Genomic DNA, 288,358 nt, shown 5'->3' with positions numbered 1-288,358 from the left:
CAGGTGCTTTATGTATATTTGTGTCAACAATTTCACCTTTGGCCCCTGAGTTCCCACTCAGCCATTCTGATCCCTCATCCCCCTTCAGCCTTCCTTGTCTGCCTGCTGCTTAAATACCGAGGTTGCTCATGTCCCCTCTTGGTCTCTTTTCTCTCTTCACCCTAACTGAGCAGTTCTATCCACTGCAATTCTGTTCTTCAGCTCACACCTTCTGTGCTCCAAACCCAGAGACACAACTGGCTGCTGCAACTCCTGAATGCCCCTCAGGTGCCACAGTCTCAACAGAGCCAAAACCAAACTCCCATCTTCCTTAAACTACCCCTTCTGCATTGCTTCCATATCTCAACTGGTAGTGGGACTTAAACCAGAAACCAAGGGAACATTCTAGACTCTTCCCTCTTCCTGGCCCTCATATCCTACTGGTCACTAAATCCAGTCAACTCTGTGTCCATAACATCTCTTATACTCATCCCCTCCTCTTTATCCTGCTGCCCTTGCCTTAGTTGGAGCCTCACCATTTCTTGGTGAAGCTGTAGTAAAAGCCTCCAGTCTTGCCTATTGGCAATTAATCTGTCACATGCTACCTGTAACCTTTTTAATCCATAAATCTGACAAGTCACTCTCCTGCTGAAGGTAACTCCATTGTTCCTTCTTAGCCTGGCAATAAAGCTCTAACTCCTTAGCGTGGCATGAAGCCCTCAGCTATCCAATGCATTACTGCTGCAGCCCCATCTCCACCTCACCCCATACCTGCACACCGAAAACCTCATGTTCCTAGGGCAATTGTACTTTACAATAGTAAAAATAGCTATAACTTATTAACTTATGCTCCAGGTCACTTTTTTAAGTGCTTTACATATAATATCTCATGTAATAAAAGGCATAGAACACTGTGATAAAACAAACAGTCTCAAGCCAAACTGCCTGGGTTCAAATCCTAACACAGCCACTTGTTAACCTATGCAATCTCGGGGAATTTCCATAAGCTCTCAGTTCTAGGTATCTTCCTCTGCAGAGGGAACATAATAAGACAACTTGCAACCTAGGCATGTTCTATAAAGAGTTTTTAGAGATGAAACAGCATTCATTACCTGCTAGCCGGCACTATTAGTCATGCTTATAATCAGTATATGCAGTGAAGATTACTATGCTCCTTTTACAGAGAAGGAAACTGAGGCTCCAAGAAGTAATGTCACTTACCTACGAATCCACGGCTTTAAAGTAGCTGCACTGGGATTCATCTGGGATTCTAAATCCCATACTGCCAAATACTTTGCATAAGCTACTGCCTCGCTCTGGGAGCCTTCCCTATTTCCCCATGTTTACCACAGCCTGCCAGACAAACTCTTCTTCCTCCTTTAAATCCTGGTCAAAAATATCTTCCCCTCTCTGAGGTCTCCCCAGTCCCTCCTTTGTGCCTGGGCTGTGCTTGATATATTCTTTTTTTTTATAAAAGCAAAACGTTTATATATTTCAAAAGCTTAGATAAAATCAGCAGAACCAAAGGTTGTACTTGGTATATTCTTCACACCACACCTCACCACAATGGTTCATTTACGTCTGTCTTTTTTGAGACCTCCTTGTAAAAGACATTATCTTCTTTATTTTCATCTTCCTAGAACCCCATAGATATTTGTTAGATGAATGAATAAAATATACATTAGATTCTCAAAAGAGTTTTACCCTAACAGCTGTCATTTCAATATAGATCACTTTTAATCTCTGTTTTTGTCATTTTGAAGTCATTTTTGGTGAGAGGACAGCATCTAATGATCCAATGTTCATATACAGCAAGACACAGCAAGACTGAAATTTCTCATATTGCTATTTGGTCGTGTCTTGTCCCTCTCAGATGTCTCTCCTTTTTTTAGTGACACTGTGTAATAACCCATGATGAGAAGCTGTGTTGCATCCTAATGAGACTTCCTGACTAAAACATCTGAGGTTTGAATTTATTTCCCATAAGTACCATTTCAGCTAAAAGTTTGCTTTCCCTATGGCATGAATGTGTTATTATTTGTCATCTGCTAAGTGCCCATACCTTCCCTTTATCTGTATTAATCTCCTTTGCATTCAAATACTTTGGAGAGCTGACTTATTAGTAAGCTTTTCTATACAATTTCCTTCTTAGAATGCCTAACTCTTCCTGACTTCATATCTATTGTTCCCAAAATAGAATAGTTTACTGCTTCAAATTTCAGCTTTACTGTCTTCAGTGATTTAGGACAAGTTTCTGCTCTTCCTCAGAATGATCAAATTCCATACAATTAAAACAAACAAACAAGCAAACAAAACCCCAAACCTGCCCTGTCATTTTGTATGGAGTAGTGATTTAAAATTAGATGTTAGAAGCACTTCTTTTGTCTACCAGAATACAAGTAAATTGGCAATTTTAATGCCTTTGTATCAAATTAGCCGAAAGCGGTGCAGGTGGAAAAAAGAATGCTGGTCTGGGAAACAGAAAAAAAAGGGAGGGGGTTCCAGAGCTGTTCTCCAAATCCCCTCACTCTTCAGGCTGCAAAAGAAAGGAAAGGAGTGGGACAGGATGACCTTCAAGGTCTCTTTCAGATATAAAATGGCATGGTTCCTTAATGAGCCTCCAAGTGGTCATTCATTCAACATTGTTGAGTGCCCTCCTATGACCTTATGCCTTTTGAAGTATAGTGATTTAAACGTCAATCCAGACTGGATAGAGAATGGAATGTTTTGGTTAAGGCAGTATTATTATACTACATAAACTGACGACATGTTTTTAATAGTCAAGCTCTAGTTAATAGTGAACTATCATGAAGACGGTTTCATTGAGAGTTTGGTGAGCCAAGATTCATGGACTGTTGGAGTATTGCAACGAGACCACTAGGAACATCCATGCCAGCATTCGTGGTCAGCTGCTTGTAGCAAAGCAGTGCCCTAGAGTTCTAGAACCTAGTTCTGTCCTTAACCTTGCCACGTGGCTATGGGAAAGTCACATGACATCTCTGGGCTGCAGTTTACTCTTTTGTAAAAGGAGAGAATGATACCTTGTAACTACCTTAAGGAAGTTAAATATTAAGTCAGAAAGAGAGGTTCTGCTGTTGTCTGAAAAAGAGACTGGGTGCTTATCATGAGGATTATATTACCTCTTGAGGACAAGTAAATTAACAACAAGTATATTACCTCTTGTTGCCCTACAGGGAGAAACGATGGCATAAAAACAACATGTTCTTACTCCCAAGATTCTAGGACACAGAGGCAGACATTCACTGCCCACGTCTTCAAGATGAATTGTCCAGTTCACTGTAAAATACTAAGACTAGGGAGTTAGGCTAGGAATTCCATTGTCTGTGGGTTAGTGAAGAGAGATCAGTCTCCCAGTACTTTCCAAATCTTACATGATCACCTGTCACAGTCATTCTCTCAAAGATGACCTATTTTTCCTTTTGGGGGAGGGGTGAAGGGTGGAGGAGTGGAAGACACATCTTCCTTCTGGATTGCTTCCTTAGCTCTCATATAAGCCTTGCCTGCTTAATTTCTTTTCCTGTTCCTAATTACATTCTCTGCTCCTTGATAAAACTGGTATTCTAATCTATTGCTAATGCAATAGACTTAATGACTTGGTTGGAAACAGAGGGAAAGGATGGGATATTTGCATAGGGTTGGGAATGGCTATCACAATTAAAAAATATATATTCGAGATCTTTATGTCTCCTGTCAGATGTTTTTATCTCATGCCCTACATGATAAATCTTCCAGTGTTCTGAGGGAGAGCTTGGAACCTATATGAGTGGCTTTAGGATCTTTTACTCTTTCCTTTTTATCTCTTTTTAAAATTCTCTCTTCTTCCTCTAGTTCAGCCTTTGGAAGATCAGCTCCTAAGAAGAAAGCATGCCCTTGAGGTTGTGGCCAGTGTCTGGCATGGCCCTACTCTGGTCTTGCCAACTATGTCTGCTCCAGTTCCCACAGGCGTGATCCTGCTCTGAATCTTCTGGATGACTGCGACTTCACACCACTGCTCTGCTCCCCACGGCCCAGGGAACGGATGCCACCATCTCTCCATCACCACTTTATTCATCTCCTTTACCTTCGCATTGCACTTTACCGTTTGGAGAGCACTAGACAGAGCAATCATCTCATTTTATTCTCTCAATAGCTCCTTGAGTTATGGAAGACAAACATTATGACCCTCGTTTTACAGACAAAGAAACTAAGATAAGCTCAGAGAAGTCAAATGATTTGCATGAGGTCATAGAGCTGGTGGTAAATGGGATCCAAGTTCAGGTTTATCTGGGGAATACAGCTCTATCCTGTGGGGAAAAAAGATGACTGCAACAGAATTGTAATATGGAAAAATTTCCTAAATGATCTTAGGATGACTGTCCAAGGGGATTCTCTAAAGATGGGGGCTTGCACCTATAGCTGACACGGTTTCTCTCACTCAGCTCTCTGTAGAAGTGACTCAAACTGTGAGACATACAGTGACTAGAGAGGGTAGGATGCTAAGGCCTACAGCTGGCGCCTAAAGGAAACCTCACACATCCTGGGGGAGACTGAGCCAGTGCAGGACTGGTGAAGGATGGTGTCTCTGCCACACTGTTTAAAATTGCAGGGAGGACCAAGGCCCAGGAACCTGGGAAGTACCTGCTTCACTAGTGAGCCCGCAGCAAAGGCTTTCAATTCTGAAGCTACCTGAGGGGCCCAGCTGGCCCCAACTGAATGGGACCTCTTAGCAGGTAAGGAGGAACTGTCCCTGCCCACTTCCTGCACATAACCCTGAGTGAAGGCCCTGATTCCACTGGGGCTCACCTCCCTAGAAGGGAATGCCACAGGTGGGACAAACTACCCCTTCCAGGGCCACTACTAGCTTGTACAGCATCTTAATGTGGATTAGAAAAAGGCATCCCCTTCAGCTGCTCTTGTGCAAATGAGGAAGTAATGTTTCCTTCTTTCAGGCAGATGTAGCTCCACACCAGGGTAAACAGCTCAGCAAGTAGATTTTAGCTCTTAATATTCTCTCAACCAGGTACCGTTGTGTGGCAAACAACTTACACATTGGCACACAGCAGCCCAACCCTTTCCCATTCATACCGGGAGTGTCTGAAGATCCTAGAAGCCTCTCCCACGTCACCTCAGCCTGAGGGACCCAGCTGACCAGCTTTGTTCACCATTAGGTCACTGGAGAAAAGGCATCTTTCTTTCCTTTCACAATTGCTCAGCTGTTGCTATCCAAGAGGCCACAAGAGCCTGACTTGCCCAGGTGCTGCTATGAGTAGCCAAAGCAGATCAGAGATCAGTTAAGGGGCTCAGTCGCTTAAAGGAGAAAGACCAAGCTAGATAACTAAAAGAGAGGACTCATGTTCAGACAGATTTAAAATAAGAAAAAGTAAGCTTTGAAAATAAGAGTTTTAAGGAGATTCAAGTAGAGATTGGGGGAAAAGTGATAAGAATGAGGGAAAATGGTTTTGGGAAGTAAAAAAAAATTTCTAAATTTAAACATTTCAATTGTGGAAGCAAAGAATAGAATGAACACCACCAAAAATTGATTTAATGGTCTGAAAGATGAAAAAGGAGAACAATCCCACAGTACCAATCCAAAAATACAAAGAAATGGAAATTATGAGAGAAAAATTAAAAAAAAAATGGATGAAGTATCTAGGAGATATGCAAATAACAGGAGTACCAAATGGAGCAAAAATAAGAAGAGAGCAATGCAACAACCAAAGAAATAATAGAATTTTATAGACTTTCAGAAAATTGAATATTCAGATAGAAAAGACTCATTAAATGCTACAGAGTAGTAATTTAAAAATACATACCTAGGAATTCCAGTTCTGGACAAGATGCAGGAGATACATTTCTCCCTATTCCTCCTGAATCCCTAGACATAACTTATAAAACAAAGGTAAGGAAACTCTGAATGATGGAGAAAGCAGACCAGTTAGGGACCTCAGGACTCAATGAACAACATGACCATGAATTCCCTAGATTTTCTTTTTGCCTCCTATACATCCCAGACTGGGCACTAGAGGAGCCCACAGCTAAGAAATGCCAATAGGTACAGACAAAAACAGCCTGAAGAAAAGTCTGATCTCCATTGTCAAAGGAATGGGAAAGAGCAGCCTAATAAGACAGAAGCCTTTGTGATAAAACCAACCTTATTCCAGACAAACACCCCAGAAAAAAATGACACACAACACTCCTACTCTCCTACCCCTGGTCAGTAGAGGCTAAATGGGGAACTTAGACTTTAACTGCTGCCCATGAGGTAATGAGGCAGTATTCCCTTTCCCCACCAGTACAGTGTCAATTGAGGCTTGCTAAAATAGAAGATGCAAATAAGATCCAGAATCCATAACATGATACCTAAAATGTCCAGGATACAGCTTTTAAAAATCACTCATCATACCAAGAACCAGAAAAATTGCACCTTGAATGAGAAAAAGACAATCAACAGATGCCAAAATGGAGGAACTACAAATTTTGGAATTATCTGACAATGCTTTTAAAGCAGTCATAATAAAAATGCTTAAACAAGCACTTATTGATTCTCCTGAAACAAATGAAACTATAGAAACTATCTGCAAAGAAATAGAAGTTATAAAAAATAACCAAAATAGATATTTCATAACTGGAAAATACAATAAAAGGAGTGAAAAACTCATTGGAAAGGCTCAATAGTAGAGTGGAGATAACAGAGGAGAAAAGTCAGTGAACTTAGGACAAATTAATAGAATTTAACCAGTCTGAACAACAGAATGAAAACAGACTGGGGGAAAAAATTTAAGAACAAAGTTAAGCTAAAATTCATATAATCAGAGTCCCAGAAGGAGAGGACAGAGAGAGAGAAGGGGAGAGAGGGACTGAAAAAGTAGTTGAAGAAACAATCTCTGAGAATCCCCCAAATTTGGCAAAAGGCATAAGCCTAGATTGAAGAAGCTGCACAAACTCCAGAAGGGAGAAGCTCAGAGAAAATTAAAGAAATCCACAGACTTAAGTCCTAACATTTCAATAATTATAGCCATCATAATTATACTTCTAAAAGCTTAAGACAAAAAAGAGTCTTGATAGCAGAGAGAAATGACACATGACTTAGAGGGGAACACCAATTCAAATGACAACAGAATTCTCATGTGAAATCATGGAGGTCAGAAGGAAGTGGTGTGATGTTTTTCAAGTGCTGAATGAAAACTGATGTCAACTCAGAATTCTATATTCAGTAAAAATATCCTTCAGGAATGAAGGTGAAAAACTAAGATGAAGAAAAACTAATATAATTTGTGACCAGTAGACCTACCCTAAAAGGATGACTACAGGAAATTCTTCACACAGAAAGGAAATGATAAAAGAAGGAAACTTGGAATATCAACAGTGAAGAAAGAATAACAGAAAAGGTAAAAATATTGGGTAATATAATAGATTATTATTTTCCTCTTAAGTTTTTAGATTTATGTTTGGTGGGAGCAAAAATTATAATATTGTCATATATTCTTGGTGTATATAGAAGTCATATTTAAGACAATTATATTTAAAAGGAGAGAGAGTAAATAAAGGGACCTAAATGCACATTTTACTTGAAGTGGTAAAATGTCAGTACCAGTAGACTGTGACAAATTGTGTATGTATAGTTTAATACTTGACCAACAACTAAAAAACTATACAAAGAGATATACTCAAAAACACCACTGATAAATCAAACTGGAATTCTTAAAAATACCCAAGTAATCCACAGGGAGGCAGAAAAAAGAAAAGAGAAGTGGAAAGTGGGGAACAAACAGAAAATAAGTAATAAAAATGTCAGACTTAAGTCTTAACATTTTAATAATTACATTAGAAGTAAGTAGTCTAAATACACCATTTTTTTTTTTTTTTTTTTTTTTTTGCGTTCGGACCCGCAGGCCCAGCAGCCATGGTTCACGGGCCCAGCCGCTCCGCGGCAAGTGGGATTTTCCCAGACCAGGGCACGAACCCATGTCCCCTGCATCGGCAGGCGGACTCTCAACCACTGCGCCACCGGGGAAGCCCCAAAATACACCATTTAAAAGACAGAGATTGACAGAATGGATTTTGCCATGTCCTGGTAAATTTTCTGAACTCCAAGAATAAAGTATAAATGTCATAAGCTTCTAGACAATGTAAATAGCTTACTTGTGACAGGAAGAGAGCTCTCCAAAATTATTTTGTGGACCCTGCTGTCCTTGTTAAGATTTATTGAGACCTAATATTTGTTAGTCATAAGCAGTTTATGTTATCTCATTTTAACATAATTCTATGAAGTATATATTATTAGTACCTTTATTTTATAGATGAGAAAACTAAGGCTAACTTTCCCAAGGTCACTTAATTAGTATGTGTGGCAGAGCTTAGATTCTAACCCAAGGAGTCTAATGAAAGAAACTAAAGAGTAAGTACAAGTTAGCTACCTGGGGAGAAGAGAGAAGATAGACCTCATAGGCAGAGAGAACAGCCTATAGGAAAGTTCTGAGGATGGGAAGGAAAACCTATTATATGCAAGGTGTTTTAAATATAATATTAATAATCACAAAACTCCAATAAGCAGATATTAGGGTGTCTGTTATGCAGATGAAGAGACTCAGCAAGGTTAAGTAACTTGCTCAAAATCCAGCTAGTAGGCAATGAAGCCAAAATTTAAATCTGGGTCAGCCACCATCCCCTATTTGGTCAACAAACTGGAAAGGCTCTTGGAACATACTTCCCATGGTGATTGGCTTTGTCACCCCAATAGTTACCCTGTAGTAACCCAGCAATTAAAACCTTAAAGAGAAAAGAGTCTGTCCTACCTTTCTGGGTGATTTTGTTCAAAGCTGCTCTGGGTCTGAGTGTCTTCATCTATAAGAGAGAGAATCGGGCTACATCAGTGTTTGTCTAACTTTGGCGGAGGGGAGACAGTGGAATCCTTCATTCAGTGCAAATCCTATTAAACGGAGCCCAAAGTGGAAGACAGGTAAAGGCAGAGCAAACCTGATTGAAGGGGCAGTGCTAGCCTGGACCCTCTTCAGTTAAAACACTCTTACAAACCTAACTTCTGGAAATGGTGCATGGAGAGGCTCCAGGCACAGGGGAAAGTCTTGGAGTCATTCTCTTCCATCTTTAGCGTAGGCTAGGGAGAGAGACGGATGACCTAGATTTTCCTAAAAACAAGGCTTTATTCATGTTTTGTTACTATGTACTGTGTACTGCAACATTGTGTTTCAGTCTGTTTTGAATCACAGGGATGTTCTGGGAAGGATGTGTGGTAGAGCCTTGAATTCCCAATTCTGTCCCTTGCTAGCTTTGTGACCTTGGACAACTAATGTAACCTTTCAGTTTTCTCATCATATGGAGGAGATAATACTGACCTTGAAGAGTGTTGTGAAGACTAAATTAAATAATAAGGACAAAGTATGTAGCATATGATTAGGGGTGTTGTAGATATTTGATAAAATGCAGCTATCATTATGCACGTTGAAACTCCCAGATCCTGATACTTTAAGTCTGCTGTGGAGTGTGGGTCTGTCTTGTTTCTTTTTTCCTTTTTTATGAAAAACTTTTGACATGAAAAGAGATACTTTTTGCAAAGGAATACTGGAGGTAACAAATTTAAGGTGGTGAATTATGAAAAACTGTGTACTTGTTAATGACACTGAAGCTATGTGTATTTTCATAAGCTGCACCCTGAGTAATGACTGTTACACATGCTAATTAGCTTGAAACCAAACAGCAAGAACATTCACAAAATAATCCATTATTAAAACATACTCTTTTTTTTAAAGTAAAAGATGACTTTATGAGCCTAGAATTGACAGACAAGGATAACGACTTTACAGACTTTGTCTTATGCATCATCATGTAGTTGGGGGCATGGCCTGACCTCCCAGAGCCTAGGAGATCTAGGAGTGTGTTTTACTAGAGTCTAAAATCATGGCAGGTTTCCTATAATGGACCATGAATTCCTGCTATTTCCCATGGAGCTTAATGGGAGAACATTTCAGAGCATATGGTACTTTGTCAACTGATACTAATGTGTCCATTAGTGTGGCTCCAGGGGGAATTTCAGTTTATGCCCAGAGAATGAACACTTGGGGAACAGAAATATCTACTTATAGCCCCTGCCTTCCCCACAACTCTGTCCTCTGTTCAGCCTCCCCTCTTCTTTCAGTCCTACCAGAAAAAGATGTATAATAGGGGTGTGCTACTAGTGGTATCTGCACTATCCACAGTTGAACCGTAATCCCTTAAGGCACACCATCTTGATGTCCTTCAGAGCCCTTATGCAGACAATTTCTCATTTGACCCTCACAGTACTCTGAGCTATGTATTGTTATCCCATTTCACAAACAAGGAAAACAGAAGCTCGCAACAGTTAAACTATTTGCCTGGAGGTCAGAGGTAAGTGGCAGAGTTAAACCTTAGTCCACTGTAATAGCCCAACCCCATGCTGGATGTGCAGAGGTATCAGCTTGGCCTGACTGGATCCTACGAATCGCTCACCTGAATCATATATGGTCCAAATTAAGTATATGAAAATTTATTCATTTATTCAAGTAACGTTGACTGGGAGCTTTTGGGTAAGGCACTGTGCTAGATGAGGGGGAGTATTGTCCTGGCAAGTGCAAGGGCTTTGGAATCATTCAGCACAAGGACATCCTGGCCCTAGTAGGTGCTCATTAAGTGCTAGTTATTATTAGTGAGAGACATTTTGGAGCATAGAGAGATGCATCAGATGTGGTCCTGACCTTCAAAAGGCTCTAAAGTTTAAATAAATTATATGACTATCTGAAAAAATTAAAAAACTGAACCCTTTACTTCCTATATCTTACCTTTTATTCCTAAATAAAAGCCAAATGAATCAAATATTTAATTGGTGAAACCATAAAAGTACTAGATGAAAATATGGGAAAGGTTGCAAGCATTAAACAGAAGATGAATAGATATTATTACATAAAAATAAAAAATCCCACATGGAGAGGAAAACACTATAAACATATTCAAAAAATAAATGAAAAACTAGGGGGACTTCCCTGGTGCTCCTGTGGTTAAGAATCCATCTTGCAATGCAGAGGACACCGGTTGTATCCCTGGTCAGGGAACTAAGATCCCACGTGCCATGGGGCAACTAAGCCCACACACCTCAACTAGAGAGAAGCCTGCGCACTGCAACAAAGAGCCCTTGTGCCACTATGAAAGATCCTGCATGCTGCAACTAAGACACAACACAGCCAAAAATAAAAGAAAAAAAATTAAAAAAGAAAAATTAGGAAAAATATTTGCAATACATGTGCCAAAACAAGAGGATAATATCCTTATTATATATCAAGTTACTAAAAATCAATAATAAAAATACCAACAACCCAGTAGAAAAATAGGCAAAAGATAGGAATAGATAATTTATGGTAAAGCAATTATAAATGGCTCTAACATCGATAGAAATTCTCAATCTCACTTGTGAGAGAAATTCAAATAAAGATAACATTGAGATGTCGTGTGTTACCTATCATAATATCAAAGATCAAAAATGTTCATAATACACTGTGTTGTTGAAATGTGAAGGAACAAACTCTTATACTTTATTGGTGGAAGTATAAATTGTTACAATCTCTGTGAAGAGCAATCTGGCAATATCTATGAAAATTTTTTAAATGTGCATTTTAAACCTAAATATCCATTGTTAAAGGACAGGTGAGTTATGGTATATCCATTTAATGGAATGCTGTGTAACCATAAAAAAAAGAGAAGAAAGCCCTTTCATACTACTGATTGAGAACGGTTTTCATGATATATTGTTAATTTTTCAAAATGCAAAGCACTGAATCATGAATATAACGTGGTACCATATGTATATGAAAAAGGAAGGAAATGGTTCTTTAAGAATAGATATGAAACTGATAACACTGGTTGACTCAGGGAATAGAACTTGAAGGCTGAGGACAGAAATGAAAGTTAAACTTTTCACATATACCCTTTGAATCTTATGAATTTTGAACTGTGTAAAGGTGTTAAATATTTTAAAGTTTTGTTTGTTTTCCTTTTTTTTGCTTTGTTTTTGTTTTTGGTTGCACCGGTTCTTAGGTGCAGCAGGCGAGCTCCTTAGTTATGGCTCACCTGCTCCTTAGTTGTGGCATGCATGTGGGATCTAGTTCCCTGACTAGGGATCAAACCCAGGCCCCCTGCACTGGGAGCTTGGAGTCTTAACCACTGCACCACCAGGGAAGTCCTAATATTTTTAAGTTTTAACGCTAAAAAAAAATCTTTTAACTCAGGAATCCAATTCTAGGAACTAATTCTATACATGTATTTACACGTGTTCCATATGTACAAAGATATTCACTGCAGTATATTATAATGGCCAAAGATTGGAGACATCCTAAATGTTCGCTAATAGAGGAGGGCTTAATAAATTATAGTACAGTCACACAAAGAGTTGCATGCGTTCATTAAAAAGAATTAAAAAAATAACTTGGTAGCACTATGTGGGCTGATAGAGAATAATCTTAAACAGTTTTGAATGAAAAAAGACTATGTAGAATAGTCTGTATTATCGCTTATGGTATGCTTGCATATGCATAGACTATTTATGGAAGAATATACAAGAAATTGCTAATCTTGGTTGACAGGGAGGGGGACTGAGTGGCTGAAGGACAGATATGGGAAGACAACTTTCTTTTCACTGTATATCCCTTTGTAGCTTATGAATATTTTACCATATGGCAAATACGACCAAATCAACAAAAAATGTTTAAGTGCATTATGTTCAAAAATAGGGGAGTGTCTGGGGGACTTCCCTGGTGGCACAGTGGTTAAGACTCTGCCTGCCAATGCAGGGGACACGGGTTCGAGCCCTGGTTTGGGAAGATCCCACATGCCACAGAGCAACTAAGCCCATGCTCCACAACTACTGAGCCTGCGCTCTACAGCCTGCGTGCTGCAACTACTGAAGCCCATGCTCCACAACTACTGAGCCTGCGCTCTACAGCCTGCGTGCTGCAACTACTGAAGCCCATGCACCACAACGAAGAGTAGCCCCCACTCGCCACAACTAGAGAAAGCCCACGTGCAGCAATGAAGACCCAACACAGCCAAAAATAAATAAATAAATAAATAAAATAAATTTTTTTTTTAAAAATAGGGGAGTGTCTGTATTGAGTTGAATCTTGCCTCCTTGTGGGTTCTGCTTGTTGATTCAGATTCTATCATTAGAGACATATGTAAACCAACCCTAACCCCTCTCCTACTAGACTCTCTTAAGATATCTGGACACTCTTGAGTCTTCACTTCCCTGGCCAAGCACCCTCAGAGTCCCAAACTGTTTGTTCTACAAGAGGTCCTTCCTCATCCTACTCTCCATCTTTGGACTCTCTCAAGTCCTAGGGTTTCTTGGAAAGAGCATTACCCAAAACCAAGCACGGCTCTTCATGCAATGTAGTGGGCCGCTAATTTTGTAGGTAACAAAATGGAAATTTCATTTTTTTAAAAATGCATTTGCATTTATTTGATTTTAAGTGAAGATTAAATGTGTTTTCATTCATTTATCAATATTTAATCAATAGTTATTAGTTTAAGTTTGTGGTCTTGGGTCCTATTTGAATATTGCTCAGATTTCAGGAGAGTTGGATCAAGTACCTGCTCAATATTATTGCTGTTAGAACTTAAGTTAATCAGGCAACATTTTGATTATTGTGTTTTTATATATAAGCACTTCACCCAGCACTTGCTTCTCCATGGAGCAGCAGCATGAAACAAACAAAAGGTGTCTAAACAACTGCTCATATATTTAAAAATACAGACTTCCATTGCCCTCCATTATCTTATGAGACTAATTGAGCCTAAAAGGATCCTGGTATGGAATATCAGCATTACAGAAAATGAATCCCCATGTTCAGAATAATTGTTTTATAATACATGGTTCTGCAAAGGCAAGGAAGGATTCTTTCTATTTCATTGTGTGCGTGTGAGACCAAGCTAGGAGGCAAGAGGCACATGCCTGGCCCTGGGCTGGGAGTTGGAATGCCTGGATCCTATTCCTCCATCAATCTCTGACTCTAGTCTCACTTGCCCTGGATCTTGAAACAGGTCCTGGGTATCTTGAGAACATCTCCCTCAGCCAAGGTGATGAGTTTCTTTTCCATGGGAAACAACTGTTCTGAGAAGGGAAAAGAATGGGTTATTTGGTCTATATGACTGGTTAGAGCAGCTGGTGTACTAGAACAACTATGGATGTAACTATGCATCATTTTCTCATCCAGAGAGCACCCAGATGATCCCTGGGGTTTCTTCTAAGCTCTGATACTCTGTGAGTCAGTTATGGGAAGGTTATCTTTGTGTCCCGTGCATGGGCTGAGCCCCAATCTGGGATAAGAGATTTCACAGACTATAAGTCTCTGGAGGAACTAGTCTGTGGATGTTTGGATATAGCTTCTCACCATTACCAGAAAAACAGATGAAAGTTTCTGTTCGTCTCATGGTGTGCCACCCTCACAGTGTACGGTGAGCACTTTTAGATTGCTCACAAACTGCCCTGCAGCTTTAAAATCTGGACCCAAATCAGCAAAGGAAGCCTGCTCAGCAAACCCAGAAAAGTATGGGGGCTCTCCATCCGTGGGCCTTCAGCCTCTGCAGAGGCTGCTGCAACATTAGCACCCTCCATCCATGAGGATGTGCTCCTAGGAGGTATGTAAAGTGACAGCATTGTATCAAACCCTGCAGAGGCTGTTTCAATCTTCAGTGAACATCTGCAGATGTCCTCTGTTATGGAAACGCATTATTTCAGTCAGAGGGGAAAAGTCAGAAATATGAGGGAAGATGATGGCTGTTTTCAACTCTTTGGAGTCCCATATGGTACAAAACAAAATTATGTTTGTTCTGTGAGCCTCACAGGGCAGAGACACAACGAATGGGAGGAGGCTGGGAAGTGGGGCTGGAATCAACGGATGGAAGACTTCAGGAGTTAAGTCAGCCTTCTGTGTTCCCCAGAGCCTGTTCCTTGATGGGGCACATAGAGAAGGCCACATCTTGCTTCCTGGGCCTCAAGCTCAGGCACTAATAGCAATGCTCTGAGAATGGGGGTTGTGCTAGGGTTCCTCCTCTCATAGACTGGAAAATTTTCAACCAACGAGAGCAAAATGGGGCCCCATCAACTGTAGTGTTGGTAGACACAATAGAGTATATCCCTAGAGGGGAGCAATTTGATTGGCATCCACCTCTACTCAAACCTGAGTCCCCAGGAATCCCTGACTCTATTTCCTTCTCCTACAAGGAAAACTGATGATGTGCAAGGTCCCCCTGAGCCCTACAGTTCTCAGTCTACAATTCTGTGTACTTGTAGCTACACCATCCATCCCCATCCACAGACAAATTACTGTATTACTCTAATACTGCTGCATTCCTGAAACACTTGAACAATACTACTCTAATAATCTGTGTCCAAATTATTAAAAGAACCCCTTGCCTCAAACTTTTTGATGACAAAAACCAAATCATTATGGGAGATGGGGCGAGAAGGTGTAGAACATTGTTCTTTCCTAAAGCCAGATGGAGAGCTTTGCTCAATTGTTTACTTTTCTATTAGATTTCAACACTGAATTTTCTTCACAACATAAAAATGTGTTTTAGAAAGGGTCAGAAAGAAACAGAAAATATTCATTAAGGAAAAAAGTTTGCTAGTTTGTCTTTAACTTATTAAAAAGGCAGAGAAATAAAAGTTTTTTTGACTATACTTGGAACTCTTAAACTTCCTTAGATGTTGTCTAGTCCAACTGCCTGCTTTTTCAGATGAGGTCTAAAGAGGGAAAGTAAGGTAAAAACTGCTCATTGCCTACCCAGTATCCATTCTGTACTTCCTCCTTAGTAGCAGAGTCCTGGGTATTGTGCCTAACCAAAACCTTACATTTCCTAGCCTGTACCTCAGATAAAGGTGCGCATTAGGATTGAAGAAGTCGTGGGAAGAGAGTCCTGGGAAAGATCTTTAATGGCATGCTCCCTTATGCCCTTCCCCCTTTCTCCTTCCCATTGCTTGGGATGTGGATATGATAGCTGGCACTCTAACAGCCATTGGGACCATGAGGTGACCTTGAAGATGGAAACCTATGCTAAAGACTGTGGAATAACAAGATAAAAGAAGTCTGGATCTATAAGAAGTCGAGGTTATATATTATAATCTCTAGGGTAGTCACTAAAATTAAAGAATGTGTAATTAAGAAATTCAAAGAGGGAAAAAATGGAACAATAAAAAATAGTTGATTAATCCAAAATAAGGCAAAGAAGAATAGGAAAAAGAATATAACAGGTGGGGCCAATGGCATAAGAATAGTAAAAAGGTGGCAATAAACTCAAATAAATCACAAGCCTAAATGGCTGGAACTATCGTAACTACACACGGACGTAAGATGGGATAATCTGAGCCTCAATAAGGATAATAACAGCACTGGGTTGAAACTCACTCAGTGTGTTTAAATCCATGAATTCATAATGATATATTTTAAAAACCTATTTGGTCACCTTTGGATGATGTTGGAGTAAACAAAGAGGAAGAATCAAGTACTAATCCTGCCTTTCCTATATGAACTGTACCAGTTATATGCTGGTGAAGGTTTAACAACTAGCTCTCTAGGGGTGAAAAGCCCTGATTTGCATCATTTGCCAATTTCCATGGTGTAAAGGCTACCATGGCCAATTTCGAGCTAGCAATGTGACATAGGTGAGCACGGGGTTGGGAAGAGATATGTACAATCGGGTCTCACGAGCTGGCTGACTCTATCTCTGAGTAACAAAATACTAGTCAGTGAAGGAAAACATCCTTTATCAAAAATATTCCAACCTATAAGTGAAAAAGAAATGATGAAGTTAGAACATCACCATTTTGCAACTTCCAGTGAATTAGTGGATCTTGGCATTTGGCTCCCACAGCTGCTAACATCACACTGGGAGACACAACTGAACATTACGTGCCGCCTCATGAAAGAATCCTACACTGCTTAGGGTCTTGCCAGTGGGAACAAACCCAAGTCTGTAGAGCCTCTGGATCCAGCTGCCAGCTGTGCAGGAAATGCAAAGAACATTGCATACGGGAATACATTGAACTGCACCATGAGTGTGCAATAGGCAAATCTAAGCTGTGGGAAACTCGATGGGTCAAATGGTCTAGGTTCTTTAACAGATAAATTGTTAGAAAAAGAAAGGAATGGAAGGGAGGCTGGTAGATTAAAAGAGATTTAAATGACATAACCAACTTCTTTTAATGGGCAAGATTAAAATATAGTGTCTAGGGATGCAGAGTTGGGTGATAAAACTATAGGAAGTGCAAGGACATGGTCATTCTAAAATCAGGAGAGTGATTATTTATGGAGGAATGGCGTTCAAACTGCAGCAGGGCACAGGGAAGGCCTCTGGGTTGGCTTGCAGAGTTCTATTTCTTGGCCTAGGTCATAAGAACTTATTGAACTACATATTTGTATGTAGTTTTCTGTAGCTATGTATGATTTTACAATAAAGAGGTTAAAACAGAAGCCAGACAAAAATAGCACAAACTAATAATTTCATTTAACAAAGTTCAAAACCAGACAAAACTAATTCATGTATGTTAGAGGTCAAGACAGTTGCTACCCTTGGATAGGGCTAGTGTCTGGAAAGAGGCATAAGAGGGGTAATGTTCTGCTTTTATATCTGGTTGCTGGACACATAGGTGAGATCATTTTGTGAAAATACAAGAGAAAATTAATCCATTGTGTGTTAACGCCACTGTTATTTTGGAAGGTCTGTTATACACAGCTGAACCTAATCCAAAATCCCAGGATGAGTTAATTGCAGGGTATCCTCTCTCCACCACTATCATTATGATGCATCTGCTCTGCAGGTCCTAAATGACTAAACACAGCCCCAGTTGCTAGGGTTTGCATCAGTCTCCTCTCCAGAAAGCAGAGGGTCCTGAGCACCATGTCTCCCACTGCCTCTGAGAATCACTCAGTAATTCCACGAGTATTACCGAGCCCGGACTTCTAGAATTACAGAGGTGAGTGACAGAGTCGCCGTCCTCATGGACTCAGGAGTTAGTATAAAGAAATGCAAAATCTGTGACATTATTATTTTAAACTGTGTTGTTCAAAGACCCTGATATTAAGATATACGTTAGAAATTCCTTAGAGTTTAGTACTAGGAAAACAATTTGTCTCTTTTGAAAAACTGACATATTTCCCTTTATCAGTTAATGAAAGCTATCTAACTCACCATGCATTTCTTTCTGCCCCGGCTGCCAAGAAAGTAGAGTTACATTTAGTGCTAAATGACAGCAGCTTTTCCTGCCCAATAGCAACAACTCCCACAGCTTCACAGACCATCCTGCCTACTTCCAATCTCTGTTTTCTACTCAAAGCTCTCTCCTAAATTTCTGTCCACTTAAATTTCTTAGTAAATTTAAATCTCTTAGTAAAACAGATAAAACATTACAATCTCATTAACAACCAAACGTTTTGCCTCATCTCTTACCGCTCACGCAAGCACCCTCTTTGCTTGTCATTTCATGATTTTCTCGTCATTTCTCAAATGTACCCTGCACTTGAGGCTCTAAGCACTTTCCTTTAAAAAATTGTTAAAACAGCTTTATTGTGCTATAATTTACATACCATAAAATTCACATTGTCAATGTACCCAAGTGCTTCTGAACATGTTATTCTTTCCTTCCTTTTCCATTTAGTCATCTCCCATTCTTCTTGAAGACCTGGGCAGTGTCACCTCCTCTGTGAAGTCACACCCAGCAAACCCAGACAGACTAAATTTCTCCCTTCTGTAGAAGTTTATATTTGCCTCTATTATGTCATTTAGCCTATGACATTATTATTGTTTGTGGACATTGATGTTGTGTCCACTAGTATGTGAGCTCCTTGAGGGCAGGCTGTGTGTCAAGGCCTTTTCCACCCACTACACTGTCTTCCAGGACAATAATCATTCCCCAGAAGTGGTCAAGTTGCCCAGAGGAAGCTGCTCACCCAGCACTGAATATCCTAGGGGCCACCACAGCTATGGGAGCTTTACCAAGAACCAATTGGATACCTTCTGCTTGAGTGCGCAGAATGCCTGAACTATGGTGCACACTGCACATGAATTCTAATTCCAGACACAGCAGTTATAAGAGAGTTTTAGACTTCAGAAAAGGTTAGGGGTGAAAGCCTGACATAGAATGACCTCTAAAGAACATCAACAGTGCCAACAATATACTATATTTCATCGGCTCTAAGGCACCATCAATCGTAAGACACATCCCAATCTCAGAGGTAAAAAGATGTGCTTTTTAGAGTCTGAGAAGTATGGTAAGTTACTTACTGCAAACCTCAAGGAAAAGCAAGGAGAAAGGCAGGGCAGGATGGAGAACTTTAAATACCCTAAACTTTGAAAAGGTTATACAGAACCCACCATGTCCCCATCCCTACCTTGAGAATTTCAAAATTAAAAAAAAAAAAAAAAAAGCCCTAAGCACCAAACTAAATATAAAGAGGCCTTAACAGTGTTCTGATTTTTTCCTATGAGGACTATGTACTTAATGTTTTTTGGAAAACATGAGATATCAAATTTTTCTAAACAAAAATAACATTGGTGGGTGCTTTGCTAGTGCACTGGGCATGCACTTAGTGTGCCTACGATGGGCCATCTGGCACTGGAGGGAGGGAATGACGGGGCTGTGACTCATATACAGCAGCCTCGCGACACTCCACAACCAAGCAGCTGTGCATTGGCCTAGAGCACCGACACCTGCCTCAATTGCCTGCATCTGCTTTGCGTGTGCTTCAATTACTTCATTTACAGAAACACAGAATAGCTAGTCCAGTGGGTCTCAAACTTGAGCATGCATCAGAATCACCTGGTGGTCTTTTTAAAAGACATAGCTGGGCCCCACCCCAGAGTTTCTGACGAAGCAGGATTTCACATTTCTAGCAAGTTCTCAGATGATGCCAAGGTTGCTGGTTCAGGGACCACACATTTAGAACTACTGACATGGTCTAAACTACTCATCTTACGTAGAATAAACTGGAGCATTAAGAAGGGAAGAGGCTTGCCGAAGATCACACATTAAACCATGGTAAAGCCAGGCCTGGACTTCACCCCCTTCTCCTTATTATGCAAACGCAATGTGACTGCCCCTCACGTAGCTACATTAATTGCCAACCCAGAGAATTAACGGGTCTGATAAGCACTTTGTATCTACAAAATTTGTTTTATATTTAAAGTTTTAATATAATTGCTAATAATCAAATGAGACTCCTGTGTCATTAGGTTTATTAGTGAAACAAACACATCCAGTCTAAGCTATTATTTCTGTTTGCTTTTAAAACTTCATTTCTCCTTCCTTGCCCTTTCTTTTTCTCTGTCCTTTTTCTCTCTGTATACATTCTTCAGAGCACTTTGCAGTAAGATTTCCCCCAAGACTAATATGTTTACAAGTTCTCTTTTGTCTAGATTCCAAGAGTCTCCTTCACATTTTCCAGTAAAACCCCATCCTGCTGCTGCCCCATCCATTATCGCGGAAGCGGAAGGAAGACAACCAGGTCTGGAAGTAATCGTGCACACAGCCTTGCAACATAAAGCACTACAAAAACCATTCTGTGAAACCCAAATTCACAGCAACAGATAAAAAGACATGTAATTGAAGCCATGTTAGTCTGAAAGTTATTTTCTTCGTTTAACAAAGATTTTTCTTAAGTGTCTACTACGAGCAGAGGAGCAAGCCTCATTAGTAATTAGGATCTACCAGTATTGGGTTGTCCTTTTTGTCTGAGCTTATGCTGCTTTTAACTGTGCCATATGTCATGGTCCTATGCCTGAGCACCTAATCATATACATCCTGTTCGTTGTTTAGGCTCTCAATAAATGTTTGTTTAATTGAGTTGAGCTTAAGCCTGGCTGGACTCTGCTGATAACTCTTAGGAGCCTCCTATTCCCATTATTTTGAAGCCAGAATAGGCTATATATTTTCCCAACCAAAATCTGGCAATCTTGTGATAATGCCTGAGTACCTATCCTCCTCCACCCAGCATTCCAAAACTTGAGAGATTAGAAGTCACCCACTTTGGGGGAAGGCATGATGAAATAAAATGAGTTGTTTAAAATGGAAATGATATAGCTGATTCCTAACACAACATTGTAAAGCAATTATACTCCAATAAAGGTGAAAAATAAATAAATAAATAAATATTTAAAAATGGAAATGATGACTGGAGATCAAAGGAGAGGACTCTGAATCCTAAAACTCTCGTGGACAGTGATGTGGGAAGATGCCACTGATATAAAAGTAAGAAATAAAATGTTGTCAGGAGAATTATTATTTCAGAAATTGAAGAAGGCAGAAAACAGAAAAGAAAAACTTAAAAGTTTCTCACGGGTTTAATGCAGTTCTTTAGCCAGGAAGGAGAAAGACCAGGGAAATCCTGAAACTCAGGGAATTGAGATGAAGGGATTGGGCTGGAATTCAGAGGACTTTGAGACTGCAGCTTCAAACTGGGGTTGAAAGCGTGGAGAGTAAAAGAACTATGCTTTTTTGGGACCATCGGAGCTGAAATAAACAACTCTGGGCAAAGGTAAGAAAAACTGGATTAGCAAAGATGGCCTGGAAGATGGAAGAACTGACAATGACAAGCCCAGTTCTGTCTGAATCTCTGCTATGCTAAAGGGAATGAAGACAGACTTACAGTCACCTCTCTGCATATGATTTTACCCTCAAGATCTTCACACCCTTGGGTAAAGCAATCCCTACACCCTCAACCCATGCTTCTCAAACTTTAAAGTGCACACAAAACCCCTAAGGGCCTTGCTAAAACACAAATTTCAGGGCCTCATCTCGCAGGGATTCTGATTCAGTAGGTCTGTGGCAGGCCCGAAATCTGCATTTTTAACAGGCTCCAAGGTGATGCTGATGGTGCTGATGGATGGACCGCATTTTGAGCAGCACTGCTCAGACAGCCAACTTAGTGGGGTGGAGCATTCTGGGCTTGAAGGGCCAAAGCTGTGGGCACAAGAAGGTGTCCTCTTTGAGGGAGACAGCCCCCTCACACCCCTCATGCCCAGAGATGGCTGCAGGGTGAAAACCACATCATCCTAGTTATGTCCCACACACACCCCGTCTTCATTCTCCACATCTGCAGTTCCTTTAGCTACTTACACGCTTTCTCTAGGTCCTTTGGCTCTGGAAGCAATGATATCAATAGGCCCTGGGGCAGGTCTGTGGCCAGGAGACCCCGTAAGCATCTAGGAGCTGCCCAGGATTCAGGAGAGGTTTATTCGTGCTGATGTCGGAGACCAGCAATGGGGAGCACTCCCAAGAGTGCAGGAGTCTCCCGATGCTTGCCGGGCCAGCAGTCACAGGCCTTCCCTTAAATGACTTCTTGGCAGGCAGTTGCCTGCCTGCATTTCATCTAACAGACTTCAGCAAAATCAGAGCTCTGAATGCAAAATCATAAGTACTGGAGATGGAACCAGCCTAATATCTCATCTAGGGTCTATCCCTGAGGGCCAGACTAAGAAAAGCAATTACAGTACAAGAACTGAGTCTTTTCACACATGGGATTTAGAGATTTCATACTGCTTTGAAGGGCTTTTCATCTTTCAGACTGTACCTCCTCCAAATCACAGTGTGCGCAGCGGTTTTAGGCTGTGAAAGGAAACTAGTAAATTCAGGGAAGGATTCCTATGTCCAGACCTGGGATCCTTGGTCAAAGCTACTAACAATACTCACTCTGAGAACATATGAATTTTCCCTTGGTGGAGTGAAGTTAAATATTTTTTAATCATTTATTTCTGAATGGCTTTTTTTTTTTTTTTTTTTTTTCTGAGCTGCGTGGCATGTGGGATCTTAGTTCTCTGACCAGGGATCGAATCTGTACCCACTGCGTCCTAACCACTGGACCACCAGAGAATTCCCCTTAGTTATTTCTTGACAGGTTATTAGAGGAATAGAATATGTTGAAGAAGGTAAAAAGTCCCACAGTAACAAGGTTGATTGAAAGAGATTGTGCACGAATCATGGGAGAAAAGGGATGTGTGTTCAGAATTCAAGTTAATTCAATGCTGTAAATGTCAATGGAGCAGCCCCCTGGGCCAGACACTGTGCTGTGGAGTGGAGGGCACCAAAACTGAAAAGGAACGATCCCAGATGATAAGAACAATCCTTCACATCTTTCAAGTGATTTATGTCAAAAATTAATTTAAAAAACACTTTTACAACCTTTATCTCACTTTATTTTCATAGTTACCTTACAGAGTAGGCACAGCAGGAATTATCATCGTTCTACAGATAAACTGAGATTCAACAGTTAAATTATATGCCCAGGCCCTCATCTTTCATTATTTAGATTTTATTACCAGCTTTTATTATCAAGTGTGTAGTAACGATCATATTGAAATCAGGTTTCATGGTGAAACCCCTCTGTTTGAAATCCCTAGGATTTAAGAAGCTCCAGGACACTAAATATCACCTAACATATAATACAGTTTATCACTGTATGTTATTCTCCACTTGTCCCCTCTACTATCTCCTGTCATTATTTCTGCCCATGTTTCCCCCTGCTCTGTGCCCTGAGAGGTCCACACCTGTAACTGCATTACCTAGGCACCTTTTCAGTTGAGTTTGGCCAATGAAAGGAGCCAGCAGACTAAAGCGCAGCAATGGGGAGAGGTAAGGGTATTTCTTTCCTGCTCCCTTGTTTCTCCTTCCTCCATGGCTGCAGCTCTCATTGGAATCTGGGAATACTATTTCCTCCCCTTGCCCTTACGGGTGTTAAATCTTCCTACTGTTGCTAATCTCTGGGTGCCTCACCACCTCGTTGGTTCCCTTAATCCCACCCACCCCTCTGCAAGTGGTGCCTTCATTAAAATCTCACCTCAGTTAGATACTGTTTCCCCCTGGGACCCTGAATCATACATACCTCTCTCCCACCTAGCCCTAACCTGTACAGATAAATCTAATGCCCAGAGGAACACAGCGAGCCTAAAACATCCACAGTCACAAACTCATGGATTTTTCCCTTTTAATAATTAATGTTTGTTTCTCCAGTGCTTATTTGCCACAATCCTACCTTGGGTCCTTCTTTATTCCTGGCCTGAACTTTTGCGATGGTCTCTAAAGCCTCCCACCTCCAATCAATTCTAACCAGAGCCTGCTACTGGATTAAATTTCCTGATGCACAATTCTGATCATATCATCCCTACCGTGCTTCCCAAGTGCCTTTGGCATAAAGCTCAAACCCTTTAGCCCAGCATGTGGTACTCTCCCGTGTGTGTCTGTGCCCTCCATCCCGCAACCCCTCACCAAAATGTACGATCTTCATTTTGTTTACACCGTTCCCTTAGCGTAGAAAGGCCTCAACTTTAAAACTGTTCATTGACCTCAAGGTCCAGCCCAAATGCTGCCTCCTGCCTGAAGATTTTGTTTCTTAATAAGCAACCACTTTCTCTTCTAAACTCCCATGAGTCTTTTGGCATTTCTTTCTTATGGCACTTAGCATGTTGAACCTCTCAGTATTGTAATGGGTGTCCATCCGAGCCCACACCCTATTCTAACCAGCTTTCCCAGCAGAGGCTGTCTGGTTCATGGTGGTCCCCTAATGAAAAGCATGAGACACAGCACAGAGTAGGTCCAGCAAGTATGTGTTGGATGAATGAATGCATGAATGGATTCAATTTAACATCCGCTCAGCACCTGTGTGGTTGACCTTTAAAATATTTGAATAATCAGCTGAACAAGCTGGCTAATTTATGCTAAATGTCCTATACAAGATGTTGTATACAAACACATCTGCACATGTGCCGATTTTATATGACTATCTCTTAATATGGATATATACATTTTATCATATGCCATTTTAAAAAGGATCTCTTTGGAGAAAGTGGTACCACACACATAAGCATCTTTAAAAAAAAATCCTAAAGGTTCTAAAGCTGAACAAGGTCCTAGAAGAGGTTTCTGAAGGGCAACTGAATGCGTGCAGCTTTGAAATATTCTACTTCTTTCTCATTTCCTATCAGTCAGCCCCATCCTCTCCTTGCATCCAATTTTGTTTAATGAGGCTACTGCAATGTATTTATTTTGGGGTGATTGAATTTAGAAAGACATTCATCTAACACTCAATTGCTGCCACAAGCTGAATGGCTGAATCATAACAGGGGTGATGGCATTAATCCGAGGACAGCTGTTTCTTATCATTTCTAACACACAAAAAAGCTCAGGCCAGGCAGGAGGTTTTGCCTCAGTTGCAAGGTGAGACTGATAGGATCTGAAGCAGAAATGCTTCTGGACAGGTGGAAGTAGACAAGGAAAAAGAAAAAATGCCTCGTGAGGGACTAAATCTTTGGTTTTCAGAACTGTGTCTGTCATGATGTATGAGAGTTGCTTCTGTCCCTTTGGGATGCTCAAGAAATTCCAGTCCAAAGGAGATAATTTGGTAAGGACAGCAAAAGCATCTCTGTGGGTAACTAATCTTTTAAGAAGAGTTTACAAGTCTGTTGTGAGTAGCTGCAGCTATTAAAGAATAATGATAATGCTGACTCACTTTTGCATGGTATGTTATAGTTCACACCACGCTTTCACATTCATCATCTCAGGCAAGTTAAGCTGGAGTATGGTATGCACTTGGGCAGCCGCCCATGTGTCCTGAGACCAGGTTCCCAGGATGCTGAGAAGCCCCTTCCCAAAGAAATCTCCATCAACATTTGCCTTCTGCAAATGCCCCAAATCATGCCACCATGAAGGCATCACTTCTTTGAACTCAGGCATTTCTACTATTAAAGCAAAAATGTCCCTGGAAATAAGCATGTAGCCAACTCTTGACTCTTCTACACCTGAGTGTGAATGAATTCTCTGCACCTTCTCAGCAGAACAGCTGGCTAAGGTTTTGAGCAGGAAATGAATGTAGTAAGAGAGTAAAAGGAGGTGAGGGACAGACATTGGTGACACACGTCACTTGCTACAGCTTTTGAGGTAACAGGAAACAGGTAGGGTGGTGTTAATTTCAATACAGGACCTTATTATAGCTAAGAGCTACAGTAATCTCCACCTACAACCATACACCTTCCAAAGGTGATAAAATGTTACAAGAATTCAATTTTTAAAAACCCCTAAGTTTGAATCATAGTGCATCCTAATATAAACTTATCCATTCATTTTTTTCATCTGTTCATTTATTCATTCTGTAGCTGGTACGTTGAATAACCAGAATTCATGGAATATAACAAAAACACTATTTTAAATCTTCCACTGCCCTTTAAACTTATCAGGGGTGGAATGGGGACAGAGCTTCCTCTGTCACTAGATATAAACTTAAGCATGCCCCTAGGCTTTGGTGGCCACTGCTAAGTAGACACAAGTCCTAGCTTCACTTTAATTCACAGTTATAAACAGCTTCAATTCAGTATATTAAAATATCCACATCCATGTAATAGTAATAGAAACTTCTAACTTCATTCAGGGGGCTTTCAGGTGGGAAACCAGGATCTAAATCTTCTCTTCCCTTCCTGTTACACTCCCATCTTGCCAAATGAGATTTCTGACTCCTCCTGGAGAAAGAGAGGCAGAGAGGGAAGGTGGGCATAAAGGGCTTCCTTGACTGGGACCCTGGTGAGATGGTGGTGTCATACTCTCTAGGCCTAGCAGTTGTCTAAAACTGACTTTCTCTTTTATTTTGCGGTACGCGGGCCTCTCACCGTTGTGGCCTCTTCCATTGCGGAGCACAGGCTCTGGACACACAGGCTCAGCGGCCATGGCTCACGGGACCAGCCACTCCGCGGCATGTGGGATCCTGCCGGACCGGGACACGAACCCGTGTCCCCTGCATCGGCAGGCAGACTCTCAACCACTGCGCCACCAGGGAAGCCCAAAACTGACTTTCTCTTATGTGATATTATTGTGAGTTCCTCAGAGACCTTCTCTCCTCCCCCAGCCCTGGTGGTCTCTCACTTGAGAGGGTCCCTTAACCTGAGCAAAAACATTCTTCTCAGGCAGAAGCTTCTTCCCCCAGCCCTAGAAAATGCTGCAGCCTTCATCCAGCTTCTCTGCTGGGGCCTCTTCAAACTCCCTACTAAACGGATCTAAGGGGCATCCCACACTGGCTCTCCGCTGCGGGGCCCATATCTGCTCCTTGGAGCATTCTTTACCTGAACCAATTCTGGGAGTGTTGGCCAATCCGGAAGCAGCAGCAATCTCCTTTGCTCTGCTGCCAAAGCATCAGCCAACCCTGCTCTTTTCCTGTAAATTTATAGGGAGGGAGTCAGACCCGGTCCCCGGGGCCCATAACTGCAGGAAACACAGCTCAAGCTCTGAGTGGTCTTGTGGCAGCGAGGTGAGGGGGGCACCCACATCCCTTAACCCCTGGGGCCACAAGTGGCACTTATACTCACTGCTCCCTCCAAAGAAATCCTCTTCAAAAGCTTCCAGGAGTGGCATCTTTGGACCCTCGATGGCAGTGACAGTGCAAGAGTCATGTAATCACTTTTCTGCTAAATTTTTTTGTTGGTTCTTCTGGATGGTCTGCCCCACAACTTTGGATATCTGATAGCTATCATGTCTTGCTTCTCTGTGGGAATTTTCAGTCTAATGCTCTGTTACAATTCATTCACGTATCCAGCCAGCAATTGTTGAAGGTCTACCCCAGTGTAGACTCTGCTGTTCCCTACTTCTTTCCCTCTTCATTTATTCTCTTCTTCACCTTCCTGCTATCAAGTGTTATGATGTTATATCGATTATTCTCTTATGATGTTATATCGATTATTCTCTTTCTCCCTTCCTGCCTCCCCACAAATTTCCAGCTATCACTGTACATACACGTGAGAAAATGTTTTCACTTTCTGTACCAAAATGGTTAACAAGCAAACTGAGAAAAATTAAAATGAAAAACTGCAATAATGAAAATACTGGATGTCAGATTATCTTACAAGCATAATAATTTTTTTAATGCAAAGCCTAGAATGTTGTTTATTTGGATTGGAGTTCTTCAAAGTTCAAGTTGCAAAGTTCTTGCAAAGCTCTTGTAAACACCCACTCTTTAAAATGTTATAGAAAGAAGGTGCTTTATCATGTGTTCCTAGTAGGGCCTGGAGTAGTAGGAAACAAGATGAGGATAAACTGAGGTCAGGAAGGAATTTCATTATTGCTAAAGACACAAGGTAACTGTGCCATACTTTCTGTAGCATATAAACACAGGCACAGGAATGAGATAAAATAAAAACAGGGGGTGAAAGGAATACCAAGGGTTCTAAAACGACCCCACCAGACAACTAGAACATCTAACAGGATTTCTGAAATATAGAACAGCTGTCTACTTCGTTAAGCCCTTGAATCCTTACCCCGAATAGCTTTTTAAAATAATCATGATGATCAATAGCTAACATTTACGTTGGGCTTTCTCTATTGTGGGTGCTGGACTAAGGTATTTATGGTACGTATTATTTAATTCTCACAACAGTCCCAAAAGAAGATAGTATTTATTCCCATTTTATAGATGAGGAAAATAAATAAGCTTCAGTGATTAAGGTACTTTTTTTTTTAATAACAGTGAACATTCTTTTCTTTTTTCTTTTTTAAATTTATTTTTATTTTTTTTTGGCCACGTGGCATGTGGGATCTTAGTTCCCCAACTCGAACCCACGCCCCCTGCATTGAAGTGCGGAGTCTTAACCACTGGACTGCCAGGGAAGTCCAAAGCACTTGTCTTAAGCTGTGTGCCTTGTAAGTGGTGAAACTGCTAGTCATGCCCAGCTCCCAGCAATGCCAGAGCCACTGCTCCTTCCACTATGCTGTGGCCTTCTGACTGGAGGCAGATAAAAGTGAATGTTCCACTCCTAATTTTGCCTATTTGTGTAAAAGCTAAGGGAAAGGAATTTCAGCATCAACTGGAAGCGGTTGATTTTTTTTTTAAGAGCTACCTTAACTTTAGTGGCCATTTGACTGGTCTTTGTGTTAGTGAAAGCTCCAGCAATCACAACGACCCTCTGTTACAGAGCAGGCATGGACTGCAGCTGCCAACAGCCTCCTAATTATCTTCTATTGAGGAAAGTACCACAGTGCCAATTCCAGGATGTGGGGAGAAGAGGGGGACAAAAGGATCTTGGAATACAGGTTTTTTTTTTTTTTCTTATTTACTCAGTGCCAATTAGCACCTACAAAAAGCAGTATGTGAGAAGTGAGCACCTTCATTATAGTATCAAGCTAATCCACCAAGACAATTTGGCAGCGTCCCCATATATGACTGTATCCCTTTGGATTCAATTTCTTTGTAGCCTTCATCTTCCCCCATCTCTACATGAATAAACCCTCCCTTCCCTCTCCCCCACCCTCTTTTTCCTCCCCCTACAAATATTTATTGAGCACCTACGATGTGCCAAGCTCTGGGCTTGGTACAAAAATATAACAGGGATTAAGCCTTGGTTCCTGCCCTCAAGGATCTTCTAGTCTAGGAAGTATATCAGACATATAAGCAAACAATTACAATACTGGGTTGTGAATACCACCATGGGGGCTGGGGGTGGGAGGTCAGGAAGGACACAAGTCACAGAGGAGGAGAGATCAGGGAAGGTTTACATGAAAAAATGAAAACTTTCCCAGTCTTTCCTGCTTGGAATATATTCATCCCCACTCCAACGTGAATTTTATTCCACTTTGGAGCTCTGTCATAGAACCTTGTGGCATTTTGGCTTACGTTAGTCACTTTGGGCTGGGTTTATCTCCCCCATTCCATTCAGTATAATTCACTCTGCATGAGGATCATGCTAGCTATGCTGTGGGAGAGGAAAATGACAAAGTCAATCCCAGGACCACTTCTTCGGGAGACTGGCTGGAGGAAAACTCAGATGTGAGAGAAGGATAAACCAAGTGCAATGCAGGATAACATGGGATTGATGACATTGCAGTAGAGGAAGCCAACATCATGGGATGCTTTAGGGAGGAAGTGGCACTGGAGACAAGTTTTGAAAGGTGGGCAAGATCTCTCTAGTCAGAGATGGGAAGGGAAGCCATGCTGTGCCTTGTAACAGATTCAGGGAAACAGGAAGATGAGGAGAAAACGAAGACAGTGTGTTTCAGGAAACTGTAGTAGACCAATAAGGCTGGCATGGAGGAGAGCAGTAAGTTAGAGGAAAACCTAGAAGGGTTAATCTGGGCCAATCTGTAGGGTCTTTAATATCGGTAAGATATTTGTACTTAATGTGTAGGCAGTGGGAAGCCAATTTGAGTGAAGTGTTATAGGACCAAAGTTTGTTTGTATGGATTGTGGCTGAGAAAACACAGGAAATGGGGAGACCAGTTAAGAGATGATTACAATAGTGCGTGTGAGAGGAACTGTAGGTGTCAATAAGAAGTGGGAGTAGAGATGGAGAACTGATACCCTTGAGTCAGGGACTGAGTGTCACACATTTGTGTCCCCATAATGTCCAGCACTGTTTCCTGCCCTAATTGTTTCACAAATATTTCTGAAATTGAACTGTATTAAAGATTCCATTTGAAAGTATGGAGTTATGTCTTGCAGGTTGTTGCCCTTTTTGTTTTAATCCTGTCACCTAAGTTATCCAGTTTCAAGTCATAGAAGGTTCCGGCCCAAGGCTGTCATTATCTGGCATGTACGTGGCACCTCAGGGAAGTGGCACCTCATTCACAGTCCTTAATTAGCTTATGCACCATTTTAATTGGTCTGTAGCTGTCTGTGTGGACAGACCTAGTTTCCTTTCAGGACTCAACTGGGGCTGCCCCACCCTTTCCTGCCAGCTCAGGCATCTGGAATGTCACTGGCTGAGAAGACTCAGAAGTCTGCTGAGCTACAAAGCATGCAAGGAATGGGCTCTCTGGGGAGCACTAATGACCTGTGGGCTGCTGGCACCACATCAGGGCAAATCTCCAGTAAACTCACCAGTCCCTTTAGACAGGCATTTCTAGGAAAGGAGGGAGGAGGGTACAGCAGAGGCAAACTGTAGGGACTGTCCATGGTATGACCCTAGAATTCTAGATGCAGTCTGATATTTACATCAGTAGAGATCTGTTAAAATGGTTAAGATGATCCCTTAAAATAGTTCAGATGACCCATCTAGAAAGTAACCCACCCCAATAGATGGCTTAGAATTATGGAATTAATGAGGCTACAGTGTCTTCCACATCCAAAGAAGGGGTCAGACTGGATTGAGGTCAAGATCTCAACTTAATCAAAAGATATTAATGGCTAATTTTATTGAGCATCTACTATGTGCCAGATACTTTTCTAAGCACTATAGTTATATTAACGTATTTGATTCTCACAACAATCCTATAAAGTGAGTACTATCATTTTTTTTTAGGTAAGTACTATTATTTTCCTCATTTTACAAGTGAGGAAAAAAGGCACAGAGAGGGTATGACTTGTCCCAGGTGACACAGCTGGCAGGTGGTAGAACCTGAATTTGAGTGCAGACTGTCTGGCTCTAGCACGTAATGAAGGCAACACTTTTCCTGCCTTTCTCTTGTCTCTTGTTCTCACACTCTGACCAGCAGGATTGGAGGACAAAAAAGGCCTGAATTATAACAGCTCATTCTGAGACATAAATGTATTGAGGGTCAGCATGGCACAATGGGAAAAGCTTGAGTTTTACATCAAACCAAACTGTCTTAGAATCCATTTCCATCATATATTAGTGAGTGACCTTGGTCAAGTTACTTAACCTCTAAGGGTTATAGTTTCCTGGGTGGATGTTGGAGGCAATACAATCTTCAAGCTTGTTAGGAGCAAAATAATATCCCTAGCCCTGACCTGGCACAGGGTGGTACTCATTAATGGTCATTATCACAAAGGGAGATGTTCTCTGTAAAGTCTGGGGCAAGGAAGCAAAGAGTGAGAATGTATCCTCCTAAATCCAGCAGGGCTTAGAGGAAAGCGTGTTTTGATTCCAGAAAGACTAAGAGAGGCCATTCTCCCCATCTTCCCTGTGGCTTGGTGGCAACATCCTCGGGGATACCAGCCCCCTCTTTCCCAACTCTGGGCTCACCCATGGGCCTTCCAGTCTGTGATCTGGTTTTTGTTCCTATTCTCCTGCCAGCTCTGCCCACAGGGGTCTGTCTAATCCCATTGTTCTACCTCCTTGAAGTAGGGACAGGATTGGGCATTTCTACTGCTAATCAAGCCCTGGTTCTGACACTAGAATTCTCCACCATGGCTTTCATGCTAAACCTCAACACTTGACTTCTCTGCACGACCTTCAAGTGGATAAATTAAACATTAGTGTAATATGATTTTTCTTTTCAATGTATGTGGAATTTAAAAGAAAACTCTTCTATTACATGGTGAAGGAGTGGAATATACTAGAAAGTGGCCTGGGATCTGAGCTCTGTTTCTGCCTCTTGTTAACTGTGTGACAATGAGCAACTCCAATCCCTGCCCTCTTTACCTCTTGAGGTAAAGAATTTCATCTTAGAATGATAACAGACATGAATGTGTGTTTTGATTGCAAAAAAGCACATGAAGGGAATGGAAAGATTATTATCACTGAGGCTTTATCTAGTTTATGACAATCTGACAATGTTAAATATAAGAGTGTTCTTAGCCATTGGAGGCTTGGTGTGCCCTAGAATCTTGAGACTGGAAAGTGTTGTCAGTACTAGGGCAACAGTGAGTGATCCTGAAAGAATCAGAAATGAGATTGTCCTCTTAAGAGTTAAACTGGGACATCAATACAACATTGATTACAGCAGAGATTTGCTAAGTCATCCTAAAGAAACAGAATGGTTCTCAGACCAGGAGAACTTGATGAAATCCGATTGGAAGTGTTAATATAGTTAAAGAAGGCAAGTATCAGTCAGAAGGGAGGTTGACCAGCCATGAAAATGCAAGGAAAGGAGGTCAGACAAGCAAACCTTATCACTGTCCATCTAATACCATCCAGGGAAGAGGGGTTCTGGTTTAAAAGGTGACCCTAGGTAATTATGGTGACAAGTACCTGCCTATTATAGAGGACTAGGTTAGGTGTCTCTAAACATTCTTTTAATGAGTTCCCCTTGTCCTAAACTCCAAGTTTATCTAGGAACTGATTGTAGTGTGGCTTCTCATGTAGATCCACCTATAGGAAATGACTAGCTAGCCATTGGACTTGGGCATCCTTGGGCAATATATTTCTTGTGAATTAACAAACTGACACCTAATTATAATATGACTTCTTATGTGGTCTGCTTACAGGGCTCTAGTCATAGGACTTGAGCATTTGATACCTTTAGCAATGCTAGTTTTCCTTGTGAATTACTAAATAAGCATCCTGGTTATATACAGTAGCCTTGTGAGATTAGGTTAACCTTTGAGTGTGGATAAACAGATTTTTGAGCCTGACAAACAAAGGGCCAGAACCTGGACCCTATGAGATCCCTGGTAATTACACCCTACTGTGAGGACCTTTAGGGAGACACCCAGCTGGCCTTCTCCTGGAGTCATCCAGTCCTTATCATTGTCCACGCTATATCTTTTGGAACACTGTGAAAGGAACTAACCCCCATGCAATGCAGGGATCCCCTCTATGGCAAAGCTTACCAACAGATGAATAAGTCCAAACACTTTATCCTGCCTGTCTCAGTGGGATCCCAGCCTGCTTTCCCCATGTTATGTCCCATCACTCCTCTACATTCACTCTGAATTCCAAACTTGGTATCTTTGTTCATGCTGTTCATCTCTGGCTAGAATAACCTTTTCACCCTCCACCCCTTAGTTCCACAGGCCAAATCCCATCTTTGATTCGGTACTCAGGTCAGGTGCCCTCTCTTACATAACCACTTCCATGATTGCTATTCCATCTCTGAAGTCCCATAGCTCATTTCCTGTTCACTTGCATTTCTACCTTATGTTAGAATCCTGCTGTAAGTGGGATCTCCAAGAATTCCAGAAATAAAAGTCATCTCTCTGCTCAGGGAATTTTTTCCTTATAGGAAAAATCTTCCTGGGAAATCAGATTCATTCTGTCTTTCATTTATTTATCCAGTCATTTAACAAATATTTACTGAGTACCTCTATGTGCCAGGCAATGGGTTACAGGGATGAATAAGACTGACACATCTTCTATCCTCATTCAGCTTCTGGTCTAGTGGGGAAGAGAGATGCTAAGAAACAATAAATTACAGCTGGGATAAGTGCCGTGTAGGAGAAGTACATAGTACTGTGAGAGTACAGATGAGGCTTTTCCAGGAAAGTTACATTTAAGTTAAAACCTGAAGATAAGTAGGAGTCAGGCAGGAGAAGAGGAAGAGGTTCTTGAAAAGAGTATGAGTTGAATGATCTCAATGGCCAGCGTCACTGAGCTATGAAAGCCTGATGTCCTCAGTCCCTGGTCCATTACCTTGTATTCAGATCATGCTAGGAACAAATTCACAAATATTATTCCTTTGACTCCCTGTCTTCTAGCTCCAGGCAGACCACCCCCTTTACACTAACAGTCATCACAGTTGCCAAAGCATGTTATGATTTGTTATACTTAAGCTTTCCTAGTTATACTTATATCCCCATTAGCCAATTGATCTTGTTTCATGTTAACTTTTCCTAATTTCAGTCTCAAAGGCTAACGTTAACTTCATGCTTTAGGAGTTCTTATTGGCAATCTCATATACCACCTGTAAGACACATAAGTCTTTGCTTTGTTCAGTACCATAGAGCACTCAGTGCTATGATACCTCAATATACAGTCAGTCCTCTGTATCTAAGGGTTCTGCAGCCACAGATATGGAGGGCAGACTATACTATTTTATACAGACTGTACTGTCCTATCTTATACCAGGAACTCAAACATTCTCAGATTAGGTATCTGTTGGGGTGGGGCGTGGGACAGAGGTCCTGGAACTAATCTCCCATGAATACTGAGGGACGACTATATATTCATTGGATGGATGGATGGATGGATGGATTTTACCTTCCCTCTTACATCTGTGCTAAAAGCACAGTACTTGTCTAGTTCACATTTGGGTTCCTCCAGCACTTAGCATAATGCCCCACATAGGGTAGGTAATCAATCAATAAATTATTTGAAAATAAAAAGTCATCTGGCCTTTCCTTGAACTTTTTTCCATGGCCAGGAAGAACTCCCTGCTTTTTCAGGCATTGGTTCCATAGTTGAACTGCTCCAGCTGTTGAAGTTCTTCCCACTCTTGGGCTAACGTCTGCCTCCCCATTTGTCCTAGTTATGCCCTCTGGGCCCATGAAGAACAAATCAGCAACTTCTGCCCCACGGCAGCCCTTCTAGTGCTGGAGACAGAGACCAGGTTCCCTGCAATCACAAACAGGATGCCTCTCCCATGTGAAATCAAGTGCTTTACGACTCTTTGGAGTACTCCTAACATACATCAAAGGAGGACAAATCCCTCACAGGTTTGTGGGGTGCTCTGAACCCACACAGAGGCCACTGTGCGAGCAGGTTCTCTCTCCAGGTCAGGAACCCAGACCAGAACTGACCGTAAAAACAATAATTAATGTTTACTTCACAATTAATTACAGTTTACTGGTTAATCCACACAACACCCCTGGGATATAGGTCAGGGTTTCTAGTCTATAAATGGTCAAGGGGATGATGCAGAAGACAATTGAGTGCTGGGGTTTCAGGGACCCAAGAGCCCATATCCAAGCTGACCCACCTGCAATCATTGCTGCTCTCTCTCCTTGGCAAGAGAGTCACTTTGGGTCCAATCTCATTTCACAGCTTGCTGATCTGTGAAATGCTACAAATTCTAGGATGAGGGGTAAGGGGAGAAGAGCATACAGAGACAGACATCATTACTCTGTGCCCAGCTCTATGTACTGAAACATGTAAAAAATGTTTCCAAATATAATACCTTACACATAACAGGTCCCAAACTGTGCATATAGGTTTGCTATTATTTAAAATAAGAGAACTGTTAGCTAGAGGCTCAAACATCTATTTGTTACACATAGATTTTATTGTAGCCTGATTTACTCTGAATCCTCTTAGAACTGATACACTTGGGTCACAAAGAGTCTGCTAAAATAATTAAATATATTTAATTTCATTGTATTGTAAATGCACAAGACATTTTCAATGATTCCTTTTGTTAAATAAAGAATCCTTTCTGGGACTTCCCTGGTGGCACAGCGGTTAAGACTCCACTCTCCCAATGCAGGGGGCCCGGGTTCAATCCCTGGTCAGGGAACTAGATCCCACATGCATGCCACAACTAAGAGTTCACATGCCACAACTAAGGAGTCGGAAAGGCTTAACTAAGGAGCCCCTGAGCCGCAACTAAGGAACACACGTGCCACAACTAAGGAGCCCATGAGCCGCAACTAAGGAGCCTGCCTGCCACAACTAAGACCCAGCATAACCAAATAAATAAATAAATAAATAAAATATCAGAAAAAATAAATTAAAGGGTACAACTCAATGGTTTTTTTTTTAAAAAAGAATCCTTTCCATATCATTTTATAATTTGAATAAATGCCTTCTTTAAATTGGATTTTCAAGTATGACATTTCGTCCAAGCAGTGATTCTTAAGCTTTTGGGAGATTTTGATTCCTTTGAGAATCTGGTGACCACTACATAGACTCTCCCAGAAGAACACACAGATTCACATATGCACAAAACACTGCATAAAATTCAGGGTGTGCAAACTCAAAGTAAAGATCAGAAAAGAAGCTGGCCCCTCATGAGGCTTTGTAGCCATTGTAAGGGCTTTGATTTCCACTCTGAGTCAGATGAGAAGCTGCTAGAGGGTTCTGAACTTTCATTTTAACAGGGGCAGTCTGGCTACCTGGAAGAGAATAGACTTGAAGGGGGCGAGGGCAGACGGAGGTCACAGCAGCCATCCAGCTGAGAGAGGACGGTAGTCTGAACCAGGTAGTAGCAGTGGAGGAGTGAGAAGTGGTCAGATTCTGATATAGTTTGAAGGTGCAGCATCAGGATTTGCTAACCAGATGGGATGTGGTGTGTGAGCGAAAAGAGAGGAGTCAAAGACGACTCCCAGGCTTTCGGTCTGAGCATCGTGAAGGCTGGAGTTGCCATCACCTTTGATGAGGAAGACTGAAAGGGTGGAAGTTTGTTGGAAGAGGGGGAAGGAGAAGACGAATGTTAGCAGCCAAGTTTTGGACACTTTAAACTTGAGATGCCTATTAAATATCCAAACAGAGAGGTTGAATAGACAGTCGGTGTCTGGTCAGAAATTCTAGAGAGAAGTTGGGCTGTAATAATATTCATCTGTAAAATTAGAATAATAATATAATAATGCCTCCGTAAGAATACTTATTATTGGGAGTATTAAACAAGACAATGCATGTGAAACTCAGGGCAGGACATGGCACACAATATGCCTTTGATACATTTTAACTATTGTTTTTATTCAAACTTAAATACTCTCAGTATTTCTATCATTACTATAAAGTTATGAGTGTCATTGCTTCTCAGATTGACAAGTTGTTTCTGATGACATTTCCTGGGCATGATTTGCAAACGAAAACAAGGTTTTGCGCAATGGCAGTGCCTTGGAATTGGTTTCTAGCCCCCAGAGTTTAAAATTTGGAAGGCTTCTGCACACATTCAATAATCTTCACAGGTAGGTTATGCCACGTTTCTTAAATGATCAGTGTGTTATTTCATCAACCCAGAATTTACTTAGTTTTGAAGAGGATTTGATGTGAAGAATGAGGCAATTTATCAGAGGAAATTGAGTATCAGCAAGGACCCTGCAGGGAAACATTCCCAGCCCATTCGTGTGGTCCCTGTGACATGAATGTGACATGAACGAAGCATGAGAATTGACTGACTACCCTGTCTCGACTTCAGTAGCTACAGATATTATCACTGGTCATAAGCTCATCTGGCTCCTTTTAAAGCTGATTCACAAAACCCACAACCCATATCTTCCTGAAATGGCAAGCTTCTTAGGGGAATTTTCCTTGAGGAAGCACACCCTTGCTATCTCTTATTAATTTATTCAGTGATCTTTAGCTGTTTTATGTTGGGAAGGTGGAAACAAGAGCTGGCACGGTTTTCTAGAAAAATGGTACAGATGAACCGGTTTGCAGGGCAGAAATAGAGACACAGATGTAGAGAACAAACGTATGGATACCAAGGGGGGAAAGTGGGGGTGGGGTGGTTGTGGTGGGATGAATTGGGAGATTGGAATTGACATATATACACTAATATGTATAAAATGGATAACTAATAAGAACCTGTTGTATAAAAAAATAATAAAATTTAAAAAATTTAAAAAAAGAAACAAGAAATAAACACATGTAAAAAAATTTTTTTAAAAAGAAAAAAAAAAGAGCTGGCATGGTTTTTTCACACACTTCCAGATCTTTGAAACAATGAGCTTCTAACATCAAAACCTAAACAATGTCTCATCCTTTTTACATCTCTTTGCATTTTGACTATAATTTCTTGACCCTGTAATTCCCTTCAACATCTATGACAGGCCTAATGCTCAATAATTGTCTATTTAAATTCCTCCTAATCTGCATGTGTATCCAAAGGAAAGAGGTGATGAAGCCATTCAAACAGTCCAAAAATGCTTCTGTAACAAACAGATGACTAAGGTTGAGTACAGTCACAGGTCTCATTTGATGGCTTTAGCAATAGCAGCACAACAACACAGACACAGGTAGATGGATCAGTGAGGGGAGAGAGAGCAAAGGACACACAAGAAAGGCTCCTTCCCCAAATCCTTGTTTTCCTCCATCTGTAAATGTGGTCACATAAACTGAGCTGATTGCTGCTAAAGAGCAGGGCAATGCTCAATTAAATGTCGTGAAACACCAATTTCATTCCTTCTCCTTGATTATTTCACAAGTTTCTACTAATCACTACAGTCACAGTGACTATGTTTCAAGCAGATCTCCAGGGGTGAGAAAACGACTCTCCTCCCTCCCTTCCCCTGGGAGTCAGGAGATGATACCTCAAGGACTAGGGTCCTATAGAACAGCAGGACATGTGAGAGGCTGACAGGCTCCCCCCTACATCTGTGGTTCCCTACCAGCACCCCACTCAAGCCTCTGTCTGGCTGTGTGCCCCGGAACTCTAGGTGGAGGAAAGCTAAAAAATCCAAGAACTGATAACTCTAAATGGAGCCAGTCAAGTAGATCTATGGCAAAAACTTAATGAATTTGTACCCTGTGTCTGTTTTTCTATTTTAAAGGAGATTGGTGGTGGTGGTGGTGGGTGTTCTATTAATTTTTAGAGTAAATTTTAGTTTTATATTTTCCAGCTAAGCTAAGGGGGAAAGGATTGACTTTTGTCCATATTCAGGCATGGTGGTAACAGAGGAAAAGGCTATCTAGCAAGAGATGTTTATACTCCAATATCTCTTTGGCTTTAAAACTCAGAACTCAAGCCCACCAGAAAAATGCAGGTGTTTTTTTGTCCTTGGGCAGCATGACTATAAAATTTATCATCCAAACCAGGATACTTTTTAGAGTGAAACAAGGCAATTTAAATAATGCCACCAGTATAACAAGCATAAACTGGGACTATCCAGGCAAACCAGGCATCACCTTCATTGCTCATCACCAAACGAATCCTAGCCTACCAAAATTGCTTCATCACTCAAGAAACTTGACCCCAAAGCCAGTTCCATGGCTGACACAGAATAAATGTTCTCTCCTCCCTACTGGAATAGGTCCTAGTGTTATATGAACATAAGAACAGATGTCTTTCTTTTTCTCCTTTCTCTTATCCAACAATCTCTCTAGCCATTTCAATTGCAGAGTCCTTTCACAAGTTCTGTCTACCCAGCCTTGCCACCACTTTAGCCCTACATTCTTTTTTTTTTTAACATCTTTATTGGAGTATAATTGTTTTACAATGTTGTGTCAGTTTCTGCTGTATAACAAAGTGAATCAGCTATACATATACATATATCCCCATATCTCCTCGCTCTTGTGTCTCCCTCCCACCCTCCCTATCCCACCCCTCTAAGTGGTCACAAGGCACTGAGCTGATCTCCCCGTGCTATGCGGCTGCTTCCCACTAGCTATCGATTTTACATTTGGTAGTGTATATATGTCCATGCCAATCTCTCACTTCGTCCCAGCTAACCCTTCCCCCTCCCCGTGTCCTCAAGTCCATTCTCTACGTCTGTGTCTTTATTCCTGTCCTGCCGTTAGGTTCTTCAGAACCATTTCTTCTTTTTTTAGATTCCATGTATATGTGTTAGCATATGGTATTTGTTTTTCTCTTTCTGACTTACTTTACTCTGAATGACAGTCTCTAGGTCCATCCACCTCACTACAAATAACTCAATTTCGTTGCTTTTTATGGCTGAGTAATATTCCATTGTATATATGTGCCACATCTTCTTTATCCATTCATCTGTCAATGGGCACTTAGGTTGCTTCCATGTCCTGGCTATTGTAAATAGAGCTGCAATAAACATTGTGGTACATGACTCTTTTTGAATTATGGTTTTCTCAGAGTATGTGCCCAGTAGTGGGATTGCTGGGTCATATGGTAGTTCTATTTTTAGTTTTTTAAGGAACCTCCATACTGTTCTCCATAGTGGCTGTATCAATTTACACTCCCACCAATGGTGCAAGAGGGTTCCCTTTTCTCCACACCCTCTCCAGCATTTATTGTTTGTACATTTTTTGATGATGGCTGTTCTGACTGGTGTGAGGTGATACCTCACTGTAGTTTTGATTTTCATTTCTCTAATGATTAGTGATGTTGAGCATCCTTTCATGTGTTTGTTGGCAATCTGTATGTCTTCTTTGGAGAAATGTCTATTTAGGTTTTCTGCCCATTTTTGGATTGGGTTGTTTGATTTTTTTATATTGAGCTGCATAAGCTGCTGGTATATTTTGGAGATTAATCCTTTGTCAGTTGCTTCGTTTGCAAATATTTTCTCCCATTCTGAGGGTTGTCTTTTCATCTTGTTTATGGTTTCCTTTGCTGTGCAAAAGCTTTTAAGATTCATTAGGTCCCATGTGTTTATTTTTGTTTTTATTTTCATTTCTCTAGGAGGTGGGTCAAAAAGGATCTTGCTGTGATTTATGTCATGGAGTGTTCTGCCTATGTTTTCCTCTAAGAGTTTTATAGTGTCTGGCCTTACATTTAGGTCTTTAACCCATTTGGAGTTTATTTTTTGTATGGTGTTAGGAAGTGTTCTAATTTCATTCCTTTACATGTAGCTGTCCAGTTTTCCCAGCACCACTTATTGAAGAGGCTGTCTTTTCTCCATTGTATATTCTTGCCTCCTTTATCAAAAATAAGATGACCATATGTGTGTGGGTTTATCTCTGGGTTTTCTATCCTGTTCCATTGATCTATATTTCTGTTTTTGTGCCAGTACCATACTGTCTTGATTACTGTAGCTTTGTAGTATAGTCTGAAGTCAGGGAGCCTGATTCCTCCTGCTCAGTTTTTCTGTCTCAAGATTGCTTTGGCTATTCATAGCCCTACATTCTTGATCTAGAAAGTTCGAGAGATCTGAAAGTTATATAACCCATCTCCTGAATCCAGTTAGTGGCAGTGAGCTGAATTTTAAAACTCCACAAGAGAGACAATAGGATTGAGAATTAATCTCATCTGGCCCTACAAAGTAGGACAGGGGTCCTAAGGCGATTTCCTGGCTCCTATCAGATAGGTAGCCTTTCCCAGTACTAGCATGGAGCTCCTCCAGGGCATGGAATGTGGACAATCCAACTCTGTATCCACAGTGGCCAGTGCCCAGTACAGGGGTTGGTGCAGTAAGTTCCCGTAAATGCTATGGAACCAGCAGGCTGCTTCTTCATACCCCCAGCTCTGGGCTCCTGTGTACCCATGGTTTTCCTTCCTGTTTCTGTTCAGTGAGAAGGAATCCTGCCCACGATCCCACATCAGCTGGCTGGACTGGGCTTCTGCTGCCAGCCCACAGGGACTGGCTAGGATTCTGCTCCTCTTAAGTACTGTGCTGAGTCAAACAGAGCCTCCCAGACTCCAGGTGGGCACAGGCTGAGTCTGCTTGGTTCCATTCAGTTCAGGAACACTCAACAAAGCCCGTTACCTTCCCAGCCCCAGACCGGATGCTGGAGATACAGAATGAGAGTTGTATATGACCTTGAAAGGTTAGAGATGCACCACGGCACAGGTAGTTAACAGCAACGACTCTGCAGCCCAACTACCTGAGTTTGTATCCCAGCTGTACAGTTACCACCTAATTTTCCTTGGGTGAATATTTAACCTCTGTACCTGAGTTTTCCATTTAGAAAATGGAAATAAGAGAGCCTGCCTCAGAGGGCTGGTGTGAGAACTATTAATAGTATAATTCTGATTATGATCATTATGATTTGGAATCCTGCTTGACACAGAGTAAATACTCAGCAAATTTAATTATTACTATTTTTGTTTTGGCTCCTCTTCCTGGAGGCCCATTTCTGCATCTGGCTGGTCCCCTCATTTCTCAGGAGGTGCTTTTCTTTGCTCCTGGCCCACCTCAGTTCTGAGAGCTAAAAATGGCACTTCTCCACACCAACATTTGGCTTGTGTTTTGTCCACCAGGATTCAAATCCAAACACCTTCAAGAAGTTAAGCAATTATGCAACTATCTTTTCAGAACCAAAGTGAATCATTACACAAGCATTTTTCTAAGAAGCTGAGGAAACTCTTGGTCAACACAAAGGAAGGACCAGACTTGAAAGGAGTCACCTTGAGCCAGAAGCTCGAGTTTCCGAGCACACCTTGTACTCATGTATTTCCAGTTCTTTCAGGGACAAAGATGGGAGTTTCCATACACCTCTCAGAAATTCTGACACCAGTGAATCATGACCAAAAAGAATATTCCCAGGATTTTTAAAAATCATAATGTTATTTTTTTCTTTGTCACCCTAAGTTCTCTGCCAAGTACTAGAGCTAATCAACTAGAAACAGTTGGTTATGAGTAATTATTCAATTAAACACACACACACACACACACACACACATATATATATATATATATATATATATATATATATATATATATATATACTTTTCTTTATGCTTCCCAAGGAGTCTTTAATACAATTATCAAAGCCACTACCACCCATTTAAGAATTCAGAATAAATTGGATTTTTTTACTTGGCTAAGGCAAATCTGAATTTCTATGACTTGATGGTTCATAGCCTCAAAAAATCTCAATTCACCCACTTAACAGCTCTGTTCAAAAACACTGCACTGCTGTCATGCCTGCCTCAGCTAAGTTCCAGGTGGTACTCTCTGAATCATTTCCAACACTTAAATTTTGGATAATTTCAATGCAAAGAAAATGATCAAAATTATTGGTCAATAAACATAAAAACTTTCCCCAAATGTGGTAATTTTACTGTTAAGTGAAAATTAACACTTCTCTGCCACCCATCTACCCCCACTCCAATCCTTAGAAACGCTTCCTTCTGACAGACCTGACTTAGAGCCTTAAGACACAATGGTGAGCTACTGTGCCCCAGAGGTCTCTACTTCCAGGGTGACTTAAAGCAAATCTCTGTCCTAGCTTGGCTCCCTTTTGCTGAAGACTGCTGAAGGCCTGGAACTGATGGGTCAGTTGCCACATGCTCCTAATACACACTTACCTGCTTCCTTCCACTGATGTCTGCAGTCTTCACACTGATCACAGAATCCCAGAGCATCAATCCTGGAAGGGACTTTGGAGCCCAGCCAATCCAAGCCCTCATTGACAAATACGGACACTGGAGCCAAAAAGAGGAAGACACTTGTTCAAGGTCACACAGCTCATAATGAAAGAGCTGGGACTAGAATTGCTGAATGGGAGATTCATCTCCCTGTGGTGTCATTCTTTTTCCAACCGGTTCCAATGCTCTCTGCCCTAGTTGGCTTTCGTGCACTTGACACACAGTCCACACTCTCCTGAGGTGTGCCAGCAGCCTGTAAGTCTCACGCAGAGTGAACTAACCTAGCTCACCTGGCCCAGGACTCTTTACCTGCAGAGGAATGAGTGTCATGTGACTCTCTTGGAAACACACACTGTGTTGGGACGCATGCGATGTTCATGTGTATCCATCATTGCATGTCTGCCAAATCCATTAGGTTGAGAAGCAAGCAGAGCCTACAAGTCATTTATAATGTCTGAGGCTTTTAAGTTCCTTTTCCAAGCCTATAATTTCAGGTTACCCTACAGCAAAAGCTTTGGTACTGTTCCCCCAAATCAACTTATTTAACAATAAACATAACTTAGGAGATATTTACTGAACAGTTCCCATTTGCTAGGCACTATGCTAGCATCAAAGATTTAAAAATGAGCAAGACATGACTGCTATCCTTTTTAAGTGGCAGAGAAGTACACAATGGCAAGATATTGTGCTAAGTGCTTTGACACCTTGATGGGAGTAGGAACAGGTCATGTAGACACACAGAAGCAGCAGCTAAGCCAGCACAGGAGAGTTAGTGGAGGCTTTTTTTAATTTTTAATTTTATTTATTTTTAATTTATTTATTCCAATTTTACTAAGATATAATTGACATACAGCACTGTATACGTTTAAGGTGAATAGCATAATGATTCGACTTACATACATCATAAAATGATGACCACAATAAGTTTAGTGAACACCCATCATCTGATGTAGACACAAAATTAAAGAAATAGAAAAAATATTTTTTCATTGTGATGAGAACTCAGTATTTACTCTCTTCACAACTTTCATATATAACGTACAGCAGTATTAATTATATTTATCATGTTGTACATTACATCCCTAGTACTTATTTATCTTATAACTGGAAGTTTGTACCTTTTGACTGCCTTCATCCAATTATCCTGCCTCCACACTCCACCTCTGGTAACCACAAATCTGATCTTCTTTTCTATGAGTTTTTTTTGTTTGTCTTTGAAGTATAATTGACCTATAAGACTAAATTAGTTCCTGTTACACAACATAGTGATTCAATATTTCAAAATGATCACCACAATAAGTGATCTGTTCACATACAAAGACATTACATAATTATTGACTATATTCCCCACTTTATACATTTTATACCTGTGACACATTTATTTTACAAAGGAATTTTGTACCTCTTACTATCCCTCACCTATTTCTCTCCTCTCCCAAACCCCCTCCTCTCTGGCAGCCACCAATTTGTTCTCAGTGTCTGTTTTGTTCTGTTTGTTTGTTTTGTTTTTTGGATTCCACATATAAATGAAATCATATAGTATTTGTCTTTTTCTCTCTGACTTACTTCACTTTGCTTAATACCCTCTAGGTCCATTCACATTGTCAGAAATGGCAAGATTTCATTCTTTTTATGGTTGAGTAATATTTCATTGTGTATATATACCACTTCTTTATCCATTCATCTATCAATGGGCACTTAGGTTGCTTCCATATCTTGGCTATCATAAATAATGCTGCAATGAACATAGGAGTGCATATATCTTTTCTAGTGTTTTCATTTTCTTCAGATAAATACCCAGAAGTGGAATTGCTGGGCTGTATGGTAGTTCCACGTTTAATTTTCTGAGGAATCTCCATACTATTTTCCACAGTGGCTGCACCAATTTATATCCCCACCAACAGTGCACAGGGTTTCCTTTTCTCCATATCCTCACCAACACTTGTTATTTGTTGTCTTTTTGATAATAGCCATTCTTTCAGGTGTGAGGTGATATCTCATTGTAGTCTTGATTTGCATTTCCCTGATGATTAGTGATGTTGAGCATCTTTTCATATGCCTGTTGGTCATCTGTATGTCTTCTTTGTAAAAATGTCTATTCAGATCCTCTGCCCATTTTTTAATTGGGTTGGTTTTGCTGGGGCAGGGCGGATGTTGAATTGTATGAGTTCTTTGTACATTTTGTATATTAACACCTTATCAGCTATATCATTTGCAAATATCTTCTCCCATTCAGTAGATGGCCTTTTCATTTTGTTGATAATTTCCTTCAGTGTGCAAAAGCTTTTTAGTTTGATGTAGTTCCCTTTTCTTTTTTTGCTTTTGTTTCCCTTGGCTGAGAAGACATATCCAAAAAAATATTACCAAGACCAATGTCAAAGAGTATACCACCTGTGTTTTCTTCTAGAAGTTTTATGGTTTCAGGTCTTATATTTAAGTCTTTAATCCATTTTGAATTTATTTTTGTGCATTATATGAGAAAGTAATCCAGTTTTATTCTTTTGCATGTAGCTGTCCAGTTTTCCCAACACCATTTATTGAAGATATAGTTGATTTCTAGTCTCATACTGTTGTGATTGGAAAAGATACTTGATATGATTTCGGTCTTCTTAAATTTATTGAGACTTGTTTTGTGGCATAGCATGTGATCTATCCTGTAGAATGTTCCATGTGCACCTAAAAAGAATGTGTAGTCTTCTGCTTTTGTATGGAATGTTCTATATATATCTATTGTCTATTTGGTCTAATGTGTTGTTTAAGGCCAGTGTTTCCTTACTGATTTTCTGTCTGGATGATCTGTCCATTGATATAAGTGGGGTGTTAAAATCCCCTACTATTGTTGTGTCACTATTAACTTCTGCCTTTATGTCTGTTAATATTTGCTTTATGTATTTAGGTGGTCCTATGTTGGGTACATATATATTTACAATTGTATATCTTCTTCTTGGATTGATCCCTTAATCATAATATAATGTCCTTCTTTGTCTCTTATAACGGTCTTTGTTTTAAATTGTATTTTGTCTGATATAAATATTGCTATCCTGGCTTTCTTTTCACTTCCACTTGCAGTGAATAGCATTTTCCATCCTCTTACTTTTAGTCGGTGTGTGTCTTTAGATCTAAAATGAGTCTCTTGCAGGCAGCAGTAGCATACTCCCCAGAACTCTATGCTCCGGGGGTGCTCCCTCTGTGGGCTGCATGGGCCCTTCTGTTGTGACAGGCTGACTGCTATTGTGGGGGGCATCTGTTAGGCATGGCTGGCCCCCAGTCCAGTTTGTTGCCAGGCCCTGCCTGTGCAGTCTGCCAGCTACTGGTGGGTGGGGCCCAGTCATGAGGTGGCTGACTACAGAGCCCCCGGGGGTCCCAGGGCTAGTGCTGGCCCAGTGGTGGGTGGGTCCCATGGGTGGGTGGTTGTAAGGTTGGGGGGTTCCAGATCTAGTGTTAGCCTGCTGGTGGGCAGGGCCAGTTCCTGACATGGCTGGTTGTGAGGTCTGGGGTGTCCCAAAGCTGGTGTTGGCTCATTGGTAAGTGGGGCTGATTCCCAGGTGGCTGGCTGAGGAGCCCAAGGTGTCTTGGAGCTGGTGTAGGCCTACTGGTGGGTAGAACCAGATCCTGGGGTCTCTGGTTGCATGGCCCTGGGGGTCCCAGAGTTGGGGTTAGCCTGCTGGTGGGTGGGACCAGGGCCCTGGGGGTCCCGAGGCTGGTGCTGGCCTGCTGGTGGGTAGGCTGGGTCCTGACATGGCAGGCTATCAGGCTTCAGGGCTGCAGTGTTCCTGGGGCTGGTGTCCACCCACTGTTGGGGACAGCCAGGTCCTAGGGTCTTTGGCTGAAGGGCCCGGGGGGTCCTGGAGTTGATGTTGGCTGGCTGATGGGCAGGGCTGGGTCCCAATGGCTGAGTGTGTGGCCCTGGAAGTCCTGGGGCTAGTGCTGGTGTACTGGTGAGTGGGGCCAGGTCCTGGGCATTGTGGTGTACAGATCTTGGTCCTGAGGCAACTCAGGGCTCAAGGAGTCCTAAGGCAGTGGACCTGCTGATGTGTGGGGCTTCAACCCCTCCCTCCTAGCTGCTTGGCCTGAGGTGTCCCAGTACTTGCTCCTATAGGCTGAAGGGCAGGTCTGGGTCCTGTGCTAATAAGCTAGAGGGAGGATTCCAAAATGGCACTTGCCAGCACCAGTGTCCTTGTGATAGAAAGAGGTAGGGAAAAGAATTTTAATCAGAAAGAACAGCATGTGCAAAAGACCCAGAACTAAGAGTTTGGTGAGTTCAGGTAACAGCCAGTAGCAGTATGTGGGGATGGAGGTGGGAGATTTGGAGGGAAAAGAGAAGGATAGGGAAAGTGTAAAGAGACACCAGGTCGGGGAAGAAGAAGGGAAAGAGATGAGGTTAGTGAGGAAAATGGGACAAGATCAAGAAAAGGCCTTCTAAACAGGGCCAAAAGCATTTGTACTTTTTCCGAGGGCAACAAAAAATAAAGTATTTTATACAGGAGACTGACATCATAAACATTATATTTGGAAAGATCACACAGACTGTAGGGTGGCAAATGTGCTATCAGGGATAAGACAGAAGAAAGAAGACCAGCTGCTGGATGGCCTGAGAAGAAGCAGTGGTGGAAGGTATAGAAAGAATATAATTAATTTCAGAGATATTAAGGAGATAAAATTGATAGAACTTGGTCGTTAAGTAGATATAGAGCCTAAGGGAGAGGGAAGAATCAAGGTCGACTCCCGGATTTTTGGCTTTGGCAACTGGAGGGACTGTATGGTGGTGTCAATCATGAAGCAACAGAGCATATGAGATAAGCTTGATTAGAGGGGAAGATAATTGGTTCCACTTTCAACAGTAGACTGTGAAGTACCCATGGGACAACCAAGAAGACAGTGAAGTCAAGAGGTTGGTTGGATATACAGGTCTTTGTTTCTAGGGAGAAGTATTCACCACACATATGTGGTGAATTATTAGCTTAAGGATGGCAATTGAAGCCAGATTAAATTGCCCATGAGCATAGAAGAGAAGAGGGTCCAGGAAAAAACTTTAGATTAGGCTACCATTGAGAAGATGACCCTAGCAAGGTGTGGAAGGAGGATGTGGAGCATCCAGAGAGGAAAACCAGAAGAATGTGAAATCTCTTAGGAGGGGAGAGCTTTCCTGAAAGGGTTGTGTGACCAATAGTGTCAAGTGCTGCAGAGTGATGGAGGCCTATTTGGGTCCCTTGGATTTGGCAATAGGGACTTCCCTTAAAGGAGGCAGTTTCAGATAATAGGTGGGGCCAGAAGGCTGATATGTTCTTGGGCTGCAGAATGAATAGGAGGTGACAGAGTACTGTGGGTATAGACCATTCGATAAAAAAATTTACCATGAATCACAGGCCAGAGATAATTCAAACGGGATAGACAACTGATAATAGATACTGTTGTAGTAAAAAATTACTTGTTCCACTTAGAGTATGACTAAGCCATAATTTTCCTAGTGAAAAATTATTTCTTCTTATTAGTAGCAGCTATCATTTATAAAATGCCCACCATAAGCCAGGCACTTGAAGTACATTATTTTATTTAGCCCTTAAAATGACACTCTGCAGTAGATATTAGATGCCTCTGTTACAGATGAAGAAACAAAAGCCCAGAAAAGTTAAATATCTGGCACAAGGTCTCAAAACAACTTCATAGAGGAGCTGGAATTTAAACGTAACCTTCACTCTAAAGCCTATGCTTTTTCTACTGCAGCCACACTGCCTCTCCTAAATACTTCCTACAGCTGCCCTTCACTTCATAGAGCAAAAGCCAGGAAAGAAAATGGATGGTCAGGGAATTCCATCCACCACTGTGAGAGACCTGAGGGAACAGACAGATAACCCAGGCACACACTTCTTGTTCACTGACAATCTCTGAGTAAGGAGTAGAGAGTCTCTGGCTTTGAATCCTATAGGTCCTTGCCAGGGACCCAATATGTGCCCTTTGGTTGTGGGGAGGGGGAAGCGGTGGGGGGGATGTAGGGCCAGAGGGCTCAGAGCAAATCAGTCCATCATTGTTAACCAGAAAAGTGAAGGCTGTGGGTAAGGGAAAACTGCAAAGTTTTAAGAGAATTGTTCAAAAATTATTTTTATCCTGGAGAAAACAAGTATCAGAGAAGACCCAAGCTGCCTTTACATATTCATGAGGAAGAATGATCAGCTTTGCTTTTGACACTCTGGAGGACATTACTGGGACCAGTGAGAATATGGTATGGAGAGGCAGATTTTGGCTCTAACAGGAAGAGCTGCCTATCCAAAGACGAATGGAACTGCCCATTAAAGTAGTGAGCTCTTTATCACTAGAGATGCTCAAGCAGAAGCAGGATGTTGGAGGTAGGGGCCCAGCATCAGCGAAGGCATGGATGGCCTTTCAGGCCATTCCAGACCTGAGATTTTGAGACTCTCTGGAGAAAATGGTTAGGATAAGTTTTCACAGATTAAGGCCTGGCCTTTATTCTCCTCAAATGAATTCTAAATATTACACAATGGGTAGATTGGCATGTTCCTTCATTCACAATTTGTACAAACAACGTAAAGCGATTCAACTTTGATATGCAAGAACAAAATGTATTCCTACCTTCAAGAAGCTCTGTGTTTTCTAAGATGAGAAAATATGCTTGTAGGTATCTACTTGTTGGCTTTGATCAGTCAGGTGTGTCATCTTGAAAATGCCGGGGACAGGGTGTGGAGAATGGATATTGGTAGCCTCATCTTTCTTTCCTGCAGGGGTTAAAAATAAGGAGCTCATTTCCAGCTTTTGCAAAGGTCTTCTGACATGGGAAGAGGGCAAATCTAACAAAGGTTGATCTGTGATCACTGAATCAATAAAAGATTCTTTCTTCCCTTCTACCTCTTTCTTTCACTTAATAAATATTAATTGAGCACCTATTATACAACAGGCACTGTATATTTATTGATAGGCAAGAAACTATGTCCAGCTGTGTATAAGCACATTTCTACGACATACTATGTGTGTTTTTGTGTAATGGGGAAGAGGTGGGAGTGGTGGCAAAATCAACCCTCAAACCTCTGCAAGGAGATGGCTGGTAATTATTATGCACGCTAAATACTGTCAATGCAAACTAAACCCTGGAATACCTTTTACTTTTCCTGCTGCAAAATAATAAGAACTTATAGCACAAGGAAGAAAACCTCTTCTGAAGACAAACAAAATTTCCATCCCATGTTTGTAGTTCCCAGAGGTCTAGAGATCTGACACATACACTCTTGTCTAGAGAGTCCTTTTTTCCTTAGGAAAAAAAAAAGGGTCACTGGGAAAAATTGAGAACTCTGAATTTAAGGTAATAATTATAATGATCAAAAAAAATTTGAAGGGTGCACAAAGATTGTGTTACAAGGATGTTCCTCAGAGTATTATTTATAGGGAAAATATGGACACAATCTAAACACTCAAAGGTAGAGGTTAATTTAATAAATTATGGTACTTCCATATAAAGAATACCATAGAGCCATCATTAATGATATTTAGAAGAATATATAAAGATATATAAAGATAGTCAATACAGCTTAAATAGAAAATTTAAGTTAAAATAGTATGTATCCTCTTCCTTCATCTTTGGGATGTGCATTTTGCCCAGTTTCCACAGTGGGAGCTACTTCAAGGAGGCAGCCCCGAGAGAACACTGTGCTGTTGAGATCATCTGGACACAGTACACGTGACTCAAGGCAGCCATGTGGCTGACAGGGTCTTGGTGCTCCGGTCTGGTGTCAGGCCTGAGCCTCTGAGGTGGGAGAGCCGAGTTCAGGACATTGGACCACTAGAGACCTCCCGGTCCCATGTAATATCAATCAGTGAGAGATCTCCCAGAGATCTCCATCTCAACGCTAAGACCCAGCTCTACCCAACGGCCAGCAAGCTCCAGTGCTGGATGCCCCATGGTAAACAACTAGCAAAACAGGAACACAACCCCACCCATTAGCAGAGAGGCTGCCTGAAATCAGAATAAGGTCACAGACACCCCAAAACACACCACTGGATGCAGCCCTGCCCACCAGAAAGACAAGATCCAGCCCCACCCACCAGAACACAGGCACCAATCCCCTCCACCAGGAAGCCTACACAAGCCACTGAAGCAACATTACCCACTGGGGGCAGACACCAAAAACAACGGGAACTACGAACCTGCAGCCTGTGAAAAGGAGACCCCAAATGCAGTAAGTTAAGCAAAATGGGAAGACAGAGAAATATGCAGCAGATGAAGAAGCAAGGTAAAAACTCACCAGACCAAACAAAAAAAGAGGAAATAGGCAGTCTACCTGAAAAAGAATTCAGAGTAATGACAGTAAAGATGATCCAAAATCTTGGAATTAGAATGGAGAAAATACAAGAAACGTTTAACAAGGACCTAGAAGAACTAAAGAGCAAACAATGATGAACAACACAATAAATGAAATTTAAAATTCTCTAGAAGGAATCAACAGCAGAATAACGGATGCAGAAGAATGGATAAGTGACCTGGAAGATAAAATAGTGGAAATAACTACCACAGAGCAGAATGGAGAAAAAAGAATGAAAAGAATTGAGGACAGTCTCAGAGACACTCTGGGACAACAATAAACACACCAACATTCAAATTATAGGGGTCCCAGAAGAAGAAGAGAAAAAGAAAGGGACTGAGAAAATATTTGAAGAGATTATAGTTGAAAACTTCCCTAATATGGGAGAGAGGAAATAGTTAATCAAGTCCAGGAGGCACAGAGAGTCCCATACAGAATAAATCCAAGGAGAAATACGCCAAGACACATATTAATCAAACTGTCAAAAATTAAACACAAAGAAAACATTAAAAGCAGCAAGGGAAAAACAACAAATAACACACAAGGGAATCCCCATCAGGTTAACAGCTGATCTCTCAGCAGAAACTCTCCAAGCCAGAAGGGAGTGGCAGGACATATTTAAAGTGATGAAGGAGAAAAACCTGCAACCAAGATTACTCTACCCAGCAAGGATCTCATTCAGATTTGATGGAGAAATTAAAACCTTTACAGACAAGCAAAAGCTGAGAGAGTTCAGCACCACCAAACCAGCTTTACAACAAATGCTAAAGGAACTTCTCTAGGCAAGAAACACAACAGAAGGAAAAGACCTACAATAACGAACCCAAAACAATTAAGGAAATGGGAATAGGAACATACATATCAATAACTACCTTAAATGTAAATGGACTAAATGCTCCCACCAAAAGACACAGATTGGCTGAATGGATACAAAAACAAGACCCATATATATGTTGTCTACAAGAGACCCACTTCAGACCTAGAGACACATACAGATTGAAAGTAACGGGATGGAAAAAGATATTCCATGCAAATGGAAATCAAAAGAAAGCTGGAGTAGCAATTCTTATATCAGACAAAATAGACTTTAAAATAAAGACTATTAGAAGAGACAAAGAAGGACACCACATAATGATCAAGGGATTGATCCAAGAAGAAGATATAACAATTGTAAATATTTATGCACCCAACATAGGAGCACCTCAATACATAAGGCAAATACTAACAGCCATAAAAGGGGAAATCGACAGTAACAAACTCATAGTAGGGGACTTAAACTCCCCACTTTCACCAATGAACAGATCATCCAAAATGAAAATAAATAAGGAAACACAAGCTTTAAATGATACATTAAACAAGATGGACTTAATTGATATTTATAGGACATTCCATCCAAAAACAACAGAATACACATTCTTCTCAAGTGCTCATGGAACAGTCTCCAGGATAGATCATATCTTGGGTCACAAATCAAGCCTTGGTAAATTTAAGGAAACTGAAATTGTATCAAGTATCTTTTCCGACCACAGTGCTATGAGACTAGACATCAATGACAGGAAAAGATCTGTAAAAAATACAAACACATGGAGGCTAAACAATACACTACTTAATAACGAAGTGATCACTGAAGAAATCAAAGAGGAAATTAAAAAATACCTAGAAACAAATGACAATGAAGACACGACGACCGAAAACCTATGGGACGCAGCAAAGGCAGTTCTAAGGGGGAAGTTTATAGCAATACAATCCCACCATAAGAAACAGGAAACATCTCGAGTAAACAACCTGAACCTGCACCTAAAGCAATTAGAGAAAGAAGAACAAAAAACCCCCAAAGTGAGCAGAAGGAAAGAAATCATAAAGATCAGATCAGAAATAAATGAAAAAGAAATGAAGGAAACGATAGCAAAGATCAATAAAACTAAAAGCTGGGTCTTTGAGAAGATAAACAAAATTGATAAACCATTAGCCAGACTCATCAAGAAAAAAAGGGAGAAGACTCAAATCAATAGAATTAGAAATGAAAAAGGAGAAGTAACAACTGACACTGCAGAAATACAAAAGATCATGAGAGATTACTACAAGCAACTCTATGCCAATAGAATGGACAACCTGGAAGAAATGGACAAATTCTTAGAAATGCACAACCTGCCAAGACTGACTCAGGAAGAAATAGAAAATATGAATAGACCAATCACAAGCACTGAAATTGAAACTGTGATTAAAAATCTTCCAACAAACAAAAGCCCAGGACCAGATGGCTTCACAGGTGAATTCTATCAAACATTTAGAGAAGAGCTAACACCTATCCTTCTCAAACTCTTCCAAAATATAGCAGAGGGAGGAACACTCCCAAACTCATTCTACGAGGCCACCATCACCTTGATACCAAAACAAGGCAAAGATGTCACAAAGAAAAAAACTACAGGCCAATATCACTGATGAACATAGATGCAAAAATCCTGAACAAAATGCTAGCAAACAGAATCCAACAGCACATTAAAAGGATCATACACCATGATCAAGTGGGGTTTATTCCAGGAATGCAAGGATTCTTCAATATATGCAACTCAATCAATGTGATACACCATATTAACAAACTGAAGGAGAAAAACCATATGATCATCTCAATAGATGCAGAGAAAGCTTTCGACAAAATTCAACACCCATTTATGATAAAAACCCTGCAGAAAGTAGGCATAGAGGGAACTTTCCTCAACATAATAAAGGCCATATATGACAAACCCACAGCCAGCATCATCCTCAATGGTGAAAAACTGAAACCATTTCCACTAAGATCAGGAAAAAGACAAGGATTCCCACTCTCACCACTCTTATTCAACATAGTTTTGGAAGTTTTAGCCACAGCAATCAGAGAAGAAAAGGAAATAAAAGGAATCCAAATTGGAAAAGAAGAAGTAAAGCTGTCACTGTTTGCAGATGACATGATACTATACATAGAGAATCCTAAAGATGCTACCAGAAAACTACTAGAGCTAATCAATGAATTTGGTAAAGTAGCAGGATACAAAATTAATGCACAGAAATCTCTGGCATTCCTGTACACTAATGATGAAAAATCTGAAAGTGAAATCAAGAAAACACTCCCATTTACCATCGCAACAAAAAGAATAAAATATCTAGGAATAAACCTACCTAAGGAGACAAAAGACCTGTATGCAGAAAATTATAAGACACTGATGAAAGAAATTAAAGATGCTACAAATAGATGGAGAGATATACCATGTTCCTGGATTGGAAGAATCAATACTGTGAAAATGACTCTACTACCCAGAGCAATCTACAGATTCAATGCAATCCCTATCAAACTACCACTGGCATTTTTCACAGAACTAGAACAAAAAATTTCAAAATTTGTTTGGAAAAACAAAAGACCCCGAATAGCCAAAGCAATCTTGAGAACGAAAAACGGAGCTGGAGGAATCAGGCTCCCTGACTTCAGACTATACTACAAAGCTACAGTAATCAAGACAGTGTGGTACTGGCAGAAAAACAGAAAGATAGATCAATGGAACAGGATAGAAAGCCCAGAGATAAACCCACGCACATATGGTCAACTTATCTTTGATAAAGGAGGCAGGAATGTACAGTGGAGAAAGGACAGCCTCTTCAATAAGTGGTGCCGGGAAAACTGGACAGGGACATGTAAAAGTATGAGATTAGATCATTCCCTAACACCATACACAAAAATAAGCTCAAAATGGATTAAAGACCTAAATGTAAGGCCAGACACTATCAAACTCTTAGAGGAAAACATAGGCAGAACACTCTATGACATAAATCACAGCAAGATCCTTTTGGACCCACCTCCTAGAGAAATGGAAATAAAAACAAAGATAAACAAATGGGACCTAATGAAACTTCAAAGCTTTTGCACAGCAAAGGAAACCATAAATAAGATGAAAAGACAACCCTCAGAATGGGAGAAAATATTTGCAAATGAAGCAACTGACAAAGGATTAATCTCCAAAATTTATAAGCAGCTCATGCAGCTCAATAGCAAAAAAACAAACAACCCAATCCAAAAATGGGCAGAAGACTTAAATAGGCATTTCTCCAAAGAAGATATACAAACTGCCAACAAACACATGAAAGGATGCTCAACATCATTAATCATTAGGGAAATGCCAATCAAAACTACAATGAGATATCATCTCACACCAGTCAGAATGGCCATCATCAAAAAATCTAGAAACAATAAATGCTGGAGAGGGTGTGGAGAAAAGGGAACACTCTTGCACTGCTGGTGGGAATGTGAATTGGTACAGCCACTATGGAGAACAGTATGGAGGTTCCTTAAAAAACTAAAAATAGAACTACCATATGACCCAGCAATCCCACTACTAGGCATATACCCTGAGAAAACTATAATTCAAAAAGAGACATGTACCAAAATGTTCATTGCAGCTCTATTCACAATAGCCCGGAGATGGAAACAACCTGTGTCCATCATCGGATGAATGGATAAAGAAGATGTGGCACATATATACAATGGAATATTACTCAGCCATAAAAAGAAACGAAACTGAGCTATTTGTAATGAGGTGGATAGACCTAGAGTCTGTCATACAGAGTGAAGTAAGTCAGAAAGAGAAAGACAAATACTGTATGCTAACACATATATATGGAATTTAAGAAAAAAAATGTCATGAAGAACCTAGGGGTAAAACAGGAATAAAGACACAGACCTACTTGAGAATGGACTTGAGGATATGGGGAGGGGGAAGGGTAAGCTGTGACAAAGCGAGAGAGAGGCATGGACATATATACAGTACCAAACGTAAGGTAGATAGCTAGTGGGAAGCAGCTGCATAGCACAGGGAGATCACCTCGGTGCTTTGTGACCGCCTGGAGGGGTGGGATAGGGAGGGTGGGAGAGAGGGAGATGCAAGAGGGAAGGGATGTGGGAACAGATGTATATGTATAACTGATTCACTTTGTTATAAAGCAGAAACTAAAAAAAAAAAAGTCTTCCAACAAACAAAAGCCCAGGACCAGATGGCTTCACAGGTGAATTCTATCAAACATTTAGAGAAGAGCTAACACCTATACTTCACAAACTCTTCCAAAATATAGCAGAGGGAGGAACACTCCCAAACTCATTCTACGAGGCCACCATCACCCTGATACCAAAACCAGACAAAGATGTCACAAAAAAAGAAAACTACAGACCAATATCACTGATGAACATAGATGCAAAAATCCTCAACAAAACACTAGCAAACAGAATCCAACAGCACATTAAAAGGATCATACACCATGATCAAGTGGGGTTTATCCCAGGAATGCAAGGATTCTTCAGTATATGCAAATCAATCAATGTGATACACCATATTAACAAACTGAAGGATAAAAACCATATGATCATCTCAATCGATGCAGAAAAAGCTTTCAACAAAATGCAACACCCATTTATGATAAAAACCCTGCAGAAAGTAGGCATAGAGGGAATTTACCTCAACATAATAAAGGCCATATATGACAAACCCACAGCCAGCATCATTCTCAGTGGTGAAAAACTGAAACCATTTCCTCTAAAATCAGGAAAAAGACAAGGATGCCCACTCTCACCACTAATATTCAACATAGTTTTGGAAGTTTTAGCCACAGCAATCAGAGAAAAAAATGGAATCCAAATCAGAAAAGAAGTAAAGCTGTCACTGTTTGCAGATGACATGATACTATACATAGGGAATCCTAAAGATGCTACCAGAAAACTACTAGAGCTAATCAATGAATTTGGTAAAGTAGCAGGATACAAAATTAATGCACAGAAATCTCTTGCATTCCTATACACTAATGATGAAAAATCTGAAAGATATTAAGGAAACACTCCTATTTACCATTGCAACAAAAAGAATAAAATACCTAGGAATAAACCTACCTAAGGAGACAAAAGACCTGTATGCATAAAAGTATAAGACACTGATGAAAGAAATTAAAGATGATACCAACAGATGGAGAGATATACCATGTTATTGGATTGGAAGAATCAACATTGTGAAAATGACTATACTACCCAAAGCAATCTACAGATTCAGTGTAATCCCTATCAAACTACCAATGGCATTTTTCACAGAACTAGAACAAATAATTACACAATTTGTATGGAAATACAAAAGGCCCAGAATAGCCAAAGTAATCCTGAGAAAGAAAAACGGAGCTGGAGGAATCAGGCTCCCTGACTTCAGACTACACTACAAAGCTACAGTAATCAAGACAGTATGGTTTTGGCACAAAAACAGAAATATAGATCAATGGAACAGGTTAGAAAGCCCAGAGATAAACCCACGCACATGTGGTCACCTTATCTTTGATAAAGGAGGCAAGAATATACAATGGAGAAAAGACAGCCTCTTCAATAAGTGGTGCTGGGAAAACTGGACAGCAACATGTAAAGGAATGAAATTAGAACACTTCCTAACACCATACAAAAAATAAACTCCAAATGGGTTAAAGACCTAAATGTAAGGCCAGACACTATAAAACTCTTAGAGGAAAACATAGGCAGAACACTCCATGACATAAATCACAGCAAGATCCTTTTTGACCCACCTCCTAGAGAAATGAAAATAAAAACAAAAATAAACACATGGGACCTAATGAATCTTAAAAGCTTTTGCACAGCAAAGGAAACCACAAACAAGATGAAAAGACAACCCTCAGAATGGGAGAAAGTATTTGTAAATGAAGCAACTGACAAAGGATTAATCTCCAAAATATACCAGCAGCTTATGCAGCTCAATATCAAAAAATCAAACAACCCAATCCAAAAATGGGCAGAAAACCTAAATAGACATTTCTCCAAAGAAGATATACAGATTGCCAACAAACACATGAAAGGATGCTCAACATCACTAATCATTAGAGAAATGAAAATCAAAACTACAGTGAGGTTATCACCTGACACCAGTCGGAACGGCCATCATCAAAAAATGTACAAACAATAAATGCTGGAGAGGGTGTGGAGAAAAGGGAACCCTCTTGCACCATTGGTGGGAGTGTAAATTGATACAGCCACTATGGAGAACAGTATGGAGGTTCCTTAAAAAACTAAAAATAGAACTACCATATGACCCAGCAATCCCACTACTGGGCACATACTCTGAGAAAACCATAATTCAAAAAGAGTCATGTACCACAATGTTTATTGCAGCTCTATTTACAATAGCCAGGACATGGAAGCAACCTAAGTGCCCATTGACAGATGAATGGATAAAGAAGATGTGGCACATATATACAATGGAATATTACTCAGCCATAAAAAGCAACGAAATTGAGTTATTTGTAGTGAGGTGGATGGACCTAGAGACTGTCATTCAGAGTAAAGTAAGTCAGAAAGAGAAAAACCATACCATATGCTAATACATATACATGGAATCTAAAAAAAGAAAAAATGGTTCTGAAGAACCTAGCAGCAGGACAGGAATAAAGACACAGACATAGAGAATGGACTTGAGGACACGGGGAGGGGGAAGGGTAAGCTGGGACGAAGTGAGAGAGTGGCATGGACATATATACACTACCAAATGTAAAATAGACGGCTAGTGGGAAGCAGCTGCATTGCATGGGGAGATCAGCTTGATGCTTTTTGACCACCTAGAGGGGTGGGATAAGGAGGGTGGGAGGGAGACACAAGAGGTAGCGTATATGGGGATATATGTATACATATAGCTGATTAACTTTGTTATACAGCAGAAACTAACACAACATTGTAAAGCAATTATACTCCAATAAAGATGTTAAAAAAATAATAAAATAAAATAGTATGTACCATATGATCCATTTTGGTAAAAAATAGATATGTAAATAAGTATATTTACACACACACATACACACATATGTATAAAGAGAGACAGAGAGATAGCTATATATGTATATAATAGAAGAAGAAAGGCTGAAAGGATTACTACCAATGTCAAAGGTGGTTGTGGGATCATGGGGGATTATTACTTTCTTTTTTCTCTAATTCTGTATTTTCTAAATTTTATGATAATAAACATGTAGTTTTGTGTGAAAAGTTATTAAACATATAACATGGATTTAATATAATTCTATTGCTAAAAATAAATTAAAGCAAGTAAATCTTAAAGTTCATTCTTCAACTTTGCCTATGATATGTTAAAATTATTTAAATGATTTTTATGTAGCCAAACAAAAGCAAGTTGTACTGATATAATGAGAAATAAGTAACTATATAAAAATATGTAGAATTTTGGGTAAATTTCTTTTGCAGACAGTTTCCTTTCAATCTAATATACAAAGCTACCAATTTTTTAATTCTAAAGGTTAGCATATATGAAATTTACTCATTCTTTCATTCACTCAGGGGGTACTTGCTGAGTTTTCACCATGTATAAATACCTGTCCTGAATTGTTTGCAGGCTTGAAGTGCATGTTGCTTGTACTTGAGGTGCTTATATTCTACTGGGAAAGAGATCAACAAAGTCCAGACAACAAAATCATAACAGACAGAAAACAGGGTATGATAGAAAGCAAATACCAGTGAGGTGAAAGTTATCAAAATTCTACTTATTTTTGAGGCTCAAAAGGCCTCTTTTCCTGAAGATGCCTCTTGCTGGGCAGTAATTCCTAGAAGTGTTATCTCATCTGATGGGTGAGGACTCTGGTTAGCATCTGTCACAGAGCAGAGGGCCCAAGTGTCCTTTCCTTGTCCTGACCTTTGTTTCATTCACTGTGGGTCCTGAGTGGACTTCAAAGTCAAGTTTATTTTGGGAACACCAGACCACGTTCATCTTCTGAAGGAATGAGGAAGGTGAGGTGTGGAGCTAGATAGTAACACAGCCCAGATTAATTACTGGTGATGGGTGTGGAAACATGGAAAGAAGGGCTCCCTTCAGCCTGTTGATGAATAACAGCCACCCCTTATCCTGTCCCTTCCAAACTGGTGTTCAACAACATCCCATTCTTCCAATACTTAACTCCTGAGGGGAGGATTATCAGTGAGAATATCCTCAAAGTATCGAAAGCTGCAAGGCATGTTAGGGAAAAGTGCTGAACTGGGAGCCCAGACTCCTACCCTAGCTCCAGCTGGCTCTGCCTCTAACCAGCTTCTCTCTGGACCTCAGTTTTCTCATCTGAAGGGGTTGAACTGTTCAATATGTGAAATTTACACATTCCCTATAAATTAGAAACCACGAGGTTCCTGGGATTATATGTTGGAATTATTCCCCAACCATGAGTCATCTGTCAATCTCTGACCTTGCAAATATAAATTCGTCTCCAGTGATAGAAATTAAAACACTTAATTCTCTTATAGGTAGGTTGTACACACTGAACGCTTGTGTGTAGTACTGTCTGGGAAGTCGAGGCAAAGGAAATGGCTCCTAAACTCCTCCTGGGATTGAAATGGAAATGAAGACAGGCTATGACATCAGCTACCATCTCCTCTGTGATCAGACTAAATAATACAAATATCAATATTAAATTATGCATGCATACTTTTTATTTTTGCCTTTCATGGCAAATCACAAGGAATCTTTTGCTTTTAGACTTTAGTGCAAGGTTATGAAGGAAGAACAGGAAAGAATCTCAGCATTTTAGAGCTGCAAGTGATTTTAAAGATTAGACCCAAGTCCTTCATCATTCCAACGAGGAACAAAATGAGGGGTCCAAGATGTGAAACAACTCACTCCAGTGTTAACTTCCTGAAGTATGTTCTCTCAGTTTGCTTCACCTAAGCCAACCATAACTGGACAATACCACTACCTACATGCTAAACAAACAAACAAGCAAAAACCACTAAAAGAAAAGACAAAGAAAGTAGTCAAACCTCTTATAAAGTTCCCTCCATTACAGCCAGAGGAACCATGCAAGGGGAAGAGAGCTCATCAGGATGAACATTTCTGAGACAGGAACAGTTCACCTCCTAGACTGCATCCAGAACCAATTCCTCACCCCAAGACACAGCTGCACCATATTTCCACCCACTACTTTCCTGTCTCTCTAATAGGGAGGCAAGCACCAGACCTTTTGAAGAGAACTGTTACAAGAATCATGTTGTCTTTAACAAATCAGCCATTTACAACCATATCATCAAGTAAACATTGGATGAATAAAATTCAAATGCTAAAAATCTGTTCTATTTCACCAAGAAACATGATTTTTTATTAATTTCTCCCCTCTTAGGTTCCCTGTGAATCCAGGGAAGTTACTTAAGAGCATCTTAGTAGAGGAAAAAAAAATTGGTAGTTCCATATGAGAACTGTTTACCTAAACTCCGTCAGCACTGGGGATCTAAGTTACTGGAATCACATAAGAACTCATTCCTTCCCGGTTTGTTTTGCCTCACTATTCAGATGGATGCAATATGTTACATCCTTCTTACCATGGAAAACACACACACTGGTCTTTTGATGTTTCACCACATTTGATAATATTTTGACATCCATACACTCCAGACCAGAATGTCCTAGATGACACAATTAGAATTCAAATGCATAGACTGTTAGAACTGAAAGGGACTGCAAGAGAACTGAATCATATCTCCTCCCTTTACAACTAAAGAAACATAGCTGCAGCTAAACAGAGACTTGGGCCTCATCACATGGCTAGATAATGTCAGGACCAGATCTGAAGGCTACATCTCCAGTCTTCTTGTTCAAGTTCTTTCCACAGCCTCCACTGCTTTCCAGCATCAGTGCAGCCTTTCTAAACACTCTTGAAGGGTTAGATGGAGCTATTCCTTGGGAGTCAGCCCCTCCCACTCCAGAGCTGCCTCTGCTATTCCACTGCATGAATTATAGATGCAAGAGGTTACTAAAGCCTGAATAGGCAGATGAGCTCCCTTTCTTGACCTAATGTGTTACATTCTGTCAATCAGGAAGGTGGACAGCAATACTTAGAGTTATCAGTTGCTCCCATAGTAAATTACTGTTCTAATTTATCTAAAATCCATTGTTGCTATGCAATGCAGGAGCATTCTGGTTTTGAATTATGTGAGCAATTCAGTCATCTGGTTCATGTCTAAGAATTATACATGGCTAGTTGGCATGCATAATTTGGGGCAGCAGCCTCTAACAACTGTTTTGATGACTCTGTGACAGGAAATCTGGTTGCATTAAATTCCTACCTTCTGGCTCCAGGGATGCCCATCCAAGCAGGCACTAATGTCTAATAAAGACTAACAGGTGAACAACAGGGTTCAGGGGAAAGAGAATTTGACTTGACATTATAATTATTTGCATTAGAACCCTACCTCTGCCCATCACTAGCAGAAGGACTTTAAGCATTACACTTGGTTTCTAAGCCTCTCTGTCCTTATCTGTAAAATTTGAACAGAGCTAAATTTCATTTACATATACTGTATTACTGGGCCAATACTATAATTTGTGATGATCAGTTAACCCCAGAAATGAGAAGACAACAATAATACGGAAAATGTTAAAAATTCTGTGTCTGGGATGCTACCGGTCTAACTAGGTATAAACCCCTGCTCAGCCACTTACTAGTTGTGTAGTCTTGAGCAAATCGCATCATCTGCGTCCTTTTGTTTTCGTTGATCATTCATTAAAAAGTTCAAAAATACTGAAAATAGAAGACTAGAATTAACTAAAATGATACACTAATCACCAGCTTAAGCAATTTTCAATATTTTGCTAATATCCTTTCATCTCTCTTTCCCAACACTTTTTTTTCCTCGAGGTATTTTTTTTTTTTTTTTTTGCGGTACGCGGGCCTCTCACCGTTGTGGCCTCTCCCGTTGCGCAGCACAGGCTCCGGACGCGCAGGCTCAACGGCCATGGCTCACGGGCCCAGCCGCTCCGCGGCATATGGGATCTTCCCGGACCGGGGCACGAACCCGTGTCCCCTGCATCGGCAGGCGGACTCTCAACCATGCGCCACCAGGGAAGCCCTCTCGAGATATTTTAAAGCACATTTGGGCAAGTTGTTGTTTTAAACATGTCTGTGCTTCAATTTTCTCATCTAGGAAATGAAGATTATATCGAATTCATGCGGTAGAACTGTACTTCGTATAAATACTTCAATAAATGTTAACTATTATTATTTATGGTGATACCTATGTGCACCGCCCCCTCTGAGGCGTAAAAGCACTTTGCAGCTCCGCGCGCTCCTCTCAGGACACAGGTTGTTAAATAAACAGCCTGGAAGAACCCGAGTCCTGCGTGGCTAATATTACGTGCACCCCCTTCAGGCCGCCCTCGTTCAGAACAGCTCAGTTTAAGGATGAAGTTTGTCCTTCGCAGGCTCCCGTCGCCACGCGTGAAAATGAGGGGCGGGAACAGGAAATGGGGTTAGGCCGAGTGCCGGCGCTGGGAGGCAGCTGAGAAGAGCAGAGGGCTGCCGCTGGAAAACGTGAGGAAGAGCCACGATGTTCCGGATCGAGGGCCTTGCGCCGAAGCTGGACCCGGAGGAGATGAAACGGAAGATGCGCGAGGATGTGATCTCGTCCATACGGAATTTCCTCATCTATGTGGCCCTGCTGCGAGTCAGTGAGTGTCCTTCCAGGCTGTGGCCGTGAGACTAGCAGGGAGCTCGCCGACACTGCCCGCCCAACTCTGGTCTCACCGGCCTTTTGGGGTCCCTGGAGCGGAGCTGAGCGGTCGCGGGGTGCAAGGGACGTGCACGTCGAGGGCAGCGGGCGCATGCGCGCGTTGCTTAGGCTCTGCGGGTCTGGGTGGGGGTACCGGAGTACAAGCGGCGGCTGGGACCGCGAGGTTAATCACCCAGTCCCGCCCTGTCTTAAGGGCATTTGAATTGAAAGAGCCTGTAAGGTCATCCCCCAGAGCAAGTCCCTCGTTTTGCAGACAGAAAAACTGGCATCTAGAGTGGAGAAATGGCTGGCTCAAGGTCACTCATCAATTCGGTGAATGATCTTGACCTAGAATCCAGAGTTCTTAACCGACTGCCAAGTTTCCTTACATCAGTGCTTACCTCTGAAATCCAAAAGCTTTTGTTCCTTTTATTTGTAGGGGGTGAAGTAAATAATTACCTTTTTTTCTTTCTTCTTTTTTTTTTTAAGAAGAATAAAGGATATGAGTCTAGGATTAATGATAATACCTGAGGATTTAGTTGACTTTTATGTTTGGTAGAAACTTTGCATTGCCTGATCTTGACAATAGCCCTTTGAGAGAGGCAGGGCCTAAGTCTCTGTATATCCCCTTTGCAAATGTGAACTCGACTTTCAGAGGGGACTTATGCAAAGTATTAGAATTGCAGGCACACAATATTAGAGCTGGATGCAGTTTTATAGATTAGTTCTCTATTTTTACTGATAGGAAACTCAGAAGTGAATTGCCCCTTCATTTGCCGCTTCATTTTCAGTTCAGCATTCTTTTCATTGTTCCTTGCTGTACATTGTTGACAGGTCTGGATGGAGAGGCAGAGATGATTCATATAGATGAAGACCGTACCAAGTCTTCATGAGCCTCGTGGAAGGCTCATGTTGGGCCTAAGGCCAGAGCTCTTGAGGTCTCGTCTCCCTTACTCTGCCCCTTTCACTGCCTGTGGTGTTAACTATGGTTCCCCAGAGGAGGGAGCCCTGGTGAACAGAAACTCCCAAATCATCTTGCTCCTTCAACAGCTTTTTACAACTCCCAACTTTACTTATTTCCTCCTCTTACCTTTTTTTGGTTGACTTAGCTACCAGTAAAATATTTGCTTCTTCTCAATGACCTTTGTATTTAAGATGAATCTAAAAAAAATTTTTAAACAGAATACTGTTCCTTATCCCTTTTTTTTTTTTTTTTTTTTCTTTTTGCGGTATGCGGGCCTCTCACTGTTGTGGCCTCTCCCGTTGCGGAGCACAGGCTCCGGACGCGCAGGCCCAGAGGCCATGGCTCACGGGCCCAGCTGCTCCGCGGCATATGGGATCCTCCCAGACTGGGGCACGAACCCGTATCCCCTGCATTGGCAGACGGACTCTCAACCACTGCGCCACCAGGGAGGCCCCCCCTTTTTAAATTGAGATATAATTTGCATGTTATTCAATTCACCCATTTAAAGTGTACAATTCATTGATTCTTAGTATAGTCAGAGGTGTGCAGCCATCACCACAGTCTGTTTTAGAATATTTTCTCCCCCTCTGAAAGAAACACCATGCCCATTAGCTGTCATTCCCCCATTTTCCACCGTCCCCAGCCCCTGGCAACCACTAATTGACTTTTTGTCTTTATAGATTTCCCTATTCTGGACATTTTATATAAATGGCATTATACAATATGTGACCGTTTGTGTTTAGGATAATTTTTCTAGGTTTGTCCATACTGTAGCATGTATCGGTATTTCCTTCCTTTTTATTGCTGAATAATATTCCATTGTATGGATATCCTACACTTTGTTTATCCATTGTTTTGATGACTGTTACTTTTTTTTCTGATAAGAATTAGTTTAAAAAAAAAAAAGCCTGGGCATACTGCTGACTTGGTCAGCTTCTGACATATTTCAATATCTTCAGTTTAATATTAACAAAATGTTTTATTAATGTAGTATGGGTATTGAGAAATAATCTGGCAGCTTTTTTGGTCACAACCTTTTTTTCCCAATATTTTTAAATTTGATAAAATACATATAAAATTTACCATCTTAACTATTTTTAAGTGTTTGGGTTAGTGGTATTAAATTCATAATATTGTATAATCATCACCACCATCTCCAGAACTCTTTTCATCTTATAAAACTGAAACTCTGTAGCTATTAAACAGTAATTTCCCATTCCCTGCTTCTCCCAGCTGCTGGCAGCCACCATTTTTTTTTTTTTTTTTTTTTTTTTTTGAGGAACCACTATACTGTGCTCCATAGCAGCTATACCGTTTTACATTTCCAGCAACAGTGCACAAGCGTTCCAGTTTCTCCACATACTTGTCTACAGTTCTTTTGTTGGTAGCCATTCTAGTGGGTGTGAAGTGGTATCTAGCTGTAGTTTTATTTTGCATTTCCCTAACGATTAATGATGCTGAGCATCTTTTCATGTGCTTATTTTGGCCATGGCACTGTTACACAAGGCAGTAATATCACTTCTTTTGATCCCTGTGATAACACTTCTTTGTTTTCTAGACATATCTTCACCACCCTACTCATAATACCTGACGTAGGACTGTATCAGATGTGAACAGGAGCATGTAAATGTCGTATAACTAATCAGTGGGGGAACCAAAATATGTGTCCAGCTCTTCTGGATCCCTACTTCAATGTTTTCCCCCCCTCTCTGTCTTTCAAATTGTTTTTAAAAGTGAAAAATGCCATTTTGTTTCTTCTAGAGTTTTGTTCCTTTGACGGTTAAATCACAAAGTAAAGGCTTCTCATTTGAAGGAGGATTGGATTTCCTCTTTATCATCCTAAGAGCGAGAACTACCTGGAGAAAAGATTTTATAGAGTGAAAAATGAACTTTGTAATAATTCTAGCTGCATGACAGTGGGATGGGCTACCTTGAAAGACAGTGATTCCCTTAGGCTGGGTGTGCAGGCAGAGGCTTGGCCACATTTGGAGTTGTTTTGAAAAATATGTTGAACTGTAAGGTTTATCTCCCAATCTTGTAATTCCGTATGTAACTTGTGATTATCTGGATCTGAAAACAAATTCTGGATTTATTTTTCTTTCAGCTCCTTTTATCTTAAAGAAATTGGACAGCATATGAAGAGTGGCTTCACGTGTGAATGCATGATATGAAGAACCTGGTTACAGTTTCTACTGCTATCTGCAGATGAATAGACCCAGAAAGATGTAAGAGACTCTTTGATTAAATGGACGTAAAAATTCTACTTGTTAAGAACAAGTTTGGCTCTGGTAACTGACCTTTATAGCTAAAAGATAAAACTATTTGGGAAGTATGAAGAGACATACCTGTGATATTCAGCCTCGGTGAATGTTGGTGTTATTGTACATGATGTCAGACTCCGTTTTCTACCAAGTATTAATTATAAGGGAATTATGTCTGCAATTGCACTGTCGTGTGAGTCATTTCTGTGTACTTTTTTTACTTCTGTTTGGAGTATATTTGTTGAAGAGTTCCTTTCCATTAGTTATGTTTTATTGAAGCCAGCGCACACCATATCATTTAAGCACAGGACCATTAGTCTCTCTCTCTCTATATATATATATATTTTTTTTTTGCGGTACGCAGGCCTCTCACTGTTGTGGCCTCTCCCGTTGCGGAGCACAGGCTCTGGATGCGCAGGCTCAGTGGCCATGGCTCACGGGCCCAGCCGCTCCGTGGCATGTGAGATCTTCCCGGACCAGGGCACGAACCCGTGTCCCCTGTATCGGCAGGCAGACTCTCAACCACTGTGTCACTAGGGAAGCCCTATATTTTTAATAAATGTACCAACTAAGAAAAATAGGGCTTTTATTTTTCTTAACCCACTTTTTGCTGCAAACCAGCAGTCACTGGTGAGACTACTATGTTGTGACTATTATAAACTGCATTAAATTGAGTTCCTCTTGTTTTGTACTGGAGAATTTGCTAATCCTGATAAAACAACATGGTTTTATTCTTAAGCAATCTTTATGAAAGGCAACATTACTGCTTGATGCTGAGAATATGTAATACCACCAAAGGGGGAAAACGCTATATTTTTAAGTCAGGTAGTTCTCCAAGTTTGTTGGGAGAAGGGGAAAGTCCTTAACCTTCTTCCCAGGTACAACTACATTCACTTCTTTTTAGCTAATTATATTGAGTTTAACTTCTTGTCCCTAAATAACACGATTATGTTGTTACTTTATGATTTTTCTGTTTTGACATTGCCTACTGACTTCTCCATGCATGTAAGGATTTGTGTCTCTTCCCTCTCCTTACCTCCATCTCTCATGCATGTCATTTCTACTTCCTTCCAGTGTACTTATTAGTGTTGATTTTGATTAGATTGCTTTCATTAGGGCTCCAAATGCTGTTTGTTGTTTTCTTTTCCTGTACATCTTTTTGATTTTCCTAGGCTTAGTTTTCTGTGAACTTATCACACTAAATCAGCTAAACTTTTTGCCATTTATCTAAATCGCTGGTAGTCTTCTATGCCTGATGTGTGGCTGTATTCTCAGGTCTCCCTTCAGCATCATCCTGGGGATTCCTTTTCCCTCTTCTCCCGTATTGGGTCTCTTGTTTTCCGTATCTCGTGTCCAGTATGTGTCTGTTCAGTGAGTCTCTATATTGAGTACAGTACCCTTACCCATAACTGCCTGGTATCTCAGAATCCAGAGAACTCTCTATTTTACCCTTTTCAGAAAATAAAATTCTAATCTGGGGAGGGAGTTGGGGAAGAGAGGCTACTTAACTGTAGAGTTGCAGAGAGCATACAACTACCTTCAACCAATTTTTTTTTTTAGTGTGTATGCCTTCGTGCCCTACTTCCAAAGGTACATGAAACCACCAGTTCCCGAACCTTTCAGGAATTCTATGGTGTAAATTGGGTGTTGTTTGTTTTGCTTTTCCTATTGTTGACTCAGAATTCGGTTTTCTACCAGGTTATTTACTATTGGTCCACCTGCTTTCCAGCTTCTTACTTTGTTGCTGTTGTCTCCTCTCCTCCTTTTCCATCCTTTCAGGTTTATACCTAAACAGTCTTTAAACAAACATCTTAAAAATCTTTGATGTTGTTTAATGGAATTTCCGGAGGGAGTGGAAGTAGTAGCGGGTGCTCAATCCACCATCTTTGCCCAGACAGCATGTATTTTAACCCTGTGATGCTGTGTTTCATGTTGGTAATTTATATCCATCCCTGACTTAAAGGGGTGCAGTATATAGTACTGTGATCATAAACACCTTATTTTGAGTCCTGGCTGCAACGCTTATGAGATGGATGACTTGTAGCAACTGAATGTCTGTATCTCATTTTCTCCATCTGTAAAATTTGCATAATAGAAACATCTGTCTACTTCAGTGTGTTGTAAGGATGAAATGAGAGAATGCAAGTAGAGCACAGTGCTGACGTTTGGTAAACACTAGTTGTTATTAATGGTTCGTCTTTGGTATAAGGTGTTTATAAGTGATTTGCGCTGGCATTCACTCCACTAACAGATTTCATTCATATTTCCAGATGCTATGAGATAGCATGCTTATCCTCTGATTATACACAAACTTCAAAATTACTGAACACTTAAAATTCATTACCTAAAAACAGCCTTAATCCATCAGTGTTAATGCCATTTTACAGATGGGGAGTTTGAGACTGGAAGTTTCAGTGGCTAATAAATAGCAGCTGGCCAAGGTTTAGGGCCTTTTAATGTTTATTTATTGTACCCTGTCCTTTAGTGCTTTTCCTTGTGGGGGGTGGTGATTGTTACCCTGGTTCCAGCACATGTTCAAGTTACAATAAGAGAAAATGTGATGGTGTAGTTTTTTCAGCTGACTTTTAAAAATTCAGGCCATAGCTTCCCTGGTGGCGCAGTGGTTGAGAATCCGCCTGCCGATGCAGGGGACATGGGTTCGTGCCCCGGTCTGGGAAGATCCCACATGCCGCGGAGCGGCTGGGCCCGTGAGCCATGGCCGCTGAGCCTGCGCGTCCGGAGTCTGTGCTCCGCAACAGGAGAGGCCCCAACAGTGAGAGGCCCGCGTACCGCAAAAAAAAAAAAAAAAAAAAAAAAAAAAAAAAAATTCAGGCCATAAACTCCACCGGGGGTGTCTAATACTTGTAATTAACGGTTCAGAAATAGTAATTAGAAAACAGAAGTAGGAATTTTGCTCCTAAATTAGGCTAGTGTTCTGCTACCAGTGCATTTCATTTTCAAACTGCTTTATCATTGCTCTTTGTAGTTCTTCTGTGAAGTGAGTTAGCATTTCAATTACAGTGTGTTCCATAGCTTGCAGGTGGGTAAACTTGGGCCTAGATTTGGAATGAAGAACAAGTGAGGAATCAACTTCTCTTTCTCTTCCCCCTACTTTGCTTGGGCTGAGTGTCTCTCTTTACCTATAAGATCCAAGCACCGGAGAGTGTTGTAGATAGTATCAAAAGGAAATTGGCCATACATTTTACTCTGTTTTGCTATGACTTGATCACTGGATAAATTCTGCTTGTAGCTTAGGTCATCAAAGAAGCCACTAAAGCAGGAATTGGCGAGCTTTCTGTTCACAGTCAGATGGTAAATACTTTAGGCTTTGTGGGCTCTGTGGTCCCTGTCAACTCTTCAGTTGCAGTGTGAAAACAGCCTTAGACAATATGTAAGCCGATGAGCATGGCTGTGTTCAAATAAAACTGTGCAGAATTGTGGCAAGCTGGATCTGGCTTATAGGACACCTGCTCTGAAGTGAAGGGCAGAATTTGGCAGAGTGTGAAATGGCCGCCAACATTACAGAACTGTTTTATTATTTTAAAGGTGAGACGTTTGTTCTGTTGCAAATTATATAGGGAAAATGATTTCACATAGGGTCTGGCTTTTTAAAGTCCCAGAGATTACTAATTCATTGATCGGTTACTGAGTTTCTATTATATGCCATGCTCTTGTGCCAGAAACTGGGAATGGACAGTCATGGGACAGCCGTTTTGGTCTATAATTCATCGTAGGATTCCATACAAGTGGACGTCTGGAGGACCTCACCTTGCTGGAGGTTTAGACTTGAAGGATTAACTGTGGTTGTCTATGGGAAAAGGTTAGAGAAGGGAGCGCCAGGCAGGAATCATATTGATTAAGGTGTTCAAATCATATTGATCAAGGGAGTTCAAAATTGCTTACTTAAACCTAGATGCAGTGTAGGGACTAGGTTTGAAGGGGAGATCAAGGAGGATGAATGAGCAGACCAGTATTGATTCAGATAAATGTAGCGTAGGGGAAAGAAGGAATTCGGGGAAGGCTCTGGAGGTGTAGAGATTATTTCTGGATGGACCCAGTGTAATCACAAGTGTCTTATGAGAGGGAGAAAGAAGGTGCAGAGTCAGAGAAGATATTACAACAGAAGCAGAGGTGGGAATGATGTGGCCACAAGCCAAGGAATGTGGGCAGCCTCTGTGTTCCAGAAGCCGGGAAGGGTGAGGCACAGATTCTTCCCTAGAGCCTCCGGAAGGACCACAGGTCTGCTGACACCTTAACTTTAACCCCTTAAGACCTGTTTCAAACTTCTGACCTCCACAACTGTAAGATAATTTGTGTTGTTTTAAGCCACTAAGTTTGAATAGTTTATTAGAGCAGCAATAGCAAACTAGTACATTTATAGCACTCCTTCCTCCATCTCCTGTTATCATGGCCTCATCCTCTTCATATCTAGGGTAAATCCCTTACCTGTTCTACCATCTTTTGCAAACTTTATTATTCACTGACTATGTGATCATTCTTGAAATACTTTCTGGTCCTGGATTATCTTCTCTTTATAAACTTCCAGCCCATTAAAGACCATGGCTTTAATTACCATCTATTTAGAAGAAACTCCCAATGTTTATTTCCAGTTGAAATGTTGGCCATGTTTGGATATCCATATGCTCACTCAGCATCTCCATCTCACCGATATTTTCATCTTAGCAGATCCAAAACTGAACCCATTATTTTTCACTTGAAACTTGTTGCCTAATTCAGTAAATGGTACCATCAACACAGCTGCTTAAACCAGAAATCAGGGAGTCTTCCTTGAATCCTTAATTACATCTCCAAAGTCCCTCTTGCTATCTAAGCTATGTATTAAGAGGTTTGGAGATTAGGACATAAACATTTTGGGTGGGGGCATTCTGCCTACCATGTGTAATAAAGGTTTAGATGTGGTGGGGAAAAGTTGAAAGAGTTTCCTTCTGCCCAGGTCTGCTTTCTCTGGAAAGACATTTGCTGACCTCAGTCCTCCTTAGTCTTCTTAGTCACTCAATCCCACAGCTATAGCCTAGATTTAATTTCCTTCCTCCAATACAAATAACTTAGCCCCACCAGACTCTATCATGGATCTATTCACCCTACCACCTAGTTTCTGTGCTTCACTGCCCTAGTGCCTCAACTTATACTCCATTAGCCATCATTGTAATCATTCCTGCATACGCCTTCAACTCTCTTCCCTCCCTCTAGCTTCATTGTACTTTTCTGGCAAAACCCCACCTTGGTTAAATCCAGCTCTTTGCCTACTCTGTGCACCGGAAAGTGTTTGGAAAGAAACATCCTGACAGGTTCTACCTGGAAAATAATGACTGCTGAACCTCAGTTGGGTCCTGCAGGACCACTATGTTTCCTTAGTTCATTCTTCTCCACTAGATAAACATTTCATACCTTCTCAAACCCCCAGGATCTTCCCTCATCTTCAAGCTCAGCTGATGATGTTGCTTCTTCTTTCCCTGAGAAAATAGAGGTATCCAGAGGAAAGCTTCCATAAACTTACCCCTTGATAACCCACCCACCAGCATTTGTACCCTCCCTCCTGTTAGGAAAGTCTGCTCCTATTTAAGGCCAGACCCATCCCACATGCATACAATCAGTCCCACCCGCCTCAGCTACCCAAGGATCATGATCCAGCAGTTCTCCCTCACTTTTCTTTCTTTATTGGATCATTCCCAATAGTATTCAAAAGGGCTGTGATTTCTTCTATTTTAAAAAGAATTTTTTTTAAAAGCCCTGTTGCCAGTCTGTTCCCTGGAGCAGATGCTGAGATTTTGTGCAGGAGGTTTTGGGGGGAATATTTTTGGGGAAAACACTTTAGAGTGCACGTGAAACAAGTTTGGGCAGGAGAAGTTGAACTGTGGTGCAGCTGCAAATACAGACATCTAGGACTATCCCAGTTTTAGCACTGAAACCTCTCAGTCCTGGGCAAGCCAGAATGTTTGGTTGCCCTAGTTGCAAAAGAAGCTTTAGTCAGTCCCACAGGTAACTGATGCTGGGATGGCCCTTCAGAGAAGTCCTAACAAGGCAAGAGGGCAGGGCCTTTGGACCCTTGCATCAACTAGCCGTTGCATGGGGTCTGGTGGGTGGGTGTATTTCAGTGGAGGCAGCTTCCTTCATCTGACCTGAGGGGGATGCAGCTGTGAGGTGTCAGCAGCTAACACTCCTAGCCGCTGGGGGAATGAGTTTCTTCATCCCAAAGTTGAGATCTGGGTGGTTCAGCACAGCATCTACCATAGTCCTCTTGAATCCTCAGCCCTCTCCATCTACCATCCCATTTCTGTGCTCTCAGTTAAATGCCTCAATAAGGTGGCTTTTATTTTCATTCCTTCCTCTCATTGTCTCCTGAACCCACTCCAGTTAGGTTTGCATCCCCACGAATCTTCTGAAACTGCTCTTGTCAAGGTTAACACTGTCTTACCCTGTAAGCAGCATTTAACACACTACCTCTTACTATTTTAACCACCTTGTGGGCCTTCTTAATTTTCCTCTTATCCACCCTTTCTATTCCACTTATCCACCCTTCCTCAGATTCTTCTGCTGGTTCTTCATCTCTAACCTCTGAAACTTGCAGTGCCCCAGGCTTTACTCCTTAGACCTCTTTATTTACAGTATAGATGCTGCACTGACTCTTGGTGATCTCACCTGATCTCTTGGCTTTAAATGCCATTTATGGGCTGAGAACTCTCAAATTTATATCTCCAGCCTACACGTCTCCCCTTAATTCCAAACTTGTCCAATAACAAACTCCCAGTCGTCCCCTTTCATGAAACCCACTCCTCTCAGTCACAGGAGATGATAATTCTGTCTTTCCAGTTGCTTAAACTAAAACCCCAAGTGTCAGCCTTGACTCCTCTCTTTCACGTCCCACACCATTCCTTCAGAAAACCCTGCTGGCCCTTGAGTCAGAATCAGAATCTGACCTCTTCTCACCAACTTCATTGCCACCACCCTGGTCCAATCCACCATCATCACTTTTCTGAATTATTGCAACAGCCTCCTAACTAGACTCCCCGCTTCCACCCTTGCCCCTCTGCAGTCTGTCCTCAACATAGCCATCAATGGTTCTCTGAAAATTTAAGCCAGAAAATGTCACTACAGCTGAAAAACCTTCAGTGGCTTCCTGTCTTATTCAGAGTAGAAGCCAAAGTGCTTCTGGTTGCCCACAAAGTTCTGTACAGCCTGGTCCTCATTACTTCTCTGATCTTACCTTTTATGATTCTCCTCTCCCTCACTGCACTCTGGCCATACTGGCCTCCTTGCTTCCTCGAACAAACGAGACATGCTACTGCCTCAGGGTCTTTGCACTGGCTGTTTCCTTTGCCTAGGATGCTCTGTTCCTTTAGATTTCCAAGTGCCTCAGTCCCTCTCCTTGGGTCTCTGCTTAAATGGCATTTTTCCATTGAGGCCTTTACCAACTCCTTTAAAGGTTATAAGATGTTTCAATTTGTGAAAACCCAGCAAGTTGTAGACTTAGGATATTTGCATTTTTCTATAGTTACATTGTATTTCAACATGTTTTTTTTTTTTTATTACAAGCTCTTTGGCACTCTATACTCCCCTTCTTTATTTTTCTTCCTGGCACTTATTTAATATATTTTTTCCTAATTTATTTTGTTAATTGTCTCTTTTCACTAAATATATGCTTGATGAGGACAGGGGTTTTGTCTCACTATGTTCACTGTAGTATCCCAGTACCTAGAAGAGTGGCTGGCACCTAGTAGGCATTCAGTATTCACTGAATAATAGAATGGAAGTAGAGTGGAGAAGTTTTTTTAACTAGCTGTGGGAAGTGTGAGAGGAGCTAACTAGAAAAAGGTCAGATGGTATTAGAACCCCAGTTAAGATAGGTGATCATGAATTTGCAGTGCTTGGATGTGGGCTTTTTCTCTAGCACTGCTCTGCTGCCTAAGCTCAGAGAAGGTGGAAGGTTGGATTCTTCTGGGGGTGAGGCTTGCCACGTGGATAAGGTGATCTGACAGGGTCAGGGAGTGACTGAAATAATGCACAAGGCATCTAAGCTTGGATAAGGAGGAAAAAGCAGGAGGGAGCTGATGGCCAGAAAGAAAACAGAAGGGTCAGTCCTGCTGAGGGCAGCTGTAGGAGTGGGAAGTAGCCCTGAAGACCTGTTATGCCCAAAATACCTTTCCTTCACTTTCATTGGAGAGAAAAGTTCCTATCCTGAAAAACAGAATCCATTCATTTTGTTTTCCGAAGAGAGATGTAATCTCCAACTTGTGGCCTTTCAGGCTGTTAGCACAAGATCAGAGTTTGTTTCACAGCTAAGCATATATGGAGTAATCTGACAAGGACCACATCTAACCTACTACCACAATTTACCCTCCCCCAAGTTATATGTTTATTTAGGAGGAAAGAAAGTAGCTAAGTGCAGATATGTTCATGACACCAAGAGACTGAAGACTAATTTTTATGGGACAATGCAAAACATAATGAAGACTACTGCTGGGTGTGATACGTACGGCAATGGGAGGTTATATGATGCTTTTCTTCCCCAAATTCAAATTGCATTGTCTCTGATTATTTGAGCTGATAGAAGGGAAGCAATATAGAGATTACTTAAAATAATAAAGATATTGCAAAAAAAGGTTTTAGAAATGTGGTAGATAAGAATTAAAGCCAGGAGATGATCAAATAAATTGCTCATCTTAACATCATTAGTAAAATTCAGCATTTATATGTTTTCAGTGTACTTTTGAGTAAAATTTAATAAGCTTACTATTGAATCTTTACATCAATTGTAGAATTTCATACTCAATTTCTGTAATATCCATTGTTTTCATTGGTCACAAGCATATGAAACAAATGACAAGGATTCTTTACTGAACATAATAGTGTAAGTAAAATCTCAAACCTATTAAATCAAAAATCATTCTTAGTAAAATACTGTTGTTAGCTTAGTGAAACAATGATGCTGTTAAAGAAGTTGAAGAGAAAGGCATTTAGTTTAACATCTACTTTTCCCTCTTTAACCTAACCCTCCCTGTTAGCAAGCTTGCTACTACTGTTTAGAAATTCATCACCATAGGGCTTCCCTGGTGGCACAGTGGTTAAGAATCCGCCTGCCAATGCAGGGATCACAGGTTCAAGCTCTGGTCCGGGAAGATCCCACATGCCGTGGAGCAACTAAGCCCGTGTGCCACAACTACTGAGCCTGCACTCTAGAGCCCGCGAGCCACAACTACTGAGCCCGTGAGCCACAATTACCGAAGCCCGCGTGCCTAGAGCCCATGCTTCCAACAAGAGAAGCCACTGCAATGAGAAGCCTGTGCACAGTAATGAAGAGTAGCCCCCACTCACCGCAACTAGAGAAAAGCCTGCCTGCAGCAACAAAGACCCAATGCAGCCAAAAATAAAATAATATAAATTAATTTTTAAAAAAGTTCATCACCATAAAAAGAATTTGTATTTTTTAATTGTTGTTCCCTAAGTTGCAAGGTGCTTATTTATTCCTGATCTGACAGAAAGCACTTAATTTTTTTCAGCCTGTTAAGTGTATTGAACTTAGATCACTCTTATATCACCTTCCTTGAGTTTACACAGAATAGCAGAGGAAGAACTGGGGGGAGCCTAGAAACTGCTAGATACTATAGACTCAGACTATCACTTATTTCCTTCTTCCCAATTCCATGTGTAAATAAGATGGTAAAATAGCATATTTTTAATACTTGTTTCTTGGTAGGAAAAGGGCTTAAGATAAATATGTCTCCATGTTTATGGGTAACTGATGTTCTTTTCACACAAAATTTTAAGAGTAAATGGGTGCTAGGTGTCATGTACTAGGGAATCAAAGAATGCATACTAGGGACAGTTGGGAGCATTTTCATGCACAGATACCTGCCAAAGGAGAAGTTCAAGTATAATAGGGAAAAGAACACTGGCAGTGTCAGGCATTATGTGCAGAGGGCTTTTCCAAAACAAGCTGCAAACCACACAAGCAGCTTTTAAACAAAGACCTACTGAATCAGAATTGCTATGGATGGAGCACAGGACTCTATTTTGTAAAGCATCCAGGTGACTTAACTGGCCCAGGATCTGCTTTGGGTAACCAGACCTTAAATTAAGGTCTTTTCAAATCTGAAATTCTGGACTGGTTTAGGAACAAGCAAAATTAAAGATGAAAGCAATTTTTTAGCTTGCATCAGTAAAATTACAACACTAAGGTCTCCAGGTCTAACAGATGCCTCAGGAGTAGCCCCCTTGGCAGAGTACAGTTTGGCAGAGTACTGAAGGTGTCTGGAAACCATACTGCTAGAGAGATGATTGAAAGAATTAGAGGTGGTTAGCCTTGAAAAGACCTATAGTAGGAGTTTGAGAGCTGTTTTTTAAAAACTAAAAGGGTTGTTATGTCAAAGAAAGTAATGGTCCCAGAAGGCACAGTAGGATAAAGGTTTGGAAGCCAGGAGGGAAGATTCCTTCTCGAACTCGCTAACAACTACTGTGACCAAGATGAGCTGGGTCACAGAAGGGGCACTTCTTCACTGGAAATGTGTAAGAAGCTGAACATGGATACCCTACAGCAGGGAAGGGATTGCCACTGTGAGGGAAACGTTTCTGTCATTGTCTTTTCCTCTTGAATACAAGTATTATCCCACATTCTTCTGCCCCACATAATATCTTTACAAAGGAGGGGCTGAATTGAAGGCACAAAGATTGGCTTTCGGACACTACCTGTTGTCCAGGCCTCCGAAAAAATATTCCCAGTCTACCTGGTGGAGGTGTTCACAATCACAGACATTTATTTATTTAGTGACTACAGAGGACCAGGCACTGTGGTAGGTGAGGGATACAGAAGAGAAGAATGCGGTCATTGTACCAATCCTTAAGAGGCTTACACAATAGCAGGGGAGTCGCACATTACTTAAGTTCATCAATAATTATGTCATGATATAAACTGCTAGGAGAGTGAAGTAAAGGTAGCTGTGAGAACATGGGATAAAGGAGCCTGGCCGGTTGGGTTGGGGAAGAAGCAGGGAGGGCTCCCTGAGGAAGTGACGAAGTAAGATTTGGATGAATAGGAACTGTCCACATGAAAGGGGGGGGGAGTGGGCTTTGAAAAAGTGTTAAAGCATATATGTTTAAGGAAGAAGAAGGCAAGTGTGACTTAACTGTGTTGTGCACGTTAGAACAAGAAGAACTTCAGTTCTTTCAGGAACTCCTGTTATTGTTTTCATACTTCAGTTTTAAGAAAGAGATCCCATGCTGACATCTGCTGGCTAGTATATATACTACAACTCCAAAATATACTACACAACAAAGCCTTAGTAACCTTATTTTTTAAAGACTACAATAATAAATTAGAAATAAAGTACCAGGTCTTTTCCCTACTCTATTATAGATGTCACCCAGCAGACCATGAACAGTTGCTACTTCTGTGCGCTCAGTTTTACAGCTATGCTTATGTGGTGTCATTTGCCTGCTTTTGTGCAAGTTCACGAAAACATAGAAATCACATGTATAAAAGTTGAACACACTTGTTACTGAGAGGTAAAAACATTACACAATCACTTACACACTTTGTCTTTTAAACATGGTATCTTATGAAATATTTTCAGAGTTATAAAAGGTTCTTAAATTGTTTTCTTCAGAAACACACAGCTGGCTTTAGTCCAATAAGCATTCTGCTAAGGCTAAAGATCTGCTTTAAGCATGTCTGATTATTTTCAGCTTTTTCTCAGTCACATTAGTAGTAGTATTTTCATTTTCCATTTTATGCCTATAATGGACAAAAATACAAAAAAATGTTCAATATTACATAAACTGTACAGTGATACTGCTACATCTGAAACTGAATGTTCCACTGGCAGCTGCCTCACCATACAATTGCTTGAAATATTCATTAATCAGCTGACATTAAAAGACAAATTTGGTGAGCAGAAGTAGCAGTTTCTTCTACGTCTTACCTTTCAAAGGAATTGGAAGAGCGGAGCGCTTCGCGGTAGCATGGGTAAGTCTTGTTCCATGGAACTGCTTTTTTCAGTTATTGGAGACGGTGTGTGTATTGAGTTCACTACTTGGGATGGATTTTTAACCGTGGATCCCAATCAAAAAGATTTTGAAAAGCACAAATGGGAAGCGTTTTATCATCCTAGAACCAGGTGGGGAGTGGACCTTGGCCAGTAGACTTCTAGTGTTTAACGGCATTTACCTACAGCTATTTGGGCCACTGACCTCAAACTTTCAAAACGTAAAGGAGGAAAGTAAATACACTTTCAGGAAAGCAGATGACTGGTTGAATTTTCTTTGAAGTTGCATTTTTAAATTTTGTTTTAAAAAATTGTATAAAATTGTATTGTAAAAATTTGTATAAATATTGTATCTCATTGCAAGAAATGGCTAGGTCTATTTTATGCAAAAATGTTTAAATTACTTATTATAAAGAGTAAACTTATTTTCCTTTCTTTCCTCTTCAATTATCTCTGCAAATGGCACTACCATCCACCCAATTACTTGAGCAAAAAATTGGACTACTCACTCATTCTTGCTTCCTATTTCTCTTACTTCCTTTATCCAACCCGACAGCAAGTTTGGAAGGCTCTATCTCCATTTTCCCTCTCTCCCTCCATTTCAGCTCCGCTGCTACCACATGCTCCAAACCACCAACATTCTTTTCCTAGATTACTAAATAGCCTGCGGGATTTTTTTCTGCTTTCACTCTTGCCTCCCTTAATTCATTCTTCACAAATCAGCCTGAGTAGACTTTTAACCTAAATCACAGTGTGCTAATTTCCTTGTTTGAAAGAAACCCCTTAATGGTTCCCTTCGGTCTGGGAATGACATGCAAATGCACCGGTGCACCTCCTGCACCGTCCTCAACCTTATCTCAAACCTCTATGGTCTTTGCCCGCCATTTTGTGTAATAAGCATGGCTTTCATTGCCGTCCAGCAAGCTAATCCCTTTGTGCTTCCCGTTGCAGCTTGGAAAGAACACTCTTCTTCCACCTCTTTCAACTGGCTAATACTTTTCTTTTTCAGGTCTGGGTCTAATGCTTCCTTGGAGGCCTTTACAGACATTCTTTTTAAAGATAGCCTCCCCTACTTTTCCTCTTATTGGTTTCATTTCACAGCATTTTTCTCAACCTGAAATTATTTTATTTACTATTTTATAAAAGCTTTATTTACATTTCTGTCTCACACAGATAAAAATGCTATGAAAACCAGGGACTTTATCTTCGTTGCTCTAAGGGTCAGCACCGTGGGAATTCCCTGGTGTTCCACTGGTTAGGACTCCTGGCTTTCATTGCCGTGGACCCGGGTTCCATCCCTGATGGGGGAACCAAGATCCCGCAAGCTGGGCGGCATGGCCAAAAATTTAAAAGAAAAAAAACTTTTTTTTAATTTAAAAAGAATTTTTGAAAAGGGTTAGCATCTAGAACGAAGTTTGGTACTAAATATTTGTATGATTGAATAAGTAAATGATGCACCCTTGGAACTACTTCTATCACAATTTGAGAAATACAAAATATAGTATATAGTCTCATGCCATTAAGTAATTCATGTAACATCCTATACTACATTTAACCATTACGTTTTCCATGTGGTTATTTCTACCAAAGGAGAATACAGTTTATCAACAGGAGTATTCTCATAATAAATTAATAAGTTACCATTTCAATTTACACATTGTTCTCACAAGCTTGCATATTGTGTGAGAAATGGCATAATGCTCAGACATCTGACAAATAAGAATCTAGTTTAGAAAGGTAAGGGCTGTACTTGGACCCTGGTAAATTCATAAAGAAAATACCTTTCTCTCAACCCTGATCTCATAGGAGATGTTGTTCTAGATAACACCTTGGCATCATTGATAGACAACTTTATGAAACTTCTACCTTAAGCATGTCTAACATCCCAAATGAATTTCTAGTAAATTAATTTTATAAAAAAAAAGAAAAAAAAAAGACAAATTTGGTGAACAAAGGGTGATTTAGAGACATCGATATGTAATGTAGAAAATGTGGGTTGTTGGAGAATACAGATTTATGTTAGGAAGGAACACTAGAATTAGTTCAAAGTCCTCAGCTCTGCTATTAGTTATGTGACTATATGAGTCAGATTTTTAACTTGTAAACACCAAAATCCAGTTTTAGTAGATTTAAGGAGCAAAGTAATTCATTAAAAGGATTATAGGTAGTTTAGCATCACCAGGAGGCCTGGAGACTAGGCAACTGGAATATCACCCTTTGTCACCTGCTCACTCCATACAACTGGTACAGTGAGGACACCATCTCTGCTGAAGATTAGATGCCACTGCTTATTACCAAGGCCACAGCTCCCTGGACTATGATAGCAGCCAGTATTGCTCAAAGAACTTCATCTTGCTGCATTTGCCATGGTCACCAAAGAGAATTACTCCAAGATACAAATTTGCTGTGTCTCTGGCTCCCAATTCAAAGTCCGAGGAATATTTAATTTGTAGTGTCAGGGTCATGTGGAGAAGTAGAGAAAAAAAAATCAATTTCAGCTTCTATAGTGAAAGGCATGCTCTGATTCCCAACAAGCTCTCATAAGATGGGGAATTCCCAAATGTGGGAAGGGAGTTCAGGTATGGGACAACCAAAAAGGAATGACAGATGTCTACTGTGTTGACCCTGGGCAAATCACTCTGAGCCTCCCTTTTCCATAAAACAAGGTAAGTAAAGTTCACATGACTGAGGAGATGCTGTATGTGTACTTACTCTTTTTATAATAAATACCAACTATGTATCAGAATGCAAAGATGAGCAGGTCCTCTCCAGTCTAATGGAGGAGAGAAATCAGTAGATATCAAATGGTAGGATAGAGGAAAGCACAGGTGAGATGAAGGCAGAAAGAAGAGGGGATTCAACTGTGGTTTACAGATGATGTTCTTATAGTTAAGCACTTATATTTAAAAACACATTTTCTATGTGACAAGTGATGTTTGCACCACTAATGAGAAAGACAGACAGCATGCTCTTACAGAAAGTGGCTGTTGTACTCTTGTACTCCCTTGAAAGGCTTAGCTGTTTTATACAAATGCCAAAACAATAATGTTGGCTGACACAAATCTGGAAACTCAGGCTTTTGATTGCTTTTTGACAGACATCTAGACTACCAGTTTCATACAATGGGACACTCTTCAAAGGATTAAACATGTTATAGCTTTGCCAGTCATACATAATGAGATAACTCATCATGCTCATTGTAGCGTGAAGCTCCCCTGTTCTCATCTGATCTGATGTAAGTCAGAGTGGTCTATTTGTATCTAGCTACTGTGTGTACAGCTTTGTCTTTGCTTAAAATAAATTGTTGGCCTTAGGGTGTGTGTTTGTGTTTTTTTCCATTTATAAAAGAGAAGCTGCATAGTAACTTGGGCCTCACCTGAGTTTAGTAATAATACTAAATTCATCATATGGTAATAATAGATGTAATATATTTTTATAGAATACATTCTGTAGAACTAAGACTGAGATAGGTTAATGGGATCACAGAGATCAGCTATTACAAACCTCAATCTGGTGCAATGATTTCTTTTTCACAGCATTCTTAAGTTAGATTTCTGAGGCTTAACATTCGCTTCTAAAATCCAAAGGTCTGTATCCAAATGCGTTTTGATCTCTTCATTTGGATGGCACACAGGCATTTAAAATTTAACAAGTCAAACACTGAGTTCTTGATCTTCCACCCTCCTCCCCAATATGTTCCCCTTACAATAGTTCACTAAATAGCACTTTCATGGGCCCAGTCAGGAGGTTAAGCTAGAACACTGGGGAATCCCCCTAATTTCCCACATCAAGCCAGGTTGACTACCTCAAAAAAATATCTCAAATCTATTTCTCTCCATCTTCACTACCTACCATCACTACCATTACTCCAGTCCAAGTCTTAACCAATCTACTTGCTCCCACTCTTTCTTCTGTCTGTTCTCCACATAGTAGCTGGCATACTTTTTTTTCCGATTTTTGTTTTCGAAATATCATACTTTAAAAAGAAAAAAAAGGTGTCAAATCACTTACACCCTCCACCCTTTCAATGGCTTCCTTTTATATAAAATTTAAAATCCTTATTGTGACCTAAATGTTGCATGATCTGGTCCCTACCTGCCTTTAATTTCACTTACACTGTTCTCTGTCAACACAATAAGCTTCAGACAAACTGGACATCTTCCATTTACCCAAAGAGCAACGTTCTCTCCTCTGCCCCACCCCACCCAAGAGCTTTCACACAGGCTTTCCCTGCCTCTCTTCCAGCTGGCTAACTCCTTACCTTTCTCTGAGAAGTCTTCCCTGACCACCCTCCCTTGCCCCCTAGTTTTAAATCTGGGTTCCTTCAATGCACTTACCACAAATTAAAATACATATTTTTTTAAGTGCTATCTGATTAATGTCTACCTTCTCCAATCAAAAACTGAGGACAGAAACCATATCATCGTTCACCTCTGTGCCCATAATAATAACAGCAGCAACAACAACACTTAGATAACATTTACTATGTGACAGGTACTGTGCTATACATAAAATTATTTAATATATACTCCCAGCATATTGTTTGGACCATAGCCAGCGGTCAGTTTGTTGAATGCATGAACCCAGCCCCAATGTGCACACCTACAAAGCTGCTCACTACCTCCTGGAACATCCCATTACACTGATAAGATAACTGGTGATTGGAAGAATCTTCTTTATATCGACCCCAGCTGCCTCCCTGCAATTTCCACCCAGTGATTCTATTTCTGCCCCAGTGGGGCCACGCAGTACAAGCCTTAATTGTCCTTCCGCAAACTCGACCTCGCAGCACCTGAAGACTAATCCGACGCCCCTGCGCAGACTCCGCAGGGTTCGTTTCCGCGGCGGTGGTCCGGAAGCCCAGCCCTGCCGCGCGACCGCCGCTCCCGGCATGCCCCGCCCTGCGCGTCACGTGACAGCGCCGCCTCGCAGTGGCCCAGCAAATACCGCCCCCGGGCGGGGCTCAAGGCGTGACCGGCAGCCCGTGACCGGCAGCCCGTGGCCGCGCGCCGCCGTCTTCGCTGCGGCTTCGACGCCCGCGGCCGGCACTTCTGTGGGCGAGTGTCCCGGAGAGCTCCCGGCGAGGTAAGGGGGGATAGCCCGCGGAGGCTGCGGGCAAAGTGGTTCTGCCCGCGTCCCCGGGATGCCCCGGCCCCGGAGCGGGGAGCGGCCCGCGGGAGGGGGCGCGGGCGGCCGGGGGCTGCCTCGCGGCGACCTGGGGCGCTTTGTGAGGCACCCGGCCGAAGACGCCCGGTTCGGCCCTGCCGGAGCCTGAGCACCTGGCCCCGGCGGGACCGGGAAGGGTGCCCTCAGGCCGCCCTGGGCCCCGCGCTCCCGCTCTCTGCTGGCACCTGGAGGCTCAGCTGCGCCGGAGAACAGCTGTGCCTTGGTTTCCCCTCCTGTGAAACGACCGGGCCGGGAAGGTGTATCTCTGCGGTTGCCTTCAGCCTTGAGGTTTCGCGAGTGTGTTAGTGAAAGTGGAAGAGGAAGGAGCAGACTCGAGATGGGAAGAACCCTCACCTAGGAACGCAGGAGCGAGTGTCTGAGGCCGGGCACCTTTTTAAGTGTCTTCTGTATTTTGTGCAAATCGCAAGCCTCTCCCGAGACTCAGTTTCTCCATTTTTAAAGTAAAGGTGATAACCCCTGACCTCCCTTGCTCACAGGACTGCAGTGAAGAACAGATGGAAAAGCCATTTGAAGAGCCAGAACTCAGGAGTCAGTTACACCTGGGTTCAGATCCTAGTTTTGCCACTTACTGTGCGTTCTCGAGCCAGATAGAACCCTCATCTGTTAAAAGAAGATAATAACCTTAACAGCTCATGAGATTGTTGTGAGGGTTGAGTGTAATAGGACTTAGCACAGTGTCTGGCAGAGAAATGCTCAGTAATCAGTGCTGTTAGTACAAGTATTAAATTAATAAGCTAGAGAGACATTCACGTGAGGGATGTTTAGAATAATCACACATCCGTTTCTGTATATTTAGTCCTAAAAAGAATGCTGTTTTGATTTCTTAAGAAAGGGGCCAAGTGGAACCCTTTCCCCTTTTTTCTGTCTGGGCCCCCTTTGCCTTCTCATTTACAATTGGCATGTGAACCCATTGTTTCTACCAAATGAGTCAGGCAGGATGGGAACATTACTGGAGCAGACGGGTATCAGATTCCCTCTGAGGGGAAAGAAAAGTGCCAGGCATGTGCTGCCACCAAAAAAAGCACAATACAGTGATTGACTGTCAGAGCTGGAAGATGCCTGAGAAACCATCTAATCCAGCTGTCTCCTTAGGCAAATGGGGAAACTGGACCCAGAATTGAGGACAGGACTTTGATTTTCTCAGGACCCAACAGAATGTTGGCACTGGGTGGTGGAAAGAACACACACTGTTTACCAGATGCTTTGCTTTCGGTGAGTTCTAGCCTGATTCTTCATTTATTCAACAGGTATTTATGGAGCACTTTGTGCTTGTATACCTGCTAGGAGCTGGAGAGGAAATACACACACACACATTCCTCTGCTGGTTTTTGGTACAATTTAAAGTAATAAGTTCCAGCTCCCAGTGAGCCTTCTTCATAGCAGCTGGCCCCAAGGGACAGAGAAGCACACAGAGAGGCCTGAATTGTTTCATGATCAGTCACAGCAGTCCCAGAGCCCTTGTTGAAGCCTGGTGAGATTTTAGAGACTGGAGAAAATGCTGCTTTGTCAGGGCTTTTAGTAAAGGATTTCCTCTGGCCTGCAGCGCTTGGATTTCTTTTTCTGATTTCAGGCCTCTTACTGTTTTTAGATTTCTGAAAAGAGCCACCCTCACCACAGTGCCTTCATTTTGGTTTCCATGGTTATCAGATGAATTGTATTTTTATGATAGCACAAGTAGCTGTTAAGTAATACATGGTCAAGAAGTCCGCAGTTCCCTATGGGTTTGTTTTCTGGTGGTGGTGCTCTGTTTTTTTTTTCAGTTACAGTGCAGTCATACTATTCTTTCCTCCCTCCCCACCTGTTTCCTTTAACAATCGTGCATCAGTGGCAGGGCCAAGAGGAGTGGGAATAAGTAGAAACAGAGATAAAAACATGTATAGACCCTGGTTTAGGTATCTCAGAACATTTGGAGGGATAATCCAAAGGCATTACCACATGCAAGGGGCAAATCAGTGGGGGTCTGATAAAGATGTAGATTGCAAGCCAGCAAGAGCTTTCACAGGTGGGAAGGATCCTGTCTTGGGCAACCAAGAAGACATCACATTAAGAAGCTTTTCAGGGAAGATGTAAAAGAAACAAGTTCCTTTTACATATGTCATTCACATAGTAATAATAGACAGTACAAGAAGCATATTGTTCTTTCAGTTTGCCTTAATGAATGAACCTTCTCTTAAGTCACCTATCATGGGCTTTGTCTGAGATGTTTCCTTATTTCTCTCTTCACTCTTTCTGTTAGCTTAGTGATGTATTAGTTTCCTACTCATACACATGATATTGTGTACATGAAGGTAGATAAGCAGAGACATTTGGTTAAGATTTTGTCTGTTTCATTTTGGATGTTTAACCTGTGCGTTTCATTTCACCAGTTGGGTTCTAAGCAGTCACATATTTCTTTATTTTTCCAAATAACCTCCCAAGTCTGTTAATGCCCTTTTTAGTGAGAATTCTGATGTCTCCCACTTCCAAGCCCCACGGGGGCTCAAACGCTCCAAAGAAGTCAGTCAGTCTTCCACTCTCCAGAGGGGAGGGAACTGCAGAGTTTGAGCCGTCCACCCACAGTGTTATTTCTGACACAGCTGTATCATATCACAGTTGAAGAGCTGCCCTGCACGGTCTAAGGATGTGTGGTCACTGCTGCTCAGTGCCTTAATTGACCATGTTCCTGCCAGCTTGATCCCATGCTTGGCTTCCAAGTTTAGAGCTTTTTCAGTTTATGCTGATGTGATTAGCCATTCTCCCAAAGCACTGCACTCTGGGCCACGTGTGGAGCTTGTCACCAGGCTGGGTTCCTCCAGTCTCCCCTGTTTGGGCGGCACATAGGGCCCTTTCTTCCTAGCAGCCTTGGTCAGGGTCACCCCAGATCACCCAATAGATTTCCCTATTTTCAAACCTTTTATCAGGGTTTGGAGGCTGAATCCCTTCTCTGCCTAACCCTAACCCAATGCTTTTTGGCACATTGCTTCTACTCTCCGGGATTCTGCCTACCGAGGATACTCAGGAATGCTAACCTTTAACCAAGATATCTACTCCAGGACTTTGGGTGCCTACTCATCTCACTTTTCGTAGGTAAGAGGAATCCTCTGGTGACTCTTGGGAAAGCATATATCTGTTCCCGAGAGACTCTGTCCACCTATAGTCCTAAGAGAAGTAGGCATTACTGAAAATTTACTTGACATATATCCTGTTAGGGATTTGGGAGTGCAAGTTTTTAATTTAAAAATGAAGGATTTTCAGTTCCCTCAACTTGCCTAAGAACCAAAAAATAATCAGTATGTCTATTTCATTGTGTTTTAAACTTTAAAAAATATGAGATACAACAAGAATGCAAGTGAGTAAAGCCCATAAATATATAGTTTAACAATTCTAAGGAAAATACACATGTAACTACCGCCTATGTCAAGAAATAGAACATTGCCAGTACTCAGTACCCTTTCCAAATCATAAACGCCTCCCAAGAAGAAACCACCATTTTGACTTTTGTGAAAATCATTTCTTTGCTTTTCTTTGTAGTTTTGTCACCTATGTTTGCATTCCCAAACAATACAGTTCATTTTTACTAGTTTTTTAACTTCATACGTATAGAATCATACTGTGTGCGTTTTGTGTTTGCTTCTTTTGCTCAACTTATTTGTGAGCTGAATCCATGTGTTGACTGCACTTATTTTTATCGCTAACAGTGTTTTATGTTATGAATGTCACAATGTAGTTATTCATCCTATAGGTGACAGATACTTGGTATTCAGAAACTATAAGCAACACAAGAACAGTGCAGCCAGGAACATCCTTAGACATTTTCTATTGTGTATGTGCATGAGTTTATATATGTTGAAGTGGAATTGCTTTGCTAGATAATGCCAAACTAGTTTTCTAAGTGATTGTACCAGTTTACTTTCCTACCAGCAATATATGAGAGTTCTAGTTGTTTCTTATCCTTGCAGATGACTCGGTATTGTTGGTTTAAATTTTTTAAACCATTCTCATGGGTGTATAATGATATCCCTGTGGTTTTAATTTTCTTTCCTTGGTTACTACTGATGAGCACTTTTTTTTTTTTTTAATGTTGAGCCTTCTTTCAATTTATTTATTTATTTTTGGCTGGGTTGGGTCTTCGTTTCTGTGTGAGGGCTTTCTCTAGTTGTGGCAAGCAGGGGCCGCTCTTCATCGCGGTGCGCGGGCCTCTCACTGTCGTGGCCTCTCTTGTTGCGGAGCACAGGCTCCAAACGCACAGGCTCAGTAGTTGTGGCTCACGGGCCTAGTTGCTCCGCGGCATGTGGGATCTTCCCAGACCAGGGCTCGAACCCGTGTTCCCTGCAGTAGCAGGCAGATTCTCAACCACTGCGCCACCAGGGAAGCCCGAGCACTTTTTTGTTGGTTATTCAGATGGCCTGTTTTGTAAACTGCCTATTAAGTCTTTTCCCTGTTTTTCAGTTTTCTTATTGATTTATCGGAGTTCTTTATAAATTTTGGTTAGTGTTTCCTTGTCAGTTATATGTTTTAAAAGTATCTGTTACTCCGTGACTCTCTCTCTCTCTCTCTTTTTTTTTTTTTTTTCCGGTACGCGGGCCTCTCACCGTTGTGGCCTCTCCCATTGCGGAGCACAGGCTCCGGATGCGCAGGCTCAGCGGCCATGGCTCACGGGCCCAGCCGCTCCGCGGCATGTGGGATCTTCCCGAACCGGGGCACGAACCCGTGTGCCCTGCATTGGCAGGCAGATTCTCAACCACTGCGCCACCAGGGAAGCCCTCTGATTTCATTTTTATGCTTTCTCTCTTTTTTTTCTTCTTGAGCTTCAGTAGAGGTTCCTTTCAAAGAACCAACTTTTGTCTTCATAGGTTTTTTCCGTAGTAAGTTTGTTTTCTATTTCTTTAAGTTCTGTTCTTTTAAAAAATTTTTTTACTTTCCTTTTATATATTTTGGTTTTTCTTCTAACTTTTTGAAATGGATGCTTAGTTCATTAATTTTTATACTTTTTATTTTTATTCTTTCCATTTAAGGTTAAACATTTTTCTCCAAATACCGTTTAGCAAGAGCTCAAGCGTTTTGATATGTAATATTTTAATCATTTATTTCTAAATATTTTCTAGTTCCCATTGTGATTTCCCCTTTGACTCATAGGTATCTTAGAAATGTGTTTCTTAATTTCCAAACATATGAGTATTTTCTAGTTATCTTTTATTAATTGACTGTAGTCAGTGAGCTTGTTCTGAATAATCTTAATCTTTTAAATTTGTTGATATTTCTGTTAGGGTTCTGTTTATGGTGAGTTTTTATAAGTGTTACATGTGTGCTTGAAAATAATATGAATTCTAAAATTACTGGATTTTATGTAATGGTTCTGTGTACTGCCAGTAGATCAGGTTTATTAATTATATTCAAATCTTCATCCTTACTGATTTTTTGCCCATTCTAGCTATTATAGAGAGAAATGTGTTAAAATACACAACTGTGATTATGAATTTGTCTATTTCCCCTGTTTAATTTTTTGCTTTATATCTTTGAGCCCAATTATCAAGTGCATACAAATACAGAGTTGTTATACTTCCTAGTGTGCTAACCTTTTATCATTATGAAGTTGCCCTTTTTATTTCTAGTAAAAGAATTTTTTTAGCCTTAAACTCTATTTTATCTGATATCAGTATAGCTACACCATCTTTTTTGGTTAATCTATGCAGGGTATATCTTTTTCCATCCTTTTAGTTTCATCCTTTCTGTGTATATGTGTTTTGGATATGTCTCTTATAAATAGCATATAATTGGGTTTTGGTTTTTTATAGCCTTTGTCTCTTAACTGGAACATTTAGTCCATATTCATTTAATATAACCACAGATGTATTTAGGTTTACGTTTGTCTTCATATTTTATGCTTTCAGTGTGTTTGTCCTGCTAGAACTCCATTTCATTTTAGCTCTTTTTTCCCTTTTTATTGAGGTGGGGGGGCACTATTTTTAATCATTTGCTTTTTTTCTTTCTAGTTTGGACATTATGCACTAGCTCTTCTTTAATGGTTACCCTTGAAATTTTAACTTAACCGAAGTTGATAAATTATGGAAGTGATAAATAGCTCTACTCTTCTTTTGGGCCGTACCGGGACGTTAGACCACCTGAACTGTCTTTTCCCCTTGATGCTTAGTGGTAGACTTGTTGTAATACAATGTGTCAGCTTTGATTAGAGTCATTTAAGCACCCACAAATGGAACAAATGAGATGAGGGAGGAAAAAAGTGAGAGAGCAAAGAATTTCCTTGAGAAAACTGTGTGTATATTTGTCAGGACTCTTGGTTGCAAGTGACCAGCTTAGGCACTCTTAACTTTAAAAAGAAAATCTATTGGCTTATAAAACTGCATAGCTGGATCCAGGGGCTCAAAATATTTTTAGGGTTCTCTCTCTGTCTCTCTCAATCACTCAACCTTGCTTGTCTTAGTTTGGCTTCATTCCTCAGATGGACTCTTCAGCGTTGTCCCCATCTCTGGCAAGGGGGAGGGGATATTCTGATCACCTACTTTGGGTCAAGTATCCATCCTTAGTGGATGGAGGACTGAGGCACTCTGAATGACAGCCCCACCAGGACTAAATGAAGTGGGAGTGGGGTTCTAAGAAACCAAAAGAGGGAAGGTGCGCCAGGCAGACAAAAGTTAGAGCTACCAACCATCCCTACACTGAGTAATGGCTGAAGGAGAGATACAAAGAAAGAAGAGGGTTAGAAAGGTTGCAGTTGGAATTAACTCAGTTAATCTGTACAAGAAGAAAAAGGGGAGGACATTACGTGTTCATGAGCCCACTGACAGGGAAGGAGGAGGTCGGTCAAACAACCACCTCCTTCACCCACCAGCCACTGGGCACTTCAGCATTGTTGGCTGAGGACATCTTGGTGGCCCACAGCAGCAGAGGTGTGGGGCTCTCTAGTATGTGGAGATGTTTTCAACATGTCAGCCGTGGTGCTTGCTATTCCCCCAGCCTTTTCTAAGAGAAATTTCTACATCCACAACTCCTGTTCATGGAGGGGCAGCCCCAGACATCCATGTTTTTACCATAAAGTCTTGCTCTATCCCTGCCCCCTGGTCAGAACTTACTGAACCAGAGATGGACATCAGACCCAAGAACAGCCAATTCATAGTCTCACCAGGGACCTCTGATGTGACCTAGTGGAAAGAAAGATGCATGTTCTCTTAGAAATTTGAACTGGGGACTACAGTTGGACACTGAGCTATAGAAATCGAAGCTGAAATGGTATATAGAAAGAAGCCATGAGGTAGAGTCAAGCCTTTGAGGAGTCCTGGCTAGCTGATCTTAGGAGGAAGCAGAAGCAACGAGGTAGAGAAAATTTTGTGTATCCTCCAGGCAAAAAGAGAATGGAGCAGACCCTTGGAGAGTGACTGAATCATGAGATGAGTGAAGACTCAGACTCCAGCTGCTGAGGGCCTTGGGGCTGCCATTGATCCAGACCTTTCTAGACTCTGGGAAGCCCAGACCTACTATGGTTCTATTCTTGTATTTCCATAAAATCCTATACCCTTAATACCACATATACTCTTATGATAAGCTCTCCCTTATTTGCACTTGCAGTCAGAAGACTCAGTAGAACAGACATTCAGAACTTGGGAGCAGTGCCTACATGGGTGGATTTCTATCGCTGCCAGTGTTCTTCTAGTACTACAGTTCTGAAAAGAAAACTCACGCTCTTTGCCATCAGATGGTCGGCAGCTACAAACGTTGTTAGCTCAGTTACAATAAAGAATCCTGTATAGGGCTTCCCTGGTGGCGCAGTGGTTGAGAGTCCGCCTGCCGATGCAGGGGACACGGGTTCGTGCCTCGTTCCGGGAAGATCCCACATGCCGCGGAGTGGCTGGGCCCGTGAGTCATGGCCGCTGAGCCTGCACGTCTGGAACCTGTGCTTCGCAACGGGAGAGGCCACAACAGTGAGAGACCCGCGTAACGCAAAAAAAAAAAAAGATCCTGTACACCCAGCGCTTGGCCTGGTGGGAGGGAGTCTGGGGTAGTTGGTTCGGGTTGGTTGGGGCCGGCTTAAGGTCTGTATTCATTCCTCATTGCTGCTGCACAGCTCCCTGCTGGGCACAGGTCTGCTGTTGGGCACAGGTGCCTTGATTTTCCCAAAATCTGGCTTGAGGTCCTAAATCTTTGGGCCAGGCTTCCTAACAAGAGTACTGCTGTGTCACATCCAAGTCAAACACTGTGTGATACTCTACTGCGTAACAATTGCAGGAGTAAACATTCTTATTTCATGATCTGTGAGCTTATGTGTAATGGTGAGGATAAAAGGTCCTTGACTATCATGTCACAAGTTAGGAACCCCAGAACCTCAGAAAGGAAACTAGGAAGCAGGAAACTAGGAGGCAGACTGTTGTAGTAGAAAGAGCAGGGGTTTTGGACTCAGTCCAGGCTGGGAACAGCAGCTGTGCTGCTTACTGACTAAAAAAAAAATGGGTTAACCATTTATTTCTGGAATTGGGCATAAGAAGACTACCACCTCTCTGGTTGTTAGAAGTGCTTGTTGAGATGACATACAAAAAACGCCTGGTATTTAATAAGCTCTCAACACACCTTTCCCTGCCCCCTCAAGGTCACCCAGTGAATCAGAATCAGGACTAAAACCCGGGTTTTGGGTTTCCTGACCCAGGGCACTCTCCTAGGTGAGAATGAATGGGCAGTGCATTGAAGGAGGGAGAAAGGGTCCTTACAGCTCCCAGCCACAATCTGAAAGCACTATACTTGCATCAGAACACAGCATTCTGGTCTGTGTCATCAAATTTCAGAGCTGAAAATAAGAAACAGTGTTTATTTCTCAGGCTGAAGAGAACTGAGATTTGAAGAAATGATAAAAAGCCCAATGAGATTTTTGTCGTCTTCAAAGTTTTAAGTTTTGTTTCACTTTCCAATAGTGTGTGTAGGTGTAGGTATATGTATGGGGCTCTTTCATGGTTCACCGTATTTTAATTTCTGTGTACTTTCAAACTAAAATCCACAAAACTTTAGGAAATGTACTTTGATTTGAAGAAAAATCTAAAATCCTTAACCCATTACAGTTCCTCAACGAATGCAGTTTGTATAATAGTTATTTGCACTGGTGTTTAGTATGTCTCATAATGTGGGAGGAAAATATCTTTTTTTTTCCCTTGAAAATATTAAATAGAGTTCTGAACTGTCCTGGCTTTTCCCCCCGCCCCTTTTTTATTAAAAGCAAAATTCCCACCACTTTGATACTGATGTGGCCTCCCCTAGGTCGGAAGTAAGTGCATTCTTTTTTATTGTACAAAGGTGGGCCACGAACGCAGAGTTGTTAAGTCCCTGCCTTCAAGATTACCCAGTGAGAGAGAGAGGCAGAGCCCCAACTAGAAGCCGTTTGTGTCCCTTTTGTCTGACTCATCTCAGTATGGGGTAGGGCCATCTGTGCTGCCCCCAGGGTTAACAAGAACTGCGTGAACTGATCCAGCTGATCTCTCTCCCTGACCCCTTCAGGCTCTCAGAGCTTCGGCCAGACGGAGCTTCTCCTTACTGTGTCCTCAGCCCAGCTGGAAGTTTCCTGCTTGGAGGCTTGGCTGACACTGTTTCCTCTGCCCACAGTCCCCCTTCCTGCATTCTCTGGATGCACCAATTTTACCCATATCTCAGAGTCCAGCTCAGATGCCAGCTCTTCCATGAAGCTTGGCTTAATGGTTAAAAACCCAGACTTTGGGGTCAGGTCTGGCTTCAAAAGGGGGCTCTGCTGCAGTCTAACAGAGTGACTTGGGGTAAGCCGTTTGTCACCTAAGTTCTCTCACTTAGTTTTTTTATCTGTAAAATGAAGACACATACTTTAAATAAGTGCTTCTTAAACATATGGTACATATGGATTCTCTGGTGAAATTGTTAAAGTGCCAATTCTGATCCATTAGGTATGGAATGATGCCCAGGAGTTGGTGTTTCTAACCAGTTCTTCGGTCCTGGAAACAACAGTCTGAGTTGTAAGGCGTTGAAGAGATGTTGAGAGAATAAAAGGAAATAACGCATGAAAAGTGCTTAATGCTGTTCCCTTCAGACAGTCATGCTAAGTAAACAGTAGCTCCTGATGTTTTTGTTGCCTTCTATTATAACTGGCTGATTTCACTAGCTAAGGGTCACATTTTTATTCACACACATTTTTATTTACACACGGGCTTTCCCTCTTTTATGGCACTGAGCACTTTTCCCCTGTATTGTGGGGGTTTCTGCGGGGGTGGGGGGTGGTGCGTTGGGAGTGATATCTTTGTCTCCTACCAGACTTGAGGGCGGGGTCTTTATCTGATTCCTGACTCCTCGCAGTGCCCGCCACGCAGTCCTATACATAGCAAGTGTTGACTACATACTTGGGTTTTATTTATTTATTTATTTTATTCCACAAGGATCTATCTCGCAGTATGGATTCTATAGCTGAGACTTCAATAGTCTCAGCTGTTCTAATATACCAGATAATGATGATGGTGATCATTCATTCATTGTTTATTGAGCACCTACTGTGGGTCAGGCATAGTTCTAGGCATAATACAAAGCAGTGATACAGAGTTTCTGCCCTCAAGGAGCTTACATTTTACTCAGGGGAGACAGACAATAAATAGAAGTATTATATAAAATGTAAGCTCCTTGAGGGCAGAGAATGTCTAGTTTGTCACAGTGCATTTCTTCACAGCAGGTGTTCAGGCCACGTGTCACCTGGCCGCCCTACGTCTGCATGTGCTGTCTCACTTCTCACAGGGGTAGTCCCTGTGCTGTAACTCGGTACTTCCTCACGTCCCCTTCCCCCACCCCACACATCCACTCACACAAAAGCGTTAGTGAGCTGCAGAGATGTCACTAGAGGTTTTATTCCTGACCCTAACTTGCCGACCCATCATGATGCTCAGTGACCTAAATGGGCACAGCAGCCACCCTCTCAGAAGCAGTGGCAGCCTAGACAGCAGAACAAAGCACAGCAATGCTTTGGTTCCGGTACCTCATGTTGACCAGAGTTCTGTACAGTTTTCTCAGGGTTCAATCCCAATCTCTCCTTTATCAAGTCCTTTTCTATTTCATGCCCTTTAGATGTTAGGCCGGCAAGGCCTTGGTCATCTTCACTCTCTCTAGTGATCTTATGCCATGGCTTTAAATGTCATTCAGGTCTCTGTTCAAATGTCACTTCCTCAAAGACCTTCCTTGACAACCCTATCTAAATAGCACATGTGGGGGGCTTCCCTGGTGGTCCAGTGGCTAAGACTCCATGCTCCCAATGCGGGGGGCCTGGGTTCCATCCCTGGCTGGGTTGATAGATCCCACATGCATGCCGCAAGTAAGAAGTCTGCATGCTGCAACTAAGAGTCCAGGTGCCACAAGGAAGATCCTATGTGCTGCAACTAAGACCCGGTGCAGCCAAAATAAATAAATAAAATAAATATTAAAAAAATAAAATAGCACATGTATGCATGCACACATATACGCCTTAGCCTGATTTATTTCTCTTCTTAGCATTTATGTTATTATTTTTTAAATGTCTTGCCTGTCCCTGAGGGTCTTGTCTTATTTACTGCTTGTCAGTACTTGGGAACAGTGCCTAGCATAGTAGTAGACAATCGACGAATATTTGTTGAATAAATGATTTTTTTCCTTTGGAAATTCTCAAAATTCTCATGAGGGGTAGCAAGATAGCCATCATTAGCCTCTTTACAGATGAGGAAATAGGCTCACTTTAACCTCACTTGAGGTTAAAGGATTTGCCTCAAGTCACGGGGATGGGAAACAGTAGAGTCTGCTTGTTGAGAGCCAAGTTTCATGGGACTCACCTCCCAAGAGGGTGGCCTCTTCCTTCCCCACTGAGGCTGGGGACACCAGGTGGCCCAGAGGCATGTGGATCCCTCCACTGTGCGGTTAGGTAGAGGCCACACAGAAACCCTGAGTTCTCACACTCTTGGGAACACATTAAAAAAGGAACAGCTTGAGGTCTACCTCAGGACCTGCTCCCTCCCATCCAAACAAGTTCCCACTGTTGTTTCTTTACAGGCACAGGCCTTGGGGGATATTTGTTACTTTTAATTCCATAGCTCAGAGGCCCCAGTGGCGAAAGGAAGGGCAAAACTTGAATACATTTTTTTAAATTGAAGTATAGTTGATTTACAATATTGTGTTAGTTTCAGGTATACAGAGTGATTTAGTTATATGTATTTATTTTTTAGATTTTCCATTATGTTATTGCAAGATACTGAATATAATTCTCTGTTATACAGTAAATTCTTGTTTCTTATCTACTTTATGTATAGTGTAATAGTTTGTGTCTGTTAACCCCATACGCCTAATTTACTCCCTCCTGCCCTTTGGTGACCATGAATTTGTTTTCTGTGTGAGTCTATTTCTATTTTGTGTGTAGATTCATTTGTACTCTTTTTTTAGATTCCACATATAAGTGGTATCATATATTTGTCTGACTTAACTTCACTAAGTATTGTATAATATTCTCTAGGTCCATCCATGCTGCTGCAGTTGGCTGAGTAATATTCCATTGTGTATATATACCGCATCTTCTTAAACCATTCGTCCGTTGATGGGCACTTGGGTAGCTTCCTTATCTTGGCAATTGTAAATAGTGCTGCTGTGAACATTGGGGTGCATGTATCTTTTCGAATTAGAGTTTTCTCTGGATATATACCAAGGAGTGGGATTGCTGGATCATATGGTAGCTCTAGTTTTAGTTTTTTAAGGAACCTCCATACTGCTCTCCATAGTGATTGTACCAATTTATATTCCCACCGACAGCATTTTTCTCCACACCCTCTCCAGCATTTATTGTTTGTAGACTTTTTGATGCTGGCCATTCTGACTGTGTGAGGTGATACATCATTGTGGTTTTGATTACATTTCTCTAATAATTAGTGATGTGTGGCATCTTTTCATGTGCCTGTTAACACATGTCTTCTTTGGAGAAATGTCTATTTAGGTCTTTTGCCCTTTTTTTGCCACTGTTTATTATTATTACATATTCCATCGTATATATATACATAGCACATCTTTTTTTTTTTTTTTGCGGTATGCGGGCCTCTCACTGTTGTGGCCTCTCCCGTTGCGGAGCACAGGCTCCGGACGCGCAGGCTCAGCGGCCATGGCTCACGGGCCTAGCCGCTCTGCGGCATGTGGGATCTTCCCGGACCGGGGCATGAACCCGTGTCCCCTGCATCGGCAGGCGGACTCTCAACCACTGCGCCACCATGGAAGCCCTTGCCCATTTTTTGATTGGGTTATTTTTTGGATATTTAGTTGTACGAGCTGTTTATGTATTTTGGATATTAACCCCTTGTTGGTCGCATTGTTTGCAAATATTTTCTCCCATTCTGTAGATTGTCATTTCATTTTGTTGATGGTTTTTTTTTGCTGTGCAAAAGCTAAAGTTTGCTTTTGTTTCTTTTGCCTTGCAAGACCTAAGAAAACATTGCTATGATTTATGTCAGACAGTGTTTTGCCTATGTTCTCTTCTGGGAGTTTTGTGGTGTCATGTCTTACCTATAGGCCTTTAAACCATTTTGAGTTTATTTTTGTATATGGTGTGAGAGAGCGTTCTAATTTCATTGAGTTTACATATAGCTATCCAGCTTTCCCAACACCACTTGTTGAAGAGACTGTCTTTTCTCCATTGTATATTCTTGCCTTCTTTGTTGTAAATTAATTGACTATAGGTGTGTGGGTTTATTTCTGGGTGCTGTAATTTCTGGGCTCTCTAGTCTGTTCCGTTGGTCTATATGTCTGTTTTTGTGCCAGTACCACACTGTTTTGACTACTGTAGCTTTGTAGTATAGTCTGAAGTCTGGAAGGGTTATACTTCCAGCTCTGTTCTTTTTTCTCAGGATTGCTTTGACAATTCTGGGTCTTTTGTGGTTCCGTGTAAATTTTAGGATTATTTGTTCTAGTTCTGTGAAAAATGTCATGGGTATTTTCATAGGGATTGCATTAAATCTGTAGATTGCTTTGGGTAGTATGGCCATTTTAACAATATTCATTCTTTCAATCCAAGAGCATTGGATATCTTTCCATTTCTTTGAATCATCTTCAGTTTCCTTTATCAGTGTTTTATAGGTTTCAGCATATAGGTCTTTAACCTCCTTGGTTAAATTTATTCCTAAGTTCTGTTTTTGGTTTTTTGGTTTTGTTTGTTTGTTTGTTTGACATGATTTTAGACGGGGTCGCTTTTTTACTTTCTCTTTCTGATATTTCATTTTTAGTGTAAAGAAATACAACAGATTTCTGTATATTAATCTTATATCCTGCTACCTTGCTGAATTCATTTATTCTAATAGTTTTTGTGTGGAGACTTTGTGTAGAGAGAGTATCATGTCATCTGCAAATAGTGACAGTTACACCTCTTCTTTACTAATTTGGATACCTTTTATTTCTTTTTCTTGTCTGATTTCTGTGGCTAGGACTTCCAGTACTATGTTGAATAGAAGTGGTGAGAGTGGGTATTCTTGTCTTGTTCCTGAATTTAGCAGGAAGGCTTTCAGCTTTTCACTGTTGAGTATTACATTGGCTGTGGGTTTATCATAAATAGCTTTTATTATGTTGAGATATATTCCCTCTATAGTCACTTTGGTGAGAGTTTTTATCATGAATGGATGTTAAATTTTGTCAGATCCTTTTTTTTGTGTCTATTGAGATGATCATGTGGGAATACATTTTTTTAAAGTGTTAGCTGGTTGCTCTGTGGATCCCCATGGATTAGTGTTGTAAAGATATAGTAAATAATGCCAAATGGAACAACAGAGAACAGAACGTTTTCATGAAAGGAAATCCTCTCTAAGTTCAGAGGGCTCTTGAGGGGACAACTGTCAGCCCCAGTCTCGATTTAGCCTTGGGGTGTTGCCTAGAGCTGGGAACATGGGAAATTTTGGAGGAAGACAACTGCTGAAGGATGGAAAAATCCCCTGCTGGGAAATCCTCCTTCCCACAAGAGGCCAGATCCAATACCCTTTGCTTCCCACTGTGGGGTGAGCTTCTCGAAATTCCAAGAAGACTGAAGCCGTAGTAGTTTCTGTGTCAGGCACATTTGCCCCAAATCCTCGAGAGACCCTCACATCATCCTGAGGGAAAGAAACTGTCATTTAATATTTGCAGAGTTGTGAGTTTCTTCCCTCAGTGTTCCACCCAACATTACTCTCCTGGATGGATCTCCTTAAAATGCAGCTCTAATCAGGCCACTCCCTCCTGAGGAACCTACAGTAGAGTACAAGCTTCTGAGTTTGTCATCTAATGCTTATACCAAATATGCAGCATATATAAGAGAGCAGAACTCCAGTGGCCCCAGGGGGATAGAACCAGGGACCAACTGAGGAAGTAACTAGGATCTAGATTTCAGCTCAGTATTGGGAAATATGATATTGAATCACTGCAGACAAGCCATGGAATGGGTGGTCTCCAGGAGCTTCATAATAGCACTCTTTAGAGTTTCACATGCTCTTATCAGTCAGGAAGGGCTAGGTTATGCTGTAGTAATAAACAGTCCCCAAATTCTCAGTTCCTTAACCCAACACACAGGATTATGTTTCATGCATGGTATCCATTTTGGGTTGGCAGGGGGACTCTGCTTTTCCTAATCACTCAAGGACCCAGGCTACCAGAGTAGCAGTAGCCATAATCTCAAATGTTGCCAGTTGCTGTGCTGGAAAGAAGAGAGCTCTGGATGATCTTGCACAGGCAGTGAAGTGCTCCAGTTAAGAAGTGACACGCATCCCTTCTCAAAACTCATTGATTAGTACTGGTCATGTGACCCTACCCAACCAACCACAGGAGGGACTGAGAGTGCAGTCCTGTCATGTGGCAAAAGGAGGGGAAACTGGAAATAGTTGGTAAAGAGAACTAATTATCAACACAATATGCATTAGATACCACACAGCAACTAATTATTATTAGATACCACACAGCAACTAATTATCAACACAACATGCATTAGATACCACACAGCAATCCTTTGGTGTGGTATCAAGCTCCCCAATTTACATATGAGGAAACCAGGCCCAGGGAGGTTAAGTGACTTGCTCAAGCTTGCATACCACTTAATCCTAGGTCTTCTGACTTTGCAGGATACTGGGAGAGCCACTCACTGAAAGGGTTGAAGCTGAGGAGAGCCCTTTATTGGGAGTGCTGCATCAAAGTGTGGAAAGGGGGCCCTTTTCATTACAGTCACCAGGGATCTTGGTAAAGTTGCAGGTAATTGGTTCCATTCCAGAGATTCTTTTTTTTCCTTATATTTTATTTAATTAATTTTTTAAATTGAAGTATAGTTAAGTTACAATGTTGTATTATTATTATTAGTTTTGGGTGTATAGCAAAGTGATTCAGGTATATATATATACACACTTCTTCAGATATATGTACTTCTTCAGATTCTTTTCCATTATAGGTTATTACAAGATATTGAGGATAGTTCCCAGTGCTATACAGTAGGTCCTTGTTGTTTACCTATTTTATATATAGTAATGTGTATATGTTAATCCCAAACTCCTAATTTATCTCCACATCCCCCCACTGTCCCCTTTGGTAACCAAAAGTTTGTTTTCTTTGAGTCTATTTCTGTTTTGTAACTAAGTTCATTTGTATCATTTGTTTTAGATTCCACATATAAGTGATATCATATGATATTTGTCTTTCTCTGTCTGACTTCACTTAATATGATAATCTCTAGGTCCATCCATGATGCTGCAAATGGCATTATTTCATTCTGTTTTATGGCTGAGAAATATTCCATTGTATATATATATATAGCACATCTTTTTTTTTTTTTTTGCGGTATGCAGGCCTCTCACTGTTGTGGCCTCTCCCGTTATGGAGCACAGGCTCCGGACGTGCAGGCTCAGTGGCCATGGCTCACGGGCCTAGCTGCTCCGCGGCATGTGGGATCTTGCCAGATCGGGGCACGAACCCGTGTCCCCTGCATCGGCAGGTGGACTCTCAACCACTGCGCCACCAGGGAAGCCCTACCACATCTTCTTTATCCATTCATCTGTCAGTGGACATTTAGGTTACTTCCATGTCTTGGCTGTTGTAAATAGTGCTGCTATCAACATAGGGGTGCATGTATCTTTTCACATTAGGGTTTTCTCCAGATATATGCCCAGGAATGGGATTGCAGGATCATATGGTGGTACTGTTTTTAGTTTTTGAAGGAACCCCCATGCTCTTCTCCATAGTGGCTGTACCAATTTACCTTCCCACCCCAGAGATTCTGATTCTGGAGATCTGAAGTGGGGCTAGGAACAGGCCCTGGGTGATTCTGAGGGGGAGTGGCCAAGAGCCATATTTTAAGAACCTCTGGGAAGTCCCACCAAGTCTGGTTTAAAGATTTTCTTTCCTCTTGAGCTCTGTAAGCTGCAATTATGATTAATACCTTCTCTCTCAGGTTGTTATTAGCTGTGTCCATTTCCTGTCACTTCTTTCTCATCCTAGAGTCCCTCACACTCTGTAAGGGCTGTGTTTGCAAAACAAAGGAACAAGAAATGAAAGGGATTTTTAATTCTCTAATTTTTTTAATTCACAGTGAAACTTTAAGAATTTCTCTGTAAGAATTTCTGTGTAGATGCAGGAATTTTGTGAGGGGAGGGAGGGCCCTTGAAGCTGTGTTTATATAGTAAATTTATATAAGTTTGCAAGAACTAATTATTCACCAAAAAATTGGGGTAGAGGCATGATGGCAGTTCACTTCTGTTTATTCATTTACTTAAAGTCATGCTTTGTGCTAGGTATTAGATGGTGTGTTTGGTTCTTGCTGTATTCTCTATAGCTCAGTTTTGGTGGCCCAGTGTATTCCTTATTGATGGGCTGCTGTGGTGACTCATCTAGGACAGGAGTTGGCAGTGCTGGGTACTGTGGGATGTCACATGGAGCATTGAGCAGGTTGACTGGGTTGAACGCTAATAGATAGTGAAATAGGTTCAAGTCAGCAGTGAGGTTGGATGCAGTAATCGGGCTTGGTGGTCGTAGTTTGAGTAACTGTGATTTGGGTCTCTACATCCTCCTGAGAATTGGAGTAGTGACCGTTAGCATTGGGTCCCAGAGAGGGCCCTCCTGGGCAGACTTGCATGACGCCATAGGGAAACCTGTCACCTGGAAGGCTGTTGAGATTGGGTTTCTTTAGGATTCTCTGATTCACTCTTGAACACCTGTCAGAGTTGTCCCTTGTAGAAGGAAAGAACATTGTGGATAAGGCACGTTGGAAAGTACACATTAGATGGTGCCCCTGGAGGAAGAGCATACAGTTATAATCAAAGATGCTAATAAATTGGAAATTGAGAGGTGGGGCTGAGGAGAGCACGGAGTCTGAGAAGTAGGTCAGAGTTCTTAATAATGACTGAAAGATACTCCTTCCACTTGCAGCAAGTGGTCCTTCCTGGGATGGGATCACCCTCTGGGAAGAAATGTTTTGGGTGGTTGACAGTTTGTATTCTTTTATATAGGAACGTGTTAAAATGGTGATAACAGTGTTCTTCTGGTGGTTTTAAATTGAAGTAGCAATATAACAAGGAAAAAAAGAAGTGAAGCAAGGACAGAGAATACTATTGTAAATGAGCTCCTCTTAATAGGGATATAAATTTACAAAGATAAATGTGAACTGTGTGAGACACAGGATACTCAGAGGAGGCATCTGTTATGTAGAGAAGGAGGCTAAATCTGAGGTTTCAGGAAGGGACTGTGTGAAGGGTCAGGGTTGGAAAAAATGTGACGTATGAAGTCACTGAACTCAGACAATCATGTACAGGTCACCAAGACCTGATGGACAGGCAAAATAACATTTTAAATTAAATTACCTCATAAGTGAGCCAAGAACCTAGTTGGAGGAGAGGCCCACCTGAAACTGAACTGCATTCAGCCCACTCAGAGTCCTGGCATCAGAGCTCCTCCCTCCTGCAAATGACACTGTAATGAGAAGAGCAGCAGTCAAATTAGGAAAGGGACAATTAGAGGCAGAGCTGCGGAAGGTCTGGGAGATGTTTGGGAGGAATGTGGAGTGCAAAGATAAGAAGTTGTGAGGGAAAGAATGAGTTATGTGAGAGTTGAATACGAAAGGGTTAACTTAATCTTACCAGAGGTACTGCTGACCTGTTTTTTCTCCCAGTGACTCTGGTCAAGTCACCTGTAGGTAATAATAAATCATGTACTTGTCTCCTTTGGTTTACTTACTGGCAGCATTTCCTGAAAGAACTTAGAGCCTCAGAAAAGGCAGAATCCCACTCTCATAGTACCTGAGACATGTGGACCCGGTGTTGGAGTAATCTAGGAACTCTGTTGCTTAGAGTGATTTTCTTTTCTGTTGCTCTGAATAATTGGAGTAGAGAAGGGGGTCAACACCAGGTATTGGGTCTTCAGAGAGCAAGGTATCCAGTCCTTGCCAAAGAAACCTACATTCTGGTGGAGGAGACAGAAGTCTGCTGAAAAGGCTTAGAAACTGTGACCAAACCTAGTAGAAATAAGCATCTCTAATACCCAGATTGTAGTCTTGAAATATTGCTTCCACTAAAAGAAACCAGAACAATAAGCTCAACTGATTTTTGACAAAAGTAGAGAAGCAATTCAGTGGAGAAAGGATAGCCCTTTCAACAAATGGTGCTGGAACAGTTGGACGACCACAGGTCCCAAAAAAATGAACTTCAAACTAAATCTTATACCTAAATCAAAAATTAACTCAAAATGGATCATAGACTTAAACGTGAAGGGTAAAACTATAAAACTTTTAGGAAAAAAAAAACCAAAACAGGGCTTCCCTGGTGGTGCAGTGGTTGAGAGTACGCCTGCCGATGCAGGGGACGCGGGTTCGTGCTCCGGTCCGGGAGGATCCCACATGCCACGGAGTGGCTGGGCCCGTGAGCCATGGCTGCTGAGCCTGCGTGTTCGGAGCCAGTGCTCCGCAGTGAGAGGCCCGCGTACCGCAAAAAAAAAAAAAAAAAAAAAAAAAAAGGAGAAAATATTTAGGATCTAGAGCTAGAGCTAGGTAAAGGGTTCTTGGACTTGACACTAAAAGCCCAATTTATCAAAGGAAAAGTGTAAAATTGTAGTGTGGTGCTGGCATAAGGATTGACAAATAGTTCAGCGAAACAGAATAAATCACCCAGAAATAGATCCACTCTCCTGTCATTTGATTTTTGACAAGGCACCAAAGCAAGCCAATAGGGAAAGGAGATTCTTTTTAACAGATGGCGCTGGAATAACTGGATATTCACATAAAAAAATTAACTTCAACCTCCACCTCATACCATAACAAAAATTAATTCATGATTGTATCATAGGTCAAAATGCAAAAGTTAAAACCACAAAGCTTTTAGAAGAAAATATAGGAGAATATCTTCATTGTGTGGGGATTTAACAAAGGCTTCTCAGGTAAAAGAAACCAATAATCATTTTTTTAAAAAAAGTATGTTCAGCTTCATCAAAATTAAAAACTTCTCATCAAAAGATACTATTAAGAAAGTGAAAAGACAAGCTACAGAGTAGAAGAAAATATTCACAGAACATTTATCTGGCAAAGGATATATAAAGAAGTCCTATAATTCAATAATAAAAAAGACAATCCCATTTTTTAAAAATTAGACAAAAGATTTGAACACTTCAAAAGAGATATATGAAAGGCCAATAAGCACATGAAAGTGTTCAACATCATTAGTCATGAGGGAAATGCAAATTAAAACCAAAATGAGATACCGATTTTGAAAAAGATACATGCACCCCTATGTTCATTGCAGCATTATTCACAATAGCCAAGACATGGAAGCAACCTAAGTGTCCATCAGCAGGTGAATGGATAAAGAAGTTGTGGTATATATATACAATGGAATATTTCTCAGCCAGAAAAGAGAATGAAATATTGCCATTTGCAACAACATGGAGGGACCTAGAGATTATCATACTGAGTGAAATAAGTCAGAGAAAGACAAATATTACGTATCACTTATATGTGAAATCTAAAAATAATACAAATCAACTTATTTATAAAACAGAATCAGACTCACAGACATAGAAAACAAACTTACAGTTACCAAAGGGGAAAGGGGAAGGGGAGGGATAAATTTAGGAGCATGGGATTAACAGATACATGCCATTATATATAATATAGATTAAACAACAAGGACCTACTGTATAGCACAGGGAACTATATTCAGTACTGTATCTTGTAATCTATAATGGAAAAGAATCTGAATCTGTAACACTATATTGTAAATCAACTATAGTTCAATAAAAAAATTTTTTTAATGAGGTACCATTATATATCCACCAGAATGATACAAGACCAACAACAGTAAATGTTAGTGAAGTTGTGGAGCAATGGTGTTTCTTATACATTCGTAGTGAGAGCGTAAAATGTTCTTTGGAAAAAGAACCCAGCAATTTCCCTTCTAAGCATTTACTCAAAAAAATTAAAACATATGTCCACATAGCACTTGTATAAGAATAGTCACAGCAACATTATTCATAATAGCACCAAACTGGAAACAGTTTTGCTTTCTACCAATAGGAGGATCGATTTTTTAAAAAACTGTGATATATTAATATATAATGAACTACTACTCCACAATAAAAAGGGATGAGCTACTGATACATGCAGCAAAATGGATGAGTCTCCAGAATGTTCTTCTGAGTGAAAGAAGCCTTACACAAAAGAATACTTACTTCATGATTCCATTTATATGAAATTCTAGAACAGACAAAACTAATCTGTGGTAGAAAAATCACAACAGTGGTTGCCTCTTGAGATTGGGGTTAGGGATTGACTAAGAAAAGTCATGAGTGAACTTTCTGGGGTGACAGTAATATTCTATATTGGTGGGGTTTGGATTAGATGTGTGAATGCATTTGTCAATATTCTGCAAATGTACACTGGTGCATCAATGCTGTGGAATGCTACTCAGCATTCTAAAGGAGCAAACTAGTGATACACAGACTTGAATGCATCTCCAAGGAATAGTGCTGAGAGAAAAAAGCCAGTCCCATCCTTGCATACTGTAAGATTCCATTTACATGACATTTTTAAGTGACACAATTTTAGAATAGAGGACAGATTAATGGTTGTCAGGGATTATGGATGGGAAGAGGAGTCAGGAGGGTGGTAGGTGTGATTATAAAAGGGTAGTATGAGGGGTCCTTGTGGTGTTGGAACTGTTAGTGTCTTGACTATGGATAGTGGATACAGGAACCTACACAGGTGATAAAAATTGTACAGAATGTAATATAGACACACAAAAACGAGTATAAGTAAAACAGGAACTCTGAATGTCACTGTGCTGGTTGTGTTATTATGATGTAGTTTTGCAAAATGTTACCACTGCGGGTAACTGGGCAAAGCATACAAGGGATCTCTATTATTTCTTACAATTTCATACAGACCTACAACTATCTCAGTAAAAATTTCAATTTAAAATAAACACAAATTCTTTCTTAGAGAATTGTCTGATACCATGTCTGGGCAAGAAATGTAAAAAGTGAGCCAGGAACATCTTGAAGTGCCACATAGCAAGGAAACGATCAAAGATTACTGAGGTTGTGCCAGAAGCACTGAGGAACTAAATCGAGGCCAAAGCTGGCTCAATTTGAGCTTCAGGAAGAATATCAAATTCAAAGACTTGAAAGCCATAAAATATGTTTAAATCCATGTGTTTATAATAATAGTTTAAACACACACACACATGCACACACAAACCCAAATTGGTTACCTTCAAAGTGTAACGGGACAAATTCATCATCTTGAAACCTGGGAAATGAAAGAGTCAAGCTGGCCTTTCCTAAGTGGACTGTACCTCTGGGTAACCAAATGATGGATGAAGAGAAGACTCTCCTATTTGCTGAAAGTTATTTCAGCAAATAAATCAAAACCAGATGATCCAGTTGGAGTTTCACCGTCTTTTTACCTCCAGGGAAATGAATGGGTCTAGGCACTGGGCGTTAGTGGGCACTGACATCAAAAAAGTGGCAGCCAGACTTGTGGACATCTCCTGATAAAAAGATACACACCACTTGTAGACTTGCTAAAGGGATGGAACCTGAGTCTAGTCTAGCCCCTGATCCAGCTGCCAATACGCAGGAGATCAGCTGACAGGGCAAAAAAGTGAACTCTCCCATGAGAACATATGCGGTTGGCAAAGTCCAGACTGAGAAACTTCGGTCAAATGGTTCAAGTTCTTCAACAGATAATGTAGTAAAGAAGAGAAAAGGATGGAAGGGGAACCTGTAGATGGAATGAGAATCAAACACTTATCAAGCTAAAAACCTAAGGACAAAACTAAAACTATACTATCTAAGGATGCATGCTTAGGTGATAAAATCACAAAGAAACCTAAGGAAGGGATTACTACAGAGTCAGGAGGAAAATGTTTACTCTGGGGGGGCAGGATTGGGATGGGGCACATGGAGAGGCTTCTGGAGGCTTCTGGCTGGCAAAATTGTTTTTTGACCCAGGAGGTGGTTGACAGGATGTTTGCCTTATAAATCAATTCGCTAGCCTACACATTTGCTTTGTGTCCTCTGTCTTGTTTTACATTTTTAAAGAGGCTGTGTGATAGAGCTGTTCTCAGGTTGCCATTGGAAGCCAGAGAGGCACTTCATATCTAAGGAGAGGATGAGGAAAGGCCCTCTGTAGAGATATTACTGGGAGAGTGAGGGTAGGGTGGGAAGAATGTCAGGGATGAGGCCAGAGAAATAAACAAGCTCATGACCTGTCTTCTGTACTAGACTTTATCCTAGAAGCCATGGGGGGCCACTGAGGAATTTCACACTAAGCGACCAGACCAGATTCATATTTTAGAAAGATTCCTCTGGCAGCTGAATGTCAGATGGATTGGATGGAGGCAGGAGTGGTTCCGGGGAGACCGGTTAAGACTCTACTGTAGTAATCCAGTCTAAAGATGGTGAAGCCAGAAATAACACAGTGACAGAGAGGGTAGAGAGCAAAGACTAATTTGAGAGTACTTAAGGAGGCAGAAACATAGGGCTTGAGAGGCTATCTGGGAGAGAGAGGGAGGGAAGGAGACCGAAGAGAAATTAAGGAGGTTTCCCTAAACTCAAGGCAAAGTTTACACACAATAAAATGCACAGAACGGAAGCATACAGTCCAGTGAGGTTTTTTACATGTATGCACCTATATAACTCACATACCAGTGAAGCTATAAAGCTTTTCCTTTACTCCCAAAGTTTCCTCTTGACCCCCGCAAGTCAATCCCTACCCCATTGGCAAGCACTGTTCTGATTTTTATCACCATAGATGATTTTATCTGTTTTTGAACTTCACCTAAATGGAATCATACAATATGTAGTCTTTTGTGACTAATTTCTTTTGCCTAGCACATTCTTTTTGCAATTCATCCGTGTTGTGTGTCATCAGCAGTTCATCCCTTTTTATTACTGAATAGTACTCCATTGTACGAATACACCATTATTTGTTTATCCACTCTTCTGTTGATGGACATTTGGGTTGTTTCTAGTTTTCTGTTTGTTTTACTATTAGGAATAAAGCTGCTGTAAACATTCTTATATCAGTCCTTTCGTAGATACACATTTTCACTGATCTTGGGTAAATATCTAGGAGTGGAATTTCTAGGTCACAGAATAGGTACGTGGTTTTTTGGTTTGTTTGTTTTTTTAATATTTATTTATTTATTTTTTGGCTGTGTTGGGTCTTAGTTGTGGCACACAGGATCTTTTGTTGTGGTGCCCGGGCTCTTTGTTGCGGTGCGTGGGCTTCTCTCTAGTTGTGGCTTGCAGGCTCCAGAGCGCATGGGCCCTGTAGTTGTGGTGCGCAGGCTTAGTTGCCCCACGGCATGTGGGATCTTAGTTCCCCGACCAGGGGTCGAACCTGTGTCCCCTGCATTGCAAGAAGGATTCTTAACCACTGGACCACCAGGGAAGTCCTGGGATAGGTATATGTTTTAACTGCAGAAGAAATTGCCTATTTCCTAAAGTGCTTCTAGTATTTAATACTCCTACCAACAATGTATGAGAATTCTGGTTACTTCACATCTTTGATGCTTTCAGTGTTCTTAATTTTAGCCATTTTAGTGTGTGTGAAACACATTTATCTCATCATGGTTTTAATACAAATTGAGTAATAATGAATACTAAAGATGTTGAGCATCTCTTCATGAGTTTATCGGCTGTTCATTTTTCTTTTTGAAGTTTCTGTTCAAATCTTTGCCTATTTTTTATTGGGTTTTGTTATTACTGAGTTGTAGGATTTCTTAATATATCCTGGATTCAAGCCCTTTGTCCTGTATATGTTGTATTGCAAATATTTTTCCCTGTTCTATCATTCTCTTTTCCTAATGATGTCTTTTGATAAACAGAAAATTTTAATTTTGATAGACCAATTTACTAGGTTTTTTTAAATGATTAATGCCTTTTGTGTTCTCAGAAATCTTTGCCTACCCCAAGGTTGCAAATGTATTTTCCTATATTTTCTTCTAGGAGCATTATAGATTTAGTTTTTATGTGTATGTCTATAATCAATCTTGAGTTACTTTTTCATGTGTGGTGTGAGGTATGAGGCAAAAGTTCTTTTTTTTTTCCATACGGATATCATTTTTCCAGCACCATTTGATGAAAAGACTTTTCTCCATCCACTGAATTGCATTTATGTTTTGTCAGAAATCAGTTGACCAGTATATGTACACATCTATTTCTGGACTCTCTAGTTTTCTTTTTTTTTTTTTTAGTTTCATTTTTATTTTGTACTGGAGTATAGTTGATTTACAGTGTTGTATTAGTTTCAGGTGTACAGCAAAGTGATTCAGTTATACATATGCATATGTCCATCCTTTGTCAGATTCTTTTCCCATATAGGTTATTACAGGATATTGAGTCGAGTTCCCAGTGCTATTCAGCAGGTCCTTGCTGATTATCTATTTTGTATATAGTAATGTGTATATACAGAATATATATATACATTTATCCCTCCCCCCCGCCACCTTTCCCCTTTGGTCACCATAAGTTTGCTTCTGAAGTCTGTGAGTCTTTCTGTTTTGTAAATAAGTTTATTTGTATCATTTTTTTTAGATTCCACATATAAGTGATATAGAAATGATATATTCCACATATAAGTGATATATAAGTGATATCATATGATATTTGTCTTTCTCTGTCTGACTTACTTCACTTAGTGTGATAATCTCTAGGTCCATCCATGTTGCTGCAAATGGCATTATTTCATTCTTTTTTATGGCCAAGTAATATTCCATTGTATATATGTACCACATCTTCATTATCTGTTCCTCTGTCGATGGACATTTAGGTTGCTTCCATGTCTTGGCTATTGTAAATAGTGCTGCAGTGAACATTGGGGTGCATGTATCTTTTTGAATTATGATTTTCTTGAGATATATGCCCAAGAGTGGGCTTGCTGGATTATATGGCAGTTCTATTTTCAGTTTTTTAAGGAACCCCCATACTCTTCTTCATAGCGGTTGCACCAGTTTACATTCCCACCAACAGTGTAAGAGGGTTCGCTTTTCTCCACACACTTTCCAGCACTTATTGTTTGTAGACTTTTCAGTGATGGTCAGTGATGACCATTCTGACCAGTGTGAGGTGCTACCTCATTGTAGTTTTGATTTGTATTTCTCTAATAATTAACAATGTTGAATATCTTTTCATGTGCTTTTTGGCCATCTGTATGTCCTCTTTGGAGAAATGTCCATTGAGGTCTTCTGCCTATTTTTTGATTTGCTTTTTTTTTATATTGAGCTTCCTGAGCTGTTTGTATATTTTGGAGATTAATCCCTTGTTGGTTGCATCATTTACAAATATTTTCTCCCATTCTGTGGGTTGTCTTTTCATTTTGTTTATGGCTTCCTTTGCTGTGCAAAGCTTTAAAGTTTAATTAGGTCCCATTTGTTTATTTTTGTTTTTATATTCATTACTCTAGAAGGTGGATCCAAAAAGATATTGCTGCAATTTACATCAAGAGTGTTCTGCTTATGTTTTCCTCTAAGAGTTTCATAGTATCTACTCTTACATTTAGGTCTTTAATCCATTTTGAGTTTGTTTTTCTGAATGGTGTTAGAGAATGTTGTAATTTCATTCTTTTACATGTAGCTGTCCAGTTTTCCCAGCACCATTTATTGAAGAGATTGTCTTTTCTCCATTGTCGTAGATTAATTGACCATAGGTGCATGAGTTTATTTCTGGGCTTTTTATACTGTTCCATTGATCTATATTTCTGTTTTTGTGCCAGTACTATACTGTCTTGATTACTGTAGCCTTGTAGTATAGTCTGAAGTCAGGGAACCTGATTCCTCCAGCTTCATTTTTCTTTCTTAGGATTGCTTTGGCTATTTGGGGTCTTTTGTGTTTCCATACAAATTAAAAAATTTTTTGTTCTGTGAAAAATTTTTTAGTTCTGTGAAAAATGCCATTGGTAATTTGATAGGGGTTGCATTGAATCTGTAGATTGCCTTGGGTAGTAGAGTCATTTTGACAATATTGATTCTTCCAATCCAAGAACATGGTATATCTTTCCATCTGTTTGTGTCATCTTCGAATTCTTTCATCAGCATCTTACAGTATTCAGAGTACAGGTCTTTTGCCTCCTTAGGTAGGTTTATTCCTAGGTATTTTATTCTTTTTGATGCAATGGTAAATAAGATTGTTTCCTTAATTTCTCTTTCTGATCTTTTGTTGTCAGTGTATAGAAATGCAAGATTTCTGTGCATTAGTTTTGTATCCTGCAACTTTACAGAATTTATTGATGAGCTCTAGTAGTTTTCTGGTAACATATTTAGGATTTTCTATGTATAGTATCTGCAAACAGTGACCGTTTTACTTCTTCTTTTCCAATTTGGATTCCTTTTATTTCTTTTTCTTCTCTGATTGCCATGGCTAGGATTTCCAGAACTATCTTGAATAAAATTGGCAAGAGTGTACATCCTTACCTTGTTCCTGATCTTAGAGGAAATACTTTCAGCTTTTCACTGTTGAGTACCATGTTAGCTGTGGGTTTGTTGTAGATGGCCTTTGTCATGTTGAGGTACGTTCCCTCTATACCCACTCTCTGGAGAGATTTTATCATAAATCAGTGTTGAATTTTATCGAAAGCTTTTTCTGCATCTATTGAGATGATCATATGGTTTTTATTCTTCAATTTGTTAATGTGGTGTATCACACTGATTGATTTGCAGATATTGAAAAATCCTTGCACCCCTGGGATAAATCCCACTTGATCATGGTGTATGATCCTTTTAATGTATTGTTGAATTTGGTTTGCTAGTATTTTGTTAAAGATTTTTGCATCTATGTTCATCAGTGATATTGGCCTGTAATTTTCTTTTTTTGTGCTGTCTTTGTCTGGTTTTGGTATCTGAGTGATAGTGGCCTCATAGAATGAGTTTGGGAGTGTTCCTTCCTCTACAGTTTTTTGGAATAGTTCCAGAAGGATAGCTGTTAACTCTTCTCTAAATGTTTGATAGACTTCACCTGTGAAGACATCTGGTCCTGGACTTCTGTTGGAAGTTTTTTAATCACAGTTTCAATATCAGTACTTGTGATTGGTCTGTTCATATTTTCTATTTCTTCCTGGTTCATTCTTGGAAGATTGTACCTTTCTAAGAATTTGTCCATTTCTTCCAGGTTGTCCATTTTATTGGCATATAGTTGCTTGTAGTAGTCTCTTATGATCCTTTGTATTTCTGTGGTGTTGGTTGTCATTCTAATGTTATTGATTTGAGCTCTCTACCTTTTTTTCTTGATGAGTCTAGCTAAAGGTTTATTAATATTGCTTATCTTTTCAAAGAACCAGCTTGATCTTTTCTATTGTTTTCTTCACCTCTATTTCATTTATTTCTGCTCTGATCTTTATGGTTTCTTTCCTTCTACTAACTTTGGGTTTTGTTTGTTATTCTTTCTCTAGTTACTTTAGGTGTAAGGTTAGGTTGTTTGAGATTTTTCTTGTTTCCTGAGGAAGATTGTGTTGCTGTAACCTTCCCTATTTGAACTGCTTTTGCTGTGTCCCATAGGTTTTGCATTGTTGTGTTTTCATTTTCATATGTCTCTAGGTATTTTTTATTTCCTCCTTGATTTCTTCAGTGATCCATTGGTTGTTTAGTAACATATTGTTTAGCCTCCACGTGTTTGCTTTTTTTTTTTTTTTTTTTTTACTGTTTTTTTCTTGTAGTTGATTTCTAATCTCATAGCATTGTGATCGGAAAAGATGTTTGATATTATTTCAGTTTTCTTAAATTTACTAAGGCTTGCTTTATGGCCCAGCATGTGATCTATCCTGGAGAATGTTCTGTGTGCACTTAAGTAGAATGTGTATCCTGCTGCTTTCGGATGGAATGTTCTGTAAATATCATTTAAGTCCATGTGATCTAATGTGTCATTTAAGGCCTGTCTTTCCTTATTGATTTTCTTTCTGGATGCTCTGTCCATTGATGTAAGTGGTGTGTTAAAGTCCCCTACTATTATTGTGTTACTGTCAGTTTCTCCTTTTATGGCTGTTAGCATTTGCCTTATATGTTGAGGTCCCCTTATGTTGGGTGCATATATATTTACAGTTATATCTTCTTGGATTGATCCCTTGATCATTATGTAACCTCCTTCTTTGTCTGTTGTAACAGCCTTTATTTTAAAGTCTGTTTTGTCTGACATGAGTATTGCTACTCCAGCTTTCTTTTAATTTCCATTTGCATGGAATACCATTTTCCATCCCCTCACTTTGTCTGTTTGTGTCCCAGTATCTGAAGTGGGTCTCTTGTAGACAGCATATATACGGGTCTTATTTTTGTATCCATTCAGCCAGTCTGTGTCTCTTGGTAAGAGCATTTAATCCATTTACATTTAAGGTAATCATCAATATGTATGTTCTTATTGCCATTTTGATAATTGTTTGGGATTTGTTTTTGTGGGTCTTTTTTCTTCCCTTCCTCTTTTGTTCTCTTGTGATTTGATGACTATCTTTAGTGTTGTGTTTGGATTGCTTTCTTTTGTGTGTGTATCTATTGTAGATTTTTGGTTTGCGGTTACCATGGTTTTGGTATAGCAGTCTATATATATCCATGATTGTTTTAGGTTGCTGATCTCTTAATTTCAATTGTGTTTCAAATATCCTGCATTTGTATTCTCCTCCTCTCACAATTACTGGTTTAAGTATCATATTTGTGTGTAGATGATTTCCTACCTTAACTGTATGTTTTCCTTTACTGGTGAGCTTTTCCATTCGTAATTTTCTTGTTTCTAGTTGTGGCCTTTTCTTTTCCATCTAGAGAAGTTCCTTTAGCATTTGTTGTAAAGCTGGTCTGGTGGTGCTGAATTCTCTTAGCTTTTGCTTGTCTGTAAAGCTTTTGATTTCTCCCTAGAATCTGAATGGGAGCCTTGCTGGGTAGAGTATTCTTGGTTGTAGGTTTTCCCCTTTCATCACTTTCAATATATCATGCCACTCCCTCTGGCCTGCAGAGTTTCTGCTGAAAAATCAGCTGATAACCTTATGGGGATTCCCTTGTATGTTATTCGTTGCTTTTTCTCTTGTTGCTTTTAATATTTTCTCTTTGTCTTTAATTTTTGTCAGTTGGAATAGTATGTATCTTGGCATGTTCCTCCTTGGGTTTATCCCCTATGGGATTCTCTGTGCATCCTGGACTTGAGTGTTTCCTTTCCCATGTTAAAGAAGTTTTCAACTATTATGTTTTCAAATATTTTCTCAGGCCCTTTCTCTCTCTCTTCTCCTTCTGGGATCCCTATAATGTGAATGTTGGTGCATTTAATGTTGTCCCAGAGGTCTCTCAGACTGTCCTCATTTCTTTTCATTCTTTTTTCTTTATTCTGTTCTGCAGCAGTGATTTCCACCAGTCTGTCTTCCAGGTCACTTATCTGTTCTTCTGCCTCATTTATTCTGCTATTGATTCCCTCTACTGTATTTTTCATTTCAGTTATTATATTGTTCATCTCTGTTCTTTAAATCTTCTAACTCTTTGTTAAACATTTCATGTATCTTCTCAATCTGTGCCTCCATTCTTTTTCCGAGATCTTGGATCACCTCTACTATCATTACTCTGAATTCTTTTTCTGGCAGATTGCCTATCTCCACTTCACTTAGTTGTCCTTCTGGGGTTTTATCTTGTTCCTTCGTCTGGGACATATTCCTCTGCCATCTCGTTTTGTCTAACTTTCTGTGTTTGTGGCCTCCATTCCTCAGGCTGCAGAATTGTAGCTCCTCTTGCTTCTGGTGTCTGCCCCTGGTGGATGAGGGTCCAAGGGCTTGTGCTGGCTTCCTGGTGGGAGGGACTGGTGCCTGCCCACTGGTGGGTGGAACTGGGTCTTAGGACTCTCTAGTTTTCTTATGCCAACATCACAGTATCTTGTAGCTGACATGTTGAGGGAGTCTAGATTATGTTGTCTTTTTTTTTTTTTTTTAGGACTGTTAGATTTCATTCTAGCAGGCATAAGTTACTGGCAGAACCCTTTGATCCTATGAAGCTTCACTTTATTCTTCCGATTTGAATTTATTCCCATGGCACATCCTTTCTGAGTCTCAGTATGAATGCTCCATATTCTGGGTGGAATTCCATGATCTCCCAGCTCTGCCTGATCTCTAGTATCACCACTTACCCCAGAGAAAGCAATTTCTACTAGGTCTGTGGAAGTCCCACCCTGTACACGAGTGGTCCAGCTTTCAGCCAAGAAACTGCCCGCCAAACCCACCCCCACTCTGTGTCGCTCACTCCCTCTGGATACCCTGCCTCGCAGATTTCAGCCACTTCAGCCCAGAACTCAAATCTGCCAGCTCAGTAGACTATCATTCTGCCTGGGCTCCATCTCCCTACCCCACAATGAGAAGGTGCCCCAAGATGACAGCTGGAGCAGTCATGCACTTTCCTCCTGTTTCCTTGCTCTCTAAGATCACAGTCCTGTATGGCTTGCTATTCAGTGCCTGAGAGCATGTATTCTGTTGCCTCATTTGTGGCAGGCAGGAGAATCCAGTTCTAGGAATTCTGTCATGGCCTGAATTGGAAGGTGAGGTTCCATTTTGGATACGATGCTGAGTTTTTAGTGTCTGTGGAACATTCAGGTAGAAACGTCTGGCCAGCAATTGGGTGTTCATGTATGGAGCTTGAAAGAGACAGCTGGGGCTGGAAATTCAGATTTTGAGGTCCTGAATTTACACTGGTAGTTGAAATCAAGGGAATGAATGTGATCACTTAGCTAGAGAATGGTTAGAGAAGGGATAGAAGAACATTCTTCTCCTTAAAAGGCTGGGAAGGTGTGGCTAAAGAAGGGATGAGGCACAGGAGACACAGGTGTCACAGAAACCACCATGAGTAAAATTGCGTTTGCCTGGGGAAGTTGCAGTATCAGGAGCCCAGCCTTTCTTTCCTCTCTACATCATGCTTACCGGTCCAGAGCCAGCTCCTCTCCAGTGCTACTGAGAGCTTCGTAAAGTCCCACTGGGTGATCATGATGGAAGAACCTGCATACCTGGGCTCTGATACTAATCTGTAGAGTTAAAGCCATACCTGTCTGGAGGAGGCTCAGAATTTCTATCAGATGTAATCACACATCTGTGTTTTTAGCCTTCTTGGGGCTAATGGCTGACAAGTTTGATCATCATTTTTATAAAATTGAGGGGGAAACTAAGGGCCTGGAGAGGTGGACAACTTGATTATTAAAGTCAGTGATGGAGTTGGCCCTGTTTCCAGTTTTAGTTTCTAGTTGTCTAGAGACCTTACAGGGTTCAGACTTGGAAGTTGCTCTAGGTCATCTAATTCAGCCGCCTTGTTTTTTAGGTGGGGAAACTGACACTGATAAATGAGAGAGCTTAAACTAGGTGTAAACAACAGAAATGCAGTGAAGCCAGCTTAGGCAAAAAGGAGAATTTGCTAGAAGAGTACAGAGGTAGCTGAAGGGATTCAAAAGGCAAGGATGGAGCTGAGCTTTGAGAGTAGACTGGAGCTGTGACCTGCAGTGCTGGAGAAACACTGGGATGCCCCTTGTCTCTGCCTTCTTCTCTGCTTTTTTCTGTGTCTCTCATTCATCCTCCTCTCAATGCAGACCAGCTTCTTCTGCTTCCACCCTCCCCTGCCCCCAGAGAAAATGATCACCAACAACTATTCCTGAGTTTATAGCTTAGGAAACAAGCCATTCATTCCCCTCCATTCAGGAAAGAAGTCCATCTGATTCTAGAATTGCAACTCACATTCCCCTAAAGATCTCAGTGGCCCAGTGGAGCCATCCAGAGTCCAGTCATTTTCAGCCAGGGTTCTGGGTAGTGTTATTCCACACACATGGCTGCGGAAAGCCCTACCTCTATAAGCAAGTGGTGTAAACTGTTGGTCGGGGGAGAGATATTTTCCAAAAAAAAATCATGGGAGCAGATGGTTGGGCAGCTAGCCCAGTAGATGCTTGGGACACTAGAGTTACATCAGTAACCAGTGGCAGAGCCAGGACCAGAAACCTCAGCAGCAGTTTTCCTGAGGTTGCCTCCCATGAGGATTTGATCCGTGATGAGTAGAGACAGCTCTAGGACAGCAACAGCCAAAGGTGGGTTCCCTCTGTATTAGTCCAAACTCTTAGCTACAAGTTACAGAAATTGAAATCAAACCAGCTTAAGCAGAAAGAATTTATTAGAAGGCCATTGAGGTACCTCACAGACTTGAAGGAAAACTGAAGATTCCAGGGCATCTTCAGGAATCTGGAATCATACCACCAGGACACATACATACATACTCACTATGTTTCTTTCACTTTTTCAATTTTCATCTTTCATCTCCTCATTTCTCCTTGGCTTTGGTAACACAAGGTTTTATCCATAAGGTAGGAAACGTGGCTGCCAGCAGTTCCAAGGTCATATCTTTATAGTGTCTTTAAGAGAAAAGAAAGTTTTCCCTGCTGATTGCAGGTAGAAAAATCCCAGGGAAGGATTCTGACTCAGTGGGTGGAGTCCTGTGATTGGCTGGGCCTAGGTGCCTTGTTCACCCCTGGGGTCAGAAGGCAGGGGATATTTTAAGAAGGGGGACTGTAAGCAGCGTAGACAAAAACCTCTTTTGTTCTGTGTCTGTCTCCCAGGTGACGATGGAGGCTGGCAGCCTCCCCCTGGAGCTGTGGCGCATGATCTTAGCCTACCTGCCCCTTCCCGACTTGGGCCGTTGCAGCCTAGTGTGCAGGACCTGGTATGAACTGATCCTCAGTCTTGATAGGACTCGCTGGCGGCAGCTGTATCTGGGCTACACCGAGTGCCGCCACCCCAACTGGCCCAACCAGCCTGATGTGGACCCTGAGTCTTGGAGGGAGGCCTTCAAGCAGCATTACCTTGCCTCCAAGATGTGGACCAAGAATGCCGCAATCTTGGAGACCTCTGTCTGCTTTACTCTGTTTCGCCGGAGGAGGACACGTCGTACCCTGAGTGTCGGGCCAGGCCATGAGTTTCACAGCCTAGGCAGTGCCCTGGCCATGTCCAGCCTATTTGACCGAATCCTGCTGTTCCCAGGTCTGCACGAAGAGCAAGGTGAAATTATCCTGAAGGTGCCCGTGGAGATCGTAGGCCACGGGAAGTTGGGCGAAGTGGCCCTGCTAGCCAGCATTGACCAGCAGTGCTCAACCACACGCCTGTGCAACCTCGTCTTCATGCCAGCCTGGTTCTCACCCTTCATGTTTAAGGTGGGTGTCTGCCTCAGATGGATAGCCTCTCCCGGCCTGACCCTGGGCCTTGGCCTCTTCTCAGTGGGTTTGTAACCCTTTTTTTGTTAGAATTAAAAACGAGAGAGAGTTCAGTCATTAGTCCTATAACACACTCCTCTGAGTTCTGCACCAGTTGGGAAAGAGGCACAGGGATCAGTAGAGATCAACATTCTGCTTTATTCCTGAAAAAGCTGTACTTAAAAAAATGAGCCTTGGGCCTCCCTGGTGGCGCAGTGGTTGAGAGTCCGCCTGCCGATGCAGGGGATACGGGTTCGTGCCCCGGTCTGGGAGGATCCCATATGCCGCGGAGCGGCTGGGCCCGTGAGCCATGGCCGCTGGGCCTGCGCATCCGGAGCCTGTGCTCCGCAACGGGAGAGGCCACAACAGTGAGAGGCCCGCATACCGCAAAAAAGAAAAAAAAAAAAAAAAAAAAAAAAAAAAAAAAGAAAAAAAAAAAAAATGAGCCTTGCACTGGAGGCCAGAATTGCTTTGTACTTCTTCCTTTCCAACCTGGACCAACTGGGGCCACAGGTAGAGAGCAGCCAGGTTCCGGGAGCATGCCACATGCCACACGGTGACAGAAAGCAGAGAACAGGCAGTGTTCCCAGAGAGGTGGCCAAAGAGGGGGGCTCTGCAGGCCAGTGACCTTCAGCACATTAGCCCCACTCTCCGGAGGGTCAAGGAAGGTCAGGCTTTTGCCAAGGCTGACTGGAGAGAGGGTCAGGAAATATCAGGAGAGCACATTCCTTCTGGGAACAGAGCAGTTGTTTTCAAAGATAAGCATGTATTGGGACGTTGGTAGCTTCTGGCAGAACAGTCTAGAGCTAAAAGTTGTAGACTGCCAGGAGCTGCATTGCCTAGAAACTGATTGTGATACATGGATTTTGTACCTAGTCAACAAAAATTATATTGCCACTATTCTACCAGTAACAACCAAATTGTCTCTCATGTTCGTAATGATCATTATGCCACCAGTCACTTGTGATGCACTTACTGTGTGCCAGCCACGTGCTTTACAGCCATGATTAAGATGGGTAGTGTCAGCTGGCTTTATTGATGAGCAAATGGAGCCTCAACAAGGGTCTCAGACTTTGTAAGGGACAGAGGTAGGGTCCAAAGCCTGTAATCATAAGATAGATGACTTTCCATCTGTGGCCTCATTTGATCCCCACAACAGTTGTGGTAGACAGAGTAGGTGTGTCCCCATTTTGCAGATGAGGGACACTGAGGCTCAGAGATGCTGAGTAACTTTCTCAAGTGGATAATTAGTGAGGTTAGAACTCAAGTCCAGGCCTTTGAGTCTAACCACTTTTGAAATTACATTGTTCTGCATTCCCTGGAAGCTTAAAAGGCTGTTTGCTACTTAGAACATTTCAGAAGAACCGATGGAGTCCTTCTGTGCTCATCTGCAGATCTGGAAGAATGGTTCATTTCCATACCTTCCACATTTCATAGTCATTTATTCTTCAGCCTCCACTTCCCCCTCACAAGTGCAGCTGCAGATCCTCAAGGGGTGGGTCCTGGCCGTAGACTTCTTTGTAGCCCAGCCCACCATCTGGCTTAGTGCTTGGCATATATTAGTGCTCAGTCCACGCTTGTCTTTTAACTAAAAGCAGGACAGGGAGCTAGGATGACCTTGCCTGCAAAATGCCAAGGCCAGGGTGACTTCACAGCTTTTTTTATGACTTCTGAGGAGAACCCTAGCAATGGCTCTGCGTCTCTAGAGAGCCGGGGTTTTTCTACAGAGAGGACCAAGTAAGAGAAAATAGACTTAAATTGCAGCAAGAAAAAGTGAGGTTAGCCATAGGGAAGAAGTAGAGAGGTTAAGGGGAGTTAAGTTCTGGGACGAGCTCTCAAGGGAGGTCACTGCTAGAGAATGTAAAATTGTCCAGGGATTACTAAGTGGGATCATGAGACACTACTACCTCATTTTATGGTTCAAGTACATCTCATGGAGCTTGGCGTGGAATCCAGAAGCAGTTCTTCTTCAGGAATGCAGAGTGGCTGGGCTTCTCCGTCAGGCCTGGAGGGCTGAGAGTCTCAGGTGGGCTGTTCTGTAGGGCCGAGCAGTACCCCCACCCCAGAGAACTCTCTGCTCTCCACGTCCCTTGACCCCAGATGATAACAGCTGGCTTTTCTCACGTGCCAACTTTGTGCATGGCTCCGTGCCCACTTTGTGCATGGCTCCGTGCCCGGTGCTTTGTTAGTTCGTGAGCCCTGTGTTGCAGACAGAGAAACTGAGGCTTAGAGAAGTGATGTGTTTATCCAAGATAACACACCTGGAAGAGGCAGAGCTGGGAGCTGGGCCCTGCAGCTGGACCCCAGAGCCCATACTCTTAGCCACTGCTCAGGGCACTCACCCGGTCACGGCAGTACACCTTGTCCCCCTCTTTAGGGACATGGCCTGCTGTCTCCTGCCGTAGTTCTGCACCAGCGCCAGTTCCCACACTGACTTTCCCAGCACCTGTGTCTGGGCCTCCCACTGCTGGCCCAGCCCCAGCAGAGCTCAGCCCCTCCTGGCCCACCCTGGCCTCTGTCAGCCCTCCGGCTTTGCCCAGCTCTGTCCTGAGTCCACACTCCAGACTGGCCTATGTGGTGACCCTCAGGGCTGCAGGCTCAGGTGGAGGCAGGCTCGCAGGGCCAAGGGAGGATTCGAATGAAGGGATAGTGCTTTGGAAGGAGAGACCTGGTGGGACACAGTCTCCATGTAACCGAGACACCACATGGGACCCTCACCCATCAGAGGGCTTGGTAAAGTTGGGCTCACATCCCAGCCAGTTCCTGTGTTTGTGAGAATCCAAAGCTCACCCCCATCATTTCTCCCTTGAGCGACCGTCTCCTGGTTCATCTCCAGTATTAACGAGGTGATTCCATTTCACGCAGCATCCCTCTGAGCATTCAGCATCATCCCCCTTCTCCATGTTACCCCTCGCCCCCCCCCACCACCAAACTCTTTATTCTCACTGAGTGCTTCATGAGCACTGGTGGAATTTACTTGAGATCTGAGGGTTTGGGGAAAGGCCCTGCTCCAGAAAGTTAACTTTTCTGCCATTATCCGTTTCCACTGTTGTCCCCTGCCCTTTGGGATTGGAAGGAGGGAAGGGCAGGCAGCTCCAAATGATCTTCCTTCTGATGCACAGCAGCTCCTGGTCCCTCCTGGGGCTGGCAAGACCCTTGCCCTGTGGGGAGGGGAACATGACCAGCAGGACAGATGGCCTTTCCAGGTGCCATCCCTTTACAGAACAGTTAGAGCTCTGACTAGCAAAACAGATCTGATCCCTGTTACACCCACTTTCTCTCTTTCGTTCCCCAGACAACTGCAGGTCACGTCCAGTTTGACAACTGCAACTTTGAGAATGGACACATCCTTGTCCATGGCCCGGGCACCTGCCAAGTGAAGTTTTGCACCTTCAAAAACACCCATGTCTTTCTGCACAATGTGCCCCTGTGTGTCCTAGAAAACTGTGAATTCGTGGGCAGTGAAAACAACTCTGTGACTGTTGAGGGCCACCCATCCGCAGAAAACAACTGGGCCTACACGCATCTTTTAGGGCTTATCAGGTCCTCTCCCGACGTGCTCCCAACAGAGGACTCTGACTCTTTAATGTCCTTGGACCTGGAAAGCAGGGACCAGGCCTGGAGCCCAAGAACCTGTGGCATTGTCATTGAGGGTAGCCAGAACCCTACCAGCCCAGCAACTGGCTCTCCCAAGGCTGGCTCACAGGAGGCAGAGGTGGGCAGCGATGGGGAAAGGGTGGCCTGGACCCCAGACAGCAGCGATGGAGGCCTGAGTCCCAGCGGTGAGGATGAGGATGAGGATGAGGACCAGCTCACGTACAGACTGTCCTACCAAGTGCAGGGACCGCAGCCGGTCCTGGGGGGCTCCTTATTGGGCCCACCACTGCCGGGAGCATCCATCCAGCTGCCCAGCTGCTTGGTGCTGAACTCACTACACCAGGAGCTGCAGAAGGACAGGGAGGCCATGGCGCTGGCCAGCTCTGTGCAGGGCTGCCTCATTCGCAAGTGCCTGTTCCGGGACGGGAAGGGAGGCGTCTTCGTTTGCTCTTATGGCCGAGCCAAGATGGAAGGAAACATCTTCCGGAACCTGACTTATGCGGTGCAATGTATACATAATAGCAAGGTGCGATGTATACATAATAACAAGGTGCTGTCATAAGGCTTACTGTACAGACCTCGCTGGGTCACAAGGAACATGATTTTTGAGTGGTGAGAGGGCTTCAGTGGCTGTACGCAGGAGGGCTTGGATAGTGCTAGTATGCATTTTTTAAAAAAATCATCTTTTAAGCTTATAACACACACTTGCCTCATGTCCATCATCTGATTTGGATGAGGCAGAAACTATTCTTCCCATTTTACGGAAGAGGAAATAGGCCTAGGGATGAAGGTGACTCACTCAGGATCACACAGCAGGTTAGGGGCCAAACAGAATGGGGACTAGAACCTAGGTCTTCCGCCTCCTTTCTCTGTGTTATGCTGCTTCTCAAATATGTCACCCAACTCCTAGTAGAAGGAGCAAGGGCTCTTTAGCTTGGATGCAAGATCATTTTGGGAGACGTGATCGCTGCCTGTGATCCAAACTCTGTGGGTAGTTGAGAAGGCTTCCCAGACGAGGAGATGTCTAAGCTGAGTAGGATGAGGAGAGGAGAACCAAGGAAAATGGGCTGCGTGTGGTGAAAAGGAGGTGCACAGTGAGGGTTCGGGCAGCAGACATCCTTTGCTGGGGCCTGGATGTGAGGCCAAGTTCAGCAGTGTGTGGTGTGGGGACCATTGGAAAATGAGCAGGGGAGGTAAGCAGAATCCACCTTGCCCAGGGCCTAGAAAGCCCTGTTGAGATGTATGGACTTCATACTAAGAATGGGTCATCCTGCTTTGCATGCCATCAGCGCCTTGTACCTGCAACCCCCTCAGGCACCACAGGACAGTAACAGCTCAGGATGGGAAAGGCTTCTAAAAGGAAAGACATGGCCTTTTAGAAGGAAACATGGCATAGCTCCTAGGTTTGAGTCTCACCTCTCCTCTAATTCACTGTGAACGTTACCTTCCTCTCGTGTGAAATGGAAACACTACCCCACTTCTTCGACTGGGGGTTTGTGAGGATCCAGTGCCATAATATTGGCAAAAGCACTTAGAAAACTGAAGGGCATTGTACAGATGTCACATGTGAGTCTTGCAGGCCTCTGAAGGCTTCTAGAATGGTTAATAGCAATTGCATCTTAATTGTATTTTACCCATTTCCAAAGAGGATTTCAGGTGGTGTTACCCTGAAAACTATAAAACTGTGCTATGAACAGAGAATAAAAGATAAAGGTCAAATAAAAGGGGTGGGTGACAGCTTTGCTCTCAGGGGGACCACGATGAAAGGATCTGGAGTGAGCCCTCAAGGAGGGCTTTCCTCCTTTCATAGTTATTAAGAGTGTGGCTTCTGAGTCCAATTCTGGCTCTGCCCCTTATTAGCTATATGCTCTTTGGACTAATGATACTACCTCCTCCAAGGTGTGGTGAGGATTGATTGAGGTCATATATATGCATATATATAAGGTGTTTAGCAGTGTGTCTGGTGCATAGCAAGTACTCCATAAATGTGTTTGGTGTTTTTTTTTAAGACTTAAAAAAAAACTTTCCCGGAGGAATGGTGCCTGGCCAAGCTGTCTAGGAAGACTAGGAGTTGGCAGGGTGAAGCTGTGAGGCAAAGGAGGCATGCGGGAAGGCCCAGCCATAGGACACAGGACACTCAGGGAGTCACAAGTAACCTCAACAGCCAGAGCGTGAGGTGAGGGCTAGTCAGCAAGAGTCAGTCAGCTCAGGGGCAGGTGTCTCGTCAGGGAGACGGGAGTTGTCTTGAGGGCAGTGGGAACACACTGAAAGATTTTAAGCAGAGAATTGTGGTCAGATCCGCATTTGGAAAGCTCCTTCTGTCAGCTTTGTGTGGAATGGAGTGGAGGGGAACAAGACTGGAGACACAATCAGTGTGGGGCAGTGGATAATTAGGGTCCATACGTGGAGAGGAGGAACAGGGCAGTCCGGAGAGGTGACGAGGAGAACCTCGGGAGGGGAGTGGTCAGGGTTACGTGGCCTAGATTTCTGGTGCGAGTGGCTGAGGCAAAGGCAGGAACTGAGAAGCCGAGAAGGTTAGAATGTGGAGAGAGAGATTCTGAGTGCGGTTCTGGGCACGTTGAGTTTGGAGCATCAGTGACATCAGGCAGAGGTGCCATCTGGTTACGTGGGGCTGGAGGTTTGAAGAGAGATGTGCCCTGACGTGCAGACTTGGGAGCAGGTGGTGATTGGAGTCATGGACAAGGAGAGACAAAAAGTTAAATAGCTTTCATTGTAGCCCTCTGGGACTGTTGCCCCCAGGGAACTTGTGGCAGGAATTGTGCAGCCAACTGTTCCTAGTGAGTCTCCAAAAAGGAACCTGAAAAGCTGATTTTGGCTGGCTTTTGACTAAAACAACCCATGGTGTCTCATGAGTATGCAGCTTCGGGAACACATATATCAAATGGCATTAATACAAGTGGGGAGCTGTGGGCGGGAGTGCCAGCTTACTGAGCTGGTCCCTGTGGCCAGGAGCAAGGCCTTGATCCAGTGGCCAGAGGGCAGCCGCCCTACCTCTGCCCTCCAGAACATTCCCGAGAGGGTAGAGGCTGGCAGAGGGAATGAAGAAAAGTATCACTGACCATGATTTTTTTTCTTGCTTCTTTGGGTATCTGGTAATTTTTAGTTGGAAGTGAGGTATCTTGTGTAGACGGTGGAGACAGAGGTAAATGGTGTTTACGTGTGGGAATGGACATGCCTCTTCTGTGACGCTTGGATTTTGTTACGATTACCTTCAGTGAACCACAGGCTCCTGATTCCTCCTGCATTACTTTGGCTAGTTTGCCAGTGGACTTTTCTGTTTTAGCTCTTCCCTTTGCATCTGCTCCTCCGTGCTCTTGCCCCTCCCAGCAGCAGGCCACTGCCATGGCTCTGGCTGGCCAGCCTGGTGGCACAGTGGATGGTAGGGAGCCTCTCATGTCCGCATTTATCCTTAGTCTTAGGAAGGTGCTGTCGGTGGATTTAGGACCTTGGCACTAGGCCCTTTTCAGTGGTCCTGTCTCACCCCCCAGCACTAGGGGGCTCTAATGATCGAGGCCCAAGATATTTTCCTCCCACCTCCCTGAGGGGTAAAGGGTTTATTGTTTTTCTGTTCCCTCCCTTGAGAGCCACAGAGTTTGCTGCCCTTCCCCCAGCTGCTTAAGGCTTGTTCTTCTGGACAGTTAGGGGAGAAAAATCCAGGAGGGGCTTAGTGCTTTTCCCACAGTGGCTGTACTTCCCCCAAGCGCCCACCAGGAGGGAGGCTGTCTCCCGTCTCTCGTCCTGCCCTCAGTCTTTCTCCATGAGCACCTGACGAGGTCCATGGAGAAGTGAATAGATGCAGCTGCTCCCAGGACTTCTGTGCTCTCACTAGTTCACAGCTGGCCTTTAACAATTCATGGAAACGGTTAGCTGAACTCTTCTTACTGGCCAGTATGGCATCTGTGTCTTTTCAGACAAACAAATACTCACGTCTCGTGTCCTTGAAGGTGCCTGTTTCCCTTAGATTCCAGGCTAGTTGGTTGTCCTGCAGCCTCAGCTCGCTGATGGATTCAAGAAAGGTTATGTTTTTGTATCTTCTTGCTGTAAGTGTGGGAGCAATGCTCTTTCCAACTTTCCCCATTCTAAGCAGAAAGCTTCTCCTTGAAATTGTACTTCCATTATACTTTACCCCTCCCAGAGTTTTATTCTAATGTAATATAGTGTTTATTGTTAGTACACAATTTACCTTAACGTAGTACATTTCATTGTTAATACAGCATTTATTGTTGGTACACAATTTACCTTAACGTAGTACATTTCATCGTCAATACATAGTTGTTTAAAACAATATGTATCCTAGATTTTTAGAATTGCTAAAAAGAGAATGTAAGTGGCAGTGCATCCCCTTAATAAGCTGTTTACTGAGTTATGGTACCTTGTTTTAAAGAGGCTTCTTTATCTTACACCAACACTTGCAATTGTCTCTTAGCTTGGAGTTCCATTGGTTTTTCCACCCCAGGATAATAATACAGCAAGAGAGATGCAAAGCGGGCAAGAATGGGTATTTGTCTTAAAAGTGGAAAGCAAAAGGGAAGGTGGGAGAGGACAGCCTACGAGGTACTTTACCTTCAGGTGCTTCCTCAGGCAGGTGAAGTTCAGCAAAGGCGCATGTGGAAGTGGTGGATCTGGCACTGGATTCCATTCAAAGTAGCTGTGCCCTTGGACCCCCAGAAATCTTCATGTAACTGCACTGCATGTAGAGTTTGCAGACCACTAAATCCCACCTTCTCCAAGCGTCCTTTCCATGCCGTCATCCAGTTATTTATCCTGCTCAGAGGCTGTGAATGTGGAGCTCAGGCCCAAGCTTCCATCCAGGTTTTAGTAAAGAACTGGCGTGAGGTTGGTCCAGTGCCTGTAGGGCAAAGCCAGGAAGGACACGGAAATGGCTCAGTCCTCACGAGCACACGGAGGAGAGTGGCTGGTCTGGCATTAGGAAGAACTGCACGGACCAGATGGGAAGGAAGACTCAGGTATTCCCCAAGCAGTTTTTTAAAATACCTTTGTGACAGGAAAATGAATGGCTCTCTCTTCTCTGCCTAGATCATCATGCTCAGGAACCACATTCACCACTGCAGAGCGTCAGGCATCTTTCTTCGCTTGGAGGGCGGAGGCCTGATCGCCGGCAACAACATTTATGGCAACGCGGAGGCCGGCATAGACATCCGGAAAAAGTCCAACCCTCTCATTTTGGTACTTCCTCCACCTTCTTGCCCTTTCAGGGTGGCTCTTGGTGCTCAGAAACCTTTTCTGAGGATGTTAAAGCAAATGTTGCCATCTTGAATTTCTGTTGCTTCCTGTTTGCAGGTAGTTCCTGCCCTTTTCTCTGTGTGTCCTTGTGACTCTGGGTCTCTTTCTCCATGTATTGAGAGTGACTTTGCATAAGTCACGTACGTCCCTGCAGTCTCCCCTAGCAAGGAGGAGGACTGGATAGATAGGGAAATTCACAGGGCCTTCCCTCCCTCAGCCCTGATATGCTCTTGTGGGCTTTGAGTTCGATAAGAATAAAGATATGTCTGCCGTGAAAGACGCTTGGATCAAAAATAAAACACCAGATTAGTTCATTCTTTACTATTAAAAGGACACGTAGGATATTTATTCTGAAGATTACTGGTTTCGTGGATATCGTGAGGCCGTAGTGAGTTTGATCTTAGCCAGTGTGAAAACCACTTAAAATCCTAGAATATGAGACCAGTGACATGAAAGACCTGCCCCATAGTTTTGCTCCAGCCTTCTCTGAGAGGCAGGTTTCCCAGAAATTGAGAAACATAATGGACTTTTATGGGCTTGGAAAAATAATATCCATCCTATACATAGTGCTTATTATATGCCAGATACTGTTCTAAGCACTTGGTATATATTTATTTAATCATGGTTTAACTCTTACACAACCCTGTGAGATAGAATTATTATTATTCCCATTTCATAGGTGAAGACACGGAGGCACAAAGACGCTAGGGACCTTGCCCTAAATCACACATCTAGTGCTAGAGCTGGCCTTTGAATCCAAGGCAGTCTGACTCAGGGTGGATGTTCTTAACCCAGTATATCTAGACTGCCCTTGCAAATGCAGAGAAAGGCAAGTTCTTAACTATATTTCAAGAGACATGCCTGGCCAGTGTCCTCTGCCAGCCCCTTCCTCTCACTCTTTCTGCCATGCAACTGATGTTTGATGCATGGCCTTGGCTTAGGAAATTATTGCCACTGTTGCCAGAGAGATGAGAGGAGTTTGCCTTCCCAGGGATGGGGGGACAGGACAGTTTAGCAGGTGGAGGGGGAAGGGAGTGTTACCTGCCTTTGTGAAACAGTGCAGGATAGAAATACCATTGCTTACACCTCTCTCCCTGTGCTTTTCAACCCTGTGAGGGACTTCTGTAGGCAGCAGTTACCCTGGTGAGTCTGCCAAATCCTTCAGGGGAAAATCTGAAAAGTGAGTAAGAATAGGAGAGCTTGCAGCATGAAACACTTTAAAGCAAACTAGAACTTTGTTTCCGTGAAATCATTTTGGAAGAGAAACAGCTAGCTTTCTGGTTTAAATATAGGATTGTATTTAGGCTGTAAATTAGCAATTAGAGTGAAACAATTTTATTATAATTTATTATAACCTAAAATTTTCATCACTGTCCAAAATCAACTAATTGACTGGGAAACAGAAAAACTAGGTTTCAGATCCAGCCCTGCCACAAAAATACTATATGACCCTGGGCCAGTTTCCCCGTTTGCATGGTATGAAAATCTCCAAGGGTCCTTGTAGCTCGTACACCTGGTGACCTCATGCCTCATGGGACACCTAAACTCCCTGGGGCTGTACCTTCCACAGGTCCCCCCGAATGAGAAGGGAAGACTAGAAGCCAGTGACCCACTCCTTCCATGGGTGGCCTCTTGGGATTGCGCTTAGCCAAAGTTCCCACGTACTGGGGCACTGCCCCCTTACTGAGAGGTGGGCGCCCTGGGCCCTGAGGTGACATGGCCTAGCCAATGATCGTGTGTTTTGGGGACTCTTTGGAGGCTCAGAAATTTTCAGTAGTGTGCATTGCAGATGAAGGGCAGGAGCCCTCAGCAGTAAGTGCCAGCATAACTACATCCCAAGAGTCTGGGTGGGGAAGACTCCTCTCTTGGGACTCTCCCTCATAGGTGTCAACGTGTGCACCTGTGCAGAGAGGGCAGGGCTGCGTCCATTCACTTTGTTTTTTTGTTGTTGTTTCTTTTTTTAATTTTTATTTATTTGTTTTTATTTTTTTACTTTTTGGCTACGTTGGGTCTTTGTTGCTGCGCACGGGCTTTCTCTAGTTGCGGCAAGTGGGGGCTACTCTACATTGCGGTGCACAGGCTTCTCACTGTGGTGGCCTCTCTTGTGGAGCACAGGCTCTGGGTGCACAGGCTTCAGTAGTTGTGGCACACAGGCTCAGTAGTTGTGGCTCGTGGGCTCTAGAGCACAGGCTCAGTAGCTGTGGTGCATGGGCTTAGTTGCTCCGCGGCATGTGGGATATTCCCTGACCAGGGCTCGAACCCATGTCCCCTGCACTGGCAGGTAGATTCTTAACCACCGCGCCACCAGGGAAGCCCATTCACTTTGTTTTGTGCTAGGGATCTTCCAGCAGCGTAGTTTTCTCTGCTGGTTCACCCTGGCCCTGCTGTGGGGCAGCAGTGAGCACGCTGCTTCTCAGTGGCGTGTCTGAGCTGCCTTCTGTGGTGTCTCATGTTCACTTGCAGTGTAACCAGATCCACCACGGCCTTCGCTCTGGCATTGTTGTCCTTGGCAGTGGGAAAGGCATCATCCGGAATAATCAAATCTTTTCAAACAAGGAGGCTGGCATTTACATCCTGTACCACGGAAATCCAGTCGTGAGGTATGTGCCACTGTACCCAGACCATCCTGCTCACCCATGGTCCCTCTTTCCTCTCTGATCTCTGTGTTTCCCTACTCTCTGTCTTTGCTTCATTTGAAACCATTTTTGTTTATGAAAACAACTGTACAGATGCAAGCAGGGAAGAGACAGACTTCACCCTTAATCCCACCTCAGTCACACAACCTTTTGTGGTATTGCATCTGTGTTCTGTGCTTTTGCGTCTGTGTTTCCTTCCAGTTAACTGGGTGGGGCCATTCTATTCAGCAAACATTACTGAGCACTTCTAATAATGATAACAAAGGTAAACAAGGGCAGACTCCACTCCCTAGGAGCTTACTTTAGTCTGGAGGACATGTGTGCTCAGAAATAATGCTAAGATAGGAATGACAGAGATTTCAACTCACCTGACAACTCCGGTCAGTTGATTGTGGCTACCTGGGATGCTGTATTAAGATCTGGAGGCTACATCTGACCTCAGCATGAAAGCATGCCGTGATCAGTCAGTGGTGTAAGCTGTAGGTGGGAGGGGCCGTGGATTTGCCTTCCCATCGATCATATGGTGCAGACTGTGATAAATACTATCAAAGTGGTACCAAGAGAGGGTGAATCATTCTGACTAGGGGGCTGTGGAAGGCCTCATTTGGGAAGTGGCATTGGAGTTAGACTGAAATACAGGTAGAGCTTGGACTCTCATGGAGATGGGGAGTGGACATTCCTAGTAAAGGAAGCAGCTTGAGTAGAGCAGCAGAGCGCAGCAGATTCAGGGGTAGCACATGGCCTGCTGGCGCTTGAGAAGAAGTCTGACACAAGTTGTGACATTAGTATAAAACATCTTAAATTGGGACTGTCCCTGATAATCATGGATCCTTTGGTCACTGCAGCTTGAACGTTAAGGTTTTGAGTAGAAGACCCACACAGTTATGTCTGCAGTTTACAGAAATCACTGGCATTAATGTTCAGCAAATGTATTCTGAGTTTTCCCCTGCATTATTCCATGTGTACTTTTCCATGCTGTTGCAGCACCTTTGTATTTATCACTTTGGACAGTTTCAGAACTGTTCCATTGTTTTGATATTCCCTCATTTTTGAACCAGTCCTATTACTGTTCCTCTGGTTTTTTTTTTTTTTTTTTTTGGCCACGCTGCTGCTGCGTGGCTTGCGGGACCTATTACTGCTAGGCCTCTATTTTTTCACTGTTATATGCAGCTTACTAAAAACAATTAGTGATCACAGAGCTCTTTTTCCATCTTTTGCATTATTGCCTTAAGATAAGAGTATGGGTTTGCATGTATGCATGTCATTCATTTAACACACGTTTGAGGGTTTATTCCATGTAAAGGGACAGCAGTATAAAAAGTGTGTACAAATAGTCTCTGCTCCATGGAGCATGCAGTCTAATTCTGGAGACAGGAGCCATGAGGGAAGACTCACCAAAGCATATGCTTTATAGGTCTTCATGCAGGTGCAGAAGGAGCCCAACCACAATTTCAGCTGAGCAAGTCAGGGCAGGGCACGGCACATGGGGCGCTGACATTTGAGTTGTGCTTGAAGGATGAGGTGGATTTTATGGCCATAGAAAAGGCATTCTGGGCCTGGGGCAGTGAAATTTGGGGTATGTCTGGGGAAAATGGTGTAAAAAATGTGGTGGTATGTCTGGGCATGTGATGCCCGGTGGGGGTTGAGTAGATGATCAGCCTGCAAAGTGGGGTTGATGCTGGAGCACGGAGGACCTCGAATACCAAGTGTGGTGGGTAGAATAATGACCCTCCAGATGTATCCATTTCCTAATGCTTGGAACCTGTGCATATGCTGTCTTACAAGGCAGAAGAGACTTTGCAGATGTGACTAAGTACGTTGAGATGGGGAGAGTATCCTGGGTTATGCAGGTGGGCCCAGTGTCATCGCAAGGGTCCTTAGAAGAGGGAAGCAGGAGAGTCAGAGTCAGAGAGAAGGAAATGTATCAACAGAAGCAGAGGTCAGAGTGATGAGGCCACAGGCCAGGAAAGATGGGCAGCCTCTAGAAGCTGGAAAAGACAATAAATGGATTCTTCCCTAGAGCCTCCAGAAGGAATACAGGTCTTCTGGCACCTTGATTTAGCCCCATCAGATCCATTTTGGACTTCTGGCCTCCTAAACTGAAAGATAATGAATTTGTGTTGTTCTAAGCCACTCAGTTTGTGGTAATTTGTTACATCAGCCATACACCCAGAACTGGCGGGTGCTGGTGAACTGTTGAAGTGTTTTGAGCAAGGAATATTACAACCAGATCAGTGTCTTGGGTTTTTAAAACAGTCGCTTTGAGAGAATGGGTTGTGCTTTTTTCCTGTATGTTTCTTTGTGATGGCGGATAGGGATCTGTGGGAGGGTACAGAATGAATTTCGAGATCCCTGAAGTGGCCTAGATAAGGCAAACCACAGCATATTTTTTTGCCGGTGAGTTATATAACCTGTGGTGTTTCTCTTTTTTTGCCTTGGCTGCAAGGAAGCACAGGACTCAGACTGGCTCCTCTGTCGTTAATATCCCATCCTTGGTTCTTGGAACAATGATCTGTCCCCTCTTCCTACTGTTTTCTGATACCTCTTTTATCTTTGTTCTGCCCACCCTATGTACACACACATACATGTTCCTCCAAGTGGCCATGGATCCTTTCTGAAGGTAAGTGAGATTTGTATTAAAAGTATACTTACTCATGCATTTGCTGCTATGGCACAGCTCTCAGAAATATGGATGAGGCCCAGGGACTACATCTGACCCTGAATTCTAGAAGCCCAGAGTAACCATCAGCTGATTAAATTGTAATCACATCAAAGCAGATACTTCAGATCTGTCTGAATAAAAACATAAGGATGTTTTTAACCTTGTTCTACTCCAAACACATAATGTAGATGCAGTTGGTATTTGACTTCCCCCGAAGGAAGTAAACCATTTGGACCCTGCCATAGGAGATGGGAAGGCTCATCAGCCAACTGCTAATCACTGGGGTTCTGTGAGGAGCCAGGCCCTGTGTTAGGCTCTGAAGAGCCAGGTGAATATTTGGATCTAAATCCTGCTGCTGCATGCATGGTAGGAAGTAGGAGGGCACCTCCTAAGAGAGGGGGCCGGTGCCCCTCCAGTAGGGAAGGAGGACACAGCGTTCCTGGTAGTAAAAGTAACAAACAGCAAATGTGTATGCTCCAGGAATAACCCAGTTCTGCTAGGGTGTGGGTGTGACTGGCTCTGTATTTCCAGGCAAGAAACCAAGGTAGAGAGACCGGAGAGAAATGCATGTCCTTTAACATGCTCAGGTGTCTGGTTCTAAGGAACACATTCACGAGGCCTTGCCATGGTAGTAGGGCTGTGTGTAGCCCAGCCCATGGGGTTTCACATATGTGTTGTCTGATGTTCTTAAAACCCTCTTTTTAAAATCTGGTTTTCTTCTTATAAGGCATGTCATTATTTTATGTTTTCATTCAGTGGATAGGCGACTGAGTTAACAGAAAATAAGCTAAAGAGTAGCTGCTGGATACAAACAGAAGACGGTAGGCTTGTTACAGGCAGAATCTGATTCAGGGACATAAATCACTCCCAGACAAGCTTAACACAGCCTCCTAGGAATTCTTGACACTACCGAGACTTTACCTGTGATCATGCACCATGATGACATTTGTTTAAAATGGTATTTATACGAATAACAAGTATTGGCAAGAATGTGGAAAAAAGGGAACACTTGTACACTGTTGGTGGAATGTAGATTGGGGCAGCCACTGTGGAAAACAGTACGGAGGTTTCTCCAAAAACTAAAAACAGAACTACCATATGACCCAGCAATTCCATTCCTAGGTATATATCCGAAAACAAAAACACTAATTCAAAAAGATACATGCACTCCAGTGTTCATAGTAGTATCATTCACGGTAGCCAAGATATGGAAGCAGCCTAAGTGTCCATCAGCAGAGGAGTGGATAAAGAAGATGTGGTATATAAACACAATGGAGTACTACTCAGCCATAAAAAAGAAAGAAATTTTGCATTTGCAGCAACATGGATGGACTTGGAGGGCATTATGCTAAGTGAAATAGAGAAAGACAAATACTGTATGATATCACTTATATGTGGAATCTAAAAAAATGCAACAAACTAGTGAATATATCAGAAAAGAGGCAGACTCACAGATGTAGAGAACAAGCTACTGGTTACCAGTGTTGGGTGGGGAGAGGGGCAGTATAGATGTGGGGGAGTAAGGGGTACAAACTATTAGGTATAAAATAAGCTACAAGGGTATATTGTGTAACACAGGGAATATAGCCAATATTTTATAATATCTATAAATGGAGTCTAACCTTTAAAAATCATGAATCACTATATTGTACACCTGCAACTTAGATAATATGGTACAGCAACTGTACGTCAATAAAAAATAAAATAAAATAATAAAATGGTGTTTATATGTGGATAACAGTCCAGAGAGGCTGCAGAGACATGGATATAATGATATGTGCTTCTGTGGAATAGTTGTAGGTCGTTTGGGGTCAGTGGTAACTGAAGATTGCTAACTGCCTGGCTTCTGGGGCCTGAGGAGGTGCTTCATGCCCCTGTGGACCTGAGCCATCTGGGAAGCCCACAAAAGAAGGCAGGCACCTTGGATGGGCTTTGTCTTTGATACATGACATTGGTTTGGTCTCATCTTTTGTCTTCTCCTTCCATTCTAGCCGGAACCACATTTTCAAGGGCAGTGCAGCTGGCATAGCTGTGAATGAGAATGGCAGAGGCCTCATCACAGGTAGGGGTGGGACTGCCTGGATCCGCAGCCCCCAGTGACCACAGCCAAGCCAACGTCCCAGGCTTCCCACCCACCCAGTCCTTCACCTCGACAGACTGGCCTCCTTGATAGTGGCTAGCACTTGGGGATGCCGGCTCCATGCACTGGCCATGCTTATCAGGCAGGGAGAGAGCATCTGCTCTTTGCCAGGCCTGGTGCTTACAGGATCTGAATGGATGGCTATTTCTGACATAACACTGTCAGAAACATTCATGCCACACAAACGGTCTGAATCCCTCCTCTTGGCTTTTACGGGCTTGTGCCTGCTCTGGCAGTCCATCCCTATTTCCCCTCTGCCTGGCCAACTCCTGCTCATTCTTTGAGTCTCAGCCTAAGTGTCACTTCCTGGGGGAAGTCTGCCCTGACCTCCCATATACATCTACACTCACTCTACCCAGTAGGCCTGCTCTGCAGGACATTTTACTTAATTTCTTGTGATCTGTTAAATGTCCGTCTCCTTTGCTGTATCCTATAAGGCAAGGATCAAGTCTGTCTGGTACATCAGTGTAGCCTCAGCACAGAGCGTAGCCATACCTAGGACGTTAAGGAGATTCAGTAAATATTGGGCCAGTGAATCCCCCTGACTGGATCCAGCCTTCCTTCATTTATCGGATGTCTTTTGAGCACATGCTGTATGCGGGAGCTGGGGATACAGCAGTGAACAAAACAGATGATTTCTGCTGTCAAGAACTGACATTTTAAGAGGGGGAAAAAAAGCATTTTTTTCCCCAAGGAAAGTCATATCTGAGGGTGATAAGTGCTTTACAGATAATTAAGGTGATAGAGGAACTGTGTGGGTATTTAGTATTGTATGGTCAGGGCAGGCCTTTCTGAGAAGGTGACATGTAAGCCAGAAGCTGGATGATGGGAAGGAGCCCAGGAAAAGAACGAGGATTCCACACGGGGCTACCTGTGGGAACAGACTTTGCATGCCTGAGGAGCACAGAGGTTGCTCATTTGACTGCAGTGTGGTGAGCAAGGGGCAAGGAGTATGAGATGGGGTCCCAGAGGCAGGCAGGGAGGGGCCAGCCACACAAGGTCTCATGAGCCATTGCAGTCCTGTTGCAGGAGGCTGAGAGTCTGCCCTGCCACCATGCTGGGGCAGCAGTGTCCCAGGACACCCCTTCTAACTTGTGGCTCTTCAGCCCACTCACTCCCAGAGACATGGTGGAGGGGAGAGGAGAGGAAGGCTGTGGTCAGTCCAGAGCTGAGGCTGAGAAGGACAGGCTAGTGCCTTCCCAGGCGTGTGGGGGAATGGCTGGGTTCTGCTTCAGCCCTCCCAAGGACAGCCCCCCAGGACAGACAGTCCTGCCTGGCCTTGGTCCAGGGACTCTAAAGCCAGTCTGTTCTTAGTCATCAATCGTCCAGGCCGCTGGGTACAGTGGATGCTGGTGGTATAGGGGACCACAAGACAGACAAGAACGTTGCCCTTGAGGAAAGCAGACAGTAGACAAGTCCCTAGAAAGTCACCAGACAAGATTCAGGGTGCTGACTGCTGACGGGAAGGCCTAGGCGTCCTTGTCCAGACTTGCCTTTCTATCAGCTGTCCAAGTCCTCGTTGCCAGCACTGTAGGAGACTCTTGACCCTCTTTTCTGCCTCTTCCCATAGAAAATGTCATCCGAGAGAATCAGTGGGGAGGTGTGGACATCCGCCGAGGAGGGGTCCCCATCCTCAGGAGCAACCTCATCTGCTTTGGCTATTCTGATGGTGTTGTTGTCGGGGGTGAAGGCAAAGGCCTGATAGAAGGAAACACCATCTACGGTGAGGGCGCATTCCTGGGGGAGGGGTTTGGGACCCAGCCCAGCCTGGAGGCAGGCAGCCCAGGTTCCATCTCCAGCCTGTGGGTCCTGAGAAAGTTGCCGCCTTTCCCTGGGCCTCAGAGATCTCGTCTTAAAGAATAGCATCCATCTCAGGTCACAGCCACATAGACCCTCACAGAAGGCACGAGGCTCTCATAAATCACCTTCTAATCCAGATTGACCCCATGGGGTCAGCAAAGCAGAGAGCTTTATCCCCCACTTAAAACAGCAAAAGGCAGTAGTGGATCTTGCATAAGGCCAGGGCCATTTAATTTCTCACACATGGACATCACATGGACATCTAACTTCTCTTATCCTTTCTTTTGATCCAGAGAACTAAAAATATAATGGGAGAAATAGGGTAATCGTAGAAGGAAAAGTGTTCTCACTCATTCTGTGATTTTGGGCAAAGCTTCCATCTTTCTGGACTGCATTTCTAGTAATAATAATAATTATACTAACCTACATTCAGGCTCTGGACTCTTGCTAAGCCCTTTATATGCATTAGCACATCTAATCCTCATGACTACCTTCTGAGGTAGGTACAGTTATTAAACCCATTTTATTTTATTTTATTTTTTAATTAATTTTTTGGCCACACTGCATGGCTTACGGGATCTTAGTTCCCCAACCAGGGATTGAACCCATGCCCCCCTGCAGTGGAAGTGTGGAGTCCTAACCACTGGACCTCCAGGGGATTCCTGTAACCCCATTTTAAAGGTGAGGAAGCTGAAGCACAGAGAGGTTCAATAACCTGCTCAGTGTCACACAGCTAGGAAGTGGTAGGGCTGGAACTCAGACTGAGGCCACCTCCATCTCTGTGCAGGGAGGAGTTGGGCTGGATGAGCTCTGAGGGCCCCTTTGGCACTGTCACCGTGGGCTTGTGTGCTTCTCATCTGGAAGTGGGGCCTTGACAGTTCCCAGAGCACTTTTACACCCCATGGAATGATTGCAGTTGTGAGACTGACCTGTTATTACCCCTCTTGTATGAAGGAGAAGCCTGCAGCCAGGCCCTAAAGTTACTTGTCCGAGGCCATTTGCAAATCAGGGACTCTGTCTCCAGGCCAGCGCCTTTCCTGCTTCCCCTCTCGGGGAGGCACTGGGTTCTGCCTCGCCTGTCACTCGGCCTCAGTGACCACCTCCTTTCACTGTCCCAGCTAATAAGGGCTGTGGTGTGTGGATGATGTCGTCCAGCCTACCCCACGTCACCAGCAACCACGTCAGCTACAATGGCCTGTATGGAGTGGCAGTGTTCAGCCAGAAGGATGGCTCCGGGGAGTCCCCTGGAGGCCACGTGGCCCAGGAGAACTTCGGCGAGGACTGGGACGCCACCCTCTGGGAGACGGAGCTGGAGAAGGATGACGACCTGCTGCGCCGGCCCATCACCGCAGCTCTGGTAGAGTCTAACAATGTTAATCACAACGGAGGTGAGTGCCCCTCCCCACAGCCCCTGCTCCAGCGCCTCCCGTGCTCTGCCTGCCCTAAGGCCCTTCTAGCCTCATCAGCCACTTACTTCAACCACTTAGCGGGTACCCCAGCCCCCTGGACTTCACGTGCCCTTGACTTGAATCCATTCTTTTCTGTTGCCACCCACCCCACCCTGCCTTTCTCTTGCTGTTTCTCTTGCCTGAAATTCCCTTTCTCCCATCCACACATCCCAAATAACTCGGACCTCAGAGCCCACTGCAAATTTGCCCTCACCCTCTGTCCTCCTCTCCTTTGACCTGTGCTCTCCCCAGTGGCACTTGTTAGGGGGCCTGGGATTGTATTTGTTTCTGTGGCTGTTTCATCAACTCTGACAGGCTGTGAACTTGAGGCAAGGAACTGAATCCCACTCCTGTTGGTGCCCCCTCCCCTCAGTACCAGTCCCACACCTGGCAGACACGTTTCCAATCAATTCTGAGACACATTTTTACATCTCTGATGAGATGCACCTTACAGTTGATGGCATATCATGGTTTAATTGGCAGTGGTTTTTCTTTCTTAGAGAACACAGAAAATAAGAGTATTTAAAATCCATGTTATCTTAAACTTGATTAAAAAAATGATAGTAGGTGTTTGATGTTTATTGAATTGGAAAAAAAAATTATTGTGAAGTTCATCCAACTCCACAGCTCCCAAACCTGGCTGATTATCAGAATTACTCTGGGGGGCTGATGGAGGAAGGCTTGTTAAAAAGAGGTCCCTGGGCCCTAGTGAGTTCATCCCCCTGGCAGTGGCAGAGGCAGGGAGATGGGTAGCCAGTGGCCCCGGCCCACTTAACCTGGAAAATGAGTTCTGTCCCCTCCCAATTCAGGGTCTCCTCTACATGGCCATGCTGTCCAGTAGGACAAGCAAAGCCACATAAATCCACAAATACTTGATTTATTTTTGCTGTTCTCAACCAAGCCAGGAGAAGCAACAGGCAGTTGGCACCAAAAGGTTCGGGCTTGCAAGCTCACAGCGCAGACTGCTCCCCTGTGACCCCGCAGTCGGCATCCTCCCACGGCCTCCTCCCGGTGCTGCCCATGCCTCTTACCACGGGGGAGAACTCCTGCTCACCCTGGGTCCACCTGCCATGCTGCCTCTCCCCACGCGGCTCTAAGCCTGCTGATTTTGTGCTTTTTTCTACAAACACATAGTGTCGCTAAGAAATTTCTTATTTCTTAAGAATAAGAAAATTTCCCAGAATAGTAGGGAGGCAGATTCTAGCTCAGAATGGGAAGCAAAACAAACAACTTTCTAGCAGGTGGATCTGTCTGTCTAGAGGTGGAATGGGCAGCCTTGAGCAGGTAGTGAGCCTCCTGTCACAGGTGGTGCAGATGGGGGTAGGATGAGGCTGCTGTAGGAGGCACGCCAGCACAGGATGAGAGCCTGGGCCAGATGACCAGCTGAGCCTAAGGGATCTCGTCACATCATGTTTCCCTGGCCACTTCAATGAGGACTTGATGCAGAAGGAACAGAGTTTCCTTGCTGGTCCTGGGTTTCCTCCTGCTCTGTCATCCAGCTTGGAAGATGCAGCCCCCAAGGGCTGGTTCTGCATGTTGCTACTTCTCCTCCCCCTCCCCCTCTCCTGGGTGCACAGTTCTGGGAAGGCTTTTCCTAGTGGTATTGTCAGCAGTGACCCTGGGACCACCCTGTGCTTTCTCTGCTCCCAACCCCTCTACCCACAGCTTCAGGACTCTATGTCCAGAGTAGTGAGGTGCTGCATGTCATCACCAACGTGATCCATGCTAACGGGGACAGAGGCATCACTGTGGCCCAGAGCAGCCAGCTCACCCGTGTGGCCAACAACAGCATCTCCTGCAATCACCAGAGTGGGGTCAAGGTCAAGGCCCAGTGCAAAGTGGAGTTCCGAGGCAATGGTATCTATGACAACAGAGGCCATGGCATCATCACCAAGGGTGACAGCACTGTCATTGAAAACGACATCATTGGCAACCGGGGTAGCGGGCTGCAGCTGCTGCCCACATCCGACACGAAGGTGTGTATGTGTGTGTGTGTGTGTGATGTGTGTGTCTATGCAGGGCATGGCCCTAGGAGAGCCCTCGTGCCCTCTTTGCTGAGAAGCAGAACCTTAAACCCTCAGCACTCTGCAAGGGTGCTGCCAAAACCCAGCCTGGGAGATGCAGGGGGACTTCACGCAAGAGGGGACGCAGGAACTGGGCCCTGAAGGATGAACAGGGGGTACTGGCAGGAAGCCGGGGCAGGGGTGCCACCCGAGGTATCTTCGTGGTCTTCAGTTCAAGATCAGGGCTGTTTTAGCTCTCTTCTCCTAACAGAATAATCTCGCACAGGACCCGGTATGCAGTAGGTGCTTAATGGAGAGGAGTCTTGCCTCGGGGCCTTGGCACCCACTGTTCCCTGTATACCCGGAGTAGCCTTCTCTCCCCTTTTCCTACCTACCAAGTCCTACAGCTTGGCTCTCCCTTTCTTCCGGAAGCCCTTCCTGACCCCCCCAGGCTGTTTGAGGTGCCCTGTTTTTTGTACTTCTAAGGTGCTTACGCCCACCCTTCACAGGGCACTTCCCACGGTGCTCTGCGTCTGTTCCTTCGCCTGTTTTTCTTCCCCACAGGACCTTGAGCCCCGAGCTCCGTTTTTACACAAAGCACTGAGCTGGGTGCTAGGGTTTCAGTGTTGAGCCAGACAAACCCATTCCCTGCCCTTGTGAAGTTACAGTCGTAAAGCCTCTTTTCGGCTTTGTGACTTCATGAGTCAGTGACTTCAGCAAGGAGTAAGGAATCCCTTGGCTTTGCATCCGAGCACTGTGCGAGCAGAGGAGGGGAGGAGGGCTCGCTGTTGCCTCAGTTGGGTCGCCAGTGGCGCACACCCCATCTGCTGGGTCTTTGCACATTGTTCCTTCTTCCTGGAACAACTCTCCTCTGCTCTGTACCTGATAAACTCCTACCGCTTACCCATCACGTCCTCCAGAAAGCCTTTCCTGGTTCTCTCTGGGCTGGTCTCGATAGCCTTTCCCTGAGCTCGCATGGCTCAATGCTGACCTACCTAGCATGCTCTTACCCCTCAGTTTTATAGCTGGTGTTTCACTTACCTGGCTCCCCTACCAGTCTAGGAGTCCCTGAGGTGTGACTAGCTCTGGCTGCCTCTCCCAGGTAATAAAGAACCGGATCCATTCATTCCGGGCCTACGGCATTGCCGTGCAGGGCCATGCCAAGGCTCTGCTGCAGGAGAACACCGTCTTCCAGGGCAAGACCAACAAGACCATCTTTCAGCAGATCTCAAACAACCAAGAATGCATCATGCAGAACAACAAGTTCTTGGTCTTCAAGAAAAAGTAAGTGCATGGGGTTGCCTAAACCAATCTTCTAGAACCACAGTGAGGTCACTGGGGAAGCCAGGCTCAGAGACTGCAGCTACCCTTGCTCCCTAGTCCTGCTAGCTTTCGGCTCTGGTCAGGTAAAGGCCTGTGCTTGGGTTTTGTGTCAGGCCTGGGCTGAGGACCTGAGCCTGACTCCCTAGGGGGGAATAAGCTTTAAAATAGTCAGGGGTATGTGGTTTCAAATCTCACCTCTGCCAGTTACTGGCTGTGTGACCTTGGGCAAGTTACTCAACATCTCTGAGCCTTAGTAAAATCCAGTGAATAATGTCTGCTTTGTAGCACCAGTTTAAATAAGATCACGTGACCTAGCAGCATATCTGAGGTATCACTCAAGTGTTCATTGCTGTGGTCGCTGTTGCCCCTTGTTTCTGGTATTTCTGCCTCAGTGTATAGTTGCTTCACACTCACCTTCCCCAAACCCTTGTCCTTCCCTGTTCCTCATTTTGATGACATCACCATCCATTCTGTTCCAGCAGCAAAACCTCTGCCTCTCCTTCTCCCTGACACTGTAGTTCAGTCAGCTACCAGGTCCTCTTGATTCTGCTTCTAAACTGTTCTTGTACCTGGCACCTCCTCTTCCCAGCTGCTGCCACCCTTGTTCGGGTCAGCACCCCTCACCCTGACCCATGGACCCCTGTTCCCATTACCGCTGTTTCAGTTGTTCATGGATGGACTCCGTTCCGGTTGGTTGACACTTTGCCATACTGGTTGCAAAAATAATAATAATTAGTAATTATTATTGATACCATAGTTGTTGGTATCACTCCTGCACTGTTAATCCTTCTGTCCTGTTGCAGCAGCTTCCTGCCTGGTCCCCCTGCGCTTGGGCTACCCCCAACCTGCAGGCTGTCCTCTGCATCCTGCCAGAGTAATCTTTCTAAATCAGCTCTGGCCACGTCACATGCATGGTCAGAAACCCTGGATGGAGCCTCTTTTTCTATAGTAATGATCTCTACTCTGTCTGTTTATTACACACTTTCTCAGTAACAAATATTTTTTGAGGAAACCCCCTCAGTATGTATATTTATATAGTCATAACTTATAAAGTATGATATAAGTAGAAATTCTAATATTATCTTCCCAAATCCCAGCAGATCATATTGTCGACTCCCTGGGGTCCACTTCCTCCTCCAGCTTCGGAGACCGCAGGGTACAGGGTGCAGCCCAGACCTGTTGGCCTGGCACTGTCCCCTGTGCACTGTCCGCTCCTCGTTTCCTCTCTTTCCGTCACTTCTTCTCAGGAGCTCACTCGGCTGCCAAACGCAAATGCTTGCAGATCTTTGAACGTAGTCCCAGGCTTTTACTCACCCCACAGTAGCCGGCCTCTGACTCTACCCATACCTTTACAGTCCCACTCGTAATATTATTACCATAAAAATACGTAAAAGCCAATGTTGCTGGCTGAAGCAGTTTAGGACTTGATATGTGTAAGAGGCGATCCCTTGTAATTCAGGACAGGTTCCTTGTAACTTAGGACGGAAAGCCCTAATCAAAACATCACTACCATTTGGTTTTCCCCAACCCTTCGTAATCTCCACAAGAGCTCGAGGGACTGGAAATCCACCAACTTCTGTCCCCTATACATCTGCACTTTCCAGAACGTCATATAAAAGAAATAACACAGGGTGCAGTCTTTTGAGTCTGGCTTCTTAACACTTAGCCCAGTGTATTCCAGATTCATCTGTGGCATCTGTCATTCATTCATTTTTGTCGCTGAGTGGTGTTCTGTTGTATGGACGTACCACACGGTTTATCTGTTCATCAGCTGAAGCATATTTAGGTGGTTTCTAATTTTTTGGTGACTGTGAATAAAGCTTGCATGACATTTACAGTCATACAGGTGGGGAAAAAAATGGGGCTGGGGGAAGCAAGCCACTGGTCTTATCTGGATCCTTGTTTAAAGATGGGGAAATAGAGGACAAGAGGGAACCTCTCCAAGGTTACATGTAGATCTGAAGGTAGAGCTAGAACTAGAATTAGTTGTGCACATGTTCCACCTCCTTTTGCTATCACTTAACTAGGGAGATGCAACCTATACCCAGATTTAAACAAAGCCAAAGGTAAGTTTGTGCAGGGCATTCAGCAAACGCTCTAGACTCCCAAAGGGTTCACTCTCGTTTTGCACCTCCAGGTCTGATACGTGGCGCCTGGCGAACCCACCAGCACGGCCTCACCTTGAAAACTCTCTCCGAGGCCCCTCTGCTGCCCACAGTGGGCAGAAGGTGACAGCCATGGCAACCAGGATCACAGCCCATGTGGAAGGTGGTTACCACAGCAAACGCAGCATCTTCTGCACCATCCTGTAAGAATGGAGAGCCACGGAGTGGGGCAGCTGGGGGCTGCCCTCAGACTCCGAGAAGGAAGCACATACCCTGCTCTCAGGCTTGGGCCCTGCCCAGCCAAGCTGAGAGGTTGTGGCCTTTGGGATGGAAGAATTAGTGCTTATGAAGACTCCTGGCTTCCTTATCACCGCCCTGAAAAACAAGCTCCCAAGTCTTCTGGGGACTAAGAACAAGGTACCTTCAAAACCCTTTGGCTCCACAACCCTTAGCAGGAAAGAACTTGGATTTTTTGTTTGTTGATTGGTTGGTGTTTTTGGCCGCGCCATGTGGCTTATGGGATCTTAGTTCCCCGACCAGGGATTGAACCCAGGCCCTCAGCAGTGAAAGTGCGGTGTCCTAACCCCTGGACCGCCAGGGAATTCCCTGGGATTATTTTTCAAGGAGAAAAGGGGAACCGAAGTTGGTGGGTTTCTAGTCCCTCGAGGTCTTACAGAGATTATGAAAAGTTGGGGAAATCGATAATGAAAACCTTGGTCAGGGTTTTCTGTTTGAGTTACAGGTAACTGCGTTTTATATACACCAAACCCAGAATCTTCTCAGGGAAAAACGGATTTACTTCTAAGGGAGAGAAGTGATTCTAGTGAGATGGAAAGAGCCCCAGATTTTCCCCTTTCCTAGACCTCACTTTTGACCCTCCGGGGACACTGCCACACCCACCCTGCTGCCTGGGGAGGCTGGAGGAGTTGGGTTTGGTTTCCTTAAGGACACAGTTCTCTTCGACATGGACCTGTGAGGGAGGAAGGGGCTTGGGATAAGGAGCCCCTCTTGAAAGGCTGCCCCAGGGATGACAGGGACATGCTGAAAACAGGAAGGGGCGTGTGGAGAAGGCTTTCCTTCAAGTGGCTTAGGTGTGCGGGCGCGTGCTGGGCTGGGTGGTGCAGGGATGCACCTGACTGCTGTACCTTCAAGTTGCTCCCAGATTCAGGAGGACATTGGCTCAGCGCTTGCTGCACAGGGAGGATTCAAATCCCACAAGCACACCAAACCAGCCGCCCCTCCTGGGCGCAAGACTGGCGGAGACCGAGGTGCCTAGGGCCCTCGTCTGTGTCCACATTCTGGTGGATGACCACCTGCCTTTACTGACCCTACCAAGGTTCCCCACTCTGTGCCTTGGCTCATGCTCTCCCCTCTTCTGAGTGCACCCGCCTCGCCAGCTACACGCCTAGGTCCCACCCACTCTTCCAGGCTCGACGCTGCCACCCGGATGGCAGTGCTCTCCCCTCTCTGGGCCTCCTCTGCCCTTCCTCTGCCCCCACAGGGTATACTCTGCCTTGCTTAGGAGTTACCCAGGCCCATCCCTGTCCCACTGACCTGCCTGTAAGCTAGCTCCATTAGAGTCACCACCTGTGTCCCCAGTCCCCAGCCCAGGGGGTAGGGTTAGCAGCCTGAGTAAGGAGAGGAAGGCTGGCTCCCAGAGGGCTGTGCTGAACCCAACTGTGAATGTGTTAAGGTTCCAGAGCCAGGCAGGCTCAGACCCACTGCTCTGGAAGGGGGCCCGATGCAGGCCTGGTTCAGCCTCAACAGTCCCCCGCCCACCCGGCCCTTCATGTGGGGCCTCACCAGCCTGGTAGGGTCACTGTCGTGCACCTCACAGATGGCTTCCCAGGCTGGTTCTGCCAGGCCCCCGGTGCTGCTCTCCCGGGTGGAGGAGGTTGGGCTAGAGGGAGCCAGGAGCACTGGCTACCCCGAGGACTTGGGGCACAAGAGCATGGGCCCCTCCCATCCCCAGCGCTGTCCTTTGCGCTTACCTATGGCCCCAATGTGAGTTGCTGTACAAAATGCTGCCTTTTATTATTTTGTAACGAATGACTTTTCTGTGAACCAAGTGCTTATGAAAATCTCAGCAACCAAAATAAAGTTCTCTATTTTAAAGGAGGCACTTTTCGGGGTACTTTCCTTGGTCTGGGTATGTGCTAGGGTTCCTGAGCGCTGGATGTAGGCCTCTCACCACTCCGTCCCCCACGAGGCACCACTGCTTCCACTGAAGGAGACATGAGACCAGGGCCATCTTGTCCATCCAGCTTGTTCCCACCTGATTCCAAGTTCCAAGGTCTGTGTCCTCATGTGTCAGTCAGGGACTGTAGTTGCAGTCCTGCCTGCCCCTTGGGCTTTGTGAAGAATAACAGTGAGGTCCCTGGTGTGGATGACCTGAGATCCACGACCACATTTTTACCAGCTTTAGTCACTTAGCATCTTACAGTGTTTGCCATATCCACATGTCACTTGAGGAGAAAGCTAGTACTTAATACTTTTCTTTAAATCCTCTTTTAATTAAAAAGACTTTATTTTTTAGAATTTTTTCTCTTAAGTCTTTTTATTAACAGGTATAGTTGATGTATAATGTGTGTTTTAGGTGTACAACACAGTGATACACAATTTTTAAAGGTTATACTCCCATTTATAAAATATTGGCTATATTCCCTGTGCTGTACAATATATCCTTGTAGCTTATTTATTTTATACATAGTAGTTTATACCTCTTAATCCTCTAGCCTAGCCTTGCCCCTCCCCCCTTCCCCCTCCCACTGGTAACCACTAATTTGTTCTCTACATATGAGAGTATGTTGTTCTTTGTTATATTCACTAATTTTTTAGATTCCACATATGTGATATCATACAGCATTTGCCTTTCTCTGACTTACTTCACTAAGCACGATACCCTCCAAGTGCATCTTTTTTTTTTTTTTTAACATCTATCGGAGTATAATTGCTTTACAATGGTGTGTTAGTTTCTGCTTTATAACAAAGTGAATCAGCATCTAAGTGCATCCTTGTTGCAAATGGCAAAATTTCATTATCTTTTATGGCTGAGTAGTATTCCATTGTGTATATATATACCACATCTTCTTTATCCATTCATCTGTTGATGGATACTTAGGTTGTTTCCATATCTTGGCTATTATGAATAATGCAGCTGCGAACATTGGGGTGCATGTATCTTTTCAAATTAGCGTTTTCATTTTCTTCAGATACATATACCCAGGAGTAGAACTGCTGGATCATATGGTAGTTCTATTTTTAGTTTTTTGAGTAAACACCATACTTTCTTCCATAGTGGCTGCCCCAGTATACATTCCCACCAACAGTGTACAAGGGTTCCCTTTTCTCCATGTTCTCACCAACATTTGTATTTGTGGTGATGATAGCCATTCTGACAGGTGTGAGGTGATATTTCATTGTGGTTTTGATTTGCATTTCTGTGATGACTAGCGATGTTGAGCATCTCTTCATGTGCCTGTTAACTATCTGTATCTTCTTTGGAAAAATGTCTATTTAGGTTTTCTGACCATTTTTTAATCAGGTTGTTTTTTTTTTTTTGATGTTGAGTTGTATGAGCTTTTTATACATTTTGGATATTAACCCCTTATTGGTCATATCACTTGCAAATACTTTCTCCCATTCAGTAGGTTGTCTTTTTGTTTTGTCTATGGTTTCCTTTGCTGTGCAAAAGCTTTTAAGTTTAATTGGGTCCCATTTGTTTATTTTTGTTTTTGTTTCCTTTGCCTTAGGAGACAGCTCCAAAAAATATTGCACGATTTATGTCAAAGTGTGTTCTGCCTGTGTTTTCTTCTAGGAGTTTCATGGTTTCAGGTCGTAACGTTTAGGTCTTTAATCCATTAGAGTTTTTCTAAAACTATACACACAAAAATGTTCTAGGGCTTCCCTGGTGGCGCAGTGGTTGAGAGTTCGCCTGCTGATGCAGGGGACACGGGTTCATGCCCCGGTCCGGGAAGATCCCACATGCCGTGGAGCGGCTGGGCCCGTGAGCCATGGCCGCTGAGCCTGCGCGTCTGGAGCCTGTGCTCTGCAAAGGGAGAGGCCACAAAGTGAGAGGCCCGCATACCGCCAAAAAAAAAAAAAAAGTTCTAATTTCATTCTTTTACATGTAGCTGTCCAGTTTTCCCAGCACCCCTTATTGAAGACTGTCTAGAAGTTTTAGATTTACAGAAAAAGTGAGGAGATAGGTGGTAGAGAGTTCCCGTACTACCCTTCCCGCCGAGCTTCCCTGTTATTAACACCTTGCATTAGTATGGTACATTTGTCAAAATTAATGAGCCAGTAGACACATTATTATTAACTGAAGTCCATAGTTTATTCATATTTCCTTAGTCATTACCTAGTGTCCTTTTTCCATTCCAAGACCCTATCCAGGAACTTAACTAGAAAGAAATGTTTATATTACTTCACTACTATAAATGAAAAGCTAGTGGTTTTAATACACACTAAACTGTTAAAATGAAAATATTCACAGTATCACAAGCAACTAAACCTTTGTTGAAACCAAACATTTGGGGGAAATTTTTTACTGCAGTTTAGCCAAGTCAGCATAACCTCATATATCCTGATACACCCCCATGCCACTAAAATCATCTTATATCCCATCAATAGTATATTAAGCACTGACTTGGTGAGGCTATTGCCCCTTTTTTACAGAAGGAATTGAGTTCTTTTTTTGACTGAAATATAGTTGAATTACAGTGTTGTGTTAATTTCTGCTGTACAGCAAAGTGATTCAGTTATACATACATACATATATGTATATATTCTTTTTTATATTCTTTTCCATTATGGTTTATCACAGGATACTGCATATAGTTCTCTGTGCTGTACAGGACGACGTTGTTTATCCATTCCACATATAATAGCTTACACCTGCTAACCCCAACCTCCTGCTCTGTCCCTCCCCCAACCCCCTCCCCCTTGGCAACCGCAAGTCTGTTCTCTATGTCCGTGAGTCTGTTTCTGTTTTGTAAATAGGTTCATTTTGTCATATTTTAGATTCTACATTATAAGTGGTATCATATGGTATTTGTCTTTCTCTGACTTCGCTTAGTATGATAATCTCTAGGTCCATCCACGTTGCCGCAAATGGCCATTATTTCATTCTCTTTTATGACCGAGTAGTATTCCATTGTATATATGTACCGCATCTTCTTTATCCATTCATCTGTCACTGGACATTTAGATTGTTTCAATATCTTGGCTGTTGTGAATAGTGCTGCTATGAACATAGGACTGCATGTATCTTTTTGGATTAGAGTTTTGTCTGGATATATGCCCAGGAGTGGGACTGTTGGATCATATGGTAATTCTATTTTTAGTTTTCTGAGGAATGGAATACTGTTGTTTTCCATAGTGGCTGTACCAACTTACATTTCCACTAATAGTGTAGTAGGATTCCCTTTTCTCCAGCATCCTCTCTAGCATTTGTTTCTAGAGTTTTTAATCATGGCCATTGTGACCAGTGTGGGTGGTACCTTGCTGCAGTTTTGATTTGCATTTCTCTGGTAATTAGCAATGTTGAGCATCTTTTCACATGCCTGTTGGCCATTTGTATTTCTTCTTTGGAGAAATGTCTCTCTAGGTCTTCTGCACGTTTTTCGATTGGGTTGTTTTTCTGTTGAGTTGTATGAGCTGTTTGTATTTTGGAAATTAAGCCCTTGCCAGTTGCATCATTTGCAAATATTTTCTCCCATTCTGTAGGTTGTCTTTTCATTTTGTTTATGGCTTCCTGTGCTGTGCAAAAGCCTGTTAGTTTGATTAGGTCCCATTTGTCTATTTTTATTTCTGTTGCCTTGGGAGACTGACCTAAGAAAACATTGGTACGATTTATGTCAGAGAATGTTTTGCCTATATTCTTTTCTAGGAATTTTATGGTGTCAAGTCTTATGTCTAAGTCTTTAAGCCATTTGGAGTTTATTTTTGTGTATGGTGAGTGGGTTCTAACTTCACTGATTTACATGCGGCTGTCCAACTTTCCCAACACCACTTGCTGAAAAGACTTTTTCCCATTGTATATTCTTTCCTTTTTTCTCTAAGATTAATTGACCATAGCGGTGTGAGTTTATCTCTGGGGTCTTTACTCTGTTCCATTGATCCATATGGCTGTTTTTGTGCCAATACCACGCTGTTTGGATTACTGTAGCTTTGTAGTATTGTCTGAACTCTGGGAGGGTTATGCCTCCTGCTTTGTTCTTTTTCATCATCATTGCTTTGGCAATTCTGGGTCTTTTATGATTCCATATAAATTTTAGGATTATTTGTTCTAGTTCTGTGAAAAATGTCATGGGTAATTTGATAGGGATTACATTAAATCTGTAGATTGCTTTGGGTAACAATATTCATTCCTCCAAGAGCATTGGATATCTTTCCATTTCTTTGAATCATCTTCAGTTTATTGTTTTATAGTCCTCAGCATATAAGTCTTTCACCTCCTTAGTCAGGTTTATTCCTATGTATTTTATTTTGGGGGGTGAGATTTTGAAAGGTATAGTTTTTTACATTCCCTTTCTGATATTTCATAGTTAGCATAAAGAAATGCAACTGATTTCTGTACGTTAATCTTGTATCCTGCTACGTTGCTGAATTCATTTATTCTAATAGTTTGTGTGTGGAGACTTTAGGGTTCTTTGTATAGAGAGAGTATCGTGTCATCTGCAAAGAGTGATAGTTTTACCTCTTCTCTTCCAGTTTGGATACCTTTTATTTCTTTTTCTTGTCTGATTGCTGTGGCTAGGACTTCCAGTACTATGTTGAAGAGAAGTGGTGAGAGTAGGCATCCTTGTTTTGTTCCAGATTTTAGTGGGAAGGCTTTCAGCTTTTCACTGTTGAGTATTATATTGGCTGTGGGTCTGTCATAAATAGGTTTTATTATGTTGAGATATGTTCCCTCTATACCCACTTTGGTGAGAGTTTTTATCATGAATGGATATTGAATTTTGTCAAATGCTTTTTCTGCATCTATTGAGATGATTGTGGGGTTTTGTCTTTTGTTTATGTGGTGTATCACATTGACTGATTTGCATATGTTTGAACTTGGGATGACTCCCATGTGGTTAATGGTGTATGATCTTTTTTTTTTTTTTTTTTTTTGGCAGTACGTGGGCCTCTCACTGTTGTGGCCTCTCCCGCTGTGGAGCACAGGCTCTGGACATGCAGGCTCAGCGGCCATGGCTCACGGGCCCAGCCGCTCTGCGGCATATGGGATCTTCCTGGACCGGGGCACGAACCTGTGTCCCCTGCATCGGCAGGCGGACTCTCAACCACTGCGCCACCAGGGAAGCCCGGTGTATGATCTTTTTAAATGTGTTGTTGGATTCTGTTAGCTAATATTTTGTTGAGAATTTTTGCGTCTATATTCATCAAAGATATTGGCCTGTAATTTTCTTTTTTTGGCGGTGTCTTTGTCAGGTTTTGGTATCAGGCTGATGGTGGCTTCATAAAATGTCTTCAGGAGTGTTCCTTCCTCTTCAGTTTTTTTTGGAAGAGTTTGAGAAGGATCAGTATAAGTTGTTCTTTGCATGTTTGGCAGAATTCACCTGTGAAGCCATCTGGTTCTGGACTTTTGTTTGTAGGGAGTTTTTAAATTACACATTCTATTTCACCTCTAGTGATCAGTCTGTTCAAATTATCTATTTCTTCTTGGTTCATTTTTGGTGGGCTGTATGTTTCTAGAAACTTGTCCATTTCTTCTAGGTTGTAGAATTTGTTGGCATATAATTGTTCGTAGTATTCCCTTATGGCTTTCTGTATTTCTGCAGTATTGGTTATTATCTCTCCTTTTTCATTTATTTTTATTTGGGCTCTCTCTTTTCTTCTTGATAAGCCTGGATGGACGGGAGTTTGTCAATCTTGTTTACCCTTTCAAAAAACCAGCTCTTAGCTTTATTGATTTTTTTAATATAATTTTTGAGATTCTCTATTTCCTCTGTGATCTTTATTATTTCCTTCCTTCTGCTGACTTTGTTTTGTTTGTTCTTCTTTTTCTAATTTCTTTTTAAGTGGTAGGTTAGGTTGTTTGAGACTTGTTTTTTTCTTGAGGAAGGCCCGTATCGCTATGAACTTCCCTCTAAGAACTGCTTTTGCTGCATCCCACAGATTTTGTATGGTTGTGTTCTCATTGTCATTTTTCTTAAGATATTTTTAAATTTCCTCTTGGATTTCATCATTGACCCACTGGTTTTTTTAGTAGTATGTTGTTTAGTCTCCATGTAATTGTTTCTGATTTCTTTTTCTGTGGTTGATTTCTAGTTTCATGCTCTTATGGTCACAAAGATGCTTGAGATAATTTCTATACTCTTAAATTTGTTGAGGCTAGTTTTGTGCCCTAATATGTGGTCAATCCTAGAGTATGTTCCATGTGCATTTGAAAAGAATGTGTATTCTATTTTGGGGGTGTGTGTAATGTATTGAAAATATCAATTAGGTCTAACTGTTCTATCATTTAGGATCTCTGTTGCCTTACTGATTTTCTGTCTAGAAAACCTGTCCATTGGTGTGTGTGGTGCTAAAGTCTCCTACTATTATTGTATGATTGTCAATTTCTGCCTGTATGTCTGTTAGTATTTTATGTATTTGGGTGCTTCTATATTAGGTGCATATATGTTGATGCCTGTAAAATCCTCTTCTTGTATTGATCCTTTTATCATTATATAGTGTCCTTCTTTATCTTTCTTTATGGCTTCTGTTTTAAAGTATATTTTGTCAGATATGAGTATTGCGACCCCCACTTTCTTTTCATTTCCATTTGCATGAAATATTTTTCCATCTCCTCACTTTCAATCTATGTGTGTCCTTTGCCCTAAAGTGGGTCTCCTCTAGGTAGCATATTATATAAGCTCTTGTTTTTTTAATCCAATCTGCCACTCTGTCTTCTGGTTGGAGTAGTTAGTCCACTAATAAATAATTATTGATAGATACGTATTTATTGCCATTTTAACCTTGGTTTCCTGTTGATTTTATATTTCCTCTTTGTCCCTTTCTTTTTGTTTTTCCTTTTGTGGTTTGATGATCTTCTTTTGTATTATACTTATGTTCTCTTCTTTTTGGTTTTTGTGAATCTATCATATGTTTTTGATTTGTGGTTACCCTGTTTTTCAAGTATGTTAACCCCATCTTCTATCTCCTTGCCTTAGACTAGTAGTTGTAGAGGCTCAAACACATTCTAGGAAATGAAAAAAAAAAATCTACATTTTCTGACTCTCCTCCACCACATTTTATGATTTTGATGTCCTCTTTTACATCTTCATGTTCATCCTTTTGCTGTTCATTGTGGTTATCATGTTCACAGAAATTTTTTGATTTTTAAAAAATCTGTGTACTGGCTTATTTATAGGTGATTTGCTCTCCAATTGTGATTTTCTCTTTCCTATATATTCTTCTTTTCTGTTTAGAGAAGATTTCAGTATTTTCTTTAGGTTTTAGTATTGCTGTATTCTTTTCGTTTTTGCTTGTCTCAGAAATTCTTTCTTTCTCCTATTCTAAATGATAATCTTGCTGGGTAAAGTATCCTAGGTTGCAGATTCTTCCCTTTCAGGACTTTGAATATATCTTGCCACTCCCTTCTGGCCTGAAACGTTTCTGTAGAGAAATCAGCTGATAGCCTTATGGGGCTTCCCTTGTAATTAACTCTTTTTCTCCTGCTGCCTTTAGAATCCTCTTTAATTTTTGCCGTTTTTATTATAAAATGTCTTGGTGTAGGTCTGTTTGGGTTTACTTTGTTTGGGACCCTCTGTGCTTCCTGTACCTGGACATGTTTCCTTCTTTAGGTTTAGGAAGTTTTCAGCCATAATTTCTTCAAATACATTTCCAATCCCCTTTACTCTTTCTCCCCATCCTGGATTCCCTATTATGCCTAGATTGGCATGCTTTGTATTATCCCATAGGTCTTATATTGCTTTCATTTTTATTCATTTGGCCTCCTGTTCATTTGGTCTGCTGTCCTGATTGGGTGATTTCCATTATTCTGTCTTCCGGGTTACTTGTTCGTTCTGCATTATTTATTCTATTCATTGCCTTTAGTTCAGTTTTTGTCTCAGTAAATGAGTTTTCTAATTGTTCTTGGTTCCTCTGTGTAGTTTCCAGTTCTTTTACAGTGCTCTGCATTTTTGTTGATAGCCTTAATTCCTTCAATATTTTTTTTCTCTTTTGAAATCAGTGTCTTTTTGAAATTGGTGTCTGTTAGACTAAAGAGGTCTGTTTCGTTCTTCTTTCCGGGGAATTCTCTTGGTCTTTTAACTGGGAGTGGCTCCTCTGCTTCTTCATTTTACTTATATTTCTCTTATTCTGTGAGTTTAGGAGAAACAGTTATCTACTGTGGTCTTAGAAGGCTCTTTATATGTGGGAGCATCCCTGTGTAGCTTGTGTGGGCTTAGCATATTTGGTTCAAGGGCTGTTCTTAGTATGGCTGCCTATCGCCTCTTTCCTCAGCACTTGCTGGCCATTATCCCCTTAACAGGGGGTGTGCAGATGTGGCGGCTGGTGCCCAGTTGTGGGACTCTCAGTGGCAGCTCATGCATGGCCCTGGAGCATGCCATGGGAGCTGAGGCAGCTCACAACTCTGCTCCCTGGGAGGGCACTCAGCAGCTCGAGATGGCTCCTGCAGTGAGTGTAGGAAGTGTTCCGCTGCCTGAGAGCTTGCGCAGGGGAAAAGACTGTAATGGCAGGTTCTGCCCCTCCCCTTGCACACTGCCCACACAATGGTGCCTGGCCTCTAAGGCGGCCCAGGCTTCCTCCTCGTACAGGCTCAGGTGTGGTTGCACCAGACTCCGACTGCTTCAGGCTGTTTCCGCACAGCCCACCCCAGTCCTCTCCCCAGGTCTGATCTCCAAAGCCCAAACTTCTTCAGCCCCTGCCCGCACCAGTGGACACACATCTCAGGCTGGGAAGTGCAAAGCAGTGGCACTGACCGTCTGTGCAGGTCTCTCTCCAGTCTAGCTGCTGCAGACTGGTTGCCGTGCTCTACTGCAAGGCTCTGAAGCTCCCTCTTATAACAGCTGATCTCTCTGCCAGCGAAGGAACTTCTGAGGGTGCAGGAACCTTTCTTCTTTTACAGCTCCCTCCCAGGGGCCCAGGTCCCATCCTGATTCCTTTCTCACTTTTTTCCTTTTTGTTCTACCCACTTACATAGATTTTCTTGCTGTTTCAGAGGTATGAGGTCTTCTGCCAGCATTCAGTGGATATTCTGTGAGAAGCTTTCCACATGTAGATGTATTTTTGATGTATTTGTGAAAGGAGGTGGTGAGCTTCACATCCTACTACTCTGCCATCTTGATTGCTCTCCCCAGAAGGAACTGAGTGCTGAGTGGTGATGCCTGTCAAGGCCAGTAAGTTGAATGTTCCCTATCAAATGTTAAGAGCTTGTATACAGAAGACGTATGAGTAAGGCTGTTATCTAGGGCCTCTGTAATAGGAACACCTGGGACACACACACATACAGTGCCCATCTTCTGCCAAGTCATTTGGAGGCAGAAGTGGGAGGAACACAGAACACCTGTCCTACCCTAGCTCTTCCGTGGTTGGGGAAGCATCTGGAAGGAGACTGCTCTGAGTAGCCTGCATTGGTTGACTGTGCAGGGCTTGCTCTCCCACACAGGCCAGACCTGCCCAAGAGAACCTACTCCATCTGATTATTTTTTCCTTAATTGAGCCAAAAATCTGTCTCCCTAGCTAAATCCTACCCATACTTCAGGATCCTACTTCATCATTCCATGGAACACCTTCCTTGATCTCTTCAAATCTTAGTTATGTGCCCTTCCCCCATGCTCTCCTACCCACCTATCCACCTGTGTTAATCCCCATGGTGGCACTGAAATCCTGTGCATTGAAAAAGTCTGTTGATGTGTCTGATTCCCCCATCCCATGCCCTGTGAGGTCATGCACTGTTGATCCTCTATACCTAACACTGAGCAAACTCATTAAGTGTTGGACACATAGATGGATGGATAAGGAAACAAACCCAACCCCATTCCTAGTATTTCTATCTTCTGGAGCCCCCAAAGGACAGAGTCCCTCTGTCTGTGGCGACTCTCCAGAGATTTACAGACAGCATTCTTAACCCCCTGGGATCCACCCTGCTCCTGCCCTCCATTCACACATGCCAGTTTGCAGACTGTCTCCTCACCATCTGGTCATTTTTCCAGATCCACTCCAGTGGCCTGGGTGGGTCTGGGAGAGCCCAAAGAAGGCAGAGTTTAGGAGTCTCATCCTGTTCCTCAGGAGGTATGTCCCAGCTCTTAACATGCAGCAATTATGGATCAGAAGATAGGATTCTCTAAGGGTGCTGTGCTTCCCTGGGGTCACTTGATTCAGTCTGCAGTAGCTAAGTCCCCTCTGCAGGGTGACTTCTCACAGGTGTAAGTTTAACCCTCGTGCAGAGCTCACAGGTCTCAGCTGCCCCCCACCCAAGCAGCTTACACTGTGGCCTCCATGGCCTTCCCTGCTGGCCAGTCAGGCCCAAATATTAATGCCTGCTGATAGAAGTGTACAAGCACAGCAAAGACCAATATGGGGGGAGGGGAGAAAAGTCAGGAATTTGGGATTAACAGATACACACTACTATATATAAAATAAACAACAAGGACCTACTGTATAGCACAGGGATTTACAGACAGCATTCAGTATCTTGTAATAACCTATAATAGAGAAGAATAATAGAGATAGAATAATAATAGAGAATAACAGAGAAGAATCTGAAAAAGAATATATAGTAACTGACTGAATCACTGCTCTACACCTGAAACGTTGTAAATCAACCATACCTCAATTAAAAAAAAAAAAAGACCAATACAACATCATTCAGACCTCCCAGTCCTGTTGAGGCCACTGCCCCTTGTAGCCAGAGGAGACCCTGACTGTAGGGAATGGTGGGCATGCTATGGCCAGACAAGAGCCAGAGCTGGGTCTTGGAAAAGAACATGAGCCTACACTATCCTCAGCAACAGCTTCCTTCCATCAGCACAGAGAAAGTCTCTTCTCCAAATGGTTCCTCATGGTGGACTCACATGGGGCCTGCTGGGCTTGTTCCAACCCTGAGTAGTCTCCCGATATGAACACCCTCATCCCACTAGTTCTTTCTCCCTTCCTGTCCAGAACTTTGCAGGGTGCAGTTAGGGCCATGGGGCTCTGGAGCCCATTCTCCATGATTATCGTCCTTTTTAAATGCAGTCAAGCCTAGCATGGCCCTCTGGTGCAGTCTGAGTGACTCACAACACAACTGTCACCCCTGCTCAGAAACCAGTTCTTGCCTGGTGCAGCCGAAGGCCCTGTCTTGATTGTCAGGATGGTATTTCACTTCTTGGTTTGGGCCCATCATTTGCCACCTATCCAGGCTCCTTGGATAAAAGGCTGATTCCAGGGCTGGAGCAGGCAAAGTACAAGACGGCTAGAATATCTTCTGGCAGAAATTAAGGAAGCACCCTTAAAACGATGGGGATACAGGAGCTAGCTTGAAGGAACTCAGATTGGCCAAATGTGGTACAATCTGAGTATCAAAATAAATGATGATGACAATGTTCACAGGATCTATGAGTCCATACTGACAACTAAATGAACAAAAAAATTTCAATGGAAAAGAAAGCTTCTCCATATAATAACTATAATAACTGTATAAGAAATTATGGGAGTTAGAAAATCACTCACCATTTTGCAGCCATCTTGATAATTGATTCAGCAAAAATTATCAATCCAGGCTAAAACTTACGGGTAGTAGTTTGATGAGGAACAGGACATTTAGAGGCTCAAAGTATCTTTCCACAAATTACTTAGTAAATACAAAAAGAAAAGTAGTAACTTCACAGTGGAGAGAACATAACCTTAACCAAGGAGTAAGTTATCAGCAAGAACAAGATAAACCAACATCTTGTGCCTCTACTGTGATGCACTTGTGACACAGCACCATGTCTGTGAATTCCCTGCCAAAAACGTATATCCTGAATGTAATCATAAGGAAACACCAGACAAACCTAAATAGAGGGATACCCTACAGAATAACTGATTTACTCTTCAAAATGTCAAGGTTAAGAAAGACGGGCTTCCCTGGTGGCGCAGTGGTTGAGAGTCCGCCTGCGGATGCAGGGGACACGGGTTCATGCCCCGGTCCGGGAAGATCCCACATGCCGTAGAGCGGCTGGGCCCGTGAGCCATGGCCACTGAGCCTGCGCGTCCAGAGCCTGTGCTCCGCAACGGGAGAGGCCACAGCAGTGAGAGGCCTGCATACCGCCAAAAAAAAAAAACCACACACACACACAAAAAAAAGGCAAAGACTGAGGAATTGTTTTAGATTAAATAAGACCAAAGAGATGTGACCAGCAAAATCTGAATATGAGCTGTGGGCCAGATACTAGTATTGTATCATTGTTCTAGTTCCTGCTTTTGATAAGTGTAATGTGCTTATGGAAGAGAAAGTCCTTATTCTTAGGATACACATACTGAAGTACTTAAGATAAAAAGGGTAGGGTGCTTTTCTCAAATTGTCCCAAATGGTTCAAAAAGAGATACATAAATATATAAAGCAAATAATAAATAGGACAACGCATGAACAGTTGGAGCATCTGGGTAAAGGATACACAGGAGTTCTTTGTACTATTCTTGCAACTATTTTCTAAGTATGACATTATATCAAAATAAAGTTCTTAAAAGAAGGCACTTTAGGGCTTCCCTGGTGGCGCAGCGGTTGAGAGTCCGCCTGCCAATGCAGGGGACATGGGTTCGTGTCCCGGTCTGGGAAGATCCCACATGCCGCGGAGCGGCTGGGCCCGTGAGCCATGGCCGCTGAGCCTGCGCGTCTGGAGCCTGTGCTCCGCAACGGGAGAGGCCACAATAGTGAGAGGCCCGCATACCGCAAAAAAAAAAAAAAAAAAAAAAAAAAAGAAGGCACTTTAAAAATTTTTACCTAGTTAGCTATTTCCAGGTTGGGTCCTCTGCAGGTATGTTAAATACACCTTCTTTGACTTCATCATTAAATGTACAGCAGGTCAGGGCCACAGAAACTTCCCTCCAGGGAACAGACTTCATTCTGTTAACACCTGTAAGTTATTCCACAAACTGCAACTCTTATTAAAGGTACAAGCATCTAGCCCACAGTCTCTTTTTCTTCAAAGAGGTCATCAAGCAACATTATGGCAAATAACTTGGTTGGATCAAGGAATCCTCTGTGAATGGATCAGTAAATAAATAGGGTTTTAGAACTAGGAAAAACCTAGTACGATCCCGTTATTCTACAAGTGTTTACTGCCTAATAGCTCTGCCAAGGAAAGAAGGTGCAGCTCGTGCACTATGATTCATTCCACAGACACTGGCGCTTATATGCCAGGCACTGTGTTAGGCACCCTCTCACGAGACTTGTTGAAAAGGGCCCTCTTTTGAGCCTTCCCTTGATGAACAGAAACTTGCGTTTCAGTCAACCTCTGGGACTGCATCACCCACAATTAGTGAAGTATACCTGTTGTCACCCAGGACAAGTATACAGCTGACCCCTGAACAATGCAAAGGGTTAGGGGCGCTGACCCTCCATGCAGCTGAAAAATGCACATATAATTTATGTCAGCCCTCCATATCCGTTCCACATCTGCAGGTTCAACTAACCACTTGCATGGTACTATAGTGTTTACTATTGAAAAAAATCCATGTATAAGTGGACCCAGGCAGTTCAAATTCATGTTGTTCAAGGATCAATTGTATATTTACCATCCTAGGCTTTTCCCCATCAATATCACTCCTCTTTGTGAGTGACTAAAGAAAGCTGCTTCCCCACTAGGACAGAGGCTCTTCAGAGGCCAGGTCACATGTTGTGATCTAATCACTGCTGGAAATTAAGCCTCAAGGTGTCAAAACCACCAGAATCTAAAAAGTATGCATGAAAACACATTTTAAGCCATAAGCACACTAGAAATTCTTTTCCCAGAGACAGATCAGGACTTTTTTTTTTTTCTGATGCCGAGTCACATACCTGATTTTCACAACAGCTTAGGTAAAGAAAAACAAGAGGCACTTAGATTTCCTGCTCACATCTCTGCTGGAGGGAGATCAAGTATGCTACAAGTGCCTGCTACCCAGGATCAGATACAAATGGGGACAAGCCAGACAAGAGCATGGAAAATGTGCACTTTAAGCCTGGCCTTGCCGTAGAAGTGGCTCAGATAACCACATCCCAGTGCTCAAAGAAATATAAGGATCACCTGTCCCGAATGAGTCATCCAAGGCCCATTTTTACCATGTATTCCCTAACGGATGTCCCAGCTGCTGTGTAAACTTCCTCCTTTCTCATTTTCAGAGAGAGCTGGATTCTGTCTTCCTTCCTCCACTGCCCCTGGCCCCCAGCACGAGCACCACACACCTCAGCTGCTCCCACTGCCTCAGAAGAACCTTGAAGAGCTGAGTCTGGGGGACTTCCCTGGTGGTGCAGTGGTTAAGAATACACCTGCCAATGCAGGGGACACTGGTTCGATCCCTGATCTGGGAAGATTCCCACATGCCACGGAGCAGCTAAGCCTGTGTGCCACAACTACTGAGCCTGCACTCTACAGCCCGTGAGCCACAACTACTGAGCCCACGTGCTGCAACTACTGAAGCCTGCACGCTCTAGGGCCCACATGCCACAACTACTGAGCCTGCATGCTGCAACTACTGAAGCCTGCACACCTAGAGCCTGTGCTCTGCAACAAGAGAAGCCATCGCAATGAGAAGTCCATGCACTGCAACGAAGAGTAGGCCCCTCTTGCTGCAACTAGAGAAAGCCCGCACACAGCAACAAAGACCCAACACAGCCAAAAAATAAAATTTTAAAAATAATAAAAAACACAAATATTTTTAAAAATGTTTTCTAAATCATCACCTTCTCTTTAAAAAAAAAAAAAAAAGAGCTGAGTCTGAGCATTAGCCACATACCTAAGTCTCCCCACGTCATAGTCCCGTTCCTCACAGCACCCCTCTGGTGACTGACTTCTCCATCTCCCCCTGGCAGATAAGGTTGGTGGCAGTCAGCATCCCTTCCCATCTGCTTCTGGTATGGCTTCCTGTAACTAGAGGCTGAAACCTATTTCCAAGACTCCCTTGCTGCTAGGATTCTAGTTGCAAATTAAGTTCCTATATATGTACTCAGAGAAGAAAGAAGCAAGATGAAGGCCAGCCTCTTAATCTTTTGGCTGTTTGTGCTGACAAGCAAGGAGGTAGGGCATGGGTACTGATAGCATGGGTGGCTGAACCAGAATTTCAGTGTCAAGTTGCTGGCTTCATGAGTTCAAGAAGCAGCTGAATTCAAGTAGCTTCATGAATTCAAGTGGCTTCTTCGTGCCTGGCTGGCCACCCCAGCTGTGTTCTTGCACTCAGCAGTTCCAGTAGCAACCTCCTGAATCCCGCTCCTGCAACCCTTTAACAATTTTATAGTACTTTATATCCATGTAGTAAACTCCTTTCTCCTTAAGAATATCTAGGACCATTTGTTTTCTGCACTGAATTCTGACTGATTCACTCCCCTCAAAAACGCTTTCAGAGCTGACTCCTGCCCTGTGTGTGGCCTGAGCCAGGCAGAGCAAGTGGGTTAATCATTTCCTCTGATTTGGCTCTGCTGTTTCAGCAGCCCGGAACTAAATTAGTCTGTTTGGGCAAGCCCATCACATTGGTGACCTGAAGCCTCCTCTTCCAGCCCTACTGGGTTTTGTCCTCACCACCTACTCCTCCACTGGGCCTTCCACAGCACTTCACATTTCTCTTTATTAACCTTTATCTGTCAGATGCGGTCCAAGGTTCAGCCTGTGAGATCTTTTGCCTCCGCCTACCCCAGGCCCACCCTCCCACATCCCACACACAAACCATCTGCCATTTACAACCACAGAGACACCAAAGGAGGGAGATGGAGTCCAACAGGGCCAACACTTTGTTTCTGCTTAAGACCAGCACAACTGATACGCTGACTTCTGGCTTCATACCCATGCCAAAGCACGGCTTCTTTATCCCTCTTTACAAATAAAAATGCAAATGGATAGAAGGAGTGGCTATGATGTGGCCAAAATGCTGTCTGGAAAGCACACCTCTAGGTGATTTTCCTCCGTTTTGACTGACGGTCCAAGGCCTGGGCTGGGGGCAGTGGGATGGACAGGGTGCCCAGTTTGTGATCCTCCTCCCTGCCCACTGCCAGAGAAACCCTTCTTTTAGAGATCTTCAGCCTCATGGCTTTCGCTATCTCCATCATCCTAAGGAACAAACACAAACACATAAAACAAATGGAGAGTCTCCTCAATGTGAATGCTCAGGGAGGCTTGGCAGGAGGGAGCAGCACAGTCATGCTCCAGGCCATGAAGACAGAATTCCCAAGATAGCCACAAGGGGCAAAGCTCCCAGTAGAGAGGCAGACAAGATCCCCTCGAGAGCCATCAGATTCCCATTTTAATGTGTTGCCATTAGAAAATATCTATATAAATGATGGAAAACCAGGTTATCCAGATCCTACTGATAACTGTTTACTTCTTATAGCAAGGATTGAGCACTTGCTAGAATTTTACAGACTTCAAGTATCTGTTTCTCTTGTATGTTCAAACTCACTACTCATGAGAATGCCATCTGTGGAGCCCTCAGAATAATCCCTCTCGGGACTGCTAGAAGAGTCCAGATAAGGGTGTTCTCCTGAAACACCATCCGGGTCCTTGGAGATCAGATGCTCCTAAATCACTGACAAAGGCCAATATACCCCACAGTTCAGCATCCTGGGAGACTGCTCCCTACTCAGTCTGAACCCCTTCTAGCAGGGCTAGAAAGGGCCTTAAAGGTTGCCACCTCTGCCTACCCTCCCAGTCAGGTCAGAGAAGCCCAAGTGTGACATCCCTGCCAAACTGAAGCTCTGCCTTGCCTTGGACAACCCCCTGGCAGCTCCTTCCATCTGACTCTGAGAAAAGTGCTTTATGCTAAGCTGAAATTGGGGTTCTCTTATATAACTTCCACCCCTAGGTTACCCCATCGGGACCATACAGGGTCCCTCTTCCCAGAGACAGCAGTTTGGAGACTGGAGGTTGCTCAGTTACACAGGGATGGAAGGCTCAGGTTTGAAGCCCAACTATTCCCCTTCTTGGCTGTGTGACCCTGGGAAAGTCACTGACTTCTCTGAACCAAAGATTCTTCCACTGTTTCTTAGCGACATCACTGAGATATTATGACAGATTTGGTACTGTGCCTAGCAAAGCGAAGGCATGCGGTAATGTCTGGTTTCCCATCCATTCAATCAATTATTTATTCATCTGAAAACTCCCCAGGTCCCTCGACAGTGCCTCATGCTTTCCAGCAGTACCAGAACTACATCAAGGCGCCCTAAGGGAGCTTTTTCTTCTTTTGTGCTCACCTTTTCTCACTGAGCTTCAAGTCCCTCTGTAACACCGTCAGGTCAATCTGGAAGTCGTTTATATGCAAAGCCAGTATGATCACATAGGCGGTGATCTTTGCCTTCATAGAGTCTGAAATTAAGTTCCGCAAACTGCAAATCAGTGGCAATAAAAGAGAGGCAAAATTAAACTCCGAGATGATTTCTCCAAAAGCAAAGGAAAAACATCCAAGCCTGTTCCCTTATGCATTCAAAATGTCTTCTCATCCCGGGGAGAAGAAAAGGAATTAGAGCAACATCCCTTATCCTGTTGTGGTGCCCAAGCCTTCACGTACAGTGGAGCAGTGAGCCAATGCCAGTGTCCCTCCAAGGGGACAGAGAAGGCCGCACCTTCCCCAGGCACAGTCAGAGCCTCACACTGGTGAGGACCCTCCCCATCTTCCCAGCCTGCTCAGCAGGGCTGCTGGGAAAACGGTCATCCCAAACTCAGCTGCCGATGATTCTTCCAAGCACACCCAGAGCAGGACACACACTGCAAGCAAGCAGCAGGAAGGAAGCCCAGGTGTGCTGCTTGGGGTGCTTTCCTCAAAGTCATCCCACTGGCCTGCCCTTTCCTGCAACACTGCCTCTCCATACAACACTAGTTCTGTGGACATTAGGCAGGGGTCCTTGGAAGAAGCATGTGACATGAAGTCTTTGTTACAGGAGTTCCCAGAGCCTTTAACGTGAGCTTCTCCCAAAGGGATAGAGTCGGTACTACAGTGTTGCCTAAACTCACTTGACCCCAGGAGCCCTCCAAATGGCAGTGCCCTCTTCAGCAGTGTCTCTGTGGATACAGACTGCAGTCCAAGCCCCCTTCCCCACTCTCACTACCCTCCCTGTCCTGCTTTCTTCTTTACAGGCAGAAGCCGAGAAATCAAGCCCCCTGACCTGCCACTGTTGTAGATCAAGCAGGTAAACTGCTTCAGCAGTTTGGTGTTAATGATGTGGGGAACTCCAGGTCCCAGGGCACCTACAAGACAAAATAAGAGTCTGATCATTTGCTTTCAAAACTCTCAGGACACACGTCACCTATGAGCTGGGAAAAGAAGACAACAGTTGGGCTACTGAAATAAACAGAGGCAGGTGGGAAGAGAAGGGGCTTGTGAAACAGAACAGCCACTTTCAAATGAACACGTGCTCAGGTGTGCTTCAGCCTGCAGACCATACGTGCACAAGAGATGTTCATGACAAGGCAGTGACAGGAAAGAAAAGCAAACTCCAGTAAGGCCTAAAGATACAGAGTTCAAAAGATGTTAGAAAGCAAAACAGATTGTGGAGAAAGCCCAGGGAGAGGGAAAGGAAGGGAGGTTGGAATGTGAAAATAAGAATTAAGCAAATAGTGAAAAAGATGAGTACAGGCATAGCTCAGAGACATTGCAGGTTTGGTTCCAGACCACCACAATAAAGGGAGTCACGTGAACTTTTTGGTTTCCCAGTGCATATGTTATGTTTATAGTATCCTGTACTCTATTAAGTATGCAGTAGTATCATGTCTAAAAAAAAGTGTCCAATAATTAATTAATTAAAAATGAAAATTAAGAAACAATGTCCAGAGGAAACTTGCACAAGCCTCTTAGATAGCCTCATCCACCAGAGGGAAGACAGCAGAAGCAAGAAGAACTACAATCCTGCAGCCTGTGGAACAAAAACCACTTTCACAGAAAGACAGACAAGATGAAAAGGCAGAGGGCTATGTACCAGATGAAGGAACAAGATAAAACCCCAGAAAAACAACTAAATGAAGTGGAGATAGGCAACCTCCTAGAAAAAGAATTCAGAATAATAATAGTGAAGATGATCCAGGACCTCGGAAAATGAATGGAGGCAAAGATCAAGGAGATACAAGAAATGTTTAACAAAGACCTAGAAGAATTAAAGAACAAACAGAGGAACAATACAATAACTGAAATGAAAAATACACTAGAAGGAATCAATAGCAGAATAACTGAGGCAGAAGAACAGATAAGTGACCTGGAAGACAGAATGGTGCAATTCACTGCTGTGAAACAGAATAAGGAAAAAAGAAGGAAAAGAAATGAAGACAGCCTAAGAGACCTCTGGGACAACATTAAATGCAACAACATTCGCATTATAGGGGTCCCAGAAGGAGAAGAGAGAGAGAAAGGACCAGAGAAAATATGTGAAGAGATTATAGTCGAAAACTTCCCTAACATGGGAAAGGAAATAGCCACCCAAGTCCAGGAAGCACAGAGAGTCCCATACAGGATAAACCCAAGGAGAAACACACCAAGACACATAGTAATCAAATTGGCAAAAATTAAAGACAAAGAAAAATTATTGAAAGCAGCAAGGGAAAAATGACAACATACAAGGGAACTCCTATAAGGTTAACAGCTGATTTCTCAGCAGAAACTCTACAAGCCAGAAGGGAGTGGCATGATATACTTCAAGTGATGAAAGGCAAGAACCTACAACCAAGATTACTCTACCCAGCAAGGATCTCATTCAGATTCAATGGAGAAATCAAAAGCTTTACAGACGAGCAAAAGCTAAGAGAATTCAGCACCACCAAACCAGCTCTACAACAAATGCTAAAGGAACTTCTCTAAGTGGGAAACACAAGAGAAGAAAAGGACCTACAAAAACAAACCCAAAACAATTAAGAAAATGGTAATAGGAACATACATAACGATAATTACCTTAAACGTGAATGGATTAAATGCTCCAACCAAAAGACACAGGCTCACTGAATGGATACAAAAACAAGATCCATATATATGCTGTCTGTAAGGCCAACTGGCCCGAGGCAGGGGAACGCAATCAGATTCACAGGTTGCATCAGACCGAAACTCTCCGGACCACCCAGTTCCAGAAACTGACCTGGAGACTTTCCAGACCACCCAGTTCCAGGAAATGACCTGGGGACTTTCCACCCGGCTCAGCCTTCCCGCCTTTCAAGGGGTGGGACTAACGGCCCCAAGACTGATGCAACCAGCACCAGATATTGCCACGATACCCGAAGAGACCACCAAATAAGGAATACCCTGCATCCTCCCAGATTCACCACACCCCTTTCCCTTCTTCCCCTATAAAATCCTGCCCAACCCTCACCCGGGTGTGACTTCTCTGGACCCTTTCTCTCGGACCAGTGAACCTCGCCCGGGAGCGCCCCCTAATAAAGCTCACTTGAAGCTTTCCTCTGTTTCGCGGTGCCGTTTGTTAAGATCCAACCTTACATTTGGTGCCGAAACCCAGGAGGGGTACCAAGCCCCGCGGGTTACCGCGCGGGCCGCTCCTCCCCTCCCCCAGGAGACAACCAGGGAACCTCTACTCATCCACCCAATCCGGCAGAAAATGGGGGTAAGTCCCCCTCCCTTGTTCCCTCCGAACCCCAGAGTCCCTCCCTACCGGACTCCCTGTCCCTAATCACGGCCGCGTCAGGGACTCCTCCGTCCTCTCTCTGGGCCTCGGGCAACCGTGGAGACGTCCCAATTGCCTGACCGCTCTCCGACCCACCGGGCCTCGGGTGATTGTGGAGACGTCCCAATCACCTGACCGCCCTCCGACCTGCCGTGAATTGGAGACTGAGACCAGGGACGCCTCTCTCCCTCTCCATTCACTCAGGGACAGACTGGGGGTCATGGGAACCTCACAATCGAAACCAGATTCTAAGACGCCCCTGGGGTGTCTCCTAGCCAATTTTACAGCCCTCGGTTTCTCCCAAGATCTCCATCGCCGATGGCTTATTTTCTATTCCACTGCGGCCTGGCCACAGTATCCTCTAGACAATCAATCCAAATGGCCTCCTGAAGGGACTTTCGATTTTAACATCCTCCGTGATCTAGATAATTACTGCCACAGGACGGGCAAATGGTCCGAGGTCCCCTATGTTCAGGCCTTCTGGTATTTACGCTCCCACCCTTCCCTCTGCATCGATTGTTCCACTTCCCAGATCATTCTTGCCAAACAGACATCTCCTACCTCCAAGCCCCTAATTTCCTTTGATGATGACCCCTCTCCACTAGCCGACCCACCCAAATCTCTCGCTTCTCTCCCCTCCAGAGCTCCTCTCCAACCTCCACCCTACCCTGAAGCGGTCCCTCCTCCTCCCGAACCCGCTCTGGCCCATCCAACTGCTCCCCCGCCTCCCTCAACAGTTTCTCCTCCCACGCCCCTTGCTTTGCCAATTAGTGCACATACACGCTCTCATGACTCCCAAGATCCAAATCTCCTCTACCCTGAGGGAGGTAGCAAGAGCGGAAGGATTAGTTAGAGTTCATGTTCCCTTTTCCCTCCAAGATCTCTCTCAAATCGAAAAGCGATTAGGCTCCTTTTCTGCCGACTCTTCCCGCTACATCAAAGAATTTCGCTACCTCTCTCAAGCTTACGATCTAACCTGGCACGATATCTTTGTGATCCTATCTTCTACTCTAACCCCTGACGAAAGAATTCAAACCGCTGCCCGAAACCATGCAGATCAGGTTCACCTTACCAACAACTCCATGCCTGTCGGAGCGACTGCCGTACCTGGCACCGATCCAGGCTGGACTTATGAGGATGGCCAAGATGGTCGTCGTAAATGCGACCTCATGATCCAATGCCTCCTGGCTGGCATGCAGGCTGCTGCTCATAAGGTAGTCAATTTTGAAAAACTAAAAGAGATAAGAACTTAACGAAAATCCAGCTATCTTTCTCAATCACCTTACAGAAGCCTTAACTCTCTATACCTGGCTGGACCCCGAAACCCCAGCAGGGGCAGCCATCCTAGCCACCCATTTTATCACCCAATCAGCCCCGGACATCTGAAAGAAATTAAAACGGGCAGAAGACGGCCCTCAAACCCCTATTCGAGATCTGGTAAAGATGGCCTTTAAAGTCTACAATGGCCGTGAGGATTTGGCAGAAGCCAGCCGACAGGCTCGGATGCACCAGAAGGTGGCCCTCCAAACCCAAGCTCTTGTAGCCACCCTAAGGCCGGCCATCTCCCATGGATCACAGCATCCACGGGGTCCATAAAAGGCAACCCCGCCAGGGGCCTGCTTCAAATGCGTAAAAGAAGGCCACTGGGCTCGCCAATGTCCCAATCCCTGACCTCCTTCTAAGCCCTGTCCCAGCTGTGGGCTAATGGGCCACTGGAAGAGTGACTGCCCTACGACTGGCCCTCCCTCAGCATCTCCACACGGGGGGCAGGCCGACCCAACAGCATTACCACTCGAACTGCTGGGATTGGCTGACGACTGACGGCGCCCGGACTCGAAGACCCCCATCACCCTCGCCGAGCCCAGGGTAACGCTACAGGTAGCAGGTAAGTCCATCTCATTTCTGATGGACACGGGGGCTACCTATTTGGTCCTGCCTACTTATTCCGGGCCAGTTTCTCCTTCCCAGATCTCGGTCATGGGTATTGATGGCAAACCATCCTTCCCACTCCAGACCGGTCCACTCCCATGTCATATCAAAGGACTCCCTTTTACTCATTCCTTCTTAGTCATACCATCCTGCCCAGTTCCCTTGCTAGGCCGAGATGTCCTTTTCCACTTAGGGGCCTCCCTCCAGCTGGTTAGACTTGACCCTAAGGTCCCCTCCTCCCAACTCCTGCTTCCTCTTCTCGGCCTGTCTCTAGAACCCTCCCCCTCCGATCCCCCTCTTCCAATCATACCGAACCCAATCAATCCCCAAGTCTGGGATACTTCTAAGTCCATAATAGCAACATACCATTCCCCCGTCCTCATCCGCCTAAAGGACCCCTCCAAATTTCCATCAAGGCCCCAATTTCCCATCTCTGAGACTCACCTTAGGGGCCTACAACCTATTATCCCCAGACTCCTAAACCAGGGACTCCTTATCCCCACTGACTCTCCCTGCAACACCCCCATCCTGCCTATCCGCAAGGCCTCTGAGGATTATCGCCTGGTCCAGGACCTCCGACTAATCAATGAGGCCATAATTCCTCTCCACCCAGTAGTACCAAACCCATACACCTTGCTCTCCCATATCCCCCCATCCACAACCCACTTTACGGTTCTGGATCTCAAAGATGCCTTTTTCACTATCCCCCTACATCCCTGACTCCTATTTCTTCTTCGCCTTTACCTGGATGGATCCGGATACTCATACTTCCAGTCAGCTCACCTGGACAGTTCAGCTCACCTGGACAGTTCTTCCCCATGGCTTCCGCAACAGTCCTCACCTCTTCGGTCAGGCGCTGGCATGCGACCTCACTTCCTGCTCCCTTACCCCCAGCACACTCCTTCAATATGTAGATGACCTCCTCCTTTGTAGCCCATCTCTCAGCCTCTCAAGACAACATACTGCAGATCTCCTCAATTACCTTGGCTCCCGCAGTTATCGGGTCTCCCCAGCCAAGGCTCAGTTATCTGTATCTTCTGTAACCTACCTGGGGCTCCACCTTACCCCTACCACAAAAGGTCTAACAGCCGATCGCACCCCGATTATCCGTGAACTCCAGCCTCCGGAAACAGCGGAACAAATTCTCTCCTTTTTGGGCCTTATAGGATTTTTCCGACACTGGATCCCTAACTTTGCTCTCCTCGCTAAACCCTTATATCTAGCCGCTAAAGAAACCCCTCAAGGACCTCTCACCTCTCCTTCCGCCGTTCGACAGGCCTTTCTCACCATCCGTAACGCTCTGATATCTTCTCCTCCCCTTTCTCTGCCCAACCCAAGCCGACCTTTTCACCGTTTTGTGGATGAACGGGCTGGAATAGCCACTGGACTCCTTGCCCAGCCTGTAGGGCCTTCCTACCGCCCCGTGGCTTACCTCTCCAAACAGCCAGACCCAACCATTCGGGGATGGCAACCATGCCTTCGGGCCCTAGCAGCAGCAGCCAGACTGTCCAAACAAACACTCAAACTGACTCTGGCCCACCCACTAACCGTGTTTTCCTCCCACCAGCTGGTCGACCTCCTAGGCCACAAGTCTCTCTCCCTCCTGGGCCCCTCCCGCATCCAGGAGTTCCACCTACTATTCACTGAAAACCCAGCTATTTCTCTTGATCTCTCCCCTCGGCTGAACCTGGCTTCCCTCCTGCCTATCTCTGGCACTGGGAGTTTTCCATCCCATTCCTGCCCTCATGTCATAGAAGCCTTCAAACCACCAAGAGAGGGACTCTTTGACACCCCTCTTTCAAATCCGAACCGCACTCTTTGTGGATGGTAGTTCGATACTCGGTCCTGACAGACGCCGACGGGCAGCCTACATGGTGGTAACTATCTCAACTATTATCGAGGCTATATCTCAACTATTATCGAGGCTAACAGCCTCCCAGAAGGAACGACCTCCCAAAAGGCTGAACTAATCGCACTTACACGAGCCCTTAACCTTTCCAAAGACCAAAGGGTTAACATCTACAGAGACTCTAAATATGCCTTTCTCATTGCACACAGCCACTCAGCACTATGGAGGGAATGCAGATTTCTGACCACCAAGGGATCCCCAGTGGTCAACGCTTCCCCTCATAGCAAAACTCCTGGAGGCCCACCAGCTTCCTAAAGAAGTATCAATTATCCATTGCAGGGGTCATCAACTCCCATCCAACCCAATAGCACAAGGTAACTCGAAGGCCGATTCCATGGCCCGAGAGCTTACAAAAGGGGATCCTCCAGCTCCACTCCTATTTTTTACCAGTCCTACCCAACCCACATATACCCCACACGAGGAAGCTGCCTTACTATCAAAAGGGGGACACAAAGACAACAAAGGATGGATTTTTATAGACAACAAAATTGCCCTACCTCTGGCCCAAGCAGCCGGCCTCCTATCAGACATCCATAAATCCTTACACATTGGTCCAAAAGCAATGTTCCGTTTTTTGGACCCCCTCTTTCATCTGCCAGGACTTAGAGAGGCCATCTCAAAGACTCTCATGGCCTGCCAAACCTGCACATCCATCTCCCCACAAGGAGGCCTACGGCCCCGAATTCCTACACACCAGATGTGTGGACATCAGCCTGGTGAAGACTGGCAGATCGACTTTACCCATATGCCCCGCTCCAAACGCTTCTGATACCTGCTCACTCTCCTTGACACCTTTTCAGGTTGGATCGAGGCCTATCCAACAACTCAAGAAACGGTAGACACAGTCGCCACCATCCTGCTTCAACACATCATCCCCCGATTTGGTCTGCTGGTCTCCATTCAGTCGGATAACGGACCCGCCTTTGTCTCTCAGGTGATTCAACAGGTATCCGAGGCTCTCCAGATCACCTGGAAACTCCACATCCCCTACCACCCCCAATCATCCGGTAAGGTTGAACACGCCAATGGGATCTTAAAAGACCACCTCACCAGACTGTCCCTTGAGGTCCGTGTCTCATGGCCCGACCTGCTTCCTCTAGCCCTTACCCGAATCCAAGCCTCACCTCGGACTCCTACTGGCCTCAGTCCATTTGAACTACTTTACGGCCACCCTTTCCTCCTCCACGACCTACCAACCCAGAGTCCACCCCTAGCCTCCTACCTTCCCTACCTCTCCCTGCTTCGCCGTCTTCTCCGCGAACCCGCTGACCGTCATCTACCAACAGTGACTATCTCTGAAACTTCCTCTCTCCCCCTACAACCCGGTGATAGCGTCCTCCTCAAAGAATTACACCCTCAATCTCTCAAGCCACGGTGGACAGGCCCCCATATGGTGACCCTCACCACTCCCACGGCAGCTAAGCTCTTGGGACACCCCTCCTGGTACCATGTCTCCCGCCTTAAAATGGCCCCAACTCCAGAGACTTGGACGGCCCTACCGCTGGGTCCCATGAGACTACGGCTTGTCCGTCACCCTGTCTCTCCTCCTGCTGCTGCTCCTGCCACCCAGGACTCACCAGATGTCCCTATGGCGCTTCCATGTCCACAGGACATGGCAAGCTAAAGGTCAGACCCACGCCCGAGTCCTGGGCATGGGAGACTGCCAACCAGATGGGTGCCAGGCCCTGGTAACAGTCCAGATCCCCATCTCTAACACAGAAGGTGTTCCCCTGGGATGGTCCACCCCCACTGTCTGCTTCACTTACGATCAGACCCGAGACTACTGTCAATGGTGGGATGAGACCTATGGGGGGTGCCCCTATCACTCATGTAACATCCATATGGCAAAACTAGATACCAGGAGCTCGCTCCAACAATCCCACCTGCTCACCACAAATGGCAAGGGTCAATTATTCATCAACATCAAAGATCCCTGGGACACAAGATGGGTAAAAGGGGTACAAGGAAAAATCTACCGATGGGCAACTGATACCTACCCCGTGGGCTCTATCAGGGTCTTTCACTCATATATCAATTTGATTCCCAAAGTTATCCAACAGTTGAGCGAACAAGCCACTGCCATCCAGAAACAGAACAAGCCCTAAGACACCAACTACCTCACCCCGAACACAAAGAGGATCCTTTTTCTTGGTTGACCCTCATCTGTCAAGCAGTACAGATACTCAACCACACAGGAATAGGTAACATCTCCGACTGCTTTCTATGTGCCTCGCTTGGCCGGCCACCCTTGGCTGCTGTCCCACTCGACCAGCCCTTCAATTCTACTTCCTACACCTCCCAAAACCCACCTTTTTCCCCGTTAAAGGTCCCCATATTCCTTGATTCAAAAAATCTCACCATCTGTTACGGCAGCCGCCCAAATCTAGCTGATACTGGGTTTCTTTGCAACTCATCCCTCACGGTAAACACATCAATTGAAGCACCACCAGGCATGTTTTTGTGGTGCAATGATTCCCTCACAAAAGAGATCAATTCTTCCTCTCCCTTCCCATGTATCCCCATTACTCTCGTCCCACAACTTACACTGTATAGCCAAGCCGAATTTTCCTCACTAATCACGCCGCCCTTTACCTGATGGAAAAGAGCTATCTTTCTTGCTCTGGTTGCAGGCATCTCTCTCGCCTCCTCCCTGGTCGCTGCAGGCCTCGGTGGGGGAGCTCTAACACCTAGTGTTTCAACATCCCGCGACTTAGAACATAAACTCCAGCTAGCCATTGAAGCCTCCACCGCCTCCATCTCCTCTCTCCAGCGCCAAATCGCCTCCATAGCCCGAGTCGCTCTCCAGAATCGACGAGCCCTGGATCCCCTGACGGCCGACAAAGGAGGTACCTGCCTCTTCCTACAGGAGGAACGCTGCTACTACATCAATGAAACAGGACTCGGCGAAGACAACGTAAACGCCCTCCATCGCTTAAGAGAAGAACTCCAACGCAAACACCAACAGTCCGCCTCCCCAATTCCCGATTGGTGGCGATCCACCCTCTATACCTCGCAAACACCAATCTTAGGCCCCTTAATTCTCATCTGTATCTTGCTCATGTTTGCCCCGTTTTCTTAGGTTCCTTCGTAGGCGCATGGAGGAAGTCTCTCGGGTGGCCGCAAACCAAATGCTCCTCGGTCCTTATATCTTGCTTCCTACAGAACCCCCCACTGTTCTCCCCTAAGCCTCGGACCTCTGGTCGCCTGACTCCCCTTTCGACGCCCCTATTCAGCATGAAGTAGCCAGAGATCAGAACACCGTCCCATTACACCAAAGATGTCGGGATGTAAGGCCAACTGGCCGGAGGCAGGGGAATGCAATCAGATTCACAGGTTGCATCAGACCGAAACTCTCCGGACCACCCAGTTCCAGAAACTGACCTGGAGACTTTCCGGACCACCCAGTTCCAGGAAATGACCTGGGGACTTTCCACCCGGCTCAGCCTTCCCGCCTTGAGGGGCGGGACTAACGGTCCCAAGACTGATGCAACCAGCACCAGATATTGCCACGATACCCGAAGAGACCACCAAATAAGGAATACCCTGCGCCCTCCCAGATTCACCACACCCCTATCCCTTCTTCCCCTATAAAATCTTGCCCAACCCCTGCCTGGGTGCGACTTCTCTGGCCCCTTTCTCTCGGACCAGTGAACCTCGCCCGGGAGCGCCCCCTAATAAAGCTCACTTGAAGCTTTCCTCTGTTTTGCGGTGCCATTTGTTAAGATCCGACCTTACACCGTCTAGAGACCCACTTCAGACCTAGGGACACATACAGACTGAAAGTGAGGGGATGGAAAATGATATTCCGTGCAAATGGAAATCAAAAGAAAGCTGGAGTAGCAATACTCATATCAGATAAAATAGACTTTAAAATAAAGAATGTTACAAGAGACAAGGAAGGACACTACACAATATCAAGGGATCAATCCAAGAAGAAGATATAACAATTATAAATATATAGGCACCCAACAGAGGAGCACCTCAATACATAAGGCAACTGCTAACAGCTATAAAGGAGGAAATCAACAGTAATACAATAATAGTGGGGGACTTTAACACCTCACTTACACCAGTGGACAGATCATCCAAACAGAAAATTACTAAGGAAACACAAGCTTTAAACGACACAATAGACCAGATTTAACTGATATTTATAGGACACTCCATCCAAAAACAGATGACACTTTTTTCTTTTCTTTTTTTTTTTTTTTGCAGTACGCGGGCCTCTCACTGTTGTGGCCTCTCCAGTTGCGGAGCACAGGCTCCGGACGCGCAGGTTCAGAGGCCATGGCTCACGGGCCCAGCCGCTCCGCGGCATGTGGGATCCTCCCAGACTGGGGCACAAACCCGTGTCCCCTGCATCGGCAGGCGGACTCTCAACCACTGCGCCACCAGGGAGGCCCTACACTTTCTTCTTAAGTGCGCACGGAACATTCTCCAGGATAGATCACATCTTGGGTCACAAATCAAGCCTAAGTAAATTTAAGAAAACTGAAATCATATCAAGCATCTTTTCTGACCACAACGCTATGAGATTAGAAATGAATTACAGGGGAAAAAAAGGAAAAAACACAAACACATGGAGGCTAAACAATACGTTACTAAATAACCAACAGATCATGAAGAAATCAAAGAGGAAATCAAAAAATACCTACAGACAAATGACAATGAAAACATGATGATCCAAAACCTATGGGATGCAGTAAAAGCAGCTCTAAGAGGGAAGTTTATAGCAATACAAGCCTACCTCAAGAAACAAGAAAAATCTCAAACAATCTAACCTTACACCTAAAGGAACTAGAGAAAGAAGAACAAACAAAACCCAAAGTTAGCAGAAGGAAAGAAATCATAAAGATCAGAGCAGAAATAAATAAAATAGAAACAAAGAAAACAAAAGCAAAGATCAATAAAACTAAAAGCTGGTTCTTTGAGAAGATAAACAAAATTGATAAACCATTAGCCAAACTCATCAAGAAACAGAGGGAGAGGACTCAAATCAATAAAATTAGAAATGAAAAAGGAGAAGTTACAACAGACACTGCAGAAATACAAAGCATCCTAAGAGACTACTACAAGCAACTCTATGCCAGTAAAATGGACAACCTGGAAGAAGTGGACAAATTCTTAGAAAAGTGTAACGTTCCAAGACTGAACCAGGAAGAAATAGAAAATATGACCAGACAAATCACAAGTAATGAAATTGAAACTGTGATTTAAAATCTTCCAACAAACAAAAGTCCAGGACCAGATGGCTTCACAGGTGAATTCTATCAAACATTTAGAGAAGAGCTAACACCCATCCTTCTCAAACTCTTCCAAAAAATTGCAGAGGAAGGAACACTCCCAAACTCATTCTATGAGGCCACCATCACCCTGATACCAAAACCAGACAAAGATACTACAAAAAAAGAGTATTACAGACCAATATCACTGATGAATATAGATGCAAAAATCCTCAACAAAACACTAGCAAACAGAATCCAACAACACATTAAAATGATCATATACCATGATCAAGTGGGATTTATCCCAGAGATGCAAGGATTCTTCAATATATGCAAATCAATGTGATATACCATATTAACAAATTGAAGAAGAAAAACCATCTGATAAAAAAAGTCCATATCTTAATTAAAAAAATACTGCTAAAAAATGCTAACCATCATCTGAACCTTCAGTGAGTCATAGTAGTGACATCAAAGATCACTGACCACAGACCATCATAATAAATGTAACAATGAAAAAGTTTAAAATATTGTGAGAATTATCGAAACCTGACAGAGACACACAAAAGTGAGCAGATGCTCTTGGAAAAATGGCGCCAACAGACTTGCTCAACACAGGGTTGCCACAAACCTTCAATTTGTAAAAAACACAATATCTACGAAGGACGATAAAGTGAAGCACAATAGAACGAGGTGTGTCTGTACAGACCCTTGGGTGCCCAATCACAAGAACACGACTGCATGCACCTTATGCCTAAAACCACAGGTGTCTCCCTCTGGGTTTCTGACTCTGGGTGGATGTGAGTGTATGGCAGCCACCCATGCCCTGGCGATCAGTGGCACGGGTTACCAGCAGAAACTGACTTCTCTCCCAGTCAGAAATAGCTGACACAACAACATGCCACAAGCCTTCACAAGCAAGGCCAATTTTTCTCCCCATACAACTCTTTGTCCAACTGTCCCTTAAAACGTTCATTTGATTTGCCTGGATATTCAACTTTGCCTAACACAGAAGTAGTGAATGTTAGATGTGAGCAATCGTATAATCCAACCCGACCCTATTTTCCGAGGAAAGGGCTTGGCAAGTTCTCTCAGCATGTCAGCAGTACCAATCAGAATCCCACTGTTACACAGTTATAAATAAAGACATGGAAAGACATGTCCATTTCCTCTCTCACTAGAGCTAGTCTAAGAATTATAGACAAATTAACAGACTGAAAATAACTAGAATAAAATGTCTATCATGATATGTGCACCCCAAAGTTCACAGCACTATTTACAATAGCCAAGACATGGAAGCAACGTAAGTGTCCATCAACAGATGAATGGATAAAGATGTGGTATACATATATACAATGGAATATTACTCAGCCATAAAACAGAATGAAATAATGCCATTTGTAGCAACATGGATGGACCTAGAGATTCCCATATTAAGTGAAGTCAGACAGAGAAATAGAAATACCATATGATATCACTTATATGTGGAATCTAAAAACATGATACAAATGAACTTATTTACCAAACAGAAACAGACTCAAAGACATAGAAAACAAACTTATGGTTACCAAAGGGGAAGCGGGGGAGGGAGGGATAAATTAGGAGTTTGTGACTAACAGATACACACTACTATATATAAAATAAACAACAAGGACCTAGTGTCCTTGTTGCTGTTCCTTGCACAAGGAACTGTATTCAGTATCTTGTAATAACCTATAATGGAACAGAATCTGAAAAAGAACATATATATGTATAAATATATATGTAACTGAATCATTTTGCTGTACACCTGAAACTAACAACATAAATCAACTATATTTCAATTTAAAAAAAAATGTCTAGCATGTCTTACTTTTCCGCTTAATCACTTTCTGTGCTCGAAATCTGATGAGAGTGTCCAGAAACCATATGCACCGGGCCTGGCGGTCTCGGCTCTCCTCACTTGATGGCAAAGACTTCAACGCTTCTATGACAAAGGAGCAGTGACTAAACAAGGGAAGGAAAAGGAGGAATGTGTTAAGACCGGCTCTGTCAGGAGCCATTCACTCCTTCACAGTGAAAACAGCAGGCACCCCTCACACCTGGTAAATAGTCAACAGCTGAGGAAGGGCCATCCAACCAGCTCCTTATAATAGGAGGAGCATGATTTAGTGCAGGGACAGTAAAGGTCTAGATAACAAATATTATACATTTTGTGGGCAACATGGTCACTGCCACTGTAATGCAAAGGCAGCCATCGATAACATATAAATAAATAACTGAAGCTACATTACAATAAAACTTTATTCACAGGCAGTGGGCCAGACTCGGCACTCAGGCCATAGTGGGCCCAACCCTGATGTGGCGGTCTGGAGCATAGCCTCTCAACTATCTGGGTTTGAATCCCCATTCTGCCATGCAGTGGCTTGGGCAAGCTTCTGAACATCTCTGCCTTGGTTTCTTCACCTGTAAATTAAGGCCAATGATAGTACCCTTGTCCTACGGGCTTTTGTGGATTAAATGAGACAAGGAAAGCAGTGCTTGGCACATGTAGGAGCTCCATCAATGTTGGCTATTATTTTCACATACTGTTGTTCTACCACTATCAGGATCATGAACTCGCAGCGATAAAAGGCTCTTCAAGATCATCTTGTATCGGCCTCATTTTACATATAGGAAAACTGAGGCTCAGACAGGGGAAGATCACACAGTCCATCAGGCAGATGGGGACTCGGTTCTCCAGACTCCCAGCCCAGAACTCATTCCTGCACCTGAGCCACAATCACATTAAGACAATGAAGAACCAGTAAAGAGCACTTCTTTGGAGAGTGGGAAAAACATGTATTTTCCAAGACTTTGGATTTCACTGACCAGTAAAATTTCCAAACAAAAACTGGGGGAACCAACCTAGGGTTGACAACTTTTTGTTTTCTCAAGATAAAATTATTAAAAGAAAAAAGTCAAAAGCAAAAAACCCTCATCATTAAAAAAAGAAAGCTGTTTTAAAAGCCAAAAGGGGGGGGTGGAGGGAGGAGAGGAAATCATCTCTGATTCAAAATATGCTATATTTAAAATACATAATTTAACTTTCACTCAGCACATCACCACAGATAAACCATCACTTCAGCTGGCACCTACTCCCAGGCCAGCACTTGGGCCCCACCAGTGACAATCGGCAACAGTATAACATTGACTGGCGGGGGGTGGGACCGATACAGGTCAGCTCCAGTTCCCAGCCCCAGACTACAAGGCCTCACCACCCTCTGCCCAGTCACAGGTTCCACGTACTCAGAGGCCAATTCTCTCCCTTGAAAGCCACCCACAGCCTTGGGACAACAGGCCTGGGAGCTCAACCATTCGAGAAAACACTAGTTTGTTCTTGTTCAAATGCTGAACAGACGTATATCCTAACACCCAAGGTCTGCTTCATGTCTGACTACTGTTGTATCCCAACATCACTCCCGAGACACTCCATCTGCCCAGTTCGGGTACCTGTTCTCTTCAATCATCTTCAGTATTTCTTCTGAGGTGACATTCCTGAAAGCTTCAGATGGGCTCTGAAGAGCGTCATACTCCGCAGGGGAAAGAACTAGTTATAGGTCAAGAACAACCTGACCAAAATGGAAACATCCAACTAGCTAGATCATCTTGTATCGGCCACATTTTACAGATGGGAAAATTTGAGGCTTAGAGAGGGGAAGATCACACAGTATGTCCGGGCAGAGCTTCAGGACTCAGTTCTCCAGACTCCCAGCCCAGAGCTCATTGCCTGCTTGGGCTTTCTGCCTTCTCTTATCACAAAGACACTGCAGGCACTTTCCATTTGACTAGAACCACAAGTACGGAAACTCTACATTCCAACCCTTCTTTATAATATCAGTCTGCCCTAGACTTTGGGCACTGGCCAACTTAAAAGTCGTATTTTGACTCTTCACAGAAGGTGACCCCCACAGGGCCGAACCGTGGGCATTCTGCATTTTGCTGAGGGATGGGATTGAATCACAAGGCCTGAGAGGCCACTGCTGCAGCAGGTGCCTCAGCCAGTGAGGGAGCCTCGCTGACTTCCCAGCAATAGCGCTGGGGCAACTGCAAGAGTCTGGGGCGAGCTTCTATGAGTATCACAGGACCACTGACACCCTCAGAGAGCCTGGCCATGCCACTCCTGTGCACATATCCCAACCTGGGAAATGAGGTGGCGTTTCTCCAACAAGAAGGATACGGTCTTCAAATTTATACACGTCTTCAGGCTTGGCTGCATCAGCGTGGCAGGGAGGGAGGTAGAGGGAGTCATCCTGCAAGTCATCGTGGATGGCGTCACTGACCAGAGCTTTTCAATGAAGGAAGAGTCAGTGTTAGTGTCACCCTGCTCGGCTTCAAGTTCCCCAACACTCTGCAACCCGTGCACTCAAGATCATCGTCGCCCGGAAACCCCTCATCTGAACTTCACATATTGTCAGTGAAAAAGAAAAATCAAATTATAAAGCTAACTACCACACAGGAATAACCATGTAAGAATTAAGTATGCACACAGACAAGAACAGAGAGGAAAACAGGAAAATTGTAATGGTTGGTCTTGTAGAATGATGGGAAAATGGGTGAATTATTTTTCTTTTTAAATGTCCTTTAGTAGCTGAGAGTAAACTGAACAAAAAAAACTGAAAACTTTACTTAGACATTAAAGTATATCTGACTAAATGGAGACATGTTTCTATGTTCCTGGATGGGAAAACATAATATTATAAAGATGCTGATTCTCCCCATATTAATCCCAATTGGATTTTGAGAGAACTTGACAAAATAATTCTTAAGATCACCTGGGGAAAAAAAAAGCATGCTACGGGACTTCCCCGGTGGTGCAGTGGTTAAGAATCCACCTGCCAATTCAGGGGACACGGGTTCGAGCCGTGGTCTAGGAAGTTCCCACGTGCCGTGGAGCAACTAAGCCCGTGCGCCACAACTACTGAGCCTGCGCATCCTAAGCCCATGCTCCACAACGAGAAGCCACTGCAATGAGAAGCCCGCTCACCGCAACGAAGATTAGCCACCACTCACCACAACTAGAGAAAGCCCACGTGAAGCAACAAAGACCCAATGCAGCCATAAATAAATAAATGAATGAATGAATGAATAAAAAAGCATGCTACAATAACCAGTACATTTGTGAAAAATAAGGATGGAGGATAAATTTGCCCTATCAGACAACAAACTGAAAGGTGAGGCTACTACAATCAAAAGGACCTGATGCTGCTACAAGAATAGCCAGTCAGAATGATGAGCGAGAACACAATTAAGAATGTGGTAAAATGATACAGATGATTTTTTAAATCATTTTTTACAAAAGGAAAAGATGGAGTTGGGGACAACTGGCTAATCATTTGGAAAATATAAAATTAGGTTTGTAACATAGACCAAAAAAAAAATCATTAAATTGTAAATGTAAAAAGTTAAACAGTGAAAGTACTGAAAGACAACATAGGAAAATATATAATCATCGGGTATGGAAAGATTTTCTAAAACTTACTAAAATTCCATTTTAATAGAAAAACTGCTCTCATTCATATATATATATATATATATAACTTTCTTTTATGTTCTTATAATGCATTTGAACAATAAACACATTACACATTTTAAATAATACAATTTAATACTCAAGCTGCTGAAGAATTTAGGAAAAGAAAAAGATCCAGTGACCTCAAAGTGTCTCTAGAAGCTAGCTCATCATCATCACATCAGCCTGTTTGACTAAAACCTCCCTGTAACTCACAGAGACTTGAGGCCGTCTCCCTCCACTGTGCCCTGCAGGCTGTAGCCCTGGCACCAAGGACACAGAGGGCACATTCCCGTTCCCATGTCTGTCTCCTCTACTCGACTGTGAGCTCACTGAGAGCAGGCCATGTCAGATGTTTCTTATGATTTCCAGAGTCTGTTCCTAAGAAGGCCCTCAGGGAGAAGCAGGAAGGAATCCAGCCCTAACTCCCATCATTTCCATCTGTGGGGCAGGTGAAAGATCTCAAGAGAAGGGAAAGCTCTTTCTACCAGCAGCCTCTTACCCCAAGTTCCAGCTGCTTACCAGTCACACCCTTTGTATCAATTATACTCTCTGCAGCTTTAGCCACTGCACTATTCAAAGATTCACTGCCAACTTTGTTCATTCTCCTGGAGTTCAGAGCCCGCTTCTGTTTGGTGGTACCAAAGGCTTCAATGCAAGAATCCATCTGTGCAAAAGACAAATTTGGTCACTGGGAACGGGCTGAGCACTGTTACTCCTAGCTGTGTCACTACGGGTAAACAGCCTCTCTGAGCCATTAATACCACTTCTGTAAATTGGGCTGACTCATACCTAACTACCTCATAGGCTTGTTTTAAGAACCAAAAGATATTAAGAGATTTGAAGTACTTGCTTTATAAACTGTAATGAGCTATTTATAAATCAACAGTGTTTTCACCTGTAAAATAAAAAGATTAGAATTAGGGTTGGTAAATCTGGGGCACACGGCTTACCGGTTTTCCAATCCTACACCGAAGAAAACAGACATTACTAATAGATGGCTCACTCTCCCTCTGAGCCTAAAGACAGCTTTACTCCCCTCCAGGCAGCACTGGAGATTCAATCAGTTTGCCATCCTGGGGTGAGATGAGCTTTGTAGGAAGCTTCTACATTGAAAATCCTAAAGTTTACTTTGTCTTGATGTGAAGTTTCCAGGCTTCCAATATTTTCTGAAACTTGGATTAAATCCTGAAAATAGTGCTATGCTACAGCCCAGAGAACCAGTTCCAGATGCTGGCACAGAGCTGTGTATAGCTGCCCCAGAGAGGAGGTCTGCAGTCTGTGAGGCCAAGGAGGCCTGTGCAGGTAGGAACTGTCCAGAGAACCACAGACTGAATGAGCTGAGAGCAGCTAGGGAGACCCCTGTGTTCAACCAGCTCATTTTACTGATGGAGAAACCCAAGGCCTGGAAGGAACTCACTTTAGGTCTCACATCTTAGTTCTGTCATACTTACCTTTTCTCTAAAAGATGTGGTGTGACTCTCTAGTGTTGATTCACTCTGAACTGATTCATCTACAAAACACAAAACAAGAACAAAGAGAAAAAAGCAAACTGTAAGGCCTACAGACCGTAATAGTGTTTAATATTTGTTTAACAGTTAATCTAAGAAAAACAGATTTCTTTAGTATAGGACTTTCCAGAGCTTAACATGAGTGTGTACTGTGAACATTTAGTATGAAGCTTCAGTATAGAGTTAGAGGATTTGGAGAATAAATTAGAGTCAGGTGAAGGGGTCATCAGGATCCAAGCCCTTCATTTCACAAATAAGGAAACATGAGGCCTCCAGGTGAAATGACTTGCCCCAGGCAATGCAGAGATGGGATTAGAAACCAAGTCCTCCGCTCCTCCCAGTATACAGTTCTGCCCTCCTTGTAAAAGACCTAAGGAGGAGGGATCAAGAGGAGGACCTGGAGCTCACCTCCCCCGACAAATACATCAAAAATACATCTACATGTGCAACAATTCTCACGGAAAACTAACTGGAAACCAGCAGAAGAATTCCTATACAACCAAAGTGCACTGATGTGTATAAAATGGATGACTAATAAGAACCTGCTGTATAAAAAAATAAATTTAATTAAAAAAAAAAAAAGAAAGAAAGATTTCCACATAACCAGGTAGTAGGGTAGGGACACCCCCCCCACCACCGCCGCCCCGCACTGAGAGGGATCTGAAAGGAAGAGAAGGTCTGCATGCGCTCACTCCACACCACAGCTTGGGGCAGGATCTGAGCCAACCAGCCCCTGGAAGAAGACTGGGTCTAGCAGCTGGGGAGCAGCCCCTGCCCCTGACAGGGCAGTGACAGCCATGGAGCAGAAAGGAAGGACCACCTCACACCCTGCTTGAGCTTTAGACCCCCAACACCAACCACACCCCATATCAAGGTAACAGCAGCCACCACACCCTGAGGACATTCCATTGTGTATGTATGTAAAATTGTTCATTAATTTCTTAATTAAACACATTTTTGTTTTTATATGTAAAAAAGTTGTAAATACTGGTTTATTCTAGCCATTATACATATATACACAATGGAATACTACCCAGCCATAAAAAAAAGAATGAAATTTTGTCATTTGAAACAAAATGGATGGACCTGGAGGGCACTACGCATAGTGAAATAAGTCAGACAGAGGAAGACAAATACTGTATGCTATCATTTATATGTGGAATCTAGAAAATAAAACAAACTAGTGAATATAACAAAAAAGAGCAGACTCACAGAAAGAGCAAACTAGTGGTTACCAGTAAGGAGAAAGAGAAAGGAGGAGGGGCAATATAAAGGTAGGAGAGTAAGAGGTACAAATTATTATGGATAAAATAAGCTACAAGGATATACTGTATAACACAGGGAATACAGCCAATATTTTATAATAACTGTAAATGGAAAATAACCTTTAAAAACTGTATAAAAATAATTTAATTAGAAAACATTTTTTTAAAAATACCAATGAATGTATATACAAAACAGAAACAGACTCACAGGGCTTCCCTGGTGGCTCAGTGGTTAAGAATCTGCCTGCCAATGCAGGGGACACAGGTTTGAGCCCTGGTCTGGGAAGATCCCACATGCTGTGGAGCAACTAAGCCCATGCGCCACAACTACTGAGCCTGCGCTCTAGAGCCTGTGAGCCACAACTACTGAACCCACGTGCCACAACTATTGAAGCCCATGCTCCACAAGAGAAGCCACCACAATGAGAAGACTGCACACCTCAACAAAGAGTAGCCCCCACTTGCCGCAACTAGAGAAAGCCTGCATGCGGCAACGAAGACCCAACACAGCCAAAAATAAATTAATTAATTAAATAAAATTAAAAAAAAAATTTTAAACTCTACCCCAACTAGAACAATTAAAAATTAAGAAAGGCCCTCAATGGAAAAGAATATCACGTATGCCCTCCAATACTCTGCTCGCATCAGTGCTCAACTCGCTTTAACTAAGATTAGTTTCCTGATCTTAAGTCTGTAAACACTGTAGGGACAGGATCTGTGTCTGTTTTGCTATATTCACAGCCCCTAACTTGTGCCTGGAGCATAGTAGGTCATCAATAAATATTTGCTGAGTAAAAGCACTTTTAAAACTTTTTCAAATGGGAAAAAAAAAAACCTTGAAAAACTAGCTACAAAATGTATTTTACAAATCAAAAAGTCAAACCGACTCATCCAGGAAACCTAAAATATTCAGCATTTCTTTGAACCTTCATGACTAGGACCTACCGGAAAACAGCGGCTGCATATTGAACAATTCAGCATCATATACTTCCATTTGGCCAGAGGTCTTGTTCAAAATTCCCACAAAGTGCCTGAATAAAGAAGGAATAATACCAGTGACAATGGATTATTCAAAAGGTATTGTTTATACAACCTCCTTTTTTCTGCTTAGTTCTCAACCTTCTTTCTGCCCCAATCCACCTGAGGAAGACATCACTTGCTCATGAGTAACAATAATCCCTTACAGCAGCAATTCTCTGCATGGGAAGGGAAAGGAGAAAAGGGTTCATGAAGAGGCTCTGGGGACAGCGGGGGAAGCCACCAGGTGATTCTTGTAGCTGATCACATTTGGGCTCACTGCTGTAATGGGAAACCCTTCTGGAATATAAGACTCTAGAATTAAACACTAGAATTTACTGCATGTATAAATTCTATGGAGGCAAAGACAAGTAAAACCTTGGTAATTATGAGAAGACCAGTTTAAACTAGAAAATCTTTGTAAAGGGATGATAAAAGTTAAAAGTTTCAAGCATATACACACTAATCTGACTTCTATCAAGGTGGTTCAGGGGGGACCCTGAAAGGGGCTTGTTTGTGATTCACTGATGGCTACCTTCACAAGGACACTGCATTATGCCAATCCCTGACACTTAAGACTGTTCAGGCTGGACAATCTTCACTGTACCGAGGAGTAGACTGGGGGTCAGTAAAGGGCAGAGTTGCCCCAAGTCAGTAATCTTTCCAGAGCTAGGCAGAAATTCTGGAGCCTTAGACACTACCAAATCCTTTTCCTGTAGTTAGTCCCAAGGCAGACTTCTGGTAAACTCTGGCCTATTGATCACACATTCCAAATTAGTGGAGACAGCTGCGTTTCGGGAACAAGATAATTATAAGCAAAGAATATTGCAAGTTAATGATGTCAGAAATAATGAAGGTGATCAAAAGGTACAAACTTCCAGTTATAAAATAAGTCCTAGAGATGTCATGTACAGCATGGTGACTATAGAAAATAATGCTGTAGCGTATATTTGAAAGTTGTTAAGAGAGTAAGTCTTAAAAGTTCTCATCACAAGAAAAAAAATTTGTAACTATGTGTGGATGTTAACTAGACACTGTAGTGGCCATTTTGCAATATATACATACATTGAATCATTATTTTATACACCTGAAACTAATATAATGTTATATGTCAATTATATCTCAATTAAAAAAATGGGGGGACTTCCCTCATGGTGCAGTGGTTAAGAATCTGCCTGCCAATGGGGGACACGGGTTCGATCCCTGGTCCAGGAAGATCCCACATGCCGCAGAGCAACTAAGCCCGTGTGCCACAACTACTGAGTCTGCGCTCTAGAGCCTGCGAGCCACAACTACTGAGCCTGTGTGCCATAACTACTGAAGCCTGCGTGCCTAGAGCCCGTGCTCTGCAACAAGAGAAGCCACCACAATGAGAAGTCCACACACCACAATGAAGAGCAGTCCCCGCTCACCACAACTAGAGAAAGCTCGTGTGCAGCAACAAAGACCCAATGCAGCCAAAAATAAATTAATTTACAAAAAAAATTTTTTTAAGATTACAAATGAATGAGGTTTTCAGGAAATTAAACAAATGTAAGTCACTTTTTCAATTTCAGGAATGTCTACATGCTGGTGTGAGGGCCCTGGGGTCTGGGAACACAGGAACTTGGTAAATCTCTCTAGATTTCCCCCACTGCCCCTAAAATAAAGACAGAGAAGAGCAGTGCCAGGGCCACCCCACCCCCCCACTTCCCACAATCCCTTTCCCCTGTCCCTACCTGCAGAGAGTGTTGCATTTCAGGGCTCCAGTCCCAAAATTGTTTCCCACATAGTAAAGTCTGTCTGTTTCAGCTGCCTAAAATGTAGAGGGGGGGGAAGCTCCGTTATAACCAATGTTGAAAGATAGTAAATATCTTGACTCCCTTTTCCACGTTTGTAGAAGCTTTAGAATCCAAACCACAGGTGGATCAGAATGAGAGAGCCTCTTTGAGATGATCCAGCTCCCTATCTCTAAGTGAATCTGGGGTATCCCTGTGGGAAAGGCAAGAGGACTTTTGAAAAGTCCCAGGTAGTGCTTGCTTCTAGCTGGTCTGAGAAGTTCTTGGGGGAGCTGTACCACAGGACTTGGAAGATGGGCCCGGGGCTCTCAGCACTTAGAGGCATGCAACAAAATGATTCTGCAGGCAACCCCAAAGTCCAAGCCCTTCTTGAACCTCTTTGCTCTCCTCTATCATGACTGCTCCTTATATGCTCTCAGGACCATGGAAATGGTTAATTCACTCCTCAATCAGAGCCAAGCTTTCCTGCTTCCCCATGTTTGTCCTGGCTATCCTCTTCACCTGGAGAACTAACTTCAGCTGTTAAACCCTCCTCCATCCTTCAGGGTTCAGCTCCCATGCACCCTCCCCCAGGAAGACATTCTAGCAAAGCAGAGACTTCACTGACTGAACGCACTCTGCCCTGCTCTGTACTCTCTCTCCCAGGGACCTTGAGCTTTATCTATTTCTGTATGAGTGTCCCTCACATCCAGTTCTCACCTCTCTAGGGCAGTGGTTCTCAACCCAGGGAATTACCCCTCTGGGGATATCTAGGCATGTCTGACATTCTGTTTGCCACAACTGGGAGGTGCTCCTGGTAGCTAATAGGTAGAGGCCCGGAAAGCTGCTAAATATCCAGTGCTGCACAGGAGAGCCTCCACATGAAAGCCTTATCTGGGTCAAAATGTCAATAGTGCTGAGACTGGGAAACGCTGCTCTGGAGTATGAGCTCCCTCAGAGTGAGGCCAGCTCTCACTTAGCTCTTCCCCTAGCAGCTTTCAGCCCAGGGCCACAGTGGGGCTCAATAAATGCTTGTTGAATGAACAAATGAATAAAAGGCCAGCACTTCACCACAAGTGTGAAACTCAGTGGAACCTGTCCCCACACCCCAGCCTGCTGGGGCTCAAAGTTCTTCAAAGGCTCACTCGCTATCCCCCCTTTTCTCCACTCATTCCCTCCTACCTCCACCCACACCCAGGAGGCCTCCTGAGGCCTGAAGAGCAGAGGCCACGGCAGCACTTACCAGGATCCGCTGACTCCTCTTCCTGGGGTTTGTGGAGTCATTGCTCTTGTACAAGGTAAAGCGCATGTTGCCTGGATTCTGTAGCTTCCCATTGGAGAACTGGACTGTAAGATTGCAGCCCAAGAATGAGATGAGAGCACGAGAGTATGGTGGGGAGGAAATGGATTGTCAACGGGAGGGAGTGACTGGAGGAACGGGTATGGCAAGGAACCCCAGGTCCTGACCCAAAGGGGGACTGAAGGAGGTCCTGGTCCAGGTGGGAAGAGGGGCTGGGGAGGGGCTCTGACAGGAGGGAATAACTAGGGGAATGGGGCTGACTGAGGAGAACTCGGCCAAATCTAGAAAGACAGAGGGAATCCCTGGCCAGTAGAGAGAAGGAAATAGAGCAGGTGTGAGACCTGGTGGGTGAGGAGATGACGGGCTCCTGGGTACATTCAGCCCTGGAGAGGGGGTAACTGGGATTTCCTCATCCAGGTGGGAGGTGGTACCAGAAAGATGGTGCGATGACAGAGGAGCCCTGGCCGAACCCCAAGTAGTGGGGGAGACTATAAGGGATCTTGGCCCCGCTGGGAACGGGCACCCGACGGATGTGGGAAGTGGAGGGCTGTAGCGGTACCGAGACGGAGGGGAGGAAGTTACGGGGAACTCTGCTCCAGCTTCGCAGTCTTTACCCAGTAGAGCTCTCTGGCTCTCGTCGGGCTCTCCACAGTACAGCCACCTCGCACTCGGCAACACCTCCGCCGCCATCTCGCCTCTCCAGACGCGAAGCCCAGGAGCTAAAACAGCCGTGGCCAATACCGCATTTAAGCACGCGCAGAGGCAACGCTCCAGGCCGGAAAAGGCATGGCCTCGCCGGACACCGCCCTGCACGCTCAGAGACGCGTGCCTCCGCCCCCAGCAGGCACCGCCCCGCTCTTTCCCCCAGCTATGAGGAGCGTCATCCCGCCCACTCTTCGCCCCGCCCCTCCGCGCGGAGAGGCGTGGTCTCCATCCTCACCCTGTCCCGCTCCCTCCTCCGCCGGCCTCTCCAAGGCGCAGCACCTGATTGGCCCAGCACTCGGCCTGTGCATTTCAGGCTGTGTACCTCTAGGGTGAGCCGCGCACGGAAGTCTTGCCTAAACGTTGTGTGGGGTTTCTTCCTCAGCCCTGTCTAGGTAGGGTTATGGTCTGTCTCTACTACGGTGTAAGTATGCCTTACTAGGATCTGAAAGTCCGAGTTCAAATTTAGAATTCTCTGATAGGCAATCCTTGAGCTCCAGCTAAATGTGGCGACTCGCGGAGAACAACAATTCTCCAGGACCTCCTTCCACACACCTGGACATCAGTCCTTAAGCCCCAAAACTTGGTCCACAATCCTGTAAACAGCGCCATGATCAGTTCTTGGGTCTAGACGTGCATACCGTGGCTCAATCAACCCTCCGAGGATGGACCAGGGGGAGAGGCCCAGCAGGCTCAAGGATTCTGGGGTGAACTAGAAGGGAAACCTAATCTGATGGGCATGTCCCTTCATCCCTGTGGATTCAACCCTCCCTACTGCATGGGGAGTTATTACAACAAAAGGAGTGTCAAAGCAGGGCCTGCAGGGCCTTTGAGCAAGGACCCAAGCCAGGGCCCCTTTTGCCCAGTCAAAGGCAAATACTGTTGAAGGGAAAGAACCGTGTTGACTAATCTCTATTCTCCAAATTGCCTTCTTTCGAGACTCATCCTCTCCCCCGACACATACCTCCAACACGATCCGAATAACCTTAACACCTGAGCTCCCCTTTGCCTGAGCACGTCACCATCACCATCACCATCACCTGACATGAAGGCTCTTCTTATCCCATTCAGGCTCCCATTTTGAACCAAGCCCAAGCCCCTACATGGATGCTGTATTAGTTAGGGTTCTCCAGAGAAACAGAACGAGAGAGAGGAGAGAGAGAGAGAGAGAGAGAGAGAGAGAGAGAGAGAGAGAGACAGAGAGAGACACAGAGAGAGAGACTGATCGATTATTATGAGGAATTGGCTCACAGGATTATGGAGGCCGAAAGTTTCTACAGCCTGCCATCTGTAGACTGACAGGAAAGCTGGTGGTGTAGTCTGAAGGCCTGAGAACCAGGGATACTGACAGTGTAACTCCAAGACCTGAGGGCCAGAGAAGATGAGATGTCCCAGCTCACAGATGAGGAAAGAAAAACATGGGCAAATTCCTTTTCCCTCCACCTTTTGTTCCATTAAGGCCCTCAACAGATTGGACGATGCCCACCCACTTTGGGGAGGGCAATCTACTGAGTCCACTGATTAAAATGCTAATCTTATCTGGAAACACCCTCACAGACACACCCAGAAATAATATTTGATCTGGGCACCCTGAAGCTCATCAAGTTGACACATAACATTAACCATCCCAGATGCCCTCCTTACTCTGATCAGGCTCTGACAACCCTCACAAGGTTGCCCCCTGCCCAGATGCCCGTCTCACCTAGCTTAGGCTCAGACACTGTATCAGGCAACCCTTTCCACATGGATAAACTTCTCATCCTGCTTGGACTCCAGTACTCTTGCTCTAGGCCACTGCAGGCTCCCCTTCCCCTCTGAGTGGAAGACTACCCACCAAATGGCTTTCAGATTGAATTGCTCACGAAGGGAAAAGGAAGAAGGAAAAAAAAAAATCTTAATTGTCTAACTATTTGCCTGTCTCCCCCACTGGAGACAGACTCATTTGGGGTTAAACAATAAACAGATTTGTTTGTTTTGTTCACTGCCATATCTTCAGCTCCTGGAGCGGTGCCTGGCACATAGTAGATCCTCAATAAATGTTGAATGAATGAGTGACAAGGCAAGGAATGAGTCTGAATCATCACAAATCCTAGGAGCCTAGCATAGGGACTGGAGCTCAAAGACACTAAAGTTGCTTAAATTTAACTAGCACTGAGTTTACAAATAGCAGATTCTCTGTAAACATTGGTTGGTTGAATGAAAACATGAACAGTTAAATCAAAGTTAACAAGTGACAGGGGACTTCCTTGGTGGTCCAGTGGGTAAGACTCCGCACTCCCAGCGCAGGGGACCCAGGTTCGATCCCTGGTGACTGAACTAGATCCTGCATGCATGCTGCAACTAAGACCCAGCACAGCCTAAAAAAATAATTTAAAAAAATATTTTTTAAAAAAGCTAACGAGTAACAAAGAAGACAGAAGTGGATACAAAGAATCAATTATAGTTCTTGAGAGAAGTGTCCTGGCCCCTCCTGATATAGGGACATATTATATGTCCCTTGCTACTCAAAGTGTATGATCTTTGGGCCAAGAGCATCAACATCACCTGGGAACTCATTAGCACTGCAGAATCTCCTGCCCTATCAAATCTTCTGAATCAGAATCTGCACTTTAACAAGATCCCTAGATAATTAATACACCCTTCAAGTTTGTGGAGCACTGTTGTACGAGAACGTTTCCCTTTTAAGGCACAACTTTACCAGTCAAAGTCTGTGAAAGCCCTCAGAATTTGCTGCTTTACAGCTGAGTGGAAGAGTGAAGACTATGACACATGGTTTGAGAGCAAAGGCTCCCAGAATTACCACAGGCAAGAATTCAAAGTGACAGACGTTCTGTCAGGAGAAGGAAAGTATTAATGGCAAGGTGATTGGGAAGGGGACTGTAGTATACCCCTATATTGTTTAACTATTTAACAATGATTCTAAATACACAGACACCATATACATATACATACATGCATACATAACTGGGATGGGGCAAGATGGAGGGAGCCCTACTCAGGCAGTGACCAAAATGCCAAAAGCTATAGTGACCTCTTCTAAATTAGAGTCAGGGGTAATCACAGGCAGGATTTACCACAAAATGTTTGTTTATAAATTTAGTTTGGAAATTTGGAGACTTCTGGAATTCTCTCTTAGCATTATTTTTCAGAGGAGGAAAACGATTTTTTGAAAGTAAGGAATTGGAGGGTTCCGGTGGGGTCAGGCAGAGTCCTCCTTTCCTGGGGTAATATCTCCATCTGCTGGCGTCTCCGGATATCACTAGCAAAGACGTGAAGGCAGGTCAGGTCATTTGCTGTAACTCACATAGAGCTCTCAAAACTGTTATCTTCTGTCTCTCTGCCTCTCTCTTTTATTCCTTTGTCTCTTTTTCTGTGTTTGTCTCCCTCTCCTGTTCTTCCCTCTCTTCCCTTTCCTCTTCCTTTATATTCCTGATGCAGACTCTACTTGCATACCTATAGACATGGATGACTTATTCCTTATAAAGCAGACTTTTCACCTTGGCAGATTTTTCCTTACACAAAGCTGAATCTGCCTTTTGTAGCTTCCCCTGTGGTTCCAGTTCTGCTCTCTAGGACCACACAGAGCATGATCAATTCCTCCGCCCTGAATCCTTCAAAAGCCTGAATACTCTGATCATGCCTTCCACTTATCTGCCCCTCTCCTTCTCAGCAACTCCCCCCAGCCCCTTGGTTATTTCCCACACCAAAGTTTCTAGGTCTCTCCTCATCCTGGTCACCACTGCTGGACACACACCAATATCTCTGTATCCTTCTCGCACTGTGGGACCACACACAGATCAATACATTAGCTCTGGACTGGGTAACACAGAACAGAAAGGATCCATCACCTCCCTTGTGCTACTTGCCATGCCTCTCCTGATGAAACCAATAAGTGCTTTTATTCTAAGCATCTATACTGTTTGGTTAACTTATTTGGGTTAACAATAAACAAAAATTCTTGACTTCGCTTCTGCTAAGTCACATCATCCCTGCAATTTTTTAAAAACAAAGATTCAGACCTTAAATGAAGGCCTGTTAAATTTAATTGTGTTAGATTCAGCCTGTTCAGATATTTTAAATTTCCCCAATAACATTTATGAATTTTAAAAAATTATCAAACCAATACATATTTGATGTCCAATATTGAGGAAAACACAGAAAAATATAAAGAATGCAATTATACTGACCCACGGTCCCTTCCCCACCTGAAGGCAAACATTGTTAACATGGTTTTATTCTTTTCTACATTTTCTCTGCGCATATGTATATTTATATAACTGCTATAATATTGTATTCAATTTTGTATCCTCCTTTTAGAAATTTAACATTATCTTGTAAGCATTTTCTCAAATCTCACATGATAGTACATTGAATGTTGTCACAGTTTATGTATCCAATCCTCTAGAACACTTAAGCTGTTCCCAATTTTTTCACTGTTATGTGGAACATTTCAGTGAATTTTTAAAGCATAAAACTGCTTTTTTGGATGGATTCCTTTGGATAGAGTTCTAAGACTTGCATTAATGAATCAAAGAGGATGAACATTTAAAAAAAGATTCTTAACACACCCTGCCAAATTTTTCTCCAGAATATTTTCAGATCTTTTACAAATCCTGATTCTAACACTATCCAAGGCACTTTGGAAGACATAAGAATGAAAATACACTATCCTTGCCCTCAGGAATTAACTTCCTAGGATGAACACAAAAATGGAAAAAAGCACGTTCGAGGGTAGATACTGTTAAGTCTCTACAACTTCTCTTTTCAGTTCTGTCAGTTTTACTGCCTTTATTTGTTTTGAACCTTTGTTATTAGGATGGTGGTCATTCAGGCTTGTCCTCTCTTCTTGATGGATTAACACTTTTATCATTAGAATTCTCCCCTATCTCTTATAATAGACCTTGTCCTGAAGTCCACTTTAGCTGATATTAGTAATACTTCACTGTATGAATATATTTTACTTATCCACTCATCCATTGATAGACATGTGGGCCGCTGTCATGTTTTAGATATTATGAACAATGCTGCTATGAACATGGGTGTACAAATATCTCTTTGAGACGCCGCTTTCAAGGATTTTTGGTATATATCCAGATGTGGACTTGCTGGATCATATGGTAATTCCATTTTTAATTTTTTGAGGAACCGCCTTACTTTTTTCCATAGCAGCTGTACAATGTTAAATTACTACCAACAGTGCACAAGGGTTCCAATTTCTCCACATTCTTGCCAACACTTGTTATTTTTAATTTTTTTGATAGTAGCCATCCTAATGGGTATGAGGTGGTGTTTCGTTGTTTTGATTTGCATTTCCCTAATGATCAGAGATGTTGAGCATCTCTTCATGTGCTTATTGGCCATTTGTATATCTTCATTGGAGGGACATACATTCAACTCCTTTGCCCATTTTTGAGTTATGTCTTTTGTTTTTTTCGGTTGTTGAGTTTTACTTCTCTATATATTTTGGATATTAATCCTTTATCAGACATATGATTTGTAAATATTTTCTCCCATTCTATGGGCTGCCTTTTTACTCAGTTGATTTTGTCTTTTGATGCACAATATTTTAAAATTTTCATGAAAGTCCAGTTTGACTATTTTTTCTTTTGCTATCTCTGCCTTTGGTGACATAGCCAAGAAATTATTGCCAAATCCAATGTCATGAAGCTTTTATCCTATGTTTTCTTCTAAGAGTTTTATAGTTTTGGGTCTCACATTCAGGTCTTTGATCCATTTTGAGTTAATTTTTGTATGTGGTGTTAAGTAAGGGTCCAATTTCATTATTTGACTTGTGGATATTCAGTTTTCCCAGCACTACTTGTTGAATAGACTAAACTTTCCCCATTAAATGGTCTTGGCATCCTTTTCAAAAATCATTTGACCATATGTATATGCAACGGTTTATTTCTGGGCTCCCTGTTTCATTCCATTAGTCTATACATTAGTCTTTATGATAGTACCACAGTTTTGATTACTGTGGCTTTCTAGTAAGTTTTGAAATCAGAAAGTGTGAGTCGTCCAGCTTTGTTCTTCTTTTTCAAGATAGTTTTGTCCATTTGGGATACCTTGAGATTTCATATAAATTTTGGGATGAGTTTTTCTATTTTGGCAAAATATCATTGAGAGTTTTTATAGAGATTGCATTCAATCTATAGATTGCTTTGAGTAGCATTGACATCCTAATAATATTAAATTAAGTCTTCCAATCTATGAACATGGAATGTGTTTCCATTAATTCTTCTTTCAGTAACATTTTGTAATTTTCTTTGTACCAGTCTTTTACTTTTGGTTAATTCCTAAGTATTTTATTCTTTTAGATGCTATTGTAAATGTCATTTTCATAATTTCCTTTTGAGATTGTTCATTGTTAATGTATAGAAATGCAACTAATTTTTGTGTGTTGACTTTATATCTTGGTACTTCGCTGAATTAATTTATTAGCTCTAACAGTTGTGTGTGTGTGTGTGTGTGTGTGTGTGTGTAATCTTTAGAATTCTCTACATATAAGGATATATCATGTGCAGAGATAATATTACCTCTTCCTTTCCAAGTTGGATGTCTTTTGTTTCTTTTTCTGCCTAATTGCTCTATCTAGACATTCTAGCATTATGTTGAATAGAAGTTGTGAAAGTAAGCATCTGTGTTTTGTTCCTGATCTTACAGGAAAGGCTTCAAGTCTTTCACCAATGTGTATGTTTGCTGTGGGTTATCATATATGGTTTTTATTATGCTGAAGTAGTTTCCTTCTATTCCTAGTTTGTTGAGTGTTTTTAAAAGGGTATTGAATTCCGTTGAATGCTTTGTGTGAATCATTTGAGATGATCATGTGATGTATTACACTGATCAATTTTCACATATTGAACTATCCTTGCATTCCAGGAGTAAATCTGACTTGGCCATGGTGTATAACCCTTTTGATATGCTGCTAAATTTAGTTTGCTAATATTTTATTGTGAGTTTTTGCATTAATGTTCATAAGGGACATGGATCTGTAGTTTTCTTGTAGTGTCACTGTCTGGCTTTCATTTTTCCTGGCTATTCTTGCAATATTATCCTCTCTTATGAATTTAGAATCAGTGTCTAGTTTCCAAAAGTATCCATTTTTGTTGTCGTTGTTGCTTTGATTTTGTATTAGCTATAGGGTGATCTTTATTTGTCATTTCCCCTCAAATTAGGGAAAGATTATGCTTAAGAGAAGTGAGATGGTTCTATTCATTCTGGTTTTTGACTATTAGGTTTGTATGTTAGTTTTTTTTTTTACCATCTTTATTGGAGTATAATCGCTTTACAATGGTGTGTTAGTTTCTGCTCTATAACAAAGTGAATTAGCTATACATATACATTTATCCCCATATCTCCTCCCTCTTGCGTTTCCCTCCCACCCTCCCTATCCCACCCCTCTAGGTGGTCACAAAGTACCGAGCTGATCTCCCCGTGCTATGCGGCTGCTTCCCACTATCTATTTTACATTTAGTAGTATATATAAGTCCATGCCACTCTCTCACTTCATCCCAGCTTACCCTTCCCCCTCCCCGTGTCCTCAAGTCCATTCCCTACATCTGTGTCATTATTCCTGTCCTGCCTCTAGGCTCTTCAGAACCTTTTTTTCTTAGATTCCATATATATGTGTTAAGCATACGGTATTTGTTTTTCTCTTTCTGACTTACTTCACTCTGTATGACAGACTCTAGGTCCATCCACCTCACTACAAATAACTCAATTTCGTTTCTTTTTATGGCTGAGTAATATTCCATTGTATATATGTACCACATCTTCTTTATCCATTCATCTGTCGATGGACACTTAGGTTGCTTCCATGTCCTGGCTATTGTAAACAGAGCTTCAGTGAACATTGTGACACATGACTCTTTTTGAATTATGGTTTTCTCAGGGTATATGCCCAGTAGTGGGATTGCTGGGTCGTATGGTAGTTCTATTTTTAGTTTTTTAAGGAACCTCCATACTGTTCTCCATAGTGGCTGTATCAATTTACATTCCCACCAACAGTGCAAGCCAAAAGTACCTTAGTGATACTTTTATTGGGAAATTTATAGCTTAATTTAGGAATAATTTTGTCAATGAGTTGAAAACTCAACCTAAAAATTCTGGTTTTCATATATACTACAAAAATAATAAAGGTCATTGTAAAAATTAAATTAATACAGAAGTATGTAAAGGCTAAAAATTAAGAAGGCCCTCTTAAAATATTTCCTTATCATCACCCCCTCCTAACTTCCCTTCACTGAGGCAATTTTTACAAACAGTTTGATAGTATCCTTTCATACTTAGCCATACTTTTACAAGCTTTTATGTGTACATCCACACGCAGGGTTTTACTGGTTTTGTTTTGTAAGTATATGGGATCATTAGTAATAAAGGAGCCATAATACATACTCAGTGTATATCAATGTATTGTAATCCTCTATGGATGCACATTCACATTGTTTCTTTTTTTCTTCCACCAATAAAGCTTGATCAAAGTCTCGTGCATACTTTTCCACATTTGTTTATTTAAGTAGAATTCCTAGAAAGGAATTACCAGTGAGAAGGTAATGAATGCATAATTTTAAAATTTGAAGATACCAAGTTATCTTCAGAGAACAGCAGTGATACTCCCAACAACGATATAGGATGGGACTTTTTTCACACACTCTCCTAAGTACTGAACGTACAAATCTTTTTAATTTTTGCCACTCTGTATCTGTGAGATAACATCTAGCTCACAGTATGTCTGTAAGGGTCACGTATGTTAAAGGACCTCTCACGTTGCCTGGCTTACTGTCAGCATTCTTCTTCTTCTTTTTTTTTGAGCAGCCCAATCTGACAGTAAAATACGTGCAAGGGCAATAAAACGTCAGGGAATCTTTTTTTTTTTTTTTTTTTTTGCGGTACGCGGGCCTCTCCCGTTGCGGAGCACAGGCTCTGGACACGCAGGCCCAGCGGCCATGGCTCACGGATCCAGCCGCTCCGCGGCATGTGGGATCTTCCCGGACCAGGGCACGAACCCGTGTCCCCTGCATCGGCAGGCGGACTCTCAACCACTGCGCCACCAGGGAAGCCCTCAGGGAACCTTAATGAACACAATTTACCATCAGACTTCGTTGAGGCCGTAAAGAAAAAAACCCCAACCCCAATATTGCAAGGACAACATTTCCAACGTGTATGGTCTGAAGGGGTGGATCAGCTCTAATGATAACTGGGTGTTGAGTTCTGAAGAAGTGGGGTGTTCCCTTTTAAAAATAGTCTTCCCCCCACCCCACCCCCCAAAAAAAAGAACCGAACTGCGTTCCCCAACCTGCCTTTGTCTCCGGAGCCACGCCGAGTTCCCGAGAGCTCCCGCCGCGGAAGGCCCCTTACGGACTTCCTTGTCTCCTCTTCACCTGGGGAAGGTGGGCTTCTTTCTGCCGTCGGAGGCGCCGGGGCCGGTGTACCTAAGGGTACGGGCTCTCCGTCCGAGCATGCACCTGGGGGCCCGGAAGCCGCACGGACCTTGCTCTTTTCTGACACTGTCCCACTGAAGTCCGCGACTCTTCCACGTTTCCAATTCTGTTCATTGGAAGACTGGTTCTGGAGACTGCACGCTTATTTGACCTGCGGCACGTAATGCGGAGCGAAGTGCCAGACTTCTCAGGCCCAGCCCTTGGAGACGCCGCCACCAGGACTGGATGTGGAGCGGTGTCGGACCCAACTGCCGTCAGATGGATGGCATTTTTGGTTCAACGTCTTTAGCCTGGATTTTGGCTTAATTCAACCTAAACAGCGTCTTGGAATTTTATTTTTTCCAAAGCCTACGAGGTGGGTACTCAACCTCGGACCCGGCGAGTGTGTGGGTCCCGCGAAGGGAATTCGCATTGGAGAGGGAGCCGGGCGCCGTGAGGGTGGGGAAATCCTTCAGGTCCAGCCAGCGGTGGGACACACTACCCCGCGGGCTCGCCTCACACCTGGCTCAGACCTCAGGCAGTCGTAGTTGTGTCTGGTGGAATGAGACGGAAAACCCGCCGGCCTCCACCACAGCGGGTCTGGATTGGCTTCAGCACACAGTCGCTTTTCTGTAGTCCAAACCTAGAGCCGCCTAGTGATAAATCCCGCCTTAAAAGGCGTTTGATAAGTTTTAGGTGTTGTAAGACATATGGTGATTGGCTGCAAGGCTCACGGATTCGCTCGGTAGTAAACACAGCGAGGCTCCTGGGACCGCGGATTGGTCAGTGTTCCCGGGGCCGAATAAATTCCGCCGGATTCCGCGCGCTGGCTGGCTGCACATCTACCCTGGCCCCGCCCCTTCCTCTCCTGATTGGCTGTAGCGCGGTCGGCGAGGAGGAGGAAAGCAGCGGTGCAGGCGATTTCGTGTTGCGTCACTTCCGTTTAGTGTGGGCAGCTGCCGCGGTATTCTCAGAGTGCGGCGGCGAACGGGCTGAAGCAGCCGGGGGACGAGAGGCGGGGTGGGCGGAAGGGGAAGGAAATCCCATCACTGGGGCGCCAGCCTGGACGTTCCCGCCTCCTCCGACACTGTCGGGTCCGATCGGAGAAGGGTCACCGCCTCCTCCAGCGAGAAGGGGGGCGGAGTCCGGCTCAGGTGAGGCAACCCTGTCAGCGCGAGCCGTGGTGGCGCGCGCGGGCGCGCTCACGTGGAGACTGTTGGGCTCTGGGGGAGCTGGGTGGGCGGTGCGAGCAGGGTCTCGTCCAGGCGTCGGGGCGCGCGCAGACGCGTACCGGTTCCCCTCCATCCCCCCACCCCCGCCTACCTTGTCCGTCTTTCTGAGGTGGTATTGTTACCCTCGGAACGGAGAGGCCAGGCGGGTGGAAGGCGTGTTCTTCTGCGCAGGCGTCCCCCGTGTCCCGACGCCAGGCTGTCTGTCCAGCCGATGGGGCGGGGGCTCTTGCCCCCTCGGATCTGCGGGCCGGCGACGTTGGTTACTGGGATCGGGTGGGGAAGGCTTGGGACCAACAGCCTGGCGGGGTGAATAGAGGATCTGCGGGATGGGGTCGGGTGGCTCTCTCGCCCCCATCCTGGGTCTCCTTGAGCGACGAGGTTTCATTTACACCAGAGCAAGGCCGAGGCGGTCTGGAATCGGGAACCGGAGGCTGACCCTTGGAGGGGTGGAGCCAGTGTTTTGGAATGCCCCAACTTAGCAGAGGACTACAGTGTTTATAGGCTATTATTGAATGGCCTCTGCTTCCAGGCTTCGTGCTAGGAGCTGTGGGGGATGCAGTGGTAAGAACAGCCTTTCGCCCTCCTCCCCTCGTTTGGAGGACGTGCAGATTTATACTTAAATACTAACCTTAGGCAGTGAGTTAAGGGGGGTCGAAGGTTAGTTTTTCTTCTCTTCCAAAAAAGGTCGTTTGTTATTAAGTCAGTGTGCATTCTGGCATCGTGGAGGGTACTGTGGAAGCTAATTTCTGAATAGGACACAAATCCTAAATATTTAGTTTGGAGGAAAAATTTTAGGTAAAGGCGCAGTGAAATCTTTAGTACTAAGTAGTATGGTTGGGTTCTGGTTAATTTTAATGAATGGAAGTAAGAAACCCTTCACCTTCAAGAACTGAAGCAGAAATATTTCCGAAATATGTTCATACACTTTTCAGTTGTAGTAGGTAGAAGATATTACATACATTAGGATCTTTCTTTAGAGGGTAAAGAGAATGCTGTGCCTTAGACATCACTGATTATTTGTTATCCTTGTAGGGGCTGTTGTGCCTTAGATAATTTTAAAAAGGTGGGCTGGGTGCCTCACCGTTTTCTGGAGAAAGTGCATTCAGTGTTGTGATTTTGGTGGTGAGGTTGATAAGCTAAAAGATTAACGGCGGGGGACAAAGACCACGTGGGGAGAGGAGAGAGAGAATATTAGAGAAAAGCCCCTAAACCAAGGGAAGGCCTCCTACTATTACTTTAGTCCCCTCTGGAAATCCCAGGAAACTTCGGAAGACTGGCCTCACCACCACTGTCGGCTTGGTGACCTGCCAGGTAAGAGTAACTCGTTGAGGACCTGTTCCGGACCTGAAAGAGATAAGATTTGGAAGAAAAGCATCTTAGAGTGGGGTGTTTTCCTAAGCTTAGGAGTCAGTGCTCTCAAAAGAGACTTTGTCGTAAGGCTATCACAAGTAGTTGAAGTTATTTAAAAAAATCACTTGAATACAAAATGCATGTAAGTGTTTAGTATTTAAAGTATTTAGCATGAATTCTGTTGAATTTGAGTTCTTTAGCGTGGGTAAGACTTAAAAATAGCTTGTATACAGTGAGAAATGACAAAGTTTGCTGTAGTGCTGACACAGAATCTTGAATCTGCCTCAGTTTCTCCTTGGAAAGGGAAAAGAAAAACCCAAGGTATTGATTCCATGTTAGTCTTCAACTTTTATTTTTTTAATATAAATTTGTTGTAAACAAATACTTTTCCTGTTTGTCAGTTTTAAGCATATGAGTTCTCTTTTTACTGTACTTAACATTTCTCAAATATGGATGTTGTCTAGTAGAGCCAAAGTTTGTTAGTGTAGCAGGTGGGATGGAATGTAACACTACACAGCACCTTTTGTCCAAGTATGAGGTGAACTCATGCTAAAAGACCAGCTGTTTCTGAGTGAACTATTGTTCTTACAGTTGTTTTCATCGTTGTCATTACTGAATAGTGGCTTTTAATCTCCAGATTCCAATTTTGGGAGGTGCCTTTCATTTGATTAATTATACATCTATGTACTAAAAGCTTTGATTTCTGAGAGCTCAGATTAGGAATTGTGTTGGAGTACTGACATTTTATTGTAATATAGATAGATTACTGTCTTAGTATCTAAGATTATTTTATCTGTAGATAATTTTCCTTGTGATATTCTAACATACTTGAATGATATGTTTAAGGTTCCAGTATTTCCTTGATTCTAAACCACATTTTGTTCACATTTTAATCTTGAGGACAGGATGCCATAAGTAAGCATTATACCATAGCTTAACTGGCATTGTTTCCCGCCCCCCCCCAGTGTTAACATGAGATAATGTTGCACTTGATAATCACTGGCATCTTAGATTTAATGAAACTTGGTACAATTAAAGACTTTTGTATCCAACTAATTCGTTGTTAATTGTAAGCAATTAATTTTCCAAATCTGCACTCTGAAGAAAGTTTGCTATTGAAAGGAATCCTATTGGAAGTAATATTTTTTCCTTATTCAGAGGGGAATTAACGAACTGTTTCGTTTCTTTGACAAATTTTAAAGGATGATTGAGTGCTGGGTCTGCTTTTTGGAAACTGTACTTGGTGTTTTGTTACTTTGTATACTTGATAACAGTTTACAAATGCTTTATTTCCAGCTTAAGTTTAAAATGATTAGGGTGAATTGTTCCCCCCTTTCTTCCATACATGATATTGTTAACTTGGTGTAATTGATTTTTCAGTACATCTAAATTAGTTATAATTTAAAATCTACTCAGCTGTCTTCCTCTAAAAATATAAGACCTTCAATTTTAAAGGTCTTTGAAATACAAGTCCTTCTGTTTTAGTCTACAGAGGATTTGAGGAAGGAGGACAGGGAGAAGAAAACCCACTGTTTTGGGGTTCAGTTTTGAGAGGAATGTACAGATGGTACAAAAATCTAAACACATGTAGTAACATACACTGTACTTTATTTTGAGTAGAATGTCAAAAGCGACTCAGCAGGTGAAGTATCAGTCACTTGCTGAACACTATTGATTTGATAAATGATTCAGAAGTGAACGAATATACCACTTAGAAAGTAAACTAGGTATAAGAAATGAATTAAATCCATTTTTCATCTTCTCTCCTGGAAAGGCACCATCAATAATTGTGTCTCCAATGCTTCAGCATGGCTTTCTTCTTGATAGAAGTTTAGTTTTTTTCCTTAAGAAATACGTATCTTGATCTGTCAGAGGTGCAAGGCAATAAAAGCTATTTTTAAAAATTGCTGAAAAGGTTGTGTGTGGTGGAGGCAACTGGGATGGGTGTCAGGCAGCATTTTCTAAATAATAGAGGGAAAATATATTTAGACTTTTAAAACAGATGTTAAAATATAGTCTCAAATATATAAACAGCTAAAAGAAGCCATTGATGAATGGTTTCTATAGATTTTTGGATACCTTTGTGAAGTTTGCTCTTCAGAGTGTTAAGTGGCTACAGATGTTCTTTTATCTGGACAATCAGCTGGCTGGCTAGTCATTTTAAGTTTTAGGAAAATGTAGTACCCGAGACAGGGAAATTTCTAGAACAGTTACAGTCCAAGTGTAAAGTTCTAAATAGGATAAAGCAGTGAAGTTTGTCATAAATTATTATTATTATTATTATTATTATTATTATTATTATTATTTGCGGTACGCGGGCCCCTCACTGTTGTTGCCTCTCCCGTTGCGGAGCACAGGCTCCGGACGCGCAGGCTCAGCGGCCATGGCTCATGGGCCCAGCCGCTCTGCGGCATGTGGGATCTTCCCGGACCAGGGCACGAACCTGTGTCCCCTGCATCGGCAGGCGGACTCTCAACCACTGCGCCACCAGGGAAGCCCTACCATGTTTTTTAAAATTTCATTTAATATTGGGAATTCCCTGGTGGTCCAGTGGTTAGGACTTTGTGCTTTTACTGCTGAGGGCACGGGTTGAATCCCTGGTCAGGGAACTAAGATCCCACAAGCCATGTGGTGTGGCCAAAAAAAAAAAAAAAACCAAAAAAAAATCATTTTATAAAAGTTAATATATGTATTTATATTTTAGAAGCCACATAGTTCCATTAGGTTTAGAGCTAAAAAAATAGCAGTCTTCTGTCCCCCGTTTTCCCCCCCCCAAATTCCCCCTCCTTAGAGGCCACCACTTTCACTTGTTTTAGTTGTTTCATCTGCTACTGACTTCTGTATTTCCAAACGGCGTTCTTATATTACTATTTCTTGAGGTAGTATTTCAGTATTTCAGACAGCATTTCTTGACTAATAGGGAAGGTGGGAATTTAACTTTCTTACACCACTTCTCCTCTGCCTCCCCCCCACACACGTATTGGCCTTCCCTTACCCTTCCAGTATCTCAAATTTGGCTCTGTTCACATTATTGTGACTCTGTAAACAAAACACATAGGGTACGGCAACTAAACAACCATGTATTCTTCCTGGAGTTAATAATTGTCCCATTAAAATTCTTGTTTTTTTATGACCTATCTTCACATTTTCATGGAACTGTTAACTTCTTAGCGCTCTCAACTATGTCATGTGATCTCTCCGTTCCTTTTTTCCCTTGGGGAACTCCTTGGAGTCCCTCATCTTCCTGCTCCAGTCTGCTCCCCAGTCCTGCTGCCTAGCTCTCATTTTGCGCTTCAGCATCATCTTTCAAATTCTCTTTGCCGGTTTTCTAGGATGGGTCTCCAATTCCTATATTCTTCGTCTTCCTTTTCTTGGTTTATTCCCAGCTTCCTGAAGCACAAGCTTTAATAGCTTCCTGAGAAGGGATATGTGGGAGGGTAGACTTTTGGGTTCTTGCTTGTCTGGAAAATGCCTTAGTCTCCCCTCATAATTGATGTTTGGCTGGGTATGGTCTAAGTTGGAAATAATTTTCTCGGAGAATTTTAAAGAACCTTTTACCTTCCAGTATTGCTTTTGAGAAGTCTAATGCCAGTTTTATTCCTGATTCTTTGTTAACTCCCCCCACTTCAAACTTTCCAGATCTTTATCCCAGGTGTTTTTAAATGTCACTGTAATGAGCCAGGTGTGGGGATTTGTTCATTCATATTGCTGAGCATTTGGTGGACCTTTTTAGTGTGAATAAGTAACTTCTTTAGTTCTGAGAATTATTCTTTGTTGTTTATCATTCTCCCCATTTTCTGTCTTCTCTTTTTGTATTCAGACTTTGGGCTTCATAAGTTAATTCTTTTTTTCTCTTGTTCATTCACTTTTGTTTCTCCTTTGCCTTGTCTGTGACATTTCCTTAGCCATATTATCTTCCAACCCTTCTAGTAACTTAAAATTTTTTTTGCAATTTTAAACTTCCAATAATTTTTTTTGTTTCTGGAATATTTCTTTTCAAAAAAAATTTAAAACATTCTCTTCTTGTTTCATGGATATCGTATTTTATTTAGCTCTCTGAGGATGTTAATTATAGGTGTTTTTCGCCCTTAGTTCTGTTTCTTCCAGATGCCTTTTTGTTTGTTTAGGGCTCTTTCATGTTGTTGCCAAAATCTTGGCTGTCTGTGCACCGATGCTGTACAGAATTATTGAGACAGTTATGGAGGAGAAAGAAAGAGTGGCTTTATCTCTTTGCCAGGCGAAGAGGGAACACAGTAGGCTAGCACCTCAAGAACTGTGCTCCCCTCCCCGGGGAATAGGGAGAGGTCTTATGGTCGGGGCTCACGGTCAGGGGTGTGCAATAAAGACGAAGGCAGTAACAGTCTTGCATTCTTCTTCTGCAGAGTTTCAGAAGGATGGGGTTGCTGACAAGATTAGGATGTGTGCAGGGTCTCAGATGGTCTCCCAATCTCGATGAGCTTCTCTGGTCCCTTTAATCTTGCCTCAGGTGGTTTCTTGCCTGCTCCTCCCTTGATTAGCAACTGTTCGAATCTGCCCTTTGGAACTCAGGGAAGGTCATGGAGGCTGGAGTTTTGCCTACAAGAAATGGGGGACAAAAAAGCCTCCGTGCCTGGGAGCCCCATAGGCCCGCACTCGGTTTCAGTGTTAGGGATTTTTCCCCTCCAGTTTGTGGTGCTTCTACCTGACTGGTTGGAAGCTGAGTGAATGGGCCTTGAGGACTGGTGGGCTTCACTGTCGGGAAGTTTGATGGGGACCCAAGCGGTCTGTTGGAGGGATTCCCTGGGTATTTGAACCCTGGGCTGCTAGTCTTCTATTGGTGGGTGGGGTGGGTGGAATGTCTTACCTTCTAGTGTGGACTTTAACTTCACGCTCCAGTTGTGGGTGTAGCAGCTCGTCCCAGTCTCGTGTCCTGAGTACAGAGTTTCTCCGGTTCAACCACCCAAGCCCAGCAGGGGACTGCTGGCTTCTTTCCCGAAGAGGCTTTCCACACCCCCTCCACCAACCCCTGTCAGAGGCAGGCGCCCTTTCTTTGTCTCCTGTAGCACCTTGTACTTCCTACCACAGCACTTGCAATACTTCATTGTATTTGAATGTTGATTAGTCTGTCACCCCTGAGGGCAGAGATGGGAAGTCTTGTTGATCATTTTCTCTCTAGTGCCAGGCATAACTGTCTATCTGCATGTGTTTGTATCCTGGGGTGTAACCATTAGATTCTGCCTCACTCCCTCCCAGAGGACCAGAGGTTCCTTCGCTGGAGAGGATAAAACAAGGTTTTAAACTTTGTGGCTCCTTCAGCTTCTACAGAGTCTGTGGGCAGAAGGCACAGAGCAGCGCCACTTCGGGGGTTATTGACCCTGTTTTCTAACCACACAATGAGAGTGTGTTATGAGCGCTAGTCAAGGAGTTAGACCTTGAATCAGCAGTCCTGTAGTTCCTAGGAAGTGTAGCAGTTTCTTAGGCGAGGACAAGCAAGTTCTTGTTTCTGATGAGTCCAGGAGATGAAAATGTACAGATATGTAAGGATTCCAAACTCAGCTTTGGAAAGTGATCCACCCATAGTCCATGCGGTCTCTTCTTTATTCCCTTTTTAAATTTTAACATTTATAAAAAATTTCAAATGTACAAAAAATAAGCTTTTGAAGCAAATGCTAGACATCATGTCATTTCATCTGTAAGTATTTCAGTATGTTATCTCTTTAAAAACTACTCTTCTGGAAAAAAAAAATCAGAATGCCATTATCACACCTAAGGGGGAGAAAAACCTAGTAATTCCGTAGTATCATCAAAGATACATGTGATATTCTAAGCAGTCGGTTGGGTTGGCTGTATAGAAGCCCTACAGGTCAAAATGGAGTCTGAACAGATGGTTTTGGAGCTTGTTCATCTCTTGTTTTTCTTTCTCCATTTTTTTTTTGAAGTTTAACTTATTGAGCTTTATTGAGGTCTATGTACATACCATAAAATTCCTTGTTTTAAGTGTACAGTTCAAATATTTTTAGAGAATTTGATGTGTAATCATCATACCCCAATTTTAGAACATATCCATCATGCCCCCAGAAGTCCCTCTTCCCACTTGCAGTCCTGCCTCGAGCCCAACCCCAGTCCCAGAAAACCACTAATCTACTCTCTGTCTTTATAGCTTTACCTTTTCTGTGCCACAGGTGTGGAACTTCCATTAGATTATTTTTTTATCGAATAGACTTCCAGCCAGTCCCCTTGTCTTGACATCATCTTCACTTCACTTCCCCTGGCACCTTGGCAGCCAGTTCTGAGCCTCTGGGTGGGCGGGGGCTTATATATGTCAGGTGGTTTTAGCCACTGCCAGTTTAGGAGTCAGCTTTCTGGGCATGCTAAGTCAGTCAGCATGCATTCGTTTACCTGCTCACCAGCTTCCAAAATGCTATTGGTATTTCTTTCCCATTCTTTTTTCCCTTGTGGGTTTTTACCTTTAAAACAACAACAAAACCAAAAAACTTTAGGCATGGAGAGGGTAAATGCATGAGTGCAATCTACTACCATCTATAACTGGAAATCTTCCCCACTAATATTGATTTGCCCTTTTTATTTATTTAAGGTTGCTAAAAGACTCTGTTTATAATTTCTTGGGGTTTATTTATTGTCCTCGGGGAATGCAGAACTCTGACTTCTTAGGTATAGATGTTGCATCACCCACACACTTGTCTTTTCTAACATGGACCCTAAGTGTTAAAAGTGGGTCATGTAAGGGTTAAGGGGAGGCTGTAAACAGCCAGTAGCTGATCTGTGTGTGCGCAGGCTTCCAGGGCTGTTAGCCGAATCAGCATTTGCTCCTTATTGGACAGGTGTTTAGTCTGCGTGCCCACCATCAGAAACATCACGAGCTTTGAAAGGTCCAAGCTTGGCCATTCATGCCTCCCTCTTTTTTTTTTAAGATTTTTTTTTTTTTTTTGATGTGGACCATTTTCTGTGTTTATTGAATTTGTTACAACATTGCTTCTGTTTTTTGTCTTGGTTTTTTGGATGCGAGGCATGTGGGATCTTAGCTCCCCAACCAGGGATTGAACCCACACCCCCTGCATCGGAAGGCGAAGTCTTAACCACTGGACCACCAGGGAAGTCCTCATGCCTTTCTTGTCATCGCACCCTCTGTGCCCTTTGACTTAAGCTCTTCTGTGTCTTAACACTTTCTTTCTTTATAGGATCATGGATTTTCCTGGCCACTTTGAACAGATCTTCCAGCAGCTGAACTACCAGAGACTTCATGGCCAGCTCTGTGATTGTGTCATTGTAGTGGGGAACAGACATTTCAAAGCCCACCGCTCGGTACTGGCAGCATGCAGTACACATTTCCGAGCCCTGTTCTCTGTGGCAGAGGGAGATCAGACCATGAACATGATCCAGTTGGATAGCGAGGTAGTGACAGCGGAGGCCTTTGCCGCACTGATTGACATGATGTATACCTCCACCCTCATGCTGGGGGAGAGCAATGTTATGGATGTCTTATTGGCAGCCTCTCACCTGCACTTGAACTCTGTTGTTAAGGCATGTAAACATTACCTAACGACAAGGACGCTGCCCATGTCTCCCCCCAGTGAGCGCGTTCAGGAGCAGAGTGCCCGCATGCAGCGCTCCTTTATGCTGCAGCAGCTGGGACTGAGCATCGTGAGCTCAGCCCTCAATCCCAGCCAGAGTGGTGAGGAGCAGCCGGCCCCCATGAGCTCCTCGATGCGCAGTAACCTGGACCAGCGGACACCCTTCCCCATGAGACGCCTGCATAAGCGCAAGCAGTCTGCAGAGGAGCGGGCCAGACAGCGGCTCCGACCCGCCCTAGATGAGTCTGCCATCTCCGACGTTACACCAGAGAATGGGCCGGGGGTTCATTCTCGGGAGGAGTTCTTTTCACCAGATTCTCTGAAGATCGTGGATAACCCTAAAGCTGACGGGATGACTGACACCCAGGACGACAGCACCATCTTATTTGACCGGCCCTTTGGTGCTCAAGAAGATGCCCAGGTGCCCAGCCAGTCCGACAACAGCGCCGGCAACGTGACCCAGCTCTCCATGGCCTCCCGCGCCACTCAGGTCGAGGCTAGTTTTGAGCAGGAAGCCACACCTGAGAAAAGTGGTTTTCAGTGCGAAAACCCTGAGGCTGGCCTTGGTGAGAAGGAGCACATGAGAGTGGTGGTTAAATCTGAGCCCCTGAGCTCTCCTGAGCCTCAGGATGAAGTGAGCGACGTGACCTCCCAAGCGGAAGGCAGCGAATCGGTGGAGGTGGAGGGAGTGGTGGTCAGTGCCGAGAAGATAGACCTCAGCCCCGAGAGCAGCGACCGGAGTTTTTCAGATCCCCAGTCTAGCACTGACCGGGTAGGAGACATCCATATTTTGGAAGTCACAAATAACCTAGAACATAAGTCCACTTTTAGCATTTCAAATTTTCTTAACAAGAGCAGAGGAAGTACCTTTAGTGCAAATCAGAACAATGACGATAATATCCCAAACACCACTAGTGACTGCAGGCTGGAGGGGGAGGCCCCCTATTTGTTGAGTCCAGAGGCTGGGCCTGCAGGCGGGCCCTCCTCAGCCCCTGGCTCTCACGTGGAGAACCCGTTCAGCGAGCCCACAGATGCCCACTTCGTCAGGCCTATGCAGGAAGTGATGGGCCTGCCATGTGTGCAGACCTCAGGCTACCAAGGAGGAGAACAGTTTGGGATGGATTTTTCCAGGTCTGGTTTGGGGTTGCATTCCTCCTTCTCCAGGGTAATGATGGGCTCCCCTAGAGGTGGAGCCAGTAACTTTCCATACTACCGCCGCATAGCTCCCAAAATGCCAGTGGTAACCTCAGTCAGGAGCTCACAGATCCCAGAGAACTCTGCCAGTTCCCAGCTAATGATGAACGCGGCCACATCCTCATTTGAAAATGGCCACCCTTCGCAGCCCGGCCCCCCGCAGTTGACGAGGGCATCTGCTGACGTCCTGTCAAAGTGCAAGAAGGCCTTATCGGAGCACAACGTCTTAGTCGTAGAGGGGGCTCGCAAGTATGCCTGCAAAATCTGCTGCAAGACTTTCCTGACCTTGACAGATTGCAAGAAGCACATCCGTGTTCACACAGGTGAAAAACCCTATGCCTGCCTGAAGTGCGGCAAGAGGTTCAGTCAGTCCAGCCACCTGTACAAACACTCGAAGACCACCTGCCTGCGCTGGCAGAGCAGCAACCTTCCCAGCACTTTGCTCTAACCCGACCTCTTGAGATAATGCTGAGGCCAGTATCAGGACCTAAACTACAGTCTCTTTTGTTTGGTGGTTAATGCCGTTGGGTTTGAGGCTTCAGGCTGCGAGTGGCTCATGCAAATTTCGATGACTAATAAGTGGAGAATTAATAGGTGTAGTGCTTGTACTGCTACCCTTCTGAATGAAATGTGCGCTTTCAGAGAAGAGATCCAATCCCTGAAACCAAGTTCTTCCTTAGGGTTGAGTAATGCAGTCAGAAAGTAGTTTGGAATCGATGTCATTAAAAGTGGCACATTTGACAATTAAAAATTGAAGTGCGAAAAGTTTTTTTAGCAATTTTTGTAAAACTCTGAAGCATTTAATTAAATTTCCTATATACCTTCTGATGAGATTATATACCTGTACAGTGATGCAAGGTAAAGTTATGTGTAACCAGTGGCAACTTTGTGCCTGTCTAAAAGGAAGGCCCTTGAGGACATGCCTGTCTGCCAAAAATGCTTTAAAGTTTATCATGAGCTAGTCCTAGGCTTCAGAAAGTACGGTATTTTTTATTTTTGTCTGATTTGCAGTCACAGACACTGCACTTTGATGGTGCTGACACTGGGTCCAGAGCGAGCATTCTCTGGACTATTAGGTGTATATATACTTTTGAAAACATCACTGTTTGTTACATAGATGTTTTAACAATTTTTCTTGGTTTTAAAAACAAAGTTGTAAAAGTATGTACTTATAGGGAGCAACAAGTAAGGTATTGTTTCTGTATGTGCTGTTTTAGCAGTATTTTAACCAACTTGTATTACGTATGTTACAGTTCCATGTTTGGAAGTCAGAAAAGAGCTAGTGTTTGTCTTTGTTCTGATGGTATGGAGTCCTGTTTAGTGAGATCTTTTACGGCGCGTTTACCCTTTGTTCCATGCAGATTTCGGGGGCTGGTCCAGCCTGACACATCTCACCCAACGACAAACCCGTTGTCTGCTTCACTTCTTCACATTCATGCCACATATGGCATCTTTCCCGGGCCTAGGTTACTGTTTTCAGGTAAAAACTAACCAAAAGTGAAATCAACCCCCCTCCATCGTGGGTTTTATTACTGTTCTATACTATCGTTTTAAAGTACAGACCCTGAACTTTTGTTGTTGCCCCAACCCAATACTGAATGTTTGAAATCCAAATGCAGCAGTATTCATGGGTAAATATAAGCGGGTTGGGCAGCCCAGAGCATCGAAATCGCCAAGCAGCATCTGAGACAGCTTGAGGAGACATCTGGGCGACTGCCCTGGGCCTCCCTGGACCCCACTGCTTCTCTTCCCCAGCCCCACCTGTGGTCTTCTGACCCTGTGCCATCGGGGCTTTTGGCAGCAGCTGTCAGGCTGAGCCCTGGCTCATGAGCTTCCAGGGGAAAAGCACAGGTTAATGTGTCTCTATAGAGCTCATGAAGTCAGTTTAATTCATGCATGAACATGAGTTCATTTTTTATACAGCTTTTTTAGACACAAGCCACTGTGCATAATTGAGTGAAATCCTTCAGTTATTACCTTTGTTTAGAAAGAAAGGTTATCAGCGAGTGTTTTCTCTTCTTCATCTAGTGTATGCAGTTACACATCTGTCTGTGGATAAACTTACAATGTTCATTGCTTAGCATCTCCTATGAACTGATTCCCAGGGAGGAAAACCAAAAGGGAAACCTCTGATTCCTCTCCTTTCAGATGTGGGGGAGACAGCTGGAGGCTGTGGGATCACTTGTGAGGTTCAGCTGTGTGGCGAATTGTTAGCAGTCATGCTCTGACTTGATGTGAGGAGGCTCCACATCCACCCCTCTGTGGGGACCAGTGACTCGTGAGATTAACCCTGGGAGGCAGGTGGGTCAGCGTGGAGAACGAGAGAGGCCCTGCCTGGCTTGGGAAGAGGAATCGGTGGCACCAGGAGAGCAGTGGCAGCCCTCCTCCCCTTCCACCTTGAGGAGGAGGTGCCAGGAAGCCGCCCCCTCACCTGAGCTCCAGCTTAAGTGGACTTGCTTCTGGGCCTATCTCTGATACAGCGGCTGGAGCCCTGCCTCTCCACTGCTAAGTGGAATCTGGAATCTCTCATCTACCTCTTAGTCAATCAGTTCCTACATGTGAGAGGCAAGCCTGTGAGCCAGTGTCCTCGTACATGCTGTAGCACTTAAAAAATAATTCAGAGGTTCCCTGGAAAACCAGTCCCAGGGTTCCTACAAATTGGTAGTTTCTACCTGAATTTTAACTGGTATTGGGTACCTGGATTTGATTGGTTAGCCTTAATTATAGCTTGGCATAATCATTTCTGGTGACCAAATCATAAAGTTCTATCAGGGCACCTGTGTCAGTGGTGCTATGCTGGTCAAAATTTGAGACTTTGAAATAAAAAATTTGTCATATTCATGCCTCTAACTAATTATATGTTCTTTTTCTTCACCTTAGGTTATTAAGGTTGAAATAAAAAAGTGAAGTAGTATTGCTTTCTCTGCTAACCCTGCTGTGACCAGTACTTTTTTTTAAAACCAAGCTTCCTAGAAAATACTCTCATGCTGTCAGTTAATAACAATTATTGGTCATTAGTCCCTCGTGCTTTCCCTGAGCTTTGTCTCTGAGCTGTGGACAAGGGTGATGTGTTGTTCTCACCGCAGTTTTACTCCTAGTGGGCCTGCCAAATCTTGCTCTTTCTGCTGCTCCCTTAACGTGCCTCCCAGAGTGAAGACTCAACTCTCCAGTCTGGCTCAGCTGTGGGGAAGAACTGGAGCCCAGGTCCCTCAGCAGGAGCAGGGCTTTGTCAGTGCTGGTGGCCTGGCCTTAGGAGGACTGAGGTGATTAGAAAAGGGCATTCACCTGGGGAGTGAGGAGATGGACATGAGGGACAAAATATGAAGGTGCTGAAACTAACTTTAAAATAAAAATTAAGAAACCCACCTACCTTGATTAGTCTTGACCAAAAAATGAGTATTGTGACCTTACCTAGTTCTTTTTGCCATGTGTGTTTAATTTGTCCGACGGTCTAGGGAGCAGGTCCACAGGGCTGTGGTTGTTCTGTCCTCAGTGAGGGACACTTGAAGGCATTTTAGCAGAGGACGAGGGGTAAGGTGGTTTGGACAGGGTCTAATAATTAAAATGTGTGGGGATGGGGGTGGGAAGCAGAACCTGCAGTCACTAGAGGCCCTGATTTAGAAAATGTAAGCAGATGCTGTTGTCCTCAGCTTCTCCCAGTTACATGCCCAGGCAGTCTCTCAGAGAATTATTTAATAGAATTACACACTTTGGGCTCAGATGCTTCCAACCACAAAAGTGGGAGCACATCCATTAGCACCAGTCTTCCCTCCACAGAATCAGTACACATCAGACTTTTTTCTTTGGCTCCCATCCTGTGGGTCCAATCAAGCCTGGGCGCATCTGACAGAATCCCGGGGCCGTTTGCCTCCTAGCCTCAGTGTCTCCCGTGTGGCTACAGCTTGAGTTCACTGGGCATCGGCTCCCCTCTCAGGCCAGCCAGCAAGTTGTTAGCTGCCAACAAGGACATGGTGTTTCGGGTTCTATGGGTGGCACTGCCAATGTGGGGCAGGATCACTGGAAAGGAGAGGAAGAAAGGGAAATGAGGAGGGTGGTTCAAGAGCCTTAACTCGGGCCCTTTTTTCATGGCTAGGATGTGCCTATAAAAAGATTTGCCTTCCCTCCTCTCACTAAGCACTCTATTTCCCCAGGGCTACCGAAACCCAGACGCAAGGGTGACAAGAATTACGTATCCTGAACACAAGAATGTCAGGGTTAGAAGGAGTCTTGGAGCCTGTCTAGACGCAGCCCTTCAAATGGGCTTCTCATCTCCCGAAATAACTAGGTGAAAGGCTGGACAGCACAGCTCCCTCTGGCCCCACTGCAGAGCAAGTGAGGTCACTCGTCCCTAAAGCGTGCCTTTCGAAAGCAATACCCAGGGCACCAAGCTAAAGGCCCAGGGCTTGGAGGGATGGGAGTTTTCCCAGCTCCGGGCAACAGCCTGGCCATCACAGCCAATGTTCCTCTCAGACGGGCACGGGGGCGGGGATGGTAGAGCTTCCAAGGGCTCCAATAATGGGAGCATTCACTGTGGGGAAGGCAGCTACAGCCCTTCTCTTTGGTTTTCCCTTCCAGAATATAAGTGAAGGACAGGGACTGGCCCAGACAATCTGAGGCCCTTCCACTCGGTTATATATTAGTCTGGAGGCAGAAACCACACCAGCTAGCCGAACAGAGAGACCGTAATATAAAGAACTGTTAACGGTAACTGAGGAGTCTTAAAGAGGAATGCTAAGTAAGTGGTTCTCACAGTGCTCCCCGGCCAAGGGGCAGCAGCAGCATGGGAGACGTTAGGAGCACATTCTCAGGTCTCATCCCTGAGGCAGAGGCATGGGGGGGCCCGGCACCGTGTGTCTGATCAGTCCCTCCAGGTGACCGATGAACAAAAAAGTTTGAGAACCACTGCACTAAGGTGTCACAGGGGCTGAGATGCCAGACGCATCTACCTCCCCGGGGGCTAGGGGACAGGGAAAAGGGTATGACTGTTAAAACTTAGCTTGAGAAAGGGCGTTTGGAGCTGCGACTCCCACCTCTGGCGGCTGTGGCTTGTGTCTCTGGGGGCGCAGTGCTTAACCCGAGTGTTGGGAGAACTGCAAGCCAGCTTCACAAGCTACGGTGGGAAGGAACTGGGGCCGGGTGAAGTGTTCCTGGTAAAGCACAGTTCTTACCACAGTTCTTCAGGGTCAGAAGAGGGTGGTTTGTAGGCAGTGGTTCTGGGGTCGTCACGTCCAGTCCAGCAGCTGCAATCTGACCACTGGCCAGGGCCTGGTACAGGTCGTCCTGGTCCACCACTTCTCCCCTGAGAATGACAGTGTGATGTGGGTGCCCCAAAGCTCCCTCTACCCAGGTCGCCTTTAGGGCAGAACCACCCAGAGAATGAATTTTTCCATCAACCTGGCACTTGGCACTAACTTTCAAAGCAGTAAGCCTTATAGTATACTTATTTATAGTTTGTACAGTAATACAGAGAACCCCAGCCTGCCACTTTCAAGCTGTGTGACCTTGGGCAAGTGTCTCCAATTCTCTGTGCCTCAGGGTCCTCCTCTGTATGATAGGGAGAATACTACCTAACTCCCAGGAGTGCTAGGAGGATCAAAGCTTACTTACACGCACCACTGCATGAACGGGACCCAGAGCCTGCATGTGTGTTGGGCTCCCGACCACCGCTGACAAGCACTGCAGCGACTGTCAGGCACCTGCCCAACTGCAGGCAGAGACCTGAGGATACACCCAACTACATCCATCCAAGTGAGCAGATATCCTTCCTATCAGTGAACCACTGGAGTAGAGACCTGGTTTGCTAAAGACTTCACATTGTGCACTCAACGATACTCGTGCAGCAATAAATAACCCAGTGCCCTGAAGTACTGGGTACGTGACGGAAGCAACGACACTGTTGGCATCAGCGCGAGCCCTGTGTTCCTGCATGTTCACTCCACCCCAAAGGCACCCCCTTTGCAGCTAAACATCAGTAACTACAGGCACCTCTGGGGTGGATGAGCCCTTGGAGTCCCCTCCCATTGCCCATCTTTGCCTCCAAATTGATTTAAGTGGGTTCAAAGGGCACTAGCTAAGAAGGGGTTGGAGTGGCAGAGAGGGAAGGTCTGCCCCCATAACATGCTCAGTGGCCTAAAGGCACCCTGAGGACATTTTGAGGACCCAAGACAACCTGGGTTTTGGGTCTGTCTGCCCAGGAGCATGAGGGTTCAAGCTGTCATTGACTCACACAGACAGACCCAGGCTCAGCACCATGAAGGCTGGCCTCCAAAGGGCTGTAAAGAACATTAAGGCCACCCCTTTGTGGTTAGAGGTATAGGGTTACCTGGTAACTTGCTGCCACAGTGCCTTCACTTCCTGAGCAAGGCCAAGGGTACTGCTGGGAACCAGACAGGCCAGGCCCTGCTCTGAGCACCTGGGACGTGCTCTGGGGCCTTTACTGTATTTCTGAGTTGTCTGGTTGATTGGTTTATCAAGGGCAGTAAGCTCAGCCTGAGTCTCACTGACAGCCCATGGGGAAGAAAAACCAGGTCACAGCAGCAGGGACAGCCCCCCTCTAGGCTTGCCTGGTGACCCAGGATACCTGCTGATGTTGACAAACACGGCCGTTTTCTTCATCTGCTGGAAGAAGTCCTTGTTGCAGAGCCCCCTGGTTGCAGGTGTTAAGGAGCAGGCCACGACGATGAAATCAGACTCAGCGGCCAGCTGCTGGGTGGACACTGCGGGAGGGCAGGGCTCCATCAGGTGCTGTGTCCCAGGTCAGGGACAGCAAGAGGGTGGGAACCTTGACCGTTCCTCCCTCCGCCCATAATGGAAACTCCCAAGATGCTTCCTGAAGGCCTTGTCTCTACCTGGAGAACTCTAATAACCACACAAAGTCAACAGACACTTGTGGGATCCTGGTGTGTTATATCATTCAGCCAGCCCCCTGCTCTAAAGGTGGGGAAACTGAGGCCAGAGAGGGGCAGGAGCTTATTCAAGGTCACACAATGGGATCTGGACCACTCTGGCTTTCACCACCTTCAAGGCCCAATGTGCCAAGGGGGTGGAGTGGCTGAAATCCAGCCTGCCCTCTGCTTACCACGCACGCTGTGCGCCTGCCAGGGAGCTGGATCCACCAGGACACAAGGCTGGCGGGTAAGCGCTCACCAGTTTATTAAGGAAACTTTGCATGAAAGTTCCCAGCAATTCCTTGTATGTGTCACCATCCCTGCTGCTCTGTTTGTACATGGACAATGGTGATAAAAAGACCCTGCAAGACAGGAGACCTGGAGTCCCTCTGGCATTGAGGGTACTCACTGTGTGGCCTGGGTGAGGCCCTTTGCTCCCTGAATGGGCCTCTGCGTGCAGGAGCAGGGAGGTCAGACAACATCTAAGGCACGCCACAGACACCGTGGAGCTCCTGCATCCTGCCCCAAAGTGCTGCCGTTACAGCAAACACGGAGAACCATCCAGCCGAGCACAGGTGGGGTTCCTGTGGAAATCGAGGTTTTACTTACCAAACTCTGCCTGGAATTCCTCTGCTTCCTGAGGCCTGGGCTGGCGCCCTGTGTAAAGCAATCTCTGGACACCGAATGGTTTCAGACACCGAGCAATGGCCTGGCCTGGAGGCAAGGAGTCAGAGTCAGTGCTTGTTCCCAGTCCCTCAGAGGGCAGGGCAGCGCCCAGCAGCTCCAGAGAGCGGGAGCCCCTGGGGGAAGGGTGGGGGTGGGGAGGCCCTTCCCAACATTAACCACTCCTGCCACACTGCACCCGGTCCCCTGCCAGCCCACACTGCCCTCACGGGTCCGTGTGACAGTCCTTCAGGGATCTGAAGGCAGCACCACAGCTCGTGTGGCTGCGACTGACTTGTGCTGTCCTCACACGGTGCTGGCCATCTTGAGGGCCATCTGCTAGCCTTCCCTGAGCACTGGACCTGGCAGCCCAGCAGAGGTCTGAGCACACGGTCCCCTTCCTCCTTCTGGACCCTCTGCTTCTGGTGGTGCACCCACAGACCCCACCCGACCTTCTGGTGGTGCAGCCCAACTGCTGACTCACCCCGACCCTGACCCTTTGCACACACACTGCTGCCGGGACAGGCTTGGGCAGCTGGATTTTCAGACGCAGAGCATGTCCCAAAGCTGCTGGCTTCCTCCAAGCGGCCCTCTAGTGTGGGAGGCAGGGCTGCTGGCTGGCCCGACAATTTATGCACCCCTCCCATCCTCACCCTCACCTCTGCACCAGGCAGGGTGCCAGAGAGCCACCGGCCTATGCCAGGCTTCTCCAGCGCTGGGGGCCACTGGAAGAAAAGTAGCTCTGCCCTGCCTCAGAATCACAGGTAAGCTCTGTCCGCTGGACCCTCTGGTTCCTGAATTAAGGCTTTAGGAGTCAGATGCCTTCCAGAACCCAGGCCTGGGGCAGCATGGGCTCTCCCACAGTAAACCCCTCCTAAAAGTCTCGACCCTGCAGCCGTCATCGCTTTCATCTGTCCTGTATGCAGCTATAATCATAATGAACCCTGGCTCTTACAACTTGCTTCTATCACCTAGTGAGTTCTTAAGGAACTCCTTATTTTATTTTTTGGCCTGTGTTTTACGATGCTGTGTCTTCTCGCTAGAGATATCCCTACTGCACCCAGGTACGGCGACTCTTTGCAAAGAAGGATTGTCAGCATCTGGACACGGGGTGTCAGAGACTCAAACCAAGACGTTGAGAGCCAGGGTACCAATCTGGGTAGATGGGAGCCTCACCTATGCGCCCCAGCCCAATGATGCCAACGGTGCTCTGTGTGAGGCCGTAGCCACACATCCACAGGGGCTTCCACGAGGTCCAGCCGCCACTGCAGGGAGAGAGAGGGACGGGTTAGAGGCTCTGGTCTCAGGCAAAGATGAGGGCCGCTGTGCAGACCCCGTGGTCCAAGGGACAGGCCCAGCCCTCCAGTCAAGGATTGAGAGGAGCATGCGTTACCCCTACAGCCACTGGGTGCTGCCGATAAGCAGCGTGACTGACTCTTCCTTTAAAACCACTGGGGACACAGAATCCGAAGGCTGGAAGGGGCCTTACAGGTTCTCCCCCCATTTTGCAGACGGGAAAACTGAGACAAGAAAGCGCAATCTATGTGAGGTCACACAGCCAGGGCAGAGCAGCAGGTTGCAAACCCAGGATGTAGGATTCCAAAACCAGTATTCTCAGTGCTCCAGGGAAGCCACAGGCCCACCCCTGTTGCCTTGGGTGGACAGGGGAATAGAGCCTGTCTTGAGTCACCTCCAATGAAGGGACCAACTCCCTCGACAGAAGGGTAAGAGGGACATTCAGCACCGTGTCTAGTCAGCCCCATGCAGCCTCTGTCCCTGCCACATCCCCACCTCAAACCCCCTCTCCCAGTACACATTCTCTGAGAGCCTGTATCTGCACGCCTCCTGGCCTTTGCTCAAGCCAGTCCCCGCACCTGGAGTACCTCTCCCGACTCTGGATGTACAGACCCACATCTCTGATCTGAAACCCTCAGGCCAGAATTTTTAAATTTTCAGATTTTAGGAAGGTGGTAAGGTGCATATGCTGTATTCTACATAACACCCTCAACAGCATCTGGGGTGGCACCCGTATCAAGCACGTTGGTGTATCTGCAGCGAAATGAAACCACCTTCAGTTTCCAGAGCCTTTTGGATTCCCACGTGATGGTGCACAGGGCCCTCTAAGGGCTCAGGAGGACGCCCACTGGCTACCACTTCCACGCAGCCTTCTCTGATCCACGCTCCTCCTCCACAATTTCCCTTCATGCCCTGTTTATTTCAACTCTGCTGTGCATTTTAGTATCGTGCCTGAGTCTGTCCCCCCCTCATTAGTTGGGGCACAGTCGGGGACAGGATCACCTCTGGTCCAGGGTGATACTGGGTGCTAAGTACTAGCTGCTGAGCAGAGTCGACTTCCCTGCCAAGTGTTCACTCACTTCTTCACCTCCTCGATGGCCTCAGGCAACCGGCGACAGGTGGTGAGCAGCAGGGAGACAGCGAGCTCGGCCGTGGCGTCTGTCAGGACATCGGGGGTGTAGCCCACACGGATCCCACTACGAATCAAAGATCTGGCGGTTAACACTGGCCTCAAGCACCTTCACCAATTTCTACTGCTGGGACGTTGCCATGATGCGGCTTTGTTCCCTCTTTGTGCTGCCTGTCGGGAAGCTCAGAGCTGTAAGTGAGCATTCAGGAATGGCCAGCCCTCATTCCCATCTTGATTATCTCCAATTCTGAGAAGGATATAAGATGGAAGATCGGGGTTCAAAGTCTGGAGCCAGTAACTACTTAACTTTTCTGAACTTCCTCATCTAAAGAGGCAAATAATAATACTTGCCTTTTCTACTTGAAGGGTTGTTGTGGGGGTCAAAAAAAAAGAATGAATGTGAAAGGGTGTCACCTGGACATTGTTACCCACTGCTTCTGACTGCTCGGCCTTACCTTAACTGATGTGTGCACACATGAGCAGATTTTATCATCAGCTACCTTACGTTTTCACTGAATGGTCAAAGAATATGAAGAAAAAAATAAATACTCAGCTCCTCTTTTTCCCTCTCTGGTAGTCACCCCTCACTCCAGGCCCTGATTCCAGAGCCCAAGCTGCATTTACCGTTTCTTTTTTTTTTTTTTTTCGGTACGCAGGCCTCTCACTGCTGTGGCCTCTCCTGCTGCGGAGCACAAGCTGCGGACGCGCAGGCTCAGCATCCACGGCTCACGGGCCCAGCCGCTCCGTGGCACATGGGATCCTCCCGGACCGGGCATGAACCCGCGTCTCCTGCATCAGCAGGCGGACTCCCAACCACTGCGCCACCAGGGAAGCCCGCATTTACCGCTTCTTGATTTCATCCAAAGCCAAGTGGTCGACGCCCACGGACATTGTGCTGATGACTTTGAGATTGGCTCCTGTTGGGCAGAAAAAGCATTGTTTGTATCTTTCCTCATGGGATTCAAGGCCCTCCAACATACTATAGACAGGTCCAGAAAAGGCAGGGCCCTGCTCAAGGTCATAAAGCAAGGCTGAGCAGAGCTGGACGAAGGCCCCGGGCCCTGGCTCTCCTCCACACCATGGTCTTTGCCCTCCTAAGGCCTCCCTCTGGGGACTCACCGCCAGGAGAGAGGGGCACAGTGTGTGCCTGATGGAACTGCACACAACTGCTCCCTCTGGCCTAGGTCCGCAGTGAATGCCCTCAGAGCTCAGAGAGGTCACTGAAGACCTGCTGGGGAACCAGCAGCAGCAGGCTGCTATGTCCACCAGGGCCAAGACACCCTTGGAACCCTCCCCGGGCCTGCCCAGTGCACACACCTGCGGCATCCAGGAGCTTCTTGTCTATGCGGTCAGAGAGGAGGCAGAGCAGGCCATGGGCCCCGGCCACGCCCCGTTCCAGGTCCTTGCTGGGGATGGGCTCATCGGAATCCCACTGCTCCACCTCACAGCTGAAGGCAAAGGAAAGACTGCTCGGAAGTGCGGGAGCCCCGCAGGTGCCCCCAGGCCCCCAAAGCCCCTCCAGCCCCCTGCAGACCCCTCTCAGAGTGGGAAACATTGTCTTCTGCTTGCTCTGGCCTCCAGCTGCCTGGGGCTGGCTGAGGCGGGTCAAGGTCAGGCGTGGGTGGCCTCAGAACTGTCCTGAGGGTGAAGGACTGTCACAGAGCACAGCTCTCTGACAAGGACTGAAAGGGGCCTAAAGTGAAAGGAGAAAGTCACAGGGACGGCTCTCAGCTCAACACAAGGAAGCGCTTTCTTACCCCTACAGGAGGCCTCACAGGTAGTGAGCTACCGGGCCTGAGCTGCCTATTGTTGGGAAGGCCAGTGGGGGGCTTGATTTCCCTGTCCAGTTGCACATCCTCTCCTATGAGTCCATGAAATGAAAAACTCTTGTTCTTGACTTTGTACTTGGACAAGATCAAAGCAGTTCAACATGGAGGAGTTTCAGGGGGCACTTCCATGGTGGCTGGTGGGCACGGGGCATGTTTCCCCGTGGTGCTGCCCAACCTCCCAGCCCTTGACTTTTAATTCTGTGCAGCCAACACGTACGGAGCATCTACATATGCGCAAGACACAGAGCTGCTGGCACTTCCCAGAATTCCCCGCCGCGGCACCTCCGCGCCTAAGCCCCAGGCACAGGCTTCCTTTCACCCTCCTTTGATGGTGGCACAGCGCTATAGCAGTGTGAGCTGCTGCCATTAGTGCCCTTGTTGTTTTTGCTCTCCCCTCTTCCCCCCTCAATGCTTGGTACATGGCAAGTCCTCAGCAAAGGTTTTATTGCATTGAATGAAATGAACACATCTCACTTTCCCCTGGCACTGGTCTCTGAGGCTGGGTTCCACCTTCTCCCTACCTGATACAGGTGGTGCAAACCTGCATACTGCAGGGCTCAGACTGCAGCAGACAGAGCAAAGTTCACATCCCAGCTGTGCCACACAAGGTCATTGGGGAAGGTACTTAACCTCTCCCAATTTTCTCTGTAAAGTGGGAATTACAGTACCGACTTCACAGTACTGAAGGATTAAGAGTTTACGAATATGAAGCACCTGGCAAGGCTGACCTGAAGGGTTCAATTTAAGAAATACTACCAGAGGCCCCCTGCCAACTGTCCAAAGGGACCAGGTAATCCAGTGACTGCCAAGGTCCCTGACCTGGCCAAGTGACCACAGAGGGTAAAAGATTAACAGCCTGTCCCTTGTGTCATGGGACGTCTCCCCTCTCCCCAGGGCCATGGCTGAGGAGGGCTCCAGCCCTTTCCCCCACCCACACTGCAAGGGCCAGGGGAGCTGCGGGTCCAGCGTCACTGCAACGGGCCTGGAGGAAGCTGGGCCCCAGAGAACTTTCTCTAAGCTTCCCCAAACTCCAAGACCGTCCTGGCCAGGCACAGGTTGGGAAGTTCGGCCAAGGCCCAAGCGCAGGATCCCGGATCTCTCTGACGCCACGGACCGCCCCGTCCGCCCCACCAAAAATAACTGGGCCTCGGGAGGCCTACCCCGACCCGCCCGGAGACGCTGAGTGCCCGAGGTCCCGGAGCGGCGCCTGGGGCTCTGCAGCCCCTTCCCGCGACGCCACCCGGAGAACTCGCGCCCGGAGGGCGGGGACTCGGCGCGCGGAGCGGTGCGGGGGCGCCGGGCTCTTACTCTGCGGCCCGGGAGAGCGCGGCGCTGCCCTCGGGGGGGATCCTGCGCGTCACAAACACCTTCATGAGTCGCACAAGCCTCATTCACCTTCCAGCCGCCGGATACTGGGCCGGACCCCGCGGGCGGAAGCAGTCCGGGAAGGGGGCGGGGCCTCGGGAGGGCCGGGCCCGGAGCAGGAGGGGCGGGGGTGCGGGCTGGCGCCGGGGGCGGGGGCAGAGCGGGGGCGTGTGGGGTTGCAGCTGCGCTGTGAGCGAGTGGCAGTGAAGGTGTGTCTGTGTGAGGGGTAACTAGGGCTCCGCGTGTACGCCTTGTGCCTGTGTGTGCGTGTGTGTGTGTGTGATCAAGCCTTAATGAAACTGAGACTGGTTCTGGGGCTGGTGCCAGGCTCGCACCCTTGGCCCGCAGGGCCTACCTCTGAGTACCCACTGCCCCAAAGCATCAGAACCGGCAGGCATGACTTGGGGGTTGCGTTGGGTAAAGGGCCATCCAGGGGAGAGTCCTGTGTGAATGTGTGTGGATGCCTATAAAGGTGCCTACTGCGCTGGGGGAGGGGGCTGCAGTCAAGGACCATCCCCATTCCCAGGGCCTGAGTGCATTGACCATCTTCTCTAGGTCTGTTCCACCATGGTCACACTGTTCCAGGCAGGGGTCTTTGGTCACACAGACTGAGCTCTGAGCCTGGCCTATTGTGCATACACAGGAGGCTGGATGAGGGCGGTCTGAATCCCAGAATGACCTCTTTAATACTTGGTGCAGTTCCCCATAGGAAGCCCACAGTTGTGAGAGGGAGTTTGATTGGTTGTGGGCCACCCAGTTTGCTGAACACTTGCTGACTGGCTTGAGGCAGGTCATGCATAGGGCCAGGGCCAAGATGCTAGAGACATGTGGGGTCATGGGGTCATGGTCAGACCCCGGGTTTGCAATCAGGTGGACTGGGTCTGAATCCCAGCTCTGCCACTTAACAAGCTGTGTGATCTTGGTCGGTTCACATCCTCTTCCTAAGCCTCAGTTTCTTCAGCTACAAGATGGGGTTATTAGCACTTACCTTTAAGGGTTGTTGTGATTATTAAGCAAGCAACATTTGCATGGGCCCTGGGCCATGTTAGGTATTTACCAAGCACCAAGGCCATGAAGGAAAGAGTTGAGGAGTTCAGGCTCAGGAGCCAGACTGTCTGGGTTTAAATCACAGCTCTGCCATCCACTAAGGACAAGTTGTTAAACTTCTGCATGCCTCAGTTTCCTCATCTTTAAAATGGGGACAATAGTGATACCCCCCCCCATAGCTTGTTGAGAGAATGACTATATATAGTACTTACAACAGCAGGTATGTTGGGCTGCACCCTGCAGGCCTGCAAGCCTTGTAGTTGTCCAGCCTTGAGACCCAAGAAAGAGCCTGGAGACAGTGACGAAGACATCAGTGGTTGATTAGACAGGGGATCGTACACAAAGGGTCTTGGAGCAACACCCCACCATGCAGACGGCGGGCAGGATATGGCAACAGTCTTTACTGCCCGAGAGAGAAGGAGGCTACCATTTATAGGGGGAATTGATGTCAGGTGGGCTCATCAGTTACCAGGGACCATTAAGCCCTATAATTAAGAGGATTGGACAGTCATGTGAGTGAAGCAGGGACTAGTAGAGCAGGGGATATACAGAGAGCAAGAGAACAGCCATCTTGAATGGACTAACCATACAAGGTAACACACATCGTAGGTGCTTGATAAATAGTAACACATCCAAGGAAACATATACCCCAGGGATAGCAGCTGGTCAGAGATGCAGATGCTGAAGCAAGACTCAGTACAAGTGGGAGGGGCCCAGACCTGTCCCTGAGCTCTGCCGGCTTCATCTCTGCCAGAGCCTGTTCAGGTACTTGCTCCCAGGCTTGGGAGCACCTAGAAGGCAAAAGCCCTACCTGGTGGTCTCTTCTCTGAGGATTTTATCTGAATCCATTCTGCCCCGTCAAGGCCCAGCTAGGAAAGAGAGACAGGCACAGAGACGTGACATCTCCAGCCTGGGGTCACACAGCAAGTCGCTGGAGGGGCCAGAGCTGGCTCTTTGGGCCACCTGGGCCCCTGGCCAGTGCTCTGTCCTGCCATCTCTCCCTGTAAGTAACACATTAATAAATGTCTTACCCACGGACCGCTATCTGCACTGCTAGGACACCTTGGGGACAATTTCTGAAATACCTCAACTATTGACACAACAAGGTGTTTTTCTGTCCCCAGGCCAGGGCTTCTGGGGACAGCACAGTCCAGTGGCTCCATCCTGTTAATCAGTGGTGACACCTGGGCCCAGCTCCTCCCCCACACAAGGACAGGCAAGGACACTGGGCAAGCCTGTCCACCAGGGGCAGGAGGGGGTGTGACACATCAATGGGGCCCCTCCCCCAAGGCAAAGCACCCAGACGGTGCTCAATAGTGCTACTGGATGGTGGCCATGGAGCCAGAGGATGGAGCCAGCTGAGAGCCCTTGAGGAGGATCAGGTGAAGTGGTTGGGAGAGGAAGGATCCAAACTGGAGAGGGATCAGAGGCCTGACCTGGGCTTCACTGGTAAAACAAATTAATAAGCAGCTGAGATTTATGGAGCTCTTAGTAAGTTCCAGGCAATGGCAGCCTGGGAGACACCTGGGTGACTGACTGAGGGTCAGGGCCACAGCTCCAGCAGGGGGATGGAAATTTGGAACATGCAAAAATTCAAAATGACAGTAAGAAAGGAAGTTTCTGTAGGACTGATATAAATTCGCTTTTGCGGGCTTCCCTGGTGGCACAGTGGTTGAGAATCTGCATTAGACACGGGTTCGAGCCCTGGTCTGGGAGGATCCCACATGCCGCGGAGCAACTGGGCCCGTGAGCCACAACTACTGAGCCTGCGCGTCTAAAGCCTGTGCTCCGCAACAAGAGAGACCGCAATAGTGAGAGGCCCGCACACCGCGATGAAGAGTGGCCCCCGCTTGCCACGACTGGAGAAAGCCCTCGCGCAGAAACGAAGACCCAACACAGCCAAAATAAATAATAAATTAATTTTTAAAAAATTTGCTTTTGCATTTAAATCTTGAATCTATTTGGAACATTTTGTGTATACAGTTTGAAGTGGGGGGTTCTCCTTAATGTTTTTCCAAATGGTTAACCAGTTATTCAAGTACTATTTTTAAATAAGTATTTTTTTTAGTTTTGGAATAGATAATAAATGCACAAGATACAAATTCCCAAAGGTACACAGGGTATAAGGTGAAAATCGCCACTCCTACCCTGTCCCCCACCACTCAGATCCTCTCCCCAGAAGCAGTCACATCTTTCCAGAGATGTTTTATATAATAATATGCATATAGTTTTCACATAAATGGTAGCATATACACTCTGCATCACCCCATTTTTTTTCACTCAGCAGTGTATCCTGGAGATCATTGCACATCCATACACACAGAGGTGCCTCATGCTTTTTATGGATGCAGAGTATTTCACTGTAGGAGTGAACCACAAATGATGACCAGTCCCCTACTAATGGACATTTAGGATGTTTCCCATCTTTACTATTACAATGCCACAACAAAGAGCCTTTCACAAATGTCATTTTGTGCGCAGGTAAATACATCTGTAAGATAAATTCCTAGAAGCAGAATTGCTGGGTCAAAAAATATGTGCACTGTAAAATTTTGATAGATACTGATAAAATGCTTTTCAGAGAAGTTGTTCAATTTACACTCCTATCAGTAATGTATGAAAGCATCTATTTCTCCTGTGTATTTTTGTTTTTAATGATATCTTATTGTAATTTTAATTTACAGTTCTCTTTTGAGGCAAGTTGAGCACTTTTCATACGTTTCAGAACCATTTCCTTCTATAACCTATGGATATCCTTTGCCTATTCAGGTGAGCTGGGCATCTTTGTTGTAATGATTTGTAGGTACTATTCATACAATAAGGAAATTAGCCCTTTGTAATATGAGTTGCAAATATGGTCTTTCCCTGAGTTTGCTGTCATATGGGTTTTTTTTAAATAAATTTATTTATTTATTTAGGCTGCGTTGGGTCTTCGTTGCTGCATGCGGGCTTTCTCTAGTTGCGGCGAGCTGGGGGCTACTCTTCATTGCGGTGTGTGGGCTTCTCATTGCAGTAGCTTCTCTTGTTGTGGAGGACGGGCTCTGGCACGCGGGCTGCAGTAGTTGTGGCACATGGGCTGCAGTAGTTGTGGCTCATGGGCTCCAGAGCGCAGGCTCAGTAGTTGTGGCGCATGGGCTTAGTTGCTCTGTGGCATGTGGGATCTTCCCAGACCAGGGATCGAACCCGTGTCCCCTGCATTGGCAGGCGGATTCTTCGCCACTGTGCCACCAGGGAAGCCCCTGTCTTATGGTTTTGTTAATTATTTTTAATGCAGACATTTTTTATTCTTATGGCTTCTAGGTTTTGTCATACAGAGTGTATCATAGTGCATCTACTGCTGCATATAATAAATTATCCCAAAACATAGTGGCTTAAAGCAACAGCAATCATTCCACTATTCTCTCTGATGGCTCTGGAAGTTGGCTGGGCTCAGCAAGAGGGTCTCATTCAGGCTCCTTCATGCCGCGTAGTCGGATGGTGGTTGGGCTGCAGGCAGCTGAAGGCTTCCTCACTCAAGTGTCTGGTTGTCAAGTCTGGCCGTCAGCTGGGCCCTCTGCTGGGCTGCTGGCCTGGACTGCCTCACAGCCTGGAGCCTGGGCCATTCCAAGAGACATAATGGGAAGCTTTCAGGCTCTTAAGGCCTCAGCCATATTCTATTGGTTACACAGTCACCAAGCCCAGATTCCAGGAGAGGACAGAGACCCCACCTCTTGATGGAAAGAGTATGGAAGAGTTCGGGGGGAGGGAGCATGTTTAACGTTGCTTTTTCATGTAAAAAGCCTTTCTCACATTGGGTTTCATTTTTTAAATATCATTCTTTCTAGGCCTGGTACCTTTATGGTTTAATTTTTTACTGAAATTTTGATCCATATATTTTTAAAGATAGCAAGTTGTTCAACACCTTTTATGAAACAATCCACCTTTTTCTCACTGTCGTATACTAAATGTGGGTCTTTTAGGGTCTATTTCTAAACTTGATCTCCTGTTCTGTCAAGTCGCATGTGACTGGTCGTCTGTGAGATAGTAAAGGGGTGCTGTTGGAAGCCGCTAGGTTCATGGTCATTTGTTACGTGGCCTCGTACACGAGGGTAGGTGAGGACACACCTGAGGGCCTCTTTAGAAGCATAAAGTTAGGTACTTGTGGCTTATGTCATTTCCAAGGCTCTGTGAGAACAAGGCTGGCTCAGAAGATCTGCCTTGGCCACAAACTGGCGGCATCAGGCAAAGCACTTATGTTTGATCCTTGGTTTCCAAACCATAGAACGGGAACAATTATTCCCTGTCATGGTAGTCGGTACGCGCTGAGCCCAGGGCCGGGGCCTCGGGGGTGCCCAGGAAATGCGGACAGAATGGCATTGACTTGCACCCTCACTCTTTGGGGGAGAAAATGGCCCAGCCATGTCCATGCTGGGCACTGCCTGTCTCCCTGTCCCCTCTGGCTTCGCTCCCCACAGCGTGGCACTTGCCCCTGCAGCCCCTGCCCTGCTCCAGGCCCTGGACCCCTCCCGTCCTTGATCGGGGGTTCGGAGAGCTCAGGGATCTTGGATTAGGTCTGCTTGGCCCTTGGGCCTCTGTTCTGGTCATCTGGCTTCTGCCCAATCTCTGAGACTTCTGGAGTCTGGAACCTTAAGGGTTGGGCCAACTCCATAGTCTTCCTGAGCCCTGACCAGCTGACCTGGGGGCCTGCCGCCCTCTCTTCTCCACTGTTCCCCTCAGCCCTGGTTAAAGCCCAGCCTTGCTGCTCTGGGCTGGGGTCCCACCGTAGCACCCCGGGGCTGACCTTGTAACCTAGCCCTCCCACAGCCACTCAGGCATAGAGTGACTCAGCTCGGCATCCATCTCAGAGACATCCGAAGATCAAACAGCCTGGGGACAGCTGCAGGCTGGGAGGCAGGGAGAGTATGGCTGCCTTGTGGGCCATAGTGAAGGGCTGCAAGAGGCAGCATATAGAAGAGCGCCCACCCATACTGGGCACTGTGCGGTGTCCACAAATGCTGGTCAGTCTCTCAGAATTATGTGCCACCCGGCTGTTCATTCAACAAATGATTAGTAATAACATTATTCCAACATGCTATAAGAGCTAACATTTACTGAGCGCCAGCTGTGTGTCCGTGACTATCCTTTACATGTATTGTCTCATTTAATTTTCACAGCAACCCCCTCTGGTGGGTGCTGTCATTATTCCCATTTTGCAGATGAGGAAACAGGCTCAGAATTGTTAAGAAACTTGCCCAAGTTCTCACAGCTAATAAGTGGCTGAGCTGATATTTAAATCTAACTATGAATGACTGTGGGTTGTGCTCTTATCTCCTCTGTTCCCCATTCAGCAGGTGAGAAAAGATAGAGAAATGGAGTTCCTGATCTTGAGAAAAGTTCAAGTTTCAAGGTGCTGCAAGGAGGCAGAGTAACTAACTTCGTAGAAGCCAAAGAAAGATTCTCTTAGGAGCAGACTTTGCGCTGGGCCCTGAATCGTGGGGAGGATTTGGGGAGGCAGTCGGGAGACAAAGGGAGGGCACCACAGTCACTGGCTGGCTATAGCAGGAGCAAAGGTCCTGAGGTGGGAAGCATGGGCCCAAAAGGGGAGCTGCAAGCTGTTCTGGGCAGCTGGCGCGTGCAGGGAGGGGCTGGGGCAGGCTAAGCTTGGCCCTCACGCATGAGGACGGTGGGAATCATGGATGGGGCTGATCAGGGGAGAGCGGGGCTGAGCAGGGGAGAGCTGCTCTGAGCTGCATCCCCAGCCAGAGTCCAGGCCTTGACCACTGTCTTCTCTGCTGTCCCCTATTAGTACCCACACCCCCACCAAGCACCAAGCCCCCTAAACTCCTACTGGAGACACAGCAGGGAAGTATTGATACTTGGTGACTTGAGATTGGTCTCAACTGCCGGCCCGACCCAAAGCCTCAGAGCACCTGACAGGTCAGGACCCCTCACTCTGCAGGTGGGTTAGGAGCAGGAAAGACTCCTTCCCGCTCCTTGCACTGACCCCTCTGAAGCCCTCTCCTTTCTTCAGGAGCCTAGGGTCCCCTCCTTTCTCAGGAAAAGGCTTAATATCAGTCATGCACGCTCTAGTAAAAGGAACCCAGTTTCTGTGGGTACCCACATCTCATTCTGGGCTCCAAACTAGCTTCATCTGAAATGGAAATTTCATTGCAATGTCTTGATTATATCATAAATCAGTTACAAACCTTTTCCAATGAGGCTATCACTCCAAACCCAGAAAAGGCAAAGGCAATTCAACTGCCCAAACCAGAGGCTGTGCAAACAGGACCTTGAGTGGGACATGGAAATAAAAGCAGGGCTCCTATGAGCCTTGACAAGATACTGCCCCTCTCTGGGCCCTGATTCCTCATTCAATGAGGTTGAACTAGAGCAGGGATCGGCAAACTTTTTCTGCAAAGGGCCCCACAGTAAATATTTTAGTCTTCATGGGCCATATAGTCGCTGTTGCACTACTCAGCTCTGCCATTATAGCCCGAAAGCAGCCACAGACAATACATAAGTGAATGGGCATGGCTGTTTCAGTACAACTTTATGTATGGACATTGAAATTTGAAGGACATGTAATTTTCATGTGTCATAAAATTCCTAGATTTCTTTTTTTGAGCAAGAGCCAGTCTTGTGTGGGCAACACACAAAAAAAATAGGTGGCCAGATTTGGCCAACGGCTACGGGTCACCCCCAGGCGCCTGGCTGAAGCAGAACTTCTCACTTTAACGTGCATACAGATTACTTGGGGATCTTGTTAAAATGCAGATTCTGATTCAGTAGACTTGGGGCAGACCTGAGAATCTGCATTTCCTGTAAGCTCCCAAGTGATGCTGATGCTGTTTGTCCACAGAGCGCACTGTGAACAAGGGGCTAGGGAATGTTCCAGCTCAGCCACTCTGAGATCCTAAGTGATGCTTTGATTACAGATCGTGCTGTTCACTGACGAAATGCTAACTCAGAGGTCTGGACACAGGCAGGCCCCGGTGTTTTCTGTGCAGCCTTCACCTCTGTCCTGGTTTTTCTTGCTTTATTTCCTTATTTTTTGTGTTTCTTCTCTCTCACCTCTTGCCACTAGAACATAAGCTTCTTGAGAGCAGGGACTTTGTTGCTTTGTTTGCCACTGTCGTCCTACATCTTGCACATGGCAGGTGTTCAGAAAATATTTGTTGAAGAAATGAATGAATGACAGGCGGTGCCCTGGTTGGCCTCCCTTATTGCTCATCCCCGCTGGGACTTTGTCGTTCTATCACCACCTAGTGGGCACTCTTGTGTACTGCAGGGCGGGGGAGAAAAATGCTCTACATGTATGACTGACCCAGGCAGGAGGAGGTAGAGGAGGCCACTGTGGGCAGAGAACTGCCCCTTCGGATGCCCCTGTTATCTGTGTTCTTGTCTGCTGGCACAGAGCTCCTTGGAGGAGAGTCTTCCTGGAGGAGGTGGCATTTGAGCTGAACAATGAAAGCAATAAGATTGGGAATGGTGGGAATGAGGCGGAGGAATGGCATTCCTGGTAGAAGGAACAGCATGAGCAGAGGCCTGGGTGCTGGAAAGCATGGGCGTGTGCCAAAGGGAAGAGAAGTACAAGCAGCTGAGATGGGCAGTGGAAGGTGAGGCCAGATAATGACATAGGAGGAGGGGAAGAGGCCCCAAGGAAAAGGAACTTCCACTTAGTGTTTGATCCGTGCCAGGCACTTCACACGCACAAGGTCATTTAACCCCTGCAAAGGCCAGTGAGGCAGATTTTAGGACCCCCATTTTACAGATAAGGAAACTGAGGCACAGATTGGTGAAGTGACTTGTCCAAGGTCACACAGCTGACAAAGGGCAAAACTGGATTTGAATTGAGCTCATCTGATTCTCTCCTCCCTGATGGGAGTACTTGTTCCTGGTTTGTGCTTGAAGCGGGTGCCTGTTGGTGGGGCATATGCAGGAAGCTAGGAGCTGGGGTTCAAGACACCCAGAGGCCTGAGCACTTGGTTCCTCCACACTGTCTCAGGGCCTGACAGCTTCGTGACCTGGGAGCCTCCCTCTGCTCACCCTCATGGTCCTAGAGCCCTGGCCTGGGGGGCAGGATGGCTGGGTTCTCGTCTGGGCTCCCTTCACCTCTCTGGGCCACAGAGTACAATGGCTATAATGATTTGTAAAGGAACCCCAGAGATTTCTTACTTGCCCTTTATATAGATATGGAAACTGAGGCCCAGAGAGGGAAAAGAACACCCTTGATGATGCACAACAAGCTAGGCTTAGTGTGGCCTTCATCTTGGCCTCTGCCTGGGTTTGCATCTGATGGCTGGAAGCTGATGCTGCCATACAGGGGGCCTGAGCCCCGTACGCAGAGGGTAGCAGAGGGCCCAGCTGGGCCCCCTTGGACAGCCCAGGCCCTTGGATAATGTGTTCGAGTTTCAGTTCCCAGTGAGGTGTGTCCCAGGGATGGGGTGAGTGTGTGGAACCACAGGCTGGGGGGAAGGGAGGGAGGCTTAGCAGGACCTGCCCCACAGGCTTTCTGGAGGCTGGACTCACCAGAGCAGAGGGGTCTGCAGGCTCCAAGCAGAGCAGTGACCTGTCCAAGCCTCTTGCTAGACTGTCTAGACTCAGGTTCCCCCCATGGGCTAATTTGGCCTCGAAGCTCCCCCAGCAGCTGTGGAAAGTTCTGCACGTGGATCCAAAAGCAGGCACCATTGCCCAGATGCTGTGACCCCACTGACATGCAAACACCTGAATGTGCTTGCGCGGAGACGAGCAGAAGATTACCACAATCAGATCTGCAGGGCTCCCTGCGGCAGGAGCATGTTATTTTTGCTGGGGATTTTTACCAGAACCCTTTCTGTAATCCTTCTCAGGGCATGGCTGGGGTTTAGTAATGAGCTGTAACAGCCGGAGAACTTGTTTCTGTGAGCTGAGAACAACTGCTCATTCTTAAATGAGTCCTCTTTTCCTGATGACTGAGTTCAGCTGTAGCAAAGGGGTCGGGGTAGGGAGCAGGGACCCAGGACAAGAAGAGCAGCAGTGCTCACACAGGGCCAGAGCCCAGCACCGCCTTTATATAGATGGAGCCCCGGAGGCCCAGGGCGGCTGTGAGGTTGGGGGCAGCACAATGCCATATGCAGACTGGACTGTGGGTATGGCAGGGCTGAACAAGGGGTTCCCCAGAAGCAGGCTCTTACCTGAGGATTCATGTGCAAGTGATTTATCCAGGAAGTGCTCCCAGAATGAGCCTGGAAAGGAGTGGGGCACAGGAGGGATGGGGGTGGGGAGTGGGGAGGGGAGAAGATAAATGGCGCCATCTCTGGCCTTGTCCTGCAGACGGTAGCTTCAGTCTGATCCTGTGGGGGGCTCTGGAGTGTAAGTTACATCTCAGGGTTGTCAAAACCCCGGGCAAGGGAGCTGGGCTTCCATATTGCCTGCACCCATCAGCCAGCACCATCCACGGTGCTGAGTACAAGGAGACCTGAGTACAGCTTCCCAGAGGAGGAGGAGGAGTGGCCTTGCGCTGTGATGCAGAGCAGGATGTGCAGTTTCTGCCCAGGAAAAGGGGTCTGAGCAGGACCCAAGGGAGGAGCTCAGGCACGTGGCCGGAAGGCCAAGGTGGCCATGTTTAGGACAGGCCAAGGAGGAGCATGGAGCTTGGAGGGATGGCTCAGCTCCCTGCAGGTTGCAGGTGAAGTGCACTCAACTATTTCAGCAAAGGTCCCATAAACCACCTCCGGAAATCCCTCTCTCATTCACCGCTGTTTGTGGCCAAAACCCTGAACTGTGACGAGGAGGGACAGAGAGCTCAGGTGAGAGGTAGAACAGCCTTATTCGGCCAAAACCGTTCAGAAGTGAGTCACTGGCCTGACCTGGGCCCCAAGAGGCTCTGCCAACAAGAGCTCGGGGGCCCCAGGCGAGATGGGCATCAGGCTTGGGCCCAAAGGGTAGAGCCACTAGTTGGCAGCCCAGGGAGATGGATCTGTATTCGTGGGAACTCCTGTCCCTTTACTTGACCCGGCTTCCCTTCTCTCCATCCCTCCAGAGAGGCCCCACCTGACCTCCTGGCCTCCAGCCTCCTCTCCTCCAATCCAGTCTCCTGGAGTTGCCAGAAGGTCCCCTCTAAAAAGCAAATCTGGTCCTGTCCCTTCCCTGCCTGCCACCTTCCCTGGCTCCCCACTGCGCTCAGGAGAAGGACCAGAGCCCCGGTGTTCTCCCAAGTCCTCTCCCGTGATGACGAGGCTTACTTAGCCCGCAGGGACTGAGATCAGCAAACTTCGGGCAGAAATCAGGAGTCCCAGCAGCTTCCCAGAGCCCGCAGGCCCGGGCAGCACTGGCTTCAGCCCAGCTATCCGGGAAGAGGGAAGGGCAGCCCCGGACCCGCCCCGGGGCCTCGCTCTCTGCTTCGCCTCTGTAATTAATTTATGGAAAACGTCTAAACTGGGAGCCAACACAGTCCTGCAAACCTCGTCTAACCCCTGCCTCCACCGGAGGGAGCAGTGCCCTTGGGGTGATGACATTTGGTTTTATTTCTGGAAAAAAACAAAACAAAACAAAAATGAAGCATTTAAGGTCTAATTTCCCCAATCACCTGCGTAATGAGGAGGCTTCCAAGGGGTGTTTGGTGAGGCCACAGGGAGCCTTGCGGTCCTGCAGCCCCAGGAGGGCTTTGGGGGCACAGAGTCTAGCTCATCAGAAGCTCCTCTTGGCTCTACCTTTGAGCACAGCCAGAATCCAACCATCTCTCTCCCTCTGCTGCCTCCACCCTCCTGAGCCATGGTCACCCCGGCCATCTCCCTGTTTCTGCCTTGCCCTGCTCCACTCTCTGCTCCTAGGCAGCCAGAGCCAAGCCCACTGCTCCTCTGAGAAGCTCTCCCAGGGCTCCCCGCTCCCTGGGGTAATGCAGGAGTCCTGCCAGGCTCATTACGGCCACACAACGCCCTCCGACCTCACCGCCTCCCGGGAATCCCTTGATGTTGCACACTCGGCCTACCAGCACTCCTGCACTAGGTATTCCCCCTGCCTGGAACGTCCTTCCCGAGATCCGATATCTGCAAAGTCTGCACCCTCGTTTCCTACAGATCTCACTCAAAATTTGCCCTTCACAGCTTCCCTGATTGCACTCATGCCCCGTTCATTCTCTATTCTCCTCACTCTGCTGTATTTACTCTCTTACCACTCACCACCTGAAATATCCTTATTTTCTGACTTATTGTCTTGTTTCCCTCTATCCTCCACCAGAATGTCAGCTCTGAGAGCAAGGGATTTGTTTTTGTTTCAACAGTGAAAAATTTTATGTTTAGAATCAGCCAGCTGGACTCAGTTTTGACGATCCCAATTTTGTTGGCAACATCCAAAGCATCATAGTCAGGAAGCAGTCGAACATATGCCTCCTTCTCTCCATCGGGCCTGGTTAGGGTGTTGACCTTAGTCACGTCCGTGTCACAGAGCTTCTTCACAGCCTGTTTAATCTGGTGCTTGTTGGCCTTGACGTCCACAACGCACACCAGTGTGTTGTTGTCTTCTATTTTCTTCATGGCCAACTCGGTGGTGAGGGGGAATGTGCTCTGATGGCATAGTGGTCAAGCTCTTTTCTCCCAGGGGGCGCCCTTCCGAGGCTATCTGGGCTGCCTCCTGAGCCGCAGTGTTTTGGGCTGTTGGAAGGTGGGTGACGTCCGGATCTTTTTTGTGTGTGGCTGTGGACAGACGCCTTTCAACGCTGCTTTCTTGGCCTTCAAAGCCTTTGCTTTGGCTTCCACTTTGGGAGAGGCAGGGGCTTCCTTCTTCGCCTTCAGCACATCTTCGTGAGAAGGCGCAAGGGATTTGTTTTGTTCGCTGACACATCTCCAGTACTGAGACCAGTGCCTGGCACATAGCCAATGCTCAATAAACATTAATCAAATGAATGAATGAAATGCATCTGTCATGTGACAGAGGGGGAGGGCAGAGATCCCTGAGATGTTCTGGGGGCATCCTCTCTGGGTGCGTGGAGTCAGCCTGACCTTACCTCCTGCAGGAAGTCTTCTGTCCTGGTCCTAAATGGAAGTTCTGGCTGCAGGTGGCAGCTCTGATCACTCGATAGGACTGATTTTCCTTTGGTGCACACACCACCTCTTCCAGGGAGCCCTCCCAGAACCCTTTCCAACCCTCAGGGAAAGTTTGTCCTACCCACCCCTGGCCTGACACTTTCTCCCTTGTGGTCTGTTTTGGGTGTTGGTGTCAGGCTGAGGTCCCTGGCAGGCACCTGACTCATATCCAGAGAACACCTGGAGGGCCACTTCAGCTCACGCTTTACAGGGCCTCTCGTGGGGCCTAAGTCACAGCTTCTCCTCACTCAAGCCTCAGAATAACCCTCTGAGGTAGTTATTATTATCCCCATTTTACAGATGAGGAAACTGCGGTCAGAGGCCACAGAAGTGACTTACCCAAGTCCCACAGCTGTGTCACAAGGTGGAGTGCAGCCGTGCTCCATGGCCTCAAGGCCAGCCCCACTGCCTTCAGCATGGTGCTCAAAAAAGGGTTTGGGGAATGAAGGGAAGGACAGACCTGAGTTCTGGGTCTCCTGAGCGAGCGATGAAGATGCTGTAAACACAGCATGTGTCAACCCACTGCTGGGCTGGTCCATGTGGCCCATCTTGCTCAGCCAAGCCCTCCTGGTGTTCTGTGCAGGGAAAGAAAAGGTAGTAACTCTCTCTTCCAGAGGGCCCCACGGTGGGTGCGGGGATGTAAAGAAGTTGCATAACCGCACCCAGTGCCCATCCCTGGTCCTCAGCCTCTCCCTGGGGCAAAGACAAGGCCCAGAAGAGTTGACTGATGAGCCAAAAATTAGGGACAGAGCCGGGACCAGTGACTCTTGACATCAGTCCAATCTTTTTCTCTGATTCTACCTGCTATGTCTGTAATGCCTATATCCCTAGGACCCAGACCTCAGTTTCCTCATTTGTAAAGTGGGAAAATTGTACCTATCTAATAGGATCAAAGATTAAATGATGTAACACAGGAAAGTGCCCGGCACAGTGCCCAGCAGAAAGTAAATTCTTAACAATCAGTGCATATAGTTATTAGCTGGTTCCAAGAGAAGCACCTATGTTGCATTACCTCCTCCTTCCCTGCCTTACAAATGGTTCTCACAGGCCTACAGCTGCAAACTTGGTTGTTAGAAGAAGACCTATTTCTTTAGGAAAAATAAAATAAAATAAAATAGTAGTGCCCCATTGTGGAGATGGTATGACAAAACTAGCACAGTGTGGCAGCATTTTGTGAACATTTTAAATATGCAAGGTAAATATTTTATGAATGTTAAATATTAATAAAGTCTCATTTTGTCTGAATTCTCCCACCTTTTAAAATATATGTCAAGAAACAAATAATTTCAAAGCTGTCCAGTTAAGCGAGCTGTCAACTGGATTTACAATATTGCCACATAGGGCATTTTTTAAACTGGTAAACAAATGTAAGTGTCTCCTCTCATCTTTTGTCAGGATTAGTCTCAAATTCGGTGAATTTTGAATTATGCCCCGGCAGGACTAGACCCTTCCTGGAATAAGGTGCAGTGGTCCTGCACACACCTGTATGTCACCGGGGCCAACCATTTGGAAATGGCACTTTGACAAAACCCATCAAGAACCATAAGAACCATTTATATACTTTGACCAGTTATTTACTCAGGAATTTATCCTAGTGAAATAATTTCAAAAAAGCAAAGCAAAATGTAAGCACATGAAGATGTTAACTGCAGTGTTGTTTACAGTTGAGGAAAATGGTAAACACACTCAATCTACAACAAGAGTGGAATGATTTAGTAAATTATGCTTGAGCCCTTGATGGTTCTTCAGCCAATAAAAATGATCATTTTGAAGACTATGTAACAACATAGATAATGTTTATGTTCAAAGGTTTCATATCAAAGGAGAAAATGCAAAACTGCATTGAGACTCTGGTCCTACTGTCAGGGCAACTTTCTTTCCTTGTTGTCTGGTCCTCACAACAGCCCTCTCAGGTAGACAAAACAGGGTCATTATTTATTCTCCCATTATCCAGGGGAGGAAAGAGAGACCACAGGGACTCAGATTCTGAACTGGGACAGCTCCTAACACAGAACCCAGTGCTGCCTCAGAGGAGCGTGTCCCTGACTGCGGGCCCAGCAGCAAGCCCCCAGCTCCTGAGTGAGGACAGTGTAAGACAAGCCCCCAGTTCTCACATACCCTCCCATCTCATCCAGGAGGGGTGGCCCCTGGGGCTGCCTCTTCTTCCTTCTCAGGCTGGGATTTCCCCTCTACGGCAATTTGGAAGAACCCCAGTCCCGGGTCCCACCTTGCTCTGAGCTGGGCTTATAGGAAGCCCCTTGTGCACAGCTGACCCATGAGGTCATGTGGGAAAACCCTTAGAAACTCTAGTACGTGCTGCAGGTGCTGCTGTTCCGATTATTAAAAACAAGTGTTAATGTGAAATTTTTCCATCATGCAGACATTGCTGGTAATAATATAATCAGCACTCCCCTCTCCATTGCCACCTTAGGAAATAAAACCTTACGGGGACACTTGAAGGTTCCTGGGTGCGCCTTCCTGATGCCACCCTCCACCTCTGTCACAAAGGTAACCCAAAACATAAAGGGATGTTTATCTATAAATATTAAGTAGTATTGTTTTGCATGCTTTTAAACTTTCAGTATGTGGCTTCATATTGTCTTCTACTCATTCAACAAATTCACTTGGCAAATATTTATTGAGCGCCTACTGTATATGAGGCACCCTGGGAATATCAGTGAACAAAACAGACAAGATCACTACTCTTGTGGTGTGTACATTCCCGTGGGGTGAGCCAAACGATAAGCAAAATGTATGAATTATAGATAAACTGTATGTTAGAATGTGAGAGGTGCAAAGGGGGAAAAAAAGCCAGAGAGGCGGGGGTGGAATGTTGCAATTTTAAGCAGGATCATATCCTTCTATATCTTGCTTATTTACGCCTTATTATCTTTTTCTTTTTCATGAATGTACCATCTTTATTCGTTGTCTTGTCAATGAACATTTAAGATTTCTTTTTTTTTTTGGTCATTATAAACAATATTGCCATAAGCATTCTTGTAAAAGTCTCTTTGAGTACCCTCAGAAGAAGTTTTGGGGGTATAGATTTGCTGGGTCTAGGGCATCTTCGACTTAACTGAGATGGTACAAATGGCTCTGACTAAGGTGGTTGTACCAACGATCCCCACAAGCAGCGTATGAAGGGTCTAGTTCCTCTAGCTCTTCTCTAACACTTGGTGGTGTCAGATTTTTTAAAATACCTGCTAATCTGACAAGTATAAAATACTATATCTTTGTTTAAAACTGAATTTCCCAGATAACTACAAAGGTTGAGCATACTTTCATAAGTTTATTCATCATCTGTGTTTTTTCTTTAATGACTAGGAATTTCATTGACTTTTGCCTATTGGTTTTATACCCAGTAATCTTGCTAACTAATAACTGGTCTGTAGATTCCTTTGGGTTTTCTAAATAGACAATCGTATCATCTGCAAATAATGACAGTTTATCTCTTTCTTTTCAAACGTATGCCATTGATTTATTTTCTTTATTAATTTATTTAAAAACTTCTACCACTAAATGTATTAATTTATTTAAAAAAATAAATTCAAAAGTACAATGCTGAACAAAAAATGTTATAGTGGGCGTCCTTATCTTTTCCTGATTTTAAAGGAAATGTTACTATTGTTTGCACAAGTAATACTTCCTTTAGAAGTTTTTATAGATATCCTTTATCAGTTTAAGGAAATTCCCTTTTATTTTCAATCTGCTTAAAAGTTTATCATCAATCATTATATACTTTTATCAAATACCTTTTCTGTGTCTGCTTAGATGATCATACGTTTTTCTTCTTTAATCTATTAATGTGATAAATTAGCTTTATAGATTTTCTAATATTAAGCCATCTGTATTCTTGGAATCAACTCAACTTGGTTATGGTACATTATCTTTTTTATATACAGTTGAATTATTTTAATAATATGTTACTTAGGATTATTACATCTAAATGTATGAGTGAAATGGGCCTGCAATTTTCCTTTCCTATGCTATACTTGTTCACATTTTTAATTTAATTAATTAATTTATTTATTTTTGGCTGCCCTGGGTCTTCATTGCTGTGCACGGGCTTTCTCTAGCTGCGGTGAGCAGGGGCTGCTCTTTGTTGTGGTGTGCAGGCTTCTCATTGCAGTGGCTTCTCTTGTTGCGGAGCACGGGCTCTAGGCGCGCACGTGGGCTCAGTAGTTGTGGCTCGAGGGCTCTAGAGCGCAGGCTCAGTAGTTGTGGCACGTGGGCTTAGTTGCTCCGTGGCATGTGTGATCCTCCCGGACCAGGGCTTGAACCCATGTCCCCTGCACTGGCAGGTGGATTCTTAACCACTGCACCACCAGGGAGGCCCTGTTTAATTTTTACATTAAGATTATACTGTCCTCAAAGAATGAATTTGGGAATGTTCCTTATTTTTCTATTCCCTGGAAGAATTCATATAAGATTGGCTTATCTATTCTTGAAATGTTGGTATAATTCACCTAAAACCATCTGGGCCTTGAATTTTCTTTGTGGGAATGTTTTCAATTATTGCTTCAAATTCTTTAATTGTTTTAGGACTATTCAGAATATCTATTTTTTTCAGTTTTGGTAGGAATTTATGTATTTCTATAATACTAAGACTTCAAATTTGTTGGCATAATGTTGTCAACAGCATTCCCTTATTATGTTTTTTCTCAGTAATCTTTTATTTGCAAATACAGCCACATGAAAAGATAAAACCTCCAGATGGTTATCTGTTTTTATCGTATTATCTTTTAAACCTCTGTTTTAACTATAGTTATGTTACTCCTTTCATGTATAATGTCACTTATTTGTATATTTTCTTTTTTTTTCCCTTGATCCATCTTCCCAGAGATTTTTCTATTCTGTCTTTTCAAAGAATCAACTCTTAGTTTTATTGGTCTTCATTGCGTTTTTATTTTCTATTTTGTTGGTTTCCATTTTGGTTTTTATCTCTTATATTGTTTGGGGGTTTATTGTGTTTTTTTAAACTTCTTAGATTTGACACTAAGGTCATTAATTTGCCCTGAGGGCATTTGCCTGCCAGCTGAACTGAGCTGAGCAACAGCTGTTTTGAGAGGACTGTGGGACGAGGGGGACAGATGTGGAGGCTCAGGACCCAGTGGGGGGAGGAAGAGTCTAATCAAGACCTCCAAAGGGAAGCAGGACTCTACACCTAACTTTGGTGCAATGCTGCTTTCTCTCCAAACTATAGCAAACTGATTAAAAAAGAAAAAACCCACAAGGAGGAGGATAATAGAGGAGTCATCAGCAACAGCATTTTGGTAGTTAGAAAGTAGATGGACTTAACAGGCCCAAGAAAGCCATATCCCAAAGATGTAAAAGGAGCCTGATTTATACTGCAGAACCATAAAGAGGTCTCAAACCAGGCTCACCAAGCATCTCAGGACTGGGATTAGTATGGGGTGAGGGGACAGAGAAAAGATCCTACACGCTTGCAGAGAAAAAGTAGGTATATAGAGAGAATTATGGCTGAGAGTGGCGTTGGATTTTAAAAACAGCATCAGTGGAAGCCAGAACACAGTGGAGTAACAAGTTCAAAATTCTGAAAGAGAGTTTGTGGTTAAATTGATGATAAAAATGAGCAAATTAAGCTGATGATTAAAACAAGTCAGTTATTTACTCCAGGGAAAACAACATGTTGTGCAGGAAAAGAAAATGATAGTGTTCTGCACAGCTCATTTGACAATAGATTTACAGCCAGAATAAGGCAAATAATGAATATTGATCTAATCAGAATGACAAATAACAATATTGGGAGGCTGATGACCAGGGGATATGTGTGGGTGTGTGGGTGGAGTATGTGCATGTGTTTTATAGGGGTTGTATTTGGGGGAGAGGGTTGGTGAGAGAGCTAAATCCTCTCTTCATGATGAGAAATTATTAGATGATGCTCAAACCTGAAAATTCAAGAAGTAGCAATATAAGCATGTTATTTAAAGAAAATATGGTAAATATCAGAAAGATTGAAACCTGTATCTCTGGGACTGAGAAAGAGGGGTAGGGTGGTGATAGGGTTGGGGGTTGAGGGGGAGGGGCTTCAGGGAATTGCTGATTTTCATAAGAAACCATGTAGAATTTTTCAACTTTTAAAATTATGTGCATGTTTAACTTTGATAAAAATAAAACTGAAATTTAAAAAATTCCAGAAGTGGGATGGCTGGGTCAACAGGCATGCATGTTTTTAAGATCTTACCCACAGCGCTGAACAGTGCGCCCATTTCACCCTCTTCCAGAAGTGAAAGAGTCTCTAACTCCCAGTCCTTGCCAGCATCATTGTCAATTTTCAGACCTCTGCCAGTTTTATGATTAAAAAATATATATCCTATTGTGGTTTTAATTTGCATTTCTTTGACTACCAAAGAGTTTTACATAGTTAACATATTTAACCAGTTTTAGTTCTTTTTTGATTCATTTCCTGTTACAGTTCTTTGTCCATTTTTATCTTGGAATCTTCATCTTTTTCACTGTTGGTGTATAAGGGCTTTTAAAAATAGTAAGCCTACTAATTCTTGATCTATCACACGTTACAAATATTTCCACATCCCCCTCCCATGGATCCTTCTGCTTTTAATTTTTTTTTTTTTTTTTTTTTTTGCCACACAGCATGTGGGATCTTAGTTCCCCGACCAGGGATATCCAACCCTCGTCCCCTTCAGTGGAAGCATGGAGTCTTAACAACTGGACTGCCAGGGAAGTCCCTAATTTCCTTTTTTTGATGTGAGGGATTTTTTATTTTTATGTGGTTCAGTCTATCTCTTATGCTTTTTGCGTTGGGATCATGCCTGGAAAACCCTTGCTTGTTCGTCCATGGGCTTTTACAAATACAGCATTTCTTATTTCATCTAGTATTCAAAAGCAGTATTTCATCGAGTCTAAGTTTTCACATTTTAAATCTCTGAAATTGGGATGTGTTTATAATCACTGGTGCTCAGTTGGCAGTCATTGCCTGCATGACCCACATCAAAATGTGCCGAAAGTAAGATAATAGTGAAGCATTCTTTAAGGAATGCTGCATTATCACCTGTCTCCTTTTCCTCCAGGCACAAAGCTAGAACACTCTTCCCAGCCCCCCTGCAGTCCTGTGTGGCCCTGTGACCGGGTTCTAGCCTTTGGATGGTGGGTGGAAATGACATAAGTGGCTTTCCTGCTTGGCCTGTGAACTCCCATACCACCCTCTCCTCTCTCTGCTGTCAGAGGATCTAGCAGCAGTTCTAGGTGATGGTAGGACCAGAGGCAGAGGAGTTTAGGTCCATGAAAAGTCTAATGAGAGGTGCTTGTTGACCAGGGGTCCCCACTGTTATTTGGGTGAATAAGGAATAAACTGTTATTGTGTTAAGCTATTGGGTTTTGCTTGTTAGAGCCGCTAGCATTGCTGATACTTAACTGACATCCTTGTCTTAATTCTGACTCAAATGTGAATCCCTCTAGACGAGAGTTGAGTGTTTTATCGTTGAGTATGATGTTGGCTTCTGATTTTAGGTAAAGGTACTTTATCTGATGCTTTTTTTAAAAAAAATCAAGTCTTGTTATTGGAGTTATTCTAAGTGTATAAAATTAATTGGAAAATTTTTAACTATTTTAAGCTCTGGGAAAGGTTAAATAGCATAGGAATTAATTGTTACGTGAAACCTTGACAAGATTCATCCTGAGAACGGCCTGTATCCTTTTGCAAGAGTAGTGCTTGAACAAGCTTTACTTTCTTTTTCTTTTTCAAATTAACTTTTTAAAGTTATTTTTTTAGAGCAGTTTTAGATTTACAACAAAATTGAGAGGAAGGTAGAGATTTCCCACATATCCCCTGCCACCACACATGCAGAGCCTCCCCCATTATCAACATCCCCACTAGTATGGTACATTTTTAACCAAGGATGAACCTACATTAACATATTGTTATCACCCAAAGTCCATAGTTAACCTTAGGGTTCATCTTGGTGTTATACATTGTATGGGTTTGGACAAATGTACGATGACATTTATCCATCATTATAATAACATACATCTTAAAAATCCTAAGTGCCCCACCTATTTATCTTTCTATCACTCCCACCAACCCTTGTCAACCACTGATCTTTTTACTGTATCCATAGTTTTTCCTTTTCTAGAATGTCTTATAGTTGGAATCATACAGTATATAGCCTTTTCAGATTGGCTTCTTTCCCCTACTAATATGTATTTAAGATTCTTTCAGGTCCTTGACACCATAAAACTTTTAGTAGAGAACACAGGCAAAACATCTTCTGACACAAATTGTACCAATGTTTTCTTAGGTCAGTCTCTCAAGGCAATAGAAATAAAAGCAAAAATAAACAAATGGGACCTAATCAAACTTACAAGCTTTTGACCAGCAAAGAAAACCATAAACAAAATGAAAAGACAACCTACAAACTGGGAGAAAATATTTGCAAATGATGCAACTGACAAGGGCTTAATTTCCAAAATATACAAACAGCTCATACAACTCATTAACAAAAAAATAAACAACCCAATCGAAAAATGGGCAGAAGACCTAAATAGGCGTTTCTCTAAAGAAGACATACAGATGGTCAACAGGCACATGAAAGATGCTCAGCATCGCTAATTATCAGAGAAATGCAAATCAAAACTACAATGAGGTACCACTTCACACTGGTCAGCATGGCCATCATTAAAAAGTCTACAAATAACAAATGCTGGAGAGGGTGTGGAGAAAAGGGAACCCTTCTACACTGTCGGTGGGAATGTAAATTGATACAGCCACTATGGAGAACAGTATGGAGGTTCCTTAAAAAACTAAAAATAGAGTTGCCATATGATCCTGCAATCCCACTCCTGGGCATACAATCTGGAGAAAACTATGATTTGAAAAGATACAGGTACCCCAGTGTCCACTGCAGAACTATTTACAATAGCCAAGACATGGAAACAATCTAAATGTCCACTGACAGATGAATGGATAAAGATGTGATGTATATATATGTGTGTGTGTATGTGTGTGTATATATATATATATATATATATATATATATATACACACATACACATACAATGGAATACTACTCAGCATAAAAAAGAATGAAATAATGCCATTTGCAACACTATGGATGGACCTAGAGATTATCATGCTAAGTACGTCAGTCAGAAAGAGAAAGACAAATACCATATGATATCATTTATGTATGGGATCTAAAATATGACACAAATGAACTTATCTACAAAAGAGACTCACAGACATAAAGAACAAATTTGTGGTTGCCAGCGGGGAGGGGGGTGGGGGAGGGATGGAGTGGGAGTCTGGGATTAGTAGATGCAAACTATTATATATAGAATGGATAAACAACAAGGTCCTACTATATATCACGGGGAACTATATTCAATATCCTGTGATAAACCATAGTGGAAAAGAATATGAAAAAGAATGTATATATGTATAATTGAGTCATTTTGCTGTACAGCAGAATTTAAACACAACATTGTAAATCAACTATACTTCAATAAAGTAAATTTTAAAAAAGATTCCTTCATGTCTTTTCATGGCTTGACAGCTCTGTTTTTGTTTGTTTGGTTTTGTTTGTTTGTTTGTTTTTAGTGCTGAATGATATTCCATTGTCTTGGATGTATCACAGTTCAGACATTCGCCTACTGAAGGACATCTTGGTTGCTTTCAAGTTTTGGCAATTATGAATAAAGCTGCTATACATATCTGTGTGCAGGTTTTTGTGTGGACTAAGTTTTCAACTCCTTTGGGTAAATACCAAGGCATATGACTGCTAGAGCCTATTGTAAGAGTATGTTTAGTTTTCTAAGAAACTGCCAAACTGATGAAACTTCCAAAGTATCTGTACCATTTGCATTCCCACCAGCAACGTATGAGAGTCCTGTTACTCCATGTCACCAGCAGCATTTGATGTCATTGTTCCAGATTTTGGCCATTCTAATATGCATGTAGTGGTATCTCATTGTTTCTTTAATCTGCATTTTTCCTGATGACATATGATGTGGAGCATCTTTTCATATGCTTATTTGCCAACTGTTTATCACCTTTGGTGAGGTGTCTGTTAAAATATTTGGCCCATTTTTTAACCAGGTAGTTTTCTTATCATTGAATTTTAAGAGTTCTTTCTATATTTTGGATACAAGTCCTTTATCAGGTGTGTCTTTTGTACATATTCTTTTTCAGTCTATGGCTTGTTTTCTGACTATTTTGATATTGTGTTTTGCAGAGCAGAAGTCTTTAATTTTAATGAAGTCCAGCTTATCGATTACTTCTTTTCTGGATCGTGTCTTTGGTGTATTTGAAAAGGCATCACATCACCATACCCAAGCTCATCTAGGTTTCTCTTCAAATTAATTTTTTTTCTTAGTGTAAAATACAAATAATAGAAAAGAGAAAGTCACCCATAGTTCTACTTCCCAGGGATAAACATTGAGAGAATTTTGGTGTATATCCTTTCAAATACACACTCACATTCACACATTTACTTACATACATGGGGTCATTCTCTACATATACTGACTTGCAATCTGTTTTTTTTACACCTAACAATATATCATACATATTTTCTACAATAATATATCTATTTAATTTTTATATATTTATTTTTCAGATTCCAAAAGTAACATATGTTCATTTATAGTTCAAATGCTACAGAAATATAAAATGCAGAAAGTGAAAGTTTTCCAATTTCTTATATGGCCTCTTTTTGAGTTGACCTTGTAAATGTTTATTTTCATATAAAATTATTCATTTTGTAAACCTTTCAAACTTAATAGTTTAGAGCTACAGGTCTTAAAAGAAAATCTCTACCGCATTTAAGATCTATCACCTCTCACCAGACAGAACCATTCAAGGAGCTTTTCATCCAGTTCCCCCCATCTCCTCCAACTTCCAACATCTACCTGTTTTTCAAAGTTCTGCTATAATGTGGCTCCTCCAAGGAGACTTCCAGCTTCCTAAGTCAGAATCAGTCTCCCCCATCCTTGCCCCTAGACACTTCTTCCTGCAGCACGAGGTTTTTACATCTCCACACGCTTTTAAATGCCAGTAGAGGCAGCATGAAAGAACGTGGACAGAGCTGGGCTTTAGTCTGAGCCTCACCACTTTCCAGCTGGGACCTTGGGCCCCTCATTTAACCTCTCTGGGCATCAGGACTCTCATCTGTAAAATGGGATAATGATCACACCTACCTCCCAGGTCCCAGGCGCTTATTATCCTATTTGATATGTGAATGTTTCCCCTGCTGGCTCCCAAGGGCAGGGTCCAGAGCAAGGGTCTTGGAAATCCCAGGAAACATTGACTTGAAATCCCCAGAGGAAGCCCTGAGAGGCCGTGTACAGAACCTGGTGGGTGGGTGCAAATCACCCCACAGTCAGTTTTCCCTTTCTCTGGAGAATCCCTAAACTGCTTTCTCATGATCTCATTTGCTGCCTGGCTTGGCCTCCAGCCTGAGGAGTGGACGAAGGCCAGAGGAGTAATAAGTAAAAGCTGCTTCTGCTCAAAAAATTAAAAATAGAATTACCATCTGATCCAGCAATCCCACTTCTTGAGTATATACCCAAAAGAGTTGAAAGCAGGGACTTGAAGAGACACTTCTGTTCACAGCAGCAGTACTCACAATAGCCAAAATATGGAAGCAACCCAAGTATCCCTCAGTGGATGAATGGATAAACAACATGTGGTGTATACATACAATATAATATTATTCAACCTTAAAAAGGAAGGAAATTCTGGGGGAGTTCCCTGGCGGCCTAGTGGTTAGGATTCCGGGATTTCACTGCCATGGCCAGGGTTCAATCCCTGGTCAAGGAACTGAGATTCTCGCCCCCCCCCGCCCCCCGCAAAAGGAAGGAAATTCTGACATATACTAACATACTATAACATGGATGAACCTTGAGGACATTACACTGAGTGAAATAAGCCAGGCACAATAAGCCAGGAATTTCCAAGCCACCATCTAGAGAACAGTGTCCCGTGGGTGGCACAGAGCCCTCACCTCTGAATCCCCAGCAGACTTTGCCCACTGCCTTCTCCACGCAGCAGATGCCAAGCAGGAGATGGGAGTGCCTGATGTCCCAGCTCCCTCCCAGCTCCGATGAGCTGAGAATTAGAGAGGATGGAAACGTGGGCTTTTAAAAAGTAGATAGAGAATTAAAAATACAATTGAAAATCATGCTCACTATTCCAAGATTAAAAGCATTCTTTAGAAACTAGGCTTTATTAGAGGACATGCTTCCTGCCTTGTGCAGGAGGGAGGGAACTGGGTCACCCGTGCTCTCCGTAGGGGGCAAGCAGGTGAAATGATTATGAAGTATGTCAAATAAATGGTCCTTTTTTCTCCCAAGGAGATAAGGAAAGGTAATTTGGTCTGTCAGTCGCGCACACAGAAGACGTCATGGTCAACTGCATTAATACTGAATACTTTGTCCAGAGTCACAGAGCTAAAAGAAATTACAGAATCTTTCTCCTGTGAATTCTGGCATGACTCTCAGCAGACCCTTTCCCACCTGAATTCACAAGAGAGAGGAATAATAAAAGGCAGGGTCTACAGTGGGACCCAGAGCTTGCCGGGCTGCCCCAGGCGTGGTGGCCAGAGCCGGTGCTTTCCTTGCACACCTGTGACCCACTGTCCCAGCCCTTCCTGGGTCCTGTTCCAGCCAGATAAAATTCTAGCTGTTTCCTGTGGATCCCTGTGCCTCCCTGCCTGGGGCCACTGTTCCTGTTCCTCCCTCATCTGCACTGTCAAAGCCCACCCACCCATCCTTGCTGGATCCCGGTTGCCTTCTCCTCCTCTGACTGCACTCCGGGCACCCTCACCTTTTTCTCCAGTTGTTATGGGAATTTTGTGTCTGTATCTTCCTTCCCTAACCTCCCAGACCTCCCAGAGGAGAGACTCAGTCAGGCAGAATAGTGGATTTTTTTCTTTTCTTTCTTTCCTTTTTGGAATTGGTGGTGGTGAAGGGGTGCTGTCAAGGCTGGGGTGGGCATTGGGATGTTCTCTAAATTCATCGTCAAGTTGTTGCGTTGCAAAAGGCAGTCTTTACCTCCACCCCCTCTAGCAGGGGGGTCAGGGAGCCCCACACCCAGAGCCCTTACCCAGTGGCTGGACAAAGCCTCTTCCCTTCTCTGTTTTTGGGGACTTTTTCGGTCTCTGGAACAATTAAACCTCTTTTCAATGCAGTTGTATTCCCTCATGTAATAAGTACTGCATTATTTTTAGGCTGTTTTACCCAATTAATTTTATTTTCAGTTAATTATGTATTAACAGCTTAAGAAAATGAATATTTTCTCAGTTCCTTAAACTAAGCCATTAAATATGTATTTATTCCTTTTTGAAAATGCACGTCCGTTATCTCCTGCAGATGGAGAAGACCGGTTTGGAGCCATCTGGGCCTCTGAAACAGACCCTTATACAAAGGTGCCTTCTTGGCTATATGGGCTGGGCTCACGGGGGCTGGAAAGGACCTGGCACGTGAGGGCCACGGCATGTGGTAGAGATCTGGGCCTCATAGGTGAGAGGGGAAGGTCATTGTCAGACTGTCACAGCTTGGCGGCATTTGGGGTTAGGGGAGGTGGGTGCAGCTGAGAGTCAAGTGTGTGAGGATGTGTGAAGGTGAAACCAGCACCTGGAGGATTGTGGCTAAAGGAATAAACCTCCTCTGGGTGGTTTGGTGAAAGCCTCCCGGATGACAGCACACCGGGTCCCATGGGACCCAGACTCGCCAAGGTGTGTGACCTTGGGCCAGTCAGCAAGCTTAAGCGGCCTCAGCTCCCTGGGTCTGTAGTAAGTACAGCTGTGCTGTGTCCTTCTTGCTCTGACATGCTGTGAGCCTGTGGATCACCGGAGGTTGCCCCAAACCTCCTAGTCACATAGTGAGGGCAGGTGAAGGCCAAGGCTGCTCTACCAGGTGACAGCCCTTCCAGCTCCGAGATCCAAAGTCAGGGGAGAGATGCAACTTTGTTCCAGTGCTCCCTGTGGATGGAGGCGCCCAGTGACCGTCTATACCAGGAATCAGCAAACTGAGGCCTGTTGGCCAGATCCTGCCAGGTGTATATTTCTGCATGACTTGAGAGCTAAGAATGATTTTTCCATTGTGAAATAGTTGGGAAAAAATCAAAAGAAGAATACTATTGTGTGGCACATGGAAATTATATGAAGTTACAGTGTTTGTAAATAAAGTTTTATAGGAATGCAGCCAGGTTCATTTGTTTACTCATTGTGGTGCTTTTGTGCTACAACAGGAGAAATGAAAGTCATGACAGAGACAATGTGGCCTGCTAAGCCTAAAATATTTACTATCTGGCTCTTAACAGAAAAAAGTTTGTCAGCTCCTGATCTACAGTACTTTTCCGTGGCAATTACAAGGAGAATTTTCTTTACAGCAAACTAGATGGGATATTCCAGTTGTTTTTTGTCGTGAGATTTGATAATTCACTTAATAAAAATGTAAGCACATTCTCCGTTGGGTCACTGAAGAAAAAGAGGAAAATCAGAAAAAGAGATAAATCAGATCCAGTCCCTACAAGGGAGCTCCCAGTCTGATGGGGAGACAGGAAGGTGTGTATGCATGTAAATTGCAATATAGAGGGATTATCTCCACAGTGTATATTTTTCACAAGATTCTTGGAAGCATAGAGGAGGGAATGACTAACTGCTGGGGAAATCAAAGAGGGCTTCTGAGAGGAGGTGATGATTGAGTACCCTACTACTTTCAGCTGAACAGAATGTGTATTATATAAGTCTAGGATGCCCCCTATGGTTACATAGTGCATACCTGCACAACTGAACAGGGAAGCCCTGCTGAATGGATCTTGAAGGACTCTTGGTTGCAAGTGAGAAGTACCTAACTCACTTGAACCTAGGCAATCATGGAATTCATTGGCTCCTGAAAGGTAGAGGTCTGGGTGCAACCAGGCATGGCTTATGTGGGGGCTCAGGCAGTCAGGGCCTTGTCTCTCCCCATCTTTTGGCTCTGCTTGGCTTTCTTCTTTCCATGAGTTAGGAAAGATGGTGCTGGGCAGCCCAGATATACAACCTCCCAGCAAGACAAGGCTATCCAGAGGAAGCCCTCTTTCTCCCAGGGACTATGCAACAATCCCAGGAAAGAATTCTGATTGGCTGCTTGAGTCACATGCCCACTCCTGAACTAACCACTGTGCTGAGGGATGGGGCAGAGTGGTCCTTGAGATCATCTGCCTCAGAAAGCCTGGGATGGAGGGTGGAGCCATCATAACTGACAGCCTCCTGGAGTTGAGGAGGAGTGGTTCTCCCAAAGAAACTTGCGAACAAAACCACATATCCAGGGCCTCCCTGGTGGCGCAGTGGTTGAGAGTCCGCCTGCCGATGCAGGGGATACGGGTTCGTGCCCCGGTCTGGGAGGATCCCATATGCCGCGGAGCGGCTGGGCCCGTGAGCCATGGCCGCTGGGCCTGCGCGTCCGGAGCCTGTGCTCCGCAACGGGAGAGGCCACAACAGTGAGAGGCCCGCATACCGCAAAAAGAAAAAAAAAAAAAAAAAAACCACATATCCAGCACAAGGTGTCAGAAAGACCTCTTCCAGCAGACTAGGCAGGAAAAGTCTGCAGTCAGGACACTGCCAGTTCTATCCCCAGGGTCTCTACAATGCATGAGGCCACCATCAGCAGCAGCCCTTGAGAAGTACCGCTGGGCAGCCCTGCCCATTCCAGTCTGGGAGGGCTGTTGACCTCTGAACCCAGCTGGGGAAGAAAAAGCAAGCATCCCCCTCCCCACCTCTTCTCTAGGCTGTTAGAACTCAAAGCATGGTTGGAGTTCACTTATTTGATCCATGGAGCTCTTTAAAATAATAACAAGACCATCCACTGACTGGGAGATACTATTTACCAAAGACATATCTGATAAAGGACTGCTATTCAAAATATACAAAGAACTCTTAAAACTCAACAAGAAAACAAATTACTGGTTAAAAAATGGGCCAAGGACCTTAACAGACACCTCATCAAAGAAGATAAACAGATGACAAATAAGCATATCAAATGATGCTCCTAATCATATTTCATCAGGGAAATGCAAATTAAAACGATGAGATACAACTACACACCTATTAGAATGACCAAAATCCAGAACTCTGACAACATCAAATGCTGGTGAGGATGGGGAGCAAAAGAAACTCTCATTCATTGCTGGTGGGGAATACATAATGGCCCTGCCACTTTGGAAGACAGTTTATCAGTTTCTTACAAAACCAAGCATGCCCTTACTAAAGGATCCAGCTATTGTACTCTAAGGTATTGACCCAAAGGAACTGAAAACTTATGCCCACATGAAAACTTGCACAGGGATGTTTATAGAAGCTTTATTCAAAATTGCCAAAACTTGGAAGCAACGAAGATGTCCCTCAGAAGGGGAATGAATAAATAAACTGTGGCACTTCCAGACAATGGAATACTATTCAGAACTAAAAAGAAATGAGCTACAAAGCCATAAAAAGACACAGAGGGATCTTAAATGTATACTACTAAGTGAAAGAAGACAATCTGGAAAAAGCTACATACAGTATGATTCCAACTATATGCTATTCTGGAAAAGGCAAAACTGTGGAGACGGTAAAAGGTAAGTGGTTGCAGGGGGTGGAGGTGGGCATGGAGGAATGAACAGGCAGAGCATAGAGGATTTTTAAGGCAGTGAAGATGCTCTGTATGATACCACAGTGATGGATACATGTCATTATACATTTGTCCAAACCCATAGAATATACAACACCAAGAGTGAACCCTAAGGTTAACTATGGACTTTGGGTGACTGTGATACGTCAGTGTAGGTTCATCCTTGGTTAAAAATGTACCACTCTGGCACAGGATGTTGACAAGGGAGGCTGTGCATGTGTGCAGGAGGGGGGATATGAGAAATCTCTGTACCTTCCTCTCAATTTTGCTGTGAATCTAAAACTGCTCTAAAAAAATTGTCTTAAAAAAAGGATAACAAGAGCTCATGAGTTAAAATACACCGCCTTTCTTTTAAAAGCTCTTTTGCTCAGCCACAAACCATGGGAATTAAATTTTGTAGTGCATTTAACAGACAATGAACATTGAGCAAGGTCACAAATACATGTTGAGATTACAAGACAAGACACTGAACAGAAACCAGCAATCATCGGCAGCCTTGTGATGGCTGCCTGGCCTGGAGACACACATCTAACATCACCCTTGCATGTGCCAGCCGGCACCTCTCTCACTGTCCCCTCTGCTTTTTACATGGCACCATTTCTTAAAGGGGGGGTCACTGCAGGACAGGAAGAATGATAAATGTGTGCCTTGTGTGTTTCTTATGTATTTTAAAATACAGGTAAGAAGGATGTCACTGGCATCTTTTTGGCTTTTAGATCTGAGTAACATCATTTGAGAAACACTGTTCTTGTCCAATCCCCCAACCATTCAGTCCGACCCTCTAGTTTTATAGATGGGGAAACTGAGGCCCAGAGATCCACAGGGACTCTTGAAAGTGATTTCAACAGCCAGGACTGGCTCTGAGAATCCTGGTCTGGCACATTTGAGTTCAGTCAGATGAGGAACGTAGGAAGGCGTGCAAGCGGTGCTGCTTCGAAGGCGCCTTGGGAACACTCTGGCTCAACCCTCTTGGTTAAGGGTGGGAAACACTGCTTTCCTTGACCTCAAAGATTCAGGCTCTACCAAGTCGTTCACTTAAGCGTTGTTTGAGAAAACTTTTAAACAAATTAAATATGGCATGTCCCCATTTAATGGTATGTCTATGAAAAGTGGTACATCTATGAAAAACTCTACTGCCATTAAAAGTGAAAATTAGGAGTATGGTAGACTGATGGCAATAATTGCTGCTATGATCACTGGCCTCCCTGTATCGACACCCTTTACCCTGAAATTTGCAGTCCTTCCCACTCTGACTCTGGGCTGCTTTTGTGATTTGCATTGACCCACAGAATGTGATGGAGGGTGAGACACATGGCACAGTCCCCCCTGTTTCCCAGGCAATAGCTAGCCAGTCACAAGACATGTGAATGAGGCCATCTTAGACCCACCAGCTGACCCACCAGATGACCACAGATGCATAAACAACCCCAATCAAGACCAGCTGGGCCTGCCCAGATCAGCAGAACTGCCCACTTGACCCACAGACTCATGAGCAATAATAAATCTTGTTTTAAGCCATGAATTTTGAGTTGGATTGTTATAGCAACAGCTGATGGATACAGAGGTATTATTGAGGGGGGAGATGGAAGCATGTGGAAGAAGCAAGATAAAAAATGTGCCCAAACAGTATGAGCCATACCATGTGGTATGGAGATAAGCCACACAGCAGTAGTCCATGCCCACCCACACTAATGGAAAATACTGGATAGAAACACACCCAATATCTCAGGATGATATTAAGGGATGGCTGGGGGTAATTTTATTTTTCTTCTTTACTCTTTTCCAAATTTCCTCTGATGGTCTTATGTAACTTTTGTAAAATTCCCTTTTATAAAATTAAGTGTAGGCTGGTCCCACTCAGGACTCTCATGCTAGAAGTGGCAATGGGCCCAAGAACTTCTTTGGAGGAGTCCACTAAATCATCCATGCCACCACCAGAACAAGCCCCTACTGTGGCCAAAGACCAGCTACTGTTGCAGGCAAAAAAAAAAATCCTTTGTTCAGACTTTGACCCCACATATGAGCAAACCCCGAATCCCTTTCTTCCCTGCTCCACAGTACTGGGATACTAAGAAACTCACTTTGTGTTCTCACTTGCGGTTCCTTCTGGACCACTTTGCTGGCCTGGCTGGGACTCCCACCCAACCTCCTCTGTAATGATTCTCCCCCGTCCATCTCAGCATATGCACATCCCCCAATACTGCAGGTTCAGCTCTAGTCCTGCTCCTCCGGGAAGCAGCTCTGGTCTCCCCGCTGGACACTCTCCATTCTGAGGTTCCAGAACGCTTCCCTGGACCACACTCAAGTCTCCTTCCCACCGAGTGGCATTCATGCCCATATTTCATCTCTTTGTCCAAACTTTGAGTGCAGTGAGGACAGAGTCACCACATGACCCTGTTCATCTTGGTTTCCCCCAGCCCCACCTCAGGGGCTGCAACAAGGCCAGGAATAAAGGTGACATCAAACAGAGAGAGAAATTTGGAAACAATCCATTCTAACCCTCTTGGTTTGTAAATGGGGAGGGTCGAGGTGTGCCTGGTCCACATGTGGTGGCAGAGACAGAACTCGGACTCGCATCTCTTGAGCTGCATCTGGTATTCCTCCCACCAGGCGCCCAGACCCCAGCAAGGTTGGGGACCAGGGTGAGGCCAGCCCATGTGAAGGGTGCAGTTGAAGGAAACACTCCCTGCCGGGGCTGAGCCTGCATTTCCAGAGCCAGGAGAGTGAGGGCCTCCGATTCCTCACTTGCCCCCGTAGGCCCGGCCTGCTGTGGGCTGAGCACCTGCATGAGTGTCCTGTGACAGCTGTGCTGCCCTGGGTCTGGACTGGCTTCACCGCTTTGCAGCAGAAGTGCCATCACGACACCCTTCCCACGGACGCGGAAAGGGCACTGAGTGAGAATACACGTGGGTTCAACGTCTGGGGCAGCTGCCTTGGGAGGTACAATCGGAGGAGCTGTGGTCACCACCCATTCCCCACTGAAGTGCGATTCGGTTTTATTTGCTGTTGTTGTTGATGACATGACTCCTCTCTGCACACACACACACACAATCCCACTGGGTGGACTTAATAAAGGACAGGGAAATTAGGAGTCTTCAGGAATGGATGGTGAGGAGGCAGTCTTCATCCCTTCAGAAACTGAGGTTAGATATTTTAAAGATTTATGAATATCAAAGGAAATTTCAGTCTCATTTGGAAACAGAGCAGAGTAAAATTTCAATTTTAAATCTATGTTACCTCTTTATATGTATAAAATGCCTTCAGAATTTCCCAGGAGGATACATTTATACTTCTGTTTAGAGATTTTTGTTTTGTTTTGTTAGTGGGGGTAATGAACTTAGGAGACTCAGAAAAGCAGGAAGAGGCGTTACGGACAGTCGAGTCCAGGCTACAGCTGATGAGAGTGAGACCTTCAGGAGAGGGTCCTTGCCCCAGGGCCCCGACTCCCCAGCCAGGAGGGGAGAGTGGGGGAGACAACGGTTCTCGGCCTTCCTACGTTCATTCCACAGCTGCCATCGAGTGTCTCCTCTGTGCCAGGCACCTTCTGGGCACCAGGACAGAGCCGGGGACCAGCGGAGGTCCAGCCCTGTGGGCTTACCTGCTGGAGGACAGCGGTGAGCACGGTGAAGGAAGTCAAGCTCACGAGGTGAGAGAGAGGGTGCAGGTGGGGGCTTCATGCCAGGCGGTCAGTGAAGGTCTCCTTGAGAAGGTGACTGCTGAGCTGAAACCTGCGGGGAGAGAATGAGGGGAGGTGACTCCGAGTTGGGAGGAGGGCAGACGGAAGGCCAGTGTGGCTGGAGGGGCATGAGGGAGAGGAGCAGCTGCAAGGTGGGTGGGGTGGGCTGAGGTATGGGACTGGATTGCATTCCACGTGCCACAGCCAGCTCATTCCCAACTCTGAGGCCCCTCTCCTCACAAAAGGGTGGCTTGGATGCTCCCAGCCCAGGGGAGTTTCTCAAGAGAAAATGTGCTCTGTGCAGGCAGCAGTGGGAGGGGAGCCCTGGGAGGCGTGTGTACCAGGGGAGCCAACTTCAGGGGACATGGGGCCTGGGGGAGACCTGCCCACAGCAGAGAGAGCCCAGCGGGGCTCTCAGGCTCCATCAAGACTCAGCAGGGCCAACCCAGGGCAAAGTGGGCAGATGAGGAACGTGGCCTTGAGGGCAAAGTCAGGGCCTGTGAGGGAAGCTGCAGGGATGCAGAGTCTAGTGCACGTGAGACAGTTTTCTCAGAGCCATTCAACAAAAATGGTACAGGTACTGTGGGAAACAGTATGGCACTTCCTGAAAAATTTAAGTATAGAATTACCATATAATCCAGCAAGCCCACCTTTGGCTATATACCCCAAAGAACTGAAAGTAAGGACTTGAAGAGATATGTGCACACTCATGTTCACATCAGTATTATTCACAATAGCCAAAAGGTGCAAACAACCCAAATGTCCATCAACAGATACACAGATAAACAAAATGCAGTATATACACACAGTGGAATATTATTCAGCCACAAAAAAGAATGAAATGCTGACACAGGTTACAACATGATGAACCTTGAAGACATTATGCTGAGTGAAATAAGCCAGGTACAAGAGGACAAGCACTGTATGATTCTACTTATATAAGGTACCTAGAGTAGTCAAATTAATTGAGACAGAAAGTAGAATGGTGGCTGCCAGGGGCTGGGGGAGGAGAGAATGGGGAGTTAGTGTTAATGGGTTTAGGGAGTCAGCTTGGGAAGATAATATAAGTTCTGGAGATGGATGGTGGTGATAGTTATGCAACATTATGAATGTACTTAATGCCACTAAACTGTACACTTAAAAATGGTTGAAATGGTATATTTTATGTATATTTACCACATTAAACAACAAAAAAGCTCTTCACAGTGACTTGGGCTGGCTTGGGAAGCAGTTATCTGATCACCAGTGGAGGTGTGCAAGAGAGGCTGGACACTTTCTGGATGCTGGGGAGGGAGTATAAAGCCAAGGGAACAGAGTGCAGGTCATCCCGGGATTTGGGTCAGGACATAACACACGAGGGCCGACATGTCTTGAGCCCTTACTGTGTGCGGGCCTGAGATTAGGCTTCACGTACATTATCCCTTTCTGCCCTGGGGCCATGAGGTAGGGTCAGGATTCCCCTCATTGGACAGATGGGATGCAGCTCCAGAGAGCGTCGGTCATTGCTGCCCACCAAGACCCTCTTCCATGGAGGATCAGCTGCCTGGCCTCAGCTGCAGAGACGGGCCCCACCCAGGGTCACACTCCTCCCGGGGCAGCCTGCATCTACGACTCACCTATGTGGGGCTACTAAGGCCTGGCCGGCTCTGCTCCGTGTAACTCCAGACACCTTTGACATTCTACCTTCAGGGGTCTCCCCTCTTTATGGAGCCTGCCTAGTAGCTAGCATCTTCCCTCTGCCCTCCCCTGCTTCCTCCCCGCCCTTCCTCAGGTGTTGATCCAAGAACCTCCTCCATAAACTTCCTGCTTGCTGAACTCGTCAGGGTCAGCTTCAGGAACCCCACCTGCAGTGTTTGTCAAGGTCACTCAGCTGGGTAATGGGAGGGGAGGCTGGGGCCAGGGAAGGGTATCTGACATTCTCAGACAGAGGGAAGCTCTGCTAACCCTTAGGAGAGTAGGTCAGAGCTTCTTGGGTGACTCTGGTCCTCAGCACCCTGCCAGCCCAAGGCCGAGTGCACCTCACACTTGTATTACCCCTAGTGCCCCTCGTGTAATAGCAGAACCACAACACGAATGACACTGGTGCTAAATTCTAATAGCCAGCCTGGCAGGTTAATGGCCTCTTATACATTTAAATTGGCCGTGATCCCTTTGGGAACTGTAATTTTATTCACGGAGATTGTGCTACCTAGTTTGAATACAGCAAACTGTACTTAAGAGATATGGTGGCTCCTGTGGCTTCTTCTCTCCCTCCTCTTGTCCTGTCCGGTTTGGGGGCCCAGGCTGCCCAAGGGCATACAAGGTGGCACTGTCACCTCTGATCTTTTTGTCTCCACTGAGTAGAGAATGTGGGGGCTGAAGTCAGCTGAAACCGACAGGTAGTCAGACCGTGGTCTGACTTCCACTCTGTGACCTGGACAAACCATGTAACGGCTCTGAGCCTCGGCTTCCTCATCTGTCAGTGACCAGGGCTATAGGAGAGCTGCATACCAGCGAATACATGGGCGCCCCCAGCACAGAGCCATGCTGCCTTCCCCAGCCTGGCCACCCAGTGGCAGGACTGTCTGAGCTCTGAGGAGCGCCGGCCAAGGCTGGAAAAGCAGAGGGACAGCAGGGCCTGGTGCGGGCCCTGGAAAAGAGGCTGGTCCCTCTGGGGCGCACTGGAAGCCTGTGGCTCCCCCGCTCAGCCCTTAGTCTAAGGCTGTTCCAGTGCGTTTGCCCCAACATTCTGTGCAGGCGTCTCAGCCTCCTGCTGCCTCCACCCAGCAGGGCGGCAAGGCTGCTGTCCTCTCTGCTCTCAGGCCCCCAGCTCACGGGGGGCTACTATCATCCCCACCTCCAGGCCAAGTCCCTGGGTATGGGGTCAGGGACATGGCCCCTCCTCAGAAGCCCAGCAGCATGACACTTTCGTGCTTCCCCTCCATGCCTCTTCCTCCTCCAGCCTGGGGGAACTTTACGTAGTCTTAGGAAGGGATGGAGGAGGGAAAAGCTGGCTTTTCTGGTCAGTGTCCCGCAGATCTACTGCTGATGGCATAAAGCTGGTGCCAAAGGCCTCCTGAGTTTCAGGCTTTTTGGATGGGTGGTGAATTTCACAAAAACCAATGTTGGGGTTTTTTTTCCCCTTGGTTTCTTGTATCACCCTTTCCTGAAGCATCACATATTGGAAGTACTGGGCACAAATATTCACATCAGTTTTTTGTTTGGACCACCTTAATCCTCATTTCTTTCTATGTAAGTAACAATAGGAGGGTGGGCAGGAAGGTAGTTTTTCTTTTTTCCCCCAATAATGGGATCATATGTATTGTCATTTTCATTTTCACTTAGCAATATGTACTCTTTCCACATAAACAAATATTTACAGAATAACTAATTCACATCAGTTAATACATCAGAAACATTATCCACCCCTCTCTCCCCACCCCATGCAAGCACTGATTTCCTTCTTCAAGGGCTGAGGGGGTGGGGTGTAAAAATAGTCAGCCCTGCAGTGCTGTCGTGGCTTCCTCATATTTCTCCCAACTTTTTCCCCCCGGCCTCCCTGAAGCCCCCTGGGGAGGAGGCGGGGTTGGGGGGCCACAGGGCTCCACCGCCACCTGCACAGAGCTGGAGCTCAGCTGATCCACCTCGGTTTGGGGGAGAAGTTTCTGGGCTGTGTGTTTTGTTGTTCTTGATAAATCTAATCAAGTTCAAGTTCAATAAGGAATGAACTTAAAGAAGAGTCTTTCTCGGTGTGCAATTGTAACTGCATCTATCTTTAGACCCATAATGAAAATACAGCATTAGGAAGAAGGAAAAGATATTGGTGGGAGATGTTCCCAGCAGCTGAACTGGTGGGGAGGGGGTTTACCCAGATTCACAACAGTAGAGAAGACTGTAAAGGGAAGTAAAGAATTCTAGTCCAATGCAGGAGTATGACGTCTCCAAAAAGCAATGAGACTTGCAGGTCCACGTGGCTCTGTGAAGAGCTACACAAGATGCACCAAATAGTGGCGAGTGAGAAAATGGACTCAAGATAACCTGCACACGCTGACCACTGTGGGCAACATTGGGTATCAGAAGGTCTGACGAGGGATGGGTCTGGCTGGGTGTGTTGCCTGGAGAGCCAAGCGAACAGCATCATAGCTTCCTTAAACCTGGTATCAAGGCTTGACTGGGCAGTGGTTGAGGTCAGCAGGGTGGGTGGACGAAAGAGACGATTCAGGAGGACCCAAGGCCCATGTGTCCTGGGGAGGCAGAGAGGCCTTTCAGATAGGTTTCCCACAGGGTTGGTGTGGCAAAGGGCCTTCTGGGGAAGAAGTGAGCGCTCCTTTGCTGCAGGTGTGGGAGTGCATGCCCAATAAAAACACTTTAGGATGTTTCCCATTTCTGTGATCTTTTGGGATTCAGTCCTCCAGCTCCTGAAGCCCCTGGTTGGGAGCTATCTGCTCCTGAACACATGAGAAGGCTTGAACAAGCTCCTCCTGAATGAGCCTTCAGAACTCAGTGCCTGTTCCCTCTGCCTGGTAGGGGAGAACCTCCACCTAGCAGCACAGGGAATACCCAGGAAGCAGGGCTTGGCTGCTTAGCTGGTTCCCCTATAGAAAACCTGGCTCTAGACCTAGGCAGCTCTGGGTGACCGGGACAGAATCACAGAACATCTGAGCTGGAGCAGTCCGTACATCTAACCTTGCTGCTCCCCATACAGAGGATCCTGAGGCCCAGAGCGGGGATGACTTGCCTGGGGACACACAGCTAGTCTGGAACTCAGGTCTCCTGCCTCTGTTCTGGGCCTTTCTCTGCACCAGTTGCTTTTCTAGCACCTGGCAGCCGTCAGGAGGTGTTTCCTTCTTAGTTCAAAGCAGAAAAAAGCGGCTGCAGGGCAGGGGATCAGAGGGCAGACCAGGCCAATGGTCCCACGTGGCCCACGGGGTTAGAGGTGCCCCATGAGCAACTCGGCTGGGGCATCCCTCTGCTGCATGGAGGACATGCTGACAGGCCCACCCCGTCACTGCCTCCTTGTTTCTTGGATGGGATAAACTGTTTGGCCTTTGGACAAGATTATTTTTGCACAAAACAGCATCGTTATCACTTAATTGAAAATAATTATCCAATGCAAATTGAGTTCAACTTGTCTAGCTGGAAATAAAAAGTGAATATTTTGGGCGGTTTCACTGCTGCAAAGGCAGGTATTTAGCCCTGGGAAATCTCAGGGCATCTCTTGAATGGCCCCCATGGCCGGGAAGACTAATTCGCCCCCTTGTCCAAATCAGGGCTTGTTCGAATGTGTCTGTAATGGAGGAGGTGTTCTGACAGAGACGGAGGCCCGTGGGTCGCGGAGTGTGGTAGGGATGCATGTAATCCCGCTCAGTGGTTCAGCCCCTGAGGGGCTTATCCTGAGAAACAGAGGCCCCGGTCTCCTTCAGAAACAAAGAAAAAGAAAGGGTCAGGGGCAAGGAGAGGGAGCTGATGACGTAAGTCTAATGTGGGAGGTCACTTCCTGTCCTTTACCCATGTCCTCCAGCCCAGGCACTGCACCTTCAAACACCCAGAAACCTGAGCCCAATATCCGAGCCCTCTGAGACTCTCTGTCAGTCTCGCCCACATGCCCAGTTGACCACAAGCTCCATCGGATTGCTTAAGTATTCCTTGGCTTTGTTCACTTCCTCCCATCCTCACTGTATCAGTTACCACCGTTGCCACAATGCTGCCTAACAAACAGCTACAAATTCTCCGTGTCCTACAGTAATAGGTAGTCCTTTCTCATGGTTCTGCAGCTCCACAGACCTAAGCTGGGCTGGTCCATGAGTCCACAAGTGGGAGGGGTGGCTCTGCTCCATGTGTCTCCCATCCTCCAGGATCAGCGGGCTAGCTGGGCACATCCTTCTCCTGGTGATGGAAGATGCACAACATGGCAGGTGGAAACATGGGAGGCCTCTTAAGGTCAAGTCTCAGAACTGGTATCCTGTCGCTCCTGCCCTATTCCATTGACCAAAGTAAGTTACAAGACTAAGCCCAAAGTCTAGGGCTAGGAGAGTACACTCCTGCCATGATGAGGCTGAGGCCAGAGTGTGGGTGAGGGAGGGTGAAGGCTACTAATCTAGTTCTGACCCTCCCACTAGAATCCCCACTTCTGGTTTCACCCCCTCTAGTCTGTTCTCCACAGAGTAGTTGCTCCTTCTACAATGCAAACCTGACTATGTCACTTCTCAGCTTAGAATCCTGAAAAATCCTTCCCTCTTCTTTTCTGAGAATAATTGAAATTCAATTGAAAAATTTCCATCTTTAACACTATCCTAAGTGTCCTATGAAATACGTCAACAGCACAACTGTCATGGTGGCCCTTCAGACTGAGTTGCCTGGGCTCTCCTCCCTTCCAGGGGCAGCCCTGGCTGTTCACGCTTGCGTATGGCAGTGCAGAAACACGATGCAAACCCCCAAGAGCATGGGAGCAGTGGTACAGCAGCTGCAGGATGGGCACCCTTTATGTGTGGCTGCACAGGAAGGCCACAGTACAGCGCCAGGCTCAGGGGAGGGACTGTTATTCTCTTCCAAAACCCAAGCACGAATCCACCCAGAGGTAAACTTTCCCACAAAATCCACCTGTGCTCAGTGAAGCTGTACAGACAAGTACTACTCAGGATGAGACCTGCAGACCAGCACTGGTCTGAGAATTCTTGGTTAAATGTCCATGAAGGAATAAGGAGTTTGCACCAGAATGTACATCACTGTGTCACTAGGCTCACAGTTTAGTTCAGCTGACTTTTTCATAGCAAGACTTTCTCAATGAAGGAAGCAGTGATTGACTCTCTGGTGTAAGCTCCTTATCTCGTGTGGACTGGTAAATTAATAATTTGTGGCTCAGCCACTTTGAGATTGCTCAGCTCTCCTTTGCTTCTGGAGACATGGACCTGAGGTGCCGAAGCAACTCTGAATGTCACCCCAGAGTAAAATTATAAGACACTGGGCAAAAGCTAGTAGTTAAAAAATTAATACAGTGCTGTAATAAAAAAGGGAAGCTACTTCAATATAACAACAGATGGTTGCCTAAATAAATTATCTATGCTCCCTTAATGAAGTCAACTGCACTCATAACAGTTTGGGGACTTTATAAAGGATGACAAAGGCTGAGGATATAACAGTAAGTTTTTTTAAAAAGCATGACACAAAATGGTGTGAGCAGTCTGCTATGTAACGTGTAGATTAGGTAAATGTGCACACATTCACGTAGCCTGAAGGAACTGCGTGAAAATAGGCAGAGTGCGTATGTTAGCGTAGTGTGATTATACCCATTTCTTCTTTCTTTTTCAAACTTTTTTTTTTTTTTTGCGGTATGTGGGCCTCTCATTGTTGTGGCCTCTCCCGTTGCGAAGCACAGGCTCCGGACGCGCAGGCTCAGCAGCCATGGCTCACGGGCCGAGCCGCTCCGCGGCATGTGGGATCTTCCCAGACCGGGGCACGAACCCGTGTCCCCTGCATCGGCAGGCGGACTCTCAACCACTGCGCCACCAGGGAAGCCCTCTTTTTCAAACTTTTGAAGCATAGTTCTGTTACTTCATAATGAAAAAAAAAAATTTACACTTATTGATAACACATTTCCAAGACCCCTTCAGTTGGTATCTTCTATTTCATTGTCTCCTTGGTTCCCAATATTGAAACATTAAAAAACTGTTAATTCAGAAACATAAAACTCAGAATTTCTGATCACTCAGACTGGACTCTCATTTGTCCGTTCGTTCATTCATTCATCAACAAACATTTCCTGAGGACTCACGAGCGCCCTTCGCATTGTGATGCAACAGCACCATGTCCCTGCCTCTCGGAGGGCTGGCCAGGGCTCACCCTTGCACTCTCCATGATTCACTTAACAAACAGTTGCCCACTTTGCCCTGTGCCCTGGCCTGGGCTGGCACTGGGGGACAGAGGCATGTCCAGCCAGGGGAGAAAACAGATCAAACCCAGGAAACGTCTCTTCTTCAGAAACATCAGTTAAAAGCTTAAAAACCTAATACATGCTCATAATAAATTCAAACAATATGAAATCAAACCCACTTCCTAGATATAAGCAAGAGGAGTAGTTTCGTATGTATCCTTCAGATTTCTTTCTATGAATATATAAAGACATATTTCTTATATATATAAAGAATGCTGGGCTTCCCTGGTGGCGCAAGTGGTTGAGAGTCCGCCTGCCGATGCAGGCGACATGGGTTTGTGCCCCGGTCTGGGAAGATCCCACATGCCGCGGAGTGGCTGGGCCCGTGAGCCGTGGCCGCTGAGGCTGTGCGTCTGGAGCCTGTGCTCCGCAACGGGAGAGGCCACGGAAGTGAGAGGCCCGCATACCGCAAAAAAAAAAAAAAAAAGAATGCACACATTCAAAAAAAAAAGAAAGAACACATTCCCAAACGTCTATATTCATGTCTACATAAACAGTAGTCTTACTTTCATTTTTTAAAAAAATGGATCTTAGAACGTGTTCAGTTCTGCAGCTTCAATGCTTATTGTTCTGAAACAAAGCATACAAATGTGCAAAGTGTTAGGCGACCACAGAGGACGAGTGACTGGTGCCAGAACGCGGTGGCCCTGGTGGTGGCTGTGAATGTGAGATCTTCACAGCAATCCTGAGAGGTCTGCCCGCCCTGAAGCCTGAGCTCTCTGCTGCCCGCTTGCCCAGCCAGGCTTCACTGAGCTGGCCGCTGAACACAGTAAGATTTTGCTGGACAGAGAGGTGGGAGGAAGAGATGCCGGGGAAAGAACGGCAGAGGTGAAGGCCTAGAGGTGGATGATGAGGGCAGCCCCTCCGTGGTGTAGACCCTCATCAAACAACTGCGAGCAGATGCACAGACCCAGCTCTTCATCTACGGCTCATCTCTTTTCTCTGTCTTCCTTCCAAAGCCCCCCAACCCAGCGGTCCCAAACTTGTCCCTCCAGCGTCAGAAACCAGGGGGTGGCCTTGTTGGGAAAAGAGGGCTGGTTTGCATTGCTGGTTATTGGGGTCTCAGCTCATTACAAGAGCAAATGTACTTAAACATTAGGAAAGAGCTGCCTTTACAAAGCCCATGTTGTTTACACAGTGAGAAGAAATTAACTCATGACAAGGTAGAGAGTGGGGTTTGGGGGGCCCCACTGTCCTCTGACTGCTAAACGTTGGCTGGTGGGCAAGCCTGGCATGTGCTCACTTCCACTTTGACAGCTGGTCTTACAAAGTGGGGACCCTTTCATCATGAGAATTCACCTAATGCTAATCTGGATAATTAAAAAAAAAAACAAAACCAATCAAAATACCCAACAGAAATTCAGAAGGAACTGCTGCTGATCTATACATATACACCAGGCACATTTCTACATTATATTTGGGTCACACTCCTGAAATGACTGGCTCAGGGTCTCTCTAGGTGACAGGGGGCAGGGTCTCTTCTGCGGTCCTCCTGGTCAGGGCTGCTCTGAAGTGAGCAGGCCAAGCCTGGGACACCTGCCAGGTCCCTTACATGTTTGGTTCACATCGCTTAACCCACCCATCTTCCCCTTCCTTGTCAACTCTCTACCCTTTTCTGGGCCTCAGTGTTGTCCTCTGTAAATTGGGGTAAGGGTAAGGGGGACATAAAAGGTCATACAAAATAAAATAGAATGAGGAGGAGAATCTCTAAGAATCCTTTCCAATCTGATCTTATAAAAACAAACAAGGAGAAAAGAGATCAGCCAAGACCCCCAGAGCCAGCCTGGGTTCAAGGCCACAGCCCAAGACCTTGACCTGAGATATTCTTGCCCCATCCCCCGGTGTCTATCTTCTCTGGTTCCCAAACTTTAAGCTCCCTATCAGTTCCCTCCTCCCCTCCTCACACACACACAGACCCACAGAGCCTAGCCCTCCAGTCTGTGCCTGGCCCACCCATCTGTATCCCCAAAGTACAGTGACTTGGGACCTCGGCCATATCATCTGGACCCTTGACTCCATCTCTGCATCCCCCTGTTCTCCCCTGCATCCCACAGCTAGCACGGCTGCCTGACCCCACCCCGCTCTGAGATCACTGACAACACAGATCACTTGACCTGCCATGCTAGGATCCTTCCTGGAATCAGCACAACAGACAGCTCCATCTGCAGACCTGTCCTGTCCCTCGTCCTTTCCCAGCACCCTCCACGCCCCAGCCCCACCTTCCCACCTGAAATCATCCCCCACTGGCCTCCGAGCCCGTGAACGAAAATTTCTGAGACATTCTAACTCCACCATTCGTTCTTTGAGCCTCTGAGCTTTAGTGCAGGAGCCACCTCTCAGGGGAAGCCTTCCCTGATTCCAGCCACACTTCCAACCCAAGTCAAACTGACCCTTCTGCCCCAGCCTCTTGCAGATCCACAGACTCTGTATCAGTCACCTGTATACCTATCATATTAACTTCCAGCCTTTTCCCACTGCACCTCAAAATACTTTTAAAAACTGACGTATAACTTACATAAAGTGCAGTTACATCTCAACACATTTTTTCATATGCATACACCTGTGTATGGGTTTGGGATAGAGATGGTAGGTAGAGGTACAAGCTGGAAAGCTAGAAGACTCTCTGTGGGTCCATGTGTGTTGGGGAGGGGGTGCTACCTGTAGGTAACTTAGATGCTGGAGGCCAAAGAAAGGAGACACATGGCCAGCATCCTGGGATGGAGTCAAGAGATCTCAGGATTAGATTCTTTTTTAAATTTATTATTTATTTATTTATTTATTTATGGCTGTGTTGGGTCTTCGTTTCTGTGCGAGGGCTTTCTCTAGTTGCGGCGAGCGGGGGCCACTCTTCATCGCGGTGCGCGGGCCTCTCACTGTCGCGGCCTCTCCTGTTGCGGAGCACAGGCTCCAGATGCGCAGGCTCAGTAGTTGTGGCACACGGGCTTAGTTGCTCCGCGGCATGTGGGATCTTCCCAGACCAGGGCTCGAACCCATGTCCCCTGCATTGGCAGGCAGATTCTTAACCACTGCGCCACCAGGGAAGCCCAGGATTAGATTCTTGATCAAGATCAAGGTCAATGAATTTTCACATAGGTGAGAGATCATGCTGAATGTACAACTTTAAAAATCTTAATAACTTAATGGCTTCTTCTTGCTCAGTTGAATTGATTGCTATCATTTACTTCTTCATTCTCCCACTGTCAAACATTGCCAATAACTACAACTATAAAGAATACTCTGTGGACATCTTAGCTGATAATTCTTTAAGGTCATTCCTGGTTAATTTATAGGGTAGGGTCCTAGAAGTGGAGATACTGGGCCAGAGGAATAACCCTTGTAAGACTCTTTACACATATGGCCAAAGAGCTACATGGAATGTATTAGTCTGTTTGGGCTGCCATAACAAAATGCCACAGACTGGGTGGCTTAAAACAGCAGAAATTAATTTTCTCACAGTTCTGGAGGATGGAAGTCCAAGATCAAGGTGCTGGCAGGGTTGGATTCCTCTGAGGCCTCTTTCCTTGGCTTGTAGACGGTGGCCCTCTTGCTGCCTCTTCACAGGGTCAGCCCTCTGTGCATGTGCCCCCTGGTGTTTTGTCTGTCCTAATTTCCTTTTTTTATAAGGACACCAGTCATATTGGATTAAGGCCCATCCTAACGGCCTCATTTTAACCTAATTACTTCTTTAAAGGCTGTATCGACAGACACAGTCACATTCTGAGGTACTACGGGTTAGGGCTTCAACATTTGGGGGGAACACAGTTCATCCCATAATAGAATTCTTCCTCAGAGGTTGGAAATGTCCTCTGGTGTCCTGTGGCTTGGTTGTGGCCCTCTTGTTTCCTTCCAAAGCGAAGATGTATTTTAGTGTGAAGCCCTCTCCATGTCTCTCAGCCTTACCTGTTTCCCTTTCTTCAAGTCTCTCATCCCATCACTGTCCACAGCTGTCCATCAATCTAAAGCAGAGGTTCTCAACCTCTGATGCACATTGGAATCTGAGAGCTTAAAAAACTATCCTGGGGCTTCCCTGGTGGCGCAGTGGTTGAGAGTCCGCCTGCCGATGCAGGGGACACGGGTTCGTGCCCCTATCCCGGAAGATCCCACATGCCGCGGAGCGGCTGGGCCCGCGAGCCATGGCCGCGGAGCCTGTGTGTCCGGAGCCTGTGCTCCGCAACGGGAGAGGCCACAGCAGTGAGAGGCCCGCGTACAGCAAAAAAAAAAAAAAAAAAACTATCCTGGTGTCTGGGTTCCAACCCAGCAGATTTGGATGTTGTCGGTCTGGGGGTACAGCCTGGAAGTGTGGAACTTTAAAGCTCTTCAGGTGGCTCAGTGTTTTGCCAAGGTGAGAACTTCCAGTCTCTGGTCTCTCTTCTTTGCTTTTGCAAAGCATGAGACAGGGCACAGGGGCTGTTTAATTACCATCTTTCAAAGTTAATTAAAGCTCCATATTCTGAAGTCTGTTTTTAACTCCCCTAAACAAGTTCATTTTAAAGTGTGGTGGTAATTTGGCTCTTCTGTTAAAATTAAGTCCTTAAAGTAAAAATTAAAAGACAAAATGGAAAACCACTGGGCATAGAAAATCCACCCTGGATTTAATAGAGTCTCTTAAGTCGTGGACTGGAGTGAGACTCTTGCCACTCAGTGCAGGTGGGGGAGCTCGCTATACATCGTGGTCCTTGAGGCTTATGTTCTGTGTAAGCTTTTTTTTGGCGGTACGCGGGCCTCTCACTGCTGTGGCCTCTCCCGTTGCGGAGCACAGGGTCCGGACGCACTGGCCCAGCGGCCATGGCTCACGGGCCCAGCCGCTCCGCGGCATGTGGGATCTTCCCGGACCGGGGCACGAACCCGTGTCCCCTGCATCGGCAGGTGGACTCTCAACCATTGCGCCACCAGGGAAGCCCTCGGGAAGCCCTCTGTGTAAGCTTTTAAAGGAAGAGGATAACAGCTAATTTTCATGAGAGCCCTGCTTCTGTGGTGGGATGATTAGAAAACTGTTAAGTTTGGGCTCCTCTAAGTTTCACACCCCAACTCTCAATGTCTGAAACAAAGTTTTAAAAGATTCTACCCCGGGGTGAATCTCACAGACACAGTGAACTAAAGAAGCCAGAGACAAAAGAGTCCATATTGGATGATTCCATTTATACGAGGTTCAAGTACAGGTGAAACTAATCGACAGTGACAGGAATCAGACCTTGATTGCCTCTGATGTGTGTGTTTGTTGGAGGAGAGTCAGACCCTGAACACTCTTCCGAAGCCTTGGTGATGGACAGATGGGCACACGGCTCAGCCGGTTTGGGGGAAGACGTCTGTGATACTGGCTCCCCTTCAAAGCATGGCTTTCGCAAGTGGCGCAGGGTCCATCACTGGCAGGACGGAGTCACAGCCCCAGCCCCAGGCCCGGGTGCAGTCTGGCCTCTGCTTGCTTGCTCCGCTCCTCCAAGCTGCTCCTCTACCCTCAGCTCTACCCTCAGCTCTGCACAGGATGCCAGCTGTGCTCTTGCTGTCCTGCACCTTTGTACACGCTGTCCCTCCTGCCCGAGATGACCCTCCCAATCTTGTTCCCCTGGGATTCGGTCATCCTTCATATCACAGCAGGGAAGTCATTCTTCTGCCTCCAGGCATGGCATTAATCACACTCTTTACGTGTCACTATTTGTTTTTGCCATTAGACTGGTGCTCTTTTAGGGACAGTACTGTCCCTATTTTCAATGCTGGGCATGATGACGGGCACCGAGTAGAGGCTTTAAACGGTGTTTGTCATTGAACTGTGTTAGTTTAGAATGGGAAGCGGAGAGCTGTAGACAAATGTCTTTTGTTAAAGCTATCTATCTATTCATAACAATATTTGAAACCAGATGGAGAAACGTGATTCAACTGACTCTGGGTGGGTGGGGATCTGTGGGCACAGGCATGGGCCGTCCCCAGCTCCAGAGTGGGCAGCAGAATGGCTCTGCAAAACAGAAGGACAAAAATTTGACACTGAGGTGGGACAGTGCTGGAGGAATGGAGGGAAGGGATGGGGAGAAGGCAGAGAGAGTGGGTAGAAGGAACTGCAAGGACAGTGGGAACAACACGTTGTGTCACGTGACACCTCCCTGCAGCCCTAAAATCTTCACTGAAGTTCCCCAAACTCACAAAATGTTTAACGGGAGTGTATTTGTGAGTGTGTGAATGTATGTGTGTGACACAAGTGTGTGCATGTGTGTGAATATGTATATATGTGTGAGAGCATGTGTGTGTGTGTCAGCGTGCATGTGTAGGTATGTAGGAGTGTGGCTACCATGTACATGTGTGGGTGTATGTATATGTGAGCATGTGTGAATGTGTGCATGAGTGGGAATACGTGTGTAAGTGTGTGCCTGTGGGCGAGTGTGAACATGTGGGAGTGTGTATGTGGGCAAGTATGTGCATGTGTGCATGTGTTTGTGGGCTGAGAAAGGTTGTGGGTTTCCTGCCTGGATTGCTTCAGGAGTGATGCTGAGGCACCATGAGGCAGTCAGCTTTGCATCTCATCTACCAATCATGGTAAGCACAGAGCATGGCACTGGAGCCAAATCTGTGAGGGGCCAATAGCCCCCAGCTGAGATCTGAGTCACACATTTAATGAGTCACTAGTTTCATCAAGAAAGTCAGTCTTAGATGCTGGGCAGTGCCTGCCTGTAACTCTATGCTGAAGAGTGAAGCCTTCTGAGACTCCAAGGGAAAGGAGACCATGATTGATTAGCAATGTCTGCCCTGGCTCTGACTGGCACGGTGGCAGCCTGCATCCTGGCCTCTAATGGGCGCCAAGCGAAGTGCTTGGCTTTTGGGATACAAAGATGAACCTGACATAGTACCTGCCCTCAAGGGGCTCCTAGTCTTCTGCGGGAGACTGAGAAAGTAAATAGACAGTTGAAAGTACAATAGATGTAGGCTAGATGAGGAGGTTGAGAGGCACAGCTGAGAGAGACATTGATGGTGCCTGGAGCAGAAGGGGTGGTTTCCTCATGGAATTTCTGACCAGGCTGACAGGGTTGGAGAAGCAAAGGAAGGAGGGCATTTCCAGCAGAAGACACAGGATGAGCAAATTCTTGCAGGAATGAAAATGTGGGGGTATCTGGGGGCAGAACAAAGGGGGAGTGGCAGGAGATGGGGAGGGCAGGGAGTCCGGAGCTGACCTGGGCAGGGGGCTGAGTGCTGTTGCCTAGGAAGTAGTCCCTAACAGGGTCGCCTAAGCCAGGTACAAAGGAGGCCCACTCTCAGCCCAGAGGACAACTCCACATGGAGCCTGGTCATCCCAACACATCCCTCCCTGACCGAAGGAAGCCTTCTCTGTTCCCATTCTCCTGGCTGCAGACCATGGGAACCAAGCCCCATGGATCCTGGTGTTGTATATGCTGTGAGCTGCTGCAGGTGTGGGACAAAAAGCCACAGAAAGTTTGCATCGGATGGAGAGCACATTTTCAGTTTCCCTCTCTCACAAATTGCAAATTTCACTTTCACAGCCCTTCTTTCCCCCATCACAACCACCCTGGTTTCTCCACAGCTCCTCAGGAGTCTGTTGTCACAGAGACACCCCAGGTTTCCTCTGTGGTGTTTCTGCCTCACCAGCCTCCAGGGCTCCAAAGAGCTCAACACCCGGTCTTTGACGTCCCCTTCTCTGAGCCTCCTCCAAACGCTGGCCCCATGGCCCATTCTGGCTCATGGAGAGAGTCCCACACTGGGAGGCAGGGGCCTGGGCTCCAGTCCTGGCTCTGCCCCTAACTCAGTGCAGGATAAGAAGCTCTTTATGGGCCTCAGTTTCCCCATATGTACCATACAGGTTTCTAGATTTGATAATTTCTGAAGGTCCTCCAACTTGTAGAATGGTGACTTTCTGATTTGACAGTTTCTGTGTAATGGAAACCCCGAGATGATCGGTTTTTTTTTGTTTGTTTGTTTTTTCGATACACGGGCCTCTCACCGTTGTGGCCTCTCCCATTGCGGAGCACAGACTCCGGATGGGCAGGCTCAGCGGCCATGGCTCACGGGTCCAGCCGCTCCGCGGCCTGTGGGATCTTCCCGGACCAGGGCATGAACCCGTGTCCCCTGCATCGGCAGGCAGACTCTCAACCACTGCGCCACCAGGGAAGCCCCCGAGATGATCTTTTATAGCAAGTGCTGGGACTTGTGTTGGCCCCTGATGGTCCAGGAACTTGAGGTCTTTGAGGTATCTACCCCGTGTCCCCTGGATCTACTGCTGCTTCCCCCTTCCTTTCTAATTTTCTCCCTGTCCTCGGGGTCTAGTTCCTGTATCCTCATGTTCATTTGTTCCCTGGCTCCTGGTAATGACTCTGTGGGGCAATGTGACTTAGGAGGTGCTCAGTTCATTGTACTAAAAGAGCTCCTGGCTGGGAGGGAGGTAGGTCTCTTCTCCCTCCTGCCCTCTGGCTCCATGCCACAGCCCAGCTCATGGCTACGCCCAGAGCTTCTTGCAAACAGCTGCCTGGAGGGAACAACATTGTTGAGATTCAATATTTAAGCACGAAACATATTTTTTCACTCACTCCTAACATAATGATGTTTTCAGAGATGCTTTCTGTTTTCTGTTGCCAAAGTGTGGCAGAGGGAGACAGAAGGGGCTGAGGGAGAGGAACCCAAAGCCTAGGCCTGGCTCTTCCTCTGACTTGAGGAATGACCATGGGCAAGCCTTTTCCCTGTGCTGGCCTCAGTTTCCCCATCTGTAAAGTGGGGGTGAAGTCGGGTGGGCCAGAGTAAACTAGACAATCTTTCAGGCCTTTGCAGCTCTGACATCCACCAGAACTTCAAGAATCCTGCCGTGGCCGAGATCTCCCCATCCCTTGCAAGATGGTGCTGCATGCATAGCCTGGTTTGCTGATGGTAAGGGAAGGCCCATGAGAAGACAAGAACCCCCTGGAGCATAGATAGGCAGGCTTCAGAGGCCAGGTCTGTGGTGGGTTGGCAGGGGAATCCAGAGTGACCCAGGAGGCCAATGTTAATTGAGGCAATGAAACCAGAAAACTCCCCTGAGCAGCTAAGCGCAAGAGGGTTGCCATGCAAATCACCAGGAAGAAATGATTAACTGGGTGTAGGCACAGAAGAGAAGTGGTTGGTGACCCATGACTTGTCCAGGACGATGGTGGATCCCCTGGGACCCCCCGAGGCTCCATGTGGGTAGGCGTGGAGGATGAGGTGGTGTGTGAAAGGAGGCTGAGGCAGAGGCGAGTTTGACAAGCTCTCCTCCAAGAAAGATTAACCAGGCGAAGCTGGCTGGGGAGAGGAGGCTGGTGGAGGAAGGGTGAGAAAGGCATGCAGATGGTTTCCATTTGGGGAGGTTCCAACCTCTGACGGCTCACTTCGGGGTAGGGGAGGGGTGTGGAGAGGAGGAAGAAGCAGGGACTTTTCTGAGCAACATTTATAGTATCTAGGGTTATCAGAATTCAGACCCTCTGCAGGGGCTCCCTCCTGGTGCCTGGTCCCACTCTCAGGGGATGTTTGAATCTCCTCTGGTTGCTCACCTCCAGGGACCTCGAGCCCACTGCATCCCAGGCGGTCTGTCCCACTGTTGGAAACTCCAGTCAGGAGGGGCTTCTTGGCACCAAGTCAAAGTCTGCATCTCTGGCTGCATCAGCGTTTGGCACAATATACCCCACAGAGGTTTGGCTTGGCTCTGGTCTGTGGAGACTTTTACCTAGGAAGCAGGAATAAATAATGTAAAATGATTACCAAGGTACAGAAGTTATCTGGCAGGCCTGGTACCATGTTCTAGGGATTAGGGTTTTGCCAAGTTTCTGCCTCAGTTTCCCTCTTTGAGATAAAGACCACTGTGCTGGTTAATTCTGTATGCGTACTTGGCTAGGTGATGGCGCCCAGCTGTTTGGTCAAATACTAGTCTACATGTTGCAGGCGAGGTGGTCTGTAGATTTAATTAACATCTACAACAAATTCACTGCCAGTAAAGGACATTCCCCTCCACAGTGTGGGGAGGTCTCATGCTATTAGCTAGCTGACAGACCTTCAGGGTAAAAACTGAGGTTTCCTGAAGAAGAAGGGATTCTGCTTCAAAACTGTAAGACAGAAGTCCTGCCTGAGTTTCCAGCCTGCTGGCTGCCCTACACATTCTGGACTTGCCATCCCCAACAGCTGTGTGGGCTTAAATACATCTTTTTCTTTCTGTATACATATCCTACTGGTTTTGTTTCTCTGGAGAACCCTGACTGATGCAACCAAGCACCACCCTCTGCGCAAAGGCAGATAAAGAACACTTAATTCCTTAGAAGAGCAATGTCCAAAAGGACTAATATATTTTTTTTTAATTTTTAAAATTTTTATTATAAATTTATTTATTTATTTTTGGCTGTGTTGGGTCTTTGTTGCTGCACGCAGGCTTTCTCTGGTTGCTGAGAGCAGGGGCTACTATTCATTGCAGTGCGCGGGCTTGTCACCGTGGTGGCTTCTCTTGTTGCGGAGCACGGGCCCTAGGCTCATGGGCTTCAGTAGTTATGGCACGCGGGCTCAGTAGTTGTCACTCGCGGGCTCAAGAGCGCAGGCTCAGGAGTTGTGGTACACGGGCTTAGTTGCTCCGTGACATGTGGGATCTTCCCGGACCAGGGCTCGAACCCGTGTCCCCTGCATTGGCAGGCGGATTTTTAACCACTGCACCACCAGGGAAGTCCCAGGACTAACATCATTAAAAGTGCTAATTTGTGTGGTGCTGTGTTAATCTAAACCCGTCTCTGAGGGTGCCATCCATTTCCCTACTCAAAATCCGTGATGGTTCCCTATTGCTACCACTGCCATGGTGTTAGCTACTGTTTATGAAGCATTTCTATTTATCAGACACTAAGCAAGTAATATATATAATTCATACGTATCAGATACTTTAATTCTTGCAGGAGAGAGGGTATTATCTCCATGTTTATGGATGAGGAAAATGAAACACAGAGGACCACACTCCTTGGCCTGAAATTTGGAGCCTTCAGTGATCTGGCTCCAATTTATCTCCCCCTACTCCCTTTCATGTTATCCATGGTCAAGGCTAATGAACTAGGCCCTCTTACTTAAGTGTGCTCTAGATTTTCCTACATCCCGGATGTTGCCTATACCTGGATTTCTTCTGAAACATATTTCCTCTTATCCTGCATGTCAAAGTCTTCCCTCTGCTCCAAGGGCCAATTCCAAGGTCACCTCCTCTGTGAAGTTCTCCTGGGTCCCCACCATCACTGACCCTGCAAGTGACCCCTTCCTGCACAGTCTCACATCTGGGCTTCTTTTTAACTTGAGTTACTGCCATCCATTTCAGGGTTTCTCTCTCCTCCAGTTAAAATGGAAGCTCTCTAAGGGCAGGAAACATGTCTGATGGATTACACAACAGATGACAGTATTGAAACTCATGGGGTTTCTTTCTAAAACAGGGAACTTTGATTAGAAAAAATATTAGTCCTCCTGGACTAAACTTCTTTAAGGAAGTGTCTGTGTGGTTGTTTTCTGAAAGATCAGGGCGATTTCTGCTCCAGCATTACGTTAGTAGACTTGAATTTTCTTTGCTCTTAACTTCCGTTTGAACGACAGACCTCACAATGATAATTTAACAAGGTTTGTCTTGTTTTGTCTGCCTGAGGCTTGACACAGCAACACCAGCAACCTCTGTACCCCCCCAAAACACTCCAATGGGAGTCCCACACTCACCCTCTCCAGCCTTAAGCCACCTTCCCAAAGGAACTACTGTGGACCTTTCCATTTGGAAGGGCAACCTCCCAGTCCAGTGCACTAAGGTTTTAGTCATCCCTATTTTGGTAATATCACACACAGAATGGTGCTGGGGACCAGTGAGTTACATTCATTTACTGACGCCTGTGTCAGGCCCCATTCTGGACCCTGTGAGAAAGGAGAAAGATGACATGGCCTTTATCTCTTTATTCTATCAACATATGTTTGAGCCCCTACTCTACACCAGGAACACTTTGTAGCACTCAACTCACTCGTACAGAGTCTGTCTTCTCCATGGGCTACAAGCCCCATGAGTGCATGCAACATATTTGTCTGGCTCATCACTGCACCTTGACTTCAGTGCAGTGCCTGGCACATAACAGCTATCCTATAAATATCTGTTGTAGAACTGAGTGGGGTGTGAATCTGTCTCACTCACTAGAGAAAACGAGAGCTCCTCAAGAGTAGGGGAGCCCCTTGTCAGCACAGGACCTGGCTCAGGTGAGATACTCAAGAAGTATTTATTGAGTTGGCTGGATGGCCCAGTGTGGAGGTCCAGAGTGGGCCACACCTGACCAGGGCATGGGTTGGGGTGTGAACTCTGGGTTCTTTATGGGTTCCCATCTGCCTTGCTATGGGAACTGTGGCTCTTACTTTCTTCTGTGACCTCTGCTCCTTACTTGTGGCTTTGGGGATTCAACAATTAATTGTGTAAAAGCTAAAAACAGAGATCTGACTCCATGAGGCTGCCATACAACAGCCAGTTCTAAGCACTTAACACTAGTTGTATACTCAAAAAGGTGCTGTGACCCATATGCTGAGACTGGGTTTCCTACTGAAACAGTATCAAATGGAGGGATTATGTTCATTATCAAGGGATTGATACTCAGCTTTTCCTAAAAAGGTCCACAAGTGTGATGTTTAACCAGCTATCATAGCACTTATATAAAGTTCCCAGGCTGTGCACCAGCCACGCCTGTGATTGGTTGGTGAGGCATGAATGAGGTATTGGCTTGTGAGGTCACGAGGAATCAGCTGGAAGACTCTCCTCGGAGAGAGGCTGGGCCTGACATGAGCAGCTGGAAAGATGGATGGAGAAGGAGACTGTGTACAGTAAGAAGGCTCTCAGAGGCTGGGTCATGGGAAGACAGCCAGGTGATGCTTACTGTAAGGGCCATGAGTTGCTAATGCGAATTCAATGACAGAGTTGGGCAGGCTGGGGACTTGCTGAGCTGCTGGTAGATTGAGGACTGCCCACAGAGAGGCAGTGCTGCACACTGGTCATCATTATTGCTCTTGAGTGAAGCCAGTGGTGATTCTGGTTTGGTTAAGCCCAGGGATTCCGGTCACCATTAGACCACAGAACATAAGAGCAGAGACCGACTAAGAACTCATCCAGGCTGATCTCACTGCTTCGAATTTTATAACGAGGAAACTGGGGCCCTGAGAGGAGGTCACAAGTTATCAGAGCTCAAAAAGGCACATGTCCTTGTGACAACATCTGATTAGCAATATGTTTACACTGGTCTGTTATGTTTAAAAGGCTAACTTATGTTTGGTGGACATACTTGGGGGACGTAAGTGAAAATTTGTTAGGACTATTCGCTAGTGTGTACAGGGCTGAACTCTCTGATATGAAGTAGGTAACTCAGAGGGAAGGAAGTGATGGTCTGGTTTCTCCACAGGAAATCCTTCCTTTGCACATGTACCCACCTTCTGTCCTCACTCGGGCTGCCAAAGGGCATTTCCAGAGAGGACCTTCCCTCAAGGGAATGAGAGATAGGAAGCTCCTGGTCTCTGACCTTCCCTGGGTCCCCAGCACCATTCCAGTGGCCCCCCAGAGATCTCCCCTTTCCTTTTGCCTTTGGTGATCCTTCTATACCTCCCTACTCCCCTCAACCCTATTCCCTTATTCTTGGAAAAGCCTTCTTCATCAAAAGGGAGGCACTGAGGCATTTATTTACCCAACATATATTTCACAGAGGAATTCAGGTATGAGAATATATGCAAGATGAGAAATTATAAATAATTAAAATAGCCTTAAGAAAAGTATAAATCAGAATGGAGATTCAGAGAAGAATAACAGATGAAATACTGCATCCCCCTATAAAAGCTCAGGGAATAAAAACAAAGTGCAGCATGGTAGAAGCAATTCCTCTTACAGTTCTTGGGGGTGTGTAGTGGGTTGGATAGTGTTCCCCTCAAAGATATATACAAGTCTTAATCCCCAGTACCCATGAATGTGAACTTAACTGGAAATAGGGTCTTTGCAGAGGTAATTAAGGATCTTGGATCCTTGAGACCATCTTGGCCTTAGGATCGGCCCTAAAGCCAAGGCACATAGAAACATAGAGGAGAATATGGAGGCAGAGATTGGAGTTATGTGTGGAAGCATCAAGGACTGCCACCAGAATCTGGGAGAGAGGCAGGGAACAGATTTACCCTCAGAGCATCAAGAAGGAACCAACTGGCAGAACAGAGCTGGAGGTATCATGCTCCTTGACCACAGACTATACTACAAAACTACAGTAATCAAAACAGTATGGTACTGGCACAAAAACAGACACATAGGTCAGTGGAACAGAACAGAGAGCACAGAAATAAACCCACATACTTATGGCCAATTAATCTATGACAAAGGAGGCAAGAATATACAATGGAGAAAAGGTAGTCTCTTTAATAAGTGGTGCTGGGAAAACTGGACAGCTACATTTAACAGAATGAAATTAGAACATTCTCTAACACCATATACAAAAATAAACTCAAAATGGATTAAAGACCTAAATGTAAGACTGGAAACCATAAAACTTCTAGAAGAGAACATAGGCATAAATTGTAGCAATATTTTTTTGGACCTGTCTCTTTAGGCAAAGGAAACAAAAGCAAAATAAACAAATGGAACTTTTGCAGAGTAAAGGAAACCATCGACATAAAACGACAACCTACTGACTGGGAGAGAATACTTGCAAATGATATGACTGGTAAGAGGTTAATATCCAAAATATATAAACAGCTCATACAATTCAATATCAAAAAACAATCAACCCAATTAAAAAATTGAGAGAAGACCTGAATAGGCAGTTTTCCAAAGAAGACCTACAGTTAGTCAACAGGCACATGCAAAGATGCTCAACATCACTAGTCATCAGAGAAATGTAAATCAAAAAACCACAACGAGATATCACCTCACACCTGTCAGAATGGCTATCATCAAAAAGACCACAAATAAAAAATGTTGGCAAGGATGTGGAGAAAAGGGAACACATGTACACTGTTGGTAGGAATGTAAATTGGGGCAGCCATGATGGAAAACAGTATGGAAGTTCCTCAAAAAACTAAAAACAGAACTACCATATGATCCAGCAATTCTACTCCTGGGTATATATCCAAAGAAAACAAAAAGAGTACTTCAAAAAGATACTTGCACCCCAATGTTCATGGCAGCATTGTTCACAATAGCCAAGATGTGGAGGCAACCTAAGTGTCCATCAACAGATGAATGGATAAAGAAGATGTGGTATATATATACAATGGAATACTATTCAGCCATAAAAAAGAATGAAATTTTGCCATTTGCAGCAACATGAATGAACTTGGAGGGCATTATGCTAAGTGAAATAAGTCAGACAGAGAAAAACAAATACTGTATGATATCACTTATATGTGGAATCTAAAAAATACAACAAACTAGTGATCATAACAAAAAAGCAGAAGACCCACAGATAAAGAGAACAAACTAGTGGTTACCAGTGGGGAGAGGGAACGGGGAAGGAGCAAAATAGGGATGGTGATTAAGAGGTACAAACTACTATGCATAAAATAAATAAGCTACAAGGATATATTTTAGAGAATATAGCAAATATTTTATAATAACTTTAAATGGAGTATAATCTATAAAAATTTTGAATCACTGTTGTATACCAGAAACTAATATAGTATTATAAATCAACTATACTTCAATTTTTAAAAAATTAAAAAAAAAAAAGGAACCAACTCTACTGACATCTTGATGTTGGACTTCAGGCCTCCAGAACTGTGAAAGAACAAATTCTATTGTTTTAAGCCATCTAGTTTGAGCCCCAGGAAATGAGTATGGGCTACATCCTTGCTGTTTCATATCTCCATGCCTTTACTGACAAGATTCCTTCTCCTTGAAGGGCTCTTCCCTTTCGTTATCCTGGAAATTTTTTATTCTGTTATGAACACCCATTGGAAGTCCTGGGCAAGAGAGGTTCTGCCCAGTACCCTTGACTCTCCTTGACAGGACGATCCATATCCATCCCTGCACTCCTCACCTGTATGACAAAGTCATTTTTGTGTTTTTCTCTTCAATTGCTTGTTAGTCCCTGAGCCTTGAGATTTCTTAGTAAAGTCAACCTTAATCAATACTACTACCGGCACAAAAAGGGTCCATGGTAAACATCTGTTGACTAAATAACTCAAAAGGCAATAAGAATACCGAAGGATTAATGTTGTCTGTGGTGGTCATAGAAGTGGAATAGGATATTCTGGAAGGAGGCAACAGCATAGGTAAAGCATGACCTAATCATTTATCCAATGGGTCTGGAAGGGTGAAGGAGGCAGAGGAGAAAGAGGAGTGAAAAACTGCAGAAGATAAGCTGGGAAGGCTTTGAATGTTAGGGCAGGAAGTTAGACATCAGCCTCTGCGCCATGGTCCCCCAATGCTGGTGCAGATTTTCACCAGCATGCCTCTTAGATACATTTCCTACCACTTAGGCCTGAGAGGTCAGCTACTGCTCTCCCCCAGGCCCCAAAAGTTGGACATGTGCCTTGTGAACAGTCTCCTTCTTAGCGCCCCCATGGGCAAAGCAGGAAACAAAACTGAGGATGGCCTGCGGACTACTGATCCTTGGCCTTGCCCTATTTTTTTTTCCAGAATATTCTCAACTCAGTGAAAAAACATTAAAATGTTTCCAGTAGATTATGAATGAAATTAGACTTTTGTTTTGACATATATATACATCTGTGAAACTATCCCTCAATCAAGATAATGAAGGTATTCACCACCCCCAAGTTTCCTTGTGACCCTTTGTAATCTTCCTGCCCTACCCAATCATCCCCACCTCCAGGCAACCATGGATCTTCTGTTACTATAATTTGCATTTTTTGTAGTATTCCATTGTCAATTTGACCTTATTGGGTGCTGCATATTTTTTTATTCCTATAAATATTCCTGAGCTTTGTTCTTGGAATTGGTTAAGTTATTTGGAAACACTCTGGCTCTTTCAGGTCTTGTGTTTAAGCTAGTTAGGCAGAACCAGAGAAAAGTTTAGACCAAAAACTCTTCTGAGTACTGTAGTCACTGCTGCATGAACTATGAGGTTTTCCACTCTGACTGGTGAGAACAGAAACTATTCTTGGCCTTGTGTGAGCTCCAGATACAGTTCCCTCTAATCCTTTCAGGTGGTTTCCTCACACATAAGCACTGACCAGTACTTAGCTGGGGACCCTCTGCACAGAGATCTCTCTCTATGCAGCTCTCTCCTTTCTGGTAATCCGACCTGCAAACTCTAGCTATTTTGGCTTCTCCAGACTGCCAGCTCTGTTTCCTCAGTGAGGCTCTTCCTGGGTTTCCCCTCCTTGCTCCACAATTGGGAAACCCTCCATGCAGTCAGCTGGGGCAATCAGAAGGCCATCTCTCAAAGTTCACTGTTCTTCCTTGTCTATGTTCAATGCCTTGAAAACTGCTTCACATATATTTTTACATTGTTTCAGGATGGAGGGTAAATCTGATCCCTGTTACTCCAGTCTTGCCTGGAAGTAGAAATTTCTGAAACTACTTTTGATAAAGACTTATGATATATGCTGCAATAAATTTGATATTCTGGGCTCTTTCATTTTGCACTGTCATATATGAGTACCACAAGCTGATAAACTCTTATTGAGAAAATGATTACATATAGTACATCAAAATGAAGTTGTATTTCTGCATTCAAAAATTAAAAAACATTTTTTGGTGTATGACTGCCAAGTATTCTTTTGTGGTAAGGGCTATTCTGAGTTTACGGTTATAGCAGATGATGTTTTTCATTCATATTCCCGTGTCTCTGTCAGGAGGCTGCCTTCTCACTGCCCAAACCCACTTTTGTCTAGAGCCAGAGTTGATTGGGAAAGGCTCCTGGAGCAGCTCTTAAACAATGGCTGATTTAAAACAAAACAAAAAATGATATAGACACACATACTCCTTTACCCCTGATCAGGGCAACTTTGAGGTGTGGCCCCTGCTGTCTCTAGTGTTCCCTTGGGATTCTGAGAGCTACCCTCTGTGGGACCCTGATTTGATAAGGAATCCAGTTTGGATTCTTTCTCGTCTCTTCCCTGTCCCACTTCCCCAGTCCCTTACTGTGTTTTATTGGAAACATTTCCCAGTAAATCACTTTAAAAGCTGATTTATTTCACAATTGTTAGGATGGGTATGTATTCACAAGACATTGCACCTTCGGTTTTCCATTTATTTTGCTCTTTACAAAATTCTCTTAATGGAAAAAATTTCAATTCCCTGGAAGACTGTAAAAGGCACCTGGAACAGTTCTTTGCTCAAAAAGATAAAAAGTTTTGGTAAGATGGAATTATGAAGTTGCCTGAAAAACGGCAGAAAGTAGTGGAACAAATCGGTGAAAACACTGTTCAATAAGATTCTTGGTTAAAATGAAAAATGTGGCTTTTAGTTTTACTTAAAAACCAAAGGAACTTTTGGCCAACCCAATACAATGTCCATCATATACATTAAACATACATTAAATGCACCTGAAACTTAAGTTGTTCTCTCTGGATAGCACAACTCTGAAACAGCTTCATCACATGAAGTGATTCTCTGCATGACAGGCACTGCATGTCTTCCAATGGTTGGTACTTTTTGAAATGTGAATAAGTCCAAACCCTAGGGGCCTGTGCTGGACTTGGGTCCTAGTGTCTACAACCTACTGACATGCTTTTTTTTTTTAAATAAATTTCTTTATTTTTGGCTGTGTTGGGTCTTTGTTGCTGCATGTGGGCTTTCTCTAGTTGGGGAGAGCGGGGGCTACTCTTCCTTGCGGTGTGCGAGCTTCTCACTGCAGTGGCTTCTCATGTTGCGGAGCACGGGCTCTAAGCACGTGGGCTTCAGTAGTTGTGGCACGCGGGCTCTAGAGCGCAGGCTCAGTAGCTGTGGCCCATGGGCTTAGCTGCTCCACGGCATGTGTGATCTTCCCGGACCAGGGCACAAACCCGTGTCCCCTGCACTGGCAGGCGGCTTCTTAACCCTGTGCCACCAGGGAAGCCCCCTACTGACATTCTTAACCAATCAAATGTCCCATTAGATAGTCTCCAACCCTGCCCACCACACTGTCCCCTGCCTCAGTTTACTCCCTTTGTCCTCACACCACAATTCTCAATTTATGGCAACACAGCTAACACCCCAGCCTGGTGCTCTAGCATTTGTATCCATGCTTCCTGGTTATACCAGTAAGTAAGTCCCCTCAGCTGCTGAGCGGCCAGTAGCCTCGTCCCACCACAAAGGAGTCCAAATGGTCTGTAGATATTCATGCCATGAAACTAGAGGCCCTTATTTCAGATGAGTGGGACATACCCCACCAAACTCTCGAACACCAGCACAGTCTGATGAATGTCTAAGCTTTACAAGATAAGGGTACATCCTGTCAGATGTGGAAGGCAACCTGCACCCACTTCTTCTAGTGAGAATTCCTTTTGAGAAAGGGGTTGGGGATTCAATTAGGGTTTCTCAACCTCAGCACTACTGATATTTTGGGCTGGTTAATTCTTTGTTGTAGGAGACTGTCTTGTGCATTGTAGGATTCTAGCAACATTCCTGGTCTCTACTCACTAGATGCCAGCACTACCCTCTAAACTGTGAATACCCAAAATGATAAGATCAGGGGATCAAGATAGTGATGAAGGAATGATTCTATTATTTTGTATGTAATCTTTTGCAGGCAGAAGAATTTTCAGTTGTTTCCTATGAGCAGCTTCATTCTGTATCCCTTATCAACAGATTATTGGTATACTGTTAACCCTGTCTCTCCTTACAAATACAGCTCATATCAATCTTTTCCCTGCAGCACTAACAAATAATGTTTCTTTGCCTATCAGAGTGGAAAAGAGAAAAAGGAATGAAAATATTCCATGTTATTGTGGGAGTGGGGAGATGAACACTCTCATACACTGCCAAGACTGTAATTTTCAACATGTACTAAAACTGCATGAAATATATGCATGTTTTTTGACACATAAGTTGTTTTTTTTTTTTTTTTTTTTTTGCGGTACGCGGGCCTCCCACCGCTGCAGCCTCTCCCGCCGCGGAGCACAGGCCCCGGATGCGCAGGCCCAGCGGCCATGGCCCACGGGCCCAGACGCTCCGCGGCATGTGGGATCCTCCCAGACCGGGGCATGAACCCGGGTCCCCTGCATCGGCAGGCAAACTCTCAACCACTGCGCCACCAGGGAAGCCCATAAGTTCTGTTTTATATGGAATAACTGGAGAAGATATGATGTGTGTAGAGAGATTCTTTTTTTTTAATAATGAAAATCAGAAGCAACCAAAAAAGTCAACAACAGAGAGCTGATTAAATAAATTATGGTATAACTATATAATAGGACATCATGTAACCATTAAAAATGATGTAGATATATGTTTGATCAGAAAGAAAGATTTTCATTATTAAGTGGAAAAACAGGCTACAAAACAATATATTTATATATAGAAAAAAGCCTGGACAGATAGACACTAAGAATTTTAACCATATCTTTGGGTAGAAGAATTAAGTATGATTTCTTTTTTTTTTTTTTTTTTTTGCGGTACACGGGCCTCTCACTGTTGTGGCCTCTTCCGTTGCAGAGCACAGGCTCCAGATGCGCAGGCTCAGCGGCCATGGCTCATGGGCCTAGTTGCTCTGCGGCATGTGGGATCTTCCCGGACCGGGGCACAAACCCGTGTCCCCTGCATCAGCAGGCGGACTCTCAACCACTGTGCCACCAGGGAAGCCCATTAAGTATGATTTTTATGTTAAAAACATTTTCCCCCTTTGGTAGCAATACTTATACCAGACAAAATAGACTGTATTGAGACTGTAATGAGAGACAAAGAAGAATGTTATATAATGATAAAGAGATCTAGCCAACAAGAAGATATACAATTGTAAATATATATGCACCCAACAGAGAAGCACCTAAATACATAAAGCAAATATTAACAAACATAAAGGGAGAATTTGAAGATAATACAATAATAGTACGGGACTTTAACACCCCACTTACATGGGCAGAGAGATCATCCAGACAGAAAATCAATAAGGAAGCACTGGCCTTAAATGACACATTAGATCAGATATATATATATCATATGTATATATGATATATGTGTGTGTGTGCGTGCGCGTGTGTGCATATGTATAAAACTTTACCTCCAAAAGCAGCAGAATACACATTCTTTTAAAGTGCACACGGGGCGTGGGGGGGTGGGGGAAAAAAATAAAGTGCACACAGAACACTCTTCAGGATAGATCACATGCTAGGCCACAAAACAAGTCTCACTAAATTTAAGAAGACTTAAGTCATACAAGCATCTTTTCTGACCACAATGGTATGAGACTAAAAATCACCTACAAGAAAACTGCAAAAAACACAAACATGTGGAGGCTAAACAATATGCTACTGAACAGCCAATGGATCACTGAAGAAATAAGAGGAAGTTTAAAAATACCTGGAGTTAAATGAAAATGGAAACAAAATGATACAAAAATCTATGGGATGCAGCAAAAGCAGTTCTAAGAAGGAAGTTTATAGTGGTACAAGCCTACCTCAGGAAACAAGAAAAATCTCAAATACACAACCTAACCTTACATCTAAAGGAACTACAAAAAGACCAAACAAAACCCAGAGTTAGTAGAATAAAAGAAATAATAAAGATCAGAGCAGAAATAAATGATATAGAGGCCAAAAAACAACAGAACTAAGAAAGATAAACAAAATTGATAAACTTTAGCCACATTCATCAAGAAAAAAAGAGATAAAGTCAGAAAGAGAAGTTATAACTGACATCATCAAAATACAAAGGATCATAAGAGATTAACATAAACAATTATATGCCAATAAAATGGACAACCTAGAAGAAATTAATAAATTGCTAGAAATATATAATCTCCCAAGACTGAATCAGGAAGAAATAAAAAATATGACAGACTGGGCTTCCCTGGTGGCGCAGTGGTTGAGAGTCCGCCTGTCGATGCAGGGGACGCGGGTTCGTGCCCCAGTCCGGGGAGATCCCACATGCCGTGGAGCGGCTGGGCCCATGAGCCATGGCTGCTGAGCCTGCGTGTCTGGAGCCTGTGCTCCGCAACGGGAGAGGCCACAACAGTGAGAGGCCCACGTACGGCAAAACACACACACACACACACACACACATATATATGGCAGACCAATTACCAGTAATGAAATTGAATCAGTAATAAAAAACAAAACAAAACAAACAAAAACCCCCCAAAAAACTCCCAACAAACAAAAGTCCAGGGTCAGATGGCTTTACAGGTGAATTCTACCAAACATTTAAAGAAGAGCTAACACCTATCCTTATCAAACTATTCCAAAAAACTAAGAGGAAGAAATGCTTCTGAACTCATTCTATGAGGCCAGCACCACCCTGATAGCAAAACCAAAGACACCACAATAAAAAGAAAATTACAGGCCAATATCACTGATGAACACAGATGCAAAAATCCTCAACAAAAAAATATTAGCAAACCAAATTCAACAGTACATTAAAAGGATCATACATCATGATCAAGTGGGATTTATGCCAAGATGCAAGCATGGTTCAACACCCTGATTAATCAATGCTATACACTACATTAACAAATTGAAGAATAAAAATCATATAACAGATGCAGAAAAAGCTTTTGACAAAATTTAACATTTATTTATTTATTTATTTATCTATTTTTGGCCATGTCACACAGCTTGCAGGATCTTAGTTCCCCAACCAGGGATTGAATCCAGGCCCTGGCAGCGAAAGTGCCGAATCCTAACCACTGGACCACTAGGGAATCTCCACAAAGTGAGTATAGAGGGAACATAACATAATAAAGGCCACGTATGACAAGCCCACAGCTAACATCATACTCAACAGTGAAAACCTGAAAGCATCTCCTCTAAGATCAGGACAAAGACAAGGATGCCCACTCTCGCCACTTCTATTCAACATAGTACTAGAAGTCCTAGCCACAGCAGTTAGACAAGAAAAAGAAATAAAAGAAACCTAGATTGAAAAGGAAGAAGTAAAACTTGTTACTGTTTGCAGATGATATGATACTATACATAGAAAATCCTAACAATGCCACCAAAAAACTATCAGAACTACTAAATGAATTCAGTAAAGTTGTAAGATACAAATTAATATACAGAAATCTTTTGTGTTCCTATATGCTAACAATGAACTATCAGAAAGAGAAATTAAGAAAACAATCCCATTTAAAACTGTATCAAAAAGAATAAAATACCTAGGAATATATCTAACCAAGGAGGTAAAAGACTTGTACTTGGAAAACTCTGAGACACTGATAAAGGAAACTGAAGATGACACAAACAAATGGAAATATATACTGTGCTCATGGATCAGAAGAATATTGTTAAAATGACCATACTACCTAAGGCAATCTACAGATTGTAATCCCTATCAAAATACCAATGCCATTTTTCACAGAACTAGAACAAATAATTCTAAAATTTATATGGAAACACAAAAGACCCCAAATAGCCAAAACCATCTTGAGAAAGAACAACAAAGCTGGAGGTATCATGCTCACTGATTTCAAACTATACTGCAAAGCCACAGTGATCAAAACAGTACAGTACTGGCACAAAAAGAGACACATAGATCAATGGAACAGAGGAGTGCCCATAAATGAACCCACATTTACATGTTCAATTAATCTACGATAAAGGAGGCAAGAATATACAATGGGGAAAAGAAAGCCTGTTTAATAAACGGTGTTGGGAAAACTGAACAGCTACATGGAAAAGAATCAAACTGGACTACTTTCTCACACAATATACAAAAATAAACTCAAAATAGATTAAAGAGTTAAATATAAGACCTGAAACTGTAAAACTTCTAGAAGAAAACATAGG

General features: G+C 44.3%; 5 protein-coding genes and 1 pseudogene across 15 annotated transcripts; 3 read left to right on the top strand and 3 right to left on the bottom strand.

The window, feature by feature from the left end:
- Positions 1-64,115: 64,115 nt before the first annotated feature.
- TOMM5 (translocase of outer mitochondrial membrane 5) lies at positions 64,116-67,772 on the top strand. The gene is made up of 2 exons (XM_081237748.1): positions 64,116-64,325; positions 67,435-67,772. Exons 1-2 carry the CDS (start codon positions 64,205-64,207, stop codon positions 67,467-67,469), a joined length of 156 nt encoding a protein of 51 aa, XP_081093874.1. The 5' UTR covers positions 64,116-64,204; the 3' UTR covers positions 67,470-67,772.
- Positions 67,773-84,572: 16,800 nt separating this feature from the next.
- FBXO10 (F-box protein 10) lies at positions 84,573-162,211 on the top strand. 5 transcript variants are annotated; one of them, XM_081238403.1, is made up of 14 exons: positions 84,573-84,675; positions 100,842-100,968; positions 118,786-119,376; positions 122,711-123,538; positions 128,071-128,220; positions 130,741-130,877; positions 135,567-135,637; positions 137,286-137,438; positions 138,634-138,903; positions 140,629-140,939; positions 142,069-142,250; positions 144,427-144,811; positions 155,565-155,742; positions 160,689-162,211. In XM_081238403.1, the coding sequence occupies exons 3-12, from the start codon at positions 118,792-118,794 to the stop codon at positions 144,599-144,601; spliced, it is 2,862 nt and encodes a 953-aa protein (XP_081094529.1). In that variant the 5' UTR covers positions 84,573-84,675; positions 100,842-100,968; positions 118,786-118,791; the 3' UTR covers positions 144,602-144,811; positions 155,565-155,742; positions 160,689-162,211. The 5 variants fall into 5 exon arrangements, with proteins under 5 accessions (XP_081094529.1, XP_081094530.1, XP_081094528.1 ...); XM_081238404.1 differs by lacking the exon at positions 100,842-100,968; XM_081238402.1 differs by lacking the exons at positions 100,842-100,968; positions 137,286-137,438 and having other exon boundaries at positions 84,609-84,675.
- A 78-nt stretch (positions 162,212-162,289) lies between these two features.
- On the bottom strand, positions 162,290-198,704 carry POLR1E (RNA polymerase I subunit E). Of its 3 annotated transcripts, XM_081238412.1 has the most exons (14): positions 198,592-198,704; positions 197,687-197,816; positions 189,205-189,309; positions 188,534-188,637; positions 187,252-187,328; positions 185,462-185,547; positions 183,195-183,253; positions 182,263-182,407; positions 180,409-180,516; positions 179,682-179,778; positions 178,063-178,196; positions 164,655-164,736; positions 163,746-163,877; positions 162,291-162,606 (listed from the first exon to the last, which is right to left on the bottom strand). In XM_081238412.1, exons 3-14 carry the CDS (start codon positions 189,278-189,280, stop codon positions 162,447-162,449), a joined length of 1,260 nt encoding a protein of 419 aa, XP_081094538.1. In that variant the 5' UTR covers positions 189,281-189,309; positions 197,687-197,816; positions 198,592-198,704; the 3' UTR covers positions 162,291-162,446. The 3 variants fall into 3 exon arrangements, with proteins under 3 accessions (XP_081094539.1, XP_081094538.1, XP_081094537.1); XM_081238411.1 differs by lacking the exons at positions 197,687-197,816; positions 198,592-198,704 and having other exon boundaries at positions 162,292-162,606; positions 189,205-189,395; XM_081238413.1 differs by lacking the exons at positions 187,252-187,328; positions 189,205-189,309; positions 197,687-197,816; positions 198,592-198,704 and having other exon boundaries at positions 162,290-162,606; positions 188,534-188,626.
- A 1,005-nt stretch (positions 198,705-199,709) lies between these two features.
- On the top strand, positions 199,710-213,633 carry ZBTB5 (zinc finger and BTB domain containing 5). 4 transcript variants are annotated; one of them, XR_014016199.1, is made up of 3 exons: positions 200,417-200,504; positions 208,472-211,538; positions 212,207-213,633. XR_014016199.1 is itself a non-coding variant. In XM_081238407.1 (2 exons), exon 2 carries the CDS (start codon positions 208,476-208,478, stop codon positions 210,504-210,506), a length of 2,031 nt encoding a protein of 676 aa, XP_081094533.1. In that variant the 5' UTR covers positions 199,710-199,865; positions 208,472-208,475; the 3' UTR covers positions 210,507-211,713. The 4 variants fall into 4 exon arrangements, 3 of the variants coding, with proteins under 3 accessions (XP_081094533.1, XP_081094531.1, XP_081094532.1); XM_081238407.1 differs by lacking the exons at positions 200,417-200,504; positions 212,207-213,633 and adding an exon at positions 199,710-199,865 and having other exon boundaries at positions 208,472-211,713; XM_081238405.1 differs by lacking the exon at positions 212,207-213,633 and having other exon boundaries at positions 208,472-211,713.
- A 103-nt stretch (positions 213,634-213,736) lies between these two features.
- GRHPR (glyoxylate and hydroxypyruvate reductase) lies at positions 213,737-223,324 on the bottom strand. The gene is made up of 9 exons (XM_081238419.1): positions 223,171-223,324; positions 221,351-221,481; positions 220,878-220,950; positions 219,984-220,100; positions 218,785-218,873; positions 217,555-217,659; positions 216,639-216,774; positions 215,227-215,357; positions 213,737-214,075 (listed from the first exon to the last, which is right to left on the bottom strand). The coding sequence occupies exons 1-9, from the start codon at positions 223,251-223,253 to the stop codon at positions 213,954-213,956; spliced, it is 987 nt and encodes a 328-aa protein (XP_081094545.1). The 5' UTR covers positions 223,254-223,324; the 3' UTR covers positions 213,737-213,953.
- Positions 223,325-235,182: 11,858 nt separating this feature from the next.
- Positions 235,183-236,863, bottom strand: LOC308619262 (large ribosomal subunit protein uL23-like; annotated as a pseudogene). The gene is made up of 2 exons: positions 236,655-236,863; positions 235,183-236,094 (listed from the first exon to the last, which is right to left on the bottom strand). The product of its transcript is annotated as a large ribosomal subunit protein uL23-like (transcript).
- Between the last annotated feature and the right edge of the window lie 51,495 nt (positions 236,864-288,358).

This window comes from Mesoplodon bidens (assembly GCF_964165515.1).
Source record: "Mesoplodon bidens genome assembly, chromosome: 6".
NCBI classification, from domain to species: Eukaryota; Metazoa; Chordata; class Mammalia; order Artiodactyla; family Ziphiidae; genus Mesoplodon; species Mesoplodon bidens.
The sequence above is the reverse complement of the archived record's forward strand: the minus strand, read 5'-3'. Positions and strand labels throughout refer to the sequence as shown.

Excerpts from the sequence above, each read along its gene's own strand:
- FBXO10 (XM_081238404.1), top strand. The coding sequence starts at position 118,792 with ATGGAGGCTGGCAGCCTCCCCCTGGAGCTGTGGCGCATGATCTTAGCC. Across the intron at positions 135,638-137,285 it reads TGGCAGAGGCCTCATCACAG|AAAATGTCATCCGAGAGAAT; the intron begins GTAGGGGTGGGA and ends CTCTTCCCATAG. Across the intron at positions 140,940-142,068 it reads TGCCCACATCCGACACGAAG|GTAATAAAGAACCGGATCCA; the intron begins GTGTGTATGTGT and ends TGCCTCTCCCAG.
- TOMM5 (XM_081237748.1), top strand. The coding sequence starts at position 64,205 with ATGTTCCGGATCGAGGGCCTTGCGCCGAAGCTGGACCCGGAGGAGATG. Across the intron at positions 64,326-67,434 it reads TGTGGCCCTGCTGCGAGTCA|CTCCTTTTATCTTAAAGAAA; the intron begins GTGAGTGTCCTT and ends TTTTTCTTTCAG.
- POLR1E (XM_081238412.1), bottom strand. The coding sequence starts at position 189,280 with ATGGCGGCGGAGGTGTTGCCGAGTGCGAGGTGGCTGTACTGTGGAGAG. Across the intron at positions 180,517-182,262 it reads TGATACAAAGGGTGTGACTG|CTCTGGTCAGTGACGCCATC; the intron begins GTAAGCAGCTGG and ends TTCATTGAAAAG. Across the intron at positions 179,779-180,408 it reads CGTGTATAAATTTGAAGACC|TTCTTTCCCCTGCGGAGTAT; the intron begins GTATCCTTCTTG and ends ACCTATAACTAG.
- GRHPR (XM_081238419.1), bottom strand. The coding sequence starts at position 223,253 with ATGAGGCTTGTGCGACTCATGAAGGTGTTTGTGACGCGCAGGATCCCC. Across the intron at positions 220,101-220,877 it reads TTGGATGAAATCAAGAAGCG|TGGGATCCGTGTGGGCTACA; the intron begins GTAAATGCGGGC and ends TTTGATTCGTAG. Across the intron at positions 217,660-218,784 it reads CATTGGGCTGGGGCGCATAG|GCCAGGCCATTGCTCGGTGT; the intron begins GTGAGGCTCCCA and ends CCTTGCCTCCAG.